The 216,822-nt window shown below is 45.3% G+C and overlaps 2 protein-coding genes, 1 long non-coding RNA gene and 2 pseudogenes across 5 annotated transcripts; 2 read left to right on the forward strand and 3 right to left on the reverse strand.

The window, feature by feature from the left end:
* Window positions 1-17,227: 17,227 nt before the first annotated feature.
* LOC309653872 (uncharacterized protein) lies at window positions 17,228-163,907 on the forward strand (the record flags this gene model as incomplete). Its single annotated transcript, XM_082478646.1, has 6 exons — window positions 17,228-17,311; window positions 20,199-20,890; window positions 22,229-24,129; window positions 156,961-157,076; window positions 159,964-160,713; window positions 161,995-163,907. Coding segments are annotated over 6 exons (5,456 nt in total), but the record flags the coding sequence as incomplete, so codon positions are not given.
* Window positions 163,908-176,800: 12,893 nt separating this feature from the next.
* On the reverse strand, window positions 176,801-189,670 carry LOC309653874 (heterogeneous nuclear ribonucleoprotein A3 pseudogene; annotated as a pseudogene). The gene is made up of 3 exons: window positions 189,662-189,670; window positions 184,748-185,401; window positions 176,801-176,826 (listed from the first exon to the last, which is right to left on the reverse strand). The product of its transcript is annotated as a heterogeneous nuclear ribonucleoprotein A3 pseudogene (transcript).
* A 4,749-nt stretch (window positions 189,671-194,419) lies between these two features.
* Window positions 194,420-199,656, reverse strand: LOC309653875 (uncharacterized protein; the record flags this gene model as incomplete). The annotated part of the gene is given in 7 exon segments (XM_082478647.1): window positions 194,420-195,160; window positions 195,206-195,675; window positions 196,795-197,041; window positions 197,168-197,197; window positions 197,200-197,577; window positions 197,580-197,926; window positions 199,649-199,656. Coding segments are annotated over 7 exon segments (2,172 nt in total). The 3' UTR covers window positions 194,420-194,468.
* A 1,812-nt stretch (window positions 199,657-201,468) lies between these two features.
* On the forward strand, window positions 201,469-211,482 carry LOC309653871. The gene is made up of 2 exons (XR_014259585.1): window positions 201,469-202,271; window positions 208,380-211,482. It is a non-coding gene; the product is annotated as an uncharacterized lncRNA (long non-coding RNA).
* A 2,793-nt stretch (window positions 211,483-214,275) lies between these two features.
* Window positions 214,276-216,816, reverse strand: LOC309653873 (mitochondrial import inner membrane translocase subunit Tim8 A pseudogene; annotated as a pseudogene). Its single transcript has one exon. The product of its transcript is annotated as a mitochondrial import inner membrane translocase subunit Tim8 A pseudogene (transcript).
* Window positions 216,817-216,822: the final 6 nt, after the last annotated feature.

The raw sequence follows: 216,822 nt of genomic DNA on the forward strand, positions 1-216,822 counted from the left end.
GATGAGAAGCCCGCACACCGCAACCAAGAGTAGACCCCGCTAGCCGCAACTAGAGAAAGCCCGTGCACACCAATGAGGACCCAGTGCAGCCAAAAAAATAAATACGTAGAATAAATAAGTTCAATCAATCAATCAATCAATAAACGTAAATTAAAAACAAACAAACAAACAAAAAAACAGAACACCTAATGCAGGTGGGAAGGTGGGAGGGACACTGTAAAGGTCATCTATGCTACATGTACAAGAACCCCGAGAGCACACCAATAGGTACCACATTTTTCACTGCTGTAGCCGAGCATTCCCCCTGTACTACCACACTGTAGCACTCCCTTCCCTCGTCTACCGCTACAGTCTCTTTGGAAGGTGTTTCAGAACTCTTGTTATGAGAGTGCCAGTTGAACTGTCCTCACTTCCGTCATTTATACCAGGATTTAAGACCTTGTGGTCCGAGATCCTGTCCAGAGAGCAAGCAGGCTAAGACTCTGTCTTTGTTTCTATATTTCATCAGAAAGGGCTCTACCCCCTCTCCTAGTTCATGGTGTGAAGTGTTCTTAGCCTCTCGGGAAAGTGGGGAGAATTCAAAGGACTCTCTATGAGAATGCTAGGCTTTGTAAAACATTTCAGTTTTTTAAAAAGAAGACTCATTTTGTATTGGACTTACAACAGTCCTATGAGATACAAAGAGAGCCAAGGATCAGTGACATGAAATGATCACCAGTAAGAATTACAACAGTCACCGCTTACCTCGTAGCATAGGGCACACTGTCCATGATCCTTAAGAAGAGTTAGTAGAAATGCCTTGCCCATCTTGCCCCTGAACCCCTTGAAAGGTACACGACTGCTGTGTTGGTGTTTAGGGGGAGCATCTCACTTACCCGGGACTGACTTCAACCTTGATTCCTCTGTAGTGATGGAGACTTCCCCGCTGATGAAAAATTCCCTGGGATTGCAACCTCCAAGCCAGACCGCTTTCCTATGGAATGACAGAGAACTTCAGAGAACTTGTCAAGATGAAACACCAGTCAGTCTGCGGGAGAAAGGGAAGAAGAGAACGATGGAAATCGTTTCTGGGAAACTATTTTTACATTATGTTTTGTTTGTTCCTGGTAAATAAACTGAAATCTTCTTAACATTCAAACAAAATCTAAACCACTAAATTCAACAACACAGGAGTATAACTTTTGAAAAAAATTTCTTTGGCTGCGCAGCATGTGGGATCTTAGCTCCCCAACCAGGGATTGAACCCACGCCTGCTGCATTGGAAGCGCAGAGTCTTCACCACTGGACCACCAGGGAAGTCCCAGGAATAGAACTTTTAAAGGAGAAGGTATAAACCCCTGGGTTATATGAACTGGAGATTTTTAGTAAGAAGTCAATAGATCTTTTGTTAGGCACATTTTATGTTAGGCTGTCTCCCTGCACAGGACGCAGGCGCCTTGAAAATGGAAATCACATCCCTCTATAGTACGTCCCTCTTCTTTCTGCTTTGCAGTTTGCTGCTCCACTTGTTCAACCCCACCTAGTAATAACCTATACTTCCCTTGTTCCTGTTTTCCCATCTGGAAAACAGACAAAAGGCAACCAAACAACGCAAAGGTCTCAACAAATAAGGGATACCCAAAACCAGAGATGGCCAGAACTTCTGTATCCCTCATGAAACCTAGCCCGGTGTTCAATACTTAGGTATCATTAATACATGCGTGTTGACTGAAACAGTTGAAACGCAATTCTTCCACTTCCCAGTTTAGTTTTAGTCCTCATACAAAACCTGATCATCAAATTCCTTAATGCTAGGAATCACAGTGAAAAATAATTTCTCAACTGACTTCTGTCAGATGAGTGAGAACTAAGGTTAATTCAGTGTATCTGAAGCATAGAAAGTGAGGGCAAACGTGGCACAAGATGGGGCTAGAGAAGCAGAGAGGATTCTAGAGCACGCAGAGTCTTAAAGGCCACCAGTGTGTTTTCTATTCTCAAAACAATGTTTGTGAGCGATGTTTATGAGCAATGTTCCAACTTGCTTTGAAGCTTTCTTGTGTGAAGAATGGATTGGAGGGAAACAAGATATATGGACACTAGTTAGGACCTAATCGCAACAGACAGGCAAGTTCAGTATTAGGATGTTGAGGGAGAGCTGACAGATTCCAAAGAAATTCAGGAGATAAACTGAAGCGGGCTTCATGGGGTATGAGATGGAGGAAAGGAAGGTCTTAGGGAATTAAAGGGTTTACTGCACACATGAGCAGAGTCTCAAAATTAATCATTTGAACGTACAGAGGGGGATCGATCTCCCAAATGACACCGGTTAGGAAGCAACGGTACGCCCTGTAGAATTCCTAGAGACAGCACAAATCAACTGTTTCGATGGAAAATTCGGCGGGACCCTTGATTTCCATGGGAATATAGAGAAAAGAGACACTGATCTGGCTTGCAGGTATTTAGGAAGTTGTTAGCCTGACATCACATACTAGTCTCATGTAAGTAGGCCGTCTGAAGTATGAAGCTTAGGGGAAAAACCTTGAAGAAAACTTAAAAGCTTAAGCCACACCTCTATACTACACCACCTTTCACAGTTTCTTCTCAGATAAGCAGCATCCCCATCAGTGAAGAAACTCACATCCCATAATAGGAACAACAGGCCTAAAAATTAAATGTGTGTCTTTGGAGGTCCCATCTATGCGATATCTTCCTGGTACCAGAAAAGTCCCCAGGAAGATCGATCTTTGCACCCCTGAAAGCTTACCACCAAGGAAAATGACTAGGTCCATAGATTTCCTCCCTCAAACCAGCCTACCTCACACATAAATCACTAGCAACTCAGCCCTTAACTCACATTATCACAGTCACAAGAGTGGTTAGGGAGAAAAGCACTAACCAGGGGAACTAACACAGAGGCAATCCAGGCCAAGCTGGGCTGGTGGCAGATATCTGCTCCTTACGCTCGGGTGCATAATGCGACTCACCACAATGCCTTTTTCACAGACCCTTTTTAAAGTTTCTCCACAAAATCCAACAGCTCAAGTTAGCTCATGACGCTTCAAGGTAAACAATCGTCAAGAGAAAAACATGCAATATGTCTTACAATGTTGGATTCCTTACAAATAGGACAAGGAAATAACCATGTAGACAAAACCAGAGCATTTGAAAACATCTGCGTTCTACAAACATACCAGTGAATGCTATAAATAAGGTAATATGACATAAAACAAAATGAAAACTAGATGTGAGACTGTTCTCTTCAGTGTACAGACTTCATGGCAGTTGCTGCACGATCTAGCTACTTATATCTACAACTCTCTGTTCTGTTAATACAAAATGAGGCCCAAGTGTGTCAACTTGTTTCCCACAGAAACCAAAAAACCTACATGCATCTCTTTTCTCCGGTGCCCTTTCACCTTACCTGCTCCCAGTTCTCCACCAATGTCCTCCTCTTTCTCTAATTATTCTCCTCTTCATTGTGCTTGGCCTTGCACCCAAGCATGCAAGACAGAGAGTCCTAGAGGTCCGAGATTCTAGAGGGGCTGTTTGCAAGGGGGAGGAGATTACGGTAACTGCCACACTGTATATACTTCTGTGCAAAGAAAGAGGGACAGTGTTCAGAATGTCTCTCACATATAAAAAGAGCTGGATGGCAGGATACCTGTGTGGCCCAAGGAACTAGAGCTAGCAAATCATGGGCAAAACAATTGCAACCAAAGGCTGGAAGAGGAAAGGTCTGCAACCAGCTCTGTCTCCTGGCTCTCTGGTATTTGCTGCCAATGGGCAGAGTCTATTTCGTGAAGCATCAAGCACTGAAAAGAAGACTCCTGCTGCTGGAAGTTGACAGGAAGGAACATCCAATGCAAGATCAAGGCTTGTCCTAGAAGCAATGCCCATAATGGAAGAAAAAAAAAAAAAAAAAAGAAAGCGGAAGAGAAATGTTAAGTCGCAAGTCCAACCTGGCCCCCAGCCTAGCCCAGCCCAAGGAAGGTAGGAGTCAAGGAGAAGAAACTAAAAGAGAAGAGCCTTGGACCACAACATTCTCCACAGGGTACACTCAACAAACTTCACCCTGCTCTTTAACCAAGTTACAACTGTAATAGTTCAAACTACATGGCTCTTTCCTTCCTAAGGATACTAGTTAAATAAGATCTATATAGCTCTAAGTATATGATACATAAAATAGAATACTCTGTAGAATATAAGTAACTGTTAGTTAATTATATTAATGAACGTCTGTAAGAAATGTTGCAATGATTTCCCTAATGGAAGAGCCTGGGGGAGGTAAATCTGTCTTCTAGGATTTCCTCCCCAGAGCTCAGAAATTGAGGGGTTGTTTTAGCTCTCCTACGCTCTCTTCACCCAAGCCCGCCCTCCTGTTGGGGATCGGACCTCCCTATTGGCTAGCTCATACCTTTCAACTGCCTGCTTTGTGACATCACTCTCCTACCAAACCTACTACCACTTGGTAGAGGTCTTGGGGTTTCCGTGGAGCCGTTTGGACCAGTAACCAGTGACCTTTGTACTGGACACGTGCGCCGTTCAGCTGCAGCCACTCAGACATCCTCTAGTGTTGTCTCCTCATCCCTTGTACCTGCAGTTGATGTCTCCTCTTCTCTGACCATGTCAGGTAAGAAAAGAAACTTTGGAAAGTTTTGCGTTCGATTTCTTGTGCCCCTAAATTGAGGAGGAGATTCAAACTAGCGTGGAATAATGAGGGAAAGTATTGAACTACAAGTCTGGAGACCTAATTTCAGTTTTGACTTTGACGTTTACTGTCTGTGTGACTTTGGACAAATCACTGACTGCCTCACAAAGCCTGCTGCTTTCCTTATCTGTTACGTTAGGATACCACATTGGGTTGATCACTCTGATCCCCTTCTTTTCCAATATTGAGCCTTAAAGGGTACCCATGTAGAAAATGAAATCAGAGACTTCTCAAAAGAGTGTTTCAACAGAAACATAGAAAAGCCAGGTGACACAGAAAACTAGCGATATATACCAAGATGTTTCATCTCCAATGGTCTCCCTCCACTAGTATTTCGACTAGTTGAAAAGAGAGAATAGGGAGAGAGGATGGAGAGTACTGGGCTATATAGGGAGGCACAGAGTCAAACGTAAGCAAGTTTAGGATTGTTTTCATTAGCACAGGCCAACAGGAACCAAGAGATGGGAAAAAAATATAAGAATGAAGAGGGAAAGCATAGAGGAGCTCTCAAGAAAGAGGCAGTTTGCCATGGAATGTTGATGGGAGCCAAAGATTTTAAATTAAAGCAGAAACAGCACAGAGGGAAATCTGCTCAGAGCAGGGCAAAACAAAGCTGATGGTAGCAAATCCTTACATTAACAGACTAAGAAGGAAAGTAAGGCCAGAACAGGGGATCACCAGGAAGGGCAGCCTATCAGAAAAGTCATACTCCGTTTTCTTTCTTTTATTGCCTCTCTGAATACAGCTGGCACTTGACAGTTTGGAATAGAAACATTTTAGAAGTATGTTTTAGAAATGATGCTTCCTAGAAACCAGAAACCAAAGTGGTTATCTAGGGGGCTGCTTTTCAGTGTTCTATTCTTTCTAATTTTTAAACTAGGTAGACATTTGACCAATTAAACATTTTAAATGATATCTTCTACATTGAATCAGAAGGACTATTTCCTTTGTGTGATATGTAGCTTCTAAGGCAAGGTTGCTTTTCATTTTTACAGTTATTTCCTTCCTAACACAGAGAGCACATTGATCAACAGCCATCGTTCGCTTGTAGATCTTAGCTACCGGAGAAGAAAAAGAAAAAGTCAAGCCCCACATCTCTAATTCCCCATTTAGGGAATTCCCTGGCGGTCCAGCGCTTTAGGACTCGGTGCTTTCACGGCCAGGGCCACGCGGCGCGGCAAAAGAAAAAAAGAAAACACAAACATCCACATTTATCTAAAACAATGTTGTGGAGTCCTTTGGATTTTCTTACATTTGAAAATCTTTTTTAATTGGATTCTAGGGATGATGGTTTTTTGAGGTCTTGGGATGTCATCTTCTTGGATGTGGAAGATGATTCTAAGTTCTAGGATAAATACAAAAACCTTCTTGATACTTTTTAAGCTTCCTTTCTGCTTATTATATGAGTTATATTCATGGAAAGATATATTTCTCCTAGGCTTAATACCTGTTACTTGCTGGGTAAAAATATGAATGAGCACAATAATGAAACTCTTTTACACTTACTATTTTGCTGTCTGCTTTGTACCGGTTTTCATTGAAATACTTGTCTATATATGTTGTGGCTACCTATACATTCACATTTGTTGCATTCTGTTGCTTGTTGTGCATTTTTTACTGATTTATCGTCTCTGTCTGTATGCATTGGCTAGGAATTCATTCACCTCTATCACCTCCATCGTGTTTTTTGGTTAATAGTATTCACTAAAATAGAGTGGGCAAAATTCACTTTCATAATATTGCATGTATGGTACAGAATGTCATTTGTTAGTAAATTCATTAGGCTTTGATACTTGCCCACATACCCCAGTTTTCATTAATATCTATGGATTTCTTTTTCGTTACGTAACATGTTTTTCATGATTTTTCTTTGTCTTTCTAGAACTTATTGTATCTTCCTCCATATAAATCATACGCAATAGATCAGCTTATTCATCTATTAATTATTACTGCTATTATTATTGGTGGTGGTGTTATAACCACTTTATAGATGAGTAATCTGAAGTAATCAGATAACTTTTCTCTTTCCAAAAGCACTTAAGAAATCCACTTTCGGGTAATCATTTTGAGGTAGGATGAGAAACCAGGCTTGAAGAGGGCAAAAATGACTCTTTCAGTTCACCAGTTGGACTGAGCTATACGTCAACTCTAGGTAATAGCGTGGGAACTGCACAAGCAAAGGGAGACACTGAAGATGACAATGGTAATGGCCGTACTGTTTTCTAATGGACAAAAAAAATGCTTATATTATAAGTTCTATTTCTCCTGCTTTCTGGCACTATCATGCTCAGAGTGGAGTCCTGGCAAGGAAGTCAGGATACTTAGGTTCTGAAACCTGGTAATGACACTAACATAATGAGAGAACCTGAACAAGTCAACCCGACCTCTCTGAGCCTCAGTTTCCTTACTCGTGAAATGAGACTGAAAAAAGAGAAAGTTCTCTAAGGGCCTCCTAGTTCTAAAATGCTTCCAGTCTAGGAAATAGCATAGAAGTCAATACGAGTGCAGGCTGAAGGGAAAGACAGGGCAGGGAGAAGGTTGCTTCCAGCCTAGAGAACAATGTCTGAACCATACCACTTGGCTCTTCTGCCCATCTGTGCCCAAGATGGGAGCACAGGCAGTTAATACAGAAGAGTGGAAAACTGCTCAGTCCTTACAGCCATCATTAACTGTCTGATTTTGGGTTTCTCAGGAAGGGTCGATAGTAGAGGTGTCCTGAGAGCAAGAACCTTAAGATAATGCTGTTCCTCAAACGTAGTGAGAATTTCTCAACCTCCCTGAGTTTTTCATGACCCTCTTGTTCTTACAGAAAATTTCCAAAATCCATCTCTACTTGGAACTCTAAATTCTCTGCAGCATTGTCTTCCTGTGGTGAGCAATGCAACTTCCCTAACACGAAGTGTCTGCAACTTCTCCAGAGTCTCTGCCCCTGCCGTCAGTTCGGCATCGGCTACCGGTACCTCTTTCCAGACACTCATGGGTAGTGCCTACCTTTACCAACATTCCAGCACGACTATGTTATCTGGAGTTACTGACCACAGCCAGATCTCCACTTCAGCTCCTTCCTATCCAGGTGTTCTTGAGTGGGACATCACAGGAAGCACTGAAAAGAATTCCTCTTCACTCGGAGACTTTACTCTGGCACTCACTGACCGGCACCCAGCTGCTTCCTCCATGTTTATGGCAGCCCAGGATGATAAAACTTCAGACGCCAATAACATGGTCCCTCTATATCCATCACTTTCTGCCAGGCTTGCTCAGGAAGCACCATCTCAGATTCCAAATCAGGGGCATAGCCGCCTGTCACTTCCCTACCAGGAAGGAAGCCAGGTATATTACTATAACCAAGGCACACTGGGGTCTTCACTGTATGGAGAACTTGGCTCCTGCCCGCAATCCTATGGCTCCGCGTCATACACAGGAAGTAGGGCCTCTGCGCAACCAGAAATGGGAATGGGACTGAAGGAGATTCAGCCCACAAATATCCGACCACCAGCTTCCACCTCTGCAATCTGCCACCCTGTGTCTGCTCAACGCATCACAGAAACAAGTTTTCAAGGTGAGTATACAAACGGCAGAGAAAGTTGAAGAATGAGGTCGGCATTCACAAATGGGGTCAAATCGACAGCTGGGAAGGGGTGTAGAGACAGGTAGAATTTAGATCCTGAGCCTTTAGTAACCACTACCTTCGCTCAGTGCCCTCTGTTTTTAGACTCTATATAAGAACACCTAGGGCTTCCCTGGTGGCGCCGTGGTTAAGAATCCGCCTGCCAATGCAATGCGGCGGACACTGGTTCGAGCCCTGGTCTGGGAAGATCCCACATGCCGTGGAGCAACTAAGCCCATGTGCCACAACGACTGAGCCTGCATTCTAGAGCCCGTGAGCCGCAACTACCGAAGCCCACGCGCCTAGAGCGCATGCTCCGCAACAAGAGAAGCCCGCACACCGCAACCAAGAGTAGACCCCGCTAGCCGCAACTAGAGAAAGCCCGTGCACAGCAATGAAGACCCTGTGCAGCCAAAAAAATAAATACGTAGAATAAATAAGTTCAAACAATCAATCAATAAATAAACGTAAATTAAAAAAAACAAAAAAACAAAAAGAACACCTAATGCAGGTGGGAAGGTGGCAGGGACACTGTAAAGGTCATCTATGCTACATGTACAAGAACCCCGAGAGCACACCAATAGGTACCACATTTTTCACTGCTGTAGCCGAGCATTCCCCCTGTACTACCACACTGTAGCACTCCCTTCCCTCGTCTACTGCTACAGTCTCTTTGGAAGGTGTCTCAGAACTCTTGTTATGAGAGTGCCAGTTGAAGTGTCCTCACTTCCGTCATTTATACCAGGATTTAAGACCTTGTGGTCCGAGATCCTGTCCAGAGAGCAAGCAGGCTAAGACTCTGTCTTTGTTTCTGTATTTCATCAGAAAGGGCTCTACCCCCTCTCCTAGTTCATGGTGTGAAGTGTTCTTAGCCTCTCGGGAAAGTGGGGAGAATTGAAAGGACTCTATATGAGAATGCTAGGCTTTGTAAAACATTTCAGTTGTTTAAAAAGAAGACTCATTTTGTATTGGACTTACAACAGTCCTATGAGATACAAAGAGAGCCAAGGATCAGTGACATGAAATGATCACCAGTTAAGCATTACAACAGTCACCGCTTACCTCGTAGCATAGGGCACTGTCCATGATCCTTAAGAAGAGTTAGTAGAAATGCCTTGCCCATCTTGCCCCTGAACCCCTTGAAAGGTACACGACTGCTGTGTTGGTGTTTAGGGGGAGCATCTCATTTACCAGGGACTGACTTCTCCCTTGATCCCTTTGTAGTGATGGAGACTTCCCTGGTGATGAAAAATTCCCTGGGATTGCAACCTCCAAGCCAGACGTTTTGTGTGACACAAACTCAAGAACTCCCCAAGTCCTGCAGTAGCAGAAACAGTCACATACTTGAGAGTAACCCACCATCTGAACTTGGGGACATTTCAGTGACAGCTCCAGTCCAGAGTGCCAGGCGTCTCCTGGCCCTGCCTCCAGCTCCAAGCCAGGGACAAACAGAGAGTAAGAACGTGGAGGATATCAAAACCAAGCTGTCAAAGCCTCTGGAGGCCTACCAGATCCCAATAGAAAACCAAGATCCTCCACTACTCCCTTTGGGAATCCCTGATATTCCCCAGCCGCTGGCCTGCACCGATCCCCTCAGCCAAGAGGAGCAGCCTGGTTCTGAAAATGCTGATCTGGGAGAGAACAGCCTGAGTCGTCAGGACCTAGGGACACTTGAAAATGGGACTGAACCTAGCAGTGGTCTTGCAGACATTACTACACTGGCGGAGGATATTCACCTTCCCCAGCTCTTTAATTCTTGGAAAGATCTTGATCGATCCCAAGGTCCCAACGTGATCAAAGCTGAAGACACCAGAGCCATTAAGGTGAATCAGGTGCAGGAAAAGCCAAGTGTCGTAAAGGTTCCCTCTGATCAACCCAGGAAGAACAAACAGAAAGCCTCTGAGCCTATCGGTGGTGCTCCCAAGGCCAAAATCCAGCCAAAGGATCCAGAGTGCCTGTTAGGGGGAGAAGCGGTTATATGCACTGCTGCAGTCAGTGACAGGGCTCCTGCGAACACGGCCAAGCACTCTCAAGGCAAACCTCAGAAAGCTGCATCCGGAAAGATCAGCAAAACTGAGAGCCATGGGCAGGAAAAGACCAAAAGGACCAGAGGAAGAAACAAGGCTGAAGAGAACAAGCAGTCAGGGAACAAAGTCAAGGCAGAAGACAAGCCAGTAATCCCCAACACGAAGCGAAAGGAACACCAAACTGAGCTTCGCCAAGAGAGCTTTCAAAAGCCTCGAACCTCCCTTGGCGTGCGCATGCTGGAGTCTGTGAAGGTTCTTCATGCGCTGGGGAAGAAGAATGAGACGAAAACTGGGCTCTCTTCCTGTCGGCTCTTGGGAAATTCAAGCAACCCCAAAGACCCCCAGCCACCCCCAGCGATCCAGCCACGGCGGCATACCCCACGTGAGGGTAAGAGGCCTGAGAAAACGCAAGTCCAAGCCCAGAAACCAGACAGCAGTGCTGAAACAGAGTGTCCATCTCCATCCCAGTGTGAGCGGCCTCCTCCTGGGAAGGTCAAGTTGATACCTCTGCCTTTTTCTGCCTGGGACAAGCCTCAAGCTCGACCCGCTCCTCGGAGGCCACAGTCTCTGGCCTCACATCGGCCTGCTGTGGCTTACCGTGCCCAGCCTGGTTCTACTGACTCAGCTCAACCTGCTGCAGTCAATTCATCCCAGCCAGCTCCTGCCTCTTTGCCAGGTCCCGCCAAACCAGCTCAGCCAACTGTGGCCAACCCAACCCAACCGGCTTGGACCAACCATACCCAGCCTCGTGTCCCTCAGCCTGCTGCTCCTAGGCCTGCACCCTACAAAACTTCATCTGGCGCTTCTCTCCAGCGCGAGCCTGTTCCCCCTGCTGTGACTAAGCGCCAGTCCCCACCCAAGCTCCAAACCCAACTTCTACTCCAAGACTTCAGCAAGCAACGAGTTCCATGGAGGGAACCCAACGTGCCTGAGCCAGTCATGTCAAAGCCCATCGAACAAGAGCAGAGGCCAGAGCGAGAGGCCATGAAGAGGCGGGCTCAACAACAACGGGAGAATGCTGCCAGATACACCTCTTCGGGGAAGCTGCAATTTTTCACCCAGAGGGACAAAGAAATGGAAATTGCTGACTACTACGGATACGTCAGGTGACAGCTGCTAGGATTCTTGCTGCCACCTTGGCTACCAGCGGTTCTTCCATACATAGGTAAGATAGGTATAGAACCGAATAAGTAAATGGAATAGAATTAATAGATGAGTAATAAACCTTTCGAATTTTGAGATGCTGCTAACTGGGGCGTGAGAAAGGAAGGCCTGAAAGTTGGATGGGAGAATGAAGGAAAGGGGTAAAAACTGAGGAAAGAGGAAGGAACTTGGCCCAGGGCTAGGAAGGCCAAAAGAGACGTATGGATTTAGGAAAGGAAGCAGGAGTGAGGATGAAATGGCAGAAGCAAAAAGCAGGGTCAGGGGTCTGGGTTGAAAGAACACAATTGGAGTAGAGTTGAAGGTGACAGGAGATGAGTCTAGGTTTACTAGGAGAAATAGAAACAAAGTCTCTCGGGGAGGTTGGCCTTAAGTCTCACAACCACCAGATAGGTATTTCAGAAAACAAGAGGTTCACGACACATCTCTGAAAGGTTTGAGTTGCCTTATTCAGGTGTGATTATAGTGGGGGAATAGGCAAATCTACCAGAGAAGTGGCTAGGGCTCAGAGTCCTCCTAGGGGCAGCTGACGACAGGGCCAGAGCCAAGGGAACTGCTGCATCAGGAGGCCCACGAACAAATCAGGGGCATAGCCGCCTGTCACTTCCCTACCAGGAAGGAAGCCAGGTATATTACTATAACCAAGGCACACTGGGGTCTTCACTGTATGGAGAACTTGGCTCCTGCCCGCAATCCTATGGCTCCGCGTCATACACAGGAAGTAGGGCCTCTGCGCAACCAGAAATGGGAATGGGACTGAAGGAGATTCAGCCCGCAAATATCCGACCACCAGCTTCCACCTCTGCAATCTGCCACCCTGTGTCTGCTCAACGCATCACAGAAACAAGTTTTCAAGGTGAGTATACAAACGGCAGAGCAAGTTGAAGAATGAGGTCGGCATTCACAAACGGGGTCAAATCGACAGCTCGGAAGGGGTGTAGAGACAGGTAGAATTTAGATCCTGAGCCTTTAATAACCACTACCTTCTCTCAGTGCTCTCTGTTTTTAGACTCTATGTAAGAACAGCTAGGGCTTCCCTGGTGGCGCCTGCCAATGCAGGGGACACGGCTTCGAGCCCCGGTCTGCGAAGATCCCACATGCCGTGCAGCAACTAAGCGCATGTGCCACAACGACTGAGCCTGCATTCCAGAGCCCGTGAGCCGCAACTACCGAAGCCCACGCGCCTACAGCCCATGCTCCGCAACAAGAGAGGCCACCGCGATGAGAAGCCCGCACACCGCAACCAAGAGTAGACCCCGCTAGCCGCAACTAGAGAAAGCCCGTGCACAGCAATGAGGACCCAGTGCAGCCAAAAAAATAAATACGTAGAATAAATAAGTTCAATCAATCAATCAATCAATAAACGTAAATTAAAAACAAACAAACAAACAAAAAAACAGAACACCTAATGCAGGTGGGAAGGTGGGAGGGACACTGTAAAGGTCATCTATGCTACATGTACAAGAACCCCGAGAGCACACCAATAGGTACCACATTTTTCACTGCTGTAGCCGAGCATTCCCCCTGTACTACCACACTGTAGCACTCCCTTCCCTCGTCTACCGCTACAGTCTCTTTGGAAGGTGTTTCAGAACTCTTGTTATGAGAGTGCCAGTTGAACTGTCCTCACTTCCGTCATTTATACCAGGATTTAAGACCTTGTGGTCCGAGATCCTGTCCAGAGAGCAAGCAGGCTAAGACTCTGTCTTTGTTTCTATATTTCATCAGAAAGGGCTCTACCCCCTCTCCTAGTTCATGGTGTGAAGTGTTCTTAGCCTCTCGGGAAAGTGGGGAGAATTCAAAGGACTCTCTATGAGAATGCTAGGCTTTGTAAAACATTTCAGTTTTTTAAAAAGAAGACTCATTTTGTATTGGACTTACAACAGTCCTATGAGATACAAAGAGAGCCAAGGATCAGTGACATGAAATGATCACCAGTAAGAATTACAACAGTCACCGCTTACCTCGTAGCATAGGGCACACTGTCCATGATCCTTAAGAAGAGTTAGTAGAAATGCCTTGCCCATCTTGCCCCTGAACCCCTTGAAAGGTACACGACTGCTGTGTTGGTGTTTAGGGGGAGCATCTCACTTACCCGGGACTGACTTCAACCTTGATTCCTCTGTAGTGATGGAGACTTCCCCGCTGATGAAAAATTCCCTGGGATTGCAACCTCCAAGCCAGACCGCTTTCCTATGGAATGACAGAGAACTTCAGAGAACTTGTCAAGATGAAACACCAGTCAGTCTGCGGGAGAAAGGGAAGAAGAGAACGATGGAAATCGTTTCTGGGAAACTATTTTTACATTATGTTTTGTTTGTTCCTGGTAAATAAACTGAAATCTTCTTAACATTCAAACAAAATCTAAACCACTAAATTCAACAACACAGGAGTATAACTTTTGAAAAAAATTTCTTTGGCTGCGCAGCATGTGGGATCTTAGCTCCCCAACCAGGGATTGAACCCACGCCTGCTGCATTGGAAGCGCAGAGTCTTCACCACTGGACCACCAGGGAAGTCCCAGGAATAGAACTTTTAAAGGAGAAGGTATAAACCCCTGGGTTATATGAACTGGAGATTTTTAGTAAGAAGTCAATAGATCTTTTGTTAGGCACATTTTATGTTAGGCTGTCTCCCTGCACAGGACGCAGGCGCCTTGAAAATGGAAATCACATCCCTCTATAGTACGTCCCTCTTCTTTCTGCTTTGCAGTTTGCTGCTCCACTTGTTCAACCCCACCTAGTAATAACCTATACTTCCCTTGTTCCTGTTTTCCCATCTGGAAAACAGACAAAAGGCAACCAAACAACGCAAAGGTCTCAACAAATAAGGGATACCCAAAACCAGAGATGGCCAGAACTTCTGTATCCCTCATGAAACCTAGCCCGGTGTTCAATACTTAGGTATCATTAATACATGCGTGTTGACTGAAACAGTTGAAACGCAATTCTTCCACTTCCCAGTTTAGTTTTAGTCCTCATACAAAACCTGATCATCAAATTCCTTAATGCTAGGAATCACAGTGAAAAATAATTTCTCAACTGACTTCTGTCAGATGAGTGAGAACTAAGGTTAATTCAGTGTATCTGAAGCATAGAAAGTGAGGGCAAACGTGGCACAAGATGGGGCTAGAGAAGCAGAGAGGATTCTAGAGCACGCAGAGTCTTAAAGGCCACCAGTGTGTTTTCTATTCTCAAAACAATGTTTGTGAGCGATGTTTATGAGCAATGTTCCAACTTGCTTTGAAGCTTTCTTGTGTGAAGAATGGATTGGAGGGAAACAAGATATATGGACACTAGTTAGGACCTAATCGCAACAGACAGGCAAGTTCAGTATTAGGATGTTGAGGGAGAGCTGACAGATTCCAAAGAAATTCAGGAGATAAACTGAAGCGGGCTTCATGGGGTATGAGATGGAGGAAAGGAAGGTCTTAGGGAATTAAAGGGTTTACTGCACACATGAGCAGAGTCTCAAAATTAATCATTTGAACGTACAGAGGGGGATCGATCTCCCAAATGACACCGGTTAGGAAGCAACGGTACGCCCTGTAGAATTCCTAGAGACAGCACAAATCAACTGTTTCGATGGAAAATTCGGCGGGACCCTTGATTTCCATGGGAATATAGAGAAAAGAGACACTGATCTGGCTTGCAGGTATTTAGGAAGTTGTTAGCCTGACATCACATACTAGTCTCATGTAAGTAGGCCGTCTGAAGTATGAAGCTTAGGGGAAAAACCTTGAAGAAAACTTAAAAGCTTAAGCCACACCTCTATACTACACCACCTTTCACAGTTTCTTCTCAGATAAGCAGCATCCCCATCAGTGAAGAAACTCACATCCCATAATAGGAACAACAGGCCTAAAAATTAAATGTGTGTCTTTGGAGGTCCCATCTATGCGATATCTTCCTGGTACCAGAAAAGTCCCCAGGAAGATCGATCTTTGCACCCCTGAAAGCTTACCACCAAGGAAAATGACTAGGTCCATAGATTTCCTCCCTCAAACCAGCCTACCTCACACATAAATCACTAGCAACTCAGCCCTTAACTCACATTATCACAGTCACAAGAGTGGTTAGGGAGAAAAGCACTAACCAGGGGAACTAACACAGAGGCAATCCAGGCCAAGCTGGGCTGGTGGCAGATATCTGCTCCTTACGCTCGGGTGCATAATGCGACTCACCACAATGCCTTTTTCACAGACCCTTTTTAAAGTTTCTCCACAAAATCCAACAGCTCAAGTTAGCTCATGACGCTTCAAGGTAAACAATCGTCAAGAGAAAAACATGCAATATGTCTTACAATGTTGGATTCCTTACAAATAGGACAAGGAAATAACCATGTAGACAAAACCAGAGCATTTGAAAACATCTGCGTTCTACAAACATACCAGTGAATGCTATAAATAAGGTAATATGACATAAAACAAAATGAAAACTAGATGTGAGACTGTTCTCTTCAGTGTACAGACTTCATGGCAGTTGCTGCACGATCTAGCTACTTATATCTACAACTCTCTGTTCTGTTAATACAAAATGAGGCCCAAGTGTGTCAACTTGTTTCCCACAGAAACCAAAAAACCTACATGCATCTCTTTTCTCCGGTGCCCTTTCACCTTACCTGCTCCCAGTTCTCCACCAATGTCCTCCTCTTTCTCTAATTATTCTCCTCTTCATTGTGCTTGGCCTTGCACCCAAGCATGCAAGACAGAGAGTCCTAGAGGTCCGAGATTCTAGAGGGGCTGTTTGCAAGGGGGAGGAGATTACGGTAACTGCCACACTGTATATACTTCTGTGCAAAGAAAGAGGGACAGTGTTCAGAATGTCTCTCACATATAAAAAGAGCTGGATGGCAGGATACCTGTGTGGCCCAAGGAACTAGAGCTAGCAAATCATGGGCAAAACAATTGCAACCAAAGGCTGGAAGAGGAAAGGTCTGCAACCAGCTCTGTCTCCTAGCTCTCTGGTATTTGCTGCCAATGGGCAGAGTCTATTTCGTGAAGCATCAAGCACTGAAAAGAAGACTCCTGCTGCTGGAAGTTGACAGGAAGGAACATCCAATGCAAGATCAAGGCTTGTCCTAGAAGCAATGCCCATAATGGAAGAAAAAAAAAAAAAAAAAAGAAAGCGGAAGAGAAATGTTAAGTCGCAAGTCCAACCTGGCCCCCAGCCTAGCCCAGCCCAAGGAAGGTAGGAGTCAAGGAGAAGAAACTAAAAGAGAAGAGCCTTGGACCACAACATTCTCCACAGGGTACACTCAACAAACTTCACCCTGCTCTTTAACCAAGTTACAACTGTAATAGTTCAAACTACATGGCTCTTTCCTTCCTAAGGATACTAGTTAAATAAGATCTATATAGCTCTAAGTATATGATACATAAAATAGAATACTCTGTAGAATATAAGTAACTGTTAGTTAATTATATTAATGAACGTCTGTAAGAAATGTTGCAATGATTTCCCTAATGGAAGAGCCTGGGGGAGGTAAATCTGTCTTCTAGGATTTCCTCCCCAGAGCTCAGAAATTGAGGGGTTGTTTTAGCTCTCCTACGCTCTCTTCACCCAAGCCCGCCCTCCTGTTGGGGATCGGACCTCCCTATTGGCTAGCTCATACCTTTCAACTGCCTGCTTTGTGACATCACTCTCCTACCAAACCTACTACCACTTGGTAGAGGTCTTGGGGTTTCCGTGGAGCCGTTTGGACCAGTAACCAGTGACCTTTGTACTGGACACGTGCGCCGTTCAGCTGCAGCCACTCAGACATCCTCTAGTGTTGTCTCCTCATCCCTTGTACCTGCAGTTGATGTCTCCTCTTCTCTGACCATGTCAGGTAAGAAAAGAAACTTTGGAAAGTTTTGCGTTCGATTTCTTGTGCCCCTAAATTGAGGAGGAGATTCAAAATAGCGTGGAATAATGAGGGAAAGTATTGAACTACAAGTCTGGAGACCTAATTTCAGTTTTGACTTTGACGTTTACTGTCTGTGTGACTTTGGACAAATCACTGACTGCCTCACAAAGCCTGCTGCTTTCCTTATCTGTTACGTTAGGATACCACATTGGGTTGATCACTCTGATCCCCTTCTTTTCCAATATTGAGCCTTAAAGGGTACCCATGTAGAAAATGAAATCAGAGACTTCTCAAAAGAGTGTTTCAACAGAAACATAGAAAAGCCAGGTGACACAGAAAACTAGCGATATATACCAAGATGTTTCATCTCCAATGGTCTCCCTCCACTAGTATTTCGACTAGTTGAAAAGAGAGAATAGGGAGAGAGGATGGAGAGTACTGGGCTATATAGGGAGGCACAGAGTCAAACGTAAGCAAGTTTAGGATTGTTTTCATTAGCACAGGCCAACAGGAACCAAGAGATGGGAAAAAAATATAAGAATGAAGAGGGAAAGCATAGAGGAGCTCTCAAGAAAGAGGCAGTTTGCCATGGAATGTTGATGGGAGCCAAAGATTTTAAATTAAAGCAGAAACAGCACAGAGGGAAATCTGCTCAGAGCAGGGCAAAACAAAGCTGATGGTAGCAAATCCTTACATTAACAGACTAAGAAGGAAAGTAAGGCCAGAACAGGGGATCACCAGGAAGGGCAGCCTATCAGAAAAGTCATACTCCGTTTTCTTTCTTTTATTGCCTCTCTGAATACAGCTGGCACTTGACAGTTTGGAATAGAAACATTTTAGAAGTATGTTTTAGAAATGATGCTTCCTAGAAACCAGAAACCAAAGTGGTTATCTAGGGGGCTGCTTTTCAGTGTTCTATTCTTTCTAATTTTTAAACTAGGTAGACATTTGCCCAATTAAACATTTTAAATGATATCTTCTACATTGAATCAGAAGGACTATTTCCTTTGTGTGATATGTAGCTTCTAAGGCAAGGTTGCTTTTCATTTTTACAGTTATTTCCTTCCTAACACAGAGAGCACATTGATCAACAGCCATCGTTCGCTTGTAGATCTTAGCTACCGGAGAAGAAAAAGAAAAAGTCAAGCCCCACATCTCTAATTCCCCATTTAGGGAATTCCCTGGCGGTCCAGCGCTTTAGGACTCGGTGCTTTCACGGCCAGGGCCACGCGGCGCGGCAAAAGAAAAAAAGAAAACACAAACATCCACATTTATCTAAAACAATGTTGTGGAGTCCTTTGGATTTTCTTACATTTGAAAATCTTTTTTAATTGGATTCTAGGGATGATGGTTTTTTGAGGTCTTGGGATGTCATCTTCTTGGATGTGGAAGATGATTCTAAGTTCTAGGATAAATACAAAAACCTTCTTGATACTTTTTAAGCTTCCTTTCTGCTTATTATATGAGTTATATTCATGGAAAGATATATTTCTCCTAGGCTTAATACCTGTTACTTGCTGGGTAAAAATATGAATGAGCACAATAATGAAACTCTTTTACACTTACTATTTTGCTGTCTGCTTTGTACCGGTTTTCATTGAAATACTTGTCTATATATGTTGTGGCTACCTATACATTCACATTTGTTGCATTCTGTTGCTTGTTGTGCATTTTTTACTGATTTATCGTCTCTGTCTGTATGCATTGGCTAGGAATTCATTCACCTCTATCACCTCCATCGTGTTTTTTGGTTAATAGTATTCACTAAAATAGAGTGGGCAAAATTCACTTTCATAATATTGCATGTATGGTACAGAATGTCATTTGTTAGTAAATTCATTAGGCTTTGATACTTGCCCACATACCCCAGTTTTCATTAATATCTATGGATTTCTTTTTCGTTACGTAACATGTTTTTCATGATTTTTCTTTGTCTTTCTAGAACTTATTGTATCTTCCTCCATATAAATCATACGCAATAGATCAGCTTATTCATCTATTAATTATTACTGCTATTATTATTGGTGGTGGTGTTATAACCACTTTATAGATGAGTAATCTGAAGTAATCAGATAACTTTTCTCTTTCCAAAAGCACTTAAGAAATCCACTTTCGGGTAATCATTTTGAGGTAGGATGAGAAACCAGGCTTGAAGAGGGCAAAAATGACTCTTTCAGTTCACCAGTTGGACTGAGCTATACGTCAACTCTAGGTAATAGCGTGGGAACTGCACAAGCAAAGGGAGACACTGAAGATGACAATGGTAATGGCCGTACTGTTTTCTAATGGACAAAAAAAATGCTTATATTATAAGTTCTATTTCTCCTGCTTTCTGGCACTATCATGCTCAGAGTGGAGTCCTGGCAAGGAAGTCAGGATACTTAGGTTCTGAAACCTGGTAATGACACTAACATAATGAGAGAACCTGAACAAGTCAACCCGACCTCTCTGAGCCTCAGTTTCCTTACTCGTGAAATGAGACTGAAAAAAGAGAAAGTTCTCTAAGGGCCTCCTAGTTCTAAAATGCTTCCAGTCTAGGAAATAGCATAGAAGTCAATACGAGTGCAGGCTGAAGGGAAAGACAGGGCAGGGAGAAGGTTGCTTCCAGCCTAGAGAACAATGTCTGAACCATACCACTTGGCTCTTCTGCCCATCTGTGCCCAAGATGGGAGCACAGGCAGTTAATACAGAAGAGTGGAAAACTGCTCAGTCCTTACAGCCATCATTAACTGTCTGATTTTGGGTTTCTCAGGAAGGGTCGATAGTAGAGGTGTCCTGAGAGCAAGAACCTTAAGATAATGCTGTTCCTCAAACGTAGTGAGAATTTCTCAACCTCCCTGAGTTTTTCATGACCCTCTTGTTCTTACAGAAAATTTCCAAAATCCATCTCTACTTGGAACTCTAAATTCTCTGCAGCATTGTCTTCCTGTGGTGAGCAATGCAACTTCCCTAACACGAAGTGTCTGCAACTTCTCCAGAGTCTCTGCCCCTGCCGTCAGTTCGGCATCGGCTACCGGTACCTCTTTCCAGACACTCATGGGTAGTGCCTACCTTTACCAACATTCCAGCACGACTATGTTATCTGGAGTTACTGACCACAGCCAGATCTCCACTTCAGCTCCTTCCTATCCAGGTGTTCTTGAGTGGGACATCACAGGAAGCACTGAAAAGAATTCCTCTTCACTCGGAGACTTTACTCTGGCACTCACTGACCGGCACCCAGCTGCTTCCTCCATGTTTATGGCAGCCCAGGATGATAAAACTTCAGACGCCAATAACATGGTCCCTCTATATCCATCACTTTCTGCCAGGCTTGCTCAGGGAGCACCATCTCAGATTCCAAATCAGGGGCATAGCCGCCTGTCACTTCCCTACCAGGAAGGAAGCCAGGTATATTACTATAACCAAGGCACACTGGGGTCTTCACTGTATGGAGAACTTGGCTCCTGCCCGCAATCCTATGGCTCCGCGTCATACACAGGAAGTAGGGCCTCTGCGCAACCAGAAATGGGAATGGGACTGAAGGAGATTCAGCCCACAAATATCCGACCACCAGCTTCCACCTCTGCAATCTGCCACCCTGTGTCTGCTCAACGCATCACAGAAACAAGTTTTCAAGGTGAGTATACAAACGGCAGAGAAAGTTGAAGAATGAGGTCGGCATTCACAAATGGGGTCAAATCGACAGCTGGGAAGGGGTGTAGAGACAGGTAGAATTTAGATCCTGAGCCTTCAGTAACCACTACCTTCGCTCAGTGCCCTCTGTTTTTAGACTCTATATAAGAACACCTAGGGCTTCCCTGGTGGCGCCGTGGTTAAGAATCCGCCTGCCAATGCAATGCGGGGGACACGGGTTCGAGCCCTGGTCTGGGAAGATCCCACATGCCGTGGAGCAACTAAGCCCATGTGCCACAACGACTGAGCCTGCATTCTAGAGCCCGTGAGCCGCAACTACCGAAGCCCACGCGCCTAGAGCGCATGCTCCGCAACAAGAGAAGCCCGCACAGCGCAACCAAGAGTAGACCCCGCTAGCCGCAACTAGAGAAAGCCCGTGCACAGCAATGAAGACCCTGTGCAGCCAAAAAAATAAATACGTAGAATAAATAAGTTCAAACAATCAATCAATAAATAAACGTAAATTAAAAAAAACAAAAAAACAAAAAGAACACCTAATGCAGGTGGGAAGGTGGCAGGGACACTGTAAAGGTCATCTATGCTACATGTACAAGAACCCCGAGAGCACACCAATAGGTACCACATTTTTCACTGCTGTAGCCGAGCATTCCCCCTGTACTACCACACTGTAGCACTCCCTTCCCTCGTCTACTGCTACAGTCTCTTTGGAAGGTGTCTCAGAACTCTTGTTATGAGAGTGCCAGTTGAAGTGTCCTCACTTCCGTCATTTATACCAGGATTTAAGACCTTGTGGTCCGAGATCCTGTCCAGAGAGCAAGCAGGCTAAGACTCTGTCTTTGTTTCTGTATTTCATCAGAAAGGGCTCTACCCCCTCTCCTAGTTCATGGTGTGAAGTGTTCTTAGCCTCTCGGGAAAGTGGGGAGAATTGAAAGGACTCTATATGAGAATGCTAGGCTTTGTAAAACATTTCAGTTGTTTAAAAAGAAGACTCATTTTGTATTGGACTTACAACAGTCCTATGAGATACAAAGAGAGCCAAGGATCAGTGACATGAAATGATCACCAGTTAAGCATTACAACAGTCCCCGCTTACCTCGTAGCATAGGGCACTGTCCATGATCCTTAAGAAGAGTTAGTAGAAATGCCTTGCCCATCTTGCCCCTGAACCCCTTGAAAGGTACATGACTGCTGTGTTGGTGTTTAGGGGGAGCATCTCATTTACCAGGGACTGACTTCTCCCTTGATCCCTTTGTAGTGATGGAGACTTCCCTGGTGATGAAAAATTCCCTGGGATTGCAACCTCCAAGCCAGACGTTTTGTGTGACACAAACTCAAGAACTCCCCAAGTCCTGCAGTAGCAGAAACAGTCACATACTTGAGAGTAACCCACCATCTGAACTTGGGGACATTTCAGTGACAGCTCCAGTCCAGAGTGCCAGGCGTCTCCTGGCCCTGCCTCCAGCTCCAAGCCAGGGACAAACAGAGAGTAAGAACGTGGAGGATATCAAAACCAAGCTGTCAAAGCCTCTGGAGGCCTACCAGATCCCAATAGAAAACCAAGATCCTCCACTACTCCCTTTGGGAATCCCTGATATTCCCCAGCCGCTGGCCTGCACCGATCCCCTCAGCCAAGAGGAGCAGCCTGGTTCTGAAAATGCTGATCTGGGAGAGAACAGCCTGAGTCGTCAGGACCTAGGGACACTTGAAAATGGGACTGAACCTAGCAGTGGTCTTGCAGACATTACTACACTGGCGGAGGATATTCACCTTCCCCAGCTCTTTAATTCTTGGAAAGATCTTGATCGATCCCAAGGTCCCAACGTGATCAAAGCTGAAGACACCAGAGCCATTAAGGTGAATCAGGTGCAGGAAAAGCCAAGTGTCGTAAAGGTTCCCTCTGATCAACCCAGGAAGAACAAACAGAAAGCCTCTGAGCCTATCGGTGGTGCTCCCAAGGCCAAAATCCAGCCAAAGGATCCAGAGTGCCTGTTAGGGGGAGAAGCGGTTATATGCACTGCTGCAGTCAGTGACAGGGCTCCTGCGAACACGGCCAAGCACTCTCAAGGCAAACCTCAGAAAGCTGCATCCGGAAAGATCAGCAAAACTGAGAGCCATGGGCAGGAAAAGACCAAAAGGACCAGAGGAAGAAACAAGGCTGAAGAGAACAAGCAGTCAGGGAACAAAGTCAAGGCAGAAGACAAGCCAGCAATCCCCAACACGAAGCGAAAGGAACACCAAACTGAGCTTCGCCAAGAGAGCTTTCAAAAGCCTCGAACCTCCCTTGGCGTGCGCATGCTGGAGTCTGTGAAGGTTCTTCATGCGCTGGGGAAGAAGAATGAGACGAAAACTGGGCTCTCTTCCTGTCGGCTCTTGGGAAATTCAAGCAACCCCAAAGACCCCCAGCCACCCCCAGCGATCCAGCCACGGCGGCATACCCCACGTGAGGGTAAGAGGCCTGAGAAAACGCAAGTCCAAGCCCAGAAACCAGACAGCAGTGCTGAAACAGAGTGTCCATCTCCATCCCAGTGTGAGCGGCCTCCTCCTGGGAAGGTCAAGTTGATACCTCTGCCTTTTTCTGCCTGGGACAAGCCTCAAGCTCGACCCGCTCCTCGGAGGCCACAGTCTCTGGCCTCACATCGGCCTGCTGTGGCTTACCGTGCCCAGCCTGGTTCTACTGACTCAGCTCAACCTGCTGCAGTCAATTCATCCCAGCCAGCTCCTGCCTCTTTGCCAGGTCCCGCCAAACCAGCTCAGCCAACTGTGGCCAACCCAACCCAACCGGCTTGGACCAACCATACCCAGCCTCGTGTCCCTCAGCCTGCTGCTCCTAGGCCTGCACCCTACAAAACTTCATCTGGCGCTTCTCTCCAGCGCGAGCCTGTTCCCCCTGCTGTGACTAAGCGCCAGTCCCCACCCAAGCTCCAAACCCAACTTCTACTCCAAGACTTCAGCAAGCAACGAGTTCCATGGAGGGAACCCAACGTGCCTGAGCCAGTCATGTCAAAGCCCATCGAACAAGAGCAGAGGCCAGAGCGAGAGGCCATGAAGAGGCGGGCTCAACAACAACGGGAGAATGCTGCCAGATACACCTCTTCGGGGAAGCTGCAATTTTTCACCCAGAGGGACAAAGAAATGGAAATTGCTGACTACTACGGATACGTCAGGTGACAGCTGCTAGGATTCTTGCTGCCACCTTGGCTACCAGCGGTTCTTCCATACATAGGTAAGATAGGTATAGAACCGAATAAGTAAATGGAATAGAATTAATAGATGAGTAATAAACCTTTCGAATTTTGAGATGCTGCTAACTGGGGCGTGAGAAAGGAAGGCCTGAAAGTTGGATGGGAGAATGAAGGAAAGGGGTAAAAACTGAGGAAAGAGGAAGGAACTTGGCCCAGGGCTAGGAAGGCCAAAAGAGACGTATGGATTTAGGAAAGGAAGCAGGAGTGAGGATGAAATGGCAGAAGCAAAAAGCAGGGTCAGGGGTCTGGGTTGAAAGAACACAATTGGAGTAGAGTTGAAGGTGACAGGAGATGAGTCTAGGTTTACTAGGAGAAATAGAAACAAAGTCTCTCGGGGAGGTTGGCCTTAAGTCTCACAACCACCAGATAGGTATTTCAGAAAACAAGAGGTTCACGACACATCTCTGAAAGGTTTGAGTTGCCTTATTCAGGTGTGATTATAGTGGGGGAATAGGCAAATCTACCAGAGAAGTGGCTAGGGCTCAGAGTCCTCCTAGGGGCAGCTGACGACAGGGCCAGAGCCAAGGGAACTGCTGCATCAGGAGGCCCACGAACAAATCAGGGGCATAGCCGCCTGTCACTTCCCTACCAGGAAGGAAGCCAGGTATATTACTATAACCAAGGCACACTGGGGTCTTCACTGTATGGAGAACTTGGCTCCTGCCCGCAATCCTATGGCTCCGCGTCATACACAGGAAGTAGGGCCTCTGCGCAACCAGAAATGGGAATGGGACTGAAGGAGATTCAGCCCGCAAATATCCGACCACCAGCTTCCACCTCTGCAATCTGCCACCCTGTGTCTGCTCAACGCATCACAGAAACAAGTTTTCAAGGTGAGTATACAAACGGCAGAGCAAGTTGAAGAATGAGGTCGGCATTCACAAACGGGGTCAAATCGACAGCTGGGAAGGGGTGTAGAGACAGGTAGAATTTAGATCCTGAGCCTTTAATAATCATTACCTTCTCTCAGTGCTCTCTGTTTTTAGACTCTATGTAAGAACAGCTAGGGCTTCCCTGGTGGCGCCTGCCAATGCAGGGGACACGGCTTCGAGCCCCGGTCTGCGAAGATCCCACATGCCGTGCTGCAACTAAGCGCATGTGCCACAACGACTGAGCCTGCATTCCAGAGCCCGTGAGCCGCAACTACCGAAGCCCACGCGCCTACAGCCCATGCTCCGCAACAAGAGAGGCCACCGCGATGAGAAGCCCGCACACCGCAACCAAGAGTAGACCCCGCTAGCCGCAACTAGAGAAAGCCCGTGCACAGCAATGAGGACCCAGTGCAGCCAAAAAAATAAATACGTAGAATAAATAAGTTCAATCAATCAATCAATCAATAAACGTAAATTAAAAACAAACAAACAAACAAAAAAACAGAACACCTAATGCAGGTGGGAAGGTGGGAGGGACACTGTAAAGGTCATCTATGCTACATGTACAAGAACCCCGAGAGCACACCAATAGGTACCACATTTTTCACTGCTGTAGCCGAGCATTCCCCCTGTACTACCACACTGTAGCACTCCCTTCCCTCGTCTACCGCTACAGTCTCTTTGGAAGGTGTTTCAGAACTCTTGTTATGAGAGTGCCAGTTGAACTGTCCTCACTTCCGTCATTTATACCAGGATTTAAGACCTTGTGGTCCGAGATCCTGTCCAGAGAGCAAGCAGGCTAAGACTCTGTCTTTGTTTCTATATTTCATCAGAAAGGGCTCTACCCCCTCTCCTAGTTCATGGTGTGAAGTGTTCTTAGCCTCTCGGGAAAGTGGGGAGAATTCAAAGGACTCTCTATGAGAATGCTAGGCTTTGTAAAACATTTCAGTTTTTTAAAAAGAAGACTCATTTTGTATTGGACTTACAACAGTCCTATGAGATACAAAGAGAGCCAAGGATCAGTGACATGAAATGATCACCAGTAAGAATTACAACAGTCACCGCTTACCTCGTAGCATAGGGCACACTGTCCATGATCCTTAAGAAGAGTTAGTAGAAATGCCTTGCCCATCTTGCCCCTGAACCCCTTGAAAGGTACACGACTGCTGTGTTGGTGTTTAGGGGGAGCATCTCACTTACCCGGGACTGACTTCAACCTTGATTCCTCTGTAGTGATGGAGACTTCCCCGCTGATGAAAAATTCCCTGGGATTGCAACCTCCAAGCCAGACCGCTTTCCTATGGAATGACAGAGAACTTCAGAGAACTTGTCAAGATGAAACACCAGTCAGTCTGCGGGAGAAAGGGAAGAAGAGAACGATGGAAATCGTTTCTGGGAAACTATTTTTACATTATGTTTTGTTTGTTCCTGGTAAATAAACTGAAATCTTCTTAACATTCAAACAAAATCTAAACCACTAAATTCAACAACACAGGAGTATAACTTTTGAAAAAAATTTCTTTGGCTGCGCAGCATGTGGGATCTTAGCTCCCCAACCAGGGATTGAACCCACGCCTGCTGCATTGGAAGCGCAGAGTCTTCACCACTGGACCACCAGGGAAGTCCCAGGAATAGAACTTTTAAAGGAGAAGGTATAAACCCCTGGGTTATATGAACTGGAGATTTTTAGTAAGAAGTCAATAGATCTTTTGTTAGGCACATTTTATGTTAGGCTGTCTCCCTGCACAGGACGCAGGCGCCTTGAAAATGGAAATCACATCCCTCTATAGTACGTCCCTCTTCTTTCTGCTTTGCAGTTTGCTGCTCCACTTGTTCAACCCCACCTAGTAATAACCTATACTTCCCTTGTTCCTGTTTTCCCATCTGGAAAACAGACAAAAGGCAACCAAACAACGCAAAGGTCTCAACAAATAAGGGATACCCAAAACCAGAGATGGCCAGAACTTCTGTATCCCTCATGAAACCTAGCCCGGTGTTCAATACTTAGGTATCATTAATACATGCGTGTTGACTGAAACAGTTGAAACGCAATTCTTCCACTTCCCAGTTTAGTTTTAGTCCTCATACAAAACCTGATCATCAAATTCCTTAATGCTAGGAATCACAGTGAAAAATAATTTCTCAACTGACTTCTGTCAGATGAGTGAGAACTAAGGTTAATTCAGTGTATCTGAAGCATAGAAAGTGAGGGCAAACGTGGCACAAGATGGGGCTAGAGAAGCAGAGAGGATTCTAGAGCACGCAGAGTCTTAAAGGCCACCAGTGTGTTTTCTATTCTCAAAACAATGTTTGTGAGCGATGTTTATGAGCAATGTTCCAACTTGCTTTGAAGCTTTCTTGTGTGAAGAATGGATTGGAGGGAAACAAGATATATGGACACTAGTTAGGACCTAATCGCAACAGACAGGCAAGTTCAGTATTAGGATGTTGAGGGAGAGCTGACAGATTCCAAAGAAATTCAGGAGATAAACTGAAGCGGGCTTCATGGGGTATGAGATGGAGGAAAGGAAGGTCTTAGGGAATTAAAGGGTTTACTGCACACATGAGCAGAGTCTCAAAATTAATCATTTGAACGTACAGAGGGGGATCGATCTCCCAAATGACACCGGTTAGGAAGCAACGGTACGCCCTGTAGAATTCCTAGAGACAGCACAAATCAACTGTTTCGATGGAAAATTCGGCGGGACCCTTGATTTCCATGGGAATATAGAGAAAAGAGACACTGATCTGGCTTGCAGGTATTTAGGAAGTTGTTAGCCTGACATCACATACTAGTCTCATGTAAGTAGGCCGTCTGAAGTATGAAGCTTAGGGGAAAAACCTTGAAGAAAACTTAAAAGCTTAAGCCACACCTCTATACTACACCACCTTTCACAGTTTCTTCTCAGATAAGCAGCATCCCCATCAGTGAAGAAACTCACATCCCATAATAGGAACAACAGGCCTAAAAATTAAATGTGTGTCTTTGGAGGTCCCATCTATGCGATATCTTCCTGGTACCAGAAAAGTCCCCAGGAAGATCGATCTTTGCACCCCTGAAAGCTTACCACCAAGGAAAATGACTAGGTCCATAGATTTCCTCCCTCAAACCAGCCTACCTCACACATAAATCACTAGCAACTCAGCCCTTAACTCACATTATCACAGTCACAAGAGTGGTTAGGGAGAAAAGCACTAACCAGGGGAACTAACACAGAGGCAATCCAGGCCAAGCTGGGCTGGTGGCAGATATCTGCTCCTTACGCTCGGGTGCATAATGCGACTCACCACAATGCCTTTTTCACAGACCCTTTTTAAAGTTTCTCCACAAAATCCAACAGCTCAAGTTAGCTCATGACGCTTCAAGGTAAACAATCGTCAAGAGAAAAACATGCAATATGTCTTACAATGTTGGATTCCTTACAAATAGGACAAGGAAATAACCATGTAGACAAAACCAGAGCATTTGAAAACATCTGCGTTCTACAAACATACCAGTGAATGCTATAAATAAGGTAATATGACATAAAACAAAATGAAAACTAGATGTGAGACTGTTCTCTTCAGTGTACAGACTTCATGGCAGTTGCTGCACGATCTAGCTACTTATATCTACAACTCTCTGTTCTGTTAATACAAAATGAGGCCCAAGTGTGTCAACTTGTTTCCCACAGAAACCAAAAAACCTACATGCATCTCTTTTCTCCGGTGCCCTTTCACCTTACCTGCTCCCAGTTCTCCACCAATGTCCTCCTCTTTCTCTAATTATTCTCCTCTTCATTGTGCTTGGCCTTGCACCCAAGCATGCAAGACAGAGAGTCCTAGAGGTCCGAGATTCTAGAGGGGCTGTTTGCAAGGGGGAGGAGATTACGGTAACTGCCACACTGTATATACTTCTGTGCAAAGAAAGAGGGACAGTGTTCAGAATGTCTCTCACATATAAAAAGAGCTGGATGGCAGGATACCTGTGTGGCCCAAGGAACTAGAGCTAGCAAATCATGGGCAAAACAATTGCAACCAAAGGCTGGAAGAGGAAAGGTCTGCAACCAGCTCTGTCTCCTGGCTCTCTGGTATTTGCTGCCAATGGGCAGAGTCTATTTCGTGAAGCATCAAGCACTGAAAAGAAGACTCCTGCTGCTGGAAGTTGACAGGAAGGAACATCCAATGCAAGATCAAGGCTTGTCCTAGAAGCAATGCCCATAATGGAAGAAAAAAAAAAAAAAAAAAAGAAAGCGGAAGAGAAATGTTAAGTCGCAAGTCCAACCTGGCCCCCAGCCTAGCCCAGCCCAAGGAAGGTAGGAGTCAAGGAGAAGAAACTAAAAGAGAAGAGCCTTGGACCACAACATTCTCCACAGGGTACACTCAACAAACTTCACCCTGCTCTTTAACCAAGTTACAACTGTAATAGTTCAAACTACATGGCTCTTTCCTTCCTAAGGATACTAGTTAAATAAGATCTATATAGCTCTAAGTATATGATACATAAAATAGAATACTCTGTAGAATATAAGTAACTGTTAGTTAATTATATTAATGAACGTCTGTAAGAAATGTTGCAATGATTTCCCTAATGGAAGAGCCTGGGGGAGGTAAATCTGTCTTCTAGGATTTCCTCCCCAGAGCTCAGAAATTGAGGGGTTGTTTTAGCTCTCCTACGCTCTCTTCACCCAAGCCCGCCCTCCTGTTGGGGATCGGACCTCCCTATTGGCTAGCTCATACCTTTCAACTGCCTGCTTTGTGACATCACTCTCCTACCAAACCTACTACCACTTGGTAGAGGTCTTGGGGTTTCCGTGGAGCCGTTTGGACCAGTAACCAGTGACCTTTGTACTGGACACGTGCGCCGTTCAGCTGCAGCCACTCAGACATCCTCTAGTGTTGTCTCCTCATCCCTTGTACCTGCAGTTGATGTCTCCTCTTCTCTGACCATGTCAGGTAAGAAAAGAAACTTTGGAAAGTTTTGCGTTCGATTTCTTGTGCCCCTAAATTGAGGAGGAGATTCAAACTAGCGTGGAATAATGAGGGAAAGTATTGAACTACAAGTCTGGAGACCTAATTTCAGTTTTGACTTTGACGTTTACTGTCTGTGTGACTTTGGACAAATCACTGACTGCCTCACAAAGCCTGCTGCTTTCCTTATCTGTTACGTTAGGATACCACATTGGGTTGATCACTCTGATCCCCTTCTTTTCCAATATTGAGCCTTAAAGGGTACCCATGTAGAAAATGAAATCAGAGACTTCTCAAAAGAGTGTTTCAACAGAAACATAGAAAAGCCAGGTGACACAGAAAACTAGCGATATATACCAAGATGTTTCATCTCCAATGGTCTCCCTCCACTAGTATTTCGACTAGTTGAAAAGAGAGAATAGGGAGAGAGGATGGAGAGTACTGGGCTATATAGGGAGGCACAGAGTCAAACGTAAGCAAGTTTAGGATTGTTTTCATTAGCACAGGCCAACAGGAACCAAGAGATGGGAAAAAAATATAAGAATGAAGAGGGAAAGCATAGAGGAGCTCTCAAGAAAGAGGCAGTTTGCCATGGAATGTTGATGGGAGCCAAAGATTTTAAATTAAAGCAGAAACAGCACAGAGGGAAATCTGCTCAGAGCAGGGCAAAACAAAGCTGATGGTAGCAAATCCTTACATTAACAGACTAAGAAGGAAAGTAAGGCCAGAACAGGGGATCACCAGGAAGGGCAGCCTATCAGAAAAGTCATACTCCGTTTTCTTTCTTTTATTGCCTCTCTGAATACAGCTGGCACTTGACAGTTTGGAATAGAAACATTTTAGAAGTATGTTTTAGAAATGATGCTTCCTAGAAACCAGAAACCAAAGTGGTTATCTAGGGGGCTGCTTTTCAGTGTTCTATTCTTTCTAATTTTTAAACTAGGTAGACATTTGACCAATTAAACATTTTAAATGATATCTTCTACATTGAATCAGAAGGACTATTTCCTTTGTGTGATATGTAGCTTCTAAGGCAAGGTTGCTTTTCATTTTTACAGTTATTTCCTTCCTAACACAGAGAGCACATTGATCAACAGCCATCGTTCGCTTGTAGATCTTAGCTACCGGAGAAGAAAAAGAAAAAGTCAAGCCCCACATCTCTAATTCCCCATTTAGGGAATTCCCTGGCGGTCCAGCGCTTTAGGACTCGGTGCTTTCACGGCCAGGGCCACGCGGCGCGGCAAAAGAAAAAAAGAAAACACAAACATCCACATTTATCTAAAACAAGGTGGTGGAGTCCTTTGGATTTTCTTACATTTGAAAATCTTTTTTAATTGGATTCTAGGGATGATGGTTTTTTGAGGTCTTGGGATGTCATCTTCTTGGATGTGGAAGATGATTCTAAGTTCTAGGATAAATACAAAAACCTTCTTGATACTTTTTAAGCTTCCTTTCTGCTTATTATATGAGTTATATTCATGGAAAGATATATTTCTCCTAGGCTTAATACCTGTTACTTGCTGGGTAAAAATATGAATGAGCACAATAATGAAACTCTTTTACACTTACTATTTTGCTGTCTGCTTTGTACCGGTTTTCATTGAAATACTTGTCTATATATGTTGTGGCTACCTATACATTCACATTTGTTGCATTCTGTTGCTTGTTGTGCATTTTTTACTGATTTATCGTCTCTGTCTGTATGCATTGGCTAGGAATTCATTCACCTCTATCACCTCCATCGTGTTTTTTGGTTAATAGTATTCACTAAAATAGAGTGGGCAAAATTCACTTTCATAATATTGCATGTATGGTACAGAATGTCATTTGTTAGTAAATTCATTAGGCTTTGATACTTGCCCACATACCCCAGTTTTCATTAATATCTATGGATTTCTTTTTCGTTACGTAACATGTTTTTCATGATTTTTCTTTGTCTTTCTAGAACTTATTGTATCTTCCTCCATATAAATCATACGCAATAGATCAGCTTATTCATCTATTAATTATTACTGCTATTATTATTGGTGGTGGTGTTATAACCACTTTATAGATGAGTAATCTGAAGTAATCAGATAACTTTTCTCTTTCCAAAAGCACTTAAGAAATCCACTTTCGGGTAATCATTTTGAGGTAGGATGAGAAACCAGGCTTGAAGAGGGCAAAAATGACTCTTTCAGTTCACCAGTTGGACTGAGCTATACGTCAACTCTAGGTAATAGCGTGGGAACTGCACAAGCAAAGGGAGACACTGAAGATGACAATGGTAATGGCCGTACTGTTTTCTAATGGACAAAAAAAATGCTTATATTATAAGTTCTATTTCTCCTGCTTTCTGGCACTATCATGCTCAGAGTGGAGTCCTGGCAAGGAAGTCAGGATACTTAGGTTCTGAAACCTGGTAATGACACTAACATAATGAGAGAACCTGAACAAGTCAACCCGACCTCTCTGAGCCTCAGTTTCCTTACTCGTGAAATGAGACTGAAAAAAGAGAAAGTTCTCTAAGGGCCTCCTAGTTCTAAAATGCTTCCAGTCTAGGAAACAGCATAGAAGTCAATACGAGTGCAGGCTGAAGGGAAAGACAGGGCAGGGAGAAGGTTGCTTCCAGCCTAGAGAACAATGTCTGAACCATACCACTTGGCTCTTCTGCCCATCTGTGCCCAAGATGGGAGCACAGGCAGTTAATACAGAAGAGTGGAAAACTGCTCAGTCCTTACAGCCATCATTAACTGTCTGATTTTGGGTTTCTCAGGAAGGGTCGATAGTAGAGGTGTCCTGAGAGCAAGAACCTTAAGATAATGCTGTTCCTCAAACGTAGTGAGAATTTCTCAACCTCCCTGAGTTTTTCATGACCCTCTTGTTCTTACAGAAAATTTCCAAAATCCATCTCTACTTGGAACTCTAAATTCTCTGCAGCATTGTCTTCCTGTGGTGAGCAATGCAACTTCCCTAACACGAAGTGTCTGCAACTTCTCCAGAGTCTCTGCCCCTGCCGTCAGTTCGGCATCGGCTACCGGTACCTCTTTCCAGACACTCATGGGTAGTGCCTACCTTTACCAACATTCCAGCACGACTATGTTATCTGGAGTTACTGACCACAGCCAGATCTCCACTTCAGCTCCTTCCTATCCAGGTGTTCTTGAGTGGGACATCACAGGAAGCACTGAAAAGAATTCCTCTTCACTCGGAGACTTTACTCTGGCACTCACTGACCGGCACCCAGCTGCTTCCTCCATGTTTATGGCAGCCCAGTATGATAAAACTTCAGACGCCAATAACATGGTCCCTCTATATCCATCACTTTCTGCCAGGCTTGCTCAGGGAGCACCATCTCAGATTCCAAATCAGGGGCATAGCCGCCTGTCACTTCCCTACCAGGAAGGAAGCCAGGTATATTACTATAACCAAGGCACACTGGGGTCTTCACTGTATGGAGAACTTGGCTCCTGCCCGCAATCCTATGGCTCCGCGTCATACACAGGAAGTAGGGCCTCTGCGCAACCAGAAATGGGAATGGGACTGAAGGAGATTCAGCCCACAAATATCCGACCACCAGCTTCCACCTCTGCAATCTGCCACCCTGTGTCTGCTCAACGCATCACAGAAACAAGTTTTCAAGGTGAGTATACAAACGGCAGAGAAAGTTGAAGAATGAGGTCGGCATTCACAAATGGGGTCAAATCGACAGCTGGGAAGGGGTGTAGAGACAGGTAGAATTTAGATCCTGAGCCTTCAGTAACCACTACCTTCGCTCAGTGCCCTCTGTTTTTAGACTCTATATAAGAACACCTAGGGCTTCCCTGGTGGCGCCGTGGTTAAGAATCCGCCTGCCAATGCAATGCGGGGGACACGGGTTCGAGCCCTGGTCTGGGAAGATCCCACATGCCGTGGAGCAACTAAGCCCATGTGCCACAACGACTGAGCCTGCATTCTAGAGCCCGTGAGCCGCAACTACCGAAGCCCACGCGCCTAGAGCGCATGCTCCGCAACAAGAGAAGCCCGCACAGCGCAACCAAGAGTAGACCCCGCTAGCCGCAACTAGAGAAAGCCCGTGCACAGCAATGAAGACCCTGTGCAGCCAAAAAAATAAATACGTAGAATAAATAAGTTCAAACAATCAATCAATAAATAAACGTAAATTAAAAAAAACAAAAAAACAAAAAGAACACCTAATGCAGGTGGGAAGGTGGCAGGGACACTGTAAAGGTCATCTATGCTACATGTACAAGAACCCCGAGAGCACACCAATAGGTACCACATTTTTCACTGCTGTAGCCGAGCATTCCCCCTGTACTACCACACTGTAGCACTCCCTTCCCTCGTCTACTGCTACAGTCTCTTTGGAAGGTGTCTCAGAACTCTTGTTATGAGAGTGCCAGTTGAAGTGTCCTCACTTCCGTCATTTATACCAGGATTTAAGACCTTGTGGTCCGAGATCCTGTCCAGAGAGCAAGCAGGCTAAGACTCTGTCTTTGTTTCTGTATTTCATCAGAAAGGGCTCTACCCCCTCTCCTAGTTCATGGTGTGAAGTGTTCTTAGCCTCTCGGGAAAGTGGGGAGAATTGAAAGGACTCTATATGAGAATGCTAGGCTTTGTAAAACATTTCAGTTGTTTAAAAAGAAGACTCATTTTGTATTGGACTTACAACAGTCCTATGAGATACAAAGAGAGCCAAGGATCAGTGACATGAAATGATCACCAGTTAAGCATTACAACAGTCACCGCTTACCTCGTAGCATAGGGCACTGTCCATGATCCTTAAGAAGAGTTAGTAGAAATGCCTTGCCCATCTTGCCCCTGAACCCCTTGAAAGGTACACGACTGCTGTGTTGGTGTTTAGGGGGAGCATCTCATTTACCAGGGACTGACTTCTCCCTTGATCCCTTTGTAGTGATGGAGACTTCCCTGGTGATGAAAAATTCCCTGGGATTGCAACCTCCAAGCCAGACGTTTTGTGTGACACAAACTCAAGAACTCCCCAAGTCCTGCAGTAGCAGAAACAGTCACATACTTGAGAGTAACCCACCATCTGAACTTGGGGACATTTCAGTGACAGCTCCAGTCCAGAGTGCCAGGCGTCTCCTGGCCCTGCCTCCAGCTCCAAGCCAGGGACAAACAGAGAGTAAGAACGTGGAGGATATCAAAACCAAGCTGTCAAAGCCTCTGGAGGCCTACCAGATCCCAATAGAAAACCAAGATCCTCCACTACTCCCTTTAGGAATCCCTGATATTCCCCAGCCGCTGGCCTGCACCGATCCCCTCAGCCAAGAGGAGCAGCCTGGTTCTGAAAATGCTGATCTGGGAGAGAACAGCCTGAGTCGTCAGGACCTAGGGACACTTGAAAATGGGACTGAACCTAGCAGTGGTCTTGCAGACATTACTACACTGGCGGAGGATATTCACCTTCCCCAGCTCTTTAATTCTTGGAAAGATCTTGATCGATCCCAAGGTCCCAACGTGATCAAAGCTGAAGACACCAGAGCCATTAAGGTGAATCAGGTGCAGGAAAAGCCAAGTGTCGTAAAGGTTCCCTCTGATCAACCCAGGAAGAACAAACAGAAAGCCTCTGAGCCTATCGGTGGTGCTCCCAAGGCCAAAATCCAGCCAAAGGATCCAGAGTGCCTGTTAGGGGGAGAAGCGGTTATATGCACTGCTGCAGTCAGTGACAGGGCTCCTGCGAACACGGCCAAGCACTCTCAAGGCAAACCTCAGAAAGCTGCATCCGGAAAGATCAGCAAAACTGAGAGCCATGGGCAGGAAAAGACCAAAAGGACCAGAGGAAGAAACAAGGCTGAAGAGAACAAGCAGTCAGGGAACAAAGTCAAGGCAGAAGACAAGCCAGCAATCCCCAACACGAAGCGAAAGGAACACCAAACTGAGCTTCGCCAAGAGAGCTTTCAAAAGCCTCGAACCTCCCTTGGCGTGCGCATGCTGGAGTCTGTGAAGGTTCTTCATGCGCTGGGGAAGAAGAATGAGACGAAAACTGGGCTCTCTTCCTGTCGGCTCTTGGGAAATTCAAGCAACCCCAAAGACCCCCAGCCACCCCCAGCGATCCAGCCACGGCGGCATACCCCACGTGAGGGTAAGAGGCCTGAGAAAACGCAAGTCCAAGCCCAGAAACCAGACAGCAGTGCTGAAACAGAGTGTCCATCTCCATCCCAGTGTGAGCGGCCTCCTCCTGGGAAGGTCAAGTTGATACCTCTGCCTTTTTCTGCCTGGGACAAGCCTCAAGCTCGACCCGCTCCTCGGAGGCCACAGTCTCTGGCCTCACATCGGCCTGCTGTGGCTTACCGTGCCCAGCCTGGTTCTACTGACTCAGCTCAACCTGCTGCAGTCAATTCATCCCAGCCAGCTCCTGCCTCTTTGCCAGGTCCCGCCAAACCAGCTCAGCCAACTGTGGCCAACCCAACCCAACCGGCTTGGACCAACCATACCCAGCCTCGTGTCCCTCAGCCTGCTGCTCCTAGGCCTGCACCCTACAAAACTTCATCTGGCGCTTCTCTCCAGCGCGAGCCTGTTCCCCCTGCTGTGACTAAGCGCCAGTCCCCACCCAAGCTCCAAACCCAACTTCTACTCCAAGACTTCAGCAAGCAACGAGTTCCATGGAGGGAACCCAACGTGCCTGAGCCAGTCATGTCAAAGCCCATCGAACAAGAGCAGAGGCCAGAGCGAGAGGCCATGAAGAGGCGGGCTCAACAACAACGGGAGAATGCTGCCAGATACACCTCTTCGGGGAAGCTGCAATTTTTCACCCAGAGGGACAAAGAAATGGAAATTGCTGACTACTACGGATACGTCAGGTGACAGCTGCTAGGATTCTTGCTGCCACCTTGGCTACCAGCGGTTCTTCCATACATAGGTAAGATAGGTATAGAACCGAATAAGTAAATGGAATAGAATTAATAGATGAGTAATAAACCTTTCGAATTTTGAGATGCTGCTAACTGGGGCGTGAGAAAGGAAGGCCTGAAAGTTGGATGGGAGAATGAAGGAAAGGGGTAAAAACTGAGGAAAGAGGAAGGAACTTGGCCCAGGGCTAGGAAGGCCAAAAGAGACGTATGGATTTAGGAAAGGAAGCAGGAGTGAGGATGAAATGGCAGAAGTAAAAAGCAGGGTCAGGGGTCTGGGTTGAAAGAACACAATTGGAGTAGAGTTGAAGGTGACAGGAGATGAGTCTAGGTTTACTAGGAGAAATAGAAACAAAGTCTCTCGGGGAGGTTGGCCTTAAGTCTCACAACCACCAGATAGGTATTTCAGAAAACAAGAGGTTCACGACACATCTCTGAAAGGTTTGAGTTGCCTTATTCAGGTGTGATTATAGTGGGGGAATAGGCAAATCTACCAGAGAAGTGGCTAGGGCTCAGAGTCCTCCTAGGGGCAGCTGACGACAGGGCCAGAGCCAAGGGAACTGCTGCATCAGGAGGCCCACGAACAAATCAGGGGCATAGCCGCCTGTCACTTCCCTACCAGGAAGGAAGCCAGGTATATTACTATAACCAAGGCACACTGGGGTCTTCACTGTATGGAGAACTTGGCTCCTGCCCGCAATCCTATGGCTCCACGTCATACACAGGAAGTAGGGCCTCTGCGCAACCAGAAATGGGAATGGGACTGAAGGAGATTCAGCCCGCAAATATCCGACCACCAGCTTCCACCTCTGCAATCTGCCACCCTGTGTCTGCTCAACGCATCACAGAAACAAGTTTTCAAGGTGAGTATACAAACGGCAGAGCAAGTTGAAGAATGAGGTCGGCATTCACAAACGGGGTCAAATCGACAGCTGGGAAGGGGTGTAGAGACAGGTAGAATTTAGATCCTGAGCCTTTAATAACCACTACCTTCTCTCAGTGCTCTCTGTTTTTAGACTCTATGTAAGAACAGCTAGGGCTTCCCTGGTGGCGCCTGCCAATGCAGGGGACACGGCTTCGAGCCCCGGTCTGCGAAGATCCCACATGCCGTGCTGCAACTAAGCGCATGTGCCACAACGACTGAGCCTGCATTCCAGAGCCCGTGAGCCGCAACTACCGAAGCCCACGCGCCTACAGCCCATGCTCCGCAACAAGAGAGGCCACCGCGATGAGAAGCCCGCACACCGCAACCAAGAGTAGACCCCGCTAGCCGCAACTAGAGAAAGCCCGTGCACACCAATGAGGACCCAGTGCAGCCAAAAAAATAAATACGTAGAATAAATAAGTTCAATCAATCAATCAATCAATAAACGTAAATTAAAAACAAACAAACAAACAAAAAAACAGAACACCTAATGCAGGTGGGAAGGTGGGAGGGACACTGTAAAGGTCATCTATGCTACATGTACAAGAACCCCGAGAGCACACCAATAGGTACCACATTTTTCACTGCTGTAGCCGAGCATTCCCCCTGTACTACCACACTGTAGCACTCCCTTCCCTCGTCTACCGCTACAGTCTCTTTGGAAGGTGTTTCAGAACTCTTGTTATGAGAGTGCCAGTTGAACTGTCCTCACTTCCGTCATTTATACCAGGATTTAAGACCTTGTGGTCCGAGATCCTGTCCAGAGAGCAAGCAGGCTAAGACTCTGTCTTTGTTTCTATATTTCATCAGAAAGGGCTCTACCCCCTCTCCTAGTTCATGGTGTGAAGTGTTCTTAGCCTCTCGGGAAAGTGGGGAGAATTCAAAGGACTCTCTATGAGAATGCTAGGCTTTGTAAAACATTTCAGTTTTTTAAAAAGAAGACTCATTTTGTATTGGACTTAACAACAGTCCTATGAGATACAAAGAGAGCCAAGGATCAGTGACATGAAATGATCACCAGTAAGAATTACAACAGTCACCGCTTACCTCGTAGCATAGGGCACACTGTCCATGATCCTTAAGAAGAGTTAGTAGAAATGCCTTGCCCATCTTGCCCCTGAACCCCTTGAAAGGTACACGACTGCTGTGTTGGTGTTTAGGGGGAGCATCTCACTTAGCCGGGACTGACTTCAACCTTGATTCCTCTGTAGTGATGGAGACTTCCCCGCTGATGAAAAATTCCCTGGGATTGCAACCTCCAAGCCAGACCGCTTTCCTATGGAATGACAGAGAACTTCAGAGAACTTGTCAAGATGAAACACCAGTCAGTCTGCGGGAGAAAGGGAAGAAGAGAACGATGGAAATCGTTTCTGGGAAACTATTTTTACATTATGTTTTGTTTGTTCCTGGTAAATAAACTGAAATCTTCTTAACATTCAAACAAAATCTAAACCACTAAATTCAACAACACAGGAGTATAACTTTTGAAAAAAATTTCTTTGGCTGCGCAGCATGTGGGATCTTAGCTCCCCAACCAGGGATTGAACCCACGCCTGCTGCATTGGAAGCGCAGAGTCTTCACCACTGGACCACCAGGGAAGTCCCAGGAATAGAACTTTTAAAGGAGAAGGTATAAACCCCTGGGTTATATGAACTGGAGATTTTTAGTAAGAAGTCAATAGATCTTTTGTTAGGCACATTTTATGTTAGGCTGTCTCCCTGCACAGGACGCAGGCGCCTTGAAAATGGAAATCACATCCCTCTATAGTACGTCCCTCTTCTTTCTGCTTTGCAGTTTGCTGCTCCACTTGTTCAACCCCACCTAGTAATAACCTATACTTCCCTTGTTCCTGTTTTCCCATCTGGAAAACAGACAAAAGGCAACCAAACAACGCAAAGGTCTCAACAAATAAGGGATACCCAAAACCAGAGATGGCCAGAACTTCTGTATCCCTCATGAAACCTAGCCCGGTGTTCAATACTTAGGTATCATTAATACATGCGTGTTGACTGAAACAGTTGAAACGCAATTCTTCCACTTCCCAGTTTAGTTTTAGTCCTCATACAAAACCTGATCATCAAATTCCTTAATGCTAGGAATCACAGTGAAAAATAATTTCTCAACTGACTTCTGTCAGATGAGTGAGAACTAAGGTTAATTCAGTGTATCTGAAGCATAGAAAGTGAGGGCAAACGTGGCACAAGATGGGGCTAGAGAAGCAGAGAGGATTCTAGAGCACGCAGAGTCTTAAAGGCCACCAGTGTGTTTTCTATTCTCAAAACAATGTTTGTGAGCGATGTTTATGAGCAATGTTCCAACTTGCTTTGAAGCTTTCTTGTGTGAAGAATGGATTGGAGGGAAACAAGATATATGGACACTAGTTAGGACCTAATCGCAACAGACAGGCAAGTTCAGTATTAGGATGTTGAGGGAGAGCTGACAGATTCCAAAGAAATTCAGGAGATAAACTGAAGCGGGCTTCATGGGGTATGAGATGGAGGAAAGGAAGGTCTTAGGGAATTAAAGGGTTTACTGCACACATGAGCAGAGTCTCAAAATTAATCATTTGAACGTACAGAGGGGGATCGATCTCCCAAATGACACCGGTTAGGAAGCAACGGTACGCCCTGTAGAATTCCTAGAGACAGCACAAATCAACTGTTTCGATGGAAAATTCGGCGGGACCCTTGATTTCCATGGGAATATAGAGAAAAGAGACACTGATCTGGCTTGCAGGTATTTAGGAAGTTGTTAGCCTGACATCACATACTAGTCTCATGTAAGTAGGCCGTCTGAAGTATGAAGCTTAGGGGAAAAACCTTGAAGAAAACTTAAAAGCTTAAGCCACACCTCTATACTACACCACCTTTCACAGTTTCTTCTCAGATAAGCAGCATCCCCATCAGTGAAGAAACTCACATCCCATAATAGGAACAACAGGCCTAAAAATTAAATGTGTGTCTTTGGAGGTCCCATCTATGCGATATCTTCCTGGTACCAGAAAAGTCCCCAGGAAGATCGATCTTTGCACCCCTGAAAGCTTACCACCAAGGAAAATGACTAGGTCCATAGATTTCCTCCCTCAAACCAGCCTACCTCACACATAAATCACTAGCAACTCAGCCCTTAACTCACATTATCACAGTCACAAGAGTGGTTAGGGAGAAAAGCACTAACCAGGGGAACTAACACAGAGGCAATCCAGGCCAAGCTGGGCTGGTGGCAGATATCTGCTCCTTACGCTCGGGTGCATAATGCGACTCACCACAATGCCTTTTTCACAGACCCTTTTTAAAGTTTCTCCACAAAATCCAACAGCTCAAGTTAGCTCATGACGCTTCAAGGTAAACAATCGTCAAGAGAAAAACATGCAATATGTCTTACAATGTTGGATTCCTTACAAATAGGACAAGGAAATAACCATGTAGACAAAACCAGAGCATTTGAAAACATCTGCGTTCTACAAACATACCAGTGAATGCTATAAATAAGGTAATATGACATAAAACAAAATGAAAACTAGATGTGAGACTGTTCTCTTCAGTGTACAGACTTCATGGCAGTTGCTGCACGATCTAGCTACTTATATCTACAACTCTCTGTTCTGTTAATACAAAATGAGGCCCAAGTGTGTCAACTTGTTTCCCACAGAAACCAAAAAACCTACATGCATCTCTTTTCTCCGGTGCCCTTTCACCTTACCTGCTCCCAGTTCTCCACCAATGTCCTCCTCTTTCTCTAATTATTCTCCTCTTCATTGTGCTTGGCCTTGCACCCAAGCATGCAAGACAGAGAGTCCTAGAGGTCCGAGATTCTAGAGGGGCTGTTTGCAAGGGGGAGGAGATTACGGTAACTGCCACACTGTATATACTTCTGTGCAAAGAAAGAGGGACAGTGTTCAGAATGTCTCTCACATATAAAAAGAGCTGGATGGCAGGATACCTGTGTGGCCCAAGGAACTAGAGCTAGCAAATCATGGGCAAAACAATTGCAACCAAAGGCTGGAAGAGGAAAGGTCTGCAACCAGCTCTGTCTCCTAGCTCTCTGGTATTTGCTGCCAATGGGCAGAGTCTATTTCGTGAAGCATCAAGCACTGAAAAGAAGACTCCTGCTGCTGGAAGTTGACAGGAAGGAACATCCAATGCAAGATCAAGGCTTGTCCTAGAAGCAATGCCCATAATGGAAGAAAAAAAAAAAAAAAAAAGAAAGCGGAAGAGAAATGTTAAGTCGCAAGTCCAACCTGGCCCCCAGCCTAGCCCAGCCCAAGGAAGGTAGGAGTCAAGGAGAAGAAACTAAAAGAGAAGAGCCTTGGACCACAACATTCTCCACAGGGTACACTCAACAAACTTCACCCTGCTCTTTAACCAAGTTACAACTGTAATAGTTCAAACTACATGGCTCTTTCCTTCCTAAGGATACTAGTTAAATAAGATCTATATAGCTCTAAGTATATGATACATAAAATAGAATACTCTGTAGAATATAAGTAACTGTTAGTTAATTATATTAATGAACGTCTGTAAGAAATGTTGCAATGATTTCCCTAATGGAAGAGCCTGGGGGAGGTAAATCTGTCTTCTAGGATTTCCTCCCCAGAGCTCAGAAATTGAGGGGTTGTTTTAGCTCTCCTACGCTCTCTTCACCCAAGCCCGCCCTCCTGTTGGGGATCGGACCTCCCTATTGGCTAGCTCATACCTTTCAACTGCCTGCTTTGTGACATCACTCTCCTACCAAACCTACTACCACTTGGTAGAGGTCTTGGGGTTTCCGTGGAGCCGTTTGGACCAGTAACCAGTGACCTTTGTACTGGACACGTGCGCCGTTCAGCTGCAGCCACTCAGACATCCTCTAGTGTTGTCTCCTCATCCCTTGTACCTGCAGTTGATGTCTCCTCTTCTCTGACCATGTCAGGTAAGAAAAGAAACTTTGGAAAGTTTTGCGTTCGATTTCTTGTGCCCCTAAATTGAGGAGGAGATTCAAACTAGCGTGGAATAATGAGGGAAAGTATTGAACTACAAGTCTGGAGACCTAATTTCAGTTTTGACTTTGACGTTTACTGTCTGTGTGACTTTGGACAAATCACTGACTGCCTCACAAAGCCTGCTGCTTTCCTTATCTGTTACGTTAGGATACCACATTGGGTTGATCACTCTGATCCCCTTCTTTTCCAATATTGAGCCTTAAAGGGTACCCATGTAGAAAATGAAATCAGAGACTTCTCAAAAGAGTGTTTCAACAGAAACATAGAAAAGCCAGGTGACACAGAAAACTAGCGATATATACCAAGATGTTTCATCTCCAATGGTCTCCCTCCACTAGTATTTCGACTAGTTGAAAAGAGAGAATAGGGAGAGAGGATGGAGAGTACTGGGCTATATAGGGAGGCACAGAGTCAAACGTAAGCAAGTTTAGGATTGTTTTCATTAGCACAGGCCAACAGGAACCAAGAGATGGGAAAAAAATATAAGAATGAAGAGGGAAAGCATAGAGGAGCTCTCAAGAAAGAGGCAGTTTGCCATGGAATGTTGATGGGAGCCAAAGATTTTAAATTAAAGCAGAAACAGCACAGAGGGAAATCTGCTCAGAGCAGGGCAAAACAAAGCTGATGGTAGCAAATCCTTACATTAACAGACTAAGAAGGAAAGTAAGGCCAGAACAGGGGATCACCAGGAAGGGCAGCCTATCAGAAAAGTCATACTCCGTTTTCTTTCTTTTATTGCCTCTCTGAATACAGCTGGCACTTGACAGTTTGGAATAGAAACATTTTAGAAGTATGTTTTAGAAATGATGCTTCCTAGAAACCAGAAACCAAAGTGGTTATCTAGGGGGCTGCTTTTCAGTGTTCTATTCTTTCTAATTTTTAAACTAGGTAGACATTTGACCAATTAAACATTTTAAATGATATCTTCTACATTGAATCAGAAGGACTATTTCCTTTGTGTGATATGTAGCTTCTAAGGCAAGGTTGCTTTTCATTTTTACAGTTATTTCCTTCCTAACACAGAGAGCACATTGATCAACAGCCATCGTTCGCTTGTAGATCTTAGCTACCGGAGAAGAAAAAGAAAAAGTCAAGCCCCACATCTCTAATTCCCCATTTAGGGAATTCCCTGGCGGTCCAGCGCTTTAGGACTCGGTGCTTTCACGGCCAGGGCCACGCGGCGCGGCAAAAGAAAAAAAGAAAACACAAACATCCACATTTATCTAAAACAATGTTGTGGAGTCCTTTGGATTTTCTTACATTTGAAAATCTTTTTTAATTGGATTCTAGGGATGATGGTTTTTTGAGGTCTTGGGATGTCATCTTCTTGGATGTGGAAGATGATTCTAAGTTCTAGGATAAATACAAAAACCTTCTTGATACTTTTTAAGCTTCCTTTCTGCTTATTATATGAGTTATATTCATGGAAAGATATATTTCTCCTAGGCTTAATACCTGTTACTTGCTGGGTAAAAATATGAATGAGCACAATAATGAAACTCTTTTACACTTACTATTTTGCTGTCTGCTTTGTACCGGTTTTCATTGAAATACTTGTCTATATATGTTGTGGCTACCTATACATTCACATTTGTTGCATTCTGTTGCTTGTTGTGCATTTTTTACTGATTTATCGTCTCTGTCTGTATGCATTGGCTAGGAATTCATTCACCTCTATCACCTCCATCGTGTTTTTTGGTTAATAGTATTCACTAAAATAGAGTGGGCAAAATTCACTTTCATAATATTGCATGTATGGTACAGAATGTCATTTGTTAGTAAATTCATTAGGCTTTGATACTTGCCCACATACCCCAGTTTTCATTAATATCTATGGATTTCTTTTTCGTTACGTAACATGTTTTTCATGATTTTTCTTTGTCTTTCTAGAACTTATTGTATCTTCCTCCATATAAATCATACGCAATAGATCAGCTTATTCATCTATTAATTATTACTGCTATTATTATTGGTGGTGGTGTTATAACCACTTTATAGATGAGTAATCTGAAGTAATCAGATAACTTTTCTCTTTCCAAAAGCACTTAAGAAATCCACTTTCGGGTAATCATTTTGAGGTAGGATGAGAAACCAGGCTTGAAGAGGGCAAACATGACTCTTTCAGTTCACCAGTTGGACTGAGCTATACGTCAACTCTAGGTAATAGCGTGGGAACTGCACAAGCAAAGGGAGACACTGAAGATGACAATGGTAATGGCCGTACTGTTTTCTAATGGACAAAAAAAATGCTTATATTATAAGTTCTATTTCTCCTGCTTTCTGGCACTATCATGCTCAGAGTGGAGTCCTGGCAAGGAAGTCAGGATACTTAGGTTCTGAAACCTGGTAATGACACTAACATAATGAGAGAACCTGAACAAGTCAACCCGACCTCTCTGAGCCTCAGTTTCCTTACTCGTGAAATGAGACTGAAAAAAGAGAAAGTTCTCTAAGGGCCTCCTAGTTCTAAAATGCTTCCAGTCTAGGAAACAGCATAGAAGTCAATACGAGTGCAGGCTGAAGGGAAAGACAGGGCAGGGAGAAGGTTGCTTCCAGCCTAGAGAACAATGTCTGAACCATACCACTTGGCTCTTCTGCCCATCTGTGCCCAAGATGGGAGCACAGGCAGTTAATACAGAACAGTGGAAAACTGCTCAGTCCTTACAGCCATCATTAACTGTCTGATTTTGGGTTTCTCAGGAAGGGTCGATAGTAGAGGTGTCCTGAGAGCAAGAACCTTAAGATAATGCTGTTCCTCAAACGTAGTGAGAATTTCTCAACCTCCCTGAGTTTTTCATGACCCTCTTGTTCTTACAGAAAATTTCCAAAATCCATCTCTACTTGGAACTCTAAATTCTCTGCAGCATTGTCTTCCTGTGGTGAGCAATGCAACTTCCCTAACACGAAGTGTCTGCAACTTCTCCAGAGTCTCTGCCCCTGCCGTCAGTTCGGCATCGGCTACCGGTACCTCTTTCCAGACACTCATGGGTAGTGCCTACCTTTACCAACATTCCAGCACGACTATGTTATCTGGAGTTACTGACCACAGCCAGATCTCCACTTCAGCTCCTTCCTATCCAGGTGTTCTTGAGTGGGACATCACAGGAAGCACTGAAAAGAATTCCTCTTCACTCGGAGACTTTACTCTGGCACTCACTGACCGGCACCCAGCTGCTTCCTCCATGTTTATGGCAGCCCAGTATGATAAAACTTCAGACGCCAATAACATGGTCCCTCTATATCCATCACTTTCTGCCAGGCTTGCTCAGGGAGCACCATCTCAGATTCCAAATCAGGGGCATAGCCGCCTGTCACTTCCCTACCAGGAAGGAAGCCAGGTATATTACTATAACCAAGGCACACTGGGGTCTTCACTGTATGGAGAACTTGGCTCCTGCCCGCAATCCTATGGCTCCGCGTCATACACAGGAAGTAGGGCCTCTGCGCAACCAGAAATGGGAATGGGACTGAAGGAGATTCAGCCCACAAATATCCGACCACCAGCTTCCACCTCTGCAATCTGCCACCCTGTGTCTGCTCAACGCATCACAGAAACAAGTTTTCAAGGTGAGTATACAAACGGCAGAGAAAGTTGAAGAATGAGGTCGGCATTCACAAATGGGGTCAAATCGACAGCTGGGAAGGGGTGTAGAGACAGGTAGAATTTAGATCCTGAGCCTTCAGTAACCACTACCTTCGCTCAGTGCCCTCTGTTTTTAGACTCTATATAAGAACACCTAGGGCTTCCCTGGTGGCGCCGTGGTTAAGAATCCGCCTGCCAATGCAATGCGGGGGACACGGGTTCGAGCCCTGGTCTGGGAAGATCCCACATGCCGTGGAGCAACTAAGCCCATGTGCCACAACGACTGAGCCTGCATTCTAGAGCCCGTGAGCCGCAACTACCGAAGCCCACGCGCCTAGAGCGCATGCTCCGCAACAAGAGAAGCCCGCACACCGCAACCAAGAGTAGACCCCGCTAGCCGCAACTAGAGAAAGCCCGTGCACAGCAATGAAGACCCTGTGCAGCCAAAAAAATAAATACGTAGAATAAATAAGTTCAAACAATCAATCAATAAATAAACGTAAATTAAAAAAAACAAAAAAACAAAAAGAACACCTAATGCAGGTGGGAAGGTGGCAGGGACACTGTAAAGGTCATCTATGCTACATGTACAAGAACCCCGAGAGCACACCAATAGGTACCACATTTTTCACTGCTGTAGCCGAGCATTCCCCCTGTACTACCACACTGTAGCACTCCCTTCCCTCGTCTACTGCTACAGTCTCTTTGGAAGGTGTCTCAGAACTCTTGTTATGAGAGTGCCAGTTGAAGTGTCCTCACTTCCGTCATTTATACCAGGATTTAAGACCTTGTGGTCCGAGATCCTGTCCAGAGAGCAAGCAGGCTAAGACTCTGTCTTTGTTTCTGTATTTCATCAGAAAGGGCTCTACCCCCTCTCCTAGTTCATGGTGTGAAGTGTTCTTAGCCTCTCGGGAAAGTGGGGAGAATTGAAAGGACTCTATATGAGAATGCTAGGCTTTGTAAAACATTTCAGTTGTTTAAAAAGAAGACTCATTTTGTATTGGACTTACAACAGTCCTATGAGATACAAAGAGAGCCAAGGATCAGTGACATGAAATGATCACCAGTTAAGCATTACAACAGTCACCGCTTACCTCGTAGCATAGGGCACTGTCCATGATCCTTAAGAAGAGTTAGTAGAAATGCCTTGCCCATCTTGCCCCTGAACCCCTTGAAAGGTACATGACTGCTGTGTTGGTGTTTAGGGGGAGCATCTCATTTACCAGGGACTGACTTCTCCCTTGATCCCTTTGTAGTGATGGAGACTTCCCTGGTGATGAAAAATTCCCTGGGATTGCAACCTCCAAGCCAGACGTTTTGTGTGACACAAACTCAAGAACTCCCCAAGTCCTGCAGTAGCAGAAACAGTCACATACTTGAGAGTAACCCACCATCTGAACTTGGGGACATTTCAGTGACAGCTCCAGTCCAGAGTGCCAGGCGTCTCCTGGCCCTGCCTCCAGCTCCAAGCCAGGGACAAACAGAGAGTAAGAACGTGGAGGATATCAAAACCAAGCTGTCAAAGCCTCTGGAGGCCTACCAGATCCCAATAGAAAACCAAGATCCTCCACTACTCCCTTTAGGAATCCCTGATATTCCCCAGCCGCTGGCCTGCACCGATCCCCTCAGCCAAGAGGAGCAGCCTGGTTCTGAAAATGCTGATCTGGGAGAGAACAGCCTGAGTCGTCAGGACCTAGGGACACTTGAAAATGGGACTGAACCTAGCAGTGGTCTTGCAGACATTACTACACTGGCGGAGGATATTCACCTTCCCCAGCTCTTTAATTCTTGGAAAGATCTTGATCGATCCCAAGGTCCCAACGTGATCAAAGCTGAAGACACCAGAGCCATTAAGGTGAATCAGGTGCAGGAAAAGCCAAGTGTCGTAAAGGTTCCCTCTGATCAACCCAGGAAGAACAAACAGAAAGCCTCTGAGCCTATCGGTGGTGCTCCCAAGGCCAAAATCCAGCCAAAGGATCCAGAGTGCCTGTTAGGGGGAGAAGCGGTTATATGCACTGCTGCAGTCAGTGACAGGGCTCCTGCGAACACGGCCAAGCACTCTCAAGGCAAACCTCAGAAAGCTGCATCCGGAAAGATCAGCAAAACTGAGAGCCATGGGCAGGAAAAGACCAAAAGGACCAGAGGAAGAAACAAGGCTGAAGAGAACAAGCAGTCAGGGAACAAAGTCAAGGCAGAAGACAAGCCAGCAATCCCCAACACGAAGCGAAAGGAACACCAAACTGAGCTTCGCCAAGAGAGCTTTCAAAAGCCTCGAACCTCCCTTGGCGTGCGCATGCTGGAGTCTGTGAAGGTTCTTCATGCGCTGGGGAAGAAGAATGAGACGAAAACTGGGCTCTCTTCCTGTCGGCTCTTGGGAAATTCAAGCAACCCCAAAGACCCCCAGCCACCCCCAGCGATCCAGCCACGGCGGCATACCCCACGTGAGGGTAAGAGGCCTGAGAAAACGCAAGTCCAAGCCCAGAAACCAGACAGCAGTGCTGAAACAGAGTGTCCATCTCCATCCCAGTGTGAGCGGCCTCCTCCTGGGAAGGTCAAGTTGATACCTCTGCCTTTTTCTGCCTGGGACAAGCCTCAAGCTCGACCCGCTCCTCGGAGGCCACAGTCTCTGGCCTCACATCGGCCTGCTGTGGCTTACCGTGCCCAGCCTGGTTCTACTGACTCAGCTCAACCTGCTGCAGTCAATTCATCCCAGCCAGCTCCTGCCTCTTTGCCAGGTCCCGCCAAACCAGCTCAGCCAACTGTGGCCAACCCAACCCAACCGGCTTGGACCAACCATACCCAGCCTCGTGTCCCTCAGCCTGCTGCTCCTAGGCCTGCACCCTACAAAACTTCATCTGGCGCTTCTCTCCAGCGCGAGCCTGTTCCCCCTGCTGTGACTAAGCGCCAGTCCCCACCCAAGCTCCAAACCCAACTTCTACTCCAAGACTTCAGCAAGCAACGAGTTCCATGGAGGGAACCCAACGTGCCTGAGCCAGTCATGTCAAAGCCCATCGAACAAGAGCAGAGGCCAGAGCGAGAGGCCATGAAGAGGCGGGCTCAACAACAACGGGAGAATGCTGCCAGATACACCTCTTCGGGGAAGCTGCAATTTTTCACCCAGAGGGACAAAGAAATGGAAATTGCTGACTACTACGGATACGTCAGGTGACAGCTGCTAGGATTCTTGCTGCCACCTTGGCTACCAGCGGTTCTTCCATACATAGGTAAGATAGGTATAGAACCGAATAAGTAAATGGAATAGAATTAATAGATGAGTAATAAACCTTTCGAATTTTGAGATGCTGCTAACTGGGGCGTGAGAAAGGAAGGCCTGAAAGTTGGATGGGAGAATGAAGGAAAGGGGTAAAAACTGAGGAAAGAGGAAGGAACTTGGCCCAGGGCTAGGAAGGCCAAAAGAGACGTATGGATTTAGGAAAGGAAGCAGGAGTGAGGATGAAATGGCAGAAGCAAAAAGCAGGGTCAGGGGTCTGGGTTGAAAGAACACAATTGGAGTAGAGTTGAAGGTGACAGGAGATGAGTCTAGGTTTACTAGGAGAAATAGAAACAAAGTCTCTCGGGGAGGTTGGCCTTAAGTCTCACAACCACCAGATAGGTATTTCAGAAAACAAGAGGTTCACGACACATCTCTGAAAGGTTTGAGTTGCCTTATTCAGGTGTGATTATAGTGGGGGAATAGGCAAATCTACCAGAGAAGTGGCTAGGGCTCAGAGTCCTCCTAGGGGCAGCTGACGACAGGGCCAGAGCCAAGGGAACTGCTGCATCAGGAGGCCCACGAACAAATCAGGGGCATAGCCGCCTGTCACTTCCTTACCAGGAAGGAAGCCAGGTATATTACTATAACCAAGGCACACTGGGGTCTTCACTGTATGGAGAACTTGGCTCCTGCCCGCAATCCTATGGCTCCGCGTCATACACAGGAAGTAGGGCCTCTGCGCAACCAGAAATGGGAATGGGACTGAAGGAGATTCAGCCCGCAAATATCCGACCACCAGCTTCCACCTCTGCAATCTGCCACCCTGTGTCTGCTCAACGCATCACAGAAACAAGTTTTCAAGGTGAGTATACAAACGGCAGAGCAAGTTGAAGAATGAGGTCGGCATTCACAAACGGGGTCAAATCGACAGCTGGGAAGGGGTGTAGAGACAGGTAGAATTTAGATCCTGAGCCTTTAATAACCACTACCTTCTCTCAGTGCTCTCTGTTTTTAGACTCTATGTAAGAACAGCTAGGGCTTCCCTGGTGGCGCCTGCCAATGCAGGGGACACGGCTTCGAGCCCCGGTCTGCGAAGATCCCACATGCCGTGCTGCAACTAAGCGCATGTGCCACAACGACTGAGCCTGCATTCCAGAGCCCGTGAGCCGCAACTACCGAAGCCCACGCGCCTACAGCCCATGCTCCGCAACAAGAGAGGCCACCGCGATGAGAAGCCCGCACACCGCAACCAAGAGTAGACCCCGCTAGCCGCAACTAGAGAAAGCCCGTGCACAGCAATGAGGACCCAGTGCAGCCAAAAAAATAAATACGTAGAATAAATAAGTTCAATCAATCAATCAATCAATAAACGTAAATTAAAAACAAACAAACAAACAAAAAAACAGAACACCTAATGCAGGTGGGAAGGTGGGAGGGACACTGTAAAGGTCATCTATGCTACATGTACAAGAACCCCGAGAGCACACCAATAGGTACCACATTTTTCACTGCTGTAGCCGAGCATTCCCCCTGTACTACCACACTGTAGCACTCCCTTCCCTCGTCTACCGCTACAGTCTCTTTGGAAGGTGTTTCAGAACTCTTGTTATGAGAGTGCCAGTTGAACTGTCCTCACTTCCGTCATTTATACCAGGATTTAAGACCTTGTGGTCCGAGATCCTGTCCAGAGAGCAAGCAGGCTAAGACTCTGTCTTTGTTTCTATATTTCATCAGAAAGGGCTCTACCCCCTCTCCTAGTTCATGGTGTGAAGTGTTCTTAGCCTCTCGGGAAAGTGGGGAGAATTCAAAGGACTCTCTATGAGAATGCTAGGCTTTGTAAAACATTTCAGTTTTTTAAAAAGAAGACTCATTTTGTATTGGACTTAACAACAGTCCTATGAGATACAAAGAGAGCCAAGGATCAGTGACATGAAATGATCACCAGTAAGAATTACAACAGTCACCGCTTACCTCGTAGCATAGGGCACACTGTCCATGATCCTTAAGAAGAGTTAGTAGAAATGCCTTGCCCATCTTGCCCCTGAACCCCTTGAAAGGTACACGACTGCTGTGTTGGTGTTTAGGGGGAGCATCTCACTTACCCGGGACTGACTTCAACCTTGATTCCTCTGTAGTGATGGAGACTTCCCCGCTGATGAAAAATTCCCTGGGATTGCAACCTCCAAGCCAGACCGCTTTCCTATGGAATGACAGAGAACTTCAGAGAACTTGTCAAGATGAAACACCAGTCAGTCTGCGGGAGAAAGGGAAGAAGAGAACGATGGAAATCGTTTCTGGGAAACTATTTTTACATTATGTTTTGTTTGTTCCTGGTAAATAAACTGAAATCTTCTTAACATTCAAACAAAATCTAAACCACTAAATTCAACAACACAGGAGTATAACTTTTGAAAAAAATTTCTTTGGCTGCGCAGCATGTGGGATCTTAGCTCCCCAACCAGGGATTGAACCCACGCCTGCTGCATTGGAAGCGCAGAGTCTTCACCACTGGACCACCAGGGAAGTCCCAGGAATAGAACTTTTAAAGGAGAAGGTATAAACCCCTGGGTTATATGAACTGGAGATTTTTAGTAAGAAGTCAATAGATCTTTTGTTAGGCACATTTTATGTTAGGCTGTCTCCCTGCACAGGACGCAGGCGCCTTGAAAATGGAAATCACATCCCTCTATAGTACGTCCCTCTTCTTTCTGCTTTGCAGTTTGCTGCTCCACTTGTTCAACCCCACCTAGTAATAACCTATACTTCCCTTGTTCCTGTTTTCCCATCTGGAAAACAGACAAAAGGCAACCAAACAACGCAAAGGTCTCAACAAATAAGGGATACCCAAAACCAGAGATGGCCAGAACTTCTGTATCCCTCATGAAACCTAGCCCGGTGTTCAATACTTAGGTATCATTAATACATGCGTGTTGACTGAAACAGTTGAAACGCAATTCTTCCACTTCCCAGTTTAGTTTTAGTCCTCATACAAAACCTGATCATCAAATTCCTTAATGCTAGGAATCACAGTGAAAAATAATTTCTCAACTGACTTCTGTCAGATGAGTGAGAACTAAGGTTAATTCAGTGTATCTGAAGCATAGAAAGTGAGGGCAAACGTGGCACAAGATGGGGCTAGAGAAGCAGAGAGGATTCTAGAGCACGCAGAGTCTTAAAGGCCACCAGTGTGTTTTCTATTCTCAAAACAATGTTTGTGAGCGATGTTTATGAGCAATGTTCCAACTTGCTTTGAAGCTTTCTTGTGTGAAGAATGGATTGGAGGGAAACAAGATATATGGACACTAGTTAGGACCTAATCGCAACAGACAGGCAAGTTCAGTATTAGGATGTTGAGGGAGAGCTGACAGATTCCAAAGAAATTCAGGAGATAAACTGAAGCGGGCTTCATGGGGTATGAGATGGAGGAAAGGAAGGTCTTAGGGAATTAAAGGGTTTACTGCACACATGAGCAGAGTCTCAAAATTAATCATTTGAACGTACAGAGGGGGATCGATCTCCCAAATGACACCGGTTAGGAAGCAACGGTACGCCCTGTAGAATTCCTAGAGACAGCACAAATCAACTGTTTCGATGGAAAATTCGGCGGGACCCTTGATTTCCATGGGAATATAGAGAAAAGAGACACTGATCTGGCTTGCAGGTATTTAGGAAGTTGTTAGCCTGACATCACATACTAGTCTCATGTAAGTAGGCCGTCTGAAGTATGAAGCTTAGGGGAAAAACCTTGAAGAAAACTTAAAAGCTTAAGCCACACCTCTATACTACACCACCTTTCACAGTTTCTTCTCAGATAAGCAGCATCCCCATCAGTGAAGAAACTCACATCCCATAATAGGAACAACAGGCCTAAAAATTAAATGTGTGTCTTTGGAGGTCCCATCTATGCGATATCTTCCTGGTACCAGAAAAGTCCCCAGGAAGATCGATCTTTGCACCCCTGAAAGCTTACCACCAAGGAAAATGACTAGGTCCATAGATTTCCTCCCTCAAACCAGCCTACCTCACACATAAATCACTAGCAACTCAGCCCTTAACTCACATTATCACAGTCACAAGAGTGGTTAGGGAGAAAAGCACTAACCAGGGGAACTAACACAGAGGCAATCCAGGCCAAGCTGGGCTGGTGGCAGATATCTGCTCCTTACGCTCGGGTGCATAATGCGACTCACCACAATGCCTTTTTCACAGACCCTTTTTAAAGTTTCTCCACAAAATCCAACAGCTCAAGTTAGCTCATGACGCTTCAAGGTAAACAATCGTCAAGAGAAAAACATGCAATATGTCTTACAATGTTGGATTCCTTACAAATAGGACAAGGAAATAACCATGTAGACAAAACCAGAGCATTTGAAAACATCTGCGTTCTACAAACATACCAGTGAATGCTATAAATAAGGTAATATGACATAAAACAAAATGAAAACTAGATGTGAGACTGTTCTCTTCAGTGTACAGACTTCATGGCAGTTGCTGCACGATCTAGCTACTTATATCTACAACTCTCTGTTCTGTTAATACAAAATGAGGCCCAAGTGTGTCAACTTGTTTCCCACAGAAACCAAAAAACCTACATGCATCTCTTTTCTCCGGTGCCCTTTCACCTTACCTGCTCCCAGTTCTCCACCAATGTCCTCCTCTTTCTCTAATTATTCTCCTCTTCATTGTGCTTGGCCTTGCACCCAAGCATGCAAGACAGAGAGTCCTAGAGGTCCGAGATTCTAGAGGGGCTGTTTGCAAGGGGGAGGAGATTACGGTAACTGCCACACTGTATATACTTCTGTGCAAAGAAAGAGGGACAGTGTTCAGAATGTCTCTCACATATAAAAAGAGCTGGATGGCAGGATACCTGTGTGGCCCAAGGAACTAGAGCTAGCAAATCATGGGCAAAACAATTGCAACCAAAGGCTGGAAGAGGAAAGGTCTGCAACCAGCTCTGTCTCCTGGCTCTCTGGTATTTGCTGCCAATGGGCAGAGTCTATTTCGTGAAGCATCAAGCACTGAAAAGAAGACTCCTGCTGCTGGAAGTTGACAGGAAGGAACATCCAATGCAAGATCAAGGCTTGTCCTAGAAGCAATGCCCATAATGGAAGAAAAAAAAAAAAAAAAAAAGAAAGCGGAAGAGAAATGTTAAGTCGCAAGTCCAACCTGGCCCCCAGCCTAGCCCAGCCCAAGGAAGGTAGGAGTCAAGGAGAAGAAACTAAAAGAGAAGAGCCTTGGACCACAACATTCTCCACAGGGTACACTCAACAAACTTCACCCTGCTCTTTAACCAAGTTACAACTGTAATAGTTCAAACTACATGGCTCTTTCCTTCCTAAGGATACTAGTTAAATAAGATCTATATAGCTCTAAGTATATGATACATAAAATAGAATACTCTGTAGAATATAAGTAACTGTTAGTTAATTATATTAATGAACGTCTGTAAGAAATGTTGCAATGATTTCCCTAATGGAAGAGCCTGGGGGAGGTAAATCTGTCTTCTAGGATTTCCTCCCCAGAGCTCAGAAATTGAGGGGTTGTTTTAGCTCTCCTACGCTCTCTTCACCCAAGCCCGCCCTCCTGTTGGGGATCGGACCTCCCTATTGGCTAGCTCATACCTTTCAACTGCCTGCTTTGTGACATCACTCTCCTACCAAACCTACTACCACTTGGTAGAGGTCTTGGGGTTTCCGTGGAGCCGTTTGGACCAGTAACCAGTGACCTTTGTACTGGACACGTGCGCCGTTCAGCTGCAGCCACTCAGACATCCTCTAGTGTTGTCTCCTCATCCCTTGTACCTGCAGTTGATGTCTCCTCTTCTCTGACCATGTCAGGTAAGAAAAGAAACTTTGGAAAGTTTTGCGTTCGATTTCTTGTGCCCCTAAATTGAGGAGGAGATTCAAACTAGCGTGGAATAATGAGGGAAAGTATTGAACTACAAGTCTGGAGACCTAATTTCAGTTTTGACTTTGACGTTTACTGTCTGTGTGACTTTGGACAAATCACTGACTGCCTCACAAAGCCTGCTGCTTTCCTTATCTGTTACGTTAGGATACCACATTGGGTTGATCACTCTGATCCCCTTCTTTTCCAATATTGAGCCTTAAAGGGTACCCATGTAGAAAATGAAATCAGAGACTTCTCAAAAGAGTGTTTCAACAGAAACATAGAAAAGCCAGGTGACACAGAAAACTAGCGATATATACCAAGATGTTTCATCTCCAATGGTCTCCCTCCACTAGTATTTCGACTAGTTGAAAAGAGAGAATAGGGAGAGAGGATGGAGAGTACTGGGCTATATAGGGAGGCACAGAGTCAAACGTAAGCAAGTTTAGGATTGTTTTCATTAGCACAGGCCAACAGGAACCAAGAGATGGGAAAAAAATATAAGAATGAAGAGGGAAAGCATAGAGGAGCTCTCAAGAAAGAGGCAGTTTGCCATGGAATGTTGATGGGAGCCAAAGATTTTAAATTAAAGCAGAAACAGCACAGAGGGAAATCTGCTCAGAGCAGGGCAAAACAAAGCTGATGGTAGCAAATCCTTACATTAACAGACTAAGAAGGAAAGTAAGGCCAGAACAGGGGATCACCAGGAAAGGCAGCCTATCAGAAAAGTCATACTCCGTTTTCTTTCTTTTATTGCCTCTCTGAATACAGCTGGCACTTGACAGTTTGGAATAGAAACATTTTAGAAGTATGTTTTAGAAATGATGCTTCCTAGAAACCAGAAACCAAAGTGGTTATCTAGGGGGCTGCTTTTCAGTGTTCTATTCTTTCTAATTTTTAAACTAGGTAGACATTTGACCAATTAAACATTTTAAATGATATCTTCTACATTGAATCAGAAGGACTATTTCCTTTGTGTGATATGTAGCTTCTAAGGCAAGGTTGCTTTTCAATTTTTACAGTTATTTCCTTCCTAACACAGAGAGCACATTGATCAACAGCCATCGTTCGCTTGTAGATCTTAGCTACCGGAGAAGAAAAAGAAAAAGTCAAGCCCCACATCTCTAATTCCCCATTTAGGGAATTCCCTGGCGGTCCAGCGCTTAGGACTCGGTGCTTTCACGGCCAGGGCCACGCGGCGCGGCAAAAGAAAAAAAGAAAACACAAACATCCACATTTATCTAAAACAATGTTGTGGAGTCCTTTGGATTTTCTTACATTTGAAAATCTTTTTTAATTGGATTCTAGGGATGATGGTTTTTTGAGGTCTTGGGATGTCATCTTCTTGGATGTGGAAGATGATTCTAAGTTCTAGGATAAATACAAAAACCTTCTTGATACTTTTTAAGCTTCCTTTCTGCTTATTATATGAGTTATATTCATGGAAAGATATATTTCTCCTAGGCTTAATACCTGTTACTTGCTGGGTAAAAATATGAATGAGCACAATAATGAAACTCTTTTACACTTACTATTTTGCTGTCTGCTTTGTACCGGTTTTCATTGAAATACTTGTCTATATATGTTGTGGCTACCTATACATTCACATTTGTTGCATTCTGTTGCTTGTTGTGCATTTTTTACTGATTTATCGTCTCTGTCTGTATGCATTGGCTAGGAATTCATTCACCTCTATCACCTCCATCGTGTTTTTTGGTTAATAGTATTCACTAAAATAGAGTGGGCAAAATTCACTTTCATAATATTGCATGTATGGTACAGAATGTCATTTGTTAGTAAATTCATTAGGCTTTGATACTTGCCCACATACCCCAGTTTTCATTAATATCTATGGATTTCTTTTTCGTTACGTAACATGTTTTTCATGATTTTTCTTTGTCTTTCTAGAACTTATTGTATCTTCCTCCATATAAATCATACGCAATAGATCAGCTTATTCATCTATTAATTATTACTGCTATTATTATTGGTGGTGGTGTTATAACCACTTTATAGATGAGTAATCTGAAGTAATCAGATAACTTTTCTCTTTCCAAAAGCACTTAAGAAATCCACTTTCGGGTAATCATTTTGAGGTAGGATGAGAAACCAGGCTTGAAGAGGGCAAAAATGACTCTTTCAGTTCACCAGTTGGACTGAGCTATACGTCAACTCTAGGTAATAGCGTGGGAACTGCACAAGCAAAGGGAGACACTGAAGATGACAATGGTAATGGCCGTACTGTTTTCTAATGGACAAAAAAAATGCTTATATTATAAGTTCTATTTCTCCTGCTTTCTGGCACTATCATGCTCAGAGTGGAGTCCTGGCAAGGAAGTCAGGATACTTAGGTTCTGAAACCTGGTAATGACACTAACATAATGAGAGAACCTGAACAAGTCAACCCGACCTCTCTGAGCCTCAGTTTCCTTACTCGTGAAATGAGACTGAAAAAAGAGAAAGTTCTCTAAGGGCCTCCTAGTTCTAAAATGCTTCCAGTCTAGGAAACAGCATAGAAGTCAATACGAGTGCAGGCTGAAGGGAAAGACAGGGCAGGGAGAAGGTTGCTTCCAGCCTAGAGAACAATGTCTGAACCATACCACTTGGCTCTTCTGCCCATCTGTGCCCAAGATGGGAGCACAGGCAGTTAATACAGAAGAGTGGAAAACTGCTCAGTCCTTACAGCCATCATTAACTGTCTGATTTTGGGTTTCTCAGGAAGGGTCGATAGTAGAGGTGTCCTGAGAGCAAGAACCTTAAGATAATGCTGTTCCTCAAACGTAGTGAGAATTTCTCAACCTCCCTGAGTTTTTCATGACCCTCTTGTTCTTACAGAAAATTTCCAAAATCCATCTCTACTTGGAACTCTAAATTCTCTGCAGCATTGTCTTCCTGTGGTGAGCAATGCAACTTCCCTAACACGAAGTGTCTGCAACTTCTCCAGAGTCTCTGCCCCTGCCGTCAGTTCGGCATCGGCTACCGGTACCTCTTTCCAGACACTCATGGGTAGTGCCTACCTTTACCAACATTCCAGCACGACTATGTTATCTGGAGTTACTGACCACAGCCAGATCTCCACTTCAGCTCCTTCCTATCCAGGTGTTCTTGAGTGGGACATCACAGGAAGCACTGAAAAGAATTCCTCTTCACTCGGAGACTTTACTCTGGCACTCACTGACCGGCACCCAGCTGCTTCCTCCATGTTTATGGCAGCCCAGTATGATAAAACTTCAGACGCCAATAACATGGTCCCTCTATATCCATCACTTTCTGCCAGGCTTGCTCAGGGAGCACCATCTCAGATTCCAAATCAGGGGCATAGCCGCCTGTCACTTCCCTACCAGGAAGGAAGCCAGGTATATTACTATAACCAACGCACACTGGGGTCTTCACTGTATGGAGAACTTGGCTCCTGCCCGCAATCCTATGGCTCCGCGTCATACACAGGAAGTAGGGCCTCTGCGCAACCAGAAATGGGAATGGGACTGAAGGAGATTCAGCCCACAAATATCCGACCACCAGCTTCCACCTCTGCAATCTGCCACCCTGTGTCTGCTCAACGCATCACAGAAACAAGTTTTCAAGGTGAGTATACAAACGGCAGAGAAAGTTGAAGAATGAGGTCGGCATTCACAAATGGGGTCAAATCGACAGCTGGGAAGGGGTGTAGAGACAGGTAGAATTTAGATCCTGAGCCTTCAGTAACCACTACCTTCGCTCAGTGCCCTCTGTTTTTAGACTCTATATAAGAACACCTAGGGCTTCCCTGGTGGCGCCGTGGTTAAGAATCCGCCTGCCAATGCAATGCGGGGGACACGGGTTCGAGCCCTGGTCTGGGAAGATCCCACATGCCGTGGAGCAACTAAGCCCATGTGCCACAACGACTGAGCCTGCATTCTAGAGCCCGTGAGCCGCAACTACCGAAGCCCACGCGCCTAGAGCGCATGCTCCGCAACAAGAGAAGCCCGCACACCGCAACCAAGAGTAGACCCCGCTAGCCGCAACTAGAGAAAGCCCGTGCACAGCAATGAAGACCCTGTGCAGCCAAAAAAATAAATACGTAGAATAAATAAGTTCAAACAATCAATCAATAAATAAACGTAAATTAAAAAAAACAAAAAAACAAAAAGAACACCTAATGCAGGTGGGAAGGTGGCAGGGACACTGTAAAGGTCATCTATGCTACATGTACAAGAACCCCGAGAGCACACCAATAGGTACCACATTTTTCACTGCTGTAGCCGAGCATTCCCCCTGTACTACCACACTGTAGCACTCCCTTCCCTCGTCTACTGCTACAGTCTCTTTGGAAGGTGTCTCAGAACTCTTGTTATGAGAGTGCCAGTTGAAGTGTCCTCACTTCCGTCATTTATACCAGGATTTAAGACCTTGTGGTCCGAGATCCTGTCCAGAGAGCAAGCAGGCTAAGACTCTGTCTTTGTTTCTGTATTTCATCAGAAAGGGCTCTACCCCCTCTCCTAGTTCATGGTGTGAAGTGTTCTTAGCCTCTCGGGAAAGTGGGGAGAATTGAAAGGACTCTATATGAGAATGCTAGGCTTTGTAAAACATTTCAGTTGTTTAAAAAGAAGACTCATTTTGTATTGGACTTACAACAGTCCTATGAGATACAAAGAGAGCCAAGGATCAGTGACATGAAATGATCACCAGTTAAGCATTACAACAGTCACCGCTTACCTCGTAGCATAGGGCACTGTCCATGATCCTTAAGAAGAGTTAGTAGAAATGCCTTGCCCATCTTGCCCCTGAACCCCTTGAAAGGTACATGACTGCTGTGTTGGTGTTTAGGGGGAGCATCTCATTTACCAGGGACTGACTTCTCCCTTGATCCCTTTGTAGTGATGGAGACTTCCCTGGTGATGAAAAATTCCCTGGGATTGCAACCTCCAAGCCAGACGTTTTGTGTGACACAAACTCAAGAACTCCCCAAGTCCTGCAGTAGCAGAAACAGTCACATACTTGAGAGTAACCCACCATCTGAACTTGGGGACATTTCAGTGACAGCTCCAGTCCAGAGTGCCAGGCGTCTCCTGGCCCTGCCTCCAGCTCCAAGCCAGGGACAAACAGAGAGTAAGAACGTGGAGGATATCAAAACCAAGCTGTCAAAGCCTCTGGAGGCCTACCAGATCCCAATAGAAAACCAAGATCCTCCACTACTCCCTTTAGGAATCCCTGATATTCCCCAGCCGCTGGCCTGCACCGATCCCCTCAGCCAAGAGGAGCAGCCTGGTTCTGAAAATGCTGATCTGGGAGAGAACAGCCTGAGTCGTCAGGACCTAGGGACACTTGAAAATGGGACTGAACCTAGCAGTGGTCTTGCAGACATTACTACACTGGCGGAGGATATTCACCTTCCCCAGCTCTTTAATTCTTGGAAAGATCTTGATCGATCCCAAGGTCCCAACGTGATCAAAGCTGAAGACACCAGAGCCATTAAGGTGAATCAGGTGCAGGAAAAGCCAAGTGTCGTAAAGGTTCCCTCTGATCAACCCAGGAAGAACAAACAGAAAGCCTCTGAGCCTATCGGTGGTGCTCCCAAGGCCAAAATCCAGCCAAAGGATCCAGAGTGCCTGTTAGGGGGAGAAGCGGTTATATGCACTGCTGCAGTCAGTGACAGGGCTCCTGCGAACACGGCCAAGCACTCTCAAGGCAAACCTCAGAAAGCTGCATCCGGAAAGATCAGCAAAACTGAGAGCCATGGGCAGGAAAAGACCAAAAGGACCAGAGGAAGAAACAAGGCTGAAGAGAACAAGCAGTCAGGGAACAAAGTCAAGGCAGAAGACAAGCCAGCAATCCCCAACACGAAGCGAAAGGAACACCAAACTGAGCTTCGCCAAGAGAGCTTTCAAAAGCCTCGAACCTCCCTTGGCGTGCGCATGCTGGAGTCTGTGAAGGTTCTTCATGCGCTGGGGAAGAAGAATGAGACGAAAACTGGGCTCTCTTCCTGTCGGCTCTTGGGAAATTCAAGCAACCCCAAAGACCCCCAGCCACCCCCAGCGATCCAGCCACGGCGGCATACCCCACGTGAGGGTAAGAGGCCTGGGAAAACGCAAGTCCAAGCCCAGAAACCAGACAGCAGTGCTGAAACAGAGTGTCCATCTCCATCCCAGTGTGAGCGGCCTCCTCCTGGGAAGGTCAAGTTGATACCTCTGCCTTTTTCTGCCTGGGACAAGCCTCAAGCTCGACCCGCTCCTCGGAGGCCACAGTCTCTGGCCTCACATCGGCCTGCTGTGGCTTACCGTGCCCAGCCTGGTTCTACTGACTCAGCTCAACCTGCTGCAGTCAATTCATCCCAGCCAGCTCCTGCCTCTTTGCCAGGTCCCGCCAAACCAGCTCAGCCAACTGTGGCCAACCCAACCCAACCGGCTTGGACCAACCATACCCAGCCTCGTGTCCCTCAGCCTGCTGCTCCTAGGCCTGCACCCTACAAAACTTCATCTGGCGCTTCTCTCCAGCGCGAGCCTGTTCCCCCTGCTGTGACTAAGCGCCAGTCCCCACCCAAGCTCCAAACCCAACTTCTACTCCAAGACTTCAGCAAGCAACGAGTTCCATGGAGGGAACCCAACGTGCCTGAGCCAGTCATGTCAAAGCCCATCGAACAAGAGCAGAGGCCAGAGCGAGAGGCCATGAAGAGGCGGGCTCAACAACAACGGGAGAATGCTGCCAGATACACCTCTTCGGGGAAGCTGCAATTTTTCACCCAGAGGGACAAAGAAATGGAAATTGCTGACTACTACGGATACGTCAGGTGACAGCTGCTAGGATTCTTGCTGCCACCTTGGCTACCAGCGGTTCTTCCATACATAGGTAAGATAGGTATAGAACCGAATAAGTAAATGGAATAGAATTAATAGATGAGTAATAAACCTTTCGAATTTTGAGATGCTGCTAACTGGGGCGTGAGAAAGGAAGGCCTGAAAGTTGGATGGGAGAATGAAGGAAAGGGGTAAAAACTGAGGAAAGAGGAAGGAACTTGGCCCAGGGCTAGGAAGGCCAAAAGAGACGTATGGATTTAGGAAAGGAAGCAGGAGTGAGGATGAAATGGCAGAAGCAAAAAGCAGGGTCAGGGGTCTGGGTTGAAAGAACACAATTGGAGTAGAGTTGAAGGTGACAGGAGATGAGTCTAGGTTTACTAGGAGAAATAGAAACAAAGTCTCTCGGGGAGGTTGGCCTTAAGTCTCACAACCACCAGATAGGTATTTCAGAAAACAAGAGGTTCACGACACATCTCTGAAAGGTTTGAGTTGCCTTATTCAGGTGTGATTATAGTGGGGGAATAGGCAAATCTACCAGAGAAGTGGCTAGGGCTCAGAGTCCTCCTAGGGGCAGCTGACGACAGGGCCAGAGCCAAGGGAACTGCTGCATCAGGAGGCCCACGAACAAATCAGGGGCATAGCCGCCTGTCACTTCCTTACCAGGAAGGAAGCCAGGTATATTACTATAACCAAGGCACACTGGGGTCTTCACTGTATGGAGAACTTGGCTCCTGCCCGCAATCCTATGGCTCCGCGTCATACACAGGAAGTAGGGCCTCTGCGCAACCAGAAATGGGAATGGGACTGAAGGAGATTCAGCCCGCAAATATCCGACCACCAGCTTCCACCTCTGCAATCTGCCACCCTGTGTCTGCTCAACGCATCACAGAAACAAGTTTTCAAGGTGAGTATACAAACGGCAGAGCAAGTTGAAGAATGAGGTCGGCATTCACAAACGGGGTCAAATCGACAGCTGGGAAGGGGTGTAGAGACAGGTAGAATTTAGATCCTGAGCCTTTAATAACCACTACCTTCTCTCAGTGCTCTCTGTTTTTAGACTCTATGTAAGAACAGCTAGGGCTTCCCTGGTGGCGCCTGCCAATGCAGGGGACACGGCTTCGAGCCCCGGTCTGCGAAGATCCCACATGCCGTGCTGCAACTAAGCGCATGTGCCACAACGACTGAGCCTGCATTCCAGAGCCCGTGAGCCGCAACTACCGAAGCCCACGCGCCTACAGCCCATGCTCCGCAACAAGAGAGGCCACCGCGATGAGAAGCCCGCACACCGCAACCAAGAGTAGACCCCGCTAGCCGCAACTAGAGAAAGCCCGTGCACACCAATGAGGACCCAGTGCAGCCAAAAAAATAAATACGTAGAATAAATAAGTTCAATCAATCAATCAATCAATAAACGTAAATTAAAAACAAACAAACAAACAAAAAAACAGAACACCTAATGCAGGTGGGAAGGTGGGAGGGACACTGTAAAGGTCATCTATGCTACATGTACAAGAACCCCGAGAGCACACCAATAGGTACCACATTTTTCACTGCTGTAGCCGAGCATTCCCCCTGTACTACCACACTGTAGCACTCCCTTCCCTCGTCTACCGCTACAGTCTCTTTGGAAGGTGTTTCAGAACTCTTGTTATGAGAGTGCCAGTTGAACTGTCCTCACTTCCGTCATTTATACCAGGATTTAAGACCTTGTGGTCCGAGATCCTGTCCAGAGAGCAAGCAGGCTAAGACTCTGTCTTTGTTTCTATATTTCATCAGAAAGGGCTCTACCCCCTCTCCTAGTTCATGGTGTGAAGTGTTCTTAGCCTCTCGGGAAAGTGGGGAGAATTCAAAGGACTCTCTATGAGAATGCTAGGCTTTGTAAAACATTTCAGTTTTTTAAAAAGAAGACTCATTTTGTATTGGACTTAACAACAGTCCTATGAGATACAAAGAGAGCCAAGGATCAGTGACATGAAATGATCACCAGTAAGAATTACAACAGTCACCGCTTACCTCGTAGCATAGGGCACACTGTCCATGATCCTTAAGAAGAGTTAGTAGAAATGCCTTGCCCATCTTGCCCCTGAACCCCTTGAAAGGTACACGACTGCTGTGTTGGTGTTTAGGGGGAGCATCTCACTTACCCGGGACTGACTTCAACCTTGATTCCTCTGTAGTGATGGAGACTTCCCCGCTGATGAAAAATTCCCTGGGATTGCAACCTCCAAGCCAGACCGCTTTCCTATGGAATGACAGAGAACTTCAGAGAACTTGTCAAGATGAAACACCAGTCAGTCTGCGGGAGAAAGGGAAGAAGAGAACGATGGAAATCGTTTCTGGGAAACTATTTTTACATTATGTTTTGTTTGTTCCTGGTAAATAAACTGAAATCTTCTTAACATTCAAACAAAATCTAAACCACTAAATTCAACAACACAGGAGTATAACTTTTGAAAAAAATTTCTTTGGCTGCGCAGCATGTGGGATCTTAGCTCCCCAACCAGGGATTGAACCCACGCCTGCTGCATTGGAAGCGCAGAGTCTTCACCACTGGACCACCAGGGAAGTCCCAGGAATAGAACTTTTAAAGGAGAAGGTATAAACCCCTGGGTTATATGAACTGGAGATTTTTAGTAAGAAGTCAATAGATCTTTTGTTAGGCACATTTTATGTTAGGCTGTCTCCCTGCACAGGACGCAGGCGCCTTGAAAATGGAAATCACATCCCTCTATAGTACGTCCCTCTTCTTTCTGCTTTGCAGTTTGCTGCTCCACTTGTTCAACCCCACCTAGTAATAACCTATACTTCCCTTGTTCCTGTTTTCCCATCTGGAAAACAGACAAAAGGCAACCAAACAACGCAAAGGTCTCAACAAATAAGGGATACCCAAAACCAGAGATGGCCAGAACTTCTGTATCCCTCATGAAACCTAGCCCGGTGTTCAATACTTAGGTATCATTAATACATGCGTGTTGACTGAAACAGTTGAAACGCAATTCTTCCACTTCCCAGTTTAGTTTTAGTCCTCATACAAAACCTGATCATCAAATTCCTTAATGCTAGGAATCACAGTGAAAAATAATTTCTCAACTGACTTCTGTCAGATGAGTGAGAACTAAGGTTAATTCAGTGTATCTGAAGCATAGAAAGTGAGGGCAAACGTGGCACAAGATGGGGCTAGAGAAGCAGAGAGGATTCTAGAGCACGCAGAGTCTTAAAGGCCACCAGTGTGTTTTCTATTCTCAAAACAATGTTTGTGAGCGATGTTTATGAGCAATGTTCCAACTTGCTTTGAAGCTTTCTTGTGTGAAGAATGGATTGGAGGGAAACAAGATATATGGACACTAGTTAGGACCTAATCGCAACAGACAGGCAAGTTCAGTATTAGGATGTTGAGGGAGAGCTGACAGATTCCAAAGAAATTCAGGAGATAAACTGAAGCGGGCTTCATGGGGTATGAGATGGAGGAAAGGAAGGTCTTAGGGAATTAAAGGGTTTACTGCACACATGAGCAGAGTCTCAAAATTAATCATTTGAACGTACAGAGGGGGATCGATCTCCCAAATGACACCGGTTAGGAAGCAACGGTACGCCCTGTAGAATTCCTAGAGACAGCACAAATCAACTGTTTCGATGGAAAATTCGGCGGGACCCTTGATTTCCATGGGAATATAGAGAAAAGAGACACTGATCTGGCTTGCAGGTATTTAGGAAGTTGTTAGCCTGACATCACATACTAGTCTCATGTAAGTAGGCCGTCTGAAGTATGAAGCTTAGGGGAAAAACCTTGAAGAAAACTTAAAAGCTTAAGCCACACCTCTATACTACACCACCTTTCACAGTTTCTTCTCAGATAAGCAGCATCCCCATCAGTGAAGAAACTCACATCCCATAATAGGAACAACAGGCCTAAAAATTAAATGTGTGTCTTTGGAGGTCCCATCTATGCGATATCTTCCTGGTACCAGAAAAGTCCCCAGGAAGATCGATCTTTGCACCCCTGAAAGCTTACCACCAAGGAAAATGACTAGGTCCATAGATTTCCTCCCTCAAACCAGCCTACCTCACACATAAATCACTAGCAACTCAGCCCTTAACTCACATTATCACAGTCACAAGAGTGGTTAGGGAGAAAAGCACTAACCAGGGGAACTAACACAGAGGCAATCCAGGCCAAGCTGGGCTGGTGGCAGATATCTGCTCCTTACGCTCGGGTGCATAATGCGACTCACCACAATGCCTTTTTCACAGACCCTTTTTAAAGTTTCTCCACAAAATCCAACAGCTCAAGTTAGCTCATGACGCTTCAAGGTAAACAATCGTCAAGAGAAAAACATGCAATATGTCTTACAATGTTGGATTCCTTACAAATAGGACAAGGAAATAACCATGTAGACAAAACCAGAGCATTTGAAAACATCTGCGTTCTACAAACATACCAGTGAATGCTATAAATAAGGTAATATGACATAAAACAAAATGAAAACTAGATGTGAGACTGTTCTCTTCAGTGTACAGACTTCATGGCAGTTGCTGCACGATCTAGCTACTTATATCTACAACTCTCTGTTCTGTTAATACAAAATGAGGCCCAAGTGTGTCAACTTGTTTCCCACAGAAACCAAAAAACCTACATGCATCTCTTTTCTCCGGTGCCCTTTCACCTTACCTGCTCCCAGTTCTCCACCAATGTCCTCCTCTTTCTCTAATTATTCTCCTCTTCATTGTGCTTGGCCTTGCACCCAAGCATGCAAGACAGAGAGTCCTAGAGGTCCGAGATTCTAGAGGGGCTGTTTGCAAGGGGGAGGAGATTACGGTAACTGCCACACTGTATATACTTCTGTGCAAAGAAAGAGGGACAGTGTTCAGAATGTCTCTCACATATAAAAAGAGCTGGATGGCAGGATACCTGTGTGGCCCAAGGAACTAGAGCTAGCAAATCATGGGCAAAACAATTGCAACCAAAGGCTGGAAGAGGAAAGGTCTGCAACCAGCTCTGTCTCCTGGCTCTCTGGTATTTGCTGCCAATGGGCAGAGTCTATTTCGTGAAGCATCAAGCACTGAAAAGAAGACTCCTGCTGCTGGAAGTTGACAGGAAGGAACATCCAATGCAAGATCAAGGCTTGTCCTAGAAGCAATGCCCATAATGGAAGAAAAAAAAAAAAAAAAAAAGAAAGCGGAAGAGAAATGTTAAGTCGCAAGTCCAACCTGGCCCCCAGCCTAGCCCAGCCCAAGGAAGGTAGGAGTCAAGGAGAAGAAACTAAAAGAGAAGAGCCTTGGACCACAACATTCTCCACAGGGTACACTCAACAAACTTCACCCTGCTCTTTAACCAAGTTACAACTGTAATAGTTCAAACTACATGGCTCTTTCCTTCCTAAGGATACTAGTTAAATAAGATCTATATAGCTCTAAGTATATGATACATAAAATAGAATACTCTGTAGAATATAAGTAACTGTTAGTTAATTATATTAATGAACGTCTGTAAGAAATGTTGCAATGATTTCCCTAATGGAAGAGCCTGGGGGAGGTAAATCTGTCTTCTAGGATTTCCTCCCCAGAGCTCAGAAATTGAGGGGTTGTTTTAGCTCTCCTACGCTCTCTTCACCCAAGCCCGCCCTCCTGTTGGGGATCGGACCTCCCTATTGGCTAGCTCATACCTTTCAACTGCCTGCTTTGTGACATCACTCTCCTACCAAACCTACTACCACTTGGTAGAGGTCTTGGGGTTTCCGTGGAGCCGTTTGGACCAGTAACCAGTGACCTTTGTACTGGACACGTGCGCCGTTCAGCTGCAGCCACTCAGACATCCTCTAGTGTTGTCTCCTCATCCCTTGTACCTGCAGTTGATGTCTCCTCTTCTCTGACCATGTCAGGTAAGAAAAGAAACTTTGGAAAGTTTTGCGTTCGATTTCTTGTGCCCCTAAATTGAGGAGGAGATTCAAACTAGCGTGGAATAATGAGGGAAAGTATTGAACTACAAGTCTGGAGACCTAATTTCAGTTTTGACTTTGACGTTTACTGTCTGTGTGACTTTGGACAAATCACTGACTGCCTCACAAAGCCTGCTGCTTTCCTTATCTGTTACGTTAGGATACCACATTGGGTTGATCACTCTGATCCCCTTCTTTTCCAATATTGAGCCTTAAAGGGTACCCATGTAGAAAATGAAATCAGAGACTTCTCAAAAGAGTGTTTCAACAGAAACATAGAAAAGCCAGGTGACACAGAAAACTAGCGATATATACCAAGATGTTTCATCTCCAATGGTCTCCCTCCACTAGTATTTCGACTAGTTGAAAAGAGAGAATAGGGAGAGAGGATGGAGAGTACTGGGCTATATAGGGAGGCACAGAGTCAAACGTAAGCAAGTTTAGGATTGTTTTCATTAGCACAGGCCAACAGGAACCAAGAGATGGGAAAAAAATATAAGAATGAAGAGGGAAAGCATAGAGGAGCTCTCAAGAAAGAGGCAGTTTGCCATGGAATGTTGATGGGAGCCAAAGATTTTAAATTAAAGCAGAAACAGCACAGAGGGAAATCTGCTCAGAGCAGGGCAAAACAAAGCTGATGGTAGCAAATCCTTACATTAACAGACTAAGAAGGAAAGTAAGGCCAGAACAGGGGATCACCAGGAAAGGCAGCCTATCAGAAAAGTCATACTCCGTTTTCTTTCTTTTATTGCCTCTCTGAATACAGCTGGCACTTGACAGTTTGGAATAGAAACATTTTAGAAGTATGTTTTAGAAATGATGCTTCCTAGAAACCAGAAACCAAAGTGGTTATCTAGGGGGCTGCTTTTCAGTGTTCTATTCTTTCTAATTTTTAAACTAGGTAGACATTTGACCAATTAAACATTTTAAATGATATCTTCTACATTGAATCAGAAGGACTATTTCCTTTGTGTGATATGTAGCTTCTAAGGCAAGGTTGCTTTTCAATTTTTACAGTTATTTCCTTCCTAACACAGAGAGCACATTGATCAACAGCCATCGTTCGCTTGTAGATCTTAGCTACCGGAGAAGAAAAAGAAAAAGTCAAGCCCCACATCTCTAATTCCCCATTTAGGGAATTCCCTGGCGGTCCAGCGCTTAGGACTCGGTGCTTTCACGGCCAGGGCCACGCGGCGCGGCAAAAGAAAAAAAGAAAACACAAACATCCACATTTATCTAAAACAATGTTGTGGAGTCCTTTGGATTTTCTTACATTTGAAAATCTTTTTTAATTGGATTCTAGGGATGATGGTTTTTTGAGGTCTTGGGATGTCATCTTCTTGGATGTGGAAGATGATTCTAAGTTCTAGGATAAATACAAAAACCTTCTTGATACTTTTTAAGCTTCCTTTCTGCTTATTATATGAGTTATATTCATGGAAAGATATATTTCTCCTAGGCTTAATACCTGTTACTTGCTGGGTAAAAATATGAATGAGCACAATAATGAAACTCTTTTACACTTACTATTTTGCTGTCTGCTTTGTACCGGTTTTCATTGAAATACTTGTCTATATATGTTGTGGCTACCTATACATTCACATTTGTTGCATTCTGTTGCTTGTTGTGCATTTTTTACTGATTTATCGTCTCTGTCTGTATGCATTGGCTAGGAATTCATTCACCTCTATCACCTCCATCGTGTTTTTTGGTTAATAGTATTCACTAAAATAGAGTGGGCAAAATTCACTTTCATAATATTGCATGTATGGTACAGAATGTCATTTGTTAGTAAATTCATTAGGCTTTGATACTTGCCCACATACCCCAGTTTTCATTAATATCTATGGATTTCTTTTTCGTTACGTAACATGTTTTTCATGATTTTTCTTTGTCTTTCTAGAACTTATTGTATCTTCCTCCATATAAATCATACGCAATAGATCAGCTTATTCATCTATTAATTATTACTGCTATTATTATTGGTGGTGGTGTTATAACCACTTTATAGATGAGTAATCTGAAGTAATCAGATAACTTTTCTCTTTCCAAAAGCACTTAAGAAATCCACTTTCGGGTAATCATTTTGAGGTAGGATGAGAAACCAGGCTTGAAGAGGGCAAAAATGACTCTTTCAGTTCACCAGTTGGACTGAGCTATACGTCAACTCTAGGTAATAGCGTGGGAACTGCACAAGCAAAGGGAGACACTGAAGATGACAATGGTAATGGCCGTACTGTTTTCTAATGGACAAAAAAAATGCTTATATTATAAGTTCTATTTCTCCTGCTTTCTGGCACTATCATGCTCAGAGTGGAGTCCTGGCAAGGAAGTCAGGATACTTAGGTTCTGAAACCTGGTAATGACACTAACATAATGAGAGAACCTGAACAAGTCAACCCGACCTCTCTGAGCCTCAGTTTCCTTACTCGTGAAATGAGACTGAAAAAAGAGAAAGTTCTCTAAGGGCCTCCTAGTTCTAAAATGCTTCCAGTCTAGGAAACAGCATAGAAGTCAATACGAGTGCAGGCTGAAGGGAAAGACAGGGCAGGGAGAAGGTTGCTTCCAGCCTAGAGAACAATGTCTGAACCATACCACTTGGCTCTTCTGCCCATCTGTGCCCAAGATGGGAGCACAGGCAGTTAATACAGAAGAGTGGAAAACTGCTCAGTCCTTACAGCCATCATTAACTGTCTGATTTTGGGTTTCTCAGGAAGGGTCGATAGTAGAGGTGTCCTGAGAGCAAGAACCTTAAGATAATGCTGTTCCTCAAACGTAGTGAGAATTTCTCAACCTCCCTGAGTTTTTCATGACCCTCTTGTTCTTACAGAAAATTTCCAAAATCCATCTCTACTTGGAACTCTAAATTCTCTGCAGCATTGTCTTCCTGTGGTGAGCAATGCAACTTCCCTAACACGAAGTGTCTGCAACTTCTCCAGAGTCTCTGCCCCTGCCGTCAGTTCGGCATCGGCTACCGGTACCTCTTTCCAGACACTCATGGGTAGTGCCTACCTTTACCAACATTCCAGCACGACTATGTTATCTGGAGTTACTGACCACAGCCAGATCTCCACTTCAGCTCCTTCCTATCCAGGTGTTCTTGAGTGGGACATCACAGGAAGCACTGAAAAGAATTCCTCTTCACTCGGAGACTTTACTCTGGCACTCACTGACCGGCACCCAGCTGCTTCCTCCATGTTTATGGCAGCCCAGTATGATAAAACTTCAGACGCCAATAACATGGTCCCTCTATATCCATCACTTTCTGCCAGGCTTGCTCAGGGAGCACCATCTCAGATTCCAAATCAGGGGCATAGCCGCCTGTCACTTCCCTACCAGGAAGGAAGCCAGGTATATTACTATAACCAAGGCACACTGGGGTCTTCACTGTATGGAGAACTTGGCTCCTGCCCGCAATCCTATGGCTCCGCGTCATACACAGGAAGTAGGGCCTCTGCGCAACCAGAAATGGGAATGGGACTGAAGGAGATTCAGCCCACAAATATCCGACCACCAGCTTCCACCTCTGCAATCTGCCACCCTGTGTCTGCTCAACGCATCACAGAAACAAGTTTTCAAGGTGAGTATACAAACGGCAGAGAAAGTTGAAGAATGAGGTCGGCATTCACAAATGGGGTCAAATCGACAGCTGGGAAGGGGTGTAGAGACAGGTAGAATTTAGATCCTGAGCCTTCAGTAACCACTACCTTCGCTCAGTGCCCTCTGTTTTTAGACTCTATATAAGAACACCTAGGGCTTCCCTGGTGGCGCCGTGGTTAAGAATCCGCCTGCCAATGCAATGCGGGGGACACGGGTTCGAGCCCTGGTCTGGGAAGATCCCACATGCCGTGGAGCAACTAAGCCCATGTGCCACAACGACTGAGCCTGCATTCTAGAGCCCGTGAGCCGCAACTACCGAAGCCCACGCGCCTAGAGCGCATGCTCCGCAACAAGAGAAGCCCGCACACCGCAACCAAGAGTAGACCCCGCTAGCCGCAACTAGAGAAAGCCCGTGCACAGCAATGAAGACCCTGTGCAGCCAAAAAAATAAATACGTAGAATAAATAAGTTCAAACAATCAATCAATAAATAAACGTAAATTAAAAAAAACAAAAAAACAAAAAGAACACCTAATGCAGGTGGGAAGGTGGCAGGGACACTGTAAAGGTCATCTATGCTACATGTACAAGAACCCCGAGAGCACACCAATAGGTACCACATTTTTCACTGCTGTAGCCGAGCATTCCCCCTGTACTACCACACTGTAGCACTCCCTTCCCTCGTCTACTGCTACAGTCTCTTTGGAAGGTGTCTCAGAACTCTTGTTATGAGAGTGCCAGTTGAAGTGTCCTCACTTCCGTCATTTATACCAGGATTTAAGACCTTGTGGTCCGAGATCCTGTCCAGAGAGCAAGCAGGCTAAGACTCTGTCTTTGTTTCTGTATTTCATCAGAAAGGGCTCTACCCCCTCTCCTAGTTCATGGTGTGAAGTGTTCTTAGCCTCTCGGGAAAGTGGGGAGAATTGAAAGGACTCTATATGAGAATGCTAGGCTTTGTAAAACATTTCAGTTGTTTAAAAAGAAGACTCATTTTGTATTGGACTTACAACAGTCCTATGAGATACAAAGAGAGCCAAGGATCAGTGACATGAAATGATCACCAGTTAAGCATTACAACAGTCACCGCTTACCTCGTAGCATAGGGCACTGTCCATGATCCTTAAGAAGAGTTAGTAGAAATGCCTTGCCCATCTTGCCCCTGAACCCCTTGAAAGGTACATGACTGCTGTGTTGGTGTTTAGGGGGAGCATCTCATTTACCAGGGACTGACTTCTCCCTTGATCCCTTTGTAGTGATGGAGACTTCCCTGGTGATGAAAAATTCCCTGGGATTGCAACCTCCAAGCCAGACGTTTTGTGTGACACAAACTCAAGAACTCCCCAAGTCCTGCAGTAGCAGAAACAGTCACATACTTGAGAGTAACCCACCATCTGAACTTGGGGACATTTCAGTGACAGCTCCAGTCCAGAGTGCCAGGCGTCTCCTGGCCCTGCCTCCAGCTCCAAGCCAGGGACAAACAGAGAGTAAGAACGTGGAGGATATCAAAACCAAGCTGTCAAAGCCTCTGGAGGCCTACCAGATCCCAATAGAAAACCAAGATCCTCCACTACTCCCTTTAGGAATCCCTGATATTCCCCAGCCGCTGGCCTGCACCGATCCCCTCAGCCAAGAGGAGCAGCCTGGTTCTGAAAATGCTGATCTGGGAGAGAACAGCCTGAGTCGTCAGGACCTAGGGACACTTGAAAATGGGACTGAACCTAGCAGTGGTCTTGCAGACATTACTACACTGGCGGAGGATATTCACCTTCCCCAGCTCTTTAATTCTTGGAAAGATCTTGATCGATCCCAAGGTCCCAACGTGATCAAAGCTGAAGACACCAGAGCCATTAAGGTGAATCAGGTGCAGGAAAAGCCAAGTGTCGTAAAGGTTCCCTCTGATCAACCCAGGAAGAACAAACAGAAAGCCTCTGAGCCTATCGGTGGTGCTCCCAAGGCCAAAATCCAGCCAAAAGATCCAGAGTGCCTGTTAGGGGGAGAAGCGGTTATATGCACTGCTGCAGTCAGTGACAGGGCTCCTGCGAACACGGCCAAGCACTCTCAAGGCAAACCTCAGAAAGCTGCATCCGGAAAGATCAGCAAAACTGAGAGCCATGGGCAGGAAAAGACCAAAAGGACCAGAGGAAGAAACAAGGCTGAAGAGAACAAGCAGTCAGGGAACAAAGTCAAGGCAGAAGACAAGCCAGCAATCCCCAACACGAAGCGAAAGGAACACCAAACTGAGCTTCGCCAAGAGAGCTTTCAAAAGCCTCGAACCTCCCTTGGCGTGCGCATGCTGGAGTCTGTGAAGGTTCTTCATGCGCTGGGGAAGAAGAATGAGACGAAAACTGGGCTCTCTTCCTGTCGGCTCTTGGGAAATTCAAGCAACCCCAAAGACCCCCAGCCACCCCCAGCGATCCAGCCACGGCGGCATACCCCACGTGAGGGTAAGAGGCCTGAGAAAACGCAAGTCCAAGCCCAGAAACCAGACAGCAGTGCTGAAACAGAGTGTCCATCTCCATCCCAGTGTGAGCGGCCTCCTCCTGGGAAGGTCAAGTTGATACCTCTGCCTTTTTCTGCCTGGGACAAGCCTCAAGCTCGACCCGCTCCTCGGAGGCCACAGTCTCTGGCCTCACATCGGCCTGCTGTGGCTTACCGTGCCCAGCCTGGTTCTACTGACTCAGCTCAACCTGCTGCAGTCAATTCATCCCAGCCAGCTCCTGCCTCTTTGCCAGGTCCCGCCAAACCAGCTCAGCCAACTGTGGCCAACCCAACCCAACCGGCTTGGACCAACCATACCCAGCCTCGTGTCCCTCAGCCTGCTGCTCCTAGGCCTGCACCCTACAAAACTTCATCTGGCGCTTCTCTCCAGCGCGAGCCTGTTCCCCCTGCTGTGACTAAGCGCCAGTCCCCACCCAAGCTCCAAACCCAACTTCTACTCCAAGACTTCAGCAAGCAACGAGTTCCATGGAGGGAACCCAACGTGCCTGAGCCAGTCATGTCAAAGCCCATCGAACAAGAGCAGAGGCCAGAGCGAGAGGCCATGAAGAGGCGGGCTCAACAACAACGGGAGAATGCTGCCAGATACACCTCTTCGGGGAAGCTGCAATTTTTCACCCAGAGGGACAAAGAAATGGAAATTGCTGACTACTACGGATACGTCAGGTGACAGCTGCTAGGATTCTTGCTGCCACCTTGGCTACCAGCGGTTCTTCCATACATAGGTAAGATAGGTATAGAACCGAATAAGTAAATGGAATAGAATTAATAGATGAGTAATAAACCTTTCGAATTTTGAGATGCTGCTAACTGGGGCGTGAGAAAGGAAGGCCTGAAAGTTGGATGGGAGAATGAAGGAAAGGGGTAAAAACTGAGGAAAGAGGAAGGAACTTGGCCCAGGGCTAGGAAGGCCAAAAGAGACGTATGGATTTAGGAAAGGAAGCAGGAGTGAGGATGAAATGGCAGAAGCAAAAAGCAGGGTCAGGGGTCTGGGTTGAAAGAACACAATTGGAGTAGAGTTGAAGGTGACAGGAGATGAGTCTAGGTTTACTAGGAGAAATAGAAACAAAGTCTCTCGGGGAGGTTGGCCTTAAGTCTCACAACCACCAGATAGGTATTTCAGAAAACAAGAGGTTCACGACACATCTCTGAAAGGTTTGAGTTGCCTTATTCAGGTGTGATTATAGTGGGGGAATAGGCAAATCTACCAGAGAAGTGGCTAGGGCTCAGAGTCCTCCTAGGGGCAGCTGACGACAGGGCCAGAGCCAAGGGAACTGCTGCATCAGGAGGCCCACGAACAAATCAGGGGCATAGCCGCCTGTCACTTCCCTACCAGGAAGGAAGCCAGGTATATTACTATAACCAAGGCACACTGGGGTCTTCACTGTATGGAGAACTTGGCTCCTGCCGCAATCCTATGGCTCCGCGTCATACACAGGAAGTAGGGCCTCTGCGCAACCAGAAATGGGAATGGGACTGAAGGAGATTCAGCCCGCAAATATCCGACCACCAGCTTCCACCTCTGCAATCTGCCACCCTGTGTCTGCTCAACGCATCACAGAAACAAGTTTTCAAGGTGAGTATACAAACGGCAGAGCAAGTTGAAGAATGAGGTCGGCATTCACAAACGGGGTCAAATCGACAGCTGGGAAGGGGTGTAGAGACAGGTAGAATTTAGATCCTGAGCCTTTAATAACCACTACCTTCTCTCAGTGCTCTCTGTTTTTAGACTCTATGTAAGAACAGCTAGGGCTTCCCTGGTGGCGCCTGCCAATGCAGGGGACACGGCTTCGAGCCCCGGTCTGCGAAGATCCCACATGCCGTGCTGCAACTAAGCGCATGTGCCACAACGACTGAGCCTGCATTCCAGAGCCCGTGAGCCGCAACTACCGAAGCCCACGCGCCTACAGCCCATGCTCCGCAACAAGAGAGGCCACCGCGATGAGAAGCCCGCACACCGCAACCAAGAGTAGACCCCGCTAGCCGCAACTAGAGAAAGCCCGTGCACAGCAATGAGGACCCAGTGCAGCCAAAAAAATAAATACGTAGAATAAATAAGTTCAATCAATCAATCAATCAATAAACGTAAATTAAAAACAAACAAACAAACAAAAAAACAGAACACCTAATGCAGGTGGGAAGGTGGGAGGGACACTGTAAAGGTCATCTATGCTACATGTACAAGAACCCCGAGAGCACACCAATAGGTACCACATTTTTCACTGCTGTAGCCGAGCATTCCCCCTGTACTACCACACTGTAGCACTCCCTTCCCTCGTCTACCGCTACAGTCTCTTTGGAAGGTGTTTCAGAACTCTTGTTATGAGAGTGCCAGTTGAACTGTCCTCACTTCCGTCATTTATACCAGGATTTAAGACCTTGTGGTCCGAGATCCTGTCCAGAGAGCAAGCAGGCTAAGACTCTGTCTTTGTTTCTATATTTCATCAGAAAGGGCTCTACCCCCTCTCCTAGTTCATGGTGTGAAGTGTTCTTAGCCTCTCGGGAAAGTGGGGAGAATTCAAAGGACTCTCTATGAGAATGCTAGGCTTTGTAAAACATTTCAGTTTTTTAAAAAGAAGACTCATTTTGTATTGGACTTAACAACAGTCCTATGAGATACAAAGAGAGCCAAGGATCAGTGACATGAAATGATCACCAGTAAGAATTACAACAGTCACCGCTTACCTCGTAGCATAGGGCACACTGTCCATGATCCTTAAGAAGAGTTAGTAGAAATGCCTTGCCCATCTTGCCCCTGAACCCCTTGAAAGGTACACGACTGCTGTGTTGGTGTTTAGGGGGAGCATCTCACTTACCCGGGACTGACTTCAACCTTGATTCCTCTGTAGTGATGGAGACTTCCCCGCTGATGAAAAATTCCCTGGGATTGCAACCTCCAAGCCAGACCGCTTTCCTATGGAATGACAGAGAACTTCAGAGAACTTGTCAAGATGAAACACCAGTCAGTCTGCGGGAGAAAGGGAAGAAGAGAACGATGGAAATCGTTTCTGGGAAACTATTTTTACATTATGTTTTGTTTGTTCCTGGTAAATAAACTGAAATCTTCTTAACATTCAAACAAAATCTAAACCACTAAATTCAACAACACAGGAGTATAACTTTTGAAAAAAATTTCTTTGGCTGCGCAGCATGTGGGATCTTAGCTCCCCAACCAGGGATTGAACCCACGCCTGCTGCATTGGAAGCGCAGAGTCTTCACCACTGGACCACCAGGGAAGTCCCAGGAATAGAACTTTTAAAGGAGAAGGTATAAACCCCTGGGTTATATGAACTGGAGATTTTTAGTAAGAAGTCAATAGATCTTTTGTTAGGCACATTTTATGTTAGGCTGTCTCCCTGCACAGGACGCAGGCGCCTTGAAAATGGAAATCACATCCCTCTATAGTACGTCCCTCTTCTTTCTGCTTTGCAGTTTGCTGCTCCACTTGTTCAACCCCACCTAGTAATAACCTATACTTCCCTTGTTCCTGTTTTCCCATCTGGAAAACAGACAAAAGGCAACCAAACAACGCAAAGGTCTCAACAAATAAGGGATACCCAAAACCAGAGATGGCCAGAACTTCTGTATCCCTCATGAAACCTAGCCCGGTGTTCAATACTTAGGTATCATTAATACATGCGTGTTGACTGAAACAGTTGAAACGCAATTCTTCCACTTCCCAGTTTAGTTTTAGTCCTCATACAAAACCTGATCATCAAATTCCTTAATGCTAGGAATCACAGTGAAAAATAATTTCTCAACTGACTTCTGTCAGATGAGTGAGAACTAAGGTTAATTCAGTGTATCTGAAGCATAGAAAGTGAGGGCAAACGTGGCACAAGATGGGGCTAGAGAAGCAGAGAGGATTCTAGAGCACGCAGAGTCTTAAAGGCCACCAGTGTGTTTTCTATTCTCAAAACAATGTTTGTGAGCGATGTTTATGAGCAATGTTCCAACTTGCTTTGAAGCTTTCTTGTGTGAAGAATGGATTGGAGGGAAACAAGATATATGGACACTAGTTAGGACCTAATCGCAACAGACAGGCAAGTTCAGTATTAGGATGTTGAGGGAGAGCTGACAGATTCCAAAGAAATTCAGGAGATAAACTGAAGCGGGCTTCATGGGGTATGAGATGGAGGAAAGGAAGGTCTTAGGGAATTAAAGGGTTTACTGCACACATGAGCAGAGTCTCAAAATTAATCATTTGAACGTACAGAGGGGGATCGATCTCCCAAATGACACCGGTTAGGAAGCAACGGTACGCCCTGTAGAATTCCTAGAGACAGCACAAATCAACTGTTTCGATGGAAAATTCGGCGGGACCCTTGATTTCCATGGGAATATAGAGAAAAGAGACACTGATCTGGCTTGCAGGTATTTAGGAAGTTGTTAGCCTGACATCACATACTAGTCTCATGTAAGTAGGCCGTCTGAAGTATGAAGCTTAGGGGAAAAACCTTGAAGAAAACTTAAAAGCTTAAGCCACACCTCTATACTACACCACCTTTCACAGTTTCTTCTCAGATAAGCAGCATCCCCATCAGTGAAGAAACTCACATCCCATAATAGGAACAACAGGCCTAAAAATTAAATGTGTGTCTTTGGAGGTCCCATCTATGCGATATCTTCCTGGTACCAGAAAAGTCCCCAGGAAGATCGATCTTTGCACCCCTGAAAGCTTACCACCAAGGAAAATGACTAGGTCCATAGATTTCCTCCCTCAAACCAGCCTACCTCACACATAAATCACTAGCAACTCAGCCCTTAACTCACATTATCACAGTCACAAGAGTGGTTAGGGAGAAAAGCACTAACCAGGGGAACTAACACAGAGGCAATCCAGGCCAAGCTGGGCTGGTGGCAGATATCTGCTCCTTACGCTCGGGTGCATAATGCGACTCACCACAATGCCTTTTTCACAGACCCTTTTTAAAGTTTCTCCACAAAATCCAACAGCTCAAGTTAGCTCATGACGCTTCAAGGTAAACAATCGTCAAGAGAAAAACATGCAATATGTCTTACAATGTTGGATTCCTTACAAATAGGACAAGGAAATAACCATGTAGACAAAACCAGAGCATTTGAAAACATCTGCGTTCTACAAACATACCAGTGAATGCTATAAATAAGGTAATATGACATAAAACAAAATGAAAACTAGATGTGAGACTGTTCTCTTCAGTGTACAGACTTCATGGCAGTTGCTGCACGATCTAGCTACTTATATCTACAACTCTCTGTTCTGTTAATACAAAATGAGGCCCAAGTGTGTCAACTTGTTTCCCACAGAAACCAAAAAACCTACATGCATCTCTTTTCTCCGGTGCCCTTTCACCTTACCTGCTCCCAGTTCTCCACCAATGTCCTCCTCTTTCTCTAATTATTCTCCTCTTCATTGTGCTTGGCCTTGCACCCAAGCATGCAAGACAGAGAGTCCTAGAGGTCCGAGATTCTAGAGGGGCTGTTTGCAAGGGGGAGGAGATTACGGTAACTGCCACACTGTATATACTTCTGTGCAAAGAAAGAGGGACAGTGTTCAGAATGTCTCTCACATATAAAAAGAGCTGGATGGCAGGATACCTGTGTGGCCCAAGGAACTAGAGCTAGCAAATCATGGGCAAAACAATTGCAACCAAAGGCTGGAAGAGGAAAGGTCTGCAACCAGCTCTGTCTCCTGGCTCTCTGGTATTTGCTGCCAATGGGCAGAGTCTATTTCGTGAAGCATCAAGCACTGAAAAGAAGACTCCTGCTGCTGGAAGTTGACAGGAAGGAACATCCAATGCAAGATCAAGGCTTGTCCTAGAAGCAATGCCCATAATGGAAGAAAAAAAAAAAAAAAAAAAGAAAGCGGAAGAGAAATGTTAAGTCGCAAGTCCAACCTGGCCCCCAGCCTAGCCCAGCCCAAGGAAGGTAGGAGTCAAGGAGAAGAAACTAAAAGAGAAGAGCCTTGGACCACAACATTCTCCACAGGGTACACTCAACAAACTTCACCCTGCTCTTTAACCAAGTTACAACTGTAATAGTTCAAACTACATGGCTCTTTCCTTCCTAAGGATACTAGTTAAATAAGATCTATATAGCTCTAAGTATATGATACATAAAATAGAATACTCTGTAGAATATAAGTAACTGTTAGTTAATTATATTAATGAACGTCTGTAAGAAATGTTGCAATGATTTCCCTAATGGAAGAGCCTGGGGGAGGTAAATCTGTCTTCTAGGATTTCCTCCCCAGAGCTCAGAAATTGAGGGGTTGTTTTAGCTCTCCTACGCTCTCTTCACCCAAGCCCGCCCTCCTGTTGGGGATCGGACCTCCCTATTGGCTAGCTCATACCTTTCAACTGCCTGCTTTGTGACATCACTCTCCTACCAAACCTACTACCACTTGGTAGAGGTCTTGGGGTTTCCGTGGAGCCGTTTGGACCAGTAACCAGTGACCTTTGTACTGGACACGTGCGCCGTTCAGCTGCAGCCACTCAGACATCCTCTAGTGTTGTCTCCTCATCCCTTGTACCTGCAGTTGATGTCTCCTCTTCTCTGACCATGTCAGGTAAGAAAAGAAACTTTGGAAAGTTTTGCGTTCGATTTCTTTTGCCCCTAAATTGAGGAGGAGATTCAAAATAGCGTGGAATAATGAGGGAAAGTATTGAACTACAAGTCTGGAGACCTAATTTCAGTTTTGACTTTGACGTTTACTGTCTGTGTGACTTTGGACAAATCACTGACTGCCTCACAAAGCCTGCTGCTTTCCTTATCTGTTACGTTAGGATACCACATTGGGTTGATCACTCTGATCCCCTTCTTTTCCAATATTGAGCCTTAAAGGGTACCCATGTAGAAAATGAAATCAGAGACTTCTCAAAAGAGTGTTTCAACAGAAACATAGAAAAGCCAGGTGACACAGAAAACTAGCGATATATACCAAGATGTTTCATCTCCAATGGTCTCCCTCCACTAGTATTTCGACTAGTTGAAAAGAGAGAATAGGGAGAGAGGATGGAGAGTACTGGGCTATATAGGGAGGCACAGAGTCAAACGTAAGCAAGTTTAGGATTGTTTTCATTAGCACAGGCCAACAGGAACCAAGAGATGGGAAAAAAATATAAGAATGAAGAGGGAAAGCATAGAGGAGCTCTCAAGAAAGAGGCAGTTTGCCATGGAATGTTGATGGGAGCCAAAGATTTTAAATTAAAGCAGAAACAGCACAGAGGGAAATCTGCTCAGAGCAGGGCAAAACAAAGCTGATGGTAGCAAATCCTTACATTAACAGACTAAGAAGGAAAGTAAGGCCAGAACAGGGGATCACCAGGAAAGGCAGCCTATCAGAAAAGTCATACTCCGTTTTCTTTCTTTTATTGCCTCTCTGAATACAGCTGGCACTTGACAGTTTGGAATAGAAACATTTTAGAAGTATGTTTTAGAAATGATGCTTCCTAGAAACCAGAAACCAAAGTGGTTATCTAGGGGGCTGCTTTTCAGTGTTCTATTCTTTCTAATTTTTAAACTAGGTAGACATTTGACCAATTAAACATTTTAAATGATATCTTCTACATTGAATCAGAAGGACTATTTCCTTTGTGTGATATGTAGCTTCTAAGGCAAGGTTGCTTTTCAATTTTTACAGTTATTTCCTTCCTAACACAGAGAGCACATTGATCAACAGCCATCGTTCGCTTGTAGATCTTAGCTACCGGAGAAGAAAAAGAAAAAGTCAAGCCCCACATCTCTAATTCCCCATTTAGGGAATTCCCTGGCGGTCCAGCGCTTAGGACTCGGTGCTTTCACGGCCAGGGCCACGCGGCGCGGCAAAAGAAAAAAAGAAAACACAAACATCCACGTTTATCTAAAACAATGTTGTGGAGTCCTTTGGATTTTCTTACATTTGAAAATCTTTTTTAATTGGATTCTAGGGATGATGGTTTTTTGAGGTCTTGGGATGTCATCTTCTTGGATGTGGAAGATGATTCTAAGTTCTAGGATAAATACAAAAACCTTCTTGATACTTTTTAAGCTTCCTTTCTGCTTATTATATGAGTTATATTCATGGACAGATATATTTCTCCTAGGCTTAATACCTGTTACTTGCTGGGTAAAAATATGAATGAGCACAATAATGAAACTCTTTTACACTTACTATTTTGCTGTCTGCTTTGTACCGGTTTTCATTGAAATACTTGTCTATATATGTTGTGGCTACCTATACATTCACATTTGTTGCATTCTGTTGCTTGTTATGCATTTTTTACTGATTTATCGTCTCAGTCTGTATGCATTGGCTAGGAATTCATTCACCTCTATCACCTCCATCGTGTTTTTTGGTTAATAGTATTCACTAAAATAGAGTGGGCAAAATTCACTTTCATAATATTGCATGTATGGTACAGAATGTCATTTGTTAGTAAATTCATTAGGCTTTGATACTTGCCCACATACCCCAGTTTTCATTAATATCTATGGATTTCTTTTTCGTTACGTAACATGTTTTTCATGATTTTTCTTTGTCTTTCTAGAACTTATTGTATCTTCCTCCATATAAATCATACGCAATAGATCAGCTTATTCATCTATTAATTATTACTGCTATTATTATTGGTGGTGGTGTTATAACCACTTTATAGATGAGTAATCTGAAGTAATCAGATAACTTTTCTCTTTCCAAAAGCACTTAAGAAATCCACTTTCGGGTAATCATTTTGAGGTAGGATGAGAAACCAGGCTTGAAGAGGGCAAACATGACTCTTTCAGTTCACCAGTTGGACTGAGCTATACGTCAACTCTAGGTAATAGCGTGGGAACTGCACAAGCAAAGGGAGACACTGAAGATGACAATGGTAATGGCCGTACTGTTTTCTAATGGACAAAAAAAATGCTTATATTATAAGTTCTATTTCTCCTGCTTTCTGGCACTATCATGCTCAGAGTGGAGTCCTGGCAAGGAAGTCAGGATACTTAGGTTCTGAAACCTGGTAATGACACTAACATAATGAGAGAACCTGAACAAGTCAACCCGACCTCTCTGAGCCTCAGTTTCCTTACTCGTGAAATGAGACTGAAAAAAGAGAAAGTTCTCTAAGGGCCTCCTAGTTCTAAAATGCTTCCAGTCTAGGAAACAGCATAGAAGTCAATACGAGTGCAGGCTGAAGGGAAAGACAGGGCAGGGAGAAGGTTGCTTCCAGCCTAGAGAACAATGTCTGAACCATACCACTTGGCTCTTCTGCCCATCTGTGCCCAAGATGGGAGCACAGGCAGTTAATACAGAAGAGTGGAAAACTGCTCAGTCCTTACAGCCATCATTAACTGTCTGATTTTGGGTTTCTCAGGAAGGGTCGATAGTAGAGGTGTCCTGAGAGCAAGAACCTTAAGATAATGCTGTTCCTCAAACGTAGTGAGAATTTCTCAACCTCCCTGAGTTTTTCATGACCCTCTTGTTCTTACAGAAAATTTCCAAAATCCATCTCTACTTGGAACTCTAAATTCTCTGCAGCATTGTCTTCCTGTGGTGAGCAATGCAACTTCCCTAACACGAAGTGTCTGCAACTTCTCCAGAGTCTCTGCCCCTGCCGTCAGTTCGGCATCGGCTACCGGTACCTCTTTCCAGACACTCATGGGTAGTGCCTACCTTTACCAACATTCCAGCACGACTATGTTATCTGGAGTTACTGACCACAGCCAGATCTCCACTTCAGCTCCTTCCTATCCAGGTGTTCTTGAGTGGGACATCACAGGAAGCACTGAAAAGAATTCCTCTTCACTCGGAGACTTTACTCTGGCACTCACTGACCGGCACCCAGCTGCTTCCTCCATGTTTATGGCAGCCCAGTATGATAAAACTTCAGACGCCAATAACATGGTCCCTCTATATCCATCACTTTCTGCCAGGCTTGCTCAGGGAGCACCATCTCAGATTCCAAATCAGGGGCATAGCCGCCTGTCACTTCCCTACCAGGAAGGAAGCCAGGTATATTACTATAACCAAGGCACACTGGGGTCTTCACTGTATGGAGAACTTGGCTCCTGCCCGCAATCCTATGGCTCCGCGTCATACACAGGAAGTAGGGCCTCTGCGCAACCAGAAATGGGAATGGGACTGAAGGAGATTCAGCCCACAAATATCCGACCACCAGCTTCCACCTCTGCAATCTGCCACCCTGTGTCTGCTCAACGCATCACAGAAACAAGTTTTCAAGGTGAGTATACAAACGGCAGAGAAAGTTGAAGAATGAGGTCGGCATTCACAAATGGGGTCAAATCGACAGCTGGGAAGGGGTGTAGAGACAGGTAGAATTTAGATCCTGAGCCTTTAGTAACCACTACCTTCGCTCAGTGCCCTCTGTTTTTAGACTCTATGTAAGAACACCTAGGGCTTCCCTGGTGGCGCCGTGGTTAAGAATCCGCCTGCCAATGCAATGCGGGGGACACGGGTTCGAGCCCTGGTCTGGGAAGATCCCACATGCCGTGGAGCAACTAAGCCCATGTGCCACAACGACTGAGCCTGCATTCTAGAGCCCGTGAGCCGCAACTACCGAAGCCCACGCGCCTAGAGCGCATGCTCCGCAACAAGAGAAGCCCGCACACCGCAACCAAGAGTAGACCCCGCTAGCCGCAACTAGAGAAAGCCCGTGCACAGCAATGAAGACCCTGTGCAGCCAAAAAAATAAATACGTAGAATAAATAAGTTCAAACAATCAATCAATAAATAAACGTAAATTAAAAAAAAACAAAAAAACAAAAAAACAAAAAGAACACCTAATGCAGGTGGGAAGGTGGCAGGGACACTGTAAAGGTCATCTATGCTACATGTACAAGAACCCCGAGAGCACACCAATAGGTACCACATTTTTCACTGCTGTAGCCGAGCATTCCCCCTGTACTACCACACTGTAGCACTCCCTTCCCTCGTCTACTGCTACAGTCTCTTTGGAAGGTGTCTCAGAACTCTTGTTATGAGAGTGCCAGTTGAAGTGTCCTCACTTCCGTCATTTATACCAGGATTTAAGACCTTGTGGTCCGAGATCCTGTCCAGAGAGCAAGCAGGCTAAGACTCTGTCTTTGTTTCTGTATTTCATCAGAAAGGGCTCTACCCCCTCTCCTAGTTCATGGTGTGAAGTGTTCTTAGCCTCTCGGGAAAGTGGGGAGAATTGAAAGGACTCTATATGAGAATGCTAGGCTTTGTAAAACATTTCAGTTGTTTAAAAAGAAGACTCATTTTGTATTGGACTTACAACAGTCCTATGAGATACAAAGAGAGCCAAGGATCAGTGACATGAAATGATCACCAGTTAAGCATTACAACAGTCACCGCTTACCTCGTAGCATAGGGCACTGTCCATGATCCTTAAGAAGAGTTAGTAGAAATGCCTTGCCCATCTTGCCCCTGAACCCCTTGAAAGGTACATGACTGCTGTGTTGGTGTTTAGGGGGAGCATCTCATTTACCAGGGACTGACTTCTCCCTTGATCCCTTTGTAGTGATGGAGACTTCCCTGGTGATGAAAAATTCCCTGGGATTGCAACCTCCAAGCCAGACGTTTTGTGTGACACAAACTCAAGAACTCCCCAAGTCCTGCAGTAGCAGAAACAGTCACATACTTGAGAGTAACCCACCATCTGAACTTGGGGACATTTCAGTGACAGCTCCAGTCCAGAGTGCCAGGCGTCTCCTGGCCCTGCCTCCAGCTCCAAGCCAGGGACAAACAGAGAGTAAGAACGTGGAGGATATCAAAACCAAGCTGTCAAAGCCTCTGGAGGCCTACCAGATCCCAATAGAAAACCAAGATCCTCCACTACTCCCTTTAGGAATCCCTGATATTCCCCAGCCGCTGGCCTGCACCGATCCCCTCAGCCAAGAGGAGCAGCCTGGTTCTGAAAATGCTGATCTGGGAGAGAACAGCCTGAGTCGTCAGGACCTAGGGACACTTGAAAATGGGACTGAACCTAGCAGTGGTCTTGCAGACATTACTACACTGGCGGAGGATATTCACCTTCCCCAGCTCTTTAATTCTTGGAAAGATCTTGATCGATCCCAAGGTCCCAACGTGATCAAAGCTGAAGACACCAGAGCCATTAAGGTGAATCAGGTGCAGGAAAAGCCAAGTGTCGTAAAGGTTCCCTCTGATCAACCCAGGAAGAACAAACAGAAAGCCTCTGAGCCTATCGGTGGTGCTCCCAAGGCCAAAATCCAGCCAAAAGATCCAGAGTGCCTGTTAGGAGGAGAAGCGGTTATATGCACTGCTGCAGTCAGTGACAGGGCTCCTGCGAACACGGCCAAGCACTCTCAAGGCAAACCTCAGAAAGCTGCATCCGGAAAGATCAGCAAAACTGAGAGCCATGGGCAGGAAAAGACCAAAAGGACCAGAGGAAGAAACAAGGCTGAAGAGAACAAGCAGTCAGGGAACAAAGTCAAGGCAGAAGACAAGCCAGCAATCCCCAACACGAAGCGAAAGGAACACCAAACTGAGCTTCGCCAAGAGAGCTTTCAAAAGCCTCGAACCTCCCTTGGCGTGCGCATGCTGGAGTCTGTGAAGGTTCTTCATGCGCTGGGGAAGAAGAATGAGACGAAAACTGGGCTCTCTTCCTGTCGGCTCTTGGGAAATTCAAGCAACCCCAAAGACCCCCAGCCACCCCCAGCGATCCAGCCACGGCGGCATACCCCACGTGAGGGTAAGAGGCCTGAGAAAACGCAAGTCCAAGCCCAGAAACCAGACAGCAGTGCTGAAACAGAGTGTCCATCTCCATCCCAGTGTGAGCGGCCTCCTCCTGGGAAGGTCAAGTTGATACCTCTGCCTTTTTCTGCCTGGGACAAGCCTCAAGCTCGACCCGCTCCTCGGAGGCCACAGTCTCTGGCCTCACATCGGCCTGCTGTGGCTTACCGTGCCCAGCCTGGTTCTACTGACTCAGCTCAACCTGCTGCAGTCAATTCATCCCAGCCAGCTCCTGCCTCTTTGCCAGGTCCCGCCAAACCAGCTCAGCCAACTGTGGCCAACCCAACCCAACCGGCTTGGACCAACCATACCCAGCCTCGTGTCCCTCAGCCTGCTGCTCCTAGGCCTGCACCCTACAAAACTTCATCTGGCGCTTCTCTCCAGCGCGAGCCTGTTCCCCCTGCTGTGACTAAGCGCCAGTCCCCACCCAAGCTCCAAACCCAACTTCTACTCCAAGACTTCAGCAAGCAACGAGTTCCATGGAGGGAACCCAACGTGCCTGAGCCAGTCATGTCAAAGCCCATCGAACAAGAGCAGAGGCCAGAGCGAGAGGCCATGAAGAGGCGGGCTCAACAACAACGGGAGAATGCTGCCAGATACACCTCTTCGGGGAAGCTGCAATTTTTCACCCAGAGGGACAAAGAAATGGAAATTGCTGACTACTACGGATACGTCAGGTGACAGCTGCTAGGATTCTTGCTGCCACCTTGGCTACCAGCGGTTCTTCCATACATAGGTAAGATAGGTATAGAACCGAATAAGTAAATGGAATAGAATTAATAGATGAGTAATAAACCTTTCGAATTTTGAGATGCTGCTAACTGGGGCGTGAGAAAGGAAGGCCTGAAAGTTGGATGGGAGAATGAAGGAAAGGGGTAAAAACTGAGGAAAGAGGAAGGAACTTGGCCCAGGGCTAGGAAGGCCAAAAGAGACGTATGGATTTAGGAAAGGAAGCAGGAGTGAGGATGAAATGGCAGAAGTAAAAAGCAGGGTCAGGGGTCTGGGTTGAAAGAACACAATTGGAGTAGAGTTGAAGGTGACAGGAGATGAGTCTAGGTTTACTAGGAGAAATAGAAACAAAGTCTCTCGGGGAGGTTGGCCTTAAGTCTCACAACCACCAGATAGGTATTTCAGAAAACAAGAGGTTCACGACACATCTCTGAAAGGTTTGAGTTGCCTTATTCAGGTGTGATTATAGTGGGGGAATAGGCAAATCTACCAGAGAAGTGGCTAGGGCTCAGAGTCCTCCTAGGGGCAGCTGACGACAGGGGCAGAGCCAAGGGAACTGCTGCATCAGGAGGCCCACGAACAAATCAGGGGCATAGCCGCCTGTCACTTCCCTACCAGGAAGGAAGCCAGGTATATTACTATAACCAAGGCACACTGGGGTCTTCACTGTATGGAGAACTTGGCTCCTGCCCGCAATCCTATGGCTCCGCGTCATACACAGGAAGTAGGGCCTCTGCGCAACCAGAAATGGGAATGGGACTGAAGGAGATTCAGCCCGCAAATATCCGACCACCAGCTTCCACCTCTGCAATCTGCCACCCTGTGTCTGCTCAACGCATCACAGAAACAAGTTTTCAAGGTGAGTATACAAACGGCAGAGCAAGTTGAAGAATGAGGTCGGCATTCACAAACGGGGTCAAATCGACAGCTGGGAAGGGGTGTAGAGACAGGTAGAATTTAGATCCTGAGCCTTTAATAACCACTACCTTCTCTCAGTGCTCTCTGTTTTTAGACTCTATGTAAGAACAGCTAGGGCTTCCCTGGTGGCGCCTGCCAATGCAGGGGACACGGCTTCGAGCCCCGGTCTGCGAAGATCCCACATGCCGTGCTGCAACTAAGCGCATGTGCCACAACGACTGAGCCTGCATTCCAGAGCCCGTGAGCCGCAACTACCGAAGCCCACGCGCCTACAGCCCATGCTCCGCAACAAGAGAGGCCACCGCGATGAGAAGCCCGCACACCGCAACCAAGAGTAGACCCCGCTAGCCGCAACTAGAGAAAGCCCGTGCACAGCAATGAGGACCCAGTGCAGCCAAAAAAATAAATACGTAGAATAAATAAGTTCAATCAATCAATCAATCAATAAACGTAAATTAAAAACAAACAAACAAACAAAAAAACAGAACACCTAATGCAGGTGGGAAGGTGGGAGGGACACTGTAAAGGTCATCTATGCTACATGTACAAGAACCCCGAGAGCACACCAATAGGTACCACATTTTTCACTGCTGTAGCCGAGCATTCCCCCTGTACTACCACACTGTAGCACTCCCTTCCCTCGTCTACTGCTACAGTCTCTTTGGAAGGTGTTTCAGCACTCTTGTTATGAGAGTGCCAGTTGAACTGTCCTCACTTCCGTCATTTATACCAGGATTTAAGACCTTGTGGTCCGAGATCCTGTCCAGAGAGCAAGCAGGCTAAGACTCTGTCTTTGTTTCTATATTTCATCAGAAAGGGCTCTACCCCCTCTCCTAGTTCATGGTGTGAAGTGTTCTTAGCCTCTCGGGAAAGTGGGGAGAATTCAAAGGACTCTCTATGAGAATGCTAGGCTTTGTAAAACATTTCAGTTTTTTAAAAAGAAGACTCATTTTGTATTGGACTTAACAACAGTCCTATGAGATACAAAGAGAGCCAAGGATCAGTGACATGAAATGATCACCAGTAAGAATTACAACAGTCACCGCTTACCTCGTAGCATAGGGCACACTGTCCATGATCCTTAAGAAGAGTTAGTAGAAATGCCTTGCCCATCTTGCCCCTGAACCCCTTGAAAGGTACACGACTGCTGTGTTGGTGTTTAGGGGGAGCATCTCACTTACCCGGGACTGACTTCAACCTTGATTCCTCTGTAGTGATGGAGACTTCCCCGCTGATGAAAAATTCCCTGGGATTGCAACCTCCAAGCCAGACCGCTTTCCTATGGAATGACAGAGAACTTCAGAGAACTTGTCAAGATGAAACACCAGTCAGTCTGCGGGAGAAAGGGAAGAAGAGAACGATGGAAATCGTTTCTGGGAAACTATTTTTACATTATGTTTTGTTTGTTCCTGGTAAATAAACTGAAATCTTCTTAACATTCAAACAAAATCTAAACCACTAAATTCAACAACACAGGAGTATAACTTTTGAAAAAAATTTCTTTGGCTGCGCAGCATGTGGGATCTTAGCTCCCCAACCAGGGATTGAACCCACGCCTGCTGCATTGGAAGCGCAGAGTCTTCACCACTGGACCACCAGGGAAGTCCCAGGAATAGAACTTTTAAAGGAGAAGGTATAAACCCCTGGGTTATATGAACTGGAGATTTTTAGTAAGAAGTCAATAGATCTTTTGTTAGGCACATTTTATGTTAGGCTGTCTCCCTGCACAGGACGCAGGCGCCTTGAAAATGGAAATCACATCCCTCTATAGTACGTCCCTCTTCTTTCTGCTTTGCAGTTTGCTGCTCCACTTGTTCAACCCCACCTAGTAATAACCTATACTTCCCTTGTTCCTGTTTTCCCATCTGGAAAACAGACAAAAGGCAACCAAACAACGCAAAGGTCTCAACAAATAAGGGATACCCAAAACCAGAGATGGCCAGAACTTCTGTATCCCTCATGAAACCTAGCCCGGTGTTCAATACTTAGGTATCATTAATACATGCGTGTTGACTGAAACAGTTGAAACGCAATTCTTCCACTTCCCAGTTTAGTTTTAGTCCTCATACAAAACCTGATCATCAAATTCCTTAATGCTAGGAATCACAGTGAAAAATAATTTCTCAACTGACTTCTGTCAGATGAGTGAGAACTAAGGTTAATTCAGTGTATCTGAAGCATAGAAAGTGAGGGCAAACGTGGCACAAGATGGGGCTAGAGAAGCAGAGAGGATTCTAGAGCACGCAGAGTCTTAAAGGCCACCAGTGTGTTTTCTATTCTCAAAACAATGTTTGTGAGCGATGTTTATGAGCAATGTTCCAACTTGCTTTGAAGCTTTCTTGTGTGAAGAATGGATTGGAGGGAAACAAGATATATGGACACTAGTTAGGACCTAATCGCAACAGACAGGCAAGTTCAGTATTAGGATGTTGAGGGAGAGCTGACAGATTCCAAAGAAATTCAGGAGATAAACTGAAGCGGGCTTCATGGGGTATGAGATGGAGGAAAGGAAGGTCTTAGGGAATTAAAGGGTTTACTGCACACATGAGCAGAGTCTCAAAATTAATCATTTGAACGTACAGAGGGGGATCGATCTCCCAAATGACACCGGTTAGGAAGCAACGGTACGCCCTGTAGAATTCCTAGAGACAGCACAAATCAACTGTTTCGATGGAAAATTCGGCGGGACCCTTGATTTCCATGGGAATATAGAGAAAAGAGACACTGATCTGGCTTGCAGGTATTTAGGAAGTTGTTAGCCTGACATCACATACTAGTCTCATGTAAGTAGGCCGTCTGAAGTATGAAGCTTAGGGGAAAAACCTTGAAGAAAACTTAAAAGCTTAAGCCACACCTCTATACTACACCACCTTTCACAGTTTCTTCTCAGATAAGCAGCATCCCCATCAGTGAAGAAACTTACATCCGATAATAGGAACAACAGGCCTAAAAATTAAATGTGTGTCTTTGGAGGTCCCATCTATGCGATATCTTCCTGGTACCAGAAAAGTCCCCAGGAAGATCGATCTTTGCACCCCTGAAAGCTTACCACCAAGGAAAATGACTAGGTCCATAGATTTCCTCCCTCAAACCAGCCTACCTCACACATAAATCACTAGCAACTCAGCCCTTAACTCACATTATCACAGTCACAAGAGTGGTTAGGGAGAAAAGCACTAACCAGGGGAACTAACACAGAGGCAATCCAGGCCAAGCTGGGCTGGTGGCAGATATCTGCTCCTTACGCTCGGGTGCATAATGCGACTCACCACAATGCCTTTTTCACAGACCCTTTTTAAAGTTTCTCCACAAAATCCAACAGCTCAAGTTAGCTCATGACGCTTCAAGGTAAACAATCGTCAAGAGAAAAACATGCAATATGTCTTACAATGTTGGATTCCTTACAAATAGGACAAGGAAATAACCATGTAGACAAAACCAGAGCATTTGAAAACATCTGCGTTCTACAAACATACCAGTGAATGCTATAAATAAGGTAATATGACATAAAACAAAATGAAAACTAGATGTGAGACTGTTCTCTTCAGTGTACAGACTTCATGGCAGTTGCTGCACGATCTAGCTACTTATATCTACAACTCTCTGTTCTGTTAATACAAAATGAGGCCCAAGTGTGTCAACTTGTTTCCCACAGAAACCAAAAAACCTACATGCATCTCTTTTCTCCGGTGCCCTTTCACCTTACCTGCTCCCAGTTCTCCACCAATGTCCTCCTCTTTCTCTAATTATTCTCCTCTTCATTGTGCTTGGCCTTGCACCCAAGCATGCAAGACAGAGAGTCCTAGAGGTCCGAGATTCTAGAGGGGCTGTTTGCAAGGGGGAGGAGATTACGGTAACTGCCACACTGTATATACTTCTGTGCAAAGAAAGAGGGACAGTGTTCAGAATGTCTCTCACATATAAAAAGAGCTGGATGGCAGGATACCTGTGTGGCCCAAGGAACTAGAGCTAGCAAATCATGGGCAAAACAATTGCAACCAAAGGCTGGAAGAGGAAAGGTCTGCAACCAGCTCTGTCTCCTGGCTCTCTGGTATTTGCTGCCAATGGGCAGAGTCTATTTCGTGAAGCATCAAGCACTGAAAAGAAGACTCCTGCTGCTGGAAGTTGACAGGAAGGAACATCCAATGCAAGATCAAGGCTTGTCCTAGAAGCAATGCCCATAATGGAAGAAAAAAAAAAAAAAAAAAAGAAAGCGGAAGAGAAATGTTAAGTCGCAAGTCCAACCTGGCCCCCAGCCTAGCCCAGCCCAAGGAAGGTAGGAGTCAAGGAGAAGAAACTAAAAGAGAAGAGCCTTGGACCACAACATTCTCCACAGGGTACACTCAACAAACTTCACCCTGCTCTTTAACCAAGTTACAACTGTAATAGTTCAAACTACATGGCTCTTTCCTTCCTAAGGATACTAGTTAAATAAGATCTATATAGCTCTAAGTATATGATACATAAAATAGAATACTCTGTAGAATATAAGTAACTGTTAGTTAATTATATTAATGAACGTCTGTAAGAAATGTTGCAATGATTTCCCTAATGGAAGAGCCTGGGGGAGGTAAATCTGTCTTCTAGGATTTCCTCCCCAGAGCTCAGAAATTGAGGGGTTGTTTTAGCTCTCCTACGCTCTCTTCACCCAAGCCCGCCCTCCTGTTGGGGATCGGACCTCCCTATTGGCTAGCTCATACCTTTCAACTGCCTGCTTTGTGACATCACTCTCCTACCAAACCTACTACCACTTGGTAGAGGTCTTGGGGTTTCCGTGGAGCCGTTTGGACCAGTAACCAGTGACCTTTGTACTGGACACGTGCGCCGTTCAGCTGCAGCCACTCAGACATCCTCTAGTGTTGTCTCCTCATCCCTTGTACCTGCAGTTGATGTCTCCTCTTCTCTGACCATGTCAGGTAAGAAAAGAAACTTTGGAAAGTTTTGCGTTCGATTTCTTGTGCCCCTAAATTGAGGAGGAGATTCAAAATAGCGTGGAATAATGAGGGAAAGTATTGAACTACAAGTCTGGAGACCTAATTTCAGTTTTGACTTTGACGTTTACTGTCTGTGTGACTTTGGACAAATCACTGACTGCCTCACAAAGCCTGCTGCTTTCCTTATCTGTTACGTTAGGATACCACATTGGGTTGATCACTCTGATCCCCTTCTTTTCCAATATTGAGCCTTAAAGGGTACCCATGTAGAAAATGAAATCAGAGACTTCTCAAAAGAGTGTTTCAACAGAAACATAGAAAAGCCAGGTGACACAGAAAACTAGCGATATATACCAAGATGTTTCATCTCCAATGGTCTCCCTCCACTAGTATTTCGACTAGTTGAAAAGAGAGAATAGGGAGAGAGGATGGAGAGTACTGGGCTATATAGGGAGGCACAGAGTCAAACGTAAGCAAGTTTAGGATTGTTTTCATTAGCACAGGCCAACAGGAACCAAGAGATGGGAAAAAAATATAAGAATGAAGAGGGAAAGCATAGAGGAGCTCTCAAGAAAGAGGCAGTTTGCCATGGAATGTTGATGGGAGCCAAAGATTTTAAATTAAAGCAGAAACAGCACAGAGGGAAATCTGCTCAGAGCAGGGCAAAACAAAGCTGATGGTAGCAAATCCTTACATTAACAGACTAAGAAGGAAAGTAAGGCCAGAACAGGGGATCACCAGGAAGGGCAGCCTATCAGAAAAGTCATACTCCGTTTTCTTTCTTTTATTGCCTCTCTGAATACAGCTGGCACTTGACAGTTTGGAATAGAAACATTTTAGAAGTATGTTTTAGAAATGATGCTTCCTAGAAACCAGAAACCAAAGTGGTTATCTAGGGGGCTGCTTTTCAGTGTTCTATTCTTTCTAATTTTTAAACTAGGTAGACATTTGACCAATTAAACATTTTAAATGATATCTTCTACATTGAATCAGAAGGACTATTTCCTTTGTGTGATATGTAGCTTCTAAGGCAAGGTTGCTTTTCAATTTTTACAGTTATTTCCTTCCTAACACAGAGAGCACATTGATCAACAGCCATCGTTCGCTTGTAGATCTTAGCTACCGGAGAAGAAAAAGAAAAAGTCAAGCCCCACATCTCTAATTCCCCATTTAGGGAATTCCCTGGCGGTCCAGCGCTTAGGACTCGGTGCTTTCACGGCCAGGGCCACGCGGCGCGGCAAAAGAAAAAAAGAAAACACAAACATCCACATTTATCTAAAACAATGTTGTGGAGTCCTTTGGATTTTCTTACATTTGAAAATCTTTTTTAATTGGATTCTAGGGATGATGGTTTTTTGAGGTCTTGGGATGTCATCTTCTTGGATGTGGAAGATGATTCTAAGTTCTAGGATAAATACAAAAACCTTCTTGATACTTTTTAAGCTTCCTTTCTGCTTATTATATGAGTTATATTCATGGAAAGATATATTTCTCCTAGGCTTAATACCTGTTACTTGCTGGGTAAAAATATGAATGAGCACAATAATGAAACTCTTTTACACTTACTATTTTGCTGTCTGCTTTGTACCGGTTTTCATTGAAATACTTGTCTATATATGTTGTGGCTACCTATACATTCACATTTGTTGCATTCTGTTGCTTGTTGTGCATTTTTTACTGATTTATCGTCTCTGTCTGTATGCATTGGCTAGGAATTCATTCACCTCTATCACCTCCATCGTGTTTTTTGGTTAATAGTATTCACTAAAATAGAGTGGGCAAAATTCACTTTCATAATATTGCATGTATGGTACAGAATGTCATTTGTTAGTAAATTCATTAGGCTTTGATACTTGCCCACATACCCCAGTTTTCATTAATATCTATGGATTTCTTTTTCGTTACGTAACATGTTTTTCATGATTTTTCTTTGTCTTTCTAGAACTTATTGTATCTTCCTCCATATAAATCATACGCAATAGATCAGCTTATTCATCTATTAATTATTACTGCTATTATTATTGGTGGTGGTGTTATAACCACTTTATAGATGAGTAATCTGAAGTAATCAGATAACTTTTCTCTTTCCAAAAGCACTTAAGAAATCCACTTTCGGGTAATCATTTTGAGGTAGGATGAGAAACCAGGCTTGAAGAGGGCAAACATGACTCTTTCAGTTCACCAGTTGGACTGAGCTATACGTCAACTCTAGGTAATAGCGTGGGAACTGCACAAGCAAAGGGAGACACTGAAGATGACAATGGTAATGGCCGTACTGTTTTCTAATGGACAAAAAAATGCTTATATTATAAGTTCTATTTCTCCTGCTTTCTGGCACTATCATGCTCAGAGTGGAGTCCTGGCAAGGAAGTCAGGATACTTAGGTTCTGAAACCTGGTAATGACACTAACATAATGAGAGAACCTGAACAAGTCAACCCGACCTCTCTGAGCCTCAGTTTCCTTACTCGTGAAATGAGACTGAAAAAAGAGAAAGTTCTCTAAGGGCCTCCTAGTTCTAAAATGCTTCCAGTCTAGGAAACAGCATAGAAGTCAATACGAGTGCAGGCTGAAGGGAAAGACAGGGCAGGGAGAAGGTTGCTTCCAGCCTAGAGAACAATGTCTGAACCATACCACTTGGCTCTTCTGCCCATCTGTGCCCAAGATGGGAGCACAGGCAGTTAATACAGAAGAGTGGAAAACTGCTCAGTCCTTACAGCCATCATTAACTGTCTGATTTTGGGTTTCTCAGGAAGGGTCGATGGTAGAGGTGTCCTGAGAGCAAGAACCTTAAGATAATGCTGTTCCTCAAACGTAGTGAGAATTTCTCAACCTCCCTGAGTTTTTCATGACCCTCTTGTTCTTACAGAAAATTTCCAAAATCCATCTCTACTTGGAACTCTAAATTCTCTGCAGCATTCTCTTCCTGTGGTGAGCAATGCAACTTCCCTAACACGAAGTGTCTGCAACTTCTCCAGAGTCTCTGCCCCTGCCGTCAGTTCGGCATCGGCTACCGGTACCTCTTTCCAGACACTCATGGGTAGTGCCTACCTTTACCAACATTCCAGCACGACTATGTTATCTGGAGTTACTGACCACAGCCAGATCTCCACTTCAGCTCCTTCCTATCCAGGTGTTCTTGAGTGGGACATCACAGGAAGCACTGAAAAGAATTCCTCTTCACTCGGAGACTTTACTCTGGCACTCACTGACCGGCACCCAGCTGCTTCCTCCATGTTTATGGCAGCCCAGTATGATAAAACTTCAGACGCCAATAACATGGTCCCTCTATATCCATCACTTTCTGCCAGGCTTGCTCAGGGAGCACCATCTCAGATTCCAAATCAGGGGCATAGCCGCCTGTCACTTCCCTACCAGGAAGGAAGCCAGGTATATTACTATAACCAAGGCACACTGGGGTCTTCACTGTATGGAGAACTTGGCTCCTGCCCGCAATCCTATGGCTCCGCGTCATACACAGGAAGTAGGGCCTCTGCGCAACCAGAAATGGGAATGGGACTGAAGGAGATTCAGCCCACAAATATCCGACCACCAGCTTCCACCTCTGCAATCTGCCACCCTGTGTCTGCTCAACGCATCACAGAAACAAGTTTTCAAGGTGAGTATACAAACGGCAGAGAAAGTTGAAGAATGAGGTCGGCATTCACAAATGGGGTCAAATCGACAGCTGGGAAGGGGTGTAGAGACAGGTAGAATTTAGATCCTGAGCCTTTAGTAACCACTACCTTCGCTCAGTGCCCTCTGTTTTTAGACTCTATGTAAGAACACCTAGGGCTTCCCTGGTGGCGCCGTGGTTAAGAATCCGCCTGCCAATGCAATGCGGGGGACACGGGTTCGAGCCCTGGTCTGGGAAGATCCCACATGCCGTGGAGCAACTAAGCCCATGTGCCACAACGACTGAGCCTGCATTCTAGAGCCCGTGAGCCGCAACTACCGAAGCCCACGCGCCTAGAGCGCATGCTCCGCAACAAGAGAAGCCCGCACACCGCAACCAAGAGTAGACCCCGCTAGCCGCAACTAGAGAAAGCCCGTGCACAGCAATGAAGACCCTGTGCAGCCAAAAAAATAAATACGTAGAATAAATAAGTTCAAACAATCAATCAATAAATAAACGTAAATTAAAAAAAAACAAAAAAACAAAAAAACAAAAAGAACACCTAATGCAGGTGGGAAGGTGGCAGGGACACTGTAAAGGTCATCTATGCTACATGTACAAGAACCCCGAGAGCACACCAATAGGTACCACATTTTTCACTGCTGTAGCCGAGCATTCCCCCTGTACTACCACACTGTAGCACTCCCTTCCCTCGTCTACTGCTACAGTCTCTTTGGAAGGTGTCTCAGAACTCTTGTTATGAGAGTGCCAGTTGAAGTGTCCTCACTTCCGTCATTTATACCAGGATTTAAGACCTTGTGGTCCGAGATCCTGTCCAGAGAGCAAGCAGGCTAAGACTCTGTCTTTGTTTCTGTATTTCATCAGAAAGGGCTCTACCCCCTCTCCTAGTTCATGGTGTGAAGTGTTCTTAGCCTCTCGGGAAAGTGGGGAGAATTGAAAGGACTCTATATGAGAATGCTAGGCTTTGTAAAACATTTCAGTTGTTTAAAAAGAAGACTCATTTTGTATTGGACTTACAACAGTCCTATGAGATACAAAGAGAGCCAAGGATCAGTGACATGAAATGATCACCAGTTAAGCATTACAACAGTCACCGCTTACCTCGTAGCACAGGGCACTGTCCATGATCCTTAAGAAGAGTTAGTAGAAATGCCTTGCCCATCTTGCCCCTGAACCCCTTGAAAGGTACACGACTGCTGTGTTGGTGTTTAGGGGGAGCATCTCATTTACCAGGGACTGACTTCTCCCTTGATCCCTTTGTAGTGATGGAGACTTCCCTGGTGATGAAAAATTCCCTGGGATTGCAACCTCCAAGCCAGACGTTTTGTGTGACACAAACTCAAGAACTCCCCAAGTCCTGCAGTAGCAGAAACAGTCACATACTTGAGAGTAACCCACCATCTGAACTTGGGGACATTTCAGTGACAGCTCCAGTCCAGAGTGCCAGGCGTCTCCTGGCCCTGCCTCCAGCTCCAAGCCAGGGACAAACAGAGAGTAAGAACGTGGAGGATATCAAAACCAAGCTGTCAAAGCCTCTGGAGGCCTACCAGATCCCAATAGAAAACCAAGATCCTCCACTACTCCCTTTAGGAATCCCTGATATTCCCCAGCCGCTGGCCTGCACCGATCCCCTCAGCCAAGAGGAGCAGCCTGGTTCTGAAAATGCTGATCTGGGAGAGAACAGCCTGAGTCGTCAGGACCTAGGGACACTTGAAAATGGGACTGAACCTAGCAGTGGTCTTGCAGACATTACTACACTGGCGGAGGATATTCACCTTCCCCAGCTCTTTAATTCTTGGAAAGATCTTGATCGATCCCAAGGTCCCAACGTGATCAAAGCTGAAGACACCAGAGCCATTAAGGTGAATCAGGTGCAGGAAAAGCCAAGTGTCGTAAAGGTTCCCTCTGATCAACCCAGGAAGAACAAACAGAAAGCCTCTGAGCCTATCGGTGGTGCTCCCAAGGCCAAAATCCAGCCAAAGGATCCAGAGTGCCTGTTAGGGGGAGAAGCGGTTATATGCACTGCTGCAGTCAGTGACAGGGCTCCTGCGAACACGGCCAAGCACTCTCAAGGCAAACCTCAGAAAGCTGCATCCGGAAAGATCAGCAAAACTGAGAGCCATGGGCAGGAAAAGACCAAAAGGACCAGAGGAAGAAACAAGGCTGAAGAGAACAAGCAGTCAGGGAACAAAGTCAAGGCAGAAGACAAGCCAGCAATCCCCAACACGAAGCGAAAGGAACACCAAACTGAGCTTCGCCAAGAGAGCTTTCAAAAGCCTCGAACCTCCCTTGGCGTGCGCATGCTGGAGTCTGTGAAGGTTCTTCATGCGCTGGGGAAGAAGAATGAGACGAAAACTGGGCTCTCTTCCTGTCGGCTCTTGGGAAATTCAAGCAACCCCAAAGACCCCCAGCCACCCCCAGCGATCCAGCCACGGCGGCATACCCCACGTGAGGGTAAGAGGCCTGAGAAAACGCAAGTCCAAGCCCAGAAACCAGACAGCAGTGCTGAAACAGAGTGTCCATCTCCATCCCAGTGTGAGCGGCCTCCTCCTGGGAAGGTCAAGTTGATACCTCTGCCTTTTTCTGCCTGGGACAAGCCTCAAGCTCGACCCGCTCCTCGGAGGCCACAGTCTCTGGCCTCACATCGGCCTGCTGTGGCTTACCGTGCCCAGCCTGGTTCTACTGACTCAGCTCAACCTGCTGCAGTCAATTCATCCCAGCCAGCTCCTGCCTCTTTGCCAGGTCCCGCCAAACCAGCTCAGCCAACTGTGGCCAACCCAACCCAACCGGCTTGGACCAACCATACCCAGCCTCGTGTCCCTCAGCCTGCTGCTCCTAGGCCTGCACCCTACAAAACTTCATCTGGCGCTTCTCTCCAGCGCGAGCCTGTTCCCCCTGCTGTGACTAAGCGCCAGTCCCCACCCAAGCTCCAAACCCAACTTCTACTCCAAGACTTCAGCAAGCAACGAGTTCCATGGAGGGAACCCAACGTGCCTGAGCCAGTCATGTCAAAGCCCATCGAACAAGAGCAGAGGCCAGAGCGAGAGGCCATGAAGAGGCGGGCTCAACAACAACGGGAGAATGCTGCCAGATACACCTCTTCGGGGAAGCTGCAATTTTTCACCCAGAGGGACAAAGAAATGGAAATTGCTGACTACTACGGATACGTCAGGTGACAGCTGCTAGGATTCTTGCTGCCACCTTGGCTACCAGCGGTTCTTCCATACATAGGTAAGATAGGTATAGAACCGAATAAGTAAATGGAATAGAATTAATAGATGAGTAATAAACCTTTCGAATTTTGAGATGCTGCTAACTGGGGCGTGAGAAAGGAAGGCCTGAAAGTTGGATGGGAGAATGAAGGAAAGGGGTAAAAACTGAGGAAAGAGGAAGGAACTTGGCCCAGGGCTAGGAAGGCCAAAAGAGACGTATGGATTTAGGAAAGGAAGCAGGAGTGAGGATGAAATGGCAGAAGTAAAAAGCAGGGTCAGGGGTCTGGGTTGAAAGAACACAATTGGAGTAGAGTTGAAGGTGACAGGAGATGAGTCTAGGTTTACTAGGAGAAATAGAAACAAAGTCTCTCGGGGAGGTTGGCCTTAAGTCTCACAACCACCAGATAGGTATTTCAGAAAACAAGAGGTTCACGACACATCTCTGAAAGGTTTGAGTTGCCTTATTCAGGTGTGATTATAGTGGGGGAATAGGCAAATCTACCAGAGAAGTGGCTAGGGCTCAGAGTCCTCCTAGGGGCAGCTGACGACAGGGCCAGAGCCAAGGGAACTGCTGCATCAGGAGGCCCACGAACAAATCAGGGGCATAGCCGCCTGTCACTTCCCTACCAGGAAGGAAGCCAGGTATATTACTATAACCAAGGCACACTGGGGTCTTCACTGTATGGAGAACTTGGCTCCTGCCCGCAATCCTATGGCTCCGCGTCATACACAGGAAGTAGGGCCTCTGCGCAACCAGAAATGGGAATGGGACTGAAGGAGATTCAGCCCACAAATATCCGACCACCAGCTTCCACCTCTGCAATCTGCCACCCTGTGTCTGCTCAACGCATCACAGAAACAAGTTTTCAAGGTGAGTATACAAACGGCAGAGCAAGTTGAAGAATGAGGTCGGCATTCACAAACGGGGTCAAATCGACAGCTGGGAAGGGGTGTAGAGACAGGTAGAATTTAGATCCTGAGCCTTTAATAACCACTACCTTCTCTCAGTGCTCTCTGTTTTTAGACTCTATGTAAGAACAGCTAGGGCTTCCCTGGTGGCGCCTGCCAATGCAGGGGACACGGCTTCGAGCCCCGGTCTGCGAAGATCCCACATGCCGTGCTGCAACTAAGCGCATGTGCCACAACGACTGAGCCTGCATTCCAGAGCCCGTGAGCCGCAACTACCGAAGCCCACGCGCCTACAGCCCATGCTCCGCAACAAGAGAGGCCACCGCGATGAGAAGCCCGCACACCGCAACCAAGAGTAGACCCCGCTAGCCGCAACTAGAGAAAGCCCGTGCACAGCAATGAGGACCCAGTGCAGCCAAAAAAATAAATACGTAGAATAAATAAGTTCAATCAATCAATCAATCAATAAACGTAAATTAAAAACAAACAAACAAACAAAAAAACAGAACACCTAATGCAGGTGGGAAGGTGGGAGGGACACTGTAAAGGTCATCTATGCTACATGTACAAGAACCCCGAGAGCACACCAATAGGTACCACATTTTTCACTGCTGTAGCCGAGCATTCCCCCTGTACTACCACACTGTAGCACTCCCTTCCCTCGTCTACTGCTACAGTCTCTTTGGAAGGTGTTTCAGCACTCTTGTTATGAGAGTGCCAGTTGAAGTGTCCTCACTTCCGTCATTTATACCAGGATTTAAGACCTTGTGGTCCGAGATCCTGTCCAGAGAGCAAGCAGGCTAAGACTCTGTCTTTGTTTCTATATTTCATCAGAAAGGGCTCTACCCCCTCTCCTAGTTCATGGTGTGAAGTGTTCTTAGCCTCTCGGGAAAGTGGGGAGAATTCAAAGGACTCTCTATGAGAATGCTAGGCTTTGTAAAACATTTCAGTTTTTTAAAAAGAAGACTCATTTTGTATTGGACTTAACAACAGTCCTATGAGATACAAAGAGAGCCAAGGATCAGTGACATGAAATGATCACCAGTAAGAATTACAACAGTCACCGCTTACCTCGTAGCATAGGGCACACTGTCCATGATCCTTAAGAAGAGTTAGTAGAAATGCCTTGCCCATCTTGCCCCTGAACCCCTTGAAAGGTACACGACTGCTGTGTTGGTGTTTAGGGGGAGCATCTCACTTACCCGGGACTGACTTCAACCTTGATTCCTCTGTAGTGATGGAGACTTCCCCGCTGATGAAAAATTCCCTGGGATTGCAACCTCCAAGCCAGACCGCTTTCCTATGGAATGACAGAGAACTTCAGAGAACTTGTCAAGATGAAACACCAGTCAGTCTGCGGGAGAAAGGGAAGAAGAGAACGATGGAAATCGTTTCTGGGAAACTATTTTTACATTATGTTTTGTTTGTTCCTGGTAAATAAACTGAAATCTTCTTAACATTCAAACAAAATCTAAACCACTAAATTCAACAACACAGGAGTATAACTTTTGAAAAAAATTTCTTTGGCTGCGCAGCATGTGGGATCTTAGCTCCCCAACCAGGGATTGAACCCACGCCTGCTGCATTGGAAGCGCAGAGTCTTCACCACTGGACCACCAGGGAAGTCCCAGGAATAGAACTTTTAAAGGAGAAGGTATAAACCCCTGGGTTATATGAACTGGAGATTTTTAGTAAGAAGTCAATAGATCTTTTGTTAGGCACATTTTATGTTAGGCTGTCTCCCTGCACAGGACGCAGGCGCCTTGAAAATGGAAATCACATCCCTCTATAGTACGTCCCTCTTCTTTCTGCTTTGCAGTTTGCTGCTCCACTTGTTCAACCCCACCTAGTAATAACCTATACTTCCCTTGTTCCTGTTTTCCCATCTGGAAAACAGACAAAAGGCAACCAAACAACGCAAAGGTCTCAACAAATAAGGGATACCCAAAACCAGAGATGGCCAGAACTTCTGTATCCCTCATGAAACCTAGCCCGGTGTTCAATACTTAGGTATCATTAATACATGCGTGTTGACTGAAACAGTTGAAACGCAATTCTTCCACTTCCCAGTTTAGTTTTAGTCCTCATACAAAACCTGATCATCAAATTCCTTAATGCTAGGAATCACAGTGAAAAATAATTTCTCAACTGACTTCTGTCAGATGAGTGAGAACTAAGGTTAATTCAGTGTATCTGAAGCATAGAAAGTGAGGGCAAACGTGGCACAAGATGGGGCTAGAGAAGCAGAGAGGATTCTAGAGCACGCAGAGTCTTAAAGGCCACCAGTGTGTTTTCTATTCTCAAAACAATGTTTGTGAGCGATGTTTATGAGCAATGTTCCAACTTGCTTTGAAGCTTTCTTGTGTGAAGAATGGATTGGAGGGAAACAAGATATATGGACACTAGTTAGGACCTAATCGCAACAGACAGGCAAGTTCAGTATTAGGATGTTGAGGGAGAGCTGACAGATTCCAAAGAAATTCAGGAGATAAACTGAAGCGGGCTTCATGGGGTATGAGATGGAGGAAAGGAAGGTCTTAGGGAATTAAAGGGTTTACTGCACACATGAGCAGAGTCTCAAAATTAATCATTTGAACGTACAGAGGGGGATCTCCCAAATGACACCGGTTAGGAAGCAACGGTACGCCCTGTAGAATTCCTAGAGACAGCACAAATCAACTGTTTCGATGGAAAATTCGGCGGGACCCTTGATTTCCATGGGAATATAGAGAAAAGAGACACTGATCTGGCTTGCAGGTATTTAGGAAGTTGTTAGCCTGACATCACATACTAGTCTCATGTAAGTAGGCCGTCTGAAGTATGAAGCTTAGGGGAAAAACCTTGAAGAAAACTTAAAAGCTTAAGCCACACCTCTATACTACACCACCTTTCACAGTTTCTTCTCAGATAAGCAGCATCCCCATCAGTGAAGAAACTCACATCCCATAATAGGAACAACAGGCCTAAAAATTAAATGTGTGTCTTTGGAGGTCCCATCTATGCGATATCTTCCTGGTACCAGAAAAGTCCCCAGGAAGATCGATCTTTGCACCCCTGAAAGCTTACCACCAAGGAAAATGACTAGGTCCATAGATTTCCTCCCTCAAACCAGCCTACCTCACACATAAATCACTAGCAACTCAGCCCTTAACTCACATTATCACAGTCACAAGAGTGGTTAGGGAGAAAAGCACTAACCAGGGGAACTAACACAGAGGCAATCCAGGCCAAGCTGGGCTGGTGGCAGATATCTGCTCCTTACGCTCGGGTGCATAATGCGACTCACCACAATGCCTTTTTCACAGACCCTTTTTAAAGTTTCTCCACAAAATCCAACAGCTCAAGTTAGCTCATGACGCTTCAAGGTAAACAATCGTCAAGAGAAAAACATGCAATATGTCTTACAATGTTGGATTCCTTACAAATAGGACAAGGAAATAACCATGTAGACAAAACCAGAGCATTTGAAAACATCTGCGTTCTACAAACATACCAGTGAATGCTATAAATAAGGTAATATGACATAAAACAAAATGAAAACTAGATGTGAGACTGTTCTCTTCAGTGTACAGACTTCATGGCAGTTGCTGCACGATCTAGCTACTTATATCTACAACTCTCTGTTCTGTTAATACAAAATGAGGCCCAAGTGTGTCAACTTGTTTCCCACAGAAACCAAAAAACCTACATGCATCTCTTTTCTCCGGTGCCCTTTCACCTTACCTGCTCCCAGTTCTCCACCAATGTCCTCCTCTTTCTCTAATTATTCTCCTCTTCATTGTGCTTGGCCTTGCACCCAAGCATGCAAGACAGAGAGTCCTAGAGGTCCGAGATTCTAGAGGGGCTGTTTGCAAGGGGGAGGAGATTACGGTAACTGCCACACTGTATATACTTCTGTGCAAAGAAAGAGGGACAGTGTTCAGAATGTCTCTCACATATAAAAAGAGCTGGATGGCAGGATACCTGTGTGGCCCAAGGAACTAGAGCTAGCAAATCATGGGCAAAACAATTGCAACCAAAGGCTGGAAGAGGAAAGGTCTGCAACCAGCTCTGTCTCCTGGCTCTCTGGTATTTGCTGCCAATGGGCAGAGTCTATTTCGTGAAGCATCAAGCACTGAAAAGAAGACTCCTGCTGCTGGAAGTTGACAGGAAGGAACATCCAATGCAAGATCAAGGCTTGTCCTAGAAGCAATGCCCATAATGGAAGAAAAAAAAAAAAAAAAAAGAAAGCGGAAGAGAAATGTTAAGTCGCAAGTCCAACCTGGCCCCCAGCCTAGCCCAGCCCAAGGAAGGTAGGAGTCAAGGAGAAGAAACTAAAAGAGAAGAGCCTTGGACCACAACATTCTCCACAGGGTACACTCAACAAACTTCACCCTGCTCTTTAACCAAGTTACAACTGTAATAGTTCAAACTACATGGCTCTTTCCTTCCTAAGGATACTAGTTAAATAAGATCTATATAGCTCTAAGTATATGATACATAAAATAGAATACTCTGTAGAATATAAGTAACTGTTAGTTAATTATATTAATGAACGTCTGTAAGAAATGTTGCAATGATTTCCCTAATGGAAGAGCCTGGGGGAGGTAAATCTGTCTTCTAGGATTTCCTCCCCAGAGCTCAGAAATTGAGGGGTTGTTTTAGCTCTCCTACGCTCTCTTCACCCAAGCCCGCCCTCCTGTTGGGGATCGGACCTCCCTATTGGCTAGCTCATACCTTTCAACTGCCTGCTTTGTGACATCACTCTCCTACCAAACCTACTACCACTTGGTAGAGGTCTTGGGGTTTCCGTGGAGCCGTTTGGACCAGTAACCAGTGACCTTTGTACTGGACACGTGCGCCGTTCAGCTGCAGCCACTCAGACATCCTCTAGTGTTGTCTCCTCATCCCTTGTACCTGCAGTTGATGTCTCCTCTTCTCTGACCATGTCAGGTAAGAAAAGAAACTTTGGAAAGTTTTGCGTTCGATTTCTTTTGCCCCTAAATTGAGGAGGAGATTCAAAATAGCGTGGAATAATGAGGGAAAGTATTGAACTACAAGTCTGGAGACCTAATTTCAGTTTTGACTTTGACGTTTACTGTCTGTGTGACTTTGGACAAATCACTGACTGCCTCACAAAGCCTGCTGCTTTCCTTATCTGTTACGTTAGGATACCACATTGGGTTGATCACTCTGATCCCCTTCTTTTCCAATATTGAGCCTTAAAGGGTACCCATGTAGAAAATGAAATCAGAGACTTCTCAAAAGAGTGTTTCAACAGAAACATAGAAAAGCCAGGTGACACAGAAAACTAGCGATATATACCAAGATGTTTCATCTCCAATGGTCTCCCTCCACTAGTATTTCGACTAGTTGAAAAGAGAGAATAGGGAGAGAGGATGGAGAGTACTGGGCTATATAGGGAGGCACAGAGTCAAACGTAAGCAAGTTTAGGATTGTTTTCATTAGCACAGGCCAACAGGAACCAAGAGATGGGAAAAAAATATAAGAATGAAGAGGGAAAGCATAGAGGAGCTCTCAAGAAAGAGGCAGTTTGCCATGGAATGTTGATGGGAGCCAAAGATTTTAAATTAAAGCAGAAACAGCACAGAGGGAAATCTGCTCAGAGCAGGGCAAAACAAAGCTGATGGTAGCAAATCCTTACATTAACAGACTAAGAAGGAAAGTAAGGCCAGAACAGGGGATCACCAGGAAGGGCAGCCTATCAGAAAAGTCATACTCCGTTTTCTTTCTTTTATTGCCTCTCTGAATACAGCTGGCACTTGACAGTTTGGAATAGAAACATTTTAGAAGTATGTTTTAGAAATGATGCTTCCTAGAAACCAGAAACCAAAGTGGTTATCTAGGGGGCTGCTTTTCAGTGTTCTATTCTTTCTAATTTTTAAACTAGGTAGACATTTGACCAATTAAACATTTTAAATGATATCTTCTACATTGAATCAGAAGGACTATTTCCTTTGTGTGATATGTAGCTTCTAAGGCAAGGTTGCTTTTCAATTTTTACAGTTATTTCCTTCCTAACACAGAGAGCACATTGATCAACAGCCATCGTTCGCTTGTAGATCTTAGCTACCGGAGAAGAAAAAGAAAAAGTCAAGCCCCACATCTCTAATTCCCCATTTAGGGAATTCCCTGGCGGTCCAGCGCTTAGGACTCGGTGCTTTCACGGCCAGGGCCACGCGGCGCGGCAAAAGAAAGAAAGAAAACACAAACATCCACGTTTATCTAAAACAATGTTGTGGAGTCCTTTGGATTTTCTTACATTTGAAAATCTTTTTTAATTGGATTCTAGGGATGATGGTTTTTTGAGGTCTTGGGATGTCATCTTCTTGGATGTGGAAGATGATTCTAAGTTCTAGGATAAATACAAAAACCTTCTTGATACTTTTTAAGCTTCCTTTCTGCTTATTATATGAGTTATATTCATGGACAGATATATTTCTCCTAGGCTTAATACCTGTTACTTGCTGGGTAAAAATATGAATGAGCACAATAATGAAACTCTTTTACACTTACTATTTTGCTGTCTGCTTTGTACCGGTTTTCATTGAAATACTTGTCTATATATGTTGTGGCTACCTATACATTCACATTTGTTGCATTCTGTTGCTTGTTATGCATTTTTTACTGATTTATCGTCTCAGTCTGTATGCATTGGCTAGGAATTCATTCACCTCTATCACCTCCATCGTGTTTTTTGGTTAATAGTATTCACTAAAATAGAGTGGGCAAAATTCACTTTCATAATATTGCATGTATGGTACAGAATGTCATTTGTTAGTAAATTCATTAGGCTTTGATACTTGCCCACATACCCCAGTTTTCATTAATATCTATGGATTTCTTTTTCGTTACGTAACATGTTTTTCATGATTTTTCTTTGTCTTTCTAGAACTTATTGTATCTTCCTCCATATAAATCATACGCAATAGATCAGCTTATTCATCTATTAATTATTACTGCTATTATTATTGGTGGTGGTGTTATAACCACTTTATAGATGAGTAATCTGAAGTAATCAGATAACTTTTCTCTTTCCAAAAGCACTTAAGAAATCCACTTTCGGGTAATCATTTTGAGGTAGGATGAGAAACCAGGCTTGAAGAGGGCAAACATGACTCTTTCAGTTCACCAGTTGGACTGAGCTATACGTCAACTCTAGGTAATAGCGTGGGAACTGCACAAGCAAAGGGAGACACTGAAGATGACAATGGTAATGGCCGTACTGTTTTCTAATGGACAAAAAAAATGCTTATATTATAAGTTCTATTTCTCCTGCTTTCTGGCACTATCATGCTCAGAGTGGAGTCCTGGCAAGGAAGTCAGGATACTTAGGTTCTGAAACCTGGTAATGACACTAACATAATGAGAGAACCTGAACAAGTCAACCCGACCTCTCTGAGCCTCAGTTTCCTTACTCGTGAAATGAGACTGAAAAAAGAGAAAGTTCTCTAAGGGCCTCCTAGTTCTAAAATGCTTCCAGTCTAGGAAACAGCATAGAAGTCAATACGAGTGCAGGCTGAAGGGAAAGACAGGGCAGGGAGAAGGTTGCTTCCAGCCTAGAGAACAATGTCTGAACCATACCACTTGGCTCTTCTGCCCATCTGTGCCCAAGATGGGAGCACAGGCAGTTAATACAGAAGAGTGGAAAACTGCTCAGTCCTTACAGCCATCATTAACTGTCTGATTTTGGGTTTCTCAGGAAGGGTCGATGGTAGAGGTGTCCTGAGAGCAAGAACCTTAAGATAATGCTGTTCCTCAAACGTAGTGAGAATTTCTCAACCTCCCTGAGTTTTTCATGACCCTCTTGTTCTTACAGAAAATTTCCAAAATCCATCTCTACTTGGAACTCTAAATTCTCTGCAGCATTCTCTTCCTGTGGTGAGCAATGCAACTTCCCTAACACGAAGTGTCTGCAACTTCTCCAGAGTCTCTGCCCCTGCCGTCAGTTCGGCATCGGCTACCGGTACCTCTTTCCAGACACTCATGGGTAGTGCCTACCTTTACCAACATTCCAGCACGACTATGTTATCTGGAGTTACTGACCACAGCCAGATCTCCACTTCAGCTCCTTCCTATCCAGGTGTTCTTGAGTGGGACATCACAGGAAGCACTGAAAAGAATTCCTCTTCACTCGGAGACTTTACTCTGGCACTCACTGACCGGCACCCAGCTGCTTCCTCCATGTTTATGGCAGCCCAGTATGATAAAACTTCAGACGCCAATAACATGGTCCCTCTATATCCATCACTTTCTGCCAGGCTTGCTCAGGGAGCACCATCTCAGATTCCAAATCAGGGGCATAGCCGCCTGTCACTTCCCTACCAGGAAGGAAGCCAGGTATATTACTATAACCAAGGCACACTGGGGTCTTCACTGTATGGAGAACTTGGCTCCTGCCCGCAATCCTATGGCTCCGCGTCATACACAGGAAGTAGGGCCTCTGCGCAACCAGAAATGGGAATGGGACTGAAGGAGATTCAGCCCACAAATATCCGACCACCAGCTTCCACCTCTGCAATCTGCCACCCTGTGTCTGCTCAACGCATCACAGAAACAAGTTTTCAAGGTGAGTATACAAACGGCAGAGAAAGTTGAAGAATGAGGTCGGCATTCACAAATGGGGTCAAATCGACAGCTGGGAAGGGGTGTAGAGACAGGTAGAATTTAGATCCTGAGCCTTTAGTAACCACTACCTTCGCTCAGTGCCCTCTGTTTTTAGACTCTATGTAAGAACACCTAGGGCTTCCCTGGTGGCGCCGTGGTTAAGAATCCGCCTGCCAATGCAATGCGGGGGACACGGGTTCGAGCCCTGGTCTGGGAAGATCCCACATGCCGTGGAGCAACTAAGCCCATGTGCCACAACGACTGAGCCTGCATTCTAGAGCCCGTGAGCCGCAACTACCGAAGCCCACGCGCCTAGAGCGCATGCTCCGCAACAAGAGAAGCCCGCACACCGCAACCAAGAGTAGACCCCGCTAGCCGCAACTAGAGAAAGCCCGTGCACAGCAATGAAGACCCTGTGCAGCCAAAAAAATAAATACGTAGAATAAATAAGTTCAAACAATCAATCAATAAATAAACGTAAATTAAAAAAAAACAAAAAAACAAAAAAACAAAAAGAACACCTAATGCAGGTGGGAAGGTGGCAGGGACACTGTAAAGGTCATCTATGCTACATGTACAAGAACCCCGAGAGCACACCAATAGGTACCACATTTTTCACTGCTGTAGCCGAGCATTCCCCCTGTACTACCACACTGTAGCACTCCCTTCCCTCGTCTACTGCTACAGTCTCTTTGGAAGGTGTCTCAGAACTCTTGTTATGAGAGTGCCAGTTGAAGTGTCCTCACTTCCGTCATTTATACCAGGATTTAAGACCTTGTGGTCCGAGATCCTGTCCAGAGAGCAAGCAGGCTAAGACTCTGTCTTTGTTTCTGTATTTCATCAGAAAGGGCTCTACCCCCTCTCCTAGTTCATGGTGTGAAGTGTTCTTAGCCTCTCGGGAAAGTGGGGAGAATTGAAAGGACTCTATATGAGAATGCTAGGCTTTGTAAAACATTTCAGTTGTTTAAAAAGAAGACTCATTTTGTATTGGACTTACAACAGTCCTATGAGATACAAAGAGAGCCAAGGATCAGTGACATGAAATGATCACCAGTTAAGCATTACAACAGTCACCGCTTACCTCGTAGCACAGGGCACTGTCCATGATCCTTAAGAAGAGTTAGTAGAAATGCCTTGCCCATCTTGCCCCTGAACCCCTTGAAAGGTACACGACTGCTGTGTTGGTGTTTAGGGGGAGCATCTCATTTACCAGGGACTGACTTCTCCCTTGATCCCTTTGTAGTGATGGAGACTTCCCTGGTGATGAAAAATTCCCTGGGATTGCAACCTCCAAGCCAGACGTTTTGTGTGACACAAACTCAAGAACTCCCCAAGTCCTGCAGTAGCAGAAACAGTCACATACTTGAGAGTAACCCACCATCTGAACTTGGGGACATTTCAGTGACAGCTCCAGTCCAGAGTGCCAGGCGTCTCCTGGCCCTGCCTCCAGCTCCAAGCCAGGGACAAACAGAGAGTAAGAACGTGGAGGATATCAAAACCAAGCTGTCAAAGCCTCTGGAGGCCTACCAGATCCCAATAGAAAACCAAGATCCTCCACTACTCCCTTTAGGAATCCCTGATATTCCCCAGCCGCTGGCCTGCACCGATCCCCTCAGCCAAGAGGAGCAGCCTGGTTCTGAAAATGCTGATCTGGGAGAGAACAGCCTGAGTCGTCAGGACCTAGGGACACTTGAAAATGGGACTGAACCTAGCAGTGGTCTTGCAGACATTACTACACTGGCGGAGGATATTCACCTTCCCCAGCTCTTTAATTCTTGGAAAGATCTTGATCGATCCCAAGGTCCCAACGTGATCAAAGCTGAAGACACCAGAGCCATTAAGGTGAATCAGGTGCAGGAAAAGCCAAGTGTCGTAAAGGTTCCCTCTGATCAACCCAGGAAGAACAAACAGAAAGCCTCTGAGCCTATCGGTGGTGCTCCCAAGGCCAAAATCCAGCCAAAGGATCCAGAGTGCCTGTTAGGGGGAGAAGCGGTTATATGCACTGCTGCAGTCAGTGACAGGGCTCCTGCGAACACGGCCAAGCACTCTCAAGGCAAACCTCAGAAAGCTGCATCCGGAAAGATCAGCAAAACTGAGAGCCATGGGCAGGAAAAGACCAAAAGGACCAGAGGAAGAAACAAGGCTGAAGAGAACAAGCAGTCAGGGAACAAAGTCAAGGCAGAAGACAAGCCAGCAATCCCCAACACGAAGCGAAAGGAACACCAAACTGAGCTTCGCCAAGAGAGCTTTCAAAAGCCTCGAACCTCCCTTGGCGTGCGCATGCTGGAGTCTGTGAAGGTTCTTCATGCGCTGGGGAAGAAGAATGAGACGAAAACTGGGCTCTCTTCCTGTCGGCTCTTGGGAAATTCAAGCAACCCCAAAGACCCCCAGCCACCCCCAGCGATCCAGCCACGGCGGCATACCCCACGTGAGGGTAAGAGGCCTGAGAAAACGCAAGTCCAAGCCCAGAAACCAGACAGCAGTGCTGAAACAGAGTGTCCATCTCCATCCCAGTGTGAGCGGCCTCCTCCTGGGAAGGTCAAGTTGATACCTCTGCCTTTTTCTGCCTGGGACAAGCCTCAAGCTCGACCCGCTCCTCGGAGGCCACAGTCTCTGGCCTCACATCGGCCTGCTGTGGCTTACCGTGCCCAGCCTGGTTCTACTGACTCAGCTCAACCTGCTGCAGTCAATTCATCCCAGCCAGCTCCTGCCTCTTTGCCAGGTCCCGCCAAACCAGCTCAGCCAACTGTGGCCAACCCAACCCAACCGGCTTGGACCAACCATACCCAGCCTCGTGTCCCTCAGCCTGCTGCTCCTAGGCCTGCACCCTACAAAACTTCATCTGGCGCTTCTCTCCAGCGCGAGCCTGTTCCCCCTGCTGTGACTAAGCGCCAGTCCCCACCCAAGCTCCAAACCCAACTTCTACTCCAAGACTTCAGCAAGCAACGAGTTCCATGGAGGGAACCCAACGTGCCTGAGCCAGTCATGTCAAAGCCCATCGAACAAGAGCAGAGGCCAGAGCGAGAGGCCATGAAGAGGCGGGCTCAACAACAACGGGAGAATGCTGCCAGATACACCTCTTCGGGGAAGCTGCAATTTTTCACCCAGAGGGACAAAGAAATGGAAATTGCTGACTACTACGGATACGTCAGGTGACAGCTGCTAGGATTCTTGCTGCCACCTTGGCTACCAGCGGTTCTTCCATACATAGGTAAGATAGGTATAGAACCGAATAAGTAAATGGAATAGAATTAATAGATGAGTAATAAACCTTTCGAATTTTGAGATGCTGCTAACTGGGGCGTGAGAAAGGAAGGCCTGAAAGTTGGATGGGAGAATGAAGGAAAGGGGTAAAAACTGAGGAAAGAGGAAGGAACTTGGCCCAGGGCTAGGAAGGCCAAAAGAGACGTATGGATTTAGGAAAGGAAGCAGGAGTGAGGATGAAATGGCAGAAGTAAAAAGCAGGGTCAGGGGTCTGGGTTGAAAGAACACAATTGGAGTAGAGTTGAAGGTGACAGGAGATGAGTCTAGGTTTACTAGGAGAAATAGAAACAAAGTCTCTCGGGGAGGTTGGCCTTAAGTCTCACAACCACCAGATAGGTATTTCAGAAAACAAGAGGTTCACGACACATCTCTGAAAGGTTTGAGTTGCCTTATTCAGGTGTGATTATAGTGGGGGAATAGGCAAATCTACCAGAGAAGTGGCTAGGGCTCAGAGTCCTCCTAGGGGCAGCTGACGACAGGGGCAGAGCCAAGGGAACTGCTGCATCAGGAGGCCCACGAACAAATCAGGGGCATAGCCGCCTGTCACTTCCCTACCAGGAAGGAAGCCAGGTATATTACTATAACCAAGGCACACTGGGGTCTTCACTGTATGGAGAACTTGGCTCCTGCCCGCAATCCTATGGCTCCGCGTCATACACAGGAAGTAGGGCCTCTGCGCAACCAGAAATGGGAATGGGACTGAAGGAGATTCAGCCCACAAATATCCGACCACCAGCTTCCACCTCTGCAATCTGCCACCCTGTGTCTGCTCAACGCATCACAGAAACAAGTTTTCAAGGTGAGTATACAAACGGCAGAGCAAGTTGAAGAATGAGGTCGGCATTCACAAACGGGGTCAAATCGACAGCTGGGAAGGGGTGTAGAGACAGGTAGAATTTAGATCCTGAGCCTTTAATAACCACTACCTTCTCTCAGTGCTCTCTGTTTTTAGACTCTATGTAAGAACAGCTAGGGCTTCCCTGGTGGCGCCTGCCAATGCAGGGGACACGGCTTCGAGCCCCGGTCTGCGAAGATCCCACATGCCGTGCTGCAACTAAGCGCATGTGCCACAACGACTGAGCCTGCATTCCAGAGCCCGTGAGCCGCAACTACCGAAGCCCACGCGCCTACAGCCCATGCTCCGCAACAAGAGAGGCCACCGCGATGAGAAGCCCGCACACCGCAACCAAGAGTAGACCCCGCTAGCCGCAACTAGAGAAAGCCCGTGCACAGCAATGAGGACCCAGTGCAGCCAAAAAAATAAATACGTAGAATAAATAAGTTCAATCAATCAATCAATCAATAAACGTAAATTAAAAACAAACAAACAAACAAAAAAACAGAACACCTAATGCAGGTGGGAAGGTGGCAGGGACACTGTAAAGGTCATCTATGCTACATGTACAAGAACCCCGAGAGCACACCAATAGGTACCACATTTTTCACTGCTGTAGCCGAGCATTCCCCCTGTACTACCACACTGTAGCACTCCCTTCCCTCGTCTACTGCTACAGTCTCTTTGGAAGGTGTTTCAGCACTCTTGTTATGAGAGTGCCAGTTGAACTGTCCTCACTTCCGTCATTTATACCAGGATTTAAGACCTTGTGGTCCGAGATCCTGTCCAGAGAGCAAGCAGGCTAAGACTCTGTCTTTGTTTCTATATTTCATCAGAAAGGGCTCTACCCCCTCTCCTAGTTCATGGTGTGAAGTGTTCTTAGCCTCTCGGGAAAGTGGGGAGAATTCAAAGGACTCTCTATGAGAATGCTAGGCTTTGTAAAACATTTCAGTTTTTTAAAAAGAAGACTCATTTTGTATTGGACTTACAACAGTCCTATGAGATACAAAGAGAGCCAAGGATCAGTGACATGAAATGATCACCAGTAAGAATTACAACAGTCACCGCTTACCTCGTAGCATAGGGCACACTGTCCATGATCCTTAAGAAGAGTTAGTAGAAATGCCTTGCCCATCTTGCCCCTGAACCCCTTGAAAGGTACACGACTGCTGTGTTGGTGTTTAGGGGGAGCATCTCACTTACCCGGGACTGACTTCAACCTTGATTCCTCTGTAGTGATGGAGACTTCCCCGCTGATGAAAAATTCCCTGGGATTGCAACCTCCAAGCCAGACCGCTTTCCTATGGAATGACAGAGAACTTCAGAGAACTTGTCAAGATGAAACACCAGTCAGTCTGCGGGAGAAAGGGAAGAAGAGAACGATGGAAATCGTTTCTGGGAAACTATTTTTACATTATGTTTTGTTTGTTCCTGGTAAATAAACTGAAATCTTCTTAACATTCAAACAAAATCTAAACCACTAAATTCAACAACACAGGAGTATAACTTTTGAAAAAAATTTCTTTGGCTGCGCAGCATGTGGGATCTTAGCTCCCCAACCAGGGATTGAACCCACGCCTGCTGCATTGGAAGCGCAGAGTCTTCACCACTGGACCACCAGGGAAGTCCCAGGAATAGAACTTTTAAAGGAGAAGGTATAAACCCCTGGGTTATATGAACTGGAGATTTTTAGTAAGAAGTCAATAGATCTTTTGTTAGGCACATTTTATGTTAGGCTGTCTCCCTGCACAGGACGCAGGCGCCTTGAAAATGGAAATCACATCCCTCTATAGTACGTCCCTCTTCTTTCTGCTTTGCAGTTTGCTGCTCCACTTGTTCAACCCCACCTAGTAATAACCTATACTTCCCTTGTTCCTGTTTTCCCATCTGGAAAACAGACAAAAGGCAACCAAACAACGCAAAGGTCTCAACAAATAAGGGATACCCAAAACCAGAGATGGCCAGAACTTCTGTATCCCTCATGAAACCTAGCCCGGTGTTCAATACTTAGGTATCATTAATACATGCGTGTTGACTGAAACAGTTGAAACGCAATTCTTCCACTTCCCAGTTTAGTTTTAGTCCTCATACAAAACCTGATCATCAAATTCCTTAATGCTAGGAATCACAGTGAAAAATAATTTCTCAACTGACTTCTGTCAGATGAGTGAGAACTAAGGTTAATTCAGTGTATCTGAAGCATAGAAAGTGAGGGCAAACGTGGCACAAGATGGGGCTAGAGAAGCAGAGAGGATTCTAGAGCACGCAGAGTCTTAAAGGCCACCAGTGTGTTTTCTATTCTCAAAACAATGTTTGTGAGCGATGTTTATGAGCAATGTTCCAACTTGCTTTGAAGCTTTCTTGTGTGAAGAATGGATTGGAGGGAAACAAGATATATGGACACTAGTTAGGACCTAATCGCAACAGACAGGCAAGTTCAGTATTAGGATGTTGAGGGAGAGCTGACAGATTCCAAAGAAATTCAGGAGATAAACTGAAGCGGGCTTCATGGGGTATGAGATGGAGGAAAGGAAGGTCTTAGGGAATTAAAGGGTTTACTGCACACATGAGCAGAGTCTCAAAATTAATCATTTGAACGTACAGAGGGGGATCGATCTCCCAAATGACACCGGTTAGGAAGCAACGGTACGCCCTGTAGAATTCCTAGAGACAGCACAAATCAACTGTTTCGATGGAAAATTCGGCGGGACCCTTGATTTCCATGGGAATATAGAGAAAAGAGACACTGATCTGGCTTGCAGGTATTTAGGAAGTTGTTAGCCTGACATCACATACTAGTCTCATGTAAGTAGGCCGTCTGAAGTATGAAGCTTAGGGGAAAAACCTTGAAGAAAACTTAAAAGCTTAAGCCACACCTCTATACTACACCACCTTTCACAGTTTCTTCTCAGATAAGCAGCATCCCCATCAGTGAAGAAACTTACATCCGATAATAGGAACAACAGGCCTAAAAATTAAATGTGTGTCTTTGGAGGTCCCATCTATGCGATATCTTCCTGGTACCAGAAAAGTCCCCAGGAAGATCGATCTTTGCACCCCTGAAAGCTTACCACCAAGGAAAATGACTAGGTCCATAGATTTCCTCCCTCAAACCAGCCTACCTCACACATAAATCACTAGCAACTCAGCCCTTAACTCACATTATCACAGTCACAAGAGTGGTTAGGGAGAAAAGCACTAACCAGGGGAACTAACACAGAGGCAATCCAGGCCAAGCTGGGCTGGTGGCAGATATCTGCTCCTTACGCTCGGGTGCATAATGCGACTCACCACAATGCCTTTTTCACAGACCCTTTTTAAAGTTTCTCCACAAAATCCAACAGCTCAAGTTAGCTCATGACGCTTCAAGGTAAACAATCGTCAAGAGAAAAACATGCAATATGTCTTACAATGTTGGATTCCTTACAAATAGGACAAGGAAATAACCATGTAGACAAAACCAGAGCATTTGAAAACATCTGCGTTCTACAAACATACCAGTGAATGCTATAAATAAGGTAATATGACATAAAACAAAATGAAAACTAGATGTGAGACTGTTCTCTTCAGTGTACAGACTTCATGGCAGTTGCTGCACGATCTAGCTACTTATATCTACAACTCTCTGTTCTGTTAATACAAAATGAGGCCCAAGTGTGTCAACTTGTTTCCCACAGAAACCAAAAAACCTACATGCATCTCTTTTCTCCGGTGCCCTTTCACCTTACCTGCTCCCAGTTCTCCACCAATGTCCTCCTCTTTCTCTAATTATTCTCCTCTTCATTGTGCTTGGCCTTGCACCCAAGCATGCAAGACAGAGAGTCCTAGAGGTCCGAGATTCTAGAGGGGCTGTTTGCAAGGGGGAGGAGATTACGGTAACTGCCACACTGTATATACTTCTGTGCAAAGAAAGAGGGACAGTGTTCAGAATGTCTCTCACATATAAAAAGAGCTGGATGGCAGGATACCTGTGTGGCCCAAGGAACTAGAGCTAGCAAATCATGGGCAAAACAATTGCAACCAAAGGCTGGAAGAGGAAAGGTCTGCAACCAGCTCTGTCTCCTGGCTCTCTGGTATTTGCTGCCAATGGGCAGAGTCTATTTCGTGAAGCATCAAGCACTGAAAAGAAGACTCCTGCTGCTGGAAGTTGACAGGAAGGAACATCCAATGCAAGATCAAGGCTTGTCCTAGAAGCAATGCCCATAATGGAAGAAAAAAAAAAAAAAAAAAAGAAAGCGGAAGAGAAATGTTAAGTCGCAAGTCCAACCTGGCCCCCAGCCTAGCCCAGCCCAAGGAAGGTAGGAGTCAAGGAGAAGAAACTAAAAGAGAAGAGCCTTGGACCACAACATTCTCCACAGGGTACACTCAACAAACTTCACCCTGCTCTTTAACCAAGTTACAACTGTAATAGTTCAAACTACATGGCTCTTTCCTTCCTAAGGATACTAGTTAAATAAGATCTATATAGCTCTAAGTATATGATACATAAAATAGAATACTCTGTAGAATATAAGTAACTGTTAGTTAATTATATTAATGAACGTCTGTAAGAAATGTTGCAATGATTTCCCTAATGGAAGAGCCTGGGGGAGGTAAATCTGTCTTCTAGGATTTCCTCCCCAGAGCTCAGAAATTGAGGGGTTGTTTTAGCTCTCCTACGCTCTCTTCACCCAAGCCCGCCCTCCTGTTGGGGATCGGACCTCCCTATTGGCTAGCTCATACCTTTCAACTGCCTGCTTTGTGACATCACTCTCCTACCAAACCTACTACCACTTGGTAGAGGTCTTGGGGTTTCCGTGGAGCCGTTTGGACCAGTAACCAGTGACCTTTGTACTGGACACGTGCGCCGTTCAGCTGCAGCCACTCAGACATCCTCTAGTGTTGTCTCCTCATCCCTTGTACCTGCAGTTGATGTCTCCTCTTCTCTGACCATGTCAGGTAAGAAAAGAAACTTTGGAAAGTTTTGCGTTCGATTTCTTGTGCCCCTAAATTGAGGAGGAGATTCAAAATAGCGTGGAATAATGAGGGAAAGTATTGAACTACAAGTCTGGAGACCTAATTTCAGTTTTGACTTTGACGTTTACTGTCTGTGTGACTTTGGACAAATCACTGACTGCCTCACAAAGCCTGCTGCTTTCCTTATCTGTTACGTTAGGATACCACATTGGGTTGATCACTCTGATCCCCTTCTTTTCCAATATTGAGCCTTAAAGGGTACCCATGTAGAAAATGAAATCAGAGACTTCTCAAAAGAGTGTTTCAACAGAAACATAGAAAAGCCAGGTGACACAGAAAACTAGCGATATATACCAAGATGTTTCATCTCCAATGGTCTCCCTCCACTAGTATTTCGACTAGTTGAAAAGAGAGAATAGGGAGAGAGGATGGAGAGTACTGGGCTATATAGGGAGGCACAGAGTCAAACGTAAGCAAGTTTAGGATTGTTTTCATTAGCACAGGCCAACAGGAACCAAGAGATGGGAAAAAAATATAAGAATGAAGAGGGAAAGCATAGAGGAGCTCTCAAGAAAGAGGCAGTTTGCCATGGAATGTTGATGGGAGCCAAAGATTTTAAATTAAAGCAGAAACAGCACAGAGGGAAATCTGCTCAGAGCAGGGCAAAACAAAGCTGATGGTAGCAAATCCTTACATTAACAGACTAAGAAGGAAAGTAAGGCCAGAACAGGGGATCACCAGGAAGGGCAGCCTATCAGAAAAGTCATACTCCGTTTTCTTTCTTTTATTGCCTCTCTGAATACAGCTGGCACTTGACAGTTTGGAATAGAAACATTTTAGAAGTATGTTTTAGAAATGATGCTTCCTAGAAACCAGAAACCAAAGTGGTTATCTAGGGGGCTGCTTTTCAGTGTTCTATTCTTTCTAATTTTTAAACTAGGTAGACATTTGACCAATTAAACATTTTAAATGATATCTTCTACATTGAATCAGAAGGACTATTTCCTTTGTGTGATATGTAGCTTCTAAGGCAAGGTTGCTTTTCAATTTTTACAGTTATTTCCTTCCTAACACAGAGAGCACATTGATCAACAGCCATCGTTCGCTTGTAGATCTTAGCTACCGGAGAAGAAAAAGAAAAAGTCAAGCCCCACATCTCTAATTCCCCATTTAGGGAATTCCCTGGCGGTCCAGCGCTTAGGACTCGGTGCTTTCACGGCCAGGGCCACGCGGCGCGGCAAAAGAAAAAAAGAAAACACAAACATCCACGTTTATCTAAAACAATGTTGTGGAGTCCTTTGGATTTTCTTACATTTGAAAATCTTTTTTAATTGGATTCTAGGGATGATGGTTTTTTGAGGTCTTGGGATGTCATCTTCTTGGATGTGGAAGATGATTCTAAGTTCTAGGATAAATACAAAAACCTTCTTGATACTTTTTAAGCTTCCTTTCTGCTTATTATATGAGTTATATTCATGGACAGATATATTTCTCCTAGGCTTAATACCTGTTACTTGCTGGGTAAAAATATGAATGAGCACAATAATGAAACTCTTTTACACTTACTATTTTGCTGTCTGCTTTGTACCGGTTTTCATTGAAATACTTGTCTATATATGTTGTGGCTACCTATACATTCACATTTGTTGCATTCTGTTGCTTGTTATGCATTTTTTACTGATTTATCGTCTCTGTCTGTATGCATTGGCTAGGAATTCATTCACCTCTATCACCTCCATCGTGTTTTTTGGTTAATAGTATTCACTAAAATAGAGTGGGCAAAATTCACTTTCATAATATTGCATGTATGGTACAGAATGTCATTTGTTAGTAAATTCATTAGGCTTTGATACTTGCCCACATACCCCAGTTTTCATTAATATCTATGGATTTCTTTTTCGTTACGTAACATGTTTTTCATGATTTTTCTTTGTCTTTCTAGAACTTATTGTATCTTCCTCCATATAAATCATACGCAATAGATCAGCTTATTCATCTATTAATTATTACTGCTATTATTATTGGTGGTGGTGTTATAACCACTTTATAGATGAGTAATCTGAAGTAATCAGATAACTTTTCTCTTTCCAAAAGCACTTAAGAAATCCACTTTCGGGTAATCATTTTGAGGTAGGATGAGAAACCAGGCTTGAAGAGGGCAAACATGACTCTTTCAGTTCACCAGTTGGACTGAGCTATACGTCAACTCTAGGTAATAGCGTGGGAACTGCACAAGCAAAGGGAGACACTGAAGATGACAATGGTAATGGCCGTACTGTTTTCTAATGGACAAAAAAAATGCTTATATTATAAGTTCTATTTCTCCTGCTTTCTGGCACTATCATGCTCAGAGTGGAGTCCTGGCAAGGAAGTCAGGATACTTAGGTTCTGAAACCTGGTAATGACACTAACATAATGAGAGAACCTGAACAAGTCAACCCGACCTCTCTGAGCCTCAGTTTCCTTACTCGTGAAATGAGACTGAAAAAAGAGAAAGTTCTCTAAGGGCCTCCTAGTTCTAAAATGCTTCCAGTCTAGGAAACAGCATAGAAGTCAATACGAGTGCAGGCTGAAGGGAAAGACAGGGCAGGGAGAAGGTTGCTTCCAGCCTAGAGAACAATGTCTGAACCATACCACTTGGCTCTTCTGCCCATCTGTGCCCAAGATGGGAGCACAGGCAGTTAATACAGAAGAGTGGAAAACTGCTCAGTCCTTACAGCCATCATTAACTGTCTGATTTTGGGTTTCTCAGGAAGGGTCGATGGTAGAGGTGTCCTGAGAGCAAGAACCTTAAGATAATGCTGTTCCTCAAACGTAGTGAGAATTTCTCAACCTCCCTGAGTTTTTCATGACCCTCTTGTTCTTACAGAAAATTTCCAAAATCCATCTCTACTTGGAACTCTAAATTCTCTGCAGCATTCTCTTCCTGTGGTGAGCAATGCAACTTCCCTAACACGAAGTGTCTGCAACTTCTCCAGAGTCTCTGCCCCTGCCGTCAGTTCGGCATCGGCTACCGGTACCTCTTTCCAGACACTCATGGGTAGTGCCTACCTTTACCAACATTCCAGCACGACTATGTTATCTGGAGTTACTGACCACAGCCAGATCTCCACTTCAGCTCCTTCCTATCCAGGTGTTCTTGAGTGGGACATCACAGGAAGCACTGAAAAGAATTCCTCTTCACTCGGAGACTTTACTCTGGCACTCACTGACCGGCACCCAGCTGCTTCCTCCATGTTTATGGCAGCCCAGTATGATAAAACTTCAGACGCCAATAACATGGTCCCTCTATATCCATCACTTTCTGCCAGGCTTGCTCAGGGAGCACCATCTCAGATTCCAAATCAGGGGCATAGCCGCCTGTCACTTCCCTACCAGGAAGGAAGCCAGGTATATTACTATAACCAAGGCACACTGGGGTCTTCACTGTATGGAGAACTTGGCTCCTGCCCGCAATCCTATGGCTCCGCGTCATACACAGGAAGTAGGGCCTCTGCGCAACCAGAAATGGGAATGGGACTGAAGGAGATTCAGCCCACAAATATCCGACCACCAGCTTCCACCTCTGCAATCTGCCACCCTGTGTCTGCTCAACGCATCACAGAAACAAGTTTTCAAGGTGAGTATACAAACGGCAGAGAAAGTTGAAGAATGAGGTCGGCATTCACAAATGGGGTCAAATCGACAGCTGGGAAGGGGTGTAGAGACAGGTAGAATTTAGATCCTGAGCCTTTAGTAACCACTACCTTCGCTCAGTGCCCTCTGTTTTTAGACTCTATGTAAGAACACCTAGGGCTTCCCTGGTGGCGCCGTGGTTAAGAATCCGCCTGCCAATGCAATGCGGGGGACACGGGTTCGAGCCCTGGTCTGGGAAGATCCCACATGCCGTGGAGCAACTAAGCCCATGTGCCACAACGACTGAGCCTGCATTCTAGAGCCCGTGAGCCGCAACTACCGAAGCCCACGCGCCTAGAGCGCATGCTCCGCAACAAGAGAAGCCCGCACACCGCAACCAAGAGTAGACCCCGCTAGCCGCAACTAGAGAAAGCCCGTGCACAGCAATGAAGACCCTGTGCAGCCAAAAAAATAAATACGTAGAATAAATAAGTTCAAACAATCAATCAATAAATAAACGTAAATTAAAAAAAAACAAAAAAACAAAAAAACAAAAAGAACACCTAATGCAGGTGGGAAGGTGGCAGGGACACTGTAAAGGTCATCTATGCTACATGTACAAGAACCCCGAGAGCACACCAATAGGTACCACATTTTTCACTGCTGTAGCCGAGCATTCCCCCTGTACTACCACACTGTAGCACTCCCTTCCCTCGTCTACTGCTACAGTCTCTTTGGAAGGTGTCTCAGAACTCTTGTTATGAGAGTGCCAGTTGAAGTGTCCTCACTTCCGTCATTTATACCAGGATTTAAGACCTTGTGGTCCGAGATCCTGTCCAGAGAGCAAGCAGGCTAAGACTCTGTCTTTGTTTCTGTATTTCATCAGAAAGGGCTCTACCCCCTCTCCTAGTTCATGGTGTGAAGTGTTCTTAGCCTCTCGGGAAAGTGGGGAGAATTGAAAGGACTCTATATGAGAATGCTAGGCTTTGTAAAACATTTCAGTTGTTTAAAAAGAAGACTCATTTTGTATTGGACTTACAACAGTCCTATGAGATACAAAGAGAGCCAAGGATCAGTGACATGAAATGATCACCAGTTAAGCATTACAACAGTCACCGCTTACCTCGTAGCACAGGGCACTGTCCATGATCCTTAAGAAGAGTTAGTAGAAATGCCTTGCCCATCTTGCCCCTGAACCCCTTGAAAGGTACACGACTGCTGTGTTGGTGTTTAGGGGGAGCATCTCATTTACCAGGGACTGACTTCTCCCTTGATCCCTTTGTAGTGATGGAGACTTCCCTGGTGATGAAAAATTCCCTGGGATTGCAACCTCCAAGCCAGACGTTTTGTGTGACACAAACTCAAGAACTCCCCAAGTCCTGCAGTAGCAGAAACAGTCACATACTTGAGAGTAACCCACCATCTGAACTTGGGGACATTTCAGTGACAGCTCCAGTCCAGAGTGCCAGGCGTCTCCTGGCCCTGCCTCCAGCTCCAAGCCAGGGACAAACAGAGAGTAAGAACGTGGAGGATATCAAAACCAAGCTGTCAAAGCCTCTGGAGGCCTACCAGATCCCAATAGAAAACCAAGATCCTCCACTACTCCCTTTAGGAATCCCTGATATTCCCCAGCCGCTGGCCTGCACCGATCCCCTCAGCCAAGAGGAGCAGCCTGGTTCTGAAAATGCTGATCTGGGAGAGAACAGCCTGAGTCGTCAGGACCTAGGGACACTTGAAAATGGGACTGAACCTAGCAGTGGTCTTGCAGACATTACTACACTGGCGGAGGATATTCACCTTCCCCAGCTCTTTAATTCTTGGAAAGATCTTGATCGATCCCAAGGTCCCAACGTGATCAAAGCTGAAGACACCAGAGCCATTAAGGTGAATCAGGTGCAGGAAAAGCCAAGTGTCGTAAAGGTTCCCTCTGATCAACCCAGGAAGAACAAACAGAAAGCCTCTGAGCCTATCGGTGGTGCTCCCAAGGCCAAAATCCAGCCAAAGGATCCAGAGTGCCTGTTAGGGGGAGAAGCGGTTATATGCACTGCTGCAGTCAGTGACAGGGCTCCTGCGAACACGGCCAAGCACTCTCAAGGCAAACCCCAGAAAGCTGCATCCGGAAAGATCAGCAAAACTGAGAGCCATGGGCAGGAAAAGACCAAAAGGACCAGAGGAAGAAACAAGGCTGAAGAGAACAAGCAGTCAGGGAACAAAGTCAAGGCAGAAGACAAGCCAGCAATCCCCAACACGAAGCGAAAGGAACACCAAACTGAGCTTCGCCAAGAGAGCTTTCAAAAGCCTCGAACCTCCCTTGGCGTGCGCATGCTGGAGTCTGTGAAGGTTCTTCATGCGCTGGGGAAGAAGAATGAGACGAAAACTGGGCTCTCTTCCTGTCGGCTCTTGGGAAATTCAAGCAACCCCAAAGACCCCCAGCCACCCCCAGCGATCCAGCCACGGCGGCATACCCCACGTGAGGGTAAGAGGCCTGAGAAAACGCAAGTCCAAGCCCAGAAACCAGACAGCAGTGCTGAAACAGAGTGTCCATCTCCATCCCAGTGTGAGCGGCCTCCTCCTGGGAAGGTCAAGTTGATACCTCTGCCTTTTTCTGCCTGGGACAAGCCTCAAGCTCGACCCGCTCCTCGGAGGCCACAGTCTCTGGCCTCACATCGGCCTGCTGTGGCTTACCGTGCCCAGCCTGGTTCTACTGACTCAGCTCAACCTGCTGCAGTCAATTCATCCCAGCCAGCTCCTGCCTCTTTGCCAGGTCCCGCCAAACCAGCTCAGCCAACTGTGGCCAACCCAACCCAACCGGCTTGGACCAACCATACCCAGCCTCGTGTCCCTCAGCCTGCTGCTCCTAGGCCTGCACCCTACAAAACTTCATCTGGCGCTTCTCTCCAGCGCGAGCCTGTTCCCCCTGCTGTGACTAAGCGCCAGTCCCCACCCAAGCTCCAAACCCAACTTCTACTCCAAGACTTCAGCAAGCAACGAGTTCCATGGAGGGAACCCAACGTGCCTGAGCCAGTCATGTCAAAGCCCATCGAACAAGAGCAGAGGCCAGAGCGAGAGGCCATGAAGAGGCGGGCTCAACAACAACGGGAGAATGCTGCCAGATACACCTCTTCGGGGAAGCTGCAATTTTTCACCCAGAGGGACAAAGAAATGGAAATTGCTGACTACTACGGATACGTCAGGTGACAGCTGCTAGGATTCTTGCTGCCACCTTGGCTACCAGCGGTTCTTCCATACATAGGTAAGATAGGTATAGAACCGAATAAGTAAATGGAATAGAATTAATAGATGAGTAATAAACCTTTCGAATTTTGAGATGCTGCTAACTGGGGCGTGAGAAAGGAAGGCCTGAAAGTTGGATGGGAGAATGAAGGAAAGGGGTAAAAACTGAGGAAAGAGGAAGGAACTTGGCCCAGGGCTAGGAAGGCCAAAAGAGACGTATGGATTTAGGAAAGGAAGCAGGAGTGAGGATGAAATGGCAGAAGTAAAAAGCAGGGTCAGGGGTCTGGGTTGAAAGAACACAATTGGAGTAGAGTTGAAGGTGACAGGAGATGAGTCTAGGTTTACTAGGAGAAATAGAAACAAAGTCTCTCGGGGAGGTTGGCCTTAAGTCTCACAACCACCAGATAGGTATTTCAGAAAACAAGAGGTTCACGACACATCTCTGAAAGGTTTGAGTTGCCTTATTCAGGTGTGATTATAGTGGGGGAATAGGCAAATCTACCAGAGAAGTGGCTAGGGCTCAGAGTCCTCCTAGGGGCAGCTGACGACAGGGCCAGAGCCAAGGGAACTGCTGTATCAGGAGGCCCACGAACAAATCAGGGGCATAGCCGCCTGTCACTTCCCTACCAGGAAGGAAGCCAGGTATATTACTATAACCAAGGCACACTGGGGTCTTCACTGTATGGAGAACGTGGCTCCTGCCCGCAATCCTATGGCTCCGCGTCATACACAGGAAGTAGGGCCTCTGCGCAACCAGAAATGGGAATGGGACTGAAGGAGATTCAGCCCGCAAATATCCGACCACCAGCTTCCACCTCTGCAATCTGCCACCCTGTGTCTGCTCAACGCATCACAGAAACAAGTTTTCAAGGTGAGTATACAAACGGCAGAGAAAGTTGAAGAATGAGGTCGGCATTCACAAACGGGGTCAAATCGACAGCTGGGAAGGGGTGTAGAGACAGGTAGAATTTAGATCCTGAGCCTTTAATAACCACTACCTTCTCTCAGTGCTCTCTGTTTTTAGACTCTATGTAAGAACAGCTAGGGCTTCCCTGGTGGCGCCTGCCAATGCAGGGGACACGGCTTCGAGCCCCGGTCTGCGAAGATCCCACATGCCGTGCAGCAACTAAGCGCATGTGCCACAACGACTGAGCCTGCATTCCAGAGCCCGTGAGCCGCAACTACCGAAGCCCACGCGCCTACAGCCCATGCTCCGCAACAAGAGAGGCCACCGCGATGAGAAGCCCGCACACCGCAACCAAGAGTAGACCCCGCTAGCCGCAACTAGAGAAAGCCCGTGCACACCAATGAGGACCCAGTGCAGCCAAAAAAATAAATACGTAGAATAAATAAGTTCAATCAATCAATCAATCAATAAACGTAAATTAAAAAAAAACAAACAAACAAAAAAACAGAACACCTAATGCAGGTGGGAAGGTGGGAGGGACACTGTAAAGGTCATCTATGCTACATGTACAAGAACCCCGAGAGCACACCAATAGGTACCACATTTTTCACTGCTGTAGCCGAGCATTCCCCCTGTACTACCACACTGTAGCACTCCCTTCCCTCGTCTACTGCTACAGTCTCTTTGGAAGGTGTTTCAGAACTCTTGTTATGAGAGTGCCAGTTGAACTGTCCTCACTTCCGTCATTTATACCAGGATTTAAGACCTTGTGGTCCGAGATCCTGTCCAGAGAGCAAGCAGGCTAAGACTCTGTCTTTGTTTCTATATTTCATCAGAAAGGGCTCTACCCCCTCTCCTAGTTCATGGTGTGAAGTGTTCTTAGCCTCTCGGGAAAGTGGGGAGAATTCAAAGGACTCTCTATGAGAATGCTAGGCTTTGTAAAACATTTCAGTTTTTTAAAAAGAAGACTCATTTTGTATTGGACTTACAACAGTCCTATGAGATACAAAGAGAGCCAAGGATCAGTGACATGAAATGATCACCAGTAAGAATTACAACAGTCACCGCTTACCTCGTAGCATAGGGCACTGTCCATGATCCTTAAGAAGAGTTAGTAGAAATGCCTTGCCCATCTTGCCCCTGAACCCCTTGAAAGGTACACGACTGCTGTGTTGGTGTTTAGGGGGAGCATCTCACTTACCCGGGACTGACTTCTCCCTTGATTCCTCTGTAGTGATGGAGACTTCCCCGCTGATGAAAAATTCCCTGGGATTGCAACCTCCAAGCCAGACCGCTTTCCTATGGAATGACAGAGAACTTCAGAGAACTTGTCAAGATGAAACACCAGTCAGTCTGCGGGAGAAAGGGAAGAAGAGAACGATGGAAATCGTTTCTGGGAAACTATTTTTACATTATGTTTTGTTTGTTCCTGGTAAATAAACTGAAATCTTCTTAACATTCAAACAAAATCTAAACCACTAAATTCAACAACACAGGAGTATAACTTTTGAAAAAAATTTCTTTGGCTGCGCAGCATGTGGGATCTTAGCTCCCCAACCAGGGATTGAACCCACGCCTGCTGCATTGGAAGCGCAGAGTCTTCACCACTGGACCACCAGGGAAGTCCCAGGAATAGAACTTTTAAAGGAGAAGGTATAAACCCCTGGGTTATATGAACTGGAGATTTTTAGTAAGAAGTCAATAGATCTTTTGTTAGGCACATTTTATGTTAGGCTGTCTCCCTGCACAGGACGCAGGCGCCTTGAAAATGGAAATCACATCCCTCTATAGTACGTCCCTCTTCTTTCTGCTTTGCAGTTTGCTGCTCCACTTGTTCAACCCCACCTAGTAATAACCTATACTTCCCTTGTTCCTGTTTTCCCATCTGGAAAACAGACAAAAGGCAACCAAACAACGCAAAGGTCTCAACAAATAAGGGATACCCAAAACCAGAGATGGCCAGAACTTCTGTATCCCTCATGAAACCTAGCCCGGTGTTCAATACTTAGGTATCATTAATACATGCGTGTTGACTGAAACAGTTGAAACGCAATTCTTCCACTTCCCAGTTTAGTTTTAGTCCTCATACAAAACCTGATCATCAAATTCCTTAATGCTAGGAATCACAGTGAAAAATAATTTCTCAACTGACTTCTGTCAGATGAGTGAGAACTAAGGTTAATTCAGTGTATCTGAAGCATAGAAAGTGAGGGCAAACGTGGCACAAGATGGGGCTAGAGAAGCAGAGAGGATTCTAGAGCACGCAGAGTCTTAAAGGCCACCAGTGTGTTTTCTATTCTCAAAACAATGTTTGTGAGCGATGTTTATGAGCAATGTTCCAACTTGCTTTGAAGCTTTCTTGTGTGAAGAATGGATTGGAGGGAAACAAGATATATGGACACTAGTTAGGACCTAATCGCAACAGACAGGCAAGTTCAGTATTAGGATGTTGAGGGAGAGCTGACAGATTCCAAAGAAATTCAGGAGATAAACTGAAGCGGGCTTCATGGGGTATGAGATGGAGGAAAGGAAGGTCTTAGGGAATTAAAGGGTTTACTGCACACATGAGCAGAGTCTCAAAATTAATCATTTGAACGTACAGAGGGGGATCGATCTCCCAAATGACACCGGTTAGGAAGCAACGGTACGCCCTGTAGAATTCCTAGAGACAGCACAAATCAACTGTTTCGATGGAAAATTCGGCGGGACCCTTGATTTCCATGGGAATATAGAGAAAAGAGACACTGATCTGGCTTGCAGGTATTTAGGAAGTTGTTAGCCTGACATCACATACTAGTCTCATGTAAGTAGGCCGTCTGAAGTATGAAGCTTAGGGGAAAAACCTTGAAGAAAACTTAAAAGCTTAAGCCACACCTCTATACTACACCACCTTTCACAGTTTCTTCTCAGATAAGCAGCATCCCCATCAGTGAAGAAACTCACATCCCATAATAGGAACAACAGGCCTAAAAATTAAATGTGTGTCTTTGGAGGTCCCATCTATGCGATATCTTCCTGGTACCAGAAAAGTCCCCAGGAAGATCGATCTTTGCACCCCTGAAAGCTTACCACCAAGGAAAATGACTAGGTCCATAGATTTCCTCCCTCAAACCAGCCTACCTCACACATAAATCACTAGCAACTCAGCCCTTAACTCACATTATCACAGTCACAAGAGTGGTTAGGGAGAAAAGCACTAACCAGGGGAACTAACACAGAGGCAATCCAGGCCAAGCTGGGCTGGTGGCAGATATCTGCTCCTTACGCTCGGGTGCATAATGCGACTCACCACAATGCCTTTTTCACAGACCCTTTTTAAAGTTTCTCCACAAAATCCAACAGCTCAAGTTAGCTCATGACGCTTCAAGGTAAACAATCGTCAAGAGAAAAACATGCAATATGTCTTACAATGTTGGATTCCTTACAAATAGGACAAGGAAATAACCATGTAGACAAAACCAGAGCATTTGAAAACATCTGCGTTCTACAAACATACCAGTGAATGCTATAAATAAGGTAATATGACATAAAACAAAATGAAAACTAGATGTGAGACTGTTCTCTTCAGTGTACAGACTTCATGGCAGTTGCTGCACGATCTAGCTACTTATATCTACAACTCTCTGTTCTGTTAATACAAAATGAGGCCCAAGTGTGTCAACTTGTTTCCCACAGAAACCAAAAAACCTACATGCATCTCTTTTCTCCGGTGCCCTTTCACCTTACCTGCTCCCAGTTCTCCACCAATGTCCTCCTCTTTCTCTAATTATTCTCCTCTTCATTGTGCTTGGCCTTGCACCCAAGCATGCAAGACAGAGAGTCCTAGAGGTCCGAGATTCTAGAGGGGCTGTTTGCAAGGGGGAGGAGATTACGGTAACTGCCACACTGTATATACTTCTGTGCAAAGAAAGAGGGACAGTGTTCAGAATGTCTCTCACATATAAAAAGAGCTGGATGGCAGGATACCTGTGTGGCCCAAGGAACTAGAGCTAGCAAATCATGGGCAAAACAATTGCAACCAAAGGCTGGAAGAGGAAAGGTCTGCAACCAGCTCTGTCTCCTGGCTCTCTGGTATTTGCTGCCAATGGGCAGAGTCTATTTCGTGAAGCATCAAGCACTGAAAAGAAGACTCCTGCTGCTGGAAGTTGACAGGAAGGAACATCCAATGCAAGATCAAGGCTTGTCCTAGAAGCAATGCCCATAATGGAAGAAAAAAAAAAAAAAAAAAGAAAGCGGAAGAGAAATGTTAAGTCGCAAGTCCAACCTGGCCCCCAGCCTAGCCCAGCCCAAGGAAGGTAGGAGTCAAGGAGAAGAAACTAAAAGAGAAGAGCCTTGGACCACAACATTCTCCACAGGGTACACTCAACAAACTTCACCCTGCTCTTTAACCAAGTTACAACTGTAATAGTTCAAACTACATGGCTCTTTCCTTCCTAAGGATACTAGTTAAATAAGATCTATATAGCTCTAAGTATATGATACATAAAATAGAATACTCTGTAGAATATAAGTAACTGTTAGTTAATTATATTAATGAACGTCTGTAAGAAATGTTGCAATGATTTCCCTAATGGAAGAGCCTGGGGGAGGTAAATCTGTCTTCTAGGATTTCCTCCCCAGAGCTCAGAAATTGAGGGGTTGTTTTAGCTCTCCTACGCTCTCTTCACCCAAGCCCGCCCTCCTGTTGGGGATCGGACCTCCCTATTGGCTAGCTCATACCTTTCAACTGCCTGCTTTGTGACATCACTCTCCTACCAAACCTACTACCACTTGGTAGAGGTCTTGGGGTTTCCGTGGAGCCGTTTGGACCAGTAACCAGTGACCTTTGTACTGGACACGTGCGCCGTTCAGCTGCAGCCACTCAGACATCCTCTAGTGTTGTCTCCTCATCCCTTGTACCTGCAGTTGATGTCTCCTCTTCTCTGACCATGTCAGGTAAGAAAAGAAACTTTGGAAAGTTTTGCGTTCGATTTCTTGTGCCCCTAAATTGAGGAGGAGATTCAAAATAGCGTGGAGTAATGAGGGAAAGTATTGAACTACAAGTCTGGAGACCTAATTTCAGTTTTGACTTTGACGTTTACTGTCTGTGTGACTTTGGACAAATCACTGACTGCCTCACAAAGCCTGCTGCTTTCCTTATCTGTTACGTTAGGATACCACATTGGGTTGATCACTCTGATCCCCTTCTTTTCCAATATTGAGCCTTAAAGGGTACCCATGTAGAAAATGAAATCAGAGACTTCTCAAAAGAGTGTTTCAACAGAAACATAGAAAAGCCAGGTGACACAGAAAACTAGCGATATATACCAAGATGTTTCATCTCCAATGGTCTCCCTCCACTAGTATTTCGACTAGTTGAAAAGAGAGAATAGGGAGAGAGGATGGAGAGTACTGGGCTATATAGGGAGGCACAGAGTCAAACGTAAGCAAGTTTAGGATTGTTTTCATTAGCACAGGCCAACAGGAACCAAGAGATGGGAAAAAAATATAAGAATGAAGAGGGAAAGCATAGAGGAGCTCTCAAGAAAGAGGCAGTTTGCCATGGAATGTTGATGGGAGCCAAAGATTTTAAATTAAAGCAGAAACAGCACAGAGGGAAATCTGCTCAGAGCAGGGCAAAACAAAGCTGATGGTAGCAAATCCTTACATTAACAGACTAAGAAGGAAAGTAAGGCCAGAACAGGGGATCACCAGGAAAGGCAGCCTATCAGAAAAGTCATACTCCGTTTTCTTTCTTTTATTGCCTCTCTGAATACAGCTGGCACTTGACAGTTTGGAATAGAAACATTTTAGAAGTATGTTTTAGAAATGATGCTTCCTAGAAACCAGAAACCAAAGTGGTTATCTAGGGGGCTGCTTTTCAGTGTTCTATTCTTTCTAATTTTTAAACTAGGTAGACATTTGACCAATTAAACATTTTAAATGATATCTTCTACATTGAATCAGAAGGACTATTTCCTTTGTGTGATATGTAGCTTCTAAGGCAAGGTTGCTTTTCATTTTTACAGTTATTTCCTTCCTAACACAGAGAGCACATTGATCAACAGCCATCGTTCGCTTGTAGATCTTAGCTACCGGAGAAGAAAAAGAAAAAGTCAAGCCCCACATCTCTAATTCCCCATTTAGGGAATTCCCTGGCGGTCCAGCGCTTTAGGACTCGGTGCTTTGACGGCCAGGGCCACGCGGCGCGGCAAAAGAAAAAAAGAAAACACAAACATCCACATTTATCTAAAACAATATTGTGGAGTCCTTTGGATTTTCTTACATTTGAAAATCTTTTTTAATTGGATTCTAGGGATGATGGTTTTTTGAGGTCTTGGGATGTCATCTTCTTGGATGTGGAAGATGATTCTAAGTTCTAGGATAAATACAAAAACCTTCTTGATACTTTTTAAGCTTCCTTTCTGCTTATTATATGAGTTATATTCATGGACAGATATATTTCTCCTAGGCTTAATACCTGTTACTTGCTGGGTAAAAATATGAATGAGCACAATAATGAAACTCTTTTACACTTACTATTTTGCTGTCTGCTTTGTACCGGTTTTCATTGAAATACTTGTCTATATATGTTGTGGCTACCTATACATTCACATTTGTTGCATTCTGTTGCTTGTTGTGCATTTTTTACTGATTTATCGTCTCTGTCTGTATGCATTGGCTAGGAATTCATTCACCTCTATCACCTCCATCGTGTTTTTTGGTTAATAGTATTCACTAAAATAGAGTGGGCAAAATTCACTTTCATAATATTGCATGTATGGTACAGAATGTCATTTGTTAGTAAATTCATTAGGCTTTGATACTTGCCCACATACCCCAGTTTTCATTAATATCTATGGATTTCTTTTTCGTTACGTAACATGTTTTTCATGATTTTTCTTTGTCTTTCTAGAACTTATTGTATCTTCCTCCATATAAATCATACGCAATAGATCAGCTTATTCATCTATTAATTATTACTGCTATTATTATTGGTGGTGGTGTTATAACCACTTTATAGATGAGTAATCTGAAGTAATCAGATAACTTTTCTCTTTCCAAAAGCACTTAAGAAATCCACTTTCGGGTAATCATTTTGAGGTAGGATGAGAAACCAGGCTTGAAGAGGGCAAAAATGACTCTTTCAGTTCACCAGTTGGACTGAGCTATACGTCAACTCTAGGTAATAGCGTGGGAACTGCACAAGCAAAGGGAGACACTGAAGATGACAATGGTAATGGCCGTACTGTTTTCTAATGGACAAAAAAAATGCTTATATTATAAGTTCTATTTCTCCTGCTTTCTGGCAGTATCATGCTCAGAGTGGAGTCCTGGCAAGGAAGTCAGGATACTTAGGTTCTGAAACCTGGTAATGACACTAACATAATGAGAGAACCTGAACAAGTCAACCCGACCTCTCTGAGCCTCAGTTTCCTTACTCGTGAAATGAGACTGAAAAAAGAGAAAGTTCTCTAAGGGCCTCCTAGTTCTAAAATGCTTCCAGTCTAGGAAATAGCATAGAAGTCAATACGAGTGCAGGCTGAAGGGAAAGACAGGGCAGGGAGAAGGTTGCTTCCAGCCTAGAGAACAATGTCTGAACCATACCACTTGGCTCTTCTGCCCATCTGTGCCCAAGATGGGAGCACAGGCAGTTAATACAGAAGAGTGGAAAACTGCTCAGTCCTTACAGCCATCATTAACTGTCTGATTTTGGGTTTCTCAGGAAGGGTCGATAGTAGAGGTGTCCTGAGAGCAAGAACCTTAAGATAATGCTGTTCCTCAAACGTAGTGAGAATTTCTCAACCTCCCTGAGTTTTTCATGACCCTCTTGTTCTTACAGAAAATTTCCAAAATCCATCTCTACTTGGAACTCTAAATTCTCTGCAGCATTGTCTTCCTGTGGTGAGCAATGCAACTTCCCTAACACGAAGTGTCTGCAACTTCTCCAGAGTCTCTGCCCCTGCCGTCAGTTCGGCATCGGCTACCGGTACCTCTTTCCAGACACTCATGGGTAGTGCCTACCTTTACCAACATTCCAGCACGACTATGTTATCTGGAGTTACTGACCACAGCCAGATCTCCACTTCAGCTCCTTCCTATCCAGGTGTTCTTGAGTGGGACATCACAGGAAGCACTGAAAAGAATTCCTCTTCACTCGGAGACTTTACTCTGGCACTCACTGACCGGCACCCAGCTGCTTCCTCCATGTTTATGGCAGCCCAGTATGATAAAACTTCAGACGCCAATAACATGGTCCCTCTATATCCATCACTTTCTGCCAGGCTTGCTCAGGGAGCACCATCTCAGATTCCAAATCAGGGGCATAGCCGCCTGTCACTTCCCTACCAGGAAGGAAGCCAGGTATATTACTATAACCAAGGCACACTGGGGTCTTCACTGTATGGAGAACTTGGCTCCTGCCCGCAATCCTATGGCTCCGCGTCATACACAGGAAGTAGGGCCTCTGCGCAACCAGAAATGGGAATGGGACTGAAGGAGATTCAGCCCACAAATATCCGACCACCAGCTTCCACCTCTGCAATCTGCCACCCTGTGTCTGCTCAACGCATCACAGAAACAAGTTTTCAAGGTGAGTATACAAACGGCAGAGAAAGTTGAAGAATGAGGTCGGCATTCACAAATGGGGTCAAATCGACAGCTGGGAAGGGGTGTAGAGACAGGTAGAATTTAGATCCTGAGCCTTTAGTAACCACTACCTTCGCTCAGTGCCCTCTGTTTTTAGACTCTATATAAGAACACCTAGGGCTTCCCTGGTGGCGCCGTGGTTAAGAATCCACCTGCCAATGCAATGCGGGGGACACGGGTTCGAGCCCTGGTCTGGGAAGATCCCACATGCCGTGGAGCAACTAAGCCCATGTGCCACAACGACTGAGCCTGCATTCTAGAGCCCGTGAGCCGCAACTACCGAAGCCCACGCGCCTAGAGCGCATGCTCCGCAACAAGAGAAGCCCGCACACCGCAACCAAGAGTAGACCCCGCTAGCCGCAACTAGAGAAAGCCCGTGCACAGCAATGAAGACCCTGTGCAGCCAAAAAAATAAATACGTAGAATAAATAAGTTCAAACAATCAATCAATAAATAAACGTAAATTAAAAAAAACAAAAAAACAAAAAGAACACCTAATGCAGGTGGGAAGGTGGCAGGGACACTGTAAAGGTCATCTATGCTACATGTACAAGAACCCCGAGAGCACACCAATAGGTACCACATTTTTCACTGCTGTAGCCGAGCATTCCCCCTGTACTACCACACTGTAGCACTCCCTTCCCTCGTCTACTGCTACAGTCTCTTTGGAAGGTGTCTCAGAACTCTTGTTATGAGAGTGCCAGTTGAAGTGTCCTCACTTCCGTCATTTATACCAGGATTTAAGACCTTGTGGTCCGAGATCCTGTCCAGAGAGCAAGCAGGCTAAGACTCTGTCTTTGTTTCTGTATTTCATCAGAAAGGGCTCTACCCCCTCTCCTAGTTCATGGTGTGAAGTGTTCTTAGCCTCTCGGGAAAGTGGGGAGAATTGAAAGGACTCTATATGAGAATGCTAGGCTTTGTAAAACATTTCAGTTGTTTAAAAAGAAGACTCATTTTGTATTGGACTTACAACAGTCCTATGAGATACAAAGAGAGCCAAGGATCAGTGACATGAAATGATCACCAGTTAAGCATTACAACAGTCACCGCTTACCTCGTAGCATAGGGCACTGTCCATGATCCTTAAGAAGAGTTAGTAGAAATGCCTTGCCCATCTTGCCCCTGAACCCCTTGAAAGGTACATGACTGCTGTGTTGGTGTTTAGGGGGAGCATCTCATTTACCAGGGACTGACTTCTCCCTTGATCCCTTTGTAGTGATGGAGACTTCCCTGGTGATGAAAAATTCCCTGGGATTGCAACCTCCAAGCCAGACGTTTTGTGTGACACAAACTCAAGAACTCCCCAAGTCCTGCAGTAGCAGAAACAGTCACATACTTGAGAGTAACCCACCATCTGAACTTGGGGACATTTCAGTGACAGCTCCAGTCCAGAGTGCCAGGCGTCTCCTGGCCCTGCCTCCAGCTCCAAGCCAGGGACAAACAGAGAGTAAGAACGTGGAGGATATCAAAACCAAGCTGTCAAAGCCTCTGGAGGCCTACCAGATCCCAATAGAAAACCAAGATCCTCCACTACTCCCTTTGGGAATCCCTGATATTCCCCAGCCGCTGGCCTGCACCGATCCCCTCAGCCAAGAGGAGCAGCCTGGTTCTGAAAATGCTGATCTGGGAGAGAACAGCCTGAGTCGTCAGGACCTAGGGACACTTGAAAATGGGACTGAACCTAGCAGTGGTCTTGCAGACATTACTACACTGGCGGAGGATATTCACCTTCCCCAGCTCTTTAATTCTTGGAAAGATCTTGATCGATCCCAAGGTCCCAACGTGATCAAAGCTGAAGACACCAGAGCCATTAAGGTGAATCAGGTGCAGGAAAAGCCAAGTGTCGTAAAGGTTCCCTCTGATCAACCCAGGAAGAACAAACAGAAAGCCTCTGAGCCTATCGGTGGTGCTCCCAAGGCCAAAATCCAGCCAAAGGATCCAGAGTGCCTGTTAGGGGGAGAAGCGGTTATATGCACTGCTGCAGTCAGTGACAGGGCTCCTGCGAACACGGCCAAGCACTCTCAAGGCAAACCTCAGAAAGCTGCATCCGGAAAGATCAGCAAAACTGAGAGCCATGGGCAGGAAAAGACCAAAAGGACCAGAGGAAGAAACAAGGCTGAAGAGAACAAGCAGTCAGGGAACAAAGTCAAGGCAGAAGACAAGCCAGCAATCCCCAACACGAAGCGAAAGGAACACCAAACTGAGCTTCGCCAAGAGAGCTTTCAAAAGCCTCGAACCTCCCTTGGCGTGCGCATGCTGGAGTCTGTGAAGGTTCTTCATGCGCTGGGGAAGAAGAATGAGACGAAAACTGGGCTCTCTTCCTGTCGGCTCTTGGGAAATTCAAGCAACCCCAAAGACCCCCAGCCACCCCCAGCGATCCAGCCACGGCGGCATACCCCACGTGAGGGTAAGAGGCCTGAGAAAACGCAAGTCCAAGCCCAGAAACCAGACAGCAGTGCTGAAACAGAGTGTCCATCTCCATCCCAGTGTGAGCGGCCTCCTCCTGGGAAGGTCAAGTTGATACCTCTGCCTTTTTCTGCCTGGGACAAGCCTCAAGCTCGACCCGCTCCTCGGAGGCCACAGTCTCTGGCCTCACATCGGCCTGCTGTGGCTTACCGTGCCCAGCCTGGTTCTACTGACTCAGCTCAACCTGCTGCAGTCAATTCATCCCAGCCAGCTCCTGCCTCTTTGCCAGGTCCCGCCAAACCAGCTCAGCCAACTGTGGCCAACCCAACCCAACCGGCTTGGACCAACCATACCCAGCCTCGTGTCCCTCAGCCTGCTGCTCCTAGGCCTGCACCCTACAAAACTTCATCTGGCGCTTCTCTCCAGCGCGAGCCTGTTCCCCCTGCTGTGACTAAGCGCCAGTCCCCACCCAAGCTCCAAACCCAACTTCTACTCCAAGACTTCAGCAAGCAACGAGTTCCATGGAGGGAACCCAACGTGCCTGAGCCAGTCATGTCAAAGCCCATCGAACAAGAGCAGAGGCCAGAGCGAGAGGCCATGAAGAGGCGGGCTCAACAACAACGGGAGAATGCTGCCAGATACACCTCTTCGGGGAAGCTGCAATTTTTCACCCAGAGGGACAAAGAAATGGAAATTGCTGACTACTACGGATACGTCAGGTGACAGCTGCTAGGATTCTTGCTGCCACCTTGGCTACCAGCGGTTCTTCCATACATAGGTAAGATAGGTATAGAACCGAATAAGTAAATGGAATAGAATTAATAGATGAGTAATAAACCTTTCGAATTTTGAGATGCTGCTAACTGGGGCGTGAGAAAGGAAGGCCTGAAAGTTGGATGGGAGAATGAAGGAAAGGGGTAAAAACTGAGGAAAGAGGAAGGAACTTGGCCCAGGGCTAGGAAGGCCAAAAGAGACGTATGGATTTAGGAAAGGAAGCAGGAGTGAGGATGAAATGGCAGAAGTAAAAAGCAGGGTCAGGGGTCTGGGTTGAAAGAACACAATTGGAGTAGAGTTGAAGGTGACAGGAGATGAGTCTAGGTTTACTAGGAGAAATAGAAACAAAGTCTCTCGGGGAGGTTGGCCTTAAGTCTCACAACCACCAGATAGGTATTTCAGAAAACAAGAGGTTCACGACACATCTCTGAAAGGTTTGAGTTGCCTTATTCAGGTGTGATTATAGTGGGGGAATAGGCAAATCTACCAGAGAAGTGGCTAGGGCTCAGAGTCCTCCTAGGGGCAGCTGACGACAGGGGCAGAGCCAAGGGAACTGCTGCATCAGGAGGCCCACGAACAAATCAGGGGCATAGCCGCCTGTCACTTCCCTACCAGGAAGGAAGCCAGGTATATTACTATAACCAAGGCACACTGGGGTCTTCACTGTATGGAGAACTTGGCTCCTGCCCGCAATCCTATGGCTCCGCGTCATACACAGGAAGTAGGGCCTCTGCGCAACCAGAAATGGGAATGGGACTGAAGGAGATTCAGCCCACAAATATCCGACCACCAGCTTCCACCTCTGCAATCTGCCACCCTGTGTCTGCTCAACGCATCACAGAAACAAGTTTTCAAGGTGAGTATACAAACGGCAGAGCAAGTTGAAGAATGAGGTCGGCATTCACAAACGGGGTCAAATCGACAGCTGGGAAGGGGTGTAGAGACAGGTAGAATTTAGATCCTGAGCCTTTAATAACCACTACCTTCTCTCAGTGCTCTCTGTTTTTAGACTCTATGTAAGAACAGCTAGGGCTTCCCTGGTGGCGCCTGCCAATGCAGGGGACACGGCTTCGAGCCCCGGTCTGCGAAGATCCCACATGCCGTGCTGCAACTAAGCGCATGTGCCACAACGACTGAGCCTGCATTCCAGAGCCCGTGAGCCGCAACTACCGAAGCCCACGCGCCTACAGCCCATGCTCCGCAACAAGAGAGGCCACCGCGATGAGAAGCCCGCACACCGCAACCAAGAGTAGACCCCGCTAGCCGCAACTAGAGAAAGCCCGTGCACAGCAATGAGGACCCAGTGCAGCCAAAAAAATAAATACGTAGAATAAATAAGTTCAATCAATCAATCAATCAATAAACGTAAATTAAAAACAAACAAACAAACAAAAAAACAGAACACCTAATGCAGGTGGGAAGGTGGGAGGGACACTGTAAAGGTCATCTATGCTACATGTACAAGAACCCCGAGAGCACACCAATAGGTACCACATTTTTCACTGCTGTAGCCGAGCATTCCCCCTGTACTACCACACTGTAGCACTCCCTTCCCTCGTCTACTGCTACAGTCTCTTTGGAAGGTGTTTCAGCACTCTTGTTATGAGAGTGCCAGTTGAAGTGTCCTCACTTCCGTCATTTATACCAGGATTTAAGACCTTGTGGTCCGAGATCCTGTCCAGAGAGCAAGCAGGCTAAGACTCTGTCTTTGTTTCTATATTTCATCAGAAAGGGCTCTACCCCCTCTCCTAGTTCATGGTGTGAAGTGTTCTTAGCCTCTCGGGAAAGTGGGGAGAATTCAAAGGACTCTCTATGAGAATGCTAGGCTTTGTAAAACATTTCAGTTTTTTAAAAAGAAGACTCATTTTGTATTGGACTTAACAACAGTCCTATGAGATACAAAGAGAGCCAAGGATCAGTGACATGAAATGATCACCAGTAAGAATTACAACAGTCACCGCTTACCTCGTAGCATAGGGCACACTGTCCATGATCCTTAAGAAGAGTTAGTAGAAATGCCTTGCCCATCTTGCCCCTGAACCCCTTGAAAGGTACACGACTGCTGTGTTGGTGTTTAGGGGGAGCATCTCACTTACCCGGGACTGACTTCAACCTTGATTCCTCTGTAGTGATGGAGACTTCCCCGCTGATGAAAAATTCCCTGGGATTGCAACCTCCAAGCCAGACCGCTTTCCTATGGAATGACAGAGAACTTCAGAGAACTTGTCAAGATGAAACACCAGTCAGTCTGCGGGAGAAAGGGAAGAAGAGAACGATGGAAATCGTTTCTGGGAAACTATTTTTACATTATGTTTTGTTTGTTCCTGGTAAATAAACTGAAATCTTCTTAACATTCAAACAAAATCTAAACCACTAAATTCAACAACACAGGAGTATAACTTTTGAAAAAAATTTCTTTGGCTGCGCAGCATGTGGGATCTTAGCTCCCCAACCAGGGATTGAACCCACGCCTGCTGCATTGGAAGCGCAGAGTCTTCACCACTGGACCACCAGGGAAGTCCCAGGAATAGAACTTTTAAAGGAGAAGGTATAAACCCCTGGGTTATATGAACTGGAGATTTTTAGTAAGAAGTCAATAGATCTTTTGTTAGGCACATTTTATGTTAGGCTGTCTCCCTGCACAGGACGCAGGCGCCTTGAAAATGGAAATCACATCCCTCTATAGTACGTCCCTCTTCTTTCTGCTTTGCAGTTTGCTGCTCCACTTGTTCAACCCCACCTAGTAATAACCTATACTTCCCTTGTTCCTGTTTTCCCATCTGGAAAACAGACAAAAGGCAACCAAACAACGCAAAGGTCTCAACAAATAAGGGATACCCAAAACCAGAGATGGCCAGAACTTCTGTATCCCTCATGAAACCTAGCCCGGTGTTCAATACTTAGGTATCATTAATACATGCGTGTTGACTGAAACAGTTGAAACGCAATTCTTCCACTTCCCAGTTTAGTTTTAGTCCTCATACAAAACCTGATCATCAAATTCCTTAATGCTAGGAATCACAGTGAAAAATAATTTCTCAACTGACTTCTGTCAGATGAGTGAGAACTAAGGTTAATTCAGTGTATCTGAAGCATAGAAAGTGAGGGCAAACGTGGCACAAGATGGGGCTAGAGAAGCAGAGAGGATTCTAGAGCACGCAGAGTCTTAAAGGCCACCAGTGTGTTTTCTATTCTCAAAACAATGTTTGTGAGCGATGTTTATGAGCAATGTTCCAACTTGCTTTGAAGGTTTCTTGTGTGAAGAATGGATTGGAGGGAAACAAGATATATGGACACTAGTTAGGACCTAATCGCAACAGACAGGCAAGTTCAGTATTAGGATGTTGAGGGAGAGCTGACAGATTCCAAAGAAATTCAGGAGATAAACTGAAGCGGGCTTCATGGGGTATGAGATGGAGGAAAGGAAGGTCTTAGGGAATTAAAGGGTTTACTGCACACATGAGCAGAGTCTCAAAATTAATCATTTGAACGTACAGAGGTGGATCTCCCAAATGACACCGGTTAGGAAGCAACGGTACGCCCTGTAGAATTCCTAGAGACAGCACAAATCAACTGTTTCGATGGAAAATTCGGCGGGACCCTTGATTTCCATGGGAATATAGAGAAAAGAGACACTGATCTGGCTTGCAGGTATTTAGGAAGTTGTTAGCCTGACATCACATACTAGTCTCATGTAAGTAGGCCGTCTGAAGTATGAAGCTTAGGGGAAAAACCTTGAAGAAAACTTAAAAGCTTAAGCCACACCTCTATACTACACCACCTTTCACAGTTTCTTCTCAGATAAGCAGCATCCCCATCAGTGAAGAAACTCACATCCCATAATAGGAACAACAGGCCTAAAAATTAAATGTGTGTCTTTGGAGGTCCCATCTATGCGATATCTTCCTGGTACCAGAAAAGTCCCCAGGAAGATCGATCTTTGCACCCCTGAAAGCTTACCACCAAGGAAAATGACTAGGTCCATAGATTTCCTCCCTCAAACCAGCCTACCTCACACATAAATCACTAGCAACTCAGCCCTTAACTCACATTATCACAGTCACAAGAGTGGTTAGGGAGAAAAGCACTAACCAGGGGAACTAACACAGAGGCAATCCAGGCCAAGCTGGGCTGGTGGCAGATATCTGCTCCTTACGCTCGGGTGCATAATGCGACTCACCACAATGCCTTTTTCACAGACCCTTTTTAAAGTTTCTCCACAAAATCCAACAGCTCAAGTTAGTTCATGACGCTTCAAGGTAAACAATCGTCAAGAGAAAAACATGCAATATGTCTTACAATGTTGGATTCCTTACAAATAGGACAAGGAAATAACCATGTAGACAAAACCAGAGCATTTGAAAACATCTGCGTTCTACAAACATACCAGTGAATGCTATAAATAAGGTAATATGACATAAAACAAAATGAAAACTAGATGTGAGACTGTTCTCTTCAGTGTACAGACTTCATGGCAGTTGCTGCACGATCTAGCTACTTATATCTACAACTCTCTGTTCTGTTAATACAAAATGAGGCCCAAGTGTGTCAACTTGTTTCCCACAGAAACCAAAAAACCTACATGCATCTCTTTTCTCCGGTGCCCTTTCACCTTACCTGCTCCCAGTTCTCCACCAATGTCCTCCTCTTTCTCTAATTATTCTCCTCTTCATTGTGCTTGGCCTTGCACCCAAGCATGCAAGACAGAGAGTCCTAGAGGTCCGAGATTCTAGAGGGGCTGTTTGCAAGGGGGAGGAGATTACGGTAACTGCCACACTGTATATACTTCTGTGCAAAGAAAGAGGGACAGTGTTCAGAATGTCTCTCACATATAAAAAGAGCTGGATGGCAGGATACCTGTGTGGCCCAAGGAACTAGAGCTAGCAAATCATGGGCAAAACAATTGCAACCAAAGGCTGGAAGAGGAAAGGTCTGCAACCAGCTCTGTCTCCTGGCTCTCTGGTATTTGCTGCCAATGGGCAGAGTCTATTTCGTGAAGCATCAAGCACTGAAAAGAAGACTCCTGCTGCTGGAAGTTGACAGGAAGGAACATCCAATGCAAGATCAAGGCTTGTCCTAGAAGCAATGCCCATAATGGAAGAAAAAAAAAAAAAAAAAAGAAAGCGGAAGAGAAATGTTAAGTCGCAAGTCCAACCTGGCCCCCAGCCTAGCCCAGCCCAAGGAAGGTAGGAGTCAAGGAGAAGAAACTAAAAGAGAAGAGCCTTGGACCACAACATTCTCCACAGGGTACACTCAACAAACTTCACCCTGCTCTTTAACCAAGTTACAACTGTAATAGTTCAAACTACATGGCTCTTTCCTTCCTAAGGATACTAGTTAAATAAGATCTATATAGCTCTAAGTATATGATACATAAAATAGAATACTCTGTAGAATATAAGTAACTGTTAGTTAATTATATTAATGAACGTCTGTAAGAAATGTTGCAATGATTTCCCTAATGGAAGAGCCTGGGGGAGGTAAATCTGTCTTCTAGGATTTCCTCCCCAGAGCTCAGAAATTGAGGGGTTGTTTTAGCTCTCCTACGCTCTCTTCACCCAAGCCCGCCCTCCTGTTGGGGATCGGACCTCCCTATTGGCTAGCTCATACCTTTCAACTGCCTGCTTTGTGACATCACTCTCCTACCAAACCTACTACCACTTGGTAGAGGTCTTGGGGTTTCCGTGGAGCCGTTTGGACCAGTAACCAGTGACCTTTGTACTGGACACGTGCGCCGTTCAGCTGCAGCCACTCAGACATCCTCTAGTGTTGTCTCCTCATCCCTTGTACCTGCAGTTGATGTCTCCTCTTCTCTGACCATGTCAGGTAAGAAAAGAAACTTTGGAAAGTTTTGCGTTCGATTTCTTGTGCCCCTAAATTGAGGAGGAGATTCAAAATAGCGTGGAGTAATGAGGGAAAGTATTGAACTACAAGTCTGGAGACCTAATTTCAGTTTTGACTTTGACGTTTACTGTCTGTGTGACTTTGGACAAATCACTGACTGCCTCACAAAGCCTGCTGCTTTCCTTATCTGTTACGTTAGGATACCACATTGGGTTGATCACTCTGATCCCCTTCTTTTCCAATATTGAGCCTTAAAGGGTACCCATGTAGAAAATGAAATCAGAGACTTCTCAAAAGAGTGTTTCAACAGAAACATAGAAAAGCCAGGTGACACAGAAAACTAGCGATATATACCAAGATGTTTCATCTCCAATGGTCTCCCTCCACTAGTATTTCGACTAGTTGAAAAGAGAGAATAGGGAGAGAGGATGGAGAGTACTGGGCTATATAGGGAGGCACAGAGTCAAACGTAAGCAAGTTTAGGATTGTTTTCATTAGCACAGGCCAACAGGAACCAAGAGATGGGAAAAAAATATAAGAATGAAGAGGGAAAGCATAGAGGAGCTCTCAAGAAAGAGGCAGTTTGCCATGGAATGTTGATGGGAGCCAAAGATTTTAAATTAAAGCAGAAACAGCACAGAGGGAAATCTGCTCAGAGCAGGGCAAAACAAAGCTGATGGTAGCAAATCCTTACATTAACAGACTAAGAAGGAAAGTAAGGCCAGAACAGGGGATCACCAGGAAAGGCAGCCTATCAGAAAAGTCATACTCCGTTTTCTTTCTTTTATTGCCTCTCTGAATACAGCTGGCACTTGACAGTTTGGAATAGAAACATTTTAGAAGTATGTTTTAGAAATGATGCTTCCTAGAAACCAGAAACCAAAGTGGTTATCTAGGGGGCTGCTTTTCAGTGTTCTATTCTTTCTAATTTTTAAACTAGGTAGACATTTGACCAATTAAACATTTTAAATGATATCTTCTACATTGAATCAGAAGGACTATTTCCTTTGTGTGATATGTAGCTTCTAAGGCAAGGTTGCTTTTCATTTTTACAGTTATTTCCTTCCTAACACAGAGAGCACATTGATCAACAGCCATCGTTCGCTTGTAGATCTTAGCTACCGGAGAAGAAAAAGAAAAAGTCAAGCCCCACATCTCTAATTCCCCATTTAGGGAATTCCCTGGCGGTCCAGCGCTTTAGGACTCGGTGCTTTGACGGCCAGGGCCACGCGGCGCGGCAAAAGAAAAAAAGAAAACACAAACATCCACATTTATCTAAAACAATATTGTGGAGTCCTTTGGATTTTCTTACATTTGAAAATCTTTTTTAATTGGATTCTAGGGATGATGGTTTTTTGAGGTCTTGGGATGTCATCTTCTTGGATGTGGAAGATGATTCTAAGTTCTAGGATAAATACAAAAACCTTCTTGATACTTTTTAAGCTTCCTTTCTGCTTATTATATGAGTTATATTCATGGACAGATATATTTCTCCTAGGCTTAATACCTGTTACTTGCTGGGTAAAAATATGAATGAGCACAATAATGAAACTCTTTTACACTTACTATTTTGCTGTCTGCTTTGTACCGGTTTTCATTGAAATACTTGTCTATATATGTTGTGGCTACCTATACATTCACATTTGTTGCATTCTGTTGCTTGTTGTGCATTTTTTACTGATTTATCGTCTCTGTCTGTATGCATTGGCTAGGAATTCATTCACCTCTATCACCTCCATCGTGTTTTTTGGTTAATAGTATTCACTAAAATAGAGTGGGCAAAATTCACTTTCATAATATTGCATGTATGGTACAGAATGTCATTTGTTAGTAAATTCATTAGGCTTTGATACTTGCCCACATACCCCAGTTTTCATTAATATCTATGGATTTCTTTTTCGTTACGTAACATGTTTTTCATGATTTTTCTTTGTCTTTCTAGAACTTATTGTATCTTCCTCCATATAAATCATACGCAATAGATCAGCTTATTCATCTATTAATTATTACTGCTATTATTATTGGTGGTGGTGTTATAACCACTTTATAGATGAGTAATCTGAAGTAATCAGATAACTTTTCTCTTTCCAAAAGCACTTAAGAAATCCACTTTCGGGTAATCATTTTGAGGTAGGATGAGAAACCAGGCTTGAAGAGGGCAAACATGACTCTTTCAGTTCACCAGTTGGACTGAGCTATACGTCAACTCTAGGTAATAGCGTGGGAACTGCACAAGCAAAGGGAGACACTGAAGATGACAATGGTAATGGCCGTACTGTTTTCTAATGGACAAAAAAAATGCTTATATTATAAGTTCTATTTCTCCTGCTTTCTGGCACTATCATGCTCAGAGTGGAGTCCTGGCAAGGAAGTCAGGATACTTAGGTTCTGAAACCTGGTAATGACACTAACATAATGAGAGAACCTGAACAAGTCAACCCGACCTCTCTGAGCCTCAGTTTCCTTACTCGTGAAATGAGACTGAAAAAAGAGAAAGTTCTCTAAGGGCCTCCTAGTTCTAAAATGCTTCCAGTCTAGGAAATAGCATAGAAGTCAATACGAGTGCAGGCTGAAGGGAAAGACAGGGCAGGGAGAAGGTTGCTTCCAGCCTAGAGAACAATGTCTGAACCATACCACTTGGCTCTTCTGCCCATCTGTGCCCAAGATGGGAGCACAGGCAGTTAATACAGAAGAGTGGAAAACTGCTCAGTCCTTACAGCCATCATTAACTGTCTGATTTTGGGTTTCTCAGGAAGGGTCGATAGTAGAGGTGTCCTGAGAGCAAGAACCTTAAGATAATGCTGTTCCTCAAACGTAGTGAGAATTTCTCAACCTCCCTGAGTTTTTCATGACCCTCTTGTTCTTACAGAAAATTTCCAAAATCCATCTCTACTTGGAACTCTAAATTCTCTGCAGCATTCTCTTCCTGTGGTGAGCAATGCAACTTCCCTAACACGAAGTGTCTGCAACTTCTCCAGAGTCTCTGCCCCTGCCGTCAGTTCGGCATCGGCTACCGGTACCTCTTTCCAGACACTCATGGGTAGTGCCTACCTTTACCAACATTCCAGCACGACTATGTTATCTGGAGTTACTGACCACAGCCAGATCTCCACTTCAGCTCCTTCCTATCCAGGTGTTCTTGAGTGGGACATCACAGGAAGCACTGAAAAGAATTCCTCTTCACTCGGAGACTTTACTCTGGCACTCACTGACCGGCACCCAGCTGCTTCCTCCATGTTTATGGCAGCCCAGTATGATAAAACTTCAGACGCCAATAACATGGTCCCTCTATATCCATCACTTTCTGCCAGGCTTGCTCAGGGAGCACCATCTCAGATTCCAAATCAGGGGCATAGCCGCCTGTCACTTCCCTACCAGGAAGGAAGCCAGGTATATTACTATAACCAAGGCACACTGGGGTCTTCACTGTATGGAGAACTTGGCTCCTGCCCGCAATCCTATGGCTCCGCGTCATACACAGGAAGTAGGGCCTCTGCGCAACCAGAAATGGGAATGGGACTGAAGGAGATTCAGCCCACAAATATCCGACCACCAGCTTCCACCTCTGCAATCTGCCACCCTGTGTCTGCTCAACGCATCACAGAAACAAGTTTTCAAGGTGAGTATACAAACGGCAGAGAAAGCTGAAGAATGAGGTCGGCATTCACAAATGGGGTCAAATCGACAGCTGGGAAGGGGTGTAGAGACAGGTAGAATTTAGATCCTGAGCCTTTAGTAACCACTACCTTCGCTCAGTGCCCTCTGTTTTTAGACTCTATGTAAGAACACCTAGGGCTTCCCTGGTGGCGCCGTGGTTAAGAATCCGCCTGCCAATGCAATGCGGGGGACACGGGTTCGAGCCCTGGTCTGGGAAGATCCCACATGCCGTGGAGCAACTAAGCCCATGTGCCACAACGACTGAGCCTGCATTCTAGAGCCCGTGAGCCGCAACTACCGAAGCCCACGCGCCTAGAGCGCATGCTCCGCAACAAGAGAAGCCCGCACAGCGCAACCAAGAGTAGACCCCGCTAGCCGCAACTAGAGAAAGCCCGTGCACAGCAATGAAGACCCTGTGCAGCCAAAAAAATAAATACGTAGAATAAATAAGTTCAAACAATCAATCAATAAATAAACGTAAATTAAAAAAAAACAAAAAAACAAAAAAACAAAAAGAACACCTAATGCAGGTGGGAAGGTGGCAGGGACACTGTAAAGGTCATCTATGCTACATGTACAAGAACCCCGAGAGCACACCAATAGGTACCACATTTTTCACTGCTGTAGCCGAGCATTCCCCCTGTACTACCACACTGTAGCACTCCCTTCCCTCGTCTACTGCTACAGTCTCTTTGGAAGGTGTCTCAGAACTCTTGTTATGAGAGTGCCAGTTGAAGTGTCCTCACTTCCGTCATTTATACCAGGATTTAAGACCTTGTGGTCCGAGATCCTGTCCAGAGAGCAAGCAGGCTAAGACTCTGTCTTTGTTTCTGTATTTCATCAGAAAGGGCTCTACCCCCTCTCCTAGTTCATGGTGTGAAGTGTTCTTAGCCTCTCGGGAAAGTGGGGAGAATTGAAAGGACTCTATATGAGAATGCTAGGCTTTGTAAAACATTTCAGTTGTTTAAAAAGAAGACTCATTTTGTATTGGACTTACAACAGTCCTATGAGATACAAAGAGAGCCAAGGATCAGTGACATGAAATGATCACCAGTTAAGCATTACAACAGTCACCGCTTACCTCGTAGCATAGGGCACTGTCCATGATCCTTAAGAAGAGTTAGTAGAAATGCCTTGCCCATCTTGCCCCTGAACCCCTTGAAAGGTACATGACTGCTGTGTTGGTGTTTAGGGGGAGCATCTCATTTACCAGGGACTGACTTCTCCCTTGATCCCTTTGTAGTGATGGAGACTTCCCTGGTGATGAAAAATTCCCTGGGATTGCAACCTCCAAGCCAGACGTTTTGTGTGACACAAACTCAAGAACTCCCCAAGTCCTGCAGTAGCAGAAACAGTCACATACTTGAGAGTAACCCACCATCTGAACTTGGGGACATTTCAGTGACAGCTCCAGTCCAGAGTGCCAGGCGTCTCCTGGCCCTGCCTCCAGCTCCAAGCCAGGGACAAACAGAGAGTAAGAACGTGGAGGATATCAAAACCAAGCTGTCAAAGCCTCTGGAGGCCTACCAGATCCCAATAGAAAACCAAGATCCTCCACTACTCCCTTTGGGAATCCCTGATATTCCCCAGCCGCTGGCCTGCACCGATCCCCTCAGCCAAGAGGAGCAGCCTGGTTCTGAAAATGCTGATCTGGGAGAGAACAGCCTGAGTCGTCAGGACCTAGGGACACTTGAAAATGGGACTGAACCTAGCAGTGGTCTTGCAGACATTACTACACTGGCGGAGGATATTCACCTTCCCCAGCTCTTTAATTCTTGGAAAGATCTTGATCGATCCCAAGGTCCCAACGTGATCAAAGCTGAAGACACCAGAGCCATTAAGGTGAATCAGGTGCAGGAAAAGCCAAGTGTCGTAAAGGTTCCCTCTGATCAACCCAGGAAGAACAAACAGAAAGCCTCTGAGCCTATCGGTGGTGCTCCCAAGGCCAAAATCCAGCCAAAGGATCCAGAGTGCCTGTTAGGGGGAGAAGCGGTTATATGCACTGCTGCAGTCAGTGACAGGGCTCCTGCGAACACGGCCAAGCACTCTCAAGGCAAACCTCAGAAAGCTGCATCCGGAAAGATCAGCAAAACTGAGAGCCATGGGCAGGAAAAGACCAAAAGGACCAGAGGAAGAAACAAGGCTGAAGAGAACAAGCAGTCAGGGAACAAAGTCAAGGCAGAAGACAAGCCAGCAATCCCCAACACGAAGCGAAAGGAACACCAAACTGAGCTTCGCCAAGAGAGCTTTCAAAAGCCTCGAACCTCCCTTGGCGTGCGCATGCTGGAGTCTGTGAAGGTTCTTCATGCGCTGGGGAAGAAGAATGAGACGAAAACTGGGCTCTCTTCCTGTCGGCTCTTGGGAAATTCAAGCAACCCCAAAGACCCCCAGCCACCCCCAGCGATCCAGCCACGGCGGCATACCCCACGTGAGGGTAAGAGGCCTGAGAAAACGCAAGTCCAAGCCCAGAAACCAGACAGCAGTGCTGAAACAGAGTGTCCATCTCCATCCCAGTGTGAGCGGCCTCCTCCTGGGAAGGTCAAGTTGATACCTCTGCCTTTTTCTGCCTGGGACAAGCCTCAAGCTCGACCCGCTCCTCGGAGGCCACAGTCTCTGGCCTCACATCGGCCTGCTGTGGCTTACCGTGCCCAGCCTGGTTCTACTGACTCAGCTCAACCTGCTGCAGTCAATTCATCCCAGCCAGCTCCTGCCTCTTTGCCAGGTCCCGCCAAACCAGCTCAGCCAACTGTGGCCAACCCAACCCAACCGGCTTGGACCAACCATACCCAGCCTCGTGTCCCTCAGCCTGCTGCTCCTAGGCCTGCACCCTACAAAACTTCATCTGGCGCTTCTCTCCAGCGCGAGCCTGTTCCCCCTGCTGTGACTAAGCGCCAGTCCCCACCCAAGCTCCAAACCCAACTTCTACTCCAAGACTTCAGCAAGCAACGAGTTCCATGGAGGGAACCCAACGTGCCTGAGCCAGTCATGTCAAAGCCCATCGAACAAGAGCAGAGGCCAGAGCGAGAGGCCATGAAGAGGCGGGCTCAACAACAACGGGAGAATGCTGCCAGATACACCTCTTCGGGGAAGCTGCAATTTTTCACCCAGAGGGACAAAGAAATGGAAATTGCTGACTACTACGGATACGTCAGGTGACAGCTGCTAGGATTCTTGCTGCCACCTTGGCTACCAGCGGTTCTTCCATACATAGGTAAGATAGGTATAGAACCGAATAAGTAAATGGAATAGAATTAATAGATGAGTAATAAACCTTTCGAATTTTGAGATGCTGCTAACTGGGGCGTGAGAAAGGCAGGCCTGAAAGTTGGATGGGAGAATGAAGGAAAGGGGTAAAAACTGAGGAAAGAGGAAGGAACTTGGCCCAGGGCTAGGAAGGCCAAAAGAGACGTATGGATTTAGGAAAGGAAGCAGGAGTGAGGATGAAATGGCAGAAGTAAAAAGCAGGGTCAGGGGTCTGGGTTGAAAGAACACAATTGGAGTAGAGTTGAAGGTGACAGGAGATGAGTCTAGGTTTACTAGGAGAAATAGAAACAAAGTCTCTCGGGGAGGTTGGCCTTAAGTCTCACAACCACCAGATAGGTATTTCAGAAAACAAGAGGTTCACGACACATCTCTGAAAGGTTTGAGTTGCCTTATTCAGGTGTGATTATAGTGGGGGAATAGGCAAATCTACCAGAGAAGTGGCTAGGGCTCAGAGTCCTCCTAGGGGCAGCTGACGACAGGGGCAGAGCCAAGGGAACTGCTGCATCAGGAGGCCCACGAACAAATCAGGGGCATAGCCGCCTGTCACTTCCCTACCAGGAAGGAAGCCAGGTATATTACTATAACCAAGGCACACTGGGGTCTTCACTGTATGGAGAACTTGGCTCCTGCCCGCAATCCTATGGCTCCGCGTCATACACAGGAAGTAGGGCCTCTGCGCAACCAGAAATGGGAATGGGACTGAAGGAGATTCAGCCCACAAATATCCGACCACCAGCTTCCACCTCTGCAATCTGCCACCCTGTGTCTGCTCAACGCATCACAGAAACAAGTTTTCAAGGTGAGTATACAAACGGCAGAGCAAGTTGAAGAATGAGGTCGGCATTCACAAACGGGGTCAAATCGACAGCTGGGAAGGGGTGTAGAGACAGGTAGAATTTAGATCCTGAGCCTTTAATAACCACTACCTTCTCTCAGTGCTCTCTGTTTTTAGACTCTATGTAAGAACAGCTAGGGCTTCCCTGGTGGCGCCTGCCAATGCAGGGGACACGGCTTCGAGCCCCGGTCTGCGAAGATCCCACATGCCGTGCTGCAACTAAGCGCATGTGCCACAACGACTGAGCCTGCATTCCAGAGCCCGTGAGCCGCAACTACCGAAGCCCACGCGCCTACAGCCCATGCTCCGCAACAAGAGAGGCCACCGCGATGAGAAGCCCGCACACCGCAACCAAGAGTAGACCCCGCTAGCCGCAACTAGAGAAAGCCCGTGCACAGCAATGAGGACCCAGTGCAGCCAAAAAAATAAATACGTAGAATAAATAAGTTCAATCAATCAATCAATCAATAAACGTAAATTAAAAACAAACAAACAAACAAAAAAACAGAACACCTAATGCAGGTGGGAAGGTGGGAGGGACACTGTAAAGGTCATCTATGCTACATGTACAAGAACCCCGAGAGCACACCAATAGGTACCACATTTTTCACTGCTGTAGCCGAGCATTCCCCCTGTACTACCACACTGTAGCACTCCCTTCCCTCGTCTACTGCTACAGTCTCTTTGGAAGGTGTTTCAGCACTCTTGTTATGAGAGTGCCAGTTGAAGTGTCCTCACTTCCGTCATTTATACCAGGATTTAAGACCTTGTGGTCCGAGATCCTGTCCAGAGAGCAAGCAGGCTAAGACTCTGTCTTTGTTTCTATATTTCATCAGAAAGGGCTCTACCCCCTCTCCTAGTTCATGGTGTGAAGTGTTCTTAGCCTCTCGGGAAAGTGGGGAGAATTCAAAGGACTCTCTATGAGAATGCTAGGCTTTGTAAAACATTTCAGTTTTTTAAAAAGAAGACTCATTTTGTATTGGACTTAACAACAGTCCTATGAGATACAAAGAGAGCCAAGGATCAGTGACATGAAATGATCACCAGTAAGAATTACAACAGTCACCGCTTACCTCGTAGCATAGGGCACACTGTCCATGATCCTTAAGAAGAGTTAGTAGAAATGCCTTGCCCATCTTGCCCCTGAACCCCTTGAAAGGTACACGACTGCTGTGTTGGTGTTTAGGGGGAGCATCTCACTTACCCGGGACTGACTTCAACCTTGATTCCTCTGTAGTGATGGAGACTTCCCCGCTGATGAAAAATTCCCTGGGATTGCAACCTCCAAGCCAGACCGCTTTCCTATGGAATGACAGAGAACTTCAGAGAACTTGTCAAGATGAAACACCAGTCAGTCTGCGGGAGAAAGGGAAGAAGAGAACGATGGAAATCGTTTCTGGGAAACTATTTTTACATTATGTTTTGTTTGTTCCTGGTAAATAAACTGAAATCTTCTTAACATTCAAACAAAATCTAAACCACTAAATTCAACAACACAGGAGTATAACTTTTGAAAAAAATTTCTTTGGCTGCGCAGCATGTGGGATCTTAGCTCCCCAACCAGGGATTGAACCCACGCCTGCTGCATTGGAAGCGCAGAGTCTTCACCACTGGACCACCAGGGAAGTCCCAGGAATAGAACTTTTAAAGGAGAAGGTATAAACCCCTGGGTTATATGAACTGGAGATTTTTAGTAAGAAGTCAATAGATCTTTTGTTAGGCACATTTTATGTTAGGCTGTCTCCCTGCACAGGACGCAGGCGCCTTGAAAATGGAAATCACATCCCTCTATAGTACGTCCCTCTTCTTTCTGCTTTGCAGTTTGCTGCTCCACTTGTTCAACCCCACCTAGTAATAACCTATACTTCCCTTGTTCCTGTTTTCCCATCTGGAAAACAGACAAAAGGCAACCAAACAACGCAAAGGTCTCAACAAATAAGGGATACCCAAAACCAGAGATGGCCAGAACTTCTGTATCCCTCATGAAACCTAGCCCGGTGTTCAATACTTAGGTATCATTAATACATGCGTGTTGACTGAAACAGTTGAAACGCAATTCTTCCACTTCCCAGTTTAGTTTTAGTCCTCATACAAAACCTGATCATCAAATTCCTTAATGCTAGGAATCACAGTGAAAAATAATTTCTCAACTGACTTCTGTCAGATGAGTGAGAACTAAGGTTAATTCAGTGTATCTGAAGCATAGAAAGTGAGGGCAAACGTGGCACAAGATGGGGCTAGAGAAGCAGAGAGGATTCTAGAGCACGCAGAGTCTTAAAGGCCACCAGTGTGTTTTCTATTCTCAAAACAATGTTTGTGAGCGATGTTTATGAGCAATGTTCCAACTTGCTTTGAAGCTTTCTTGTGTGAAGAATGGATTGGAGGGAAACAAGATATATGGACACTAGTTAGGACCTAATCGCAACAGACAGGCAAGTTCAGTATTAGGATGTTGAGGGAGAGCTGACAGATTCCAAAGAAATTCAGGAGATAAACTGAGGCGGGCTTAATGGGGTATGAGATGGAGGAAAGGAAGGTCTTAGGGAATTAAAGGGTTTACTGCACACATGAGCAGAGTCTCAAAATTAATCATTTGAACGTACAGAGGTGGATCTCCCAAATGACACCGGTTAGGAAGCAACGGTACGCCCTGTAGAATTCCTAGAGACAGCACAAATCAACTGTTTCGATGGAAAATTCGGCGGGACCCTTGATTTCCATGGGAATATAGAGAAAAGAGACACTGATCTGGCTTGCAGGTATTTAGGAAGTTGTTAGCCTGACATCACATACTAGTCTCATGTAAGTAGGCCGTCTGAAGTATGAAGCTTAGGGGAAAAACCTTGAAGAAAACTTAAAAGCTTAAGCCACACCTCTATACTACACCACCTTTCACAGTTTCTTCTCAGATAAGCAGCATCCCCATCAGTGAAGAAACTCACATCCCATAATAGGAACAACAGGCCTAAAAATTAAATGTGTGTCTTTGGAGGTCCCATCTATGCGATATCTTCCTGGTACCAGAAAAGTCCCCAGGAAGATCGATCTTTGCACCCCTGAAAGCTTACCACCAAGGAAAATGACTAGGTCCATAGATTTCCTCCCTCAAACCAGCCTACCTCACACATAAATCACTAGCAACTCAGCCCTTAACTCACATTATCACAGTCACAAGAGTGGTTAGGGAGAAAAGCACTAACCAGGGGAACTAACACAGAGGCAATCCAGGCCAAGCTGGGCTGGTGGCAGATATCTGCTCCTTACGCTCGGGTGCATAATGCGACTCACCACAATGCCTTTTTCACAGACCCTTTTTAAAGTTTCTCCACAAAATCCAACAGCTCAAGTTAGCTCATGACGCTTCAAGGTAAACAATCGTCAAGAGAAAAACATGCAATATGTCTTACAATGTTGGATTCCTTACAAATAGGACAAGGAAATAACCATGTAGACAAAACCAGAGCATTTGAAAACATCTGCGTTCTACAAACATACCAGTGAATGCTATAAATAAGGTAATATGACATAAAACAAAATGAAAACTAGATGTGAGACTGTTCTCTTCAGTGTACAGACTTCATGGCAGTTGCTGCACGATCTAGCTACTTATATCTACAACTCTCTGTTCTGTTAATACAAAATGAGGCCCAAGTGTGTCAACTTGTTTCCCACAGAAACCAAAAAACCTACATGCATCTCTTTTCTCCGGTGCCCTTTCACCTTACCTGCTCCCAGTTCTCCACCAATGTCCTCCTCTTTCTCTAATTATTCTCCTCTTCATTGTGCTTGGCCTTGCACCCAAGCATGCAAGACAGAGAGTCCTAGAGGTCCGAGATTCTAGAGGGGCTGTTTGCAAGGGGGAGGAGATTACGGTAACTGCCACACTGTATATACTTCTGTGCAAAGAAAGAGGGACAGTGTTCAGAATGTCTCTCACATATAAAAAGAGCTGGATGGCAGGATACCTGTGTGGCCCAAGGAACTAGAGCTAGCAAATCATGGGCAAAACAACTGCAACCAAAGGCTGGAAGAGGAAAGGTCTGCAACCAGCTCTGTCTCCTAGCTCTCTGGTATTTGCTGCCAATGGGCAGAGTCTATTTCGTGAAGCATCAAGCACTGAAAAGAAGACTCCTGCTGCTGGAAGTTGACAGAAAGGAACATCCAATGCAAGATCAAGGCTTGTCCTAGAAGCAATGCCCATAATGGAAGAAAAAAAAAAAAAAAAAAGAAAGCGGAAGAGAAATGTTAAGTCGCAAGTCCAACCTGGCCCCCAGCCTAGCCCAGCCCAAGGAAGGTAGGAGTCAAGGAGAAGAAACTAAAAGAGAAGAGCCTTGGACCACAACATTCTCCACAGGGTACACTCAACAAACTTCACCCTGCTCTTTAACCAAGTTACAACTGTAATAGTTCAAACTACATGGCTCTTTCCTTCCTAAGGATACTAGTTAAATAAGATCTATATAGCTCTAAGTATATGATACATAAAATAGAATACTCTGTAGAATATAAGTAACTGTTAGTTAATTATATTAATGAACGTCTGTAAGAAATGTTGCAATGATTTCCCTAATGGAAGAGCCTGGGGGAGGTAAATCTGTCTTCTAGGATTTCCTCCCCAGAGCTCAGAAATTGAGGGGTTGTTTTAGCTCTCCTACGCTCTCTTCACCCAAGCCCGCCCTCCTGTTGGGGATCGGACCTCCCTATTGGCTAGCTCATACCTTTCAACTGCCTGCTTTGTGACATCACTCTCCTACCAAACCTACTACCACTTGGTAGAGGTCTTGGGGTTTCCGTGGAGCCGTTTGGACCAGTAACCAGTGACCTTTGTACTGGACACGTGCGCCGTTCAGCTGCAGCCACTCAGACATCCTCTAGTGTTGTCTCCTCATCCCTTGTACCTGCAGTTGATGTCTCCTCTTCTCTGACCATGTCAGGTAAGAAAAGAAACTTTGGAAAGTTTTGCGTTCGATTTCTTGTGCCCCTAAATTGAGGAGGAGATTCAAAATAGCGTGGAATAATGAGGGAAAGTATTGAACTACAAGTCTGGAGACCTAATTTCAGTTTTGACTTTGACGTTTACTGTCTGTGTGACTTTGGACAAATCACTGACTGCCTCACAAAGCCTGCTGCTTTCCTTATCTGTTACGTTAGGATACCACATTGGGTTGATCACTCTGATCCCCTTCTTTTCCAATATTGAGCCTTAAAGGGTACCCATGTAGAAAATGAAATCAGAGACTTCTCAAAAGAGTGTTTCAACAGAAACATAGAAAAGCCAGGTGACACAGAAAACTAGCGATATATACCAAGATGTTTCATCTCCAATGGTCTCCCTCCACTAGTATTTCGACTAGTTGAAAAGAGAGAATAGGGAGAGAGGATGGAGAGTACTGGGCTATATAGGGAGGCACAGAGTCAAACGTAAGCAAGTTTAGGATTGTTTTCATTAGCACAGGCCAACAGGAACCAAGAGATGGGAAAAAAATATAAGAATGAAGAGGGAAAGCATAGAGGAGCTCTCAAGAAAGAGGCAGTTTGCCATGGAATGTTGATGGGAGCCAAAGATTTTAAATTAAAGCAGAAACAGCACAGAGGGAAATCTGCTCAGAGCAGGGCAAAACAAAGCTGATGGTAGCAAATCCTTACATTAACAGACTAAGAAGGAAAGTAAGGCCAGAACAGGGGATCACCAGGAAGGGCAGCCTATCAGAAAAGTCATACTCCGTTTTCTTTCTTTTATTGCCTCTCTGAATACAGCTGGCACTTGACAGTTTGGAATAGAAACATTTTAGAAGTATGTTTTAGAAATGATGCTTCCTAGAAACCAGAAACCAAAGTGGTTATCTAGGGGGCTGCTTTTCAGTGTTCTATTCTTTCTAATTTTTAAACTAGGTAGACATTTGACCAATTAAACATTTTAAATGATATCTTCTACATTGAATCAGAAGGACTATTTCCTTTGTGTGATATGTAGCTTCTAAGGCAAGGTTGCTTTTCAATTTTTACAGTTATTTCCTTCCTAACACAGAGAGCACATTGATCAACAGCCATCGTTCGCTTGTAGATCTTAGCTACCGGAGAAGAAAAAGAAAAAGTCAAGCCCCACATCTCTAATTCCCCATTTAGGGAATTCCCTGGCGGTCCAGCGCTTAGGACTCGGTGCTTTCACGGCCAGGGCCACGCGGCGCGGCAAAAGAAAAAAAGAAAACACAAACATCCACGTTTATCTAAAACAATGTTGTGGAGTCCTTTGGATTTTCTTACATTTGAAAATCTTTTTTAATTGGATTCTAGGGATGATGGTTTTTTGAGGTCTTGGGATGTCATCTTCTTGGATGTGGAAGATGATTCTAAGTTCTAGGATAAATACAAAAACCTTCTTGATACTTTTTAAGCTTCCTTTCTGCTTATTATATGAGTTATATTCATGGACAGATATATTTCTCCTAGGCTTAATACCTGTTACTTGCTGGGTAAAAATATGAATGAGCACAATAATGAAACTCTTTTACACTTACTATTTTGCTGTCTGCTTTGTACCGGTTTTCATTGAAATACTTGTCTATATATGTTGTGGCTACCTATACATTCACATTTGTTGCATTCTGTTGCTTGTTGTGCATTTTTTACTGATTTATCGTCTCTGTCTGTATGCATTGGCTAGGAATTCATTCACCTCTATCACCTCCATCGTGTTTTTTGGTTAATAGTATTCACTAAAATAGAGTGGGCAAAATTCACTTTCATAATATTGCATGTATGGTACAGAATGTCATTTGTTAGTAAATTCATTAGGCTTTGATACTTGCCCACATACCCCAGTTTTCATTAATATCTATGGATTTCTTTTTCGTTACGTAACATGTTTTTCATGATTTTTCTTTGTCTTTCTAGAACTTATTGTATCTTCCTCCATATAAATCATACGCAATAGATCAGCTTATTCATCTATTAATTATTACTGCTATTATTATTGGTGGTGGTGTTATAACCACTTTATAGATGAGTAATCTGAAGTAATCAGATAACTTTTCTCTTTCCAAAAGCACTTAAGAAATCCACTTTCGGGTAATCATTTTGAGGTAGGATGAGAAACCAGGCTTGAAGAGGGCAAAAATGACTCTTTCAGTTCACCAGTTGGACTGAGCTATACGTCAACTCTAGGTAATAGCGTGGGAACTGCACAAGCAAAGGGAGACACTGAAGATGACAATGGTAATGGCCGTACTGTTTTCTAATGGACAAAAAAAATGCTTATATTATAAGTTCTATTTCTCCTGCTTTCTGGCACTATCATGCTCAGAGTGGAGTCCTGGCAAGGAAGTCAGGATACTTAGGTTCTGAAACCTGGTAATGACACTAACATAATGAGAGAACTTGAACAAGTCAACCCGACCTCTCTGAGCCTCAGTTTCCTTACTCGTGAAATGAGACTGAAAAAAGAGAAAGTTCTCTAAGGGCCTCCTAGTTCTAAAATGCTTCCAGTCTAGGAAATAGCATAGAAGTCAATACGAGTGCAGGCTGAAGGGAAAGACAGGGCAGGGAGAAGGTTGCTTCCAGCCTAGAGAACAATGTCTGAACCATACCACTTGGCTCTTCTGCCCATCTGTGCCCAAGATGGGAGCACAGGCAGTTAATACAGAAGAGTGGAAAACTGCTCAGTCCTTACAGCCATCATTAACTGTCTGATTTTGGGTTTCTCAGGAAGGGTCGATGGTAGAGGTGTCCTGAGAGCAAGAACCTTAAGATAATGCTGTTCCTCAAACGTAGTGAGAATTTCTCAACCTCCCTGAGTTTTTCATGACCCTCTTGTTCTTACAGAAAATTTCCAAAATCCATCTCTACTTGGAACTCTAAATTCTCTGCAGCATTGTCTTCCTGTGGTGAGCAATGCAACTTCCCTAACACGAAGTGTCTGCAACTTCTCCAGAGTCTCTGCCCCTGCCGTCAGTTCGGCATCGGCTACCGGTACCTCTTTCCAGACACTCATGGGTAGTGCCTACCTTTACCAACATTCCAGCACGACTATGTTATCTGGAGTTACTGACCACAGCCAGATCTCCACTTCAGCTCCTTCCTATCCAGGTGTTCTTGAGTGGGACATCACAGGAAGCACTGAAAAGAATTCCTCTTCACTCGGAGACTTTACTCTGGCACTCACTGACCGGCACCCAGCTGCTTCCTCCATGTTTATGGCAGCCCAGTATGATAAAACTTCAGACGCCAATAACATGGTCCCTCTATATCCATCACTTTCTGCCAGGCTTGCTCAGGGAGCACCATCTCAGATTCCAAATCAGGGGCATAGCCGCCTGTCACTTCCCTACCAGGAAGGAAGCCAGGTATATTACTATAACCAAGGCACACTGGGGTCTTCACTGTATGGAGAACTTGGCTCCTGCCCGCAATCCTATGGCTCCGCGTCATACACAGGAAGTAGGGCCTCTGCGCAACCAGAAATGGGAATGGGACTGAAGGAGATTCAGCCCACAAATATCCGACCACCAGCTTCCACCTCTGCAATCTGCCACCCTGTGTCTGCTCAACGCATCACAGAAACAAGTTTTCAAGGTGAGTATACAAACGGCAGAGAAAGTTGAAGAATGAGGTCGGCATTCACAAATGGGGTCAAATCGACAGCTGGGAAGGGGTGTAGAGACAGGTAGAATTTAGATCCTGAGCCTTTAGTAACCACTACCTTCGCTCAGTGCCCTCTGTTTTTAGACTCTATGTAAGAACACCTAGGGCTTCCCTGGTGGCGCCGTGGTTAAGAATCCGCCTGCCAATGCAATGCGGGGGACACGGGTTCGAGCCCTGGTCTGGGAAGATCCCACATGCCGTGGAGCAACTAAGCCCATGTGCCACAACGACTGAGCCTGCATTCTAGAGCCCGTGAGCCGCAACTACCGAAGCCCACGCGCCTAGAGCGCATGCTCCGCAACAAGAGAAGCCCGCACACCGCAACCAAGAGTAGACCCCGCTAGCCGCAACTAGAGAAAGCCCGTGCACAGCAATGAAGACCCTGTGCAGCCAAAAAAATAAATACGTAGAATAAATAAGTTCAAACAATCAATCAATAAATAAACGTAAATTTAAAAAAAACAAAAAAACAAAAAAACAAAAAGAACACCTAATGCAGGTGGGAAGGTGGCAGGGACACTGTAAAGGTCATCTATGCTACATGTACAAGAACCCCGAGAGCACACCAATAGGTACCACATTTTTCACTGCTGTAGCCGAGCATTCCCCCTGTACTACCACACTGTAGCACTCCCTTCCCTCGTCTACTGCTACAGTCTCTTTGGAAGGTGTCTCAGAACTCTTGTTATGAGAGTGCCAGTTGAAGTGTCCTCACTTCCGTCATTTATACCAGGATTTAAGACCTTGTGGTCCGAGATCCTGTCCAGAGAGCAAGCAGGCTAAGACTCTGTCTTTGTTTCTATATTTCATCAGAAAGGGCTCTACCCCCTCTCCTAGTTCATGGTGTGAAGTGTTCTTAGCCTCTCGGGAAAGTGGGGAGAATTGAAAGGACTCTATATGAGAATGCTAGGCTTTGTAAAACATTTCAGTTGTTTAAAAAGAAGACTCATTTTGTATTGGACTTACAACAGTCCTATGAGATACAAAGAGAGCCAAGGATCAGTGACATGAAATGATCACCAGTTAAGCATTACAACAGTCACCGCTTACCTCGTAGCATAGGGCACTGTCCATGATCCTTAAGAAGAGTTAGTAGAAATGCCTTGCCCATCTTGCCCCTGAACCCCTTGAAAGGTACATGACTGCTGTGTTGGTGTTTAGGGGGAGCATCTCATTTACCAGGGACTGACTTCTCCCTTGATCCCTTTGTAGTGATGGAGACTTCCCTGGTGATGAAAAATTCCCTGGGATTGCAACCTCCAAGCCAGACGTTTTGTGTGACACAAACTCAAGAACTCCCCAAGTCCTGCAGTAGCAGAAACAGTCACATACTTGAGAGTAACCCACCATCTGAACTTGGGGACATTTCAGTGACAGCTCCAGTCCAGAGTGCCAGGCGTCTCCTGGCCCTGCCTCCAGCTCCAAGCCAGGGACAAACAGAGAGTAAGAACGTGGAGGATATCAAAACCAAGCTGTCAAAGCCTCTGGAGGCCTACCAGATCCCAATAGAAAACCAAGATCCTCCACTACTCCCTTTAGGAATCCCTGATATTCCCCAGCCGCTGGCCTGCACCGATCCCCTCAGCCAAGAGGAGCAGCCTGGTTCTGAAAATGCTGATCTGGGAGAGAACAGCCTGAGTCGTCAGGACCTAGGGACACTTGAAAATGGGACTGAACCTAGCAGTGGTCTTGCAGACATTACTACACTGGCGGAGGATATTCACCTTCCCCAGCTCTTTAATTCTTGGAAAGATCTTGATCGATCCCAAGGTCCCAACGTGATCAAAGCTGAAGACACCAGAGCCATTAAGGTGAATCAGGTGCAGGAAAAGCCAAGTGTCGTAAAGGTTCCCTCTGATCAACCCAGGAAGAACAAACAGAAAGCCTCTGAGCCTATCGGTGGTGCTCCCAAGGCCAAAATCCAGCCAAAGGATCCAGAGTGCCTGTTAGGGGGAGAAGCGGTTATATGCACTGCTGCAGTCAGTGACAGGGCTCCTGCGAACACGGCCAAGCACTCTCAAGGCAAACCTCAGAAAGCTGCATCCGGAAAGATCAGCAAAACTGAGAGCCATGGGCAGGAAAAGACCAAAAGGACCAGAGGAAGAAACAAGGCTGAAGAGAACAAGCAGTCAGGGAACAAAGTCAAGGCAGAAGACAAGCCAGCAATCCCCAACACGAAGCGAAAGGAACACCAAACTGAGCTTCGCCAAGAGAGCTTTCAAAAGCCTCGAACCTCCCTTGGCGTGTGCATGCTGGAGTCTGTGAAGGTTCTTCATGCGCTGGGGAAGAAGAATGAGACGAAAACTGGGCTCTCTTCCTGTCGGCTCTTGGGAAATTCAAGCAACCCCAAAGACCCCCAGCCACCCCCAGCGATCCAGCCACGGCGGCATACCCCACGTGAGGGTAAGAGGCCTGAGAAAACGCAAGTCCAAGCCCAGAAACCAGACAGCAGTGCTGAAACAGAGTGTCCATCTCCATCCCAGTGTGAGCGGCCTCCTCCTGGGAAGGTCAAGTTGATACCTCTGCCTTTTTCTGCCTGGGACAAGCCTCAAGCTCGACCCGCTCCTCGGAGGCCACAGTCTCTGGCCTCACATCGGCCTGCTGTGGCTTACCGTGCCCAGCCTGGTTCTACTGACTCAGCTCAACCTGCTGCAGTCAATTCATCCCAGCCAGCTCCTGCCTCTTTGCCAGGTCCCGCCAAACCAGCTCAGCCAACTGTGGCCAACCCAACCCAACCGGCTTGGACCAACCATACCCAGCCTCGTGTCCCTCAGCCTGCTGCTCCTAGGCCTGCACCCTACAAAACTTCATCTGGCGCTTCTCTCCAGCGCGAGCCTGTTCCCCCTGCTGTGACTAAGCGCCAGTCCCCACCCAAGCTCCAAACCCAACTTCTACTCCAAGACTTCAGCAAGCAACGAGTTCCATGGAGGGAACCCAACGTGCCTGAGCCAGTCATGTCAAAGCCCATCGAACAAGAGCAGAGGCCAGAGCGAGAGGCCATGAAGAGGCGGGCTCAACAACAACGGGAGAATGCTGCCAGATACACCTCTTCGGGGAAGCTGCAATTTTTCACCCAGAGGGACAAAGAAATGGAAATTGCTGACTACTACGGATACGTCAGGTGACAGCTGCTAGGATTCTTGCTGCCACCTTGGCTACCAGCGGTTCTTCCATACATAGGTAAGATAGGTATAGAACCGAATAAGTAAATGGAATAGAATTAATAGATGAGTAATAAACCTTTCGAATTTTGAGATGCTGCTAACTGGGGCGTGAGAAAGGAAGGCCTGAAAGTTGGATGGGAGAATGAAGGAAAGGGGTAAAAACTGAGGAAAGAGGAAGGAACTTGGCCCAGGGCTAGGAAGGCCAAAAGAGACCTATGGATTTAGGAAAGGAAGCAGGAGTGAGGATGAAATGGCAGAAGTAAAAAGCAGGGTCAGGGGTCTGGGTTGAAAGAACACAATTGGAGTAGAGTTGAAGGTGACAGGAGATGAGTCTAGGTTTACTAGGAGAAATAGAAACAAAGTCTCTCGGGGAGGTTGGCCTTAAGTCTCACAACCACCAGATAGGTATTTCAGAAAACAAGAGGTTCACGACACATCTCTGAAAGGTTTGAGTTGCCTTATTCAGGTGTGATTATAGTGGGGGAATAGGCAAATCTACCAGAGAAGTGGCTAGGGCTCAGAGTCCTCCTAGGGGCAGCTGACGACAGGGCCAGAGCCAAGGGAACTGCTGTATCAGGAGGCCCACGAACAAATCAGGGGCATAGCCGCCTGTCACTTCCCTACCAGGAAGGAAGCCAGGTATATTACTATAACCAAGGCACACTGGGGTCTTCACTGTATGGAGAACTTGGCTCCTGCCCGCAATCCTATGGCTCCGCGTCATACACAGGAAGTAGGGCCTCTGCGCAACCAGAAATGGGAATGGGACTGAAGGAGATTCAGCCCGCAAATATCCGACCACCAGCTTCCACCTCTGCAATCTGCCACCCTGTGTCTGCTCAACGCATCACAGAAACAAGTTTTCAAGGTGAGTATACAAACGGCAGAGCAAGTTGAAGAATGAGGTCGGCATTCACAAACGGGGTCAAATCGACAGCTGGGAAGGGGTGTAGAGACAGGTAGAATTTAGATCCTGAGCCTTTAATAACCACTACCTTCTCTCAGTGCTCTCTGTTTTTAGACTCTATGTAAGAACAGCTAGGGCTTCCCTGGTGGCGCCTGCCAATGCAGGGGACACGGCTTCGAGCCCCGGTCTGCGAAGATCCCACATGCCGTGCAGCAACTAAGCGCATGTGCCACAAGGACTGAGCCAGCATTCCAGAGCCCGTGAGCCGCAACTACCGAAGCCCACGCGCCTACAGCCCATGCTCCGCAACAAGAGAGGCCACCGCGATGAGAAGCCCGCACACCGCAACCAAGAGTAGACCCCGCTAGCCGCAACTAGAGAAAGCCCGTGCACACCAATGAGGACCCAGTGCAGCCAAAAAAATAAATACGTAGAATAAATAAGTTCAATCAATCAATCAATCAATAAACGTAAATTAAAAAAAAAACAAACAAAAAAACAGAACACCTAATGCAGGTGGGAAGGTGGGAGGGACACTGTAAAGGTCATCTATGCTACATGTACAAGAACCCCAAGAGCACACCAATAGGTACCACATTTTTCACTGCTGTAGCCGAGCATTCCCCCTGTACTACCACACTGTAGCACTCCCTTCCCTCGTCTACTGCTACAGTCTCTTTGGAAGGTGTTTCAGAACTCTTGTTATGAGAGTGCCAGTTGAACTATCCTCACTTCCGTCATTTATACCAGGATTTAAGACCTTGTGGTCCGAGATCCTGTCCAGAGAGCAAGCAGGCTAAGACTCTGTCTTTGTTTCTATATTTCATCAGAAAGGGCTCTACCCCCTCTCCTAGTTCATGGTGTGAAGTGTTCTTAGCCTCTCGGGAAAGTGGGGAGAATTCAAAGGACTCTCTATGAGAATGCTAGGCTTTGTAAAACATTTCAGTTTTTTAAAAAGAAGACTCATTTTGTATTGGACTTACAACAGTCCTATGAGATACAAAGAGAGCCAAGGATCAGTGACATGAAATGATCACCAGTAAGAATTACAACAGTCACCGCTTACCTCGTAGCATAGGGCACACTGTCCATGATCCTTAAGAAGAGTTAGTAGAAATGCCTTGCCCATCTTGCCCCTGAACCCCTTGAAAGGTACACGACTGCTGTGTTGGTGTTTAGGGGGAGCATCTCACTTACCCGGGACTGACTTCAACCTTGATTCCTCTGTAGTGATGGAGACTTCCCCGCTGATGAAAAATTCCCTGGGATTGCAACCTCCAAGCCAGACCGCTTTCCTATGGAATGACAGAGAACTTCAGAGAACTTGTCAAGATGAAACACCAGTCAGTCTGCGGGAGAAAGGGAAGAAGAGAACGATGGAAATCGTTTCTGGGAAACTATTTTTACATTATGTTTTGTTTGTTCCTGGTAAATAAACTGAAATCTTCTTAACATTCAAACAAAATCTAAACCACTAAATTCAACAACACAGGAGTATAACTTTTGAAAAAAATTTCTTTGGCTGCGCAGCATGTGGGATCTTAGCTCCCCAACCAGGGATTGAACCCACGCCTGCTGCATTGGAAGCGCAGAGTCTTCACCACTGGACCACCAGGGAAGTCCCAGGAATAGAACTTTTAAAGGAGAAGGTATAAACCCCTGGGTTATATGAACTGGAGATTTTTAGTAAGAAGTCAATAGATCTTTTGTTAGGCACATTTTATGTTAGGCTGTCTCCCTGCACAGGACGCAGGCGCCTTGAAAATGGAAATCACATCCCTCTATAGTACGTCCCTCTTCTTTCTGCTTTGCAGTTTGCTGCTCCACTTGTTCAACCCCACCTAGTAATAACCTATACTTCCCTTGTTCCTGTTTTCCCATCTGGAAAACAGACAAAAGGCAACCAAACAACGCAAAGGTCTCAACAAATAAGGGATACCCAAAACCAGAGATGGCCAGAACTTCTGTATCCCTCATGAAACCTAGCCCGGTGTTCAATACTTAGGTATCATTAATACATGCGTGTTGACTGAAACAGTTGAAACGCAATTCTTCCACTTCCCAGTTTAGTTTTAGTCCTCATACAAAACCTGATCATCAAATTCCTTAATGCTAGGAATCACAGTGAAAAATAATTTCTCAACTGACTTCTGTCAGATGAGTGAGAACTAAGGTTAATTCAGTGTATCTGAAGCATAGAAAGTGAGGGCAAACGTGGCACAAGATGGGGCTAGAGAAGCAGAGAGGATTCTAGAGCACGCAGAGTCTTAAAGGCCACCAGTGTGTTTTCTATTCTCAAAACAATGTTTGTGAGCGATGTTTATGAGCAATGTTCCAACTTGCTTTGAAGGTTTCTTGTGTGAAGAATGGATTGGAGGGAAACAAGATATATGGACACTAGTTAGGACCTAATCGCAACAGACAGGCAAGTTCAGTATTAGGATGTTGAGGGAGAGCTGACAGATTCCAAAGAAATTCAGGAGATAAACTGAGGCGGGCTTAATGGGGTATGAGATGGAGGAAAGGAAGGTCTTAGGGAATTAAAGGGTTTACTGCACACATGAGCAGAGTCTCAAAATTAATCATTTGAACGTACAGAGGGGGATCTCCCAAATGACACCGGTTAGGAAGCAACGGTACGCCCTGTAGAATTCCTAGAGACAGCACAAATCAACTGTTTCGATGGAAAATTCGGCGGGACCCTTGATTTCCATGGGAATATAGAGAAAAGAGACACTGATCTGGCTTGCAGGTATTTAGGAAGTTGTTAGCCTGACATCACATACTAGTCTCATGTAAGTAGGCCGTCTGAAGTATGAAGCTTAGGGGAAAAACCTTGAAGAAAACTTAAAAGCTTAAGCCACACCTCTATACTACACCACCTTTCACAGTTTCTTCTCAGATAAGCAGCATCCCCATCAGTGAAGAAACTCACATCTCATAATAGGAACAACAGGCCTAAAAATTAAATGTGTGTCTTTGGAGGTCCCATCTATGCGATATCTTCCTGGTACCAGAGAAGTCCCCAGGAAGATCGATCTTTGCACCCCTGAAAGCTTACCACCAAGGAAAATGACTAGGTCCATAGATTTCCTCCCTCAAACCAGCCTACCTCACACATAAATCACTAGCAACTCAGCCCTTAACTCACATTATCACAGTCACAAGAGTGGTTAGGGAGAAAAGCACTAACCAGGGGAACTAACACAGAGGCAATCCAGGCCAAGCTGGGCTGGTGGCAGATATCTGCTCCTTACGCTCGGGTGCATAATGCGACTCACCACAATGCCTTTTTCACAGACCCTTTTTAAAGTTTCTCCACAAAATCCAACAGCTCAAGTTAGTTCATGACGCTTCAAGGTAAACAATCGTCAAGAGAAAAACATGCAATATGTCTTACAATGTTGGATTCCTTACAAATAGGACAAGGAAATAACCATGTAGACAAAACCAGAGCATTTGAAAACATCTGCGTTCTACAAACATACCAGTGAATGCTATAAATAAGGTAATATGACATAAAACAAAATGAAAACTAGATGTGAGACTGTTCTCTTCAGTGTACAGACTTCATGGCAGTTGCTGCACGATCTAGCTACTTATATCTACAACTCTCTGTTCTGTTAATACAAAATGAGGCCCAAGTGTGTCAACTTGTTTCCCACAGAAACCAAAAAACCTACATGCATCTCTTTTCTCCGGTGCCCTTTCACCTTACCTGCTCCCAGTTCTCCACCAATGTCCTCCTCTTTCTCTAATTATTCTCCTCTTCATTGTGCTTGGCCTTGCACCCAAGCATGCAAGACAGAGAGTCCTAGAGGTCCGAGATTCTAGAGGGGCTGTTTGCAAGGGGGAGGAGATTACGGTAACTGCCACACTGTATATACTTCTGTGCAAAGAAAGAGGGACAGTGTTCAGAATGTCTCTCACATATAAAAAGAGCTGGATGGCAGGATACCTGTGTGGCCCAAGGAACTAGAGCTAGCAAATCATGGGCAAAACAATTGCAACCAAAGGCTGGAAGAGGAAAGGTCTGCAACCAGCTCTGTCTCCTGGCTCTCTGGTATTTGCTGCCAATGGGCAGAGTCTATTTCGTGAAGCATCAAGCACTGAAAAGAAGACTCCTGCTGCTGGAAGTTGACAGGAAGGAACATCCAATGCAAGACCAAGGCTTGTCCTAGAAGCAATGCCCATAATGGAAGAAAAAAAAAAAAAAAGAAAGCGGAAGAGAAATGTTAAGTCGCAAGTCCAACCTGGCCCCCAGCCTAGCCCAGCCCAAGGAAGGTAGGAGTCAAGGAGAAGAAACTAAAAGAGAAGAGCCTTGGACCACAACATTCTCCACAGGGTACACTCAACAAACTTCACCCTGCTCTTTAACCAAGTTACAACTGTAATAGTTCAAACTACATGGCTCTTTCCTTCCTAAGGATACTAGTTAAATAAGATCTATATAGCTCTAAGTATATGATACATAAAATAGAATACTCTGTAGAATATAAGTAACTGTTAGTTAATTATATTAATGAACGTCTGTAAGAAATGTTGCAATGATTTCCCTAATGGAAGAGCCTGGGGGAGGTAAATCTGTCTTCTAGGATTTCCTCCCCAGAGCTCAGAAATTGAGGGGTTGTTTTAGCTCTCCTACGCTCTCTTCACCCAAGCCCGCCCTCCTGTTGGGGATCGGACCTCCCTATTGGCTAGCTCATACCTTTCAACTGCCTGCTTTGTGACATCACTCTCCTACCAAACCTACTACCACTTGGTAGAGGTCTTGGGGTTTCCGTGGAGCCGTTTGGACCAGTAACCAGTGACCTTTGTACTGGACACGTGCGCCGTTCAGCTGCAGCCACTCAGACATCCTCTAGTGTTGTCTCCTCATCCCTTGTACCTGCAGTTGATGTCTCCTCTTCTCTGACCATGTCAGGTAAGAAAAGAAACTTTGGAAAGTTTTGCGTTCGATTTCTTGTGCCCCTAAATTGAGGAGGAGATTCAAAATAGCGTGGAATAATGAGGGAAAGTATTGAACTACAAGTCTGGAGACCTAATTTCAGTTTTGACTTTGACGTTTACTGTCTGTGTGACTTTGGACAAATCACTGACTGCCTCACAAAGCCTGCTGCTTTCCTTATCTGTTACGTTAGGATACCACATTGGGTTGATCACTCTGATCCCCTTCTTTTCCAATATTGAGCCTTAAAGGGTACCCATGTAGAAAATGAAATCAGAGACTTCTCAAAAGAGTGTTTCAACAGAAACATAGAAAAGCCAGGTGACACAGAAAACTAGCGATATATACCAAGATGTTTCATCTCCAATGGTCTCCCTCCACTAGTATTTCGACTAGTTGAAAAGAGAGAATAGGGAGAGAGGATGGAGAGTACTGGGCTATATAGGGAGGCACAGAGTCAAACGTAAGCAAGTTTAGGATTGTTTTCATTAGCACAGGCCAACAGGAACCAAGAGATGGGAAAAAAATATAAGAATGAAGAGGGAAAGCATAGAGGAGCTCTCAAGAAAGAGGCAGTTTGCCATGGAATGTTGATGGGAGCCAAAGATTTTAAATTAAAGCAGAAACAGCACAGAGGGAAATCTGCTCAGAGCAGGGCAAAACAAAGCTGATGGTAGCAAATCCTTACATTAACAGACTAAGAAGGAAAGTAAGGCCAGAACAGGGGATCACCAGGAAGGGCAGCCTATCAGAAAAGTCATACTCCGTTTTCTTTCTTTTATTGCCTCTCTGAATACAGCTGGCACTTGACAGTTTGGAATAGAAACATTTTAGAAGTATGTTTTAGAAATGATGCTTCCTAGAAACCAGAAACCAAAGTGGTTATCTAGGGGGCTGCTTTTCAGTGTTCTATTCTTTCTAATTTTTAAACTAGGTAGACATTTGACCAATTAAACATTTTAAATGATATCTTCTACATTGAATCAGAAGGACTATTTCCTTTGTGTGATATGTAGCTTCTAAGGCAAGGTTGCTTTTCAATTTTTACAGTTATTTCCTTCCTAACACAGACAGCACATTGATCAACAGCCATCGTTCGCTTGTAGATCTTAGCTACCGGAGAAGAAAAAGAAAAAGTCAAGCCCCACATCTCTAATTCCCCATTTAGGGAATTCCCTGGCGGTCCAGCGCTTAGGACTCGGTGCTTTCACGGCCAGGGCCACGCGGCGCGGCAAAAGAAAAAAAGAAAACACAAACATCCACATTTATCTAAAACAATGTTGTGGAGTCCTTTGGATTTTCTTACATTTGAAAATCTTTTTTAATTGGATTCTAGGGATGATGGTTTTTTGAGGTCTTGGGATGTCATCTTCTTGGATGTGGAAGATGATTCTAAGTTCTAGGATAAATACAAAAACCTTCTTGATACTTTTTAAGCTTCCTTTCTGCTTATTATATGAGTTATATTCATGGACAGATATATTTCTCCTAGGCTTAATACCTGTTACTTGCTGGGTAAAAATATGAATGAGCACAATAATGAAACTCTTTTACACTTACTATTTTGCTGTCTGCTTTGTACCGGTTTTCATTGAAATACTTGTCTATATATGTTGTGGCTACCTATACATTCACATTTGTTGCATTCTGTTGCTTGTTGTGCATTTTTTACTGATTTATCGTCTCTGTCTGTATGCATTGGCTAGGAATTCATTCACCTCTATCACCTCCATCGTGTTTTTTGGTTAATAGTATTCACTAAAATAGAGTGGGCAAAATTCACTTTCATAATATTGCATGTATGGTACAGAATGTCATTTGTTAGTAAATTCATTAGGCTTTGATACTTGCCCACATACCCCAGTTTTCATTAATATCTATGGATTTCTTTTTCGTTACGTAACATGTTTTTCATGATTTTTCTTTGTCTTTCTAGAACTTATTGTATCTTCCTCCATATAAATCATACGCAATAGATCAGCTTATTCATCTATTAATTATTACTGCTATTATTATTGGTGGTGGTGTTATAACCACTTTATAGATGAGTAATCTGAAGTAATCAGATAACTTTTCTCTTTCCAAAAGCACTTAAGAAATCCACTTTCGGGTAATCATTTTGAGGTAGGATGAGAAACCAGGCTTGAAGAGGGCAAAAATGACTCTTTCAGTTCACCAGTTGGACTGAGCTATACGTCAACTCTAGGTAATAGCGTGGGAACTGCACAAGCAAAGGGAGACACTGAAGATGACAATGGTAATGGCCGTACTGTTTTCTAATGGACAAAAAAAATGCTTATATTATAAGTTCTATTTCTCCTGCTTTCTGGCACTATCATGCTCAGAGTGGAGTCCTGGCAAGGAAGTCAGGATACTTAGGTTCTGAAACCTGGTAATGACACTAACATAATGAGAGAACTTGAACAAGTCAACCCGACCTCTCTGAGCCTCAGTTTCCTTACTCGTGAAATGAGACTGAAAAAAGAGAAAGTTCTCTAAGGGCCTCCTAGTTCTAAAATGCTTCCAGTCTAGGAAATAGCATAGAAGTCAATACGAGTGCAGGCTGAAGGGAAAGACAGGGCAGGGAGAAGGTTGCTTCCAGCCTAGAGAACAATGTCTGAACCATACCACTTGGCTCTTCTGCCCATCTGTGCCCAAGATGGGAGCACAGGCAGTTAATACAGAAGAGTGGAAAACTGCTCAGTCCTTACAGCCATCATTAACTGTCTGATTTTGGGTTTCTCAGGAAGGGTCGATAGTAGAGGTGTCCTGAGAGCAAGAACCTTAAGATAATGCTGTTCCTCAAACGTAGTGAGAATTTCTCAACCTCCCTGAGTTTTTCATGACCCTCTTGTTCTTACAGAAAATTTCCAAAATCCATCTCTACTTGGAACTCTAAATTCTCTGCAGCATTGTCTTCCTGTGGTGAGCAATGCAACTTCCCTAACACGAAGTGTCTGCAACTTCTCCAGAGTCTCTGCCCCTGCCGTCAGTTCGGCATCGGCTACCGGTACCTCTTTCCAGACACTCATGGGTAGTGCCTACCTTTACCAACATTCCAGCACGACTATGTTATCTGGAGTTACTGACCACAGCCAGATCTCCACTTCAGCTCCTTCCTATCCAGGTGTTCTTGAGTGGGACATCACAGGAAGCACTGAAAAGAATTCCTCTTCACTCGGAGACTTTACTCTGGCACTCACTGACCGGCACCCAGCTGCTTCCTCCATGTTTATGGCAGCCCAGTATGATAAAACTTCAGACGCCAATAACATGGTCCCTCTATATCCATCACTTTCTGCCAGGCTTGCTCAGGGAGCACCATCTCAGATTCCAAATCAGGGGCATAGCCGCCTGTCACTTCCCTACCAGGAAGGAAGCCAGGTATATTACTATAACCAAGGCACACTGGGGTCTTCACTGTATGGAGAACTTGGCTCCTGCCCGCAATCCTATGGCTCCGCGTCATACACAGGAAGTAGGGCCTCTGCGCAACCAGAAATGGGAATGGGACTGAAGGAGATTCAGCCCACAAATATCCGACCACCAGCTTCCACCTCTGCAATCTGCCACCCTGTGTCTGCTCAACGCATCACAGAAACAAGTTTTCAAGGTGAGTATACAAACGGCAGAGAAAGTTGAAGAATGAGGTCGGCATTCACAAATGGGGTCAAATCGACAGCTGGGAAGGGGTGTAGAGACAGGTAGAATTTAGATCCTGAGCCTTTAGTAACCACTACCTTCGCTCAGTGCCCTCTGTTTTTAGACTCTATGTAAGAACACCTAGGGCTTCCCTGGTGGCGCCGTGGTTAAGAATCCGCCTGCCAATGCAATGCGGGGGACACGGGTTCGAGCCCTGGTCTGGGAAGATCCCACATGCCGTGGAGCAACTAAGCCCATGTGCCACAACGACTGAGCCTGCATTCTAGAGCCCGTGAGCCGCAACTACCGAAGCCCACGCGCCTAGAGCGCATGCTCCGCAACAAGAGAAGCCCGCACACCGCAACCAAGAGTAGACCCCGCTAGCCGCAACTAGAGAAAGCCCGTGCACAGCAATGAAGACCCTGTGCAGCCAAAAAAATAAATACGTAGAATAAATAAGTTCAAACAATCAATCAATAAATAAACGTAAATTAAAAAAAAAAAATACAAAAAGAACACCTAATGCAGGTGGGAAGGTGGGAGGGACACTGTAAAGGTCATCTATGCTACATGTACAAGAACCCCGAGAGCACACCAATAGGTACCACATTTTTCACTGCTGTAGCCGAGCATTCCCCCTGTACTACCACACTGTAGCACTCCCTTCCCTCGTCTACTGCTACAGTCTCTTTGGAAGGTGTTTCAGAACTCTTGTTATGAGAGTGCCAGTTGAACTGTCCTCACTTCCGTCATTTATACCAGGATTTAAGACCTTGTGGTCCGAGATCCTGTCCAGAGAGCAAGCAGGCTAAGACTCTGTCTTTGTTTCTATATTTCATCAGAAAGGGCTCTACCCCCTCTCCTAGTTCATGGTGTGAAGTGTTCTTAGCCTCTCGGGAAAGTGGGGAGAATTCAAAGGACTCTCTATGAGAATGCTAGGCTTTGTAAAACATTTCAGTTTTTTAAAAAGAAGACTCATTTTGTATTGGACTTACAACAGTCCTATGAGATACAAAGAGAGCCAAGGATCAGTGACATGAAATGATCACCAGTAAGAATTACAACAGTCACCGCTTACCTCGTAGCATAGGGCACACTGTCCATGATCCTTAAGAAGAGTTAGTAGAAATGCCTTGCCCATCTTGCCCCTGAACCCCTTGAAAGGTACACGACTGCTGTGTTGGTGTTTAGGGGGAGCATCTCACTTACCCGGGACTGACTTCAACCTTGATTCCTCTGTAGTGATGGAGACTTCCCCGCTGATGAAAAATTCCCTGGGATTGCAACCTCCAAGCCAGACCGCTTTCCTATGGAATGACAGAGAACTTCAGAGAACTTGTCAAGATGAAACACCAGTCAGTCTGCGGGAGAAAGGGAAGAAGAGAACGATGGAAATCGTTTCTGGGAAACTATTTTTACATTATGTTTTGTTTGTTCCTGGTAAATAAACTGAAATCTTCTTAACATTCAAACAAAATCTAAACCACTAAATTCAACAACACAGGAGTATAACTTTTGAAAAAAATTTCTTTGGCTGCGCAGCATGTGGGATCTTAGCTCCCCAACCAGGGATTGAACCCACGCCTGCTGCATTGGAAGCGCAGAGTCTTCACCACTGGACCACCAGGGAAGTCCCAGGAATAGAACTTTTAAAGGAGAAGGTATAAACCCCTGGGTTATATGAACTGGAGATTTTTAGTAAGAAGTCAATAGATCTTTTGTTAGGCACATTTTATGTTAGGCTGTCTCCCTGCACAGGACGCAGGCGCCTTGAAAATGGAAATCACATCCCTCTATAGTACGTCCCTCTTCTTTCTGCTTTGCAGTTTGCTGCTCCACTTGTTCAACCCCACCTAGTAATAACCTATACTTCCCTTGTTCCTGTTTTCCCATCTGGAAAACAGACAAAAGGCAACCAAACAACGCAAAGGTCTCAACAAATAAGGGATACCCAAAACCAGAGATGGCCAGAACTTCTGTATCCCTCATGAAACCTAGCCCGGTGTTCAATACTTAGGTATCATTAATACATGCGTGTTGACTGAAACAGTTGAAACGCAATTCTTCCACTTCCCAGTTTAGTTTTAGTCCTCATACAAAACCTGATCATCAAATTCCTTAATGCTAGGAATCACAGTGAAAAATAATTTCTCAACTGACTTCTGTCAGATGAGTGAGAACTAAGGTTAATTCAGTGTATCTGAAGCATAGAAAGTGAGGGCAAACGTGGCACAAGATGGGGCTAGAGAAGCAGAGAGGATTCTAGAGCACGCAGAGTCTTAAAGGCCACCAGTGTGTGTTTTCTATTCTCAAAACAATGTTTGTGAGCGATGTTTATGAGCAATGTTCCAACTTGCTTTGAAGGTTTCTTGTGTGAAGAATGGATTGGAGGGAAACAAGATATATGGACACTAGTTAGGACCTAATCGCAACAGACAGGCAAGTTCAGTATTAGGATGTTGAGGAAGAGCTGACAGATTCCAGAGAAATTCAGGAGATAAACTGAAGCGGGCTTAATGGGGTATGAGATGGAGGAAAGGAAGGTCTTAGGGAATTAAAGGGTTTACTGCACACATGAGCAGAGTCTCAACATTAATCATTTGAACGTACAGAGGTAGATCTCCCACATGACACCGGTTAGGAAGCAACGGTACGCCCTTTAGAATTCCTAGAGACAACACAAATCAACTGTTTCGATGGAAAATTCGGCGGGACCGGTGCGTTTTTTCACTCCAACTTAGTTCCAAATTCCTATTACTCACATTTTCTGTGCCAAAACAACACAGCTGGAGGAACTGAAGGGGATTCCGTTTTGGTAATTGAGGAGTGTCCCCAACACTGACAGTCCCATCTTAAAAAGCACTCCCTCTGCATTTTACCCGAGGAGCAATGGCCAGAGCCTCCCTTTGAAAACGATGGGGAGAAATCAGAACATAACACACTGTCCCTTTCAGCTACTGTGAACTGAGCCGCGAGACGACCAATACGCCCTGACACAGCGCGGACGGGCCAGCGCGCGGCGGCAACAGGGACAGGAGACAGCACAAGAGACGAAGTCCAGGCCCAGGGGCCAAGGCCTATTACCTTTCCGGCATGTGCAAAACATAAAACAGAAGCAATATTGTAACAAATTCATTAAAGACTTAAGAAAAAAAAAAAAATCACATGCTAAAGTGCATACTCTAAAAACTATACTATATTGCTTCTATAAAACAAGCACTAAACGTCAGATACAGAAAAAACCCTTTTCGTGTCCTCACACCTAGGTCAAAATTACAAAGAGTTAATTCAGGAGACAGAAAGAGAAGGAATAAATCTGAATGAATCTGAGTCAGAACACAGTGCTATAGTATAACCTTAGGCACATTCCACAATACCCATGCCTAAACATGGCAAATTCCACAATACCCATGCCTCAACCTCCCTATCTATAAAGGAGTTAACCACACCAGCGCTAACCATTACTTGCCTCCTGGTAGCTTGTGAGTGTTAATATTACTTGTAAAAAAAAAAAAAAAAATTATTTTGTAATAAATACACAGATCATCAGTTGAAAGAAACAAGGAAAACTACAGCGTTATTATTATTGCCTTGTTACTAGAGCTAAACACCAGAAATCAACATAAAGAAGTTATGTACACCAAGAATGTAGGGTTTGAATATGTACTTTGAGAGGCAATCTTATAATTAGTTGTTGTACCTCTAATTGCTTCTCCTTTTTTTTTTTTTTTTAATTTAAAAAAGCAATACAGGGACTTCCCTGGTGGTTCAGTGGTAAAGAATCCGCCCTGCAATGCAGGGGACGCGGGTTCGATTCCCGGTCGGGGAACTAAGATCCCACACGCCGCGGGGCAACTAAGCCCTCGCGCCAAACTACTGAGCTCGCACACCTCAATGAGGTAGCCCACGTGCAGCAAACTACAGAGCCCACGCGCTCTGGAGACTGCACGCCACAACTAGAGAGAGAAAACCCGCACGCCACAACTAGAGAGAAGCTCTCATGCTGCAACGAAGAGCCCGTGCGCCGCAATGACAAAAAAGATCCCACATGCCTTAACGAAGGTCCCGCGTGCCGCAACTAAGACCCAATACAGCCAATCAACCAATCAATCAATCAATCAATCAAGTGGGGCAGGGGGAGCAATACAGGAATTTCCCTGGCAGTCCAGTGGTTAAGACTCCAAGCTCCCAATGCAGGGGGCACGGGCTCGATCCCTGATTGGGGAACCAAGATCCCACATGTGGCACAGCGTAGCCAAAAAAAAAAAAAAAAAAAAGCAACACATACCATACGGCATTTACCCCAGAGAACGCATGTTCGCACAAAAAAAGGTACACAAATGTCCACAGCATCTCTCTCAGTAATAGTCAAGAAATGGGAAAAAACTCAGATGTTCTTCAATGGGCAAGTGATTAAACAAACTGAAGTATAGCCAAACCATGGAATACCACTCAGCAATTAAAAAGAAAGCGGCACTGGGACCTCTCTGGTGTTCCAGCGGTTAAGACTTTGCACTCTCAATGCAGGGGGCCCAGGTTCCATCCCTGGTCAGGGAACTAGATCCCGCATGCTGCAACTAAATACCCGCACAGCCAAATAAATAAATAAATAAATATATATATTTTTTTTTTTTAAAAAAAGGAGCACTATTGATTCATGCAATTTGGATGACTCTCCAGGGAATTACATTGATTGAAAAAGGCCAATCCAAAAGGTTACATACTGGGAATTCCCCGGCGGGCCAGTGTTTAGCACTCAGCACTTTCACTACCTGGGCTGGGTTCAATCCTTGGTCGGGGAACTAAGATCGCATAACCGGCAGCGCAGCCAAAAACAAACTTTTTTTTAATTAAGAAAAAAAAAAAAGGTTACACACTATATGATTTTATTCACATAGCATTCTTTTTTTTTAATTAATTAGTTAATTTATTTTATTTTTGGCTGCGTTGGGTCTTCGTTGCTGCGTGTGGGCTTTCTCTAGTTGCGGCGAGCGGGGGCTACTCTTTGTTGCAGTGCGCGGGCTTCTCGCTGCGGTGGCTTCTCTTGTTGCAGAGCACGGGCTCTAGGCACGCGGGCTTCAGTAGTTGTGGCACGTGGGCTCAGTAGTTGTGGCTCCCGGGCTCTAGAGCGCAGGCTCAGTCATTGTGGCGCATGGGCTTAGTTGCTCCGCGGCATGTGGGATCTTCCCGGACAAGGGATCAAACCCATGTCCCCTGCAATGGCAGGCAGATTCTTAACCGCTGCGCCACCAGGGAAGTCCCACATAACATTCTTGAAATGACAGGTTGCCAGGGACAGATAGGGCCGGGGGACTGGGAGATGGGCCATCTTCCCCAGGGGCTATTTTCCCTTGATCATCTGCACAAAAACTTTAGTGCAACTTTATCCACTGCACTATCAGATCATTATGATTTGGTGGGGAGTGGGGGAGCAGCAGTGGCTATAAAATGGCATCAGGAGAGATCCTGTGGGATGGAAATGTTCTGTATCTTGACTGTGTCAATGGCAATACCCAGGTTGTGACAGTATACTATGGTTCTGTAAGATGTTACCATTGGGGAAAACTGGGTAAAGGACACACAGGACCTATCTCACTATTATTTCTTACAACTGCATGTAAACCTACAATAATCTGTAAACAAAAAGCTTAATCAGAAATGAAGGCAACACATGCCTCTTGTAACAAGTAAAACAATAGCCTGTGGTCAATCTCTTTCTCTACCCGTCCCATTCCCTCCCTCTTGAGATAACCATGCAAACTCACTGCCCATACAAACAGGCATGCATTTAATACTTTCTGTTTACTGTATCAAAATGGGATCATACATACTACATTATTACCCTGCAGCCTACCTTCTTCACCCATCATCCCTATATCATAGAGACCTTAAAAAAAAAAAACTATTTTAAGTGCCAAGCAGGATGGCAGGTATAGAAAATTTTCTGACTAGGGCAAATCTGACAAATGTTTACCGTGCTAATGTGCCATAGCTCAGCCAGGTGCACTCAGTGAGAGCATAATATACAAGTAGCATTCTAAAGAGATCTGCAAAAAATGCAAGGTCTTCAGCAGCTCTTCGAGGATCCCATCCCCCTCTCTGCCTCCTCCATGGAACCATCCCATGGAGGTTTAACAGTTTAACTCCATTTGCCCCCTCCTGCTGTTTGTGCTTTTGTTGTATACTTCTGTTCTACATCTCCACAAGACATTATTATTGTCATTTATTTACAAAACAACATATAAATATAAAGGTGTATGTACCTGGGTATATGTACATATATATATTAAACACACACACAGACTTTAAGTGCTCTTTGCTCTTTCCTGCAGTTCTGTTCTTTTTTTTTGGGGGGGGGGGGGCAAGTTTTTATATTGGTAAAGTTCTGTACTACTAGAAATATAAGATTTGAAAAGAAAAATGAGACTTGAGGATTATCTGTGGAGCTTATCCTCATTCTCCTGCTGACGCATTATGTGTTTATAATTTGAGAACTGCAGATAAATACAAACTGGTCTTCTCCATACTTGCTCACTAAGGAATTCCTCATTTCTAGGAAACGTCTATTTCAAGGAAAGGAAACAAACAAAAACACCTAGTGCACTAGATGATTAAAAGGTACACATTTTATAGCCTGAGTTCGAGAAAAAAATTACCCAAGAAACGGCCTTTTTCCCTAGGAGCCAGCTTCTACTAGGGGAGTCTAGGGTTCTCTAGGCAAAGAAAAAAAACTTGCCAGTTTAAACAGAATAACAGAAACGTTCAGCCAATCAAATATACAGAACTCATCACTTGCAGTGAGGAATGAAAGGCCTGTATCAACAGAAAAAATAAATGGCACAGGCAACGTCTGGAACAGAAAACAAACAGGAGGTACTTTAAAAAGCCAAAATTGCAAAGACAGATTAACAGGGTATGAAATTACACGCCGGGCAATGCACCTGTTAAAGGAAAAGAGGCGCACACCAAGTCTGAAGTCTTAAGAATTCGGTGTTTAACATTACTTCTGCATGCTGCCCAGCAGGAAACTCGGGTCCTGGCTTAATCCACAACGCACACTTCATTTAAGGAGGTGAACTGCTTGGTCTGACTCAGTTTCTTATTCTGTAAAATGAATGCAACACAGCTGTCGTGAGTCGCCAAAGAATTCTGCACAAACGCTTTGTAACTCCAAAGTGCTGTGCAAATCAGAGCAGCCCTTCTCTCCTTCACATTCGTTTGACTTGGAATTTCAGAAGTTTAGCTGAAAATATAGACGACTCGGAAGCAAGGGACTGAGAGTGACCCACACAGGTGGACAGAAATGCAAAAACTGGAGCACCTCATACAAACCACAAGAGAACACGTTCACGTGCACACGTTATCAGTAACAGAAAACGCCACCGGTAGCAACCGTAAACCACTGAGAGGACCAGCAACGACATGTGTCCAAATCCAGCCGGCAGCACAGCCTCGTCGGCGGCAGTGCCTTAAACACAGCTCCCCGCACTCCGCGGCCTAACAAGATCCACTTTTTCCAAAAAGTTTAGCAACTTGCCAAGTACACTGGCATAGTTCACCTTTTTTAATTGCTAAGCAAACATGCAGGAGAGTTGAGACAATCAAGGGAATGTTCAGCCTTCCTCAAAAATAAGATCCAGGAAATTCACGTTTTGCTTGAACAGTTTCATGTCTAAAACTGATCACAAACCTCTGTTTGATGTTGTTTTCTCGCTGCTGGCCAATGAGCCCGGGAAAGACAACGAATTCTTTCAAACGGGGAGGGCTCTCTGCACTCTTCAGCTAAACCAGCGAGGCTTTACCACCGTCACGTTTAAAATAATGAGGAGGACGCCTCCATGGAGTTTACCGGGCTGCGCTAATCACGAGGGGCCTCGGGCGCCCAGGGCGGGCCCCAGCGCCGGTGGCCGCGGGACCGGACGCCCTCCCCGGGACCCCCCCAGGACCCCCTCCCCGGGACGCGGCCGCGGGACAGGACGCCCCCCAGAACCCCTGACCGGGACGCAGCTGCGGGACAGGACGCCCCCCAGAACCCCTGCCCGGGACGCGGCTGCGAGACAGGACGCCCCCCAGGACCCCTGCCCGGGACGCGGCCGCGGGACACGAAGCTCCCCCCTCCCCAGGAACCCCTCCCCAGAGCGCGGGCCTCGCCGCCGTCACGCGGCACCCGCCGCGCTCACCGCGGGCCGGGAAACCCCTCAGGCCGACTGACCCCCGCCCGCCGCCCAGCCTCCCTCCGGCCCGCGCCGCCCGCCGCGCCTACCGCGTTCTTCTGCATCATCTTGTCCATCTTCTGGGCAATGCGGACCACCTCGTCCTCCATGGCCCCGGCAGGCCTGCCCCGCGCCGGGCCGCGGGGGACGGGAAACGAGCGGAGCTGGCGGGGCGGCGGGTAAGCCCAGGCGTCGGCGAGGGCCCTCAGCAGGCCTGACCGAGGCGCTTCCTCACTCACGGCGACGGCGACGGCGGCGGCGGCGGCGGCGGCGGCGCTCCTCACCCGCAGGCAGCGCCAATCCAGCTCCCAGCTCGCGGGGGCGGCGCTCCTCCCCCGCAGGCAGCGCCAATCCAGCTCCCAGCTCGCGGCGGCGGCGGCGGCGGCGCTCCTCCCCCGCAGGCAGCGCCAATCGAGCTCCCAGCTCGCTGCGGCGGCGCTCCACCCCGCAGGCAGCGCCAATCGAGCTCCCAGCTCGCGGCGGCGGCGGCGGCGGCGGCGCTCCTCCCCAGCAGGCAGCGCCAACTGAGCTCCCAGCTCGCGGCGGCGGCGGCGGCGGCGCTCCTCCCCCGCAGGCAGCGCCAATCGAGCTCCCAGCTCGCGGCGGCGGCGGCGGCGCTCCTCACCCGCAGGCAGCGCCAATCCAGCTCCCAGCTCGCGGGGGCGGCGCTCCTCCACCGCAGGCAGCGCCAATCCAGCTCCCAGCTCGCGGCGGCGGCGGCGGCGGCGCTCCTCCCCCGCAGGCAGCGCCAATCGAGCTCCCAGCTCGCGGCGGCGGCGCTCCACCCCGCAGGCAGCGCCAATCGAGCTCCCAGCTCGCGGCGGCGGCGGCGGCGGCGCTCCTCCCCAGCAGGCAGCGCCGAGCTCCCAGCTCGCGGCGGCGGCGGCGCTCCACCCCGCAGGCAGCGCCAATCGAGCTCCCAGCTCGCGGCGGCGGCGGCGGCGGCGCTCCTCCCCAGCAGGCAGCGCCAACTGAGCTCCCAGCTCGCGGCGGCGGCGGCGGCGGCGCTCCTCCCCCGCAGGCAGCGCCAACTGAGCTCCCAGCTCGCGGCGGCGGCGGCGCTCCTCCCCCGCAGGCAGCGCCAATCGAGCTCCCAGCTCGCGGCGGCGGCGGCGCTCCTCCCCAGCAGGCAGCGCCAACTGAGCTCCCAGCTCGCGGCGGCGGCGGCGGCGGCGCTCCTACCCCGCAGGCAGCGCCAATCGAGCTCCCAGCTCGCGGCGGCGGCGGCGGCGCTCCTCACCCGCAGGCAGCGCCAATCCAGCTCCCAGCTCGCGGCGGCGGCGGCGGCGGCGCTCCTCCCCCGCAGGCAGCGCCAATCGAGCTCCCAGCTCGCGGCGGCGGCGCTCCACCCCGCAGGCAGCGCCAATCGAGCTCCCAGCTCGCGGCGGCGGCGGCGGCGGCGCTCCTCCCCAGCAGGCAGCGCCAACTGAGCTCCCAGCTCGCGGCGGCGGCGGCGCTCCTCCCCCGCAGGCAGCGCCAATCAAGCTCCCAGCTGGCGGCGGCGGCGGCGGCGCTCCTCCCCCGCAGGCAGCGCAAATCCAGCTCCCAGCTCGCGGCGGCGGCGGCGGCGGCGCTCCTCCCCCGCAGGCAGCGCCAATCAAGCTCCCAGCTGGCGGCGGCGGCGGCGGCGCTCCTCCCCCGCAGGCAGCGCCAATCGAGCTCCCAGCTCGCGGCGAAGGCGGCGGCGGCAGCGGCGGCGGCGGCGGCGACGCTCCTCCCCCGCAGGCAGCGCCAATCGAGCTCCCAGCTCGCGGCGGCGCTCCTCCCCTGCAGGCAGCGCCAATCGAGCTCCCAGCTCTCGGCGGCGGCGGCGGCGCTCCTCCCCCACAGGCAACTCCAATCGAGCTCCCAGCTCTGTTCTTTTTTTTTTTTTTTTTTGAATTTTGAGATTTTTCATTTGAAGTAAGTCTTAATGCTATTAAATTCACAAATATGCTAATTTAAATACCCAAGTCTATTATCTAAGACACACATTGCAAACACAAATATCTATTCTCTCCACATGTCAGAGCCCATTCATTTCATGGTTTGGAAATGGGGAGAATAGATCCCCTTAAACTGCAAGTCAGCAGGTGTTTCTTTACAGTTAACTTCAGCAAAATTCATACAAAATATTAATTAACAATGATCTTCTTGTTAACTCACAAGGAAACACCTTCAAAGCTGCATTTTGTTAAAGTTTCTGTACTAAAATGTAGAAAAACTGAACTACACAAATATTGAAAAGTTAAAAATTCCTTAATTTTTTATTCCTGGTACCACTACCACAATTTACAGGGCAATATACCTGATGTAATGAAAAGAAAAAGAAAAAGACAAAGCTACAACAGATTAAAGACCTCAGGAATGTACATCTAATTGACACTCCATTGCATTAATCAATAGCTGCACTTTTTGCAAACTGTGGCTAGGACAGTCCTGAGCAAGAAGGGTTTCCTGTTTAAGCTGCAGTAACTTTTCTGACTATGGATCATCGTTCCTTCTGTGGCAGATTTTTACAGTTCCTCTAATGCATTCGGGACGACTGTCTCAAAGTAACCTGCAGCTTTCCTGACACCTCCTCGCTCTCTCTCCTGCCAAGAACTGTAGCCCTTTTCTTGTGAGTTTTGAGAACCTTCTGCTACCATATCCACCACTTCCACCACCAGATCCATAACCACCACCATAGGGACTTCCCGAGCTTCTTCCACCAAAACTGCCTCCCTTCATGGGTCCATCATTTGATTGCTGTTGTCCACTATAATTTCCAAAATCATTATAGCTCCCACCACCACCATAGTTACCTCCAAAATTTCCTCCTTCATTGTAACCATCATATCCTCCACCACCGCCACCATATCCCCCATCTTGGTTTCCATATCCTGGTCCACCACCACCATAGCCTCCTCTACTACTGTAACCAGGACCACCGCCATAGTTACCACCGTCGCCTCCAAATCCGTTCTATCCACCATCACCTCCTCCATAACTACCTCTGCTGCCACCACCTCCACCACCATAGCCTCCTCTTCCACCAAGTTTCCACCACGGCCAAAGTTACCTCCACCACCTCCAAAGTTTCCTCCACGACCCATAAAGTTGCCAGATCCACCTCCACGACCTCTTTGTGATCCAGCAGATTGCGTTTCTTCTTTAGGAAGGGCCTTTTTCACTTCACAATTATGCCCATTAATAGTGTGGTATTTCTGAACAACAATTTTATCAACTGTATCATGATCATCAAAAGTTACAAAAGCAAATCCTCTCTTTTTTCCACTCTGCCTGTCTTCCATAACTTCTATGGTTTCAATCTCGCCATGCTTTTCAAAGTAGTCTCTCAAATTACATTCTTCTGTATCTTCTTTAATACCACCAACAAAAATTTTCTTCACTGTTAGATGGGCACCAGGCTTTACAGATCCTCTCTAGAACCAGCTCTCTTTGGTTCCACTACACGCCCATCAACCTTGTGTGGTCGAGCACACATTGCTGCATCCACCTCTTCAACCCAAGAGTAAGTCACAAAACCAAAGCCCCTGGAACGTTTTGTTTGGGGGTCTCTTATCACCACACAATCTGTAAGTGTGCCCCATTCCTCAAAATGTTCTCTTAAGCTATCGTCTGTAGTTTCAAAGCTCAGACCACCAATAAACAGTTTTCTCAACTGTTCTGGTTCCTTTGGATCATGGCCCTCCTCCCCACCCCACCCCCGGCGGCGGCGGCGGCGGCGACGGCGGCGGCGGCGACGGCGACGGCCGGAGTCGGGCTGGGGGCGACCGGGCGGCGGTTTTACCTCCGTTTTGAGACCGGACTCGCCTCTTCCAACTCGAGTTCAATATGGGACGGAGAGGCCAGCTCTGTTCTATGTTGGGCCATTTTACTTCAGCCTAAAAAAATTTCTTCTAGTATTCCCTAAGGTCTGCTGGGGATCAGTTTTCTTATTTTTCATTTATCTGTATTTGATTTTTTAAAATTGATTCCAATTTTCTGTTGAGATTCTCCATATTTTAATCTATTAATCCCCATCTTTTACTCTCAATATAGTCATTTTAAAGTTCTGTGCTAACTCCAGAATCTGAATTCCCTCTAAATCAATTTTTCTTGTTTTGTTTTGTTTTTTTTTTGTCTTAATTTTTAGTCACTTTTTCCTGCTTCAGGAATTTCATAATTTTTGATTGTGTGCTGGACATGGTGAATAAAAAATTCATAGAGACTGAAGATGCTATTACTTTGAACCAGAGAAGATTTACCCCTTTCTCTGTTAATCAGAGTGGCTGATCATTTCAGTCATTTCAGGAATTTTACTAGGTCAGAACTGGGTTGGAGCTTTACTTGTCTCATGCTACCTATGATTTTTCCTGATTTGTGGCCTCCCTGGATTTTTGCTGTGAGCCTGACAGGTCTTTGATTCTTCAATAAATACAGTCAGTTATTGACTTCAGTCTTTCAGATGTTTGAATTCAGCTCTTTAGGCTCTCAGTTCTCACAGCTTCAGAGTATGGCAAATGTAAGGAGAGACCAGCTATGTATTTGTTACCGTTACACTTTCTCAATGAAAATTTGTCTCATAAACACTGAAACATTGCAGATGATTTCACTTTTTCTGACTCAGCCCCCTTCTTGGGGATGGCACTTCTGGGTTTTTACTGTGAGTCTGGTAGGTCTCTGATTCCTCACTTTGGAAAGTTCTCTCCCTCAGGCATTAGGTATTTAAGCTTCCTGCTTTCTATAGGTTCAAAAACTGGCAAATGTCTTGAAGAGGAGACCTAATGATTGTCACAGGCCCCTTTATCTAGCGGGATTTGGTTTGTTCGTGCCATGACTGTGCAGGAAATTTCACTCTGCTTTCTTGGCTCAGTCCCCCATCATCTTGTACCACCCTGACACTAAGGAAATGTCCTGTGGGGGAAATCGGCTTGACATTCTGCTAGATTTCACTCCATCATGCCAGCAAATGAGTTCATCAAAAGGTATGGTGATTTCTCTTTTCCAGTGGAGTATGTCCACTACATAAGGAAATACAAAAGACAGTATAAATGTATTTTTGTTTGTAATTCAGTTTTTCTCCTATATGACTTAAAAGACAAATGCAGTATAAGCAAGTCCCAAATACATAAAGAAAAACTAACAGAATTAAAATGATAAAGCCTGACACTATTTTTTAAATAAATAAATAAATTTATTTATTTATTTATTTGTATTTTTATTTTTGGCTGCGTTGGGTCTTCGTTGCTGCGCGCGGGTTTTCTCTAGCTGTGGCGAGCAGGGGCTACTCTTTGTTGTGGTGCGTGGCCTTCTCGTTGCGGTGGCTTCTCTTGTTGAGGAGCACGGGCTCTAAGTGCATGGGCTTCAGTAGTTGTGGCTCTTGGGCTCTAGAGCGCAGGCTCAGTAGTTTTGGCGTGCGGGCTTAGTTGCTCCGCGGCATGTGGGATCTTCCCAGACCAGGGCTCGAGCCCGTGTCCCCTGCATTGGCAGGCGGATTCTTAACCACTGTACCACCAGGGAAGTCCGAAAAACTGACACTATTAAAGGGAGAAATATTTCAAGCCAATAGCAAAAGGTCATATATTGTATAATTCCATGTCTATGAAATGTCCAGGATGAGCAAATCCATATAGACAGAAAGTAGATTAGTGGATGCCAGGGGATGTTGGGGAGGGGAAAATAGGGAGTAACAGCTAACATATACAAGATTTCTTTGTGGGGGGCGTGACAAAAATGTTCTGGAATTAGATAGCAATATTGGTTGTGAAAATACTAAGAACTAGTGAATTGTACACTTACTTTAATCGGTGAATTTTTTTTTTTTAATCTTGTAGAAGTTTTTATTTCAGTGATTACAAGAACGCAGTAAATGGAAACTATGCTGGTTTACATTAGGCATGCACCTCTACCTGAAACTGCTGTTAGTTTTTGACTGGCCTAAATCTTTATAACTTATTTTTGCATTAGGCACATCTTTAAATTTTTTTGGACCCTGACATACAGGGTAAGTTAACTTCTTCCTTGTGGCAGTTTAGTATGAGAATTATGTTCGCTGGCTAGATTCCTTTAACTAAAGGCCTCTAAGACTCTCAGGCTACCTGTACTAGCTCAAGACTGTACTTTATATATAGATATAAAGATGATAAAATAAAATAAAATAAAGCTTTTGGGAGGTCTGACGTCTTCTGCCAGCGTTCAGTGGGTGTTCTGTAGGAGCAGTTCCACGTGTAGATGTATTTCTACTGTATCTGTGGGAAGGAAGGTGATCTCCACGTCTTACTCTTCTGCCATCTTGCCCCTCCCTCCCCCCAGGAATATCACTTTTAAAGGAGAAGGTATAAACCCCTTGGTTATATGAACTGGAGATTTTAGTAAGAAGTCAATATATTTTTTGTTAGGCACATGTTATGTTAGGCTGTCTCCCTGCACAGGACGCAGGCGCCTTGAAAATGGAAATCATATCCCTCTATAGTACGTCCCTCTTCTTTCTGCTTTGCAGTTTGCTGCTCCACTTGTTCAACCCCACTTAGTAATAACCTATACTTCCCTTGTTCCTGTTTTCCCATCTGGAAAACAGACAAAAGGCAACCAAACAACGCAAAGGTCTCAACAAATAAGGGATATCCAAAACCAGAGATGGCCAGAACTTCTGTATCCCTCATGAAACCTAGTCCCGTGTTCAATACTTAGGTATCATTAATACATGCGTGTTGACTGACACAGTTTAAACTCAATTCTTCCACTTCCCAGTTTAGTTTTAGTCCTCATACAAAACCTGATCATCAAATTCCTTAATGCTAGGAATCACAGTGAAAAATAATTTCTCAACTGACTTCTGTCAGATGAGTGAGAACTAAGGTTAATTCAGTGTATCTGAAGCATAGACAGTGAGGGCACAAGTGGCACAAGATGGGGCTAGAGAAGCAGAGAGGATTCTAGACCACGCAGAGTCTTAAAGGCCAACACTGTGTTTTCTATTCTCAAAACAATGTTTGTGAGCGATGTTTATGAGCAATGTTCCAACTTGCTTTGAAGGTTTCTTGTGTGAAGAATGGATTGGAAGGAAACAAGATATATGGACACTAGTTAGGACCTAATCGCAACAGACAGGCAAGTTCAGTATTAGAATGTTGAGGGAGAGCTGACAGATTCCAAAGAAATTCAGGAGATAAACTGAAGCGGGCTTAATGGGGTATGAGATGGAGGAAAGGAAGGTCTTAGGGAATTAAAGGGTTTACTGCACACATGAGCAAAGTCTCAAAATTAATCATTTGAACGTACAGAGGTAGATCTCCCAAATGACACCGGTTAGGAAGCAACGGTACGCCCTTTAGAATTCCTAGAGACAACACAAATCAACTGTTTCGATGGAAAATTCGGCGGGACCGGTGCGTTTTTTCACTCCAACTTAGTTCCAAATTCCTATTACTCACATTTTCTGTGCCAAAACAACACAGCTGGAGGAACTGAAGGGGATTCCGTTTTGGTAATTAAGGAGTGGCCCTAACACTGACAGTCCCATCTTAAAAAGCACTCCCTCTGCATTTTACCCGAGGAGCAATGGCCAGAGCCTCCCTTTGAAAACGATGGGCAGAAATCAGAACATTACACACTGTCCCTTTCAGCTACTGTGAACTGAGCCGGGAGACGACCAATATCCCCTGGCACAGCACGGACGGGCCAGCGCGCGGGGGCAACAGGGACAGGAGACAGCACAAGAGACGAAGCCCAGGCCCAGGGGCCAAGGCCTATTACCTTTCCGGCATGTGCAAAACATAAAACAGAAGCAATATTGTAACAAATTCATTAAAGACTTAAGAAGAAAAAAAAATCAGATGCTAAAGTGCATACTCTAACCACTATACTATATTGCTTCTATAAAACAAGCACTAAACCTCAGGTACAGGAAAAAACCCTTTTCGTGTCCTCACACCTAGGTCAAAATTACAAAGAGTTATTAATTCAGGAGACAGAAAGAGAAGGAGTAAATCTGAATGAATCTGAGTCAGAACACAGTGTTATAACCTTAGGTAAATTCCACAATACCCATGCCTCAACATGGCAAATTCCACAATATCCATGCCTCAACCTCCCTATCTATAAAGGAGTTAACCACACCAGCACTAACCATTACTTGCCTCCTGGTAGCTTGTGAGTGTTAATTATTATTTGTAAGAAATACACAGATCATCAGTTGAAAGAAACAAGGAAAACTACAGCGTTATTATTATTGTCTTGTTACTAGAGCTAAACACCAGAAATCAACATAAAGAAGTTATGTACACCAACAATGTAGGGTTTGAATATGTACTTTGAAAGGCAATCATATAATTAGTTGTTTTACCTCTGATTGCTTTTCCTTTTTTTTTTTTTTTTTTAATTTAAAAAAGCAATACAGGGACTTCCCTGGTGGTTCAGTGGTAAAGAATCCGCCCTGCAATGCAGGGGACGTGGGTTCGATTCCCGGTCGGGGAACTAAGATCCCACACGCCGCGGGGCAACTAAGCCCTCGCGCCAAACTACTGAGCTCGCACACCTCAATGAGGTAGCCCACGTGCAGCAAACTACAGAGCCCACGCGCTCTGGAGCCTGCACGCCACAACTACAGAGCCCACGTGCCACAACTAGAGAGAGAAAACCCGCACGCCACAACTAGAGAGAAGCTCTCATGCTGCAACGAAGAGCCCGTGCGCCGCAATGACAAAAAAGATCCCACATGCCTTAACGAAGGTCCCGCGTGCCGCAACTAAGACCCAATACAGCCAATCAACCAATCAATCAATCAATCAATCAAGTGGGGCAGGGGGAGCAATACAGGAATTTCCCTGGCAGTCCAGTGGTTAAGACTCCAAGCTCCCAATGCAGGGGGCACGGGCTCGATCCCTGATTGGGGAACCAAGATCCCACATGTGGCACAGCGTAGCCAAAAAGAAAAAAAAAAAAAAAAAGCAACACTTACCATACGGCATTTACCCCAGAGAACGCATGTTCGCACAAAAAAAGGTACACAAATGTCCACAGCATCTCTCTCAGTAATAGTCAAGAAATGGGAAAAAACTCAGATGTTCTTCAATGGGCAAGTGATTAAACAAACTGAAGTATAGCCAAACCATGGAATACTACTCAGCAATTAAAAAGAAAGCGGCACTGGGACCTCTCTGGTGTTCCAGCGGTTAAGACTCTGCACTCTCAATGCAGGGGGCCCAGGTTCCATCCCTGGTCAGGGAACTAGATCCCGCATGCTGCAACTATATACCCGCACAGCCAAATAAATAAATAAATATATATATTTTTTTTTTTTTAAAAAAAGGAGCACTATTGATTCATGCAATTTGGATGACTCTCCAGGGAATTACATTGATTGAAAAAGGCCAATCCAAAAGGTTACATACTGGGAATTCCCTGGCGGGCCAGTGTTTAGCACTCAGCACTTTCACTACCTGGGCTGGGTTCAATCCTTGGTCGGGGAACTAAGATCGCATAACCGGCAGCGCAGCCAAAAACAAACTTTTTTTTAATTAAGAAAAAAAAAAAAAGGTTACACACTATATGATTTTATTCACATAGCATTCTTTTTTTTTAATTAATTAGTTAATTTATTTTATTTTTGGCTGCGTTGGGTCTTCGTTGCTGCGTGTGGGCTTTCTCTAGTTGCGGCGAGCGGGGGCTACTCTTTGTTGCAGTGCGCGGGCTTCTCGCTGCGGTGGCTTCTCTTGTTGCAGAGCACGGGCTCTAGGCACGCGGGCTTCAGTAGTTGTGGCACGTGGGCTCAGTAGTTGTGGCTCCCGGGCTCTAGAGCGCAGGCTCAGTCATTGTGGCGCATGGGCTTAGTTGCTCCGCGGCATGTGGGATCTTCCCGGACAAGGGATCAAACCCATGTCCCCTGCAATGGCAGGCAGATTCTTAACCGCTGCGCCACCAGGGAAGTCCCACATAACATTCTTGAAATGACAGGTTGCCAGGGACAGATAGGGCCGGGGGACTGGGAGATGGGCCATCTTCCCCAGGGGCTATTTTCCCTTGATCATCTGCACAAAAACTTTAGTGCAACTTTATCCACTGCACTATCAGATCATTATGATTTGGTGGGGAGTGGGGGAGCAGCAGTGGCTATAAAATGGCATCAGGAGAGATCCTGTGGGATGGAAATGTTCTGTATCTTGACTGTGTCAATGGCAATACCCAGGTTGTGACAGTATACTATGGTTCTGTAAGATGTTACCATTGGGGAAAACTGGGTAAAGGACACACAGGACCTATCTCACTATTATTTCTTACAACTGCATGTAAACCTACAATAATCTGTAAACAAAAAGCTTAATCAGAAATGAAGGCAACACATGCCTCTTGTAACAAGTAAAACAATAGCCTGTGGTCAATCTCTTTCTCTACCCGTCCCATTCCCTCCCTCTTGAGATAACCATGCAAACTCACTGCTCATACAAACAGGCATGCATTTAATACTTTCTGTTTACTGTATCAAAATGGGATCATACATACTACATTATTACCCTGCAGCCTACCTTCTTCACCCATCATCCCTATATCATAGAGACCTTAAAAAAAAAAAACTATTTTAAGTGCCAAGCAGGATGGCAGGTATAGAAAATTTTCTGACTAGGGCAAATCTGACAAATGTTTACCGTGCTAATGTGCCATAGCTCAGCCAGGTGCACTCAGTGAGAGCATAATATACAAGTAGCATTCTAAAGAGATCTGCAAAAAATGCAAGGTCTTCAGCAGCTCTTCGAGGATCCCATCCCCCTCTCTGCCTCCTCCATGGAACCATCCCATGGAGGTTTAACAGTTTAATTCCATTTGCCCCCTCCTGCTGTTTGTGCTTTTGTTGTATACTTCTGTTCTACATCTCCACAAGACATTATTATTGTCATTTATTTACAAAACAACATATAAATATAAAGGTGTATGTACCTGGGTATATGTACATATATATATTAAACACACACACAGACTTTAAGTGCTCTTTGCTCTTTCCTGCAGTTCTGTTCTTTTTTTTTGGGGGGGGGGGGGGGCAAGTTTTTATATTGGTAAAGTTCTGTACTACTAGAAATATAAGATTTGAAAAGAAAAATGAGACTTGAGGATTATCTGTGGAGCTTATCCTCATTCTCCTGCTGACGCATTATGTGTTTATAATTTGAGAACTGCAGATAAATACAAACTGGTCTTCTCCATACTTGCTCACTAAGGAATTCCTCATTTCTAGGAAACGTCTATTTCAAGGAAAGGAAACAAACAAAAACACCTAGTGCACTAGATGATTAAAAGGTACACATTTTATAGCCTGAGTTCGAGAAAAAAATTACCCAAGAAACGGCCTTTTTCCCTAGGAGCCAGCTTCTACTAGGGGAGTCTAGGGTTCTCTAGGCAAAGAAAAAAAACTTGCCAGTTTAAACAGAATAACAGAAACGTTCAGCCAATCAAATATACAGAACTCATCACTTGCAGTGAGGAATGAAAGGCCTGTATCAACAGAAAAAATAAATGGCACAGGCAACGTCTGGAACAGAAAACAAACAGGAGGTACTTTAAAAAGCCAAAATTGCAAAGACAGATTAACAGGGTATGAAATTACACGCCGGGCAATGCACCTGTTAAAGGAAAAGAGGCGCACACCAAGTCTGAAGTCTTAAGAATTCGGTGTTTAACATTACTTCTGCATGCTGCCCAGCAGGAAACTCGGGTCCTGGCTTAATCCACAACGCACACTTCATTTAAGGAGGTGAACTGCTTGGTCTGACTCAGTTTCTTATTCTGTAAAATGAATGCAACACAGCTGTCGTGAGTCGCCAAAGAATTCTGCACAAACGCTTTGTAACTCCAAAGTGCTGTGCAAATCAGAGCAGCCCTTCTCTCCTTCACATTCGTTTGACTTGGAATTTCAGAAGTTTAGCTGAAAATATAGACGACTCGGAAGCAAGGGACTGAGAGTGACCCACACAGGTGGACAGAAATGCAAAAACTGGAGCACCTCATACAAACCACAAGAGAACACGTTCACGTGCACACGTTATCAGTAACAGAAAACGCCACCGGTAGCAACCGTAAACCACTGAGAGGACCAGCAACGACATGTGTCCAAATCCAGCCGGCAGCACAGCCTCGTCGGCGGCAGTGCCTTAAACACAGCTCCCCGCACTCCGCGGCCTAACAAGATCCACTTTTTCCAAAAAGTTTAGCAACTTGCCAAGTACGCTGGCATAGTTCACCTTTTTTAATTGCTAAGCAAACATGCAGGAGAGTTGAGACAATCAAGGGAATGTTCAGCCTTCCTCAAAAATAAGATCCAGGAAATTCACGTTTTGCTTGAACAGTTTCATGTCTAAAACTGATCACAAACCTCTGTTTGATGTTGTTTTCTCGCTGCTGGCCAATGAGCCCGGGAAAGACAACGAATTCTTTTCAAACAGGGAGGGCTCTCTGCACTCTTCAGCTAAACCAGCGAGGCTTTACCACCGTCACGTTTAAAATAATGAGGAGGACGCCTCGATGGAGTTTACCGGGCTGCGCTAATCACGAGGGGCCTCGGGCGCCCAGGGCGGGCCCCAGCGCCGGTGGCCGCGGGACCGGACGCCCTCCCCGGGACCCCCCCAGGACCCCCTCCCCGGGACGCGGCCGCGGGACAGGACGCCCCCCAGAACCCCTGACCGGGACGCAGCTGCGGGACAGGACGCCCCCCAGAACCCCTGCCCGGGACGCGGCTGCGAGACAGGACGCCCCCCAGGACCCCTGCCCGGGACGCGGCCGCGGGACACGAAGCTCCCCCCTCCCCAGGAACCCCTCCCCAGAGCGCGGGCCTCGCCGCCGTCACGCGGCACCCGCCGCGCTCACCGCGGGCCGGGAAACCCCTCAGGCCGACTGACCCCCGCCCGCCGCCCAGCCTCCCTCCGGCCCGCGCCGCCCGCCGCGCTTACCGCGTTCTTCTGCATCATCTTGTCCATCTTCTGGGCAATGCGGACCACCTCGTCCTCCATGGCCCCGGCAGGCCTGCCCCGCGCCGGGCCGCGGGGGACGGGAAACGAGCGGAGCTGGCGGGGCGGCGGGTAAGCCCAGGCGTCGGCGAGGGCCCTCAGCAGGCCTGACCGAGGCGCTTCCTCACTCACGGCGACGGCGACGGCGACGGCGGCGGCGGCGGCGGCGGCGGCGCTCCTCACCCGCAGGCAGCGCCAATCCAGCTCACAGCTCGCGGGGGCGGCGCTCCTCCCCCGCAGGCAGCGCCAATCCAGCTCCCAGCTCGCGGCGGCGGCGGCGCTCCTCCCCCGCAGGCAGCGCCAATCGAGCTCCCAGCTCGCGGCGGCGGCGGCGGCGCTCCTCCCCCGCAGGCAGCGCCAATCGAGCTCCCAGCTCGCGGCGGCGGCGGCGGCGGCGCTCCTCCCCAGCAGGCAGCGCCAACTGAGCTCCCAGCTCGCGGCGGCGGCGGCGCTCCTCCCCCGCAGGCAGCGCCAATCCAGCTCCCAGCTCGCGGCGGCGGCGGCGGCGGCGCTCCTCCCCCGCAGGCAGCGCCAATCGAGCTCCCAGCTCGCGGCGGCGGCGGCGGCGCTCCTCCCCCGCAGGCAGCGCCAATCGAGCTCCCAGCTCGCGGCGGCGGCGGCGGCGGCGCTCCTCCCCCGCAGGCAGCGCCAACTGAGCTCCCAGCTCGCGGCGGCGGCGGCGGCGGCGCTCCTCCCCCGCAGGCAGCGCCAACTGAGCTCCCAGCTCGCGGCGGCGGCGGCGCTCCTCCCCCGCAGGCAGCGCCAATCCAGCTCCCAGCTCGCGGCGGCGGCGGCGGCGCTCCTCCCCCGCAGGCAGCGCCAATCGAGCTCCCAGCTCGCGGCGGCGGCGGCGGCGGCGCTCCTCCCCCGCAGGCAGCGCCAACTGAGCTCCCAGCTCGCGGCGGCGGCGGCGGCGGCGCTCCTACCCCGCAGGCAGCGCCAATCGAGCTCCCAGCTCGCGGCGGCGGCGGCGGCGCTCCTCACCCGCAGGCAGCGCCAATCCAGCTCCCAGCTCGCGGGGGCGGCGCTCCTCCACCGCAGGCAGCGCCAATCCAGCTCCCAGCTCGCGACGGCGGCGGCGGCGGCGCTCCTCCCCCGCAGGCAGCGCCAATCGAGCTCCCAGCTCGCGGCGGCGGCGCTCCACCCCGCAGGCAGCGCCAATCGAGCTCCCAGCTCGCGGCGGCGGCGGCGGCGGCGCTCCTCCCCAGCAGGCAGCGCCAACTGAGCTCCCAGCTCGCGGCGGCGGCGGCGGCGGCGGCAGCGGCGGCGGCGGCGGCGACGCTCCTCCCCCGCAGGCAGCGCCAATCGAGCTCCCAGCTCGCGGCGGCGCTCCTCCCCCGCAGGCAGCGCCAATCGAGCTCCCAGCTCTCGGCGGCGGCGGCGGCGCTCCTCCCCCACAGGCAGCTCCAATCGAGCTCCCAGCTCTGTTCTTTTTTTTTTTTTTTTGAATTTTGAGATTTTTCATTTGAAGTAAGTCTTAATGCTATTAAATTCACAAATATGCTAATTTAAATACCCAAGTCTATTATCTAAGACACACATTGCAAACACAAATATCTATTCTCTCCACATGTCAGAGCCCATTCATTTCATGGTTTGGGAATGGGGAGAATAGATCCCCTTAAACTGCAAGTCAGCAGGTGTTTCTTTACAGTTAACTTCAGCAAAATTCATACAAAATATTAATTAACAATGATCTTCTTGTTAACTCACAAGGAAACACCTTCAAAGCTGCATTTTGTTAAAGTTTCTGTACTAAAATGTAGAAAAACTGAACTACACAAATATTGAAAAGTTAAAAATTCCTTAATTTTTTATTCCTGGTACCACTACCACAATTTACAGGGCAATATACCTGATGTAATGAAAAGAAAAAGAAAAAGACAAAGCTACAACAGATTAAAGACCTCAGGAATGTACATCTAATTGACACTCCATTGCATTAATCAATAGCTGCACTTTTTGCAAACTGTGGCTAGGACAGTCCTGAGCAAGAAGGGTTTCCTGTTTAAGCTGCAGTAACTTTTCTGACTATGGATCATCGTTCCTTCTGTGGCAGATTTTTACAGTTCCTCTAATGCATTCGGGACGACTGTCTCAAAGTAACCTGCAGCTTTCCTGACACCTCCTCGCTCTCTCTCCTGCCAAGAACTGTAGCCCTTTTCTTGTGAGTTTTGAGAACCTTCTGCTACCATATCCACCACTTCCACCACCAGATCCATAACCACCACCATAGGGACTTCCCGAGCTTCTTCCACCAAAACTGCCTCCCTTCATGGGTCCATCATTTGATTGCTGTTGTCCACTATAATTTCCAAAATCATTATAGCTCCCACCACCACCATAGTTACCTCCAAAATTTCCTCCTTCATTGTAACCATCATATCCTCCACCACCGCCACCATATCCCCCATCTTGGTTTCCATATCCTGGTCCACCACCACCATAGCCTCCTCTACTACTGTAACCAGGACCACCGCCATAGTTACCACCGTCGCCTCCAAATCCGTTCTATCCACCATCACCTCCTCCATAACTACCTCTGCTGCCACCACCTCCACCACCATAGCCTCCTCTTCCACCAAGTTTCCACCACGGCCAAAGTTACCTCCACCACCTCCAAAGTTTCCTCCACGACCCATAAAGTTGCCAGATCCACCTCCACGACCTCTTTGTGATCCAGCAGATTGCGTTTCTTCTTTAGGAAGGGCCTTTTTCACTTCACAATTATGCCCATTAATAGTGTGGTATTTCTGAACAACAATTTTATCAACTGTATCATGATCATCAAAAGTTACAAAAGCAAATCCTCTCTTTTTTCCACTCTGCCTGTCTTCCATAACTTCTATGGTTTCAATCTCGCCATGCTTTTCAAAGTAGTCTCTCAAATTACATTCTTCTGTATCTTCTTTAATACCACCAACAAAAATTTTCTTCACTGTTAGATGGGCACCAGGCTTTACAGATCCTCTCTAGAACCAGCTCTCTTTGGTTCCACTACACACCCATCAACCTTGTGTGGTCGAGCACACATTGCTGCATCCACCTCTTCAACCCAAGAGTAAGTCACAAAACCAAAGCCCCTGGAACGTTTTGTTTGGGGGTCTCTTATCACCACACAATCTGTAAGTGTGCCCCATTCCTCAAAATGTTCTCTTAAGCTATCGTCTGTAGTTTCAAAGCTCAGACCACCAATAAACAGTTTTCTCAACTGTTCTGGTTCCTTTGGATCATGGCCCTCCTCCCCACCCCCCCCGGCGGCGGCGGTGGCGGCGGCGGCGGCGGCGGCGGCGGCGGCGACGGCCGGAGTCGGGCTGGGGGCGACCGGGCGGCGGTTTTACCTCCGTTTTGAGACCGGACTCGCCTCTTCCAACTCGAGTTCAATATGGGACGGAGAGGCCAGCTCTGTTCTATGTTGGGCCATTTTACTTCAGCCTAAAAAAATTTCTTCTAGTATTCCCTAAGGTCTGCTGGGGATCAGTTTTCTTATTTTTCATTTATCTGTATTTGATTTTTTAAAATTGATTCCAATTTTCTGTTGAGATTCTCCATATTTTAATCTATTAATCCCCATCTTTTACTCTCAATATAGTCATTTTAAAGTTCTGTGCTAACTCCAGAATCTGAATTCCCTCTAAATCAATTTTTCTTGTTTTGTTTTTTTTTTTTTTTTTTTTTGTCTTAATTTTTAGTCACTTTTTCCTGCTTCAGGAATTTCATAATTTTTGATTGTGTGCTGGACATGGTGAATAAAAAATTCATAGAGACTGAAGATGCTATTACTTTGAACCAGAGAAGATTTACCCCTTTCTCTGTTAATCAGAGTGGCTGATCATTTCAGTCATTTCAGGAATTTTACTAGGTCAGAACTGGGTTGGAGCTTTACTTGTCTCATCCTACCTATGATTTTTCCTGATTTGTGGCCTCCCTGGATTTTTGCTGTGAGCCTGACAGGTCTTTGATTCTTCAATAAATACAGTCAGTTATTGACTTCAGTCTTTCAGATGTTTGAATTCAGCTCTTTAGGCTCTCAGTTCTCACAGCTTCAGAGTATGGCAAATGTAAGGAGAGACCAGCTATGTATTTGTTACCGTTACACTTTCTCAATGAAAATTTGTCTCATAAACACTGAAACATTGCAGATGATTTCACTTTTTCTGACTCAGCCCCCTTCTTGGGGATGGCACTTCTGGGTTTTTACTGTGAGTCTGGTAGGTCTCTGATTCCTCACTTTGGAAAGTTCTCTCCCTCAGGCATTAGGTATTTAAGCTTCCTGCTTTCTATAGGTTCAAAAACTGGCAAATGTCTTGAAGAGGAGACCTAATGATTGTCACAGGCCCCTTTATCTAGCGGGATTTGGTTTGTTCGTGCCATGACTGTGCAGGAAATTTCACTCTGCTTTCTTGGCTCAGTCCCCCATCATCCTGTACCACCCTGACACTAAGGAAATGTCCTGTGGGGGAAATCGGCTTGACATTCTGCTAGATTTCACTCCATCATGCCAGCAAATGAGTTCATCAAAAGGTATGGTGATTTCTCTTTTCCAGTGGAGTATGTCTCCCTACACCAAACCCCTGCTCCAAATCTCTAAATGTCCCTCTCTAGCATACTAGTTGATATTGTTTCTTGATTGCTTCCTTAGCTCGATGATCCTTTATTCAAGTTTGTTTGCTCGTTGCAGCAGGAGTGATGGCCTGTGCCTACCTAGTGCAGGCATATTATTATGGAGATATGGCTTTGGTCCCAGACACCACAATAAGGAGAATATCATAAGAAAGCAAGTCACACGAGTTGTTTGGTTTCCCAGTGCATGTAAAAGTTATGTTTATGCTATACTGTAGTCTATTAAGTGTGCAATAGCATTATGTCTAAAAAAAGTACATATCTTAATTTGAAAGCAGACTTTAAGAATGCTACCCATCATCTGAGCCTTCAGCAAGCTGTAATCTTTTTGCAATAGTAACATCAAAGATCACTGATCACAGATCATGTAACAAGTATAATAGTGAAAAAGTTTGAAATATTGTGAGACTTACCAAAACATGACATAGAGACACGAAGTGAGCAAATGCTGTTGGAAAAAATGGCACCACCAGTAGAGCTGCTTGACACAGGGTTGCCACAAACCTTCAATTTGTTACAAAAAAAAAAAAAAAAAAAAAAAAAAGCATTATCTGCAAGGTACAATAAAGTGAAGTGCAATAAAGTGAGGTATGCCTATATATCCTGCCTCAAAGTAGAAATCCTATTTAGATCACCTTTAATTTCTCTCTATGATATATTAATAGTTTTCTGTTCAGGGTTCTTACATTTTTTATTACACTTATTATTAGGTATATGATGTTTTGATGATAATGTAGATGGCATATTTTTTAGTTTTTAATTTTATAACTTTTCAGACACAGAAAAATGTTAGTGGAATTTTTTAATGTTTGGTCTCTTATCTGGCAACTCTTCTAAAAACTAACTGATATTCTAATAAGTTATCTGTAGATGGTTTTGGATTTTCTGTATCCTTAATTATATCAAATATGGAAAGTGACAGTATTATTTCTTCCTTTCTTAGCCTTATATTTCTGATTTCTTTTTCCTGCCTTACTGCTAATGCCATTTAATACTTTTACTAACAGGTTGAATAGAAAAGGTAAGAGTTGGCATTCTTATTTTGTTCCTAATCTTACAGTGGACATTCTCCACATTTCACTATAAATAGGATGGTGGCTCTAAAGTTTTTTGTAGTTTCCCTTTGCTATGAGTTTTTAATCATACATAATTATTGAATTTTATCAAATGCTTTATCTGACTATACTGATATGATCATATACATTTTCTCCTTTATTTTATTCATGTGGTGCATGACATTTATTGATATTTGAATGTTAACTCACCTTGCATTTCTGGAGTAAAACAACTTGGTAGGAATTCACACACACACACACACATTCACTCACTCACACACTCTACATTTGATTGTCTAACATTTTGTGTATGATTTTTGCTTCTGTATACATAAAGGAGATGGGCCTATTTTCTTTTCTCATAATTGTCCTTTTAATTAGTGAATAGTATATAGAGGGTAGAGATTTAAAAGACCTTTTAAAAGGTCTTCTTCTTCTGTGATATAATACAATACAGTATTACTCCATTTTTTAAAAATGACCTTTTTTATTTTCAAATAGTTTCAAATCTGCAGAAAAGATACAAACAGAGTTCCCTTTACCTCTCTCCCAGTTTTTCCTATTGCTAACATCTTATACTACCATACTATATTTTTCAAAATTAAAAAGCCAACATTTATACATTACTATTAACTAAACTTAAGACTTTTTTTGGATTTCACCAGTTTTCCTGTTAATGACCTTTTTCTGTTCTAGGACCCAATCCAGTATATCACATTCCACTTAGTTAGTTGTCATGTCTCCTTAGTCTTCTCTGGTCTATGACAGTTCCTCATTCCTTCCTTGTTTTTTATGATTTTGACAGTCTTGAGGAATATTTGTCTGATATTTTGTAGAATTGTCCTCAGTCTGGGTTTGGCTGATGTTTTTCTCATGATTAGACTGGAGTTATAGGTTTTGACAAAGAATACCACAGAAGCGAAGTAACCGTCTCATCACATCATAACAGAGAGTATGTAGTGTCTCCGTGACATCACTGGTGATGTGAAACATCATCACTTGCATAACATGGTGTTTGCTTGGTTTCTCCACTGTAAAGTTACTTTTTCTCCCATTTTATACTCTCTTTGGAATTCAATCATTAAGGTCAGCCCAGGACTGGACTTAAGGGGAAGATTAAGCTTCACCTCCACCTCCTTGGGGAGGAGATGGATGCCGGCGGGGGGGGGGAGGGGGGGTGGCGGGGGGGAGGTTACCTACATATGGAATTCTTCTGTTGGCAAGATTTGTCTTCTCCCTCCCTCCTATTATTTATTTATTTATACACTCATTTATTTACTCCATTATGTTTTAATATGGATTCTTTATCATCTATATACATAATTACAACCTTAAAAACCTCTGGTTCCCCCACTGACATATAAACTCTTTGAGGAAAGGCTCTGTTTCTTTTTTATTTTTGTACACTCTATGCGTTTAGCATAGTCCCCTAATTTATAGTGGACTTCCAGTAATTATTTTGTAATGGATATCTTTCCACTTCAACTGAAAAGTACCCTTTCCTTATATAATAGCATTCTAAATCCAAAATAAAAGTAGATTTTAAAATAAGTAAAAGTAAACTCATGCATGATCACCCTGTAATAAGTATGTAAAAAAGCAAAGGGTACTGCAGAAATAACTTAACCATTGGAGTTGGATGTGTCTCCAAAAAATATTGAAGCCACATTTGGAAAGAAATTACAGTATTTGATAAGCCAAGGATATGACCTGCTGTGTGCTTTCCCTTTTTTGTTCAGATCACCAAAGGAGATTAAGACCCCGTTTTCTCCCGTCTCTGGAAAATTATCATCTGATGCAGTCACTCAGATAACAACAGAGAGTCCAGGAAAAGCCATGTTTTCATCTGAGATTTTTGGTAATGCTGAAGATCGTGGACATGATATTCCAGAGCTCAGTACACAGAAGTTGGGCAAAGTTCCTGTCAAGTTTGCTTCATCATCTTCAGTCCAACAGATTACTGTTCTTCATGGCACAGATGGTAAGAGAATTTTAGGTCACATTACCAACTTTTGTGTGTCATTAACCAATAAATTTCTTGATTGGGTCTTTCTAGTTAGAAAACCTAATTTTAATTTTAAGCATTAGGTTGTACATGATGATAACATCTTTTATTTACATAGCTATGAAGAGAATATAATTTATTATGTTTTTACTTCAATTTCTAGTGAAGTTAACAACCTATGTGAAACTCATGCTACTTGTGGCTGACGTATTTTCAACTCATAATACTTGTCATAAGAATGCAAGTAGTTCATGAAAACATAAAAACTATAGAGGTTCAATTTTAGGGAGGTAGATAATTATTTGGCATTGTTTCTTTTACTATTGTTTTGCATGAGACAGTGAACAGATAGCAAACACAATACCAGTCTATTTCTTGCTCAAGAAACGTTGAGCAGGGACCCAGGTTGACTGTGACTCTGCTTTCTTTAAAACATGGAACCTTGGATTCATCATCATAGTCAACTGGAAGGGACGAAAAGCATGGAGGAGCACATGTTGGGAGGCTTTTATGGTCTAGGCCTAGGTGTGGCCCACATCACTTTCCACTGACTAGGAATAGTTTAGCTGTGCTTTCCAGGATGAAAAAGAAATGAGTTTTGGTGAACAGCTAGCAATTTCTACCATAAGGTCTACAACATTTAGAGTGTTCCTATGCTATCATGACAGTGATATTTTTATAGTGCTTACACTATATAACATTCAAAATTATAGCAAGTTATTTTCTTTTTCAGACCAGTAACTGGAAAGTTAAGTTCCCATTCTACCTCCAAATGAGGGTGGGAACTTTCAATTACTAATTTTAAAGTATTCAACAGTTTGTACAAATCTATTCAAAATAGATTTTAAGTGTTCCTACTTGTGCAAAAAGTTTATCTGTCTGTAGGTATAAATGGAATATGCCTAAATGTATAAAGAAAATTGCTTAGTTCCACATTTAAATTGCACTGAATTTAATTTGAATAAATACATTTATATGTTGAAATGGTTATATTTCTTTTCTTTTTTTTTTATTTTATTTATTTTATTTTGGCTGTGTCGGGTCTTCATCGCTGCGTGCAGCCTTTCTCTAGTTGCGGCGAGCGGGGGCTACTCTTCATTGCGGTGCACGGGCTTCTCATTGCGGTGGCTTCTCTTGTGGTGGAGCACGGGCTCTAGGCACGTGGGCTTCGGTAGTTGTGGTGCATGGGCTCAGTAGTTGTGGCTCGCGGGCTCTAGAGCGCAGGCTCAGTAGTTGTGGCACATGGGCTTAGTTGCTCCGCGGCATGTGGGATCTTCCCGGACCAGGGCTGGCACCCGTGTCCCCTGCATTGGCAGGCGGATTCTTAACCACTGAGCTATCAGGGCAGCCCGAGATGGTTATATTTCTTATACATTTTTATTGTGAAATAAAATTATGCCCCCCAAATGTATAGTCTAATCAATATCACACAGAACACCTTTAATGTGTCAGTTACCTATTGCCACCGTGATACTGTATAAGAACCTCGAAAATCTCAGTGCTTTATAACAACAGACATTTGCTTTCCTCACTCATGGGCTTATGAGTCCGTTGGAGTTTGGCATCAGGATGCAAAAACGGTTTGGGTCTGTTCCACATGCCTTGTACTGAAACCCAGGCTACTCTGGGCTATGCTGTTTTCATGTTGGTGGCAGAGCACAGGAGAGGAAATCCAACTGTGAAAGTGTATTTTATACCTCTTCTGACATCAAATGGATCAGTCTATAGAGAGCCCACAGTTCATGGTCTTACCTTTACATACAGGTACTTGGTAGAAAGGACTCCTTTAAAAGAGAAATATTATTTGGTTTAATAATAAAATATTTTTAACTCTGTGGATTCAGAAGTAAAATTTTAAAAGTATACAGAATAGGGCTTCCCTGGTGGCGCAGTGCTTGAGAATCCGCCTGCCAATGCAGGGGACACGGGTTCGAGCCCTGGTCTGGGAAGATCCCACATGCCGCAGAGCAACTAGGCCCGTGAGCCACAAATACTGAGCCTGCGTGTCTGGAGCTTGTGCTCTGCAACAGGAGAGGCCGCGATAGCGAGAGGCCCGCGCACCGCGATGAAGAGTGGCCCCCGCTTGCCGCAACTAGAGAAAGCCCTTGCACAGAAACGAAGACCCAACACAGCCAAAAATAAATAAATAAATAATAAAAATAAAAGAATTGCTTTAAAAAAAAAAAAAAGTATACAGAATAGCATGTTGAATTTATGACTATGTGTCCACTGCTCTGAATTAACAAATTAAGAGTAATATGCTATATGTTTATATTTAGTTCCATTTGCAAGTTTTTTGAAGAAATAAATTTTATGGTTGGACTTTCTTCTTTACCCTTCTCCAGTCCTTTCTTTCTCTCCCAGGAACAACCATTATTTGCTGAATAGTCGCTTCTTCCCCCAGAGATAGGCAGTCCAAAGTAACTTTAAGACTTCTGCATCCAAACATAAAGTTGTTGAGAATTTCAAAAAGCCACTTATCTTGCCTCTGAATTCTCCATCTCCACATGGTAACCATTCTTGCTCTGGGTCCATTGTAATTCTGCCCAATTGTTGTTGTCCATTTTCTGCAAACTTTGAACTAAATGGTAAATTTAACCATCACCACCAAGCTTTATATACACTGGTGGAGGAAGAAAACTACTAAGTCAATATCCTAACAATAATGACTACAGCAACGTCCAAAGAGAAGTAGAGGCTACAACCTATTTTTCCTGTTATTTAAATTCTTCCAGCCTCTATACATTTCTTCATTCTCCTTGAATTCAGCCAGGTTCTCATTGGCTGGGGTTTTGCCTGATAGGTTGGTACAAGTGTTCCTAAGTAGTCTAAGGCTTTGCTAGCCCTGCATAGGTTTAAGGTAATTTTTTGTTAATTTCTATGACCAGGCTTGGTAAAGTGGTCCCCTAGGTGTAAGCCATACTCCTACTGACTTTCTTCTTTTAAGGTAACCTTATTTCTCCCTGATAGTTAAGGTCAATTGTAGTTTTAGTCAACACTATGGCATCCTATTCCCTGTATTGTTTCAGTGACATAAAGAATGTAAAATGACTAGATGGCTCCTGTCTCCCGGTAGAAGTGCCCCTCCCTTATTTCTAAGATCTTCCATCAAACAAAGCAGAGTCACAGAGATAGAAAGCAAAAGATTTTAAAGGCTTCTGCCTTTGTTCCTAAATACATGCATTCTGTCTGTGGGATAGGCAAGTGCCACATGTGGTTCTGAGCACATGCCGTATTCAGTAAGCTAGCATTCCAGCCTCAGAAAGTGATGCCTCCCAGCTTGTGCCATGACAGTTATCAGTAAATTGTTCACTCGCTTTTTTGTTCTTGAGTTTACCATAGCTGTGGGTGATCAGGCTTGTGAGGAGAACAGTGACTCCCTTTAGTCGTCAGCCTTTTGTCTCATTTCCTTCACTATGAAGTCAGTTCCTTGGTTGGAAGCAGGGTACTAGTAATATGGATTCCATGTCAAATCATCAGAATCATGGAGTGGCCAAGGATGGTAACACAATTCTAAGTAGTTTATAAGTTGTTATTGCATCCAGAATGAAGGAGATCTCATTCTACTCTGGGACTATCAGACTCTGTCTAGAGTATTTTGATTTTTATAAACTAGACATGGGCAACTAGGAGTCCATCTAGAGGTGATTACAGGATGCAAGAGAAGACCATGGTCCCTAAGGATAAACTGAAGAAGCTGTTGTGTTTAATCAGGAGAAGTGGTAGCTATCTACAAAATTCTATTTGAATGAGCAGTACAACCCCATGAATACTGAGGAGTAACCTAAACAAGAATTTTATAGGGCTCATGTGATGGCAATACTAATCCTTTGTGTAGGCATAGAAAAGGACAGTAGACTAAAAGGAGGGATGGGATATTTCTGAATGGGAAAATTGAATATTTAAAGATGTCATTTATTCCCAAATGAATTTAAACTCTAATGTAATTCTACTCAAAATTCTAATGGAATTGTTCTTTTGAACTTGTTTAATTGATCTTAAGTTTTTTCAGGAAGAATAATAAAGAAAATACTGGAAAAGAAGAGTAATGGGGAGGATAAATTTTAGCAGCAGCCAGTGGAGTGTTTTCATGGGATGCCTGGAAGTTGCAGACATTATTCTCACCCTTGACCTATGGGCCCAGACTCAGTCATATGTCCATACATGTCTGCAAGGGAGATTGGGAAATACAGTGTACAGATGAGCAGTATGTACCCAGCTAAATATCAAAATGCTGTTACAGAGACAGAGTTTCTACCACATCATGAAAGAAAAACAAGTGTATAGAAAAAGATTTCAGGGACTGCCCTGGTGGCGCAGTGGTTAAGAATCCACCTGCCAGTGCAGGGGACACGGGTTCGAGCCCTGGTCCGGGAAGATCCCACATGCCGCAGAGCAACTAAGCCCGTGCTCCACAACTACTGAGCCTGTGCTCTAGAGCCCGCGAGCCACAACTACTGAGCCCATGCTCCACAACTACTGAAGCCTGCATGCCTAGAGCCTGTGCTCCACAACAAGAGAAGCCACTGCAGTGAGAAGAGTGAGAAGCTCGCGCACCACAACGAAGAGTAGCCCCCCACACCGCAACTAGAGAAAGCCCGCGTGCAGCAATGAAGACCCAATGAAGCAAAAAAATAAGAAGAAGAAAAAGATTTCATCTTCTATAATAATCAAATTACTACCATGTCACAGACATTTTAGAAAGAATTTTAGCAGTTAGTATTTAAAAAAACGAAACTTTATAAATGACATAATTTTTCACTCTGAAATCAGGAAACTTATGTGAAATGGGGCAGCAGGGGAGAATGGGTATGCTATGAACAGGAAGTCTTTATTACAGAATTCTTTATTATTGAAAATTTAATCCAGCCTAAATTTTTAACATTATGAGAAGGGTTAAAAACACTTAATGTGTAGTAGAATGATAAAAAATGTGAAGATAGGAAATAAAATGAATATTTTATTATCAATGTAAAGTAGAAAAACTGAATTCCACATTATACATACTATACACAACTATGTAAACAAATAAGCAATACAGAGGAAAGACCTGTAGAAATACATTAAAATATTAATAATAGTTATCTTTGAGTGGTAAGACTTTGTCTTTTTTATTTCTGTGTATTTTTTTAATATTGAGAATTTATACTTTTATAATGGAAAACTTATTTTGAAAATCTGCCACATAGAAGAGAATTAGATTTACTTTCTATGACTCTGGAGGGAGAATCTTCAAAGATCAGTAGTAGGGGTTAACAACGACCAGGTTTGGGTTCAATAGAAGATAAAGTGTTTCTTAGTTAGAGCCATCTAAATATGGAATAGATTGCTAAGAAGTCGTCTTCTCAATGAATCCTACCCTTACCACTCTATTTAAACTGCATCCTGCTGCAATTTCCCAAATACTTCTAATCTTCCTCAGCATTTTCTAATTTTTTGGGGGGGGGAGTGGCTGTTTTGGGTCTTTGTTGCTGCACACGGGCTTTCCCTAGCTGTGGTGAGTAGGGGCTACTCTTCGTTGTGCTGCATGGGTTTCTTATTGTGGTGGCTTCTCCTGTTGCAGAGTGCGGGCTCTAGGCGCACAGGTTTCAGTAGTTGCAGCACGAGGGCTCAGTACTCGCAGCACAAGGGCCCTAGAGCACGTGGGCTTCAGTAGTTGCGGCACATGGGCTCAGTAGTTGTGGCGCTCGGGCTCTAGGGCGGGCGGGCTTTGGTAGTTGTGGCACGCAGGCTCAGTAGTTGTGGTGCACAGGCTTAGTTGCTCCACAGCATGTGAGATCTTCCCAGACCAGGTATCGAACCCCTGTCCCCTGCATTGGCAGGCAGATTCTTAACCCACTGCACGACCAGGGAAGTCCCAGTATTTTCTAATTTTTTATGTCACTAATAATTTATAAAAACACTAGATGATTTACTTATTTAGTATGCTAATTGTTTACTGTCTATCTCCCTCTTCTAGAATGCTAGTTTACTGATACATTCCAAGAATCTTGACCACTGCTTGGCACATTAAAGGTACTTAATATTTGTTCAGTTAATTAATAAATGTTTTCTTATTAATTATTCTGATCTTTATGTCCTTAGGCCAGCCTTTACTGTTGCCATATAAGCCTTCTGGTAGTACAAAGATGTACTATGTTCCCCAATTAAGACAAATTCCTTCATCTCTGGATTCCAAGTCAGACACCACCATTGAGAGCTCACACTCAGGTATTATGCAGAAATTATTCAAAATTTTACTTTTTGAAATTTTATTTGTGGATTGGCTGTTTAATTCTGGATGACATATGAAAGCTCAGTGCTATTTAATCTTTAAGTGAAACATGGAGATTTTCATGACACAGTCTCTGGTTCAGATAGGTGAGTTATTTGGTCAGATGTATTGTGTACACTCAAACATTTGATAAATATTTGAAGAAAATTGTATGAACAGTTACTTGTTTGGGTTAGTGGACTCCATCTAGGACAAAGGTTTCCAAGTTTTCTCTGTTCACAGTCACCTTAGTGTTTGGGTGATTTCTTTTCTCATCATCGTGGGGATATAAATCATCAGCAGCATATAAATACATGAAGTATTTTTTCAGATACTAAGCTATTATGTTATTAGGGTATAAAAATACTTACCGTTTTGATCTTACAGCTTAATAAGCAAAAATATTTTTGGTTTTGTGTTTGAAAGAAAACATTTTACTTTGTTCAGAAATATGCATAATTACTTGCTAACGAGATATGTGTGGCTATTAGGGCACAGTTTCTCACACCTTGAGATGAGATTGGACACAACCACCCTCATTTATTGCTTTTGTTACAGAAACTGTCAAAAATCCAACTCTGCAGAGATACAGACAGCAGCATTGAAAGGAATGTAGCAGTATCTAATGTTGAAACTTTAAACTATCTTTAGCTATTAGTTTTTGTCCTGTACACCAGATATTACATATCACTGTTTCTCTAGAGTTTTAAAATATCCCACAACATCCCTGTGAGATCACCACAATAGAACTGCAGATTTAGAAAATGAATAGCATCCTGTGGAGGAACTGAATAAATATTTTCTGTGGAAAATTATAAGGATACGGAGTTGGTATGGTGCGGGGTTTTGATTGTTGGGATAACATATTGATTGGTCCACAGGAGTTGACTTGGTTCCGTGTAGATATAAATTGTTCATGATTTGTCAATAGACATCTTTATAGGTGTAGAAATTAAAAAGAAAGTAGTTGTCCCTGGTCTTATGCAGATTTTCTGTTAATTTTAAGAGGACCCAACTAGTATCTAATGGTAACTGAGTTAAAGCCCCTGATATAATTGCTCCTGATTTCCCACTGTGATGCCACTGAAAAAAAGAACCACAAAATGCTCATATGTTAGGATTGATTATGAAGCCTATAACCAGGAACTGGAAGAAATTTTCACTACCTGCATGGCTATGATTTTAAAAACTCACTTAGTGGCTACGAGACATAAAACAAGCTTACTTAATTGATTGTAGGTAGGAAAATCTTTTATCTCAGTCTCACTTTCAGCCCCCTAGTTCAGAAGACAGAATGTACCAATAGAAGTGTAATCAGGTGTTCCAGTATTTTTTGAGGCCTCCTGTGTACTTCTATTCATTTACATCCTAACTCTTCCCTTTGGAGACATTAACTTTGAGAAAAATTGGACAGTAGTGGGAAGAGGAAATGACTACTCAGGGATGGTACACTGTATCCTGAGAAATACTGTCCGTATAAATAAAGTACTGAATGCATCAATTAGACAAGAAGAGATCTGTTGGCTATATATACTTGAGGTTGTCATTTATCATGTTCTGCATCTATTCTGAGAGTGAGGGAGTTGACAGAAGAAAATAATAGTTTCTTAGACCAGTAGAGCTGATCTAGCTGAAAGCCTAGGAATTGTTCTGATAGATAGTGTCTATTAGTGTGTTGTGATTCTATAGATACTAGAAAGATCCAACTAGAGTTTGGGGCCAAGGGCAAGTCATAAACCGTTGCAGATATTTGGACCAAATAATTTCTCCTCAGTTGAGAATGAGTAAACAATTGAACTCATAAAATTCTTTTAAAGACAAAAACAAAGGGACTTCCCTCGTGGCGCAGTGGTTAAGAATCCGCCTGCCAATGCAGAGGACACGGGTTCCAGCCCTGGTCCGGGAAGATCCCACATGCCACAGAGCAACTAAGCCTGTGCGCCACAACTACTGAGCCTGCGCTTTAGAGCCTGCGAGCCATGACTACTGAAGCCCGCATGCCTAGAACCCATGCTCCGCAACAAGAGAAGCCACCGCAATGAGAAGCCCGCGCACTGCAACGAAGAGTAGCCCCCGCTCGCCGCAACTAGAGAAAGCCCGTGCACAGCACCGAAGACCCTACACAGGCAAAAATAAAAATAAATAAATTAAAAACAAAACAAAAACAAAAAAACAAGGCAAAGGTAACCTCGCAAAGAAAGAGATAGATGTTAGAGATTTACTCATTAGGTCAAGTAACACTCTGAAGTAGTAACAGGATTTCATTTATATCTGACAGTAAGTTCTGTGAAGATAGGTACTATGCCTTTTTTTTTGTAAGCCATTTTATACCTCATACCAATATATAATATAGATGTTATTTTGATATTCATTTAAAGACATTTAAATACTTTATGTACTAGTACTGTCAATAGGAGCAAAAAGCCATGGGGAGAGAACTGGCTGGGAGTTTTAAAACAAAGTGAGGAGTTAATAGCAGAAAAAAATGGTGGAGTAAAGACCTCCAACATTTTGCCCTGTGATAAAAGCAACAGAATTTTGGCAAAACTTTATGGAAAACTTTTCCAAAACTCTGGAAATTAACCAAAGGCTTGTAGCTTTTGTAGTAAGCATTTATTCAAGAAAAATGGCTGAACCTTGATAAGAATAGTAATAAGCTTGTGGCATTTTACCTTGCCCTATTCTCATTGCCACACTCAGCTCAGTGATTGATAACCTTGAAAAATATCAGCCTGCATTCCCAGGACTGGAGGGAGCAGAACAGAGCTGGACCTCTTTCACAATTTCATTCCCAAAGAATTGTCAGTATTTGACCTGTCTGATGGCTCTCTGGAAGACTCCACTCAAAAGGCTTATCTTTATTCGACCTTACTCAGAGCTATCCAGTGCGTATGAGCCTCTGTGTCTATGTGTGAGGTGTTTGTCAAAAAACACTTACAGGCAAGTGTTTTATTTTAGTTTCTTAAATATTTATTTATTTAATTTATTTATTTTGGCTGTGCCGGGTCTTAGTTGCACCACTCAGGATCTTCGTTGCGGCATGCGGACTCCTTAGTTGCAGGACCTAGTTCCCTGACCAGGGATCGATCCCAGGGCCCCTGCATTGGGAGCTCGGAGTCTTACCCCCTAGACCACCAGGGAAGTCCCCAAGCAACTGTTTTAATGTCACAATGCATGAGGCAGTGGATAACACTTGAGACAAACAATAGACTAACCAAAAGCTTTATCGGAAAAACTGAGGATGAGATGTCCATAGATATGTTGAAAAGCACTGATATATTCCTAGGACTCTAGAAGACCACAAGTGTGCACAGGCCTGAGTGCATGCTCAGGAAAGATCTGAGAGGGGCCTACCCTTTACCTTTGGCTGCCCTTGAGGCTCTGGGCAAGAAGAAAGGGAAGGCTAAGGCCGAATTGATAACTCCCTGCCCTCAGCGTTGATGGCTATGTGCACGTAGTCCCTCGGCAAAGACTGGGAGATTTATTGTTTCTAGATGTTTAAGGATATCTCCATCTAGGCATTAGCTGACCACTAAGCTAGTTGAGTGGCAGCTTCAGTAGACTTTATAGAATTTGTTCAGAAAAGTTACTTAAAAAAAAAAAACAGCGTAAAGCAACAGCAGGAAACCCTAGGGAGGTAGTAGACTCTGATTTCCAGGGTTGTCACATTATATTTTTTAAGATGTCCAGTTTTCAACAAAAAGTTACAAGATATGGAAATTCAAAGTAAAAAAATATATATATGGACCATACAAAAGAAAAATAGCAGTTTAGAAACTGTCTGTGAGCAATCTCAGACATTGGACTTACTAAATGAAGATGTTAAAATAGCTATTTAAAATATGTTCAAAGAACTAAATGAAACCATGTCTAAAGAAGTATAAGAACAGTGTCTTACCAAATAGAGAATATCAATAAAGAGAAATTACAAAAAAGAACCAAATAGAAGATCTGTAGTTGAAAAGTACAATAACTAAAATAAAAAATTGACTGGAGAAAGCTCAGTATCAGACTTGAACAGGCAGAAGTATGAGTCAGTGAACATGAAGATAGGCCAATTGAGATTATCCAGTGTGAGAAACAGAAAGAAAAAAGAACGAAGAGAAATTAACAGAATCTCAGAGTCCTATGGGACACCTTCAAGCATCCTATTATACACATAATGGGAGTTCCAGATGAAGAGACAGAAAAAGAGACTGAAGGAGTATTTGGAGAAATAATGGCCTAAAATTTCACAAATTTGATGACTGCTGTTAATCTGCACATCCCAAAAGCTCAAGGAAGTCCAAGCATGATACAGTCAAAGAGAGCCACATCTACATACATCATAAACCATCAAATGACAAAGACAGTGTTAAAGCAGCAAGAGCGGAGTTATCATGTACAAAGAATCTTCAATAAGACTAATTGCTGATTTTTCATCAGAAACCATAGAGGCCAGAAGGCATTGCAATGACATATGCAAAGAGCTGAGGAAAAAAACCTGCCTACCAAGTATTCTGTACCTAGCAAAACTACCCTTCAGAAATGAAGGAGAGATTAAGACATTCTCAGATAAACAACAGTTGAAAGACTCCACTGCTAGCAAACTGACCCACAGAAAATACTAAAGAGATTTTTTTCAAGATGGAATGGTGAACACCAGACAGTAACTTAAATCCACATGAAAAAAGTACTAAAGGTAACTACATAAGGAAATACAAAAGACAGTATAAATGTATTTTTGTTTGTAATTCAGTTTTTCTCCTATATGACTTAAAAGACAAATGCAGTATAAGCAAGTCCCAAATACCCACAAAAAAAACTAACAGAATTAAAATGATAAAACCTGACACTATATTTTTAAATAAATAAATTTATTTATTTATTTATTTGTATTTTTATTTTTGGCTGCGTTGGGTCTTCGTTGCTGCGCGCGGGTTTTCTCTAGCTGTGGCGAGCAGGGGCTACTCTTTGTTGTGGTGCGCGGGCTTCTCGTTGCGGTGGCTTCTCTTGTTGAGGAGCACGGGCTCTAAGTGCATGGGCTTCAGTAGTTGTGGCTCTTGGGCTCTAGAGCGCAGGCTCAGTAGTTTTGGCACGCGGGCTTAGTTGCTTCGTGGCATGTGGGATCTTCCCAGACCAGGGCTCGAGCCCGTGTCCCCTGCACTGGCAGGCGGATTCTTAACCACTGTACCACCAGGGAAGTCCGAAAAACTGACACTATTAAAGGGAGAAATATTTCAAGCCAATAGCAAAAGGTCATATATTGTATAATTCCATGTATATGAAATGTCCAGAATGAGCAAATCCGTATAGACAGAAAGTAGATTAGTGGATGCCAGGGGATGTTGGGGAGGGGAAAATAGGGAGTAACAGCTAACATATACAAGATTTCTTTGTGGGGGGCGTGACAAAAATGTTCTGGAATTAGATAACAATATTGGTGGTGAAAATACTAAGAACTAGTGAATTGTACACTTACTTTAATTGGTGAATTTTTTTTTTTTTGAATCTTGTAGAAGTTTTTATTTCAGTGATTAAAAGAACGCAGTAAATGGAAAGTATGCTGGTTTACATTAGGCATGCACCTCTACCTGAAACTGCTGTTAGTTTTTTTTTGTTTTTTTTTTTTTGTTTTTCTTTTTTTAAATTTATTTATTTATTTATTTATGGCTGTGTTGGGTCCTCGTTTCTGTGCGAGGGCTTTCTCCATTTGCGGCAAGCGGGGGCCAATCTTCACCACGGTGCGCGGGCCTCTCACCATCGCGGCCCCTCTTGCTGCGGAGCACAGGCTCCAGACGCGCAGACTCAGTAGCTGTGGCCCACGGGCCCAGCTGCTCCGCGGCACGTGGGATCCTCCCAGACCAGGGCCCGAACCCGCGTCCCCCGCACTGGCAGGCAGACCCCCAACCACTGCGCCACCAGGGAAGCCCTGCTGTTAGTTTTTGACTGGCCTAAATCTTTATAACTTATTTTTTCATTTAGGCACATCTTTAAATTTTTTTGGACCCTGACATACAGGGTAAGTTAACTTCTTCCTTGTGGCAGTTTAGTATGAGAATTATGTTCGCTGGCTAGATTCCTTTAACTAAAGACCTCTAGACTCTCAGGCTACCTGTACTAGCTCAAGACTGTACTTTATATATAGATATTTAAGTGAATCACAGTATAAGGGAGGGAGATAATCTAGAAAGGTGAAATGTACTGTATGAATACTCCATACATTTTTTTTCTAGCACAGATAATCAAACACTAGATAAGGAGGCCTACAGTCAAGTACCAAATTACTCTTTCCCCCACTGCTGCCCTTTCTGAGAGACACAAAGATGTATATCGATCTCTCCAGAAATCTGAAAGGAATCCACACAAATAACAGATTATTACCTATGTGGTCCCACATATCAAATTATAGAGCAGTTCCACTATTAAAATTATAGGAAGCAGTTAATGGGACTATGAGGAAAGCATCGTCCCACATACAGTAACATACACCTAGTAGAGTTTTCCATTCATCTGTCAATTGTTTTCCCAAGATTAGCATTAAAAAACACAACCCCAAACACATTTGACCCTCAAACCACCCCCACACACAAAAATTGGTCTTTGTTCATTCTCATATGACAGGATGTCCCAAGAGTGACAAAGGTGGGAGCCGATCCCCCCACAGCCTTTTCTTCAACCATCCCATCAACTGCTCTTCATTTCTTGAACTACCTTCCTTTTCCAGAGAGGTAATAATCAGGTCAGTCAGAAAGGCTTTCTGAGAAGACTGGCTTGGATTTCTGGGTCTGTTCCAGTCGATTCAAGATGAATTGGCTTGTATCAATGAAGCGCTCAACGCAGTTCACAAAACAGGCCTCAGCCCGACTGTCCAACTTTGGCCCAGGCTTGTCCATGCACATTTCCCAACAAAGTTCCGTCATCTGGTGCACCAGCTGCTGGAAGCACTTCTTCTGAGTCTCTACCTCGATGAAATGCTGCAGCTGCGGGTCGACCGAGCCCAAACCCGCTGCGGAGGAAGACGAGGAGGACGCCATCCCAGCGCGGCCACGCGTGCCGAGACAAACTCCGCACCAACTCACCGACCTTCACGTGTCTCCGCGGCGGAACCCTTAATTGGTGAATTTCATGTTTTGTCTCAATTTAGAAAAAAAAGTGTGTGTGTTGGGGGGGGGTGTGGGCAGGAATGAACATATGAAGGAAAAGACTGCCTAAAACTGTAAAGATTTGGTAACAGATTTAAAATACATTTTGCAGGCAAAAAGGGTGGAATTAACATGAAGGAAGTTAAATTAGTGATGAGGACAAATCTGAGAGTCTGCAAAATTACAGAGGAAAAAGAAGAAGAAAATGAAAATGCTGTGAAAGATGATGAGAGACATAAGAAACATAGCTAAGTAAACCAAACCAAGAATTATATCTGTAGCTGAGGAAGAAAGTAATATTCAAACACTTAATTGAATAAAACATCCTCCTCCTGAAAAGGGGAACACTGTATGCAGATTGAAAGTTGCCATAAAAATCCAGGGAAAAATCAGAGACTGAGACACATATCAGAAAAAGATTTTTGAGTTAAAATAAATAGAAGAAAATCCCATAAATATACAATTAAAAAAAAAAAGTTAAGAGAAGAAAATTTAGTCTGATATCAGGCTTATTTAAAATACTAAATGTAAAAATAATGGAACCAAATCTGTATTTATTGGGAAAATTATATAATTCAAGGATTTATGGACCCAGTGCATTTTCATTAAGCACTATGACAATGAAAAGACATTTTCACAAGTACACAGCAGCTAGAAAGTATATTCAACCTCTGTACCTTCTTGAAAAATTCACTTGAAGACTCACCCAGCTGAAGAGATGAATCAAAATGAAGAAGTCATTACAGAGAAATGAAGCAATGCTGAAAGTGATCAGTGGTGAACTTTGAAGTCAGTTTGACACAACACTCATCTAAACAGCAAATTTAGTTACAAGGTGGAAAAAAAAATGCCAAAAGTTAATTTTGGAATGAAAGGCATGAAAAGAAAAAACAATTGTGTTTCTTGTCTTTTTGACTAAAGAGGTGTCATTTTATTCATGACTTGGTGATCAGATAGGTTAAAGAAGTTTTCATAAAAAATAAATTTGACTTGATTAAAATTTAAAACTTGTGTGCACCAAAAAACAAAACACCATCAACATAGTAAAAAGGTTGCACACAGAATTGGGAAAAACATGTGCAATTCATATATCTGATGAGAGATGACTATCCATAATATATGAAGAACTCTTACAGTTCAACAACAGCAA

Source organism: Balaenoptera physalus (genome assembly GCF_965194825.1).
Source record: "Balaenoptera physalus genome assembly, contig: HAP1_SCAFFOLD_1345, whole genome shotgun sequence".
In the NCBI taxonomy this organism is placed as follows: domain Eukaryota; kingdom Metazoa; phylum Chordata; class Mammalia; order Artiodactyla; family Balaenopteridae; genus Balaenoptera; species Balaenoptera physalus.